Source organism: Brachypodium distachyon, chromosome 3, assembly GCF_000005505.3.
Source record: "Brachypodium distachyon strain Bd21 chromosome 3, Brachypodium_distachyon_v3.0, whole genome shotgun sequence".
Taxonomy (NCBI): Eukaryota; Viridiplantae; Streptophyta; class Magnoliopsida; order Poales; family Poaceae; genus Brachypodium; species Brachypodium distachyon.
In genome coordinates, this window is record NC_016133.3 from 4,986,546 (window position 1) to 5,194,061 (window position 207,516).

The window sequence follows — 207,516 nt, forward strand, 5'->3', positions numbered from 1 at the left end:
TTTTTTTTTTTACTACCCTTTCGGAAAGGCAAAGAAGAGATCAAGAGACGGGGGTAACTGGGAGGGGGAATCCCGGGCGCTACGAGGTGAAGCATGGATGGATTGGGTAAAATGGGGGGAACGGCTGGTCACCGACAGGTGAACATGAGGCTCCATTATTACCAGGCCGGTACTCCTGCTGCTTCTGGTGCTGGTACTGGTATGTATGTGGTGTGTTGGTACTACTGCAGTGATAAAGGAGGCAAAGAGATAAGATCTCACCTTGACGACGGCGTCCGTGGAGTCATCCAGCACCTGGACAACCAGCCGATCCGACGGCCACGACAGCCCACAGACGGCCCCGATCGACAGCTGGTACACCTACACGTACGCAACAACAACAAAAAAAAAACAATTAACCCCTGCAGCTCCAATGGGGAACCAAGAAGAACCCCTGCAAGAACAAACGAAAGGGGGAAAAATAACCGAAGACTTGAGCTTGGCAATGGAGTTTGGTCAAAATGTGGGTATACCTCGCGCTCGTTGAACATGGGGATCTGGACGAGGACGACGGGGAAGGCGGCGGAGCCGAGCTCGGGGTCGTCGTCCTCGGAGATTGGGTCGCACTTGTAGCGGCGGTCGGGGCGGCGGCCCAGGAGCTTGACCCCCACGATGACCACGGCCATGTACAGCCGCTCCAGGAACAGCAGCACCGACATCCCCAGGCAAACCGCCACCGCCAGCCGCAGTAGCGGCACGATCACCGGCGCCCGCACCTGCGACCACGCCTCCGGCAGCCCCACCGCCGCCTCCATTGCCACCTACCTAGCTAAGCTTCAGAGAGATCCCCGCCACCGGCCTGCAGCCAGGCAATTAATGGCGCGCGCGACCTCGCTAGCCTCGCTAGCACTGGCCAGTGGCTGCTGGGGTGTGAGCAGTGCGAGCTGGGAGCTTTGCTTTGGGGGATGGGGAAGTGAGAGTGTGTGTGCGGGGTTTTATAAAAGGGAAGGGCGAGCTTAAGCTAAGCTAAGCTAAGCCAGCCGGCACGGTGGCACATGTAGGGTTTTGTGTGGACTGTATGGGAGGAGGAGTGTAAAATGAGTAGGAGTTGCATAGTTCGCATAGTGGTGGTAATAAAGGATGGGGGGGGATTTGACAGTGCAAAGCGTCGCGGGAGGAAGGCCATGATTGTCGGCTGGATCGGAGGTGTCGGTGGTGCCTCCGGGGTGGTGACTAGCGAGAGAGGTTGGAAAACTGGCTGAGGTCACACATCACAGGGGTCAGTTAAGTGGTTACGCTTACTCTGGTCCGTATGTACTGGTGATAGCGAGTGGTTTCGCCTGTAGATGATGGATGCAGTGCGGGGGATTTTTTTTTTGCTGGGGATGTGTGTGCTTTGGCCAAAAGGGAGGAAAAAAGGAAAGAGCAAAGAGGGGAAATTGAGGAATCCAGTTCCTGGATTGGTAGGGACATGTCTCGTGTAATTAGCGTCGTGCCTGCCGATTTCAGGGCTCCTTTCATTGGAGGACTTTAAAGGGTTTTTGGGACTCACAGGTCCTATTAATTTTATAGGATTATAATCCTATCTCTGATTTCACCACTGAAAAAGACACATAAATGATTTCAAGTGGTTGAAGTGGATGAAAATAATAACTGTATATTAAATTAAATGTACTACAAAAACTGTCCTGGTGAGACATGCACAAATAGGCTGCACCATTTTTTTTCCTTTTTTGCTAAAATAACCACTTGTAAGCGTAATTGACAAAAATAACCATCTAACACAGAATTTTTCAATTATGCTCACATAAAGGGTTATATTAGTTTTTAAAAAGTGTGCGGATGAATTAGCCTGCGGTATGGAGTTTCTTCCTGACATGTTTGCAGAGTGGAGTTTTTTCTTGCCAATTTGTAGTTTTGCCATGGTGCACTTCTCTTGGGCTAACTTGCACATAGTAAATCTTGGACCTAGTTGCTAGCAAATACAATGTGCATTGGGGCTATCGTCCCTCGCTGCAGATCAAACAATTCACACAAACCAGTAAATTGCATCAAGGCACACCTTTAAAAATGAAGTAAGAAATAGCTAAAATTCATAGACAAAGTTTGGATAGAGGAGATTGTTACAACTAACTGCAGCACCGACGACAACCGAAACAATTATGTATAAAATTTAACTTTCTTTGAGAAACTAAGTCGCCATGTATTTATACTAAAGAGTGGGGTCTTAGGGTTTGAAGATTGACAAAATCACTACAAGTTTCTTGCTATTGATAAAAATGTTGCATACCACTACAATCACCCCCCTTAACGAGACACATAAATTGACAAATTCGGTGTTTAAACCACCTCCCAGACCATCCAAGTTATACTTGGTTCTCCTATTGTAAACAATACTATATGGAGTGACGCACATAAAAGGAAAATTTGCATCGTGTTAGTAAAAAAATTATATGGTCTGTCCAATTTATTAGAAATCTTGTCAGGAAATTTAGGGTTTTGTTTTGTTGGAAGAACCCTACAATGTAATGAAGTAGCTCTAGATCCATGGAATTTGATGGAATGGGATGGTTCTATTTCACATCTTGGTGTTTAGTTCGAAGAACAAAACGGTTCAGAATTTTGTTTGGTCAAGGGAAATGAAGAGTCATGTGAGATCATGTGACGAGAGGAGAGAGCGAGGAACAGGAACCAGATGATTCATATAGTTGGAGGTATGAGTCGGTTCTGCACAGCGAAAGATTCCATCTTGTGGAACAGTGACTTCCATTCCATTTTGCTATATTTTCATGAACCTTGCACTATAATCTCGGGAGCTCTTTTACGGTGATTGGCGAGTACTTTTCAGTACTTCTCAGTACTCCCGCTGGAATTAATTTGAGCCGTTGATTCTCTGGTTACTGGTTACCTACGCGATCGATTCCAGAATCTCAACCTGTCTCCTTCCCCGACCCAACCCGCTCGACCCCCTCCCTCTCTGCGTCGCCCGCACGCGGCCTGCCACCTCACGCCGCCGCCGCCTCCTCCCGTCTGCCCGGCGTGCCGCCCCCCCCCCCCTGCTCTCCTCGCGCCGCCGCCGCCTACGGCTCCCCTCGCGCCGCCTCCGCCCTTGCAGGCGCCTCCGCGTGGTCCCCTCGCGCCGCCATCCACACGCTCCGCCCGCGCCGCCGCCCGCGTCGTTGCATGCCTTCCCCCCGGCCAGATCTGTGCCACCGCCTGCCTCCCCTGGCCAGATCCGGTCCGCCGCCGACCACCCCGTCCGAACCTCGTCGAGCCTCGCCTCGCGCCGCACTGGCCGCCGCCGGCGCCCGAGGTAATTTTTTTCCTTTTTCTTTTTTTCGTGCAAAATTTAAATTCCAAAAAAGTAAAGTCCATATACAAGACATGTTTGATATCTTTTTTTTGTTGTTGTTGCGGGTGGACATGCTTGATATCTTCAATCATTTATACGGAGTATATGGCTTTATATATGAAAGTCTGCAAGACTTGAGAGTTGAAAGAAAACTAGCTGATTTGTAGTTAATTTGTATAAACATGGTAATGATATTAGTGTATAAACGTGGCATATGGATCAATACATGTCTATGCTGTAGACCATCTTGCATATGGAAATAGATTGTTTTGTAGTTAATTTGTATATTGATGTTCGTCAAGTGATACATGTGTGCCAATATTTTCAGCTCTGACTAGGAAAGAAAATATTTCAAGTGGTACTTCGTGAGGCCTGTGATGGTGAAAAGATCCTACATAGAAAACTAGCTTCATTCGTATTTTCAATTTGTGTGGAGCTCATTTCGATGGAGATGATGATGTAACAGTTACTACTACTAATAGTTGTATGCAGTTCTGTAGCCCCTTAAGATGTTTCTGCATTGTCTTTAGCACATGGCGTGTGGTAAGAATTTTGTAAATTTGCTGCACCCATCGCACTGCTGATATGCAGAATAAATTTTGTTGTTTGTTCCTTTCGTTTATCCATGTAAACCAGTGTATTCTTCTGAGTTCTCTTGTATGCATTTCATGTCTGCGTTACCTGGCTATAGATATCATCAGCGGAGCAATGCCCCTTCAGGTGCTTCATTAAACAGATGTCTGCCGTAGTTTGTGTCAGTGGTAGATAAAGCTTCCTGTAATATGGATGGCAACTTTTGTTGTGAACGTTACCATTTTTGTACTGATGTATATAACAGCAGAGGAATCATGTACTACTCAAATTGCTAAAGAAGCTTTATTATCTGTTTCTCTAGAGTTCACTCTGAAAATAGCCCATAAAAGCAAGCACATGAAGTGAAGAAATTACTTCCGATCTTACTGTGATAACGCTACATATTTTGGGAAAACAAAAGCTAAAGTAAATGTCACTAAGGATAGAGGCCCGAGGTATTGCAATAGTCCAAAACACAGATCGTGCTACATAGCCCTGTCAATGCGGCGCGCATTCTGCGTCCATGTCCTCGTCACCACTGCTAAAAGTCAATGCTTTGTTATGAGAGTTCGATGCAGGTTGCTCCATCCGTGGCGATGATCCATGTCCGTGCGTGTGCCCTTCGTCCCATCTATCGATTGGCGAGCACGGCCGCCCGTTGCTGCGACAGCGCGGATCTGGTCAATCGGCCCGGTCGGCGGCGACGGCGCGCAGGGAGAGGGAGGAGAAGAGGAGCTGTTGGCTTGCGGGCGGACGCCAGCTTGCCGACGCGGACGAACTAGGGCGCGCGGCTGGCAATTTGGGGGCGCCGCCGGAAGGACAAGCGGCTGGCGCGGCAGACGAAGGAGCTGGGGCGCGGCGAAATAGGTCCCAAGAAGATAGCCAGAGATATTTTTTATGTGGCAAACATAAAACACGTCACGGTGAATGTGGCTGGTACGTCACCTACCACAAAAGGATAATCCATCCATAAAAAGACACACAAATACAGAGCACCCACGTCATTATTTTTTCGAAAAAGGCGTAAAACTTCGGTCTCTGCATCAATCGATGCACGCACGGCACCATGAGTATGAGTATGGCTAGTTTAGTCGCCTATAACTGAAAGTATAATCCGTCTATAACAAGATATACAGGACGCCCAAACCTGGAGTTTGATCCTCGGTGGGCCGAGGGAATCTACACCCTAACTATCCAACAGATGGTGGGTTATCCACGACGGATATATAGACGTTGGATGAAGTATGCATAGAATGAATACTTATTATAGAGGTTCAAGGGATCGATTGGGCCAGTTTTCAGTGCCGTGGGAGAAACTAAATGGGGTGTTGCTCACTGATGATCCAGATTAAATTGTGTGGAACCAGAAGATAGACGGAAAGTATCTGGCAAATTAAGACGGCTAACGAGGTTCAGTTCGTCAGTAGGATATCACAGCCGAAGCTTCAGAAGGCCGAGAACATAAGAACAGAAGGGGGGAAAGTCAAATTTTGTTACTTGGTTGTTGTTTCAAGACCGACAGTGGATTGTAAAACGTTATCGGGCACGAGGCTGGCCACGCGACAAAATTTGCAGATTATGTGATCAAGTGCTGGAGAGTGCTCTGCAATGCCTTACTGTGGCCCTTTTGGAAAGGAGGTGTGGCGCTTGTTCATCACTGAATACTTGAGAATGACCACACTTGCCCCGTCGGCATCTTTGTTGGGATCCTGGTGGAGAAAGTTAAGCGAGAGAACGAGAAGACCAAATCTTTCGAGCAAGATTTCGGTGGGTACTTACATATGATGGCACCTGTAGAAAGAGAGAAAAGAGGCTAAGATGGCTAGAATTGCTCCCGTAGTCAGAGGTGAGTTTGTACAGTCGAGCTACGTGTTTCTGTAGCGTTAGGCCTTTTTTCTTTTCTTTTTCTTTGCCTCTAGGCTGGGCTTCAGCCTTAAACCCGTCTAATTTCCATTTCTTTACAGCTAACTTTCATTTCTTAATAGTATGACGGCAGAGCTGTTATCTTTTAGGTAAAAAAAAAACGTTCCACGAGAGAAACACATGTACTCTGAAAATTGTTCCATTCCAGTTGGCCCCCCAGCCAAATACTATCTCAGAGACCAATTCTGTTTTTTTTTTCCTCGGCACAAATAATAGTTTTTTTGAGGATGCAACGGTTGGTCCCTGTGATTCGATTAGAAGAATAGAATTTGCCCAGTTTATGAGGAAAACCGGTCCCAAAAACCGATACAATGCACGGCTTATTCAAGGAAAACCGTGCGAAAAACCCTGACAAAGAGCGTACACAGGAACTGAATAAACAAGCCGCTACGGCAAAGACGAAGACCTCCTCCGCTCCAACGACGCCGAACAGGGAACGACTCCTTGCGCCAGAAGAAGGTAGGCAGAGCGGGGCTTCTTCGACGACCGGAGCCAGAAGAGGTTGCCCCGACGGGAACGGCTCGCGCATCGGCAAACCCGTGTAGCCCGAAGTCGCCCTCCCTGGCCAAGACCACAGCAAGTAAACTCCGCCGCCAAACGAGGTCTCCAAGGGCAACGCTTCCAAGGAGGACACGGCGTCCGAGGACGTCGCCGTTACCCGACCCGAAAACCGGATCAGAGCTTTCGCTCGGAAACACCTCATTTGCGAAGGGTGGGATGTGGCGGAGCTGCACAACGACGCCTTCAAGAAGGAAGCGACGTCCGACGACGCAGTCGTTGCTGGCATAGACCACGTCGATGCTGGGTTTTCACCCGCAGCCACCAAACCCACCGCGGACAGGAACGAAACAGCCTAACCTGATCAGAGGCCACCGCACCACAGCGAGCGCTGGCGAAGCTCGCCGAACGCCACGCGCCCAACCACCAAAGGGCACCGGCTAGGGCGCCGCAACCGCCCCACGCACCGGATCAGGCCACGCCATCCTGGCCACACCATCAACGGACCAAGGCAGCATGGCCATGGCCCGTCAGGCCCAGATCGAGCCCGCAACATCGCAGACGGCGGCCTCCATGGATCCCGGCCACCTCCGCGCTCTCCACAGCAAATCGGCTGTGGGGCCAACCGGATCCGGCTCCACCAGCCCCGGGTCTGGAGCCTCCACCTCCAGATCAATCGGCACCGAAGCGCCGCGCCAGCCGGCAGCGCTCGCCACTGCCGCCCCGGAGCCGCGGCCCCGCAGATCTAGTCGGCAGCCCTAGCCGGGCCCAGACTAGGCCCGCATCGCCGCCGGCCCGCCACCTGAACGCCGCACCGCGCCGGACACCACCTCGCGCCGCCGCACGCCGCCCTACGCGCTCGCTACAGCGCGCGGCGCCCCGCCACCGCGCGCCGCAGCCGCGGCCCCTCACGCACGCCCCCGCCGCCGTTCCTCCCGGCCCCACACGCGGGAGCCCCGAGCAGAAGAAAACGAAGAAACGCCCCGCCGCCACCTTCCTTGGACGAGCACGGCCTCGCCGGCACGCCCTCCGACGGCGGCAGTGCAGGGAACGGAGGGGGAAGGGGGCCCTAGGCCGCCGGCGGCTAGGGTTCCGGGGGATGAAACCAGCAACAATCTAAAAAATTATTTGGGACAAGCTTAGATGGCTAGATTACGTTGCAGTGTTTGTCGGTGTGTGTTAGCACAAATAATAGTACTCCATTAGTAATTATTTATTTTTCCTTGTTCTGAACGCAGATCTCGACTTGTGAGGTTGTAGCACACTAGCACCCGGTCCTCCCTATGCAAAACTCAACTCGTACCGCCGCCCCGAACGACTGCGCGTTTCCCAAAAGGAAAACGCCTGATTGCTTGCTCATTCTCAGTGAAACACTTGCACGCAGCTAGCGCACAACGATTTACGAAGCGCCACGGTTGGTTCGGAGCAAAGAGACCGCTAAAAATAGGGAGTACATGTACACAAAGTGAAGTATCCAGAAATCAAGCGTGCAAGTTGGGATCGGGCGACTAAACGACGAGTAAACGCCCGGGGGACGGTTACGACGACCTAACAGGGGTTTTGGGAAACCCGATCGACCACCGGTTGCTTTATGTCGCCGTCGTGCCCCGAGACACTGCATTAAGGGCCGGAGGAGCTGTCTTCCCGCGCCACAACACGCCCTTTTTATCGCCTCCTAAACGCATTGTTTAAATTGGATAAACACGTTGTTAATTGGACGAAAGGGCCGGGGGTGCTGCTTAATTTGCTGAAAGCACGGCGCTGCCGCTACTCGAGCGGGGATTGATTAACTGGCCACCCCACCACCACGGCGCCCATCGACTTGTTTATGTTCCTGGAAGCGCCGAATTAAGTGTTGTGTCAACAAAAAAAGAAGTGTTCTGACGACGACGATAAGCACGGCACGGCCCACACATGTGCTCGGCGCATGCAGCACAAGTTGCGGCGAGAGGAGGATATGCGAATAGTTGCAGAAGCTGAGATGCGTGTTGAACATAAACAACGATGGAAACCAGGGCAGGATCGTCGGTGAAGACTCAGCTGGGGTCAAAGGGACCATGCTTCTTCTTTTTTTTTTTACCATTTTCTGTAGGGACGAATGCACCGATTAGGGCTTCCAAATTTGCCATGTCATGCTAATTTAATATCGGCGTCAAATGCCAGTTTTCTCCACAATGTGTGCAGCGCCAAATTAGCTAAGAAGAGGCCCACCTGAAAATAAAATAATCCAAAAGAACACAGCTTTCCCCTTCTCTTTCCCCGTGAGAGCTCTCACGAACTCTCTCCGTCCCCAAGTTCCCAGCTCAACTTTTCACAAATTCCACTCCCAAATCACAGCCAAGACCGAGCCGAGTGAGAAATTAAGCTGGACCGCTGGAACGGCCGCTTGCCGTGGTTCTCTTCCCGCGGCCGGAGGGACGACAGGCACCTTGTGCCGAACGGGACCGAAGATCTGCTCTCCAGCGGCATGGTCAGGGAGGGCAGGAAGGCTGTGGCCAGAGACCTGCGCTGTTGTCGGCGTCGTTCCCAGGCGGCGGCCCAGGCAGGTGTCGTCCCCGTGCACCCCGGCGCCGCCCCGATCTAGATGCGTGTAGGTGCGCTGTGCACAGTCCATCAATGGTGCTTTTCCGGTGCCTTCCGGGATCCATCCGCGCGAGAGACAGGAGCTAGCTGAATTTTTTATTGCCTCAACGAATTTGGCACCGGAGCAGCTACTTGCTTCGGTTCCACAAATTTCGATTTTGGCATCTCTGAACTCACAATGTTGTTCAGGGATGCCAAATGCCAGAATTTGGCACCGCTATTTAGCCAACACTGTGGAGGCTCTTAGTGTGTCTTCTTATAGCAGAAATGTACAGTTATGTTAAGTCTTACGTCGATACGGCCCACAACAAGCTGGGCTAGTTTAGGTTAACATGAGCGCCTCAACCAACAGAAAGGAGTCCAGCCCCTCCAAGCGAGAACAGAAGGACGCCAGCTTTGTTTTGCAACTGATGTCCGATTTCGTATCCACCATAAAAACGTTCCCTACTCTGAATGCACAACAAGTGTGCCCTTGATCCGGTATGCCAGCTCCATCTAAGCTAAACGCTGCGGTGGGCTCGATTGACAGGATTCCGGAGTTCACGGGCATCCAACATTGCAACCGGGAGGCTTATTCTGTTGCCGATGAGCTTGCCAATTTAGCCATATTCTCTAGCCTTCTATCTGGTCTGGTCTGAGAACAACACTCCCCCCATCCAACACGCACGCACGCACGCCACAGTGTACCTCTTCTTTTACATTGTACTGCTGTTTTTTTTAAAAAAAAACTTTCGTATATTCTAAAAAAAAATCAGGTGTCAACGTTTTTTGTATTTTATGGGCGGTAGGGAAAAAGTCACATTTGTTTTGCCATATCGAGCTTACCCCGAGCACAAGGCTGACACCGCAGATTCAAAACGGTCAACCATTACTTGCAGTGATTTGTGTGGATGGAAATCGTCACCAGGAATATGTAGAATTGACTGTCTTGGAAGACTAGGCTGCTAAGTGTGCACTTCTGTGTAATTCGACCAGAATAACCCTTTTCTAAGTTTAGCAAAACTTTGACTAAATCCCTTTGCTTAGCCTCTGTCGTTGAACGTGACTAGGTTAATGCTATATAGATTGGCGTTGAAAACAACTTTGCAATTTCATGAGCGATCCATGTTTTTGAAGATCAACACCATAGTCCATGACATTGAGCAGTTGGAGCTCACCGAAAAAAGGAAAAGAAAAAACTAAAATAGACTTTTTTGGAGGTGAAATTAACATTTTGGGGGCAATGCCATGCTTTGGCATTGAGCTCCAACACCCCAACACCATGGACCATCGTGTTGATTGCTCACAAAAAGTGCTAAAAATTTCAACGCCAGACTTACGGCATTAATCTAGTCGTGTTCAATGCCATAAAAGTTGGCAATAAGCAAAGAGCTCAGTTTGGTTGAAAATTTACACTACAATCATATTTGTTTGGAAAAGTCATTTTTGTCGAATTACATTAGCTGACATGGCACTGTTTTTTTCCTCTTAGGCGCTAGAACATGACTATTAAGGGAGGCGACTTCTGATTAGAGAGTTTATTGTCGACTCAAGACGATGAATAGTGTCCACGTCTTGCTCTACTTTTCTGGATTCCATTAGCTAACTGTGTGTATACCGTTAAGCCATTGCTCGGGAAACCCATTCCGCTACCAGCACGTGAACCTGTTAAGAACTGAAGTATGTTTCCATCAACGCTAGACTGTTCCGGAGACAAGTATAGGATCAAGAAGGGGCAGAGGAAGGAGACGATGAAGAAGGACTAGAGCAGATGCGCTGCCGAGGTATATAGACCATACGCCCATTCGGGATACGGCCATACCACGCCATTCACTGAGTAACATACATCCGAGACGTTCCCTTTAATCCAACGCCACGCGATTTTTGTATGCAAGGCTAGTTAAACATTTCAGTATTTTCCCAGGGTTTTTGCAGTGGTAATGTCAACAGGACGACGCTACCAAAAATTGAAGTCATTTCATCGAGCACCTCGACAGCACGCAACGTTTAAACAAAAATTCCTCTCCACGACGACGCCGCACCGAGGGACACACGACCCACATTTCGCCGGATTATTCACCACTACTAGATACTAAGATACTGGTAGTAGAAAAGACACGCATAGGAGCATCAGCGGGCAGAAGGAGCGGCTCAGAGCACCTTGAGCATCTCCTCGGCGCTGCTGGTGGTGAAGGCGCCGCCCTCCTCGAGGTTGAGCACCTTGACGACGCCGTCGTCGGCGAGCAGCGCGTAGCGGCGGGACCGCACGCCGAGGCCCATGGGCTTGTCGGAGAGGTCCATCTCGACGCCGAGCGCGCGGGTGAGCTCCAGGTTGCCGTCCGACAGCATCATCACACCGGCGTCGTCGCCGAGGCCCAGGCTCTCCTTCCACGCCTTCATCACGAAGGCGTCGTTCACGGACACGCACGCCACGGTGTCGACCCCCTTGGCGCGGAGATCCCCCGCGGCCGCCACGAACCCCGGCAGGTGCTTCTGGGAGCACGTGGGCGTGAAGGCGCCCGGGACGGCGAAGAGCACGGCCTTCTTCCCCGCCGTCAGCTCGCCCACCGTCACCGTCTTCAGCTCCCCGTCGGCCGGGTCGAAATAGGAGAGCGTGGCGTCGGGGAGCTTGTCGCCGACCGCGATGGTGGCCACGACGGGGGATGCCGTAGCCGCGGCGGCAGCCACCCTCCTAGCTCCTGGACCGAAGGCGGCGCGGAGGTGGGCGGGAGCGGCGAGGCGGCGGGAGGCGAAGGAGAGCGACGGGGAGGAGAGGACGAACCGCTTGCCCGCGGCGGCGGCCGAGGAGAGGGCGGAGAGGGATGCGGCGGTGGCCATGGTGGCGGAAGAGGGGAGGGAGGCGATGTGTTCGAGGAAATGCTATCTGTAATTTGTTGTTTGTTCGGCCTTGGGAAGAGCGTGGAGGGGTTTTGGAAGGGCCGGTGTGCGACGTGATAGGGAACAGCTCGATTTGGTTGGTTCGTTGTAGGTACGCGGGGCCGGAACGGGTGGACGTCGTGCCGTTGCGCTGGATTAGGCAGGCGGCCCAACAGTTTCCGTGTTGTTGGGCCCTGTTGGTGTTATGGGCTCGCATTCTATTTATTTTCAGCCCAAGCTTAGTAGCTCACCAACATGGAAGATCGACGAAAACAAGGAAGTGAGAGAAACGATTGGATTAAGTCGTAGACTCGAACAAAATGTACATGACCAGTTGAGGTGATTCAACCGAAAAAGGGCATTAAATATGGGAGATATGGTGCTGTACATCACACATTTTGCTGTTTGTCGTAGATAATATTGAAGAGGTCTCTCTGATCTGACTGATGATGACTGGGCTACACAAAAGCATCAAAGCGAAACGATCTCATTGCTACCTCGAGACACACCACCATTCGTGGACACTGCCGTAGTGCTTATGTAGCTTGCCATTGTCGTCCAAAAGTTTGCCACCGGCGTTGACGCCATGAGATGCTGGAACGGGTTCGGTAAATGAGCAATATCCATCTCACCCTCGAGCATCTTCACCACCGCGCCCATGGGCGGCCTCGCCTGCGGCACCGGCTGCACGCACCAGAACGCCACTTTACACATCCTCTCCGCCAGCTCCCAGTAGAGCGGCTGATCATCTGCCGGAGCCACAGCAGGACCAGGGTCTTCGTTGTCGTTACCGTGGCCCAGCGCCGGCGGCACCACGAGCTCCATCAGCTCACCCTTCTCGTACTTGGTCCATGCCAACATGGGGAACCACTGCTGGCTCTCCGGTGCCGCCTCATCGAAGTTCCTCCTCCGGCCGACGATCTCCAGCAGGAGCATGCCGAAGCTATACACATCGCACTTCTCCGTGATACCCGATTGCATCCACATCTCCGGCGCGGTGTACCCGGGGGTGCCACGGACACAAGACAAAGACACGTGCGTGTCTGCCCGGTTCACCAGCCGCGCAAGCCCGAAGTCGGCAACTTTGGGCGTGAGGCTGCCATCAAGAAGCACGTTGCCGGCCTTGATGTCGTAGTGAATGATCTTCTGCTGGCACTCCTCATGGAGGTACCGGAGACCCCTGGCCACGCCGAGAGCGATGTCGCGCAACGCGGGGATGCCGATGACCTGCGCCGGGTCAAAGAGGCAGGAGTCTAGCGCGCCTTTGTCCATGAACTCGTACACGAGCGCGCGAGCGGCGTCGTCGAAGCAGAAGCCGAAGAGCCTGACGAGGTTGATGTGGTGCGTCCGCCCGATGGTGCCCATCTCCGCCATGAACTGCTCCTCGGAGGTCTTCCCGCCGTCGAGACCACCCCAGCGGAGCACCTTGACGGCCACGGGGAGCCCGTTGGGGAGAGCGCCCCTGTAGACGGTCCCGAACCCGCCGGCGCCGAGCCGCGCCGAGTAGCCGCGCGTGAACCCGGCGAGCTGCCGTGCCGTGAACCGGATGGGCTTCTCGTTGGCCATCTCGGCCAGGAACGCCTCGACGGTGGCGCGCCGCATCGCCTCGTCCGGCACCACGGCGTAGTGCTGCGTCGCCGCCAGCCTCGTCGCCACGCCCTGGAAGCAGTCCTCGGCGCGCCTGTACGTGAAGAAGAGCCACGCCGCGAACAGCACCACGAAAACGACCGTGACGATCGCTGCGAGAATTAATTAACCAGACCAGATCAAATCAAAATCTGAGCACATACACTGACAAAATCGCATCTCCGCGCGGCTGCAAATGGAGGAAATCGAAGTCATGGGGTTACGCACCGATGTGGGCGTTCATGCTGTTGCCGGCCGGCTTGCTGGTGCTGAAAGCCTCGGTGGCGGACTGGAGATGAGCTTGTTGGCAGCCGGAAGTGAGAGAGAGTCGAGGCCGGTCGTATTGTCGTATACTCCGTACCATGTGCCTGAAATACCTCCCTGTCACAAGCAACGCGGTTTTACACGGAGCATATATCGCGTTCGCGTATTATCCAATGGTTGACATGACTCCAAAATTGGTGATTGTGTAATTTTCAGAAACCGCCTTTAGCTGAAAAAAAATTCATCCAACGTCCAGATTATAATGTCTCGGATTTAAAAGTTAAAAACGCTATGCTTGGTCACCTAGTCTAGCTAATCTCCACCGTCAAGTATTATGGGTTCAAATTATAACATCTCCGTTCTAAACATAGAATATTTTTTTTGGAAAAACAAGATGTTTAGACGAAGTACATATACATTTTAAACCTAAGTACATGCTTGCTACACTAGGAAGATGACCTGATACAAAGTTTAAGAGAGGCATAATTACATGTTGTTTCGACGAAACAATGAGGAATTAAGAAATCATTAATCCAGACTAAACACATTATGTGGTCTTTTTACGCAAAATGATGTGCTTGGACAATTGGCTACGGTGAACGGAGCCTAACTCAGGTGGCGTGGTTCCTTGTGGTGGACCGGCCCACCTAGGTTCAAGTTCTAAATTTTGACACGGGCGTCACATTTGCCTGGATTATTCTAGGATTGAACCGGCGCTATTCTTTTAGTGGCAGGTGACGTACCCGTCAACAGCGAGACGCCAGCAGTGACTTCGTCAATCTCTCAAGATCTACCGGCTTAGTTTTTCGGAGGTGCTCATAGGGGTAGGGTGTGCATTCATAGTGGTGAGTGTACGCGCGCATTATGACCGTCTGCGTCTGTAGTGTTTCTCAAAAAAAGACAATCGGTCACGTCGCACATGACCACCATGATGCGAGCAAGTGGTTGATCCAATAAAAAGCACTTGGTTGCTCGACAAGGGACAAATTAACCATACACACACAAAGAAGTTCTAATTATTAAAACAAGAGGGAAAGGCCATCATGTTCATACGTATAGGCTAAATTATTTTGATCATTGGTCGTGATGGGTTAATCTCCAAAGAAAACACACAAAATCTATAATCCTTCTAGTCGAAGAAATGTGCAGGTCAAACGGCTAGTTTTAATTAAACAATTTTTTATTTGTTTGAGAAATAATCAAAACCGTACTATTAACACCGTTCCATAATACAAGGTTCTTAGGTTTTTCAAAGACAAGTGTTTAACGAAGAACTTTCCTATTGTTGAATGTTGGATTTCTACCCCTTCTTTTTTTTAATAAAAAACTGCATATTTCTTTGTTGATATGTAGTTTATATGATATGAAATCGATACAATAATTGTGCTTTCATATCGTTTCTATGATACATTATATGAATTTTTGAAACTAAATATTTATGTTAACTAAACCTATCGATGACCTGTATTGTGAGACGGAAAAAGAAATATCTTTACGGTTTTGCAATATTCAGATTGCATGGTTTTTAGTTAACTCAGCCATCAGATCTGGTTTTTTGCTTTAAGATTGTAACGGATGATGTAGAAAGGGGAGTAGGGATGACATCCAAATCGTGAACAAACGATTCTGATACGTCGACTTAGATTTGAGCTTTTTTTTTTTTCAAAAATACAATCCAGCGGATGCATCATCAATATAAGAATGAGAAAGGCAGAGGCCAGTTACAAAACCGTGGACAGCAGATTTGAGCTTTTTAGTCCCACGCATGTCTTCAGCCGAGTCAGGAGTGCGGCTTGCCAAATCTAAAACAGTTGAGAGAACAAGAGTGCAAACTAGGCGTGGCCACGCGGCAGCAGATTTCGTGAACCTCGCATTGCATTCGAGTCTTGGCACTGCCACCGGCGACCGGACACGGTCAGTTTGCCCGGGTAGAAGGAGAGTTTGGCGTGAGACAAACCCACCAGTTTCCACGAAGCACACAGATGGGGACACGAGACTCATCATCGCACTCCCGTCGCTCGCACCAAGTTGGTTGACCCGTTACGCGCAATCGAGTTTGCGAATTTTCTCTGTGGTTGAGGAAGCGGAAGCTCTTGCTTATACCCGGAAAGGAGTTAATTTACCCAAAATTTTCACTTGAATCCGATTGCTGTGCTTTCAAAAGTTTGAGGTCCCAGGAGGCAGGACAGAGCAAGCTGGAGGAAGATCATTGCCACCGATCAACACCACTGCCGGTAGAAATGGGCAAATTCTGTACAGACACACCATGGGGAAGTCTGAATGACAGAATGAACAGATAAGTTTCTTTGAAAATCATCTGTTAATAATTGAGAGAAATCAAGGACTCCAACAAGAGCGAAAAGTTTGACTCCTTGGCACCGTTGACCTGTCTTCAGGCTCCAGCTGCCTTCTTCCTTCGCCCTGGAGCAGCAGCAGCCACCCACGGCCATGGAAAAAGCAAGAGCAACGACTTTTGACTGACTCCGCCCATCCATCGCACCGCCGCACGCGGCCCAGCATACCCGGCCGAACACGCCACTCCGGCACGCCCCAATCCATTAATCCATCCCCATTCCACCGCACAGCCGAAACAATGGCGCGCGCCCTCGGCAGCCGCACGGCGGCGCTCACGCTGACGCTCCTCCTGTCCCTCCTCCTCCTTACCATGGCGGCGGCGCAGCAGGAGTACGAGGCCAACAAGCAGAACGCCTGCTACTCCACCAACAGCAGCTCCGTGCTCGGCTACGTCTGCAACGCCACCGCCGCCGCCGCGTCCGCCCCCTGCGCCACCTACCTCGTCTTCCGCTCCTCCCCGCCCTATTACCAAACCCCGGTCTCCATCTCCTTCCTCCTCAACTCCGACCCCGCCGCCGTCGCCGACGCCAACGCCGTGCCGACCGTCTCCGCCATCGCCGCCTCCCACCTCGTCCTCGCCCCCATCCCCTGCGCCTGCTCCCCGCGGGGCTTCTACCAGCACAACGCCACCTACGAGATCCAGTTCGACGAGGAAACCTACCTCATCATCGCCAACAACACCTACCAGGGCCTCACGGCCTGCCAGGCGCTCATCGCGCAGAACCCCGACCACGACAGCCGCCGGCTCGTCAAGGGGAACAACCTCACCGTGCCGCTACGCTGCGCGTGCCCCTCGCCGGCCCAGCGCGCCGGGGGCGTCCGGCACTTGCTCACCTACCTCGTCACCTGGGGCGACACCGTCTCCGCCATCGCCGCCCGGTTCCGCGTCGAGCTACAAGCGGTGCTCGACGCCAACAGCCTCACCGGGACCGAAACCATATTCCCCTTCACCACGCTGCTCATCCCGCTCAAGAACGCGCCCACGGCTGACATGCTCGTGTCCCCGGCCTCGCCGCCCGCGCCGTCTCCGCCGCAGACCTCGCAGCCGCCGGCGGATGGAGGGTCCGGGAGCGGGAGGTGGGTCGCCGTCGGGGTCGGTGTTGGCGTCGGCGTCCTCGCGCTCGCGGGCCTTGCTGTCCTGGCGTTGATTTGGGTTCGGCGGCGGCGTGCGCGGCCCGGCGTTGGGGAAGAAAGCGGTCGCCCGGGGAGAAGTAAGGTGGCTCTCGACGTGCCCTCGTCGGCGGATTACGACGCCCTGGCCTCCGGCAAGCATACGACCGGCACGACGACGACCACGACCTCCACCTCGTCGTCGTCCGCGGCGGCCATGAGGACGCTGCTGTCCAGCGACGCGCGCGCGGCGGCGGAGTCGCTGACGGTGTACAAGTACTCGGAGCTGGAGAAGGCGACGGAGGGGTTCTCGGAGCAGCGGCGGGTGGCCCCGAACGCGTCCGTGTACCGGGCCGTGTTCAACGGCGACGCGGCGGCCGTGAAGCGCGTGGCGGGCGACGTGAGCGGCGAGGTGGGCATCCTGAAGCGCGTGAACCACTCCAGCCTCGTCCGCCTCTCCGGCCTCTGCGTCCACCAGGGCAACACCTACCTCGTCTTCGAGTTCGCCGAGAACGGCGCCCTCAGCGAGTGGCTCTACGGCGCCCGCTCCGCCGCAAACTCCACACTCGTGTGGAAGCAGCGGATCCAGGCGGCATTCGACGTGGCCGACGGGCTCAACTACCTCCACCACTACACCAACCCGCCCTGCGTGCACAAGAACCTCAAGAGCAGCAACGTTCTCCTGGACGCCGACCTCCGCGCCAAGGTCTCGAGCTTCGGCCTGGCGCGCGCCGTCCCAGAGGGCGTTGGCAGCGGCGCGCAGCTCACGCGCCACGTGGTGGGCACGCAGGGGTACCTGGCGCCCGAGTACCTGGAGCACGGCCTCATCACGCCCAAGCTCGACGTCTTCGCCTTCGGGGTCATCCTCCTCGAGCTGCTCTCCGGGAAGGAGGCGACGTTCGACGGCGAAGGCGAGAAAAGAGGGGAGACGACGACGACGACGCTGCTGTGGGAGTCCGCGGAGGGGATGGCACTGGCCGACGACGGCGGGGACGCGCGGGGCAAGGTGCGCGAGTTCATGGACCCGCGGCTGAAAGGCGACTACCCGCTGGACCTCGCCGTGGCCGTGGCGTCGCTGGCGGCGCGGTGCGTGGCGAGGGAGCCCCGCGCGCGGCCGGCCATGAAGGAGGTGTTCGTCACGCTCTCGGCGGTGTACAACTCCACCCTGGATTGGGACCCGTCGGATTACGGCAACTCTGGCTCTTCCATTGTGGGGAGATAAGATAGTGTATCAATTTAGCATTCATTTCCGGAGATGAACGGATGATTTTGAGTCGAATTTTGTGTTAATTTCCGCTTGTTGTGTATAAGTACGATACAGTATAGTACTAGTATTGGCGTGCAGCTAGAGTGAAAACAAATGCAAATCTGAAATTGGTGATTTATCCTGAGGTCAAATTTCTGAAACATTCCTGTCCATCTTTGGGAGAGCTTTTGAAAATATGGTTTATTAGCGGGATGCAGAGAACATCTCTGCAAGTGCAAATCCGTGCTTGTGCTTCCCATCTCAAATCATTTATTAAGGACTCCATGCCATGGTGCCGTACATCCAGAGACTATTTGACACTCATCTGCACTACTGACTGAAAATTGGAACGAACAGTTCATCCTCACTGTTCTGTTCTGTGATGGTATCCGCGTCGAGCTCCATGCTTAAAGGGCACGAGTCAAGATCAAGGCAACCGGATGTTGCACATGATGTTAGGCCAGATGATGAGATGAGGCCTACCGAGCTGAGCTGCTCCGTCAGTATCCAGTAACACGGTCTCTGAGACTCAGAGCTGAGCAGATCTCTCTGCTTCTACGCGGCGACTGACCAGTAGAATGACAGAGCTTCCTCTCTCTCTGCTTCTCGCTTGTTCTTGTTCGTTCGTTGCGCCTTCCTTCCAGGGCATTTGATGTTGGAGCACGAAACCTGACTGACATAATGACATTGAAATGTCTTTTGTGTTGGTTTTAGGGGTATAATTACTGGGTGTCCAATCTATTGGCGGTGTACCGACAGCAAAACTGTCCAATTTGCATTTCTGGAAACAAAGATTTAGTTCGTCTTCCAACCTCTGCATCAACAATATTTAATTATTACGGAGTGCTAAGTTACAGGAAAAAATATCGCGTCCGAAAAGGGGCGCAGGTAAGCAAATTAAGTCTCAGAAATTTGCCATGGGCAGTATCGAAGAGCTCCATCACCATCATCTTGAAACGTCTGCCGCCATGTGCCATCGTCACTCTGAAGCAGTGAAGCCTCCCTTCCGCAACAAGCCACATTAGTAATCCACCACACCTGAACTACTGAAGACGACGAACGAACCGTAGGTCTCCAGCCTGCCCTTTGAGCAAGAATTTGTTGTCGAACATGCACGGGGAGATTGATGAGTTGAAAAAAAAGACCGTACATCACAGAGATGGAACAGCTCGCTATCCAGATTCAGTTCTGTCGAAAGAGAATACGTACACGAAAAGGGTGGAACAGATTCATTTGCTTCCTCGTCTTCATATACACCGAGTCGAATGCTAGGTTCTGGCGACGACGCGTGCACGGAGCGGATGCTTCATCACGGTAGTGAAATCCAGCACCTCCGCCATATCCACCATCTCCTTCCCAACCCGCCTAAACTCGAGCTCCCTCACCATCCTCGCCACGAAATACTCCGCATGGTGCATCCCGAGCGAGTAACCCGGGCACACCCTGCGCCCGGCGCCGAACGGCATCATCTTGATCTCCCTGCTCCCCGTGACGTCCACGCCGTGGCCCTCGCCGCCCTCCATGAACCGCTCCGGCCGGAACTCCCTCGCCGCCGTCCACACCGCGTCGTCGCGCCCGATCTCGGCCACGAGGAAGTTCACCTCGGAGCCCCTGGGCACCGCGTAGCCGCCGATCTCGGCGCCGTCGCTCTGCACGCCGTGCGGGAGCACGAAGTGGCCCGGCGGATGCAGCCGCAGCCCCTCCATCACCACCGCCTTCAGGTACGGCGGCATCGCCTGGACGTCGTTGAGGTCGGGATTGCTGGATTTCGTTACTTCGTCGTGGAGCTTGGATTGGACGTCCGGGTGGTTCACGAGCTCCGCCACGATCCATTCGAGTAAGGTCACCGTGGTGTCCGTGCCGCCGTTGAGGAACTCGGAGCAGAGGCTGACCATCTCGGCGTCCGTCAGCGCTCGCCCGCCCTCGTCCGCCACGCGCACGGCAAGGAGCGAGTCGGCGTAGCACGGCGGGTCGTCTTCCCGGAGCTTCGTGGCGTGGATGAGCGGCACGAAGAGCTCGTCCTGCCTGCGGCGGACGGCGAGGTACGTGGCCCAGCGCCGGCGGAAGAGCCGCTTGGTCACGGCCGGGAAGAAGGCGAAGACCGGGAAAGTGGTGACGGAGCGGAGCGCCTCCTGCTGCAGCGACTCCACCTCGTCCAGCTCCGGCTGCCCCAGCCGCGCGCCGAAGCACATGTAGACGAGAAGCTCGAACATGGCGCGCCGCAGCAGCGGCCTGACCATGACGGCCGTCCCTTCATCCCCTTGCTCTCGGAGGAGGCTGCGGACGAGGCCGTCGCAGGCGAGCTTCCTGGCGGGCCCGAAGAGGGCGACGCGGGCCGGGCTGAGGGCCTCGGCGGCAAGGTTGCGGCGGACGAGGCGCCAGTAAGGCCCATAGGAGGAGGAGCTGATGTCGCGGCCTCCAGCCGTGAGCATGCGGCCGGGGTCCAGCGGCGGGGGCCGGTCGGCGAAGGTGGCGCCGCCCTGGACGAGGGCCTTGTGGGCCGCCTTGCGGTCGGCGACGAAGACGAGCGTGCGGAAGAGCCGGATGGAGATGACTGGGCCGTGGCGCGCGTGCAGGTCCACCAGGAGAGGGCCCAGGTCGAAGATCGACCGGCCCAGCGCGAGGAACTTGGCCAGGAACAGCAGCGCCGGCGGGCCCGGCGGGAGCCGTCCGTTGCTCCGGCGGCGGCCACCGATCAGGAAGAAGAGAAGAGAGGCCGCGAGGGTCAAGGCCAGGGTGACGCACAGGAGGAGCTGGGGTGAGCCGGCGGCCTCCATTGTTGTTGGCACGAAACGTTTGGAGAAAGCACGGCACGGCACGGCGCCTAGATATTGAACTGGGCGGAGGAGTTTGCGAGGCCCAGCTAGAAGGTTTCCGCCAAGAGCTCGATCGTGTGGGGAGGAATCGTACCGGAGCGAGTGGAGGAGGGGAGCAGACAAGCAGCGGTACAGGAGTGCTACACGGCTACAGTCCTTCGTGTGGTGTGGTGTGGACGACGGCAGCGGGGAAACACTTGAGATCGAGATGATGTCGCCATTCGCATGCATGATTTCAGAGCAATGGCGACAGGTCATAATTGGGTTCTTTCTTCCACGGCTGAGAATTAAGGCCGATTTAATCAAGTTATCTGAACATTTTCAGAGTCTTTGTCCCATTTTTCACCCCGTCTGATAGCCCCTCCTCCGTCCAAAAAATATAGTTATGCATTTTTACTTGGTAGGGTTCGACTTTGACTTACTGATCGAGAATTATTCTCTTCGGTACTTCCTCCGTCTCATATTAGACGATTCAAATTTGTCTAAGTATGAACGTATCTATATACTACGATGCATCTAGATACATGTAATAGAAAATTAATTAATACGAGACGGAGTAAGTACAGTTTATGTGATTCGTCAGTTGGGAAATGATTCCATCAACCAACCGATCTATCGATTGGATGGCCAGGTGCGCTCGCCCCCACGCCTTCCTAAATTCTTGTTCTGAATCATGCATTAGCTCTTGTAATGTTATGTCTTTTTCACCGCGAGGAATTTAATTTCGTAGGCTGTCATTATTGCTGCTCAATCTGCTCCATATATAGCTGGTTATACGAGATGGACAGGTTGAAGATAAAACTTGATTATTTCTGTATCACCAACTCAACCACTTATTTGTCCTCGTTTTTAACTTATCCGGATTACATCTCTAAAACTGAAACAATGTGCCATATTTATTTGGATTATATGGCTTCTAATTTCGCAATTTGTTTGTCCTTTCCGATAGCCCAATAATAAGGGCAATTTTCCGGATTGAGACCGGCAAAAAAGGTTGTAAATTAATTTGGGTTTAACACAATTCCAGTGTAATATTTCTAGATGGAACATTAATTTGGGTGTAACACAGTTTACTCTAACCTGTGATGTTTTACTCTCCATCCAGCAGCCAGAACCTGTGTGGACGAAAATCTCTGGTTAGCCTCCATAGCCTCCAAGAGAAAAGGAAGAAGAAAAAAGAAAAAGCAAGAGAGTAGGAATTGAAGAAAGAAGATTGCATCAAGTAAAAGGAGTCCTTCCCTAACGAACTGAAGTTCAGATCCACCTCCTTGTCTCCTTCAAGCTGTGTTTCCATCATGTTTTGCTGAGATTGTTCCATTCCTAGATCTTCAGCACCAAATCTTGTTGTATGAGAACCTCTAGTGTTATCTAGAGAAGAACTTGTGTATCCCACATCTGAAACAGTGGAAGAAGATTTGGATGGCTTTGGCATGTGATTTTTCGCCTTGCTTTGAGGGGGTTTTCACGTAAAAATCTGGTGTCTATGTGTTGATGCTTGTTACTGCATTTCAGAGCCTTTCGTAGGACCTAAGACATGTTTGAGCTATTTCGTGAGGTCTTTCGTAAGGGCTAAGACAGTGTCTGAGGTGGAGCGTGAGCAGTTTCTTCGTATATGCTGCTGCATATATTTCCTTACCGTGTGACGAGTGCTCGATCCGTGGCTTAGTTTGAGTGGTGCTAAAATTTATACTTTGATTTCGCTGCTAATTATTTTCAGTTTGCCCTGGTACTCCGCTAATTCCGAACACAAGGTCTATGAGATTTGAGGTAGAGCCGATCGATCTGGGGACGTTGTCAACTGCGGCGGTGACTGATTAGTTTTAACAGAGCTAGATAGCTTCCTCTCTCCTTGCATTGACCGGCTAACGTCTATGCTTCCTTCAGGTGAATTATACAAGTCTCCAGAGATGCATTTTTTTTAAACAGTGGATACGTGTTAATTTGAAGAATTTGGTTTACAATCGTGCATAATCTGGCTCAACGTGCAGGAGGGCACATAATCATGCATAACACCACCACCACCACTCGACACACTACGGCACCAGCATGCAATACAATTGGCCGTTTCATTACAAGTACGACTGACTTTTCTGAAACTTATACTTGGGTCAACAACAACCAATCTCTTAACGTGGGCAATGCAGCCAGTAATAGCAGAGCGCTCGGTTTCCTTGTTGTTTATCGCCTGGATGACCGAGGAATAGTCGCATTCCAAAGGGGAGACAAGTGCCTGAGCGGCTGGATACCACGAAGACAGGCTGAAGCTTCAGCCATATCTGCATCGATGCAATTTTCAATAGTGCTCCAGGCAGAGCCGAGAACAACACCTCTATGATCAAGAAGGATAGCGCCCCAAGCCGCGGAATTATCCTGCTGAAGAAAGTTTAACATAAGTTGCATCAGGTGGTCCCAAGTCTCCAGATGCATTTGACAAGCTAGGGATGGAGGGATGGTTGTCAGGATCATGATCAACAGTTCTGATAGGCGGCGGGCTTTAGGCAACCTGTAGACGCTACCGTACAGTGATTACATTGCTTAAGATGCGAAACACTGGTCGGCTAGCTAGTCAAAGCCTTTTACTTGCTTGGATGAAAAGCACGAATTCACGTTCTTCAGTTGCTCTGTTAAGCAGTTAAGCCAAATTTTGCACGTTTGCTTGCGACGCTGACTGAAGTCCTGTTGCGAAAGCCAAGATTTGCATTTTTTTTTTCTCGAAAAGGAGGTCGAAATCTCTGACCTCTGCATCAAAATGATGACAAATTGATTTATTTTACAAGAGTCTGGCAAAACGAAAACACCGATTGAACAATTCAAAGTCACCAAACTATACCTACGAGCCTGAAATATGAACGCAGCCATTATCGGGGCCATTATCGAGGTGGTATGTCCTAACTGCACACCAGCGTCCACTGTCAAAATCCGAAGATTTACATTGTTTGACATGTACGCTTCTCAGCTTTACCGGTGACTGGTTGACGACTACTATTTCCTCCATGTTGCTTAATCCATTCGGTTAGTCAGCTCTGGGGTCCATGACGTTTTACACCGTGAAGACGTTGTACCGGCATCTTAGCAGAAAAATGAATTGGACAGACATGTTAAACTCAAGAACATAACCACTCAAGAATCAGGATTTCGATTTCTTGCAGTCCTGTACATGGGAAGATATTTACATCCTCTTTCCCAGAGTTCATTCTCTTTCTCACCTAAATCCCTAAAACCAATTGAATATTTAATCTCCAGCCTCGCAAAAACTGCTTCTATAAAGGAAAAAAAAAGAACACTATCTATCTTTCAGAAACGCTTCATTCTGCATCCTCTTGAATAATGCTCAGAGCCCGCTTCAGCCGCGACCGCGCCGCGGCGAGCTTCTCATGCCCCTTCGCCGGAATCAGCGACCCGGCCGCGAACTCCCCTAGCGTCAGCTCGTTAAGCTTCTCGTTGAACAGACCGTCCTCGCCGCCAGTCACAAGCTCCTCGTGCACCGGCACCACGCGCACTTTGAGGAGCTTCTTCTTGCCGCCGTGGCGCCGCTGGGGCCTCTTGGCCGCGAGCGCCGCACTCGCGCGCACGGCCAGCGCGGCCATGTCCGCGCTCGAGAGCGGCCGCCCGAGCGCTGCTGCCGGTAGCACGAAGTAGATCTGCCCCGGCTGGAGCAGCTCGCCGGAGGCCAGAGCCGGAGGGCTCTGGTCGAAGTAGAGCGCGTTAGAACTGCAGAGGAAGAAGGAGGAAGCGGTGTCGCCACTGCCGAGAACGTCGGAGACGGAGACGCGGTGGCCGGCCGGGAGCTCCTTTAGCGAGCCGTCGGCGGCGATGATCCTGACCGGCGCCGGAGACGCGGCCTGCTGCTGCGAGAGGCTGCCTCGGTGGTTGAAACAGGAAGAAAGCTTCGCTCCCATTGAGAATCTTTGCGTTTGTCCGTGTGGTGTGGTGGAATTGAGATCTTTGTTTGAGCTCGTTGGAACTTGAAGTTGGATGTGGAGATCGGAAGGATAGCAGGCTTATATAAAGGTAGGAGCTGGTGAGGATCAGACCGGGAATGTTAGAGCAGAAAAGCCGATAGAGACTGGAAAGTAGTTGCTCCAGCAATTGACCAGAATAATATTGTTTGCACGGAAGCTGCTTTGCTCCTTGGCTAGTGACAGTGAATCGGGTCGACCTTGTGTAGGCTCGTCGCGGGCCAACTCGTCAGCCGCCCCGGCAGGGCGCCCTTTTTGGCGTGCTAGCGTCAGCGCCTACGCAAGCGGCAACACCTGGCCTTGCGCCCCAAACAACCGTTGCGGCGCGGACTTTTCTGCACAAACACTTTCACGCATGCTTTGATTTTGATAGGCCGTGACGGGAGAATGTTCCGAACTACAGTCGCGAACAGCGTGAAAAAGCGGCAGAGATGCGGTTCCTTGGAGCACGCGCGCAAAGTGCTCTGAGCAAATAACATTGCATAGTGTTCTGAACAAATAACATCGTCACTCTGCTCGCTCCGTTCTTAAATACTTGCCATGATTTTAGTGCAAAATACCTAAATACTTGTCATGATTTCAGTGCAACTTTTGCACTAAAACTATGACAAGTATTTAGGAACGGAGGAAGTATAAATTAAGTGTGTGGCTCTTTATAAGTTGTCTGATTTTTAAGCTAAAATTTTAAATCTAACTCGACGAATCGTTGCATTAATATCTAGATCTCATTTTATCATTTATTTCTCATCATCCGTTTTGAATCTTAAAGCACTCCAACGGCTAATGAATCAACTTATCTCTAACTAAAAATCAGACAACTTAGACATAACAAACCAATAATTAATTATCAGTTTTCCTATTTCTAAGGCCACTAAGAAATACACCCTCCGATCCATAATAAGTGCCTGGGTTTATTACAAAATTAGTATTCCTCCGTCCAACAAAGAATGTCTCAACTTTGACTAAATTTGAATGCATCTATACACTAAGTAATGTCTAGATACATCCAAATTTTAACAAACTTGAGACATCTTTTGTTGGACGGAGAGAGTATAACTTTCTATGGAATCCCATACACTTATTATGAATCGAAGGGAGTACTAACTATGTTGTTGTTCTCGACAACAATTAGAGTAAGGGGTGCCAATGCTCGATGGCACAAGTGCGGATATAAAAGTAGGGCGTGTACTCCGGCCTTATAGCGAAGGTTGCCGTATACTTGGACAAGTTGACACGTCGATATTTTTTTTGAGTAGGTTCGGTCGACCCTGCGGGTGCGACTTAATCCTATGTTATGAAAGGATTCAAGGGGGTTGTTAGCCAAGGGATTGGGCCGAGCAGATCTTCCCAAGACACCTTTTGGCGAGAGATTCGTCGAGGCCGCCTCGTACTTGGACCGAACGCGTCTTTCCAAGTATCGAGGTTAGGATACCCTTGGAACTCTAACCCAACCCCTTCTCCTTCGAGCCCGTGCCAACCAAGGTTAGCTCGGAGCCTCGAAACTAGAGTCCCATAGAAGGCTTCCTCTCGAGGCCGATCGACTTTCAGTCGAGAGCGGCGCGCGAGAGCAAACCTTAGAGGGACCACTCTAGCCCTCTCCCCTTGAATTTATTCAAGTGAGAATGAATGGTACATGCCCCCATGGGGGGGTTATAGCCTAGGGGTCTATGACAAAAGACCATGGCTACCCTTGAGGAAGATAGAAAAGTGGGGGCAAAATGGTAAAAGTAACTCCTTTGGTCCATATCTTTTGTGTGCACCATGAGGGGGAAGTGAGGGATGGTCCATGGTCCACCATGCACCACAAGCATCATCCCACACCTTTCTTGTCCCCTACTCTAGCTCATTTGACCCTTTGACCATGGCATGAGAGGCTGACTTATTGACTTGTCTTTCTTTGCCACGTAGGATTGACCGCGCCACATGGACATCTTGACTCGTGCTTGGGAAACGTTGATTTGGTCGTCGCCACGTAGGATTTACGGCCCGGCCCATATAAGGATTTTATTTTATTACAACAAACTATTTTTAAATCGATGCTAACAATCTCATCTAATTCAATCATTAAGATTCGTGCAAGATTCGTACAAGTACAGATTATTAGAAAATCTTAATCGGATGGCTGTGATCGTCGACTGAAAAATAACTATTCGTAAGTCGACTGAGAAATAGACACTCACCAGAAAATTGGTCTTTTTAGAAAGGAATTGGGGTTAGATATACATGTGATTCCATGAAATTCCTGGGTTAATTACTATACGCAATTCCATGCCACCAAACACTTCTTGGAATCCAAAATGAATATTCTAGGATTCCAGAGACAAACGATCAAGATGATTTGGCTCCAATTATCGATGGATATATGTGATATTAAAATATTTATTGGAGTCAAAATAAGAAATGTGCTATCATGGAAGGGGCCTGTTGAAATCAAATGCCACGGCTGACCAAAAGCATCCAATGTCCAAGGAAGGGTGCGGGGCTGCCCTTGACGATATAATACCCAGTAACACTGAATCGTTATGTTCATCGATGGGTGTAGAGTCAGGAGTTAATATGTTTTGGAAAAAAAAGCTATCCGTGAGTTTTTGTCTAATACAATAACAGTTCGTTTGGTAACCATCATTTTATTTTATTTGGTAGAAAAATGAAATGAAATTTAATTTTTGATAGGAGTTCATTTGGTTGAATTTGAATTCCGGATTCAAAAATCATGTTTGTCTACCACATGGATTTGTGGAATGTGAAACAAGTCTAGAGAAATGATGACTTTTAGAGAGGAACTGAGATTAGTTATAATGTGATTCCATAAAATTTGAGATCAAATTCATGTGGCTAATTTCGTGCCAACCAAACAAGTTGAATTGTGAAATTCAAAATGAACTCCAGAATTTTAAGCCCAAATTATGGGTGTCAAACGAGCTGTAAGGTGCAAATGTGATGGTAACGTTTGGAACTAGCTAGCTGATGATTGGTCAGTTTTAATTATTTCAGTTTGTCAGTTCTGGGGTGTACATGACCTTTTTGACCGTGACGAAGGTGTTCTACTTGCATCTTACTGAGCATATTTTTTTTTTTGGAGAGACAAGATAGGAACGGTGTTTTGAATTCCTGCAGTACCGCATCTACTAAATTATGTACATTGGGAGATATTTATATCCTCTTTCCCAGAGCTCATTGTCTCACCTAAATCCACTGAAACCAATTCAATTTAGGCTCCAGCGACCAGCCTCACAAAAAACTGGTGCTAAATGGGAAAAAGAACAAAAGAACACTATCTATCTTTCAGAAATGCTTTCACTCGGCATCTTCTTGAATGATGCTCAGAGCCCGCTTCAGCCGCAACCGCGCCGCCGCCGCCGCGGCGAGCTTCTCATCGCCCTTTGCCGGAATAAGCGACACGGCCGCGAACTCCCCGAGCGTCCGCTCGTTAAGCTTCTCGTTGAACAGACCGTCCTCGCCGGCCACCAGCTCCTCGTGCACCGGCACCACGCGCATTTTCAGCTTCTTTTTGCCGCCGCCGCTGCCGTGGCGCCGCTGGGGCCTCTTGGCCGCGAGCGCCGCACTCGCGCGCACGGCCATCGCAGCCATGTCCGCGCTCGAGAGCGGCCGCCCGAGCGCTGCCGCGGGCAGCAGGAAGTAGATCTGCCCCGGCTGGAGCAGCTCGCCGGGCGCCAGCGCCGGAGGGCTCTGGTCGAAGTAGAGCGCGTCGGAGCTGCACACGAAGAAGGCGCTAGCTTCGTTGCCGGCGAGAACGTCGGAGACGGTGACGCGGTGGCTGGCCGGGAGCTCCTTCAGCGAGCCGTCGGCGGCGATGATCCTAACCGGCGCCGGAGACGCCGCCAGCTTCTGCGAGAGGCTGCCTCGGTGGTTGAACCAGGAGGAAAGCTTCGCTCCCATGGAATCTCTGCGCTTGTGTGTGTCGTGGAACTGGAAGTGTTGGGGAATTTTTTGAGCTCGTTAGAACTTGGTTGTGGAGATTGGAAGGAGAACAGGCGCATATATAAAGCCGTTGCCACGATTGATAGAGACAGGAAGAAGTAGTTATTCCAGCAATTGACCGGAGAATAATATTAATTGTCCACACGGAAGCTGCTTTGCTGCTTGGCTAGGGGCAGTGACTCGGGTCAACCTTCCGTAGACTCGTCGCGGGCCAACTCGTCAGCCCCCCCGGACAGGGCACCATGCTTGGCGTCAGCGCGTACGCAAGCGGCAAGGGCAGCGGCAAGCACCTGGCCTTGCGCCCCAAACAACCGTCGCGGACTTTTCTGCACAAACGCGTGGAGGCGTCACGGCTTTCGCGCATGCTCTTTTGGATAAAGGCCGCGACGGAAGCATGTTCCGAGCTACGGAGTACGAAAAGATGCGATTCCTTGGAGCACGCGGGTGTACGAGCACGTGCATATTTTACCACCCTTTTCACGAAGTGTTGTGAGCAAATATAAAGAATCATTTTTCTATGAAATAATGTAAGAAACCATCTCACTATGGGTACTGTTTTGCCATCTGCAACACAAACCATGTCTTTTTCTTTCCTTATTTTTCTTTTGCTAGTTTTCTTTGAAACTGTCTTTCTGTTAATCTTCCCAGGTCAAATCCGTTTTGACGAATGCATTAGGTTCAATGTATTTATGTTATCCTTATTCCTGAAGGAATCAGACCCGATCCGGCCACCATATTAACTTAATTTACTATCACTACCTAGATTTTGGTATAGCCTTACCTCTTTCGTCAAGGAATGCGTCAATGTCACCAAGACTATTTTCGTGAATCGGTCTCATCACCCTCCAAGTCATCGGGGTCATTCATGTCATATTAATTCCAATGGTTGGATCACAAGCGGTTGGCTCATGGTTGTGTCACACTCCTTGACCATACTACCAGGAAATGAAGCATTAATTCCGAACTACTAGGCTCACAGCGCATGCAATAACGGCTCAAGTCAACATTCAGCTACAACGACTGCAAGAAACACCAACAACTTTCGTGGCAAATACCTCAAGAGCCTTATCTTTTGAGGCCACCACAATCTCCTTGTATGCCTCCAGATGTCCCAAGCCAAAACATCGTATACCTTCCTTCTAATCGCATTTCATCACTTGCGTCCATCCAGTTCAAATCAATCTTCACTCTTTTCGCAACCTCAGCATAACTAGGAGCGGTGAAAAATATCATGATTTCCCCCTAATAAATAATCTCAGTATTGCCACTTAGGAATTTTCCTTGTCCACCTGATATGAACATTTATGATTCTAGGCATCTATTTTCTTTTAGGCAATGCATCAATGGAAATTATATTACTACCAATCTACAACACAAGACATATATGCCACTAATGAACAAGCTATCTTAACCCCTACAAAATCCTAATTAACCCTAATCGACAAATCCAAACCCGAACAACACTAGCCCTAGCCCTAACATTAAAACACTAACCCTAACCCTAATCACTGAAAACCAATGCAGTACAACAAACAATAGAAGAAATATAATGAAACAGAGTGTATATATATTAGAAAAATGCCACCAAGTTTCAAAATTTCAATCAACCAAAAATTGTTGGGTACAGGGGAGATTACCTGTATGGAGTCTAATTCCACATAGAAATCCAAGTGGTTCGCAATAGTAGGAGAGATGCGGGGTGGGGGGGGGGGGGTGGGGGTGGGGGGGCTTCGACACAGATGGTGTTGGGAGGAAGAAGGTAGTTGCGAGGTTGCTCGAAGAGGCAGGTGCATGCTTTGCCTACCCATGGCCCGGCGGACGGCTAACCTTCTGCTACCTCAACGGTAGAGAATGTGGCTTGTAGGTCACACGTACCAATGCAGTGTGCGCGCTGTTAAACACGGGCGCTTAAACGCCGTGATCTATGACTTTGGACTTATCAAGCCACGTCGGTATAGGTTAATGAATTTCCTCCTGGGTCACTGGGTACCTCAGCACCCTTGACCATGGCCTTTGGCCGTTGCACTTTAACGTCGAGCTGTGTGGTGTTGAGACTAGTGGTTAAATCGCAATAAAACTTTTAAGAAGAATTATTAATTTCGTGCTAAAGTTTTTGAAAAATGTTGGAATTTATTGTTTGCCACTCATGCATGGAGCTAGCTCTAGTATAGCTGTCCGATAGCTGTATAGGTAAATAGCAATTTTAATTCGTTTTAACTCGCGAAATATGGAAAGAAACGTCAGATTTCTCTATACTTCGAACCCCTCCCCAGCACAATTTTTTTTTGTTTGGTTTTTGCATCTTTGCCCTCTCCCTCCCCAACGATTACAGCGAAAATCTCATCAGGCGTCACGTACCTCTCCACCCAGAAACAGGCTACAGGTATTTTTGAGCGTGTTAATTGTATCATATACATATCGATCTTCGCGTTTGATATAGATCTGCTCAAGTATCTTTGTTCTTGCTGCTGGATACATTCATATAGGGCGAGGGAGGAAACCAATCATCGTGATGGCTGGGGCTGAAATGGGCACGAGCTCGGTCGGCCAGAAGACTGCGGGGGAGAGCAAGCAGTCCGGACCACCGGCGTGGCTTGCTTCGCTGCTCGCCGCCAAGTTCTTCGGGCCCTGCGCCGCGCTCCTCGACGCGGCGAATAATGGACGCAATCAGTTCTGCGTGGACTGCAGCAGCGCCGCCGGCAACGAAGGCGGCGCCATTTTCTGCTGCTTGTGCCTCCCCGATCACACCGACCACCACGTCTTGCAGGTACACACCGCGCGCAAAGCCCCTTACAGTAATTTGCTATGGATGGTTATGTTACAGTATAGTTCGTATAGGAACGTTTATACAATAGAGGTGCCCGTCCGTATAATCGTTAATCGTAGATACGTAATGTGCTGTGGATGTATGGTTAATTTGTGTGTATAAGCAGATACGTCGGTCGTCGTACCACGAGGTGGTCCGGACGGCGGAGCTGGTGCCTGTGCTGGACGTGTCCAAGGTCCAAACGTACGTTATTAATGCACATAAGGTGGTTTTTCTGAACCAGCGTCCCTTGGCGCGGGAGCACGGCGCCAGGTGCATCGGCGCCGCCGGCGCGTGCAGGGAGTGCGGCCGGGCGCTCATGGACGCCGCCTTTAGGTTCTGTTCCGTCAGCTGCAAGGTACGACATCCATCGTTACTTAATTTACGTACTACATACCTTTTGCCGCTTGTGTGAATCTAAACTGTGCGTAGGGACAGATTCGTCCACTGATTTAATGCTATGAGCACGAGTGTGTTTAATTTCATGAGCTGGATCCTTGTAAAAGTATACCCTCCCTCCCATATTAAGTGGCGAAATATTACAAGTATTTAGACGTATTTTAATATATAGATACATTCATTTTTAGACAAATTTGAATCACTTAATATGAATAGATAAAATTGAAATTTTTTATATCTTCGAGACCATTGAAAAACGGCATTGCACGAGAAAGAAATCGTCCACAGATAATCAAACTATCATATGCCTTGGAAGTGATACGAGGTGCTCGGAAATGGTTGGAAACTTCGACTAGACATATTCACCGGGCACTCCAATAGATGAAGTTTTTATCATAGGCAGAAGGAAGAAGAAAGGATATAGTACCGGTACGTACAGGAAAAAGAGGCTTGCTTTTCTTTTGATTCATCGGTTCTATCTAAAAAAATATCTCATTTTCATGGTCTCGAATGGGTGTGAAACCTTACCCAACGCACGAATTACTCTAAAACGGGCACCTGAGCACAAGACTTTTTAGAAAAGGCCTGCCCGGGATGTACCGAAAGATAGAGATGATGCATCGAAACAGTCAGACTACCGAGGAACCGCTACTTAATATGAGACGGGGCCGGGGGAGTAATATATAATTAATAACATTCATTTTTTAAAAGGTAAAAATAAATCACATGCTGTAATCCTTGTAAAATATTAAGTTCATGAGCTGGATATTCCTTGTACAAAGAATAATTACATCCTAGTGATGATATTAGAAAATAATTAATTAGTGCCGTAAAAAAAGGAAATGATGATTACTGTTGTTTGTATTATTTTTGCACAACTACTGAGCTAATCACATGCTGGCCGGCTACGTACCTATTAATATGCAGCGGAGATGCAATTTTTTATTTCAAAGACCGAATTGTATTCACATAGACATGGCGACCAAGAAAACGTGACCGCCCCAACCAATATGAGCCACAACGCGGGTGGGGGTGGTGGATAAGTTAGACAACAATTCCACATAGAACGAGCCACGGTCCTACTATGCAATACACCAGTTTAGCCTACAACGTGTAGGCCTAAGTTCTGGCACCCATTGACCGCCCATTGGCGCTTATCAGACCAAGCAGTTCGTCTTCCGCTGGGGACTCTAGCAGCGAGTGTAAATTGGAGCGAACCATCCGGAGACTCCAGCAGAGAGCGCTACCTCTAATCATCTTCGGTCTGAGACCCAAAACTCAGATAAAGGCCAAAGTTTCTCTGGTGGCCGGCACAGGGAGGCGCAGTCGCCGGAGTTGGAAGGGATGATGGGGGAAATCACAACTGTTGTGGGGGAGGCGCCCACTCTGACGCTTCCTGCGGTGCCTGTGCTGGCACGGTTGCCGGTGGCGCCTGGGCGGTCCGTGGTCAATGTTTCTTTTGAAGAAAGTTGCAGGTTGTCGTCCGAGGAAGGGGAGCTGAGCAGGGTCTCCTGCGGTGAAAATGGCTCTGAGCTGGGGCCGGGGAAAGATGCCAATACCAAGGTGACAGCGTCTGATGGGGGAAAGCTGTTGGCCGGACAGAGCGAGGCGCAGAGGGAGACACAGCTGCCAATCGAACCGTTTAATTCTCACGGAACTTCGTCCTTGGAATTTAATATTGGGCCGATCGAGGCCGCGGATGGGCTGCTAGACAACAACTCCGAGTGGGCTGCCAAGTTGAAGTGTGATGCGATGGGCTCAGCGGTGATATTCCAAGATGGGCCACCGGATGAAATTGTTTTTAGAGAGGACGGATTGATGGGGTTCGTTGACTCAGGCCTGGAAGATGTACCGGCCACTCCGCTTTCTTCCTTCTTGGCGAGCTTTGCAGCACCCGTGCCGGCATCGGTGCTGCCGACGCCGGACGAGAAAATCTCCACCAAGCCAAGGCGCAGCAGCGCCCGATTGGCGGCGAAGGCCACCAGCGGGCTAACGGCGATGGAGAAGGTGCAGCATGTGCTGCTGTCCAAGAGTGGCGTGTCTTGCTCCTCAGATCCGGAGGACAAATTGAAGGAGTACAGGGATATCTACACCAAGCCTCTCCCACCGGATTTCGTCAACTCCATCACTGCCATGATGGAGGACTCGCTACCGGCGAAGGTGGGGTCGGCCCCGGCGGGAAAGCTGCAGGCGGCAGCTACCCCAGCTTGACTCATCGTCTAGCTCGGTTTTTGCAGCCCCTTTGTTTCCAATGTGTCATCAAGTGTTCAAGCTGTGGGTCTTCAGCGGGGAGGCTCGAATTGTTCTGCTATCTTCGGTTCTGTCTTGTTGTTTCAGTTGTGTTGGGGGCTGCTCCTTCTTCGGGTGTGTTTTTGTTAGGGGTGACTGTCAGAATCGGAAGTCATGTTTCAGAGCTCGTAGGTGATAATGAAGGGGCCGTGGCGTTGTGCCTGGTTGAAGTGGTCCGAGTGTATTAGGTTTTTATGGATTTAGCTCTATTGAACTGGAATGTTCGTGGATTGAATTCCTCTGTCCGTAGAAGAGCTGTTCTGAACTTTCTGGAGACGATGAATTGCAATATAATCTGTTTGCAAGAAACAAAGATTAGTGTGGTAAATCGAGTGATTATTACAGAAGCATTGGGGGCCAAATTTGGTAACAATTTCATTTTCAAGCCGGCCAGCGGCACAAGGGGAGGAATTATAATCGCTTGCTCGGAGGATTTTATGATTCACCATGAGCCTCTGGCTAGTGGGCCGAACTCACTTTCTGGGCACATTACTGACAAAACAAATAACAGGAGCTGGTCAATCACTTTGGTTTATGGACTGCAGGAGGATTCAGAGAAAGTTTTGTTCTTGGATGAGATCAGGAGCGCCAAGCAGTTTCTCAAGCCGGAGTGGCTTATTGTGGGAGATTTCAACATGATCTGCCGTGCCAATGAGAAGAGCAACAGCAACCTCAATTTGCGAATGATGGGCCGCTTCAGGAGGATGATTGAGGATATGGAGTTAAGGGAATTTCTGCTGCTCGGGAGAAAATTTACTTGGTGCAATGAGAGAGATCCGGCTACACATACAAAGATTGATAGGGCCTTGATGTCAAAGGACTGGGAGTTGTTGTACCCTCAGTACCAGCTTTCGCCGGCATCTACGGCAATTTCAGACCACTGCCCCATTATCCTGAAGAAAATGGAGATTCGTCATTTCAAGGGTTTCGTTTTGAAAGTTATTGGGTTTCGATGAATGGGTTTGCTGAGACCGTGGTGAACGCTTGGACAAAGCGACTGACAGAAACAAACTCAATACGAGCGCTTCATATCAAGATTTCCAGGGTGACTAAGGCTTTGAAGAATTGGAACAGGGAGATGATGGTTCAGCGCAGATTTCGGACAGTGATGGCTAATGAGGTCATTTTTCAGCTTGACATTGCTCAGGAAAATCGTGACTTAACTGAACAGGAGAAATGGTTGCGGGCCTGGCTTAAATCCAAGCTACTGGGCTTTGCGGCAATTTACAGAATGATGTGGCGACAGCGTTCTCGTATGACGTGGATTAAGCAAGGAGATGCGAACACTAAGTTATTTCATTTAAAAGCTAATGGCCGAAGGAGGAAGAACCATATTCCTTGCCTGCAGGGGATCTCAGATCATGATGGGAAGGCGCAGCTCCTTCTAGATCATTTCAAATGTCTGATGGGGACTAATAATTGCAGAGAAAGTGGGCTGAACTGGGAATTCTTGCAGCTGCCGGCCAGAGACCTAGAGCATTTGAGCGGCCAATTCCTTGAGGAGGAGCTGCGTGCAGCTGTGTTTGGGCTGCACTCTGAAAAGGCCCCTGGGCCAGATGGGCTTATTGGGCTATTCTACAAGAGCTGCTGGGATTTAATTAAAGATGACCTGCTCCGAGCGGCGAATCAGCTTCAGAGTTTGCGTGGGCGACAATGGAATTTGATGAACTCTGGCAATATTGTGTTGCTGCCAAAAAAAGATGGGGCACTGCAGATCTCTGATTACAGACCTGTGAGTCTTATGCACAGCGTTGCCAAAATCGTTTGCAAGATGCTGGCATCCAGGTTGGCTCCTGAGTTACCGATGCTCATCTCTGCGAATCAAAGCGCCTTCATCAAAGGACGGAGTATACAAGACAACTTTTTATATGTGCAAAACGTGATTCGGGAAGCTAACCGAAGAAAGAAGAGTCTCATCTTCCTTAAATTAGACATTGCAAAGGCTTTTGATTCCGTCAGGTGGGACTTCCTATTCGAAGTGTTACAGGGCTTTGGTTTCGATTCCAGATGGCGAGATTTGATCTCAATTTTGCTGGACACTGCCTCCTCTCGCGTGTTGCTCAATGGCATTCCAGGTTCGCCTTTCAGGCACAGGCGTGGGCTGCGGCAGGGGGACCCCCTCTCCCCTATGCTTTTCATCCTTGCTATGGAGCCGCTACAACGCATTCTGGATCGGGCGACGGCTGAAGGAATCCTCTCTCCTCTGCCTCTGTCCACGGCGAGAATCCGGACTAGTTTCTATGCAGATGATGCTGCAATCTTTGTGAACCTTGTTAAGGAAGAAATTGAGGCGGTTATGGAGATTCTGGCAGCTTTTGGTGCAATCTCAGGGCTGCAAATAAACATACTCAAGTGCCAGGCATTTCCTATTAAGTGTGAGGGGCTGGACATTGGTGGAATTATGTCAAGCTTCGGAGGGGTTTTGGGTGTGTTTCCGTGCAAATATCTTGGGTTGCCGCTAGGATTTAGGAAGCCTTGAAGGATAGAGATTCAGCCTCTTCTGGACAAGATGGCTACGAAGCTGCAGAACTGGAAAGGAAAGCTAATTAATAGAGTTGGTCGGCTTGTATTGATAAACTCTGTGCTCACTGCAACAACAACTTATTTCTTGACTGTTTTTCCTGCGGATAGCTGGGCAATAAAGAAAATGGATAAAATGAGGCGGAATTTTTTATGGGCTGGCGATGAGTAGGCGCATGGCGGGAAGTGCTTGGTAAATTGGATAAAAGTTTGCAGGCCAAAGAAGTTTGGAGGATTGGGGATTAAGAACATTCAAAATTATAGTAGAGCTCTTAGATTACGATGGCCCTGGTTCCGGTGGGATTCTCGAGAAAGGCCGTGGCTGGGCTCTAAGGTCCCTTGCAATGAGAGCGATCTGTCTTTGTTCGCGGCATGCACGAGGATTACAATTGGAGATGGGAATAAAACTTCTTTTTGGGCTGATCGTTGGCTGCAAGGCGAGGCGCCAAAGGACATTGCGCCGGACATTTTCAAAATTTCTAGGAAGAAGCAGATCACAGTCTCTGAAGCTGTTCACGAGGGGCGATGGATGCAGGGGGTACAAAATATTTCCACGACGCAGGCAATTGATCAGCTCGCGGCTTTATGGGGTCGCCTGCAGGGGGTTCAGCTGACAGATGTGCCTGATTCAATTGGGTGGAATTTCTCGGTTGATGGTTCATACTCTGCTAGATCTGCTTATTCGGTGCATTTTGTTCAGTCTATCTCTCAGCCTTTGCTTAGTTCGGTGTGGTCTATCAAAGGGGAAGGAAAGGTCCGGTTCTTCTTATGGTTGCTGCTGCAGAATCGGCTCTGGACGGCTGACCGTTTGGCGGCTAGAGGATGGCCTCACAATGCGCTTTGTCTTCTATGTGATCAAGTGCAGGAAGGGGCAGCTCATCTCATGATTCACTGCGTGTTTGCGAAGGAAGTCTGGCATGTTAGCAGTGTCAAATGGCCAAGGGTTGGAGCGGTTGCGGCGGCCAGTCCTTCGCTGCGGACGTGGTGGAGGCAAATCATTTCAGGACCAAAATCTGCTTCTAAAAACAAGGAGATTGCAATGGCGGCTCTTATTGCCTGGCATCTGTGGAAAGAGAGGAATAGTAGAGTTTTTCAACAGAAAGAAATGAATGCGGCTGCTCTCTATCGAATGATTGAGGATGAATATGGTCTCCTGGTGGAGGCAAGGTAGAGATAGTTAAATTGTGAAGTGTTGCCCCTTTTGATCTTTGTACTAGGTGATTTCTATTTCAGGTGATGGTGTGCTCTTAGTTTGTAGTAGGTGAACTTTTGTTCTCTTCTTTTAATTGAAAAGTCAGTACAACTGCCAGCCCCGTAAAAAAAAAAAAGACCCAAAACTCCAGCTGGGAGCACCACCTTTAATCTTCTTCCATCGCGAGAGGCGGGACATGAACCATCCAGTCCAGCGGACGAGCCAAGCGCATCGTCTTCCATTGGGCAGGACGCGATCGCCTGATCCCAGTCTTCGATCAATCGTCGTTTTCTCGTCTTGCCAGAAGAAGCAATGTAGCAATTCGACCAGGACACTAGGTGGGTGCTACAGTCCGCCTAATCGTCCACCTAATCGCCAAGCAAAACAACAATTTTGTCCATTCTTCAATAGATTAATGAGTTGTATCCCTTTAATCTTGTTTCATTCATCTTTTGTATCCGGAGTTTCAAAATCTGAGTTAGCCTGATGAGTTTATTAGTTCTGTTTTTCTAGGAAGGTAGGGCCTATTTTACAGGTTGGCACGGGGCCCCGGATTTTGCCGGACGGCCCTGCCTAGTAGTCGTAAAAGGAGAAGATGCTCAATTGCTTTTTTCACGCTGAATAAAAATAGCACAAATTTACTACCCTGCAAAGACAAAGGAGGCCAAGATCTTTGTGTGTACATGTTGGGGGGTGGGGGGGGGGGGGGGTATGGTGCAACTCACTCTGGAATGGATCAATATACCGCTTGTAATCGATGATGACTGCATTAGCCTCACTAACGGGCTTCGATCACCGGCGGGGAACACATTGCGCTTCGACCATCTACTTTTGCACCTGAAAGCTGGAGTAGATTGGTAAATGCCAATTGTTTTTGGCTTTCATTAGTGAATGCGGAGTGCAATTAATAGAGTAGCTCATGAACTTGCTCAGTTAGCAAAGAGGTGTTGCGGCTTGAGTCACCACCTGGTATTGCCGAGCTCATAAAACCATCCCATTAGTGAGAATCTCTGGGGCATCATTAAATTTGCGAGAGCATCTTAGGACCCATGTACTTATGACACAATACACAATAACTCCTGCCAAATACATTCTTGTCGTTGGGGAGTTTGAAATGGCATTTTCTCAATAAGGAAATGTTTATGCCATCAATATCATGTATACGCAAGACGTCTTGATCTTTGGAGCGACCTAGGAAATCCCAGTGAGTGGGACTATACTTCTTGTGATGATTATTAATTAGTCCACCCAAAGAACCTGGAGCGAAAATAATCCATACTATTAAGAACCCCCGAGGGATTTCAAAGAAGGATATTATGTACACATCGCCATGCTCACTACTCAGCATAGAGTTTAGTAGGACCAAACTTCAACCAATTGATAGGTGATTTCCCTTTACAGTTGCTTAGCCACTTTTTGATGCACTCATCGACTCCATACAAGCCCACATTTTGATTTTTCTGGTAATGTGTCGGAATACGTAGATAACAAATAGGGACTTCCATGCAGCACAGCCTAACAAGGGGGAGTACTGGTGAGCAACTTTCGGCCCCTTGCCAAAGAAGAAAAGTTGTTCAAAAGAGAGAAGAATCATCTTTAGACTTTTTGCCTTTTGTATATCATGATCCAAAAATTTTTTATTTATTTTTAACACCCAATCCACCGGGGTAGTTACTCCTGGAAGCTCTTTAGGCTCTAGACTGGCCCCACAAAGCAAAAAATGTCTTTCCAGCACACCTTGGGAGACTTTCAATATTTCTCTTGAAGAAACACGCTTAACCGAGGGTTCTACCTAGATGAGTTTTTGGAAGAAGATGCATATTGCTAGTAAGGGTTGTCTATCAATCCTATTAAGCTCGGGCCAAGATGTCACAAAGCATGTCTGCCTCAATACAAAAAAGTATTGGATGTCATCATTAACTTTGATGTCAACACTCACTACAGTGATGAAGTTCTCGACCCAAATGCACCACTAACTTGTCTGAGAAGCCCTTCGTATGAAGCAACTACCGGTTCACTTTATCATAAGCATTTTCAGAATCAATTTTTAAGGTGACACCATTATGTTTTCTGCGACAATGGAATTCAATGTATGATCTGATGAAGAATGAGCACACCTTCCAAAATATTCCTTTCTTGCATAAAGGTCTTTTGGGGTAGGTCTAACCACTTAGTCCACCACCCGATTTAGTACCTTGGTGAAACATTTGAAGCAAATATTGAGACATAGCAAGTTGTTTTTTGAGGCAAACATACTTGTATTCATACCATAGTAAGGAATGTTACGGAGGAAACTAAGAGATGCAAGAACTTCGTCGGTGGAGAAGGAGAAGACCCGCAACATTTCCGGCAAGACCGAAAGAGACACCATCGCAAAGAAGCTTTGAGAGGTGCCTCCATTGTAGCCCTCCCCAACATGCAAGATCTTGATGAAGATTAGGCTCGATGATGGCTGGGCCGGGAAACACCTCGTGCCTCGGCGGTCTCTCTCTAGCCAACCTTGCTGGCGTAGGACGAGGACACCGCCTCCAGGAGCGCCACCGTGATGCAAGAATCCAAAGAACAAAGCATACCGCCCCCACGCGCTTCGCAGCTGCACCAAAGAAGGCACCATCACGATGGAGAAGAGACGGGAGGGACATTATTCCAACGGCAACCACCATGTCCGCCATGTCGGCCGCCAACAGACACCTAAACCTAGAAAATAGGACTTAACACTCCAGCACGCCATAGATCGAGGGCTCCCCGCACGCCCGACAGGCTAAACGTCCGCCGAAAGCAAGGGAGACCATGTCTCGCTGGTGGAGATGCGAAAATTGCCCCGGTGTTGCTTCTGCGCAATTAGGTTGATGTTGTTGTGATTCACATCTTTGATCTTCCATAGGAGGATAATGTCCCGAAAGTTTATACGATATAGCGTAAACTCCTCTCTGCGCGGAAATCATGGAATAGGGTCGTCAAGTCAAAGCGAATGGCCTCCTAGAAAAATTGGTAAAAGTCGGCCTCGAAGGTATCTGATCCCGAGGCTATGTTTGCTCCATTTGGAATGCTGCATGTTTTAACTTTTTTCTTACAACTCCTTTGGAATCCATCGTTTCATTTCTTTGGCAAAAACGAAATGAAATCCAATTTTTGATAGGATTTCATTTGGTTGAATTTGAATTCCGGGTTCAAAGATCATGTATATCTACCACATGGATTTGTAGAGTGAGAGACAATTTCAGAGAAATGATGGCTTTTTAGCTAGAGAGGACTTGGGTTAGTTATAATATGATTTCATGGAATTTGAGATTGAATCCTTGCGGCTAATCCCGTGTCAACCAAACAAGTTGGTTTGTGAAATTCAAAATGAATTTCAGATTTCTAGGTCCAAATTGGATGCCAAACGGGCTGTTAGCGAAATGCGCAGTAAGGAATTCATTCCCAGCCTCCGAGGCTTGGGGAATATCATCTGCACGAGACTCACCGTGTAGAAAGAAACGTCTCTCTTGAAAACATATATCTTCAACTATTATGAGATATATGTTTTCAAGAGAAAAGTTTCTTTCTATACGGTGCCATTGGTATCTGGTGATAATACGAACATATGACATACTCCATTACAGTACGGCAGTACCAAGCAGGACACTCTGGACATTTGAACCGTTGATACCACTTCACTAATGTCTTCTTTGCAAAGAATTCATCTAAAGAAGTTTGTTAAATTGGCTCTTAAACTTAATCTCCGAATCTGACAAACCTCAGACTTCCTTTTTTTCTGGACTCAAAACCTCAGATTTCCTTAACTCTAGCGAGGTCATCGATGGTGTCCACAAGACAATTCTTCTCTCTTTTAAATGACCCCGCTTACCGAGCAGCCCATCCCGGAAGGAATTTGCACATAGATCAGGCAACTTAATTGAACTTACATTGTTGGCCGGGCATTTGGCCTTTAGTGCACTGTTGTCATACCAATTAACAATATAAAATCACCTTCGAGTCTGGCAACCCAATTCTTTTTTATTTTCTTAGAGTTCGATTTGGATCTTACACGTACGCTTGTACTCCCTTGGTTACTTGAAACATGGCATATTAGTTCTCGTTAAAATAAAGTTTTGACTACAAATTACAAGTACAAATATTAGTTTCTTGAAAGAGTATTATGAAGTACTTTTGATAACAAATCCAACGATACAAATTTCATGTCATATAAACCACACATTAACATAGAAATTTGTGGTCAAAGTTGTGTCTTAACAAAATCTAGTATGTCCTCTTTTAAGGACAGAGGAATTAGCATTGGTTCGGGACAGAAACAAACTTCATCAATTAATTTTGAGATATGCTTTCTACGTCTTTGTTCAACACAAACTCCATCAATAAACCTGAAATTACATATTAAGACAGCTCCCAATATTTGGCTAAATCCTACCCGTCAGTTACAGATTCAACTATCAAAACAATTCAGGTGAAGTAAAATTCGAAGTATGCTCATATTTGGTACTTTTCCCAAGAGTGTAAAATGTGGCTGTATCGGTTAAGGAAGGTGGTGTGAAGAATCTTACTTGCATGAAAAGTTTTAGATTTTGGGGCGTGCCTCCTCTAAGCCGTCCTGTTTTGCATCAACGATCACGGTCCACTCATTTAAGAGAAAAAGGCAAGTACCCACCATAGCCGTTCACGTGCAGATTCGAGGGTTGATATTTCTTTTGAAAATAGGGGGTGGGGGAATATTCACAGAGTTAAGCTTTTGAATTCAATGTTATATTGCGTAATTACTAGTAAGTTAATCGAAGAATGTGATTAACGTATAATTTTGATTTACAAATTGAAGCCAAGTACACTTTACCAAGTGTAGTATTGTCGGTATGTGTCATTGCATTTTTGGATTGTATTTGGCTTTTGTTTGAAACATCCACATGTGGACACACCAATGCAGAATACCAGAACCAACCAGTAGCTCAACCGGAGCAAAAATCTGTGTACCTGATCGATCAATTCTGCTTATTTGTTGCTACCTTGACACTAGTCTATATACTTTGCTGATACCTATAATTTATTTTTGGTTGGCAAATGACAGCTTAAGGGAATGGCATGAGATCCCAGCCTGACGATCGCGCGTGATCCAAAACGAAAGAGGGAACCAGAAGGGGATGTTAGTATTAATCTTGGGAATTAGAGATCAGGAAGGACTGCCCAGTAGTCCGTAGGTTGTAAGCTCTTGGAGTCCTAATCGGATCTTGGAGTCCTAATCGGATAAGAGTTGCAGGTTAGTTTCAAGTAGGAGTCCTTAGCGTGTTAGGATTTGTTAGTTCCATGTTTAAGTTAGTCACGTACAACACAAGGGAGTCTTGTGTCCTGTCCGTGTAGGCCTTGGCATGAAACTCTAGTCCGTGTGGGTTTGTAGCCAGGAGAGGATGTGTATATATACACATCGATGGCTGCAGGTTGTAGGATCAAGCTTGTACTGTCGGATTTAAAAGAAGAAATATAGTGATTAATAGAGGGCACGATACGCTCCCTGGTCAAATAATTGTGTGATTGTTTTTCCGTGTGCGTCTTCATGTGATTGATCTTTCGGCAGACCCAACAGGGAAAGGAGAAGGCGATCTTTCTGGCTCTAGCAACTCCAAGATGACCGAACAGACTAGCTTTCGCCGGCGGCCTAGGAAGGGAGTTCACCGGAAGCCTGAACAGGCCCCCTTCTCCTAGATGGCAGAACGGTGCCAACAACGACATGTCATTTTTACATCATATTCAAGAGAATAAGGTTGTGCCCTGGAGAGGCGAATAGTGCTACCTCTGTTGGTTTCCATGGATCAAGGTTGATACTTTGATGGGCTCAGTATTTTGCCTTAAATACTTTGGCTTGCTTCATGCGTACGCATGGAGATGATGCTTGTAGACTGCAGGCTGCTTGCAAATGTTTCCAGGGATATGGTGAGCGCCTTGATAATTTGTTTTGGACGTCGTATTTTTTCAATAAAGTTTGGACGCAGTAATACTAGTGTTTTCCTATTCGTAATGTTGTGTTAAAAGCTGGAAAGTTTTCCTGCTTATAAGGTATGGATGTTTTTGGCTGGTTGCATTCGATTTCAACAAAAGTGACGTCGACATGATAATTTACATGGGTTAATTAAGAGTTTTGCACTCCCATGGATCTATAATACTCTCTCGGTCTCATATTAATTGACGAAATATTACATGTGTCTAAACGTTTTTTGGATATAGATACATCCATATTTTGACAAATTTGAGTCACTTAATATGGGACGGAGGGAGTAAGTGTTTCAGATTTTGTACTAACTTAAGTGTGAGACGCTTATTATGCATCGGAGAGAATTAATCTTTTTTTTAGATTAAGAGTTTTGTACGTAGTGCACATGTTTGAAGTTGGATGGGTCGAGCTATAGGCCGACAACTAGTCCTATCTTGATTCTAGACTAGAAATGAAAAACAAAGAGAGAGTTTTTACGGTACCCTGGTACTTTTTTGAAGGAATTGGGAGTAGCTAACAAATCTGGCCGTTCACATTGAGAGGGGTAACTTAGTTCTTTTCACTTGACAGCTTTGGTAGTAGATTAAATCGACCGCATCACACGGCTTGCAATGGAATTGATCAGCCACCGCCGCCGTCGACGACTGGTCCGGCGTTCATGCATCGTCTTGTTCGCCGACCGGCCAGCCGACCTCCACACCTAGCTAGGTCCGTGGTTCCTCCTCCGCATGGCCGCGAGCGACCGCAGCCGGCAATAGACACGTACCATCGTCCAGCTCTCTGATCAATGTCCGTGTTGGTCACCTGCTTGCCCCTGCTCCTGATCGATCATTCGTGTTGGTCACCGGGCAGGGATGCAGTCCACCATGATTTGTGGATTAGTTAATTAGGGTTTAACACAGCGGACCCTTAACACAAAACCGATGATTGAGAAAGATCTCCATTTTTTTTTCTTAATTAAGTGAATTATAAAGTGGTTTTTACTTAATTACTAGACTAAAATGTTAGTCTGATTACAATTCTACCCCTAACATCAAGGTGCTCCTTAGTTTTTTTAAAAGGTACTCCCGAAGACTTGTGATGGAGTATCATGCGACGTTAACCATTAGATTGGAAAGGATGGACAGCTCATATTCATTCCGGGGTACCGTAAAAGAGCTCAACAAAGAATTAACTAAAAGTTGTTGGCTGATTTTTGAATCCACTCTCGACGATCCTTAAATTGTACTAGCATATACTGGATGATTTATTTGCGAAATATGGAAATGTGTTGATTGATGAATGAATACGATTGGCAAATAAATGCATACCATTTTTCGGAAGAAAATAGTGCAAAACATACGATTGCAAAACAAATGAAGATAAATGAATAGTCGTTTGGGTGGTGTACAAGAAAATGCCTCAATCCTATACGATTTCTATGAGTTGAAGTTTGTTGCAGACCCAAAGGAAAACGTAGTGCTTTTCATCAGAGTAAATTGCACATAGACATTTGCCCAGCGGATCAAGTAACAAAAAACCACAAACCCACGTAATTTTAATTGATATCACAAGTTCAAGACTAATGATTAACAAACACCCAAAACTCGCATCTTTAGCCAAATTAACGATCCTGACCCACTTGTCATAGGCTCGATTCTCAGTTCCGATCGCTAGAGCCGCACATCATGAGGGATGAGCCTCTCTCTCTCTCTCTCTCTCTGGTGGCCAAATGGATCTTGGTCGAGGTAGATCCTGCCCGGGAGAGGCCTCGTGGTGGAGGCGCACAAGCGCCTTAGTGGAATTGACGGCGACGTGCATGCCGCTCCCTTCGGCGGTGTCACCTCCGCTGCGTGAGGTCGGCCGGGGTCCTAGGGCGGTTCCTCCTCAGGAAAGGAATGCCGTTTGACTTGGTTGGGCGAGGGCGAGGAGGTCAAAATCGAAGTTGCGACAGCAATGCTAGAGTCAGGAAGACGGTCCTGGCACGGGGAGCTCAGGTGGCCGGGACGTCACGGTGAGTGCTCCAGCGGCCTCGTCTCGGCGTCGGGCTGCGCCCTGAGGCGAAGCGGGGTCGAGGGAGGTGCCAGGGGAGGTTCAGGGTCCGCAAAGGCAGCCTGGGACGGTGCTCCGACGCGGGGATGTTCCGGGGTCTAGCAGAGTCGGTCAACGACGTTGACCGACTCGACGGTGTGCGAGGCACTTCCCGAACAAGGCGCGCAGGAGCGGGCGCGGTTGTGCATCCGCCGGATCCAAGGAAGAATGCACGACACAGCGGCATCGCTCGTGTGAATTTTCGGCAGGGAAGGGGATAGTGTAAGCCGGCTCAGCTCCTATCCGTTTCCGTTGCACTTGATCCAGAAATCAGGCTCGTGCCAGTGACAGTGACAGGTGGGCCAGGATGGCTAATTTGGCCAACTCTAAGATTTTCAGATGTTTTGTTACTCATTAGCGTTGGACTTGTGGTTATTAGTTAAAAATCCCCTGGGTTCGTGGCTTTTATTACAAGAGCTTGGAACATGGGTTTTCGTGTAATTTACTCTTGTAGATCACACTTATGTAGGAACGGCACAAGCAGCACGAACAATGCACCGGTGATTTCTCGCTCATTGACTAGTTTTCTCCATCCTGTGATCCGGGACGAACGCAGAAATTGGAAATAGGGGGTGAGAACTAGAAAGGTAAGAAATAATTCCCCGTGTCTTATTGTGTGTACAAGTACAACACAAACGCAGTTAATTGGACAGTCAAATATTTTCAGGTTTTAGCCTCTTAGATCCATATTTAATTAGTTTCTACTATCTCCATCTCATATTAAGTGATTTTCTATTACATGTATCTAGACGTTTTTAAGATATAGATACAATCATATTTAGACAAATTTAAATCACTTAATATGGGACGGAGGGAATATTACGTATTTGTATAGTTTTGTTGTAGTTATTTAAATAAATCGAAGGAGTGGCCTTCTAGCGTACTGGCTGGGTGGATAGCGATCCAATTCAAACATAGAGCAATGACTGCCAGCCCAAGGATTCCAGACTGCTCCCCGGCCCGGCTGGGCCTCATGGCCCTTTGAATTTTGAGGGATGTTACTGGTCTTTAGGTAATTCGCTCAAAAAAAACGGAGAAGCGAAATTACTTAACATTAGATAATAAAAAGGGAAAGTATATATCTCACCCTCAAATGTAGCTTCAGGGATCAATTTCCCCGTCAATTCAGACTGGGTATAATTTTAACCCTCATCTCTTAAGTCTTAACAAGATTAATACACCCCTAAAGTCAAACCAGTTGGCCTCGTTTTGCTTCCATCCTGTTCGTTGGTCGAGTGCTGCCCTCGTTGAAAGAGGAGAATTGGAACTAGTGTAGTGAAAAATCATACTCCCTCTGATTCATAAGTGCGGGAATTTAGTACAGAGTTGTACTAATTTATACTATATTTCTGACACTTATGATAGATTGAATAGAGTACTAAACTAGAGATTGGAATCAAGGCAAGAAAGGGCATGTGCCTCAGGGTCAGGGACTAGCGATGGGTGCTGCAACCTGCAAGTGCGTGCATGAAGGTTCTCTGTGGCTTCCCATTTTAGACCGCCCTGGTAAGCTTTTGGCTCATTCTATATGAATGGTGTGTTACTTATGCCCCCCCACCCCCCATGTAGGCAGCATGTAATTAACTCAATAGTTTCGCTCAAAATAAAAACGCTAAATATTTATGCAAAAATAAATAAAACGACAATGATCATTTCCCTTTTTTACAGGAACCATTAATGATACCATTACTAGGATAAACCTCATGCATGTAATTTATTCTTAATTTTGTTTTTAATTTTAAAAAGGGGAATGTAATCATTATTTTCTACAAGCATATATACAGCTCCTCTAATTATTATTTTACAAGGATTACAACCTGCACGTTGTACACTCGTCCTTGTAGCAATTAAATAAGCAAACGTAGACCAAATCGTGTCCATACATTCAAGATTTACAAATGATCAGCAAAAGATATGAAATAAATTAATGGATGCATATATATACCTTGCAGACGATAGAGCAGAGGCGGAAAGCGGCATCCATGAGTGCCCAGCTGCACTCCCTGTATGCGCCAGCGACGTCGACACACTTGGCACCTTGATCCAGCGTGCATCCACAGAGTGCAGCCGGGCACTCATGGACACCGCGTTTCGCTTCTGCTTCATCGCCTGCAAGGTATATATGCATCCACTACTTTATTGCATACCTCTTGCCGAACACATCGAAAATCTTGAAGGCATGGACATGATCGATGTAGGTCCGCTGATTTAATTGCTACGAGCACGTGTGCACGGCGGCAGCTGTAATCCTTGTACATAATAATTAGATGAGCTGTATATATCCTTGTAAAAAATAATAATTACATTCCCTTTTTTAAAATTTAAAAAAGTCAAAATAAATTACATGCATGAGCTTTATCTTAGTAATGGTATTATTAATGGTTGCTGTACAAAAAGAAAATGATGATTACTCTCATTTTATTTATTTTTGCACAACTATTTAGCTTTTCATTTTGAGGGAAACAACCGAGCTAATTACATGTTGGCTACATGGCTACATATAATCTGCAAAGGAGATGCAATTTTTAAAATTTCAAACACTAATTGTTTCCGCATAGGCATAGTAACCAGCACATGGCCGCCCCAACCAATTTGGGCAACCAAAGTTTCTCATCCACACTTCAAAGACATATGGTGAACACTTTGCAGGGTGAGGGGGAGACAAGCAAGACAGCAATTCCATATAGAACGAGCCACGTGGCAGCAGATACTACTAAGCAAAAACTTACCGGTGGCGGTCTGAAAAGGGGATTAGAGGCGGCAGGTCACTCGACCATCACTGATCGTGCGCCAATGATGGTGTACCCCATCAATGACGAGCTAGCATCTGCAGAACCGCGAGTGATGTATTTTCAGGAAAAATAAAATAAAGCCCACGGGCGCCCACAGGCCCAGGCGGCAGCAGCACGGACGGGTGGAGACTGTGCTTGCTCCGAGAAGGCGATGTGTTAGCGCCTCGGGTGGGCAATGGTGGCGAAGCGGTGTCTGATGATAAGATCGAGAAAACGGTTGCTCTGTTCGGTCTGGTTCAACGTCCAGCACTAACAGGAGTCTAATTAGGTTTGGACATTAGGATCTGGGGTGTTTGGTTGCTTGTGTATATATACACTAGATGATACCCTGCTCGTTACCGCGGAAAATTTGCATAGAAAATATACTGGTGACATATGTATGAATGGGAGAAACATATATGGCAAACAACATCTGATTTTGCACATACTTGGATTTAGTCAAAACATGGTTATTTATTTTACAAGCAAGAAGTAAACGGAAATTATATATACATACTGTAGTAAACACATCTTGGTGAAGAGGAAACCAATGGTCGTCCTTAGAGAATATGAAACTTCTAAGTTCAGTCGATTAGAAGATGAAAGATATAAAACATTCATACTACTTTGAGGTACTGTTCTAATATGGGGAAACCATTGATGTCCCTATAAATAAAAAGAAATATAAAACTAAGTAAACAAAGTAATACTGCAATAATGTATACGTACCTGAAATGTATAAATGGCCCTCCACGATTAATCCTCCCGATCCTGCTTGTGTAGTGCCAACGTTTTTTTTCTTTTTTTGAAAAACACCATTTTACATGGAGAGACCAAATCTCAGTCATCTCCTGTACGAAAACTCGCCTCCCTGGTCTCTCTGAAAATTGGAACCATCAGCCCTATCAAACACATCTTGTTTAATTTCTCTTGTAATGCATAAATAGTTGGAATCTGCCGGAACAATTTCAGTCCACAATTGTGTTAAAAATTCCAGTCGACAAAAAAAGTTTCTTGCATATTTTTTTGACAAATTGACTGACCTTCCCTGTTCCAAATATATGTACAATGGAAATCTCCTCGTTGTCCTTAGCCTTCTTCTCAATTGTAGTTATTCCACAAGTCCACATCCACTAAAAAAGGAATTCCATTCCACCTGCTGCATGAAATCCTCCTTTTTAGATTGGGAAAAAGATTCGAGAATGCTCCAGCAACTTGGAACAGTGCAGCAAAAAGAAGACAAAGGATGATGCAATAACACAACTTATACCAGAAAGATGCAACAAGCAGGCGAAGATCATACCATTGACAGGAAAGCGCACCCAAAGGAACATGCACTGTACGGGTAAGATCTTCGAGCAGATTGCCATTGCGCGTGTGCCGATCTCAGAATTTGCAGGCGATGGCGTAGTATCTTTTGTGAGCCTCTGTCTGAGAAGGAGTAGCAGAGGTAGCTCAGATGTGGTGATCGAAGGCAAAATTGGCTAGGTTTTTCCTGACCTCGTTGGCACTGTAGCCTGTAGGGGGTTGCCGCCAGCACGCCGCAGTAGGCGGCCTGGGATGCGGAGGCACCTGGCCCCACATCTGCGGCGGGAGGCGCCTTGTGCGGCGGCCGGATTGGTTCCCCACTGCGGCGTGGCGCGGCTGTCGGCACCTGCTGCGGGCCATGTCGGCGTCGACGCGGGGCGGCGGGGGTGGCGACGGGTGAACTCTAGGGTCGGGGGTGTAGGGGACTAGGGGAGGGGAGCAGGAGGCTGCAGGCGAAGAAAAGAAACGTCGGTTGAGAAGAGGAAAACGGCAACGACGCTTGGGAGAAGAAACGGTACGCTGAAGGCCCACGGGAACGGCCCACGTGATGGAAACGGCCCACGTGATGGGAACGGCCCAAGTCACAAGAACGGGAAGAGCCGCCGCACGGGATCGAGAACGGACGTGATCGCATCATCGCACGGGATCGAGAGCGACCGCGAAACTGCGTTGGGAAAACGATGACGTGGCTGCAGGAAGAGCAAGGAAAATCAGGTAACGGGGTCTCTCTTTAGATACAGAAGATACGCAAACCGTAGCTTGTAATCAAGGTTCTATCGTGACATTTGCGAGATAAGAAATAAAAGAAAAGTAAGGCATGTCATGTGTGTTCATGTGATTGATCTCGGCAAAACTCAACACGAGAGAGAGTCAAAACCGAGAGTGAGAGAGATCGGTGAGAGAGAACTAAGGACGAGAGAGGGAGAGATGGAGAACATACTGTGAGAGGCTGAGGTCGTCCTGACCGGCCGGATCCTGCAGCAACGGGTCGAGCAAGGCCGGATCTGGCCCTGTCCAAGGCGTTAGGAGACCTCAAGCTAGGGCGGATCGGGCGGGGGGCGGATCCAGCGTTGCGCCTTCATGAGGTCCACATTCAAGCCGGGAGGAGGAGGCCTCACGCCGTCACAGCCTCACGTCATCACAACTTCAGGAGGATGAGGCCTCAGGCAGGGACGGACCTGGAGTTTCCCCCACCGTCGACCTCAAAAGCGGGGAAGCCGACGGTGACCGGATCCAAGCCAGCGCTGTGCTCGATGGCATAGGAGGGCCGATGGGAGGACTCGGTGGCAGAGAAGGGCAGCGGGGGGAGAGAGAGGGGGTGGGAGAGGCGGCGGCAGGGAGGAAAAGATTAGGAGGAGGGGGCTGGGCTAGGGTTAGCTTTATATAGGAAATGGGTGGGACGCATTTTGCATATAAGGCCATTAGTTTACCAGTGGCAGGCCAATTTGCAAAACTGCCACTAATGGCTATGAAAATCTGTTTATTTTCCTGTGTTTGTCATGTCTTTTTTACAACCTAAATTATAAGGAGCTGACGTTCTTTTTGTTGTCTTGCACACACTGTTTTCATTGGCCCGTGTAGTCCAGAGTGTCCCGTGTCGTCCAGCTGTGCGAATGTTCGGAGATTGATCTCCACGCGCGTAAAGTAGGAGTGGGTATTGCTCTAGCATGGAGTTCAGTGGGACAACATGCAAAGCATGCATGCACGTGCTAAGTATATTGAATCATTTTCTTATATTAATTGCTTATAGAAATTCAAAACTTTTTGTAGCTCAAACCGTCTGCCTGATTCATAATCTGTTTTCACCATTGGTTTCGTATTGACGAGTGCTTCAAATATAGATCTTACTTCGGTACGTTTCGGTAAACTTTTTCTTAGACTCTTTGTTACCAAGAGATAATGCACGAGTTACCAAGGTACTTGAAAAGAAGTTGCCATGTGGCAACTATTGCTGATAAACAATGATAACTCATATCTTACAGGATGGTAACTTCGCTTCACAAGTTACCACCATACCTTGCATTAGGTTGTCACATATTAACTTGTTATGAATAGGGTGTCAACTTTCAATATAGGATCTAATTTTTAAGATCTTATGTATACAAGGTTTAGAAGTTAAAACATCTTAAAGTTCTAAATTTTGGCAAAAGTATATGCATGCATGGGCATATTTCATTCTCTTACACACATGCATGCCTCAATTGCTCAGGTCACATGGCTTACCGATAGTGTTAACTATTCCATGAACTTTTTTCAAACTCCTTTATTACCATGAGTTAATACAAATTACCATCCTAATCTGTAAGAAGTTGCTATATGATGATTTTATTGTTATTAAAGTGACAATTTCTGAAGCAACCGCCCCCGTACACGGGTTCGATCTCTGTGCTTTTAGTGCTAGTCCCTGGATCGACTCACTAGCACACACAGTTTCAAGATGTAATATCATAGAACAAGGGTCTCAATATTACAACGCATCATCCAGAATTTAAAAGTACTTGCAAACTCGCATAACCTCATTGGTTAGTTGGAAATAAAACAATTGTTTAGCAGCAGAAAATGGAAGATACAAGGGCTACATCAACACCACGGTGAGAGCGTGTTGGAATATAGGCCCGTAACCCAAAGAAGCAGAATGTACTCTTACTCTTCATCGGAGCTCCCTGCATCATTACACGTTGCAGCCACTAGGGTCAATACATTGAATGTATTGCCAAGATCAGAGCCTACCAAGTATATGCATAATCTGGCAAGGTGGGGTTCAGGCAATTTGCATAAAAGCTTAGTTGTTTAATCATATCATTTTAATCAAATAATTTTATCACTATTGGACATGGGGTAGACACACCCATGCTCCTATTAAACTAAGGACATTGAGTAGACACATCAATGCTCCTAAACCCAAGTTCAAACCATTCATTTTATTAAGAAATTAGAATGAGTGAGACTTTCCTTACAGCTTCACTATCCAGTTGCTCATAATTGTCCATTACCGGGGACACGGCTAAGTATTTAGTTTTGACGCTCTCGAGAGTTTGTACACATTCCCACAAGAAACCGACGGGTTAATCCCTTGCTGTCCTCAGGGTAGAGTAGCAACGGCGTCGATTACGAAATTTTCAAAGGTAATTACCTAAACCACGAGAGAATCATGCTCCCCCTACACATTCTACCTCAATACAATTCCTCAGGTCTAGGTTCATACAACTTAATCTTGTCTCGCCAGAGTCCATATAGCATTGTGGTTGTACTAGAAGCTACTAAAAAGGAAACTAGTCCTGTCTCGGTTACCCCAGGTGGCATTCCACAGTTGCAACGTAGGCGCTCCCCGAATCCACGGGAGAGACGTCCATGGACGATCCCTTCCCGAATCCACGGAAAGTCGACTCAGAGGGACCCATAGAAATGGACCTGACGCCGCTAATCCTCAAAGCCTCCCACCCAGGATGGTTCATTGAATTAATTGTTTTGCCTTACTCTAATAAAACATTTCATTTCTCCATAGGCATAACAATATCATAATGTAGTAATTTCCCCCACGATACTACCATAGCCTAGCATTCAACTACAATCGATGGCAATTTGGTAGCAAGGTAATGGCAAGGGTAAACTACACTACCTGGGATTTATAGCTAGCATAGAGGTACAAATAATATTCCTAATGCAACTAATAAAACAACTAGTGCATAGTAAAAATATTTGGGAGATGATCAAAGTGAACTTGCCTTGTCCAAGGTTGCGGTAGTTCTCGCACTCTTCGCAACAACAAGGTTCACAATCCACACAATCTAAAATAAAAGAAAACACACACACAATAAACATGCTATTCAATACAAAAACATGCTATGATGCAATTGCCATGATGATGCACTCTTAGGTTGGTTCTAAATGCAACATGTTTAGTTTCTGTTTTGAAAAGCTTCACAGAAGATTTGGACAGAAAATACAATAATAAAGAGGCAATTACTTTGTATGAAACAAAGATGAGCTTTAAATAAAGGCTTATTTGATTTTTGTAAAGCTTGGAGCGAGATTAAACTTGCGTGGCAATATTATTTACAAAAATAATTTCCCTTCTGGTCCTAATGGACAAAGAACATACTCAAATTATTTTCCAGCAAGCTAACATGCTCAAAAATAGTTCGAAATAATTCATTTGGAAATTAAACGATAACTAAGCATTCTGTAATTTTCTTCTGGTAAAGTTGTTCAAAGTTAAAATTAAACTATGCCAAAAGATTCTATAGGTTGAGAGGATTCCAGAAAGGTATAGAACTTCAAATTTGGCCAAACGGTTTGAGAGATATGATGGTTTGAAGTTCCAGGGGCTTTTCTTCAAAGTTACTTTTTAATTCGGCCGAGAAATAAATTTTAATTTTATCCGGGACACGTGGCGCTATCCTATAGGCTGGTACCGGTTCGGTTAGGGTTTTAATTCCGGCCGTTGGATCAAGATCTACGGCAGAGATTAGGGTGGCTCACTGGCGGCGCTAGGCTTACCGGAGACGAGGAAGAACGGCGGCGGCAGCCTCGTGCGGCGACAGGCGCGGCGACTCGGGCGGCGGTTAGGCTTGGGGAACTAGGGGAACAGGTCAGCGAGGCGAGGCGGTTCCGGCGGCGGTCGCGGCTTCGCTCGGGGTGCTCGGACGCGACGCCTAGGACGAAGATGAGCGGCGGCCGGCGGCGACGGAGGTCGGGCGGCGGTGGCCTTGGGTCTGCTGCGGTCCAAAACCGAAAACAACCGTGTCACAAGGTGCGCGAGAGTGAGAGGAGAAGGGAGAGGGGATCGGCGGCTTGAATGGCTCACCGAAGCGACGGCGACGGCAGAGAGCAACTCCGGCGAGGAATCGTGGTGAAACGAGAGCGCAATCGAGCGGGGGAGTTGGGGGGAAAAGGAGGAGAAAAGAGGGGGCTTCGGGGTGACGTGCACAGATTTGAGGAACGGGGCTCGTGAGCAGAGAAAACGCGAGCTGGAGTCGTGGCGTGCTCGCAGGGTCGTGGCCGGGGAAGTCGGGGCTGGCGGTTGGAGAAGACGATGCGCGGAGCCCACCGATCAGCAGCACGGGCGGCTCGGGCGCGCGGGGCTGGGCCGGTTTGGTCCGGTTCGGTCGGCTGGGCCGGTTAACAGGTCGGTTCGGCCCATTTGGACGGGCCGGCCACGGTTTTTTTTCTTTTCTTTTTATTGTTTTTGAACACCAAAATTGATTCAAAGCTTCAAATCCCTCCAAATAAATTGCAAAAAAAAATTATAAAATCATATTTTCGTATGATCCAACTTTTGGGACAAGAATTCCCTCAAAATAAAATATTTAAAAATACTTTTGCCTATAAACTAGCCTTTAGGGCCTTTTAACTATCAAAATAATTAGTTTTTCAAAACAAATTCAAAAGCCAAATTATGGGGTAGCTTTATAAATGCATTAAATCCTTTTTTATGCCAAAATGCTCATGTGTCAAAATGCAATTAACCCAAAAGCAAGAAAATAGTCAGATTCAAATAAAAGCACTTTTGTTAAGGGTTTTCTGGGTTAAACTTTTGGGTTTTAAATGTAATTAAATGCAAAGGTGATATGATGCTTATGAAATGCAATGCATATGAAGGGTTTTTAAAATTGGGATGTTACAATTTCTTATATTATTGCATGGTAATTTTGTTACTAACAGGTTGGCAATTCATATATTAATAGATGGTAATGTTATTACTAATAGAGTGCAATTCATATATTATTGGATGATAATTGTATTACTAATAGAGTGCGATTCATATATTATTGGATGATAATTATGCGCAAGTTATCATCATACTTTGTAGGAAGTTACCATGTGGTAACTTATTGCTAACATGATGGCAACTTCATATATCTGTGGGTGGTAACTTGTAAGATGGTTTTTTTCTTTTCAAAACATACTAATATGGGATCTAGTTTCGAAGATCTCATCGAGACAAAGCTAATAGTGAAAACAGATTGTAAATTGAACAGACGGTTTAAGAGTTATAAGATTTTGAAATTTAATTTTGCAAAAGCCATTCTACATGGACACTCTACTCTACCTGCTCTGTTCTTGACTTTGGCTATACGCGGTCATGAGGTAACATGCTCCACGTGTTTTTGTTTTGGAGTGCATGCATGGCGTGAGACCGTACGCGCGCCCCTACACTAGCGCGACCAGTCGCGCCATAGCACAATCCTTTTTACAATAGAGTAAAATGCACTCATGATCACTAAACTTGGGTTTCGATTCTTAATTTAGTTACTGTATTTTATAAATCCAAAATTATGGTCCGTGAACTTGACAAAGTATCTCACATACGGTCACCGGTACCGTATTTTGTACATATGAGTCTGTAGCGTGTGCCACCACGAGGCTAAAGCGCATTTTTACCGTCCCTCGGCGGCTCGGCCTCCACCATTCGCCGGCTCGCCGCCCCACCACGCCGCTTGGCCGCGTTGCTGCCCCCAGGAGCCAAACCCCAATCCTGCAATGGCCATCACGAGTTGTCATCAAGGTAAGCAGTAAGCTATATATAGGCAGAACTAGCCAACTAGGGTCTTTTATTTCCATGGTTGTTGTTCGTTTAATCGTTTGCAATTTCTATATATTTAGAAACCATGTTATTCTCTCATCAAGTTGACGTGTATGATTTATAAAATTGGATGGTCAGGTCTCTACTTCACATAACCTTTTTGTATGATATACAGTATAGATTTTAGTAGGAGAGCATATAACTTCACAGTAAAATTTTAGTACTATTTGCATTCCAGACTGACATATTGTGCGATTTCACAGTAAACATTTTCATGAGGTGAAAGATTGTCTTTGGATGAAACGGAAGGTAATGTGCTAAAGCTATTTTTCTTATTATACCCACCTCGGTTTGAAATGAACATCTTTTGTTTTCTTGGAGGTTGTAGGTAGGTTGTTAGAACAATGTGTCAATGTTGTATTTTCCAACTTTGGACCAATGTGTTGTCATATTCATATAAGCCATTTTTTATATTGATAATGCATATAATTTAGTATGTATGGATGCTCCTTCTTGGCTTATGCATATCAGAATATATATATATATATTGCCTTGCATTCTTGCCCCCCTCAGTTTTTTCCTAGCCTGCATGACTTTCTAGCTGCTTGCAATATGCAGGTTTAGTTTCGTTACGAAACTTTCTCGTACATGGTAGCCAAGCGGCAGTTTTAGTTTCATTACGTAACTTTGTCTCTTTGTAAACAATACTAGATGGCCACCGCGCTTCGCTGCTCCGTTGTTTATAGGCAGGGATGTACACGAGGAAAAATACTCCAGTAGGTCATTTCAAACATTAACGATCTTCATTACAAAATTGAGCTACTTCAATAGGTTATTTCGATAAAAGCTAACCGGTCTTCAATCATACTCGATAATGCCAAGCCTACAAATCACAATACAAAATAGATTATCTTTTTCTAGTGCTTGGTCCTAATGTTTTGTAGGACAAACCTGTTGATGAGGATGCAACAGATACAAATTCTAAAATGGGAAGTGGATGCTCATTTTCAAATACTCCAGTTAGAATAAATGTGCATGGATCGATTAATTACCAAGTTTGTTAACTAATATGTATGAAGGTGCACCTGTGGTGTCCTTTCCATGAAACCCCTTGTCCACTGTATAAAAGACGATGCATGTAGAAACAAAGGAAAGCAAGGTACCAAATCAAAAGACAATTATGGCAAAAATCAAATGCCAATCTCATGGCTGAACCACTCTTTGCGGTGAGAGCTGCAAAAAGTCTAGCATTAACCATGTATAAGTATCAACCTATCCAAGCAATGTCAGACATATCTTTTGGTAGATAATACTTTAAAGGGACTGCTCTATTACTACTCATACCATAGACAAATTGAGCATACTGTGTATGTTGACAAATCTGCAGTAACATTTAGAAAGCAAGCAGGAAAGGAGAAAGACCAAAAAAGCACAAGTTATGTTGCGCCATGAATGCATAAGATGGTACGAATATTGTTATAGACTCTTCTGAAATCAGAAGCTAATAACAATAATAATATTCATGGTTAATAGGCCATTTTGCATAAAATGGAACTTCTGTATTTAGACAGAAGCCGTCAAACAGCAGATAACTCTAGATCACAATTATAAATAGGTAGTAGGGATTAGGAAAACACACAGTCTCGTATCCCTAAGGTTCTCCGCACAAATTAATTATATGGCTAGTGACAGGTACAAGGATTATTCTCCTTTCAGACGCCTATCAAAAAAATTCTAGACAAACAACTAATAGGCAAACATACATAAACCAGCAGTCAGTACAGGGCAGCAACAACCAGGAATCAGACCAAAAATCATCAGTAAACCAAAAGAAAGAACCACATAGCCTCTACACTACAATGTACTCGGTGTCAGTAACTTTCCAAAGTAACCTGCGCCAATATCCAAGTACAGATCTACATTGTTAACATGTAGCTGGGTTGCAAAGTTTCAGAGGTAAACAACTGGTAGTAAAGTATCAAATGCCACAATTTATTGACTACGCATTTACTAATCATTTCTAAAGTAACTTTAACAGACATATGAACATGAGAACTATTACAAAAATCCCACAAAACTATCTTCTTTTTCAATAACATCAAGGAACAACCAAGTAAAGAAACCAATAATGTGCAAAAGTCTAAGCACATTTGAAATCTTGGGCTGATTCAGAGAGAGAAAAGAGCAGGGAGATTTAAATAAGTCCATTTTACCCCCCTCAACTAATAGAAAAATCCAAAAAACACCCTCAACTATGAAACCGGGTATTTAACAACCCCCCCCCCCCGAACTTTTAAAACCGGACACAAGACCCCCCCCCCCCCCCCCCGCCTGTTTTTGGCTGGTCTGGGCGGTTTTGACCGTGTTGACCGCCAGGCTGGCGTGCCACACTGTCAACCAAGCGTTCCCGATTCTCTATCTTCTCTCTCGTTCTCTTCTCTTCTGCTCAATAAAAATAGCAGATTTTCTTGCAATGTGCAGTGTCTGTCTCACAACAATTGAAATTGAATCAAAGAAAGAACATTTCAAACAGTCATTGAAACTAAATTCAAATAGGTCCAAATAGTCACAGGCTCAGTCACAAAATGCAAACAGGTTCGACACACACAAGGGACGCAGGTTCAACAAGCCATACAGTTTGGCATTTAGGCAACATTCAAACTAAAACTTGACGAATACTAAAAGTGCTGGACACATCACTTCTTTGCAGGTGCCTTGAAGGGCTTGAGCTTCTTGGCACGAGGCTGCACATGTGCTGACCCTGTAGTGACAGTAATCTGGCAGCTTGAGTTGTTTGAGATTTGGACCGCGGTGTTAGCTAACTTGTTAATTCTTCTGGTATAAACAACTGCAGCTTTCCTCTTCCCATTAGTATTTGCACTTGCTGCCATGGTCTGCAGAGAAGAATGCTTTTGTAAGGTCTGAACTGTTTGCAGCTGGAAAAATATTGAAAAATATTGAAAATTGGTATGATTGTTTACCATGCTAGTTGGCTGTGTAGTAGCAGGCCGTGGAGCACTTGATGGCTGTGTAGCAGCAGGCCGTGGAGCAGAGCTTGGACCAGAGCTTGATGCACTTCTTCCTCTTCCTGTTCCTCTTCCTCTTCCTCTTTTAGATGGAGCTGGGTTTGGTCCAAGGGTTGGGGAAGTGCTTGATTCAGTAGGAGCACTACTTGATCCTGATCCTCCACTCCTCTTAATGCATGATGTTTTGTTGTGACCTTGCCCTTTACACAATGAACATTTAATGATTGTTCCAACCTTTGATGTTCGGGGGCCCCCTTGGTTTCTCATCTAGTTCTTTCCTTCTCTTAGTAGTTGGTCTACCAGGCATCCTCACATAGCCTGGTGGTAGTGGTCTTGGCATATTGGACTCTGGCCATGCATTCATCCCTTCTAGTGGCTCCAGACAGTGAGAATACATGTTGTTCTGAACTTTCACTTTGTAACAGTCCGCCACAAACTCTTCAATCCTTCTAGATGTATAACAGATGCAAGAGATCGCATGGCAGCATGGCAACCCTGACAATTGCCAATACCTACAAGAACATGTCTTTTGAATGAGGTTGACTGTAAATCTGTTGTCCCAGTGCTTCGCCTCAAATGCATCTTTCCCATTCCAAATAGCATGGCAGTTGCCTGATAACTTTGTGAAGAAGTTGATCTTCTTGTTGATGACATGACAAATGAGTCCTTTCATTGCAACTGCTTTGGTTTTCTGCTCATGAATCCTGATCATGATCTTGCATCTAATTGCCTCAAGCATGCTGATGATAGGAAGGTACCTTGCTGATATTATCCAGTTATTGAACGACTCACACATGTTATTGTCTACAGAGTCACAGTTGCTACCAAGTTTGAACCAAGCTCTACTCCAATGGCGAGGATCAGTTCTCATGATAGCCCTTGCTCCTTCAGGAGTTTTCTGGGACAACTTAGCTTTCCAGAAGTTGAAAAGTCTCATGCAAGGGGCCTTTGCAACTAGCCAGAATCTCTTCTACCGGTCCTTATCCCTGAATGTTTTTTTCCAGTTGGCATAGATGTGCCTAGCACAGTTCCTATGCTCAGCCCTTGGAGCCCAGTACTCAACTGCATTCAATATCCCCTTTTGTTGGTCAGATATGAAGACCCAATCTTCACCATCACCAACATCAATGTCTCTAAATAAAAGCTCACAGAACCACCTCCAAGAGTCAATGTTCTCTTTCTCCACCACTGCCCATGCAATAAGATACATCTGATTATTTGCATCCCTACCCAGTGCACACAACAACTCCCCATTTGTAGCTCCTTTAAAGAAACAACCATCCAATCCTATCACCTTCCTGCATCCTGCCATGAACCCTCTTTTAATAGCAGCAAAGCACATATAGAACCTCAAAAAAGTTGGCTTCTCGGCATCTGGGTCAAGCTTGACTACAACTGTACTGCCTGGGTTGCTTCTCAACAACTCTGCTTGATACTCAAACACTTTTGAGTATTCTCCCTTTGTTGCATCCATCGTCCTGTCCAACACTATTCTCTTAGCTCTTTTACACTTGGAAATGCTCACATCAACAAGCATCTCTTCTAAAACAGTTTCTTTCATCATAGCCATGTTCCATGTAGGGTTAGCCTTAATGATCTTCTCAAATCTGTTTGCAATTCTATTTGCAGTCACAAGTCTGTTGTCTCTTCTAGGTGGACATTTGTGTTCAGAATTAAAACTTGCTACTTGCCAACTCTCATGCCTTGAGTTAGTTGATAATATAATAACCCAAGGACAATTGGGCCATGTACATTTTGCTCGTACCCTATAGCCTTCATCCTTCACAAATTTGATACATTTCCTCTCTTGTATCCCATAATCCTTCACTGCTTGCTTAAACTCAAATTTATTGCCAAACCTCATGCCCACACAGAAAGTTGGGACTGCAGCACTACTATCAAACCGGTGATGCACTGAGTGTTTCCTAACAATCTCACATCCGTCATCCTCTTCATCAAAAGAATCTTCATTATCTGTGCTATCATAGTAAGATGTGTCATAGCCATCTACTTCAACTCCTTCTAGTTCTTCTGCCCCTCCACTAGATGGCCCTTCCCCTAACAGCATACTATCAGCAATTGCTATGACCCCAGCTTTCAGATTTTTTTTTCATAAGCTTTGAACTGCCTTCTGATCTCATCTCCCTTCTCATCTTCCTCGGAATTGTCCATATCCCCTGGTAAATAATCTGAGTCATCACTAGACTCCTCATCTACATCAACAATGTCCACATCTTGCCTCACATTTACAGATTGCTGTGTATTCACGTGCTGCACCTCAAGAACATCACTACTGCCAAATTGTGTCTCTTCATCTTCAAATGCTTCCACATACACTTCAGCAACACCATGCTTCACTGTGTTGCTCATTGTAACACAGGCAGAGTCTACATGCAGCACTGACAGCCCTTCCCACAATTCCTTCCCTGGAGATAGCCAATGCAGCAACATTTCTTCATTGTATTCGACTTAATGATCTCGTAGATGTGCTCTTAATTCGGGAAGGGACACCTTGTCCCTCTCTATGACCGTATACCCTTTCCTTCCTCCAAAATATTCCAGATTCCGCGGACCATTGTTCACAAAAGTACCACCGAAGTGAAATCGAACCTCAAGGAAGTCAATGTCTTCATCCATTGCTCTGCAAGAACAGAAGCAAATGCAGCAAACTAAGCATCGAGCAGAGTAGCAAACAGGGAGGAAAAAAGAAACAAAATCAGAGGAACTCAACCAAAAGCCGCCGCCGGCGTCGGGGAGGAAGAAGACGGGCAGGCGCAGGTTCCAACCGACGGCAAGCAGCCGCCCCTACGCCCAGTGGCCGCCTCCGCAAGGCCCGCGTCGTCCTGCTCCCGCAGCCGCCAGAGCTAGGGTTCCCGATTTGGCGGCCACTGACCGGATGCAGTGCCTGGGAGCGAGTCGATGCGGGGGGAGGGGGGGGGGGTGGGGCGCGGGTGGGACGTCGGAGCTCGCCGGCGGAGGAGATTGGATAGCGGCGGGCGGCAGCCGTGACGGCAGCGGCGGCAGCCGCCGGCGAAGACCTGGGGTTCCTCTGGTCGCTGGAGGTAACGAAGAACAGAAGAGAAGAGAACGAGAGAGAAGATAGAAAACCGGGCTGGGGCCAGGCGTTAGATGGGCTTGGTTGACAGCGTGGCGGTCAACACGGTCAAAACCGCCCGGACCAGCCGGAAACAGGCAGAGGGGGTCTTGTGCCCGGTTTTAAAAGTTCGGGGGAGGGGGGGTTAAATACCCGGTTTCATAGTTGAGAGTGTTTTTTGGACTTTTCGATTAGTTGAGGGGGTAAAATGAACTTATTTCTACATATCCACATTCAAAATTTACCCCAGCCAAAAAGTTCGCATGACACCTGAAATCGGCTAAGTGCGCTAACCAACAGAAAGTGGCAAAAGATATTAGAAGTCCTTTCCTGACTCTACACATAAACCATGTCAATGATTTTTAGTACCTTTTCTGACTCTAGGCACAAACTCAAATTGGAAAAATAAATGTGAACTATGTACTTTTCTTGATTGAATTTGGATCCCATTTGCATAAGTAGTTCATTATCCATGATAAGCACAAATCATATCTAGCTCCAGCCTTGACTCCAAGACATCGCAGACTTGTAATACCAATAATCATATAACTTGGAATGGTCATTTCACCTCTCCCAGCCTTGAGACAAACTTTTAAAGTAGAGAACAATGCCATGCTTGGATACAACATGCAGAAAACAGCAAAAGAAGAACACAATCTCATTATCTTGTTAATAGGCTTAGTGGTATCAAAAATTGCAAGCAAAATTTTTCCTAATTTTTTTTTGCACGCAACCTTTTTCCTTACGGAGCATGCATTCTCACCAACAATCTCGACAGAGCGCGAGCTGCCCATACAGGAGCACCAGCCACACAACACGTCAGAAAACAACAATCAACCTAGCGACGGACGGCAGCGGAAGCTAGTGCAGCGGCCAGGCCGCGGCGGCGTGGGAGGCAAGCAGCGGCCGGCGGCGGAAGACCGTGCATAGGCCAGGCGGCGGCAGCAAAGGAGGCGAGCGGCGGGATCCCAGGGAGCGGCAGCTGGCTGTGGAAGCTCGTGGAGAGGCCGCGGGCGGCGGCGAATGAGTTGGAGGTGACGGACCCCGAGGGTGGCGGCGGTGGAGGCTAGAACTGGTTGCCGAAAGGTAGAGAGAGACGATGGGCCTGGGGAGAGAGATGGGCTCGGGGGAAACCGGGGTCCTGTGGTGGCATTCCAGTGTAATTACGAAGAAAACGAACGGTGATGAAGCAACCACGTTACGTAAACAAACGACGGCCGAGCAACCACGTTGCAGCGTCGAGAGAGCAGAGGATTCTCGGCCCTGTAGAGAAGAGAAATATGCAGACTCTTTTGTGTTCAAGACGGTGTCACTGTTGCCAAACCTTCCTCTCTAGGTTCACTCGAACTGATGAATGTTAGAATTGAATGCATACCAACCAAAAATATTCAATTCCAAAATAAGGGCTTTCCAGATTATAAAGAAAAAATATTACAGACAGGAAAACACTAGTACCAAAGAGTCCAAAACAAATTATCAACGCGCTCGCCATAATTTCCCCGCAAAAGTTTGCAAGCAGCCTCCAAGAAACTTTCCTGCGTGTATTAATTCATCAATCTGTATGTTCATCTTTTAAAGAAGGCTCCTGATTTCCAGGCCAGATTCAAAATAACAACACTGCTTGGCATACGATCATTTCCATAATCTCTCCATTCCTTTAAAGAGATCATATAGTTTTTTGTTAAGACAAGACTTTGATCACAAATTACTATGTGAAGTTATGGTTTGTATGACATGAAACCATAAGTATTATAAAATACTTTTGATAAGGAATCCAGCGGTACAAATTTTATGTCATATAAACCACACCTCAACAACATAATAATTTGAGGTCAAAATCATGTCTTATTGAAAACTAATATGCCTTCTTTCAAAGAACGGAGGGAGTACGATGCATGTACAACGTGCACCGTGAACATGGTAGGTTTGGGCTTTGACCAGGACAAGTGTAGCAAAAAAGTGGGACAATTGTTGTAAGTAAAAAACATGATAGGTTTGCTGTTCAAAACATACTAGAAAGTTTTCTACAAGCATCAGCCATGCGTATGCATGAAACCAACCAAAGTTGCAAAAACAATATTAGCAAACCAAAGTATTTTATTGCAGAACAATTAATGAGCCAATCAAAGTATCAACCTTTGTCCATCGAAACAACCGAGGGAGCACTTTCGCTTCAGTAATACATAACGTTATTCTCTGGAATGATGTAAAAATAACATGTCGATGTTGGCACAGTTCTGCCATCTACGGCACAGACCACCTCCATATGGTTTTGTTTCTGTATCAGAAGAAGGGCGCCCGTTCTGGCTTCCGGTGAACTGCCTTCCTAGGCCTCCGGCGATAGCTAGTGTGTCCAGTCTTCTGCAACTTGCTAGGGCCAGGAAGATCGCCTTCTGCTTCTCCTACTGGTGCCCGCTTCTGTATCGGGTCAAGGGCGAACGTCAGGCTGGGGTCTGACACCATTCCTTGAAGCTGACATCGCCAAGGAAAATAAATAGGCGTCAGTGAAGTATATAGCAACAAATCAGGCAACTTTATATATAGCAAAACCGAGCCAAATGATAGCCAAAATGCAATGGCATGTACCGGCAATACTAGTTGAGAAAGTACTCTGCCGGCATTTGTGAAGCGAAATTAACAATTATGAAGACGAGAACAAGAAGACGTACACAACTTTCATCTAAATAGACAAAAATATCGAAAAAAATGTTATTTCCGCTGCCTTGTTTCGTAGTAACCCCAAAATAAAATAGTAGGACCAAACTGAGAATGAGCAGGATAGGAATTATTGGATGAATGATAAATTGATACGATTCCAGTGGGCTGACCAAATCACCCAAATTCTCCGCAACCTCACCAATTGTTCCATCCTCTATCAATACTGGTCGAGGTGACATTGAGGGGAGTCGTCAGCTACGGAGAAACGACTCTCCCAATTGTTTATAGGGCCATCCCCTAAAAAAAATACGGAGTACGTGGGATCTAAATTATAATGATGTGGAATAGAGATGACACACTTATATCACGCTAGAAGACGAGTTCCCTACCCGGCGTCGACCTTACGCAAACATATGCATACAGAACACGTGCAACACAATTGATCTGTAAACGGATCGATGCTTCTATACATACGCACATACACTCAAGCACATAAACAATATAGGACCATCTTCAATCGACAACACTATAGACATCTGCCCAATGTAAGCCATGAGAATGTGAGGTCATCTGTTTCTTCTAGGACAACAAGCAACCAAACGCCCTATCGATCAGGGAAATCACGATCAAGCCCAATGTATAGCGATTGCTTCTCGAGGACAACGGATGAATTGTTGTAGCTAATCTATAGAAGCTCGATCAAATATTCAAAAGGTACAAGTCTATTGAAATATAGATATCAAAATAAAAATAAATAAATGATTTCATAAGTACTTCACCAAGAACACGGATAGCTGAATTTCAGAAATATATAAACCTAAACTCCTAGATTAAAATGTGGAATAGACTAAAATAAAATGGATTGTTATTTATGCCATATGTTGAGTGTGATTTGCTACTCATTTTTAGTGGACCATGATTGATAAGATTAAAACTTGATCATTGGTTTTTTTTAATGGATAGCCGGGTTCAACTTAAAATTAGAATAAGCCTAATGCGTTTGATTGTTTCTTCACTTCGAGAGCACTCAAATTTTCACTTGTGCATCTGATATTAAAAAAAACACTAAGTATAGCATACACTACAAAAAAAAATACTTATGCACACTACAGCAAGCACACACTCACATAATGCCTACTAAAGATTAGAATCGCAGCATCAATATATCTAATACACTTCTACAAAAGAAAATGAAAAGGAGGCCGATCCCTCCGGCCTATGCATCATGCACACAGTCATATATGCTTCTACAAAATAAATGTATGTTCACGAATTAATAACCCAAAACATGGCACATTGAATAATTTGTGCAACTTAATTTAGTTTCTGGTAGATATTATATTGGCCATGATCTATTCTACAATGTAAAACCAATATTCCTCTTTATGTAACAACACAATTTAAAAACAAAGTAGGAAATAAAATATGAATACAAACTACAAGATATATATTAGCATAAGTAAGTCTAGCTGCACAAATTATGTGTGGGTCACCATGCTATAGTTACGCAATAAAAGAGCTAACGCAAAAGGTGAATATTTTCCCTATTTTGAAAAAAAAATACTAGGATCCGCACATGAACGGCTAAGGTGGGTACTTTCATTTTCCCCTTAGATGAGTGGATTTCTATGTTCATCCACAATTGGACGGCTTAGATGAGGCACATGGCTCCAAACTAAAATCTTATTTCCACGCAAAACGTAAGATTCTTCTCATTGCCTTCCTTGCTTAAGAGGATACAACCATCTTTCACACTAGTGCGCAAAGTACTAGATCTAATCATACTTAGAATTGTGGTCGTCCATTCAAAATTCAACCGTTTGTACGAATGTTAATTCAAAATTGCGAGCTGGAAAACAACAAGAGATGGCGAAAGGCGGCATCGATGAGTACCTTGCAGCCGAGGGAGCAGAATTGGAAGGTAGCATCGATGAGTGCCCGACCACACTCTAGACATGTGCCGGCAGGACCAACGCACTTGGTGCCATGGCCTAGCGCCATTGGTCGCGCATTCAGGAACACCACCTTGTCCCCGTTGATGACATACGTCTGCACCAGGGATATGTCCACCACGGTTTCCAGCTCCACCACCCGAACCACCTCATGGTACGATGACCGTCGTATCTTCATATATAAACCATGCACAGACAAACACGTTACATATATACGGGCACTACCTTTGCTAGCCAGCCAACCTCTTGATCAATCGATCGTGTGTGCATCACCCAATGCAAAGAATGAAGGTTTTAACCTCCTTTCCAAAACAAAATGAAAGAAAAGAAAAAGGTTTGCATCTGTATACCTGGAGGACATGGTGGTGGTCAGTGTGGCCAGAGAAGCAAATGGAACAGAAGATGGTGGTGGTGCCTTCCTCGTCGATGCAGTCAACGCAGTAGTGGTTGCACTCATTCTTGGGAACTCCGAGGTGCGTAGGGCATGGCGTGTAGAACGTCGCGCCTACCAGTGAACGCAACCATGCCGGACCGAATCGCTTCTGCCCCGCCTCCTCGACAGAGTTCTTGACCGTGGCCATTTCACAACCAAATCTATGGAACGCAAAGAACAATGTTGGATTAGCTTGGTCCTATTTATTGGCTTGGAGAGGAAGAAGATTGGAAACAAAATCAGGAATAGGTTTCGCATTTCTTTCCAATGTATAGCTAGTTATAGCTAGCTCCAGAGCCATGACAGGCTAACACTATTTTCCTCCACTTTTGACTTCCTATATATTGTCGAGCTTTAAATAATTTTGCCCGTTTGGACATGAGTGCTGAAAAATTCATATGAAAAAAGGAAAGCTTTTACGTCTGTATATAATTTGATTTATTTGTGGAACGCGTTTTCGTTGAATCAAAAAGATTTGTTTCCTGTACATTAGAAAATCTTTCTATTTTCCCCCTAATCAAAAAGATATGTTTCATGTGTATTGGAAATATTTTTATTCAATAACAAAAAAAACACAAATACATTATGTACAGTAGTAAAATGTTTCCGTATGAAATTTTCCCTACTCATTGCCAATTAAATTAATGGGCCTTGGCAAAAAACGTGTGATCCGTCATAAACATATATATTCCTTCTGAAGTTTTCATCCTCGTTTTTTTCTTGGTTTTTTGCAAATTTTTGTTAAGTTTTTGAAGCAAAATGCTTTTAACCACTATCTAGCAGAATTTTCTTGTTTTTATCAATTATTTCAGTAAACTTAGCATGTGAGGAAAGATCCCAGAGACTGGTGAGCAGTTCTCCTCTAGACCACTGTTTTTGTAAAGTACTCCCTTCGATCCTAAATTGTTGCCGTTGTGAACTTCGAAGGGGATAGCTTATATCCATTGTACTATCTTGTTTATCAATAATATGATTGAGCTGCCAAGCATAGTGCACCTGCCCTCGTTGGAACAAAACTACCGAGCATACGCATGTACATACACAATGAAACGTGTATCTAAACAAAGCTGCGATAAGTTACATGAATCGGTAGGACTAGATTTAATGGGTGCCCTACACGGATACCCAAGGGTATTGACATGGATACGATTATAGACTTGTGGAAACCATGTTTTTCTTTTTAGAGGAACCTGTAGAAACCATCTGTGAATGACCAGACCTGTAGACCTGGGGGTTTGCAACCTTGCACCCTGCGGCCCTGGTCGTGCTGGGCCGAGTGACGTTGAACTCTAACTGTTACCGGTAACGCGCTCGTACGGCCCACCAAACCGAACAATATGTTTCCTTCTCACGGCCCCGCCTATAGGTGGCTATCGGGCCGGGCTTTTTTGAAAAGCCTGGAAGCTCGGCGGGTTTGGCCCGTTTGCGCTCGACTCGGATATAATCGGGCCGGGCCAGCCCGAGGCCCCGCATGTGCCGAGCCTGAGCCTCAACACCAGGCCCGTCGGGCCGGCACGGCTCAGCCCGATCAACATTCTTCTTTTTTTAATCTAAATGCTGCACTCATCTCATGGGAGTAAAAATATGTGGGCCCTAGGTTTGAACTCGAGACATCCCCCTCATCCCCTCAAGGGGCTGACCACCGGACCACGTTCGCAATTGTGATAGAATACACGCCGGCCCACATTTTGATCCAATTTTTCGTTGGCATAGGAAAAAAAGGCTACTGGGCTGCCTGGGCTGGTCGGTGCCCAAGGGCTTTCCCAAGCCGTGCGGGGCCTTAACGGGCCCAGCCGGCCTGACCGGTCTCGGTGCCACGCCCGGGCCTGCAAGTTGCATTTACGGACCGGCCCGGCCCATCTATTGCCGGGCTTCATCGGGCCACGGCCCGGCCCAGCCCCCGCCTCCAGGACGGCACGACGTGTCCCCTAAAAAAAAAAACTCGTGACAAACACTTTTCCTCGCGTTCCCCAGTTCTCCTCGGCTCCTCCCCTTCCACACGCGCGCGCCGCCCGCCAGATCGGCGACGTTCTCCCCACCTCCCACCGCCGGCGCCGCAGCGAGCAGCCGAGCATAGTGCGCCCGCCCCCGTTGGACTCCAGACCACCGCCCCCTGCAAGGACGGGCACCGGAAACAAGGTAAGCAAAAGCACCCTTCTCCGCCTCCCCCATCTCGTTCCCGATCCACGCGGCTGATGATGCTTAGGGCGGCCGGGCTCATGGTGTATCGCTGCTGTTCGGTTTCCTCTCCTCTCCGACTTCAGTTGATTTTGGCGGATTTTATCTTCGTACTGTCGTGTAGTAGATGGATTGTGGGTAGAGAAGAGAGATCTCGTCCCTGCGCCGCCTAGCGCTGTCGACGCCGCTTGAGGTTGTCTCGACGGCAAGGTCATTTTGATTTCGCTGGCGCTTCTTTGTTGTGAATTCCTACAATTTTTGGTGCTGTGAAGCTATGAATTCGGATCATAGATTCAGCGAGATACGACAGATTAGGTTTTTGCCAATAACAAAGTTCTGCCCCTTTTAACGGGGATGATATTGTGTGAGTGTGTGGTTTCGTGTTAGTGTTGAAATGCTGATTAATACCAGTAGTTTACTAGTGTTCAACAATTTGTATCTTCTGCTGCTTTGATTGAGTGGTTCACTTGAGCTGTGTTTGTCAGGTGAGGTGTATCCTGAGAGAATGCAAGACCCTAGAGGTACGCCACGAGAGGACTTCTCCGGCTCAAGGACACATAAGAGGAAGGTCGTGTATCGGTCTTTGCCTTCAGATCAGATAAAAACCGAAACTGAATTGCTGCGGAGGGAAGTTCCACATTTGTCAGCCAAGATGCAGAAGCCACCCAAAAGAAGCTTCAAGAGCGAGCATCGCCCTCCTACGCTGCAATCTGACAGAGGAACTCCAGATTCGCTCCCAGATTCTGGCCCTGCGGATGAATATCGGGCGTTGCGGAGGAAGTACCTGCTGCTGGAGGAAGAGAACTACACGCTGGACACGCAATTAGGTGTTGCAGAAGAGGAAGCCAAAACTCTCGAGGATGAAAAGTTTGCACTGCTGGACCAGCTTGTTGTTTTGGAGGGCCTTGTAGACCCTTCGCAGCTGCAACCACAGCGAAGGCTGTAAAAGCATTTTATGTATGACCGCTCTCTGTTCATAGTATAATTCAGCAACTGGCTCTGGTAGTTGTTACCATCACTTTTCTAGGTGTAGCCAATTGTAGATTTCAGGTTTTATGGAAGCTATATTATGTAGATAAATGCTCCAGATGTGGCAACCATTTGGAGTGTTTGTGCAGGATGAAAGATTATGATGCTTCTGAATAAAATATGGCCCCAAAGTGCATGTCAAGTTTGCCTCAAAATGATTGCATGATGTACTCCCACCGATCCATAATAGTACAACTTTGTACTAAATCCAAGACACTTTTATGGATCTAAGGGAGTAAGAAATATGGAATTCGTGGATGATGCAATTTGGTCTAGATAATTTATCTCTGTACTTGTCACTGTATATTCATGTAATATCAGATGCCAAGACTTCACATATGAAAAATTTCTGTTCTTATGTGATACTACTGTACTCTTACAAAGGGTACTGCTGCACACATGTACTGAATTGCTACATTTCTCAGAATCACCAGATACTTCTCCACTTGTTAAAAAGATAAAGTGATCTAGGAGAGATGATCTCGAACTACACCCATTATGATTGATTTCAAACTATGCAGTGTTGTGGTGATTTGAATTTTCGTTGGAATCTGCTGATAACCAAAACCAAGCAAATTGAGGCTTTGTTGTTGAGAAACCCAAAATTGTCTGCAGTTTGGACTGTTTTTTTTTTTGAGGGGGCAGTTTGGACTGTTTTTTTTTTTAGAAACACGGCAGTTTGGACTGTTTCGTGTTGGCATTCTGGCAGCTGCATGAAGAATAATTACATCGGCCTGTGCTTTTTGGGCCCACTCAAATTTTTAAGCCCAAAACCAAGAGCCCAATCTTGTATATAACCCAACCCGGAGCAGCATCCGCTCCTCAACTCGACGGTCCAAATCCCTCGAATTCGAATCGTCCCCTCCTCCAACGGTCGGCTTCGGAGCGGCACCTACACCCAGACCCATGGCGGCGGCGGCGGCGGCGGGAGAGCTGGCGATGCTCGACGCGGAAACGCTGGCGCTGATGGCGGGCGGACCCGAGGCGGCGCAGGTGGCCGTGTGCGGCGAGTTGGAGACGTTCAAGGAGAACGTGCGGCCGCTGAAGCGCGGGCGCAACGTCGGCCTCCTCAACCGCGCCCTCAAGGCGCACGCCGACCCCGCCCAGCGATCCGCGCTCCTCGCAGAACGAAGGTACGGAAACCCTCGCCACTCCTGCGCAACAAGGAATCTCTGCGTTCTTGGGTTCGGTTTGGCTTCGTTTCCTGATCTGGGGATAGTATCTGTCGTTCTTGTTTGATCGGTGCTTGATGAATTGACTGATCCAGGAGGATGATTGAAGCAATAGAAGAGTACCAGGGCGAAGATCCGCTGCAGCCGTGGGTAAAGTAAGTTTTTCTCGATCCATGCTTCCCTTTGTGTACATGGGATGGTGCTGGTGGTGTATCTTGGAGGGCAAATATCGCTCCTTCCACAGATTCCTACAAACTCTGTGCTCAAAGCTCATCTCTTCCGCTTCGCCTGTGCGTAGCTGCATCAAATGGGTTCAGGAGTCGTTTCCGGCTGGCGGGGAATCTTCGGGGCTGGTGGTGATCTACGAACAGTGCGTGCGCGCCTTCTGGCATGACGAGAGGTACAAGGGCGACCTCCGGTACCTCAAAGTGTGGCTAGAATATGTGAGTTGCTGATTGAATCCAACTTGATCTATCTGGTCTTTTTGTAATGCCGAGGGCATGTATGTGTGACTTGCAGTTTGGTTTGCAGGCTGGGAATTGTGCTGATGCCGAGGTGATATTCAGGTTCCTCGAGGCCAACCAGATCGGTGACGGCCATGCTGTTTTCTACATTCATTATTCATCGCTAATGGAGTCGAAGAACAAGCTAAAGAAAGCTAACGAGATTTATAATCTTGGAATAGCTAGGTGAGATTCTTATGAGAAACCGGCACTTCTATTTTAAATTATCTGGTAGATTTTTCGTTTTACATTCAATCTATGTAATGAAACCGTTGATTTAAGATTTACCCATGCATCATTATCGGCCAACCACACTACATGGTAAACACCAAAAAACGAATATGTAAAAGAGTACAAATTTTCTGCACTGCTCAACTCTCATACAGAACGAGGGGAGAGCTAATAAGAAATGTGGAGGTTTAAGAGGGTTACTAAAGTTAAACTAAAACAATTTACAAGTTTCTTTACCAGCTCTCATAAATTACCTTGTTCTTGACTTATCTATCTTATTAGTCATGGAAGTAAATGAATTATTGTTACTTTACCTTTTTAAGAGTAACTTATGCACTAGGTTATATAATTTATCTTTGTTATCTTTGGGTTGTTTATTTCTTCCATCAGGAAAGCAAAGCCTGTTGAGAAGTTGGAAACTGCATACAGGGCCTTTCTTCGGAGATCAACCAAAAAGAAGGAACACTCTGAGGTGAACTATTTAATGACTGTAACCTGTCTTTTCTTGTCCAGTCTCCACTCTTCACTGAATTGATTCGATTCAACTTTGTAACAGGATGAGGCAGCAACTGATGATCAGCCAGTACGCAGATTCGGTAGTGACTTGAACCATGGTGAAAGCAGTAAGTTTATTGTGTCATACTGTAATCCAGCATCAATTCAAATGGTATGCTGATCTTGAATTTGCTGTGACAGGAGGCCATCATGCAGAGAATTCACACCTGTTGGCAAAACCTAGAGTAAAACTCCAAAGGTTAGTGCCATTACCGTGTATACAAGGCTGAATATAGAGGTTTTCTTTTTACTAGTATTGACACGTTTGCACATTTGCAGAATCGATGTTAACAAGCCAATTTCAGTTTACAAAGAGAATTCAGTACCAAGTCAGGGCCTAGCTAGGAGCAAAGATAGGACCTGGAACACCCTTGGAACACAAGCAGACAGGAACAAAGAAAATAGCATGATGCCTGCTAAGTGGACTTCACACAAGGTATTTTTCTCGAGCCACTAGGATTCTTCAAAATGACCCTTCTCGTCATACTTTTCCAGAGAACTACCATTCAAGTGGCCCTTGCAATGAACAGATTCCACAGAAGGTAGGAGGACGACCAGCAGCTCCGTCATCTCGTGTCAGCTCCATTGAGGTCTTCGTTGATGAAGAATGTGCCAAGTATGTTATATGCCATCCTTGAACTATGAATTGTTTTTTGTGAGTCCTTTAAATGAATCATTATAAAAACATAAAGTTTAATATGTTGAATTTCCTTCCAATCGTTATAGGGAACCAGCTCCTCCTCAAGTGCCAAAGAGTACAAAACCGTCTGTTCTGAAGCTTAGGGAAGCAATAACCAGAAACCTTAAGAAGTAAGAATAATATTAACCCTGTGTCTTCTGTTTCCATTGGTTATATTTTTGTCCTCAGTGATTAAACCTGAATGTTTGTTTGAACAGGGAAACTGAATTGCTTAAGGAGAATCCGCTGCGCAACTTCCCGCTGAGCAGCCTTAGATAATCCAGTTATTTGACTTTGCAATGATTCCATTTGTTAATGATTTGTTGTTTGAATGTTCTCCCTTTATGCCAGAATGAGCTTTAGCCTCTAAAGCTTGTAAATGCAGAAATCCTATTTTTGGCTTGTCTGAGTGTTGTATCTTGTACACTAAGTTGATTGATTAATCCTCATCGAGGTGAGGATTGAATAAGACCTTCCTTTTTTCCACAAAGATATAATAGTTGGGATGTCCATGAGTTGCATACAGATCTAACAGATTTCGCTAAGTAACTCGATCTTGTAAAGTTTTAATGGTGCTATACTTTATTTCGTCTGAATGTCTAGAAAGAACAACTTGGTGTCGGTACAGTCTGATTCTTTTCTAGCAAATAAAGAACCATAGGAGCATTAGATTCTCCAAATAATATGCAAATGCCATTACAAACAAAACGTGACTGGAAACTGCGAAGCAAGTGGGTACACGACACATCGGATCAAGTATTTTAGTCATGGCAAGCTGCCATTGGCGACAGCTCGTATAACTTTGTTCGCGCACATGCCAATATAAACATGATTTCTTCCATGGATCTCCATTGCTGGAAAACTTTCCCAGGTCCTGTCAAGGCCCCATAGCCTCCACAGGGTGCAGAAGAAGACGACGGAACGGAGGGAATCATTGCAATATCAGACTCGTTTCCTGCAGAAGAAGACAACGGAACGGAGGGGATATCATTGCAATATCAACCTCACAGGTGCAAGTGTTCAGAAGCTACAAACTCCAAGAGTGGTAACTGGTAAGTATTTGAACAAAATTCTGTGGTTGGACTCTTAACCTTACTATTATAATCACCATTTGCTGAATTAACAATGCACGAAACCGTGGAGTGCAAATAGATTTCGATCAATTCGGATAGCAGTATAATAGTATAAAGCAGTGTAAAACAAGACAAAGGAAGCCAAGTTAGGATTAAGGACAAAGATGGAGCCAAGAGGACCTTCCAGGTGATAATGCATAGTGAGTAGTTTGTGCAGGTGATAATGTATTAAAACAGTGGCAGGCTACACTGGCCTACGTCTTTCGTTTCCTTGCGTTACATCTTTGCCTTACTTTATGACCTGACTTGCTGAGCCCAGCCCAGCCAGTTCACCTAAAAGCTTGAACCAACGATGAACCGCAAGGAAAGCACTCCTACGACAGTATTGCCACGTCCTATATATGGAGGGTCGTACATGCTCATCTTTGCACACGCTCCATTAAAGGGTTTCAGTCTTTCAGGCCAGTTGTAAGTATACCAAGGTGTCGTTCTCTTTCTCTGATGATCCATCTCCATCAACAGGCGAGCAGCTGCAAGCAAGGCCGGCGAGGACGGCGGCTGCGGCATGTCCGGCTGGGCTCGCTGCTCCGGTTGCGCGTGCGGCTGTTCCGCCTTGTCGGCATGGTCGCCCGGTGCCTGGAAGAGCTCAACTGGTGCCCCGGGAGGCGGTCCATGCCGCTGACCACGAGATCGGCCGGCCGGTGTCGCCACCGGCCTGCAGCGTTGCCGGCGGCGCACAGGGAGAATTCGGCTTCCTTCCATGCAGACGCCATCGCTGATTGCTTGGAGTTCATCAAGAGATCCTACATGAAGCCTGTGCAGGATGACCATAGGGCCAGTACAGATTGCTAGTTAATTGCCCCTTCTTGTTGGGTTGTGTACTTGGTAACTTGGTGACTTTGTATATCTCATTTTTTGGTAGTTGATGCACTTTGTTTGTTGCAACCCCTTATGTCTATGCATGAACATGTGCTCTTTTCTAGCGAACATGCGAAAGCATATGAAAATTTGTAAGGCCCTATTTGGGATGCAAGGATTTTACAGGTAACAGTTCAATTCCCATAGGATTTGGGTACCAGCCCTTCATTCTTCAATACTCTGTTTCAAAGTATTCTTCCGTTTCATAATTCTTGTCGAAATATTACATGTATCTAGACACTTTTTAAGAATAGATACATCCAAATTTGAATAAATTTGAGACAAGAATTATGGAACGGAAGGAGTATAAGATATTCTAGATTTATACAAAGTCAAAAATTCTTTTAATTTGACTAAGTTATAGAAAAATGTATTAATATCTGGAACATCAAGTAAATATACTACAAAGACATGTAAAATTTAATAAAACTAATTTAGTGTTGTAGATTTTGATAGACTTTTCTATGAACTCAACCAAACTTTAAAAAATACAGCTAGAACACCTTATAATTTGGAACAGAAAGAGTACTCTGTGTTGACAATGGTCTATGGCACCGCAATGTCATTTTCTATATGAAAAACTCGAGTGTTGTTGATTCTTTGACGGGCGGTGGTTTTCAACAAGGAAGTCGGTGAACTTGATAGTAACCCCCAAGTATCCAAGATTTGTTTTCCAGAGCAGTTGGCCCCTCTTGCATATCAGACAAATTAGATTATCAGCTTGTGTCATACTGCTACGGGTCAAAAACCATATTATTACCATTTAAAAATTTTATCACAAACCTACACGTTTTAGCTGGGGTCGACTTGCCACCAGACATCAACTTTCACTGTCATTCAACGATTGCAGTTAGGAATTAAAATTTAAAACCCATAGCCATATAGATACAATAAGAGCGTTCCAAAGAGAGCAGAAAGATAGGGAACAAGAATTAACATGATAGATGAGAGACTCTTTATTGTAGTCTCGGTTCAAAAGGAAACACTATACAAGATTATTACCACAAGGGGGAAAAATGACACATCCCAAAATTTTGGTCACTGGTGAGCAGCCACTCCCTTGTAGCACCACATAGCTGTTGAAATACTTTGTTCCGATTTCATCAGACTTCAGTGCCAGCGATGTCAGCGAGAACCCAGGAATTGAAATTAATGTTAGGAAAGAAGGGCAAATGCCCCTCAAATGACCTCCCTCCAGGCATCTGGGTTGATGTTACATGATGCTGCAAAATTGACACAAACAGATTAATTGAGAACATTATGTTGAAATAAGGTGGCAAGAACAAGAAAGAGCTTTCACCTTCAACACCAGAACTCCGGAGGAACAGGTTTCAACCCATGACAGCCATGTCAAGCAGTAATTTTTTTCTTTTTTATCACATATTCCTATGTAACCACCACCAATCAAGCTACCTTACCACGATGGAGTGACAAAATTGTACAATTTTTGGACAAATGGTATATCCTATACTGATATTATAGGGCCTATTGATGACTGAAAGATATCATACAGTGCAACTTGAACCTCTCCAGAGCTATGCTCACAGCGAATCAGATTAGCTAATAAGGGGAAAAGGAGTGGCAAATTTCTCCTAAAGCATTCCCTCTCTAGGCCACTCAGTAAACGCATTACATGAAGGACCAACGATGTTCTAGCAGAGAGTTCCTCTTTCTTAGCAGAGCCCAAAGGCAGCGCCCAATGTACAACTGAATCTCTATGAGAAGCATCCTTAGGTGGTCCGTGACCTGCACAGTTCAGATACGTCCGTAGTATTTTCACAGAAACAAGCATAATTTGCTTCTCAATATTCATGTATTGTGACAAAGATGGATTGTCGTGAAGCAAAGCTTGCAGAAGTCTGAGGTAGCTCTGGTAAGACTCATTTTCAAAGTGGATGACTGCTGGCTCAGATATCTCCAGAAGGGAGCATGCCTTGTGGAATTTCATGTGCAAACCAGATTCAGAGCTCACTTCACTTGCATGAGACGTAATGACTGATAACATCTCCAACATTATACCCATATGCTCAGCACAAAAAGATCTTCGGTGTGTCTCATACAATTTAATAATTCCCTGGAGAGAAGGAAATGGTGAGTGTGATCAATATAACTGTTGGCATGTCGAACAAAAAGTTAAACTTATTGCATTTGCTTTATTCTAATTCCTGGTCTAGTTGGGCATGCAAAGCAAAACGCAGTATTGAACTAAATTTACAATGGGATCACCATCAAGTTTAACTGCAAGAAGTTGGGTACCTGAACAATTAAGAGTTGCAGAGCCATATGATTCTTCATCTTGACAATAGCATAAGATGATGTTTCCATATTAGCTTCTTCTTCGTCCTCATTGTATATATCATGATCTGAATATTGCCCTGCTTCAGAGTAAGATTCATTTTTTTCTGGAATTTGAATATCTAGCATCATCTTAATTATTTTGTCAAACACAACAAACGTATCTGCTGCTGATTCTTTAAAACACAACAAGATCTCTTTCCATTCTTCCTTGGAGAGTTTGCTTGCAAGTCCATCTGTTAGACGCTGAAAAACAGACATACCCGTGCTAGCATTTTGTTTATAAGGACTTTTGATAAAATTGGTAACAACAGAAGTAACTCTAGAGAGTTCTGGCCGCATCACATCAAAAAATGTAACATACAAATCCACTAAACACTTCACAGCCACTGTTTTAGTTTCAAAATTCCAAGACTCATCCTCGGTGCTATTACTCTGGCCATTGGGTGTACAGATTTCACTGCTAAATAGAGGATAAATAACAGATTCAAAGATATTGGTCCAGAAGGATTGCGAGAAGAGTTGCCCATGATCCTTCAAAATATCAAAGAGTACTTCTACTGCACCTTTTCTGATAGTTGGTCGTGTGTCAGTTGTCAATCTAGCTAGACCTGAAAAGGAGAAATTTTCAAACACGAACTATGTTACAAATGTGATGCATTTCAAAAATGATCCAGCAGTCTCTGTGAAAGAGAAGGTAACCTACCAGCAAGCAAAGGAACCCAGAAGTAAACATGATCATCCTTGTGCACTATGGCATTCCCGTCTGAAGAATCTATACTATTTGGTTGATGATCGGCATCCTTTTCATGACAAACAAATCCTTCCTCGGCAAGTTTCACAGCGCAGAACCGAAGAAATGCAATAGCATTGAGACTGGCATCGCTGCTAAATTTACTACTTGTGAATGTAATGAGACATTTAACACAATCGGTGAATGTTGTGGTTTCAGTCTCAGTTATGTATGGAAAATAGTCCCGAACAATCTTTTCCATAGTTTCAAATGCCAGCAGAACAATACTTTTTCGATCATCAGCGGCAGCTGCAGTAAACACCTATAAGATGAAATGTCATAAATATTGAGTGGTAATGTAGGAATGTTGTGCTAGTTTCTTTCTCAAAAACAAGATTCTACATGAAGTCATACTATAATAATCAGGGCAAGCTATGACTAACCATAGAACACCATACATACCGTGAAAACACTTTTCCATCCAGATTTTATATTGTTAACACGACTCAAAACCATTTGGGAGACGCATCGAACTACAAGTTCTCGTACTTCTGAAGCATTGCTCTTCTGCATAACGACTGCAAAAGGTCGCAGGAATTCATTCTGGAAATTATAATTTGCCAGTTCCTCTCTTTCAAGAAATTTCATAGCTAGCTGCCTCAAAGAGTCCATGACAAATATTGCAACAGAAAGATTTTCTGATAATCCAACAGACACAAAGAAGTCTGATAGAACTTTCCAAATACGAGACCACACCAAACGTATGCGGTTCATATTGTAATGCCTGCACAAACGAAGCTCTGAGTTAGACCACTTATAAAAATTATTGATCATAGCTGATTGCTATGACAATAGTTGCATCTCGAAAATATGTTCTTAGCCTAGATGTTGTAATAGTCTTACGCAATCTCCACTATCTTTGTTAGGCAGAAGATACGAGGATCTGTAGGTGACTGCAGCTCTGTGATTGAGACCTTGCAAAGAGCTTCCACAAAAGCAACAATCGCATTACTATTTAATCTTTGGCTATGAGCAAATATATGATTCAGCTCAAAAATGCCAATTTGGTCTAACAGATTTACGTTTGATATGAAATTATTAATCTGATCAGAAGTGACTAGCGGCGAGGCATTATTTTTTGCTGTTGTGCTGTCATAAGAACCGCCTCTAACAGCAGCCATTACAGCTGGATTCTGAAGAGCATTAGTTCGTTTTGAAGCTGTAGTGGTACTTGATTTCTGTGTTTTTTCTTCTGACTCAATCATAGGTGCTGTCAAAAATGAAGCATCAGTAGGTGCTCCTTCTCCAAGAAGATGTAAATGCTCAAACCGGGAAAGACATGTTAGCACATGCTCCCAAGCTTCCTGCAGATAATCGCCATCTTCAATTGCGATGGATATTATAGCCTGAAAAAAAAGATCAAGTAAAAAAACATCATGAGTTGCTGTAAAATGGCAAAATAGGTCCAGCTCATAAAAGATTCAAACATTACTTTATAAGCTGACGATGAATGATAGGCTAGCGTGTTATATTGTGCATGCATTCAACACTTTGGTAGTCCAAGCTCCTAAGTAGTAAGTACTCCCTCCTTTCCATAAGTCTTGACGCAATTTTGTCTAGATACGGATGTATCTAGACATGTTTTAGTATGTAGATTCGCTCATTTTAGAACGAAATTGCGTCAAGAATTATGAAACGGAAGGAGTACTCCTGAAGTCATCTAAGCATCCTTGCATAAAGAAATTAAGAGACTACATAGGCATAAGAAATTTGCTCTAAAAAATTTCAATACCATAGTTCAAGATGTGGAAAACAAAGAGCAAATTAGTGAAAATGAACCAAGGATTTGAGGAACAAAGCCAAAGCATATAGTTTTGAAGCTTTGTTTATAAATGCAGGGCTTGCACATAAGTTTATTTATTCATTATCACCCACAAAAAGTATTCTCTATCACCTACCAAAAGCAAGTCATGTTCTCTCATGATGTGCTAAAAAATGTAACCACCTCCTCAATCTTTGTGCAAACTCACATGGGTGCTAAATGGATCAACAGAAAGCGTGTCTGAGATGCTTGCATGATAAGTAAGATCCTTTCAATCTTGGTATGCCTTAATCAAAACTTGCAAAAGAAAAGAAATGACTCTTTGGCCTTCCAAGTTCCTACCTTCACAGCATCCACATTCTTTTGTTTCATGTCTGCAACACAATGAAGGTATGTGAACTTGGCTACAGATGTCACAAAGGCATCTCTTTGCGTCTGCATGCACATTACGGAGGTGACATGCACTGCGGATCTGAATCCCTGCAAACACTGTGATGTGGCAGCCTTATCATCACATTGGTCAAGTGTCATGCTGAATGCAGCCATCATAGGGGCCCAACAAACCTCCATCATGAATCTTAAAATGGTTGTGTCGGTAATAACATAAAATACAGTTCTGCATATACCACAAGGTTGAATGAATTATATAGCAGCAATACAAATTATTATCTATGAATAGTTGTGTTGGTCTTACTCTGATTTCCCACTCTTTGCTTTGAATTTTTCTTGTATATTCTTGATGAGCAAATCATTTGCTCCAAGTGCTTTGTCTTCAGCCTGTTTCCAGTTGACAAGGTTGATAATATTGTCTAGGCCCAAGAGCTTAATTACACTACTAGGTTGCTTGTTCTGTGGAACTGATGAATCAGCACTCATTTTGATCTCATTGTTGACAATTTGGTCATACAGTGTACTCAGATAAGCTTCAGGCAAGTCCTTCCCATCATCAATTCCTCGGTTGTTTCGAATGAAATCAGATTTAGACATCTGCACAAGGAAAATTCCATTAGTAAGCATATCTTCTATTATTGACTACATAGGCAAAATAATCATTTGGCTAACCTTATCCTTGACCATCATATTGTGAGCATCAGTATTGAGCATAATTACAGAATATGCAAGAACATACGCAGTATCTGCACTTGTAAAAGAATTTGGGTTGCATTTGCAGTATCGTTCAGCAAACTTTTCCATGACCCGATCAATTTTCTGTGCTTCCCCAGGCAACCTGAAACCACGCAAATAATGCCTAATGGCTTCACCGAAGTCCATACCTTCGAAATTCAGTGCATCAACATATGCATGCATAACTTTGATAGGAAATTCATCTCTTTCGCCCAAATAGTCCCCAATCATTGATGCATTTAAACCAGAAGTGTTTCTCAAGAAAGAAGCGACATCTTCTGGAGAATGACCTATCTTCTTGCTTTTAGTGAGAAAATCAATACCCTTTGAAGGTTTTCTGTTAAACAAGGAAATTCCTTTCTGCACAAGAAATTTATATAAGTAATTAAATTGTGAAACTCCTTCAGAACACTTTAACAATTGAGAGAATCTAAACCAAGCACAAAAGTATTTAGTATTTACACACCTGAAGTTCTATTTTATAAGCACGGCGCTGTTCAAGTGAGGAAGCACCAGATAGGTCTGGGATATAAGATTCAGATTGCAGTTCATAATCAATTCCACTCCCATCTTCTCCAATAAAGATGTTAGGATTGTCCAACGAATTTAAAGAAACTTCAGAAAGTTTGGGTGAAAAATCACCAATTTTTAACTGTTGGTCCATCCATGAACCAATCGATTTTAGTATGGTTGCAAGGCACTTGACTGATTCAATCCGAAATGTTTGGTCTTGGGCTGGGGTTAACGTTGTTGTAGATCCAGGAGTAACTCCTAGAGCAGTTTTTAGAAGTCCATTGACAATCCTGCAAATATCTGCTGAAATTAGATGTGCTTTAATATATGATGGAGTGAGAGAGACAGAGAGCACTATATTTTCATAGTATTGTGCTCAGCTCAATGCACCAATACTTACACTTGACTTGAGTGCCTCTAAAGAACTACAGGCTACCCTGACCCATTATTGCTTTTCAATTTTTTACAAGTTATAACATAACTGACAGCTGCTATTAATCGGGAACAGATCTACATACCTTTCAAAAATATTTGGTGCATCAACATCACAATCATAGTTCACAAAGATATCAATAAGAACCTGAGACTCTTTGCAGATCTTCTCCAACAAATTTAGAACCGTCATTTTCTGCAGAAAGCTAGGTTGATGGACATTCTCAAGAACCCTTAGGATAAGCATCGGAAAAAATATTCCAATTTCCTCTTTCAGCCCAGATCTAAACCTTGACAGCAAACCCACAAATATGGAGCACAAAAGCTGGAAAATACTCATGGCTGACAAGGCACTGTTCTTCAACAAGGACAGACAAAGATACTGCTTGATTGCTCCAAGGTACCTGCAGCAAAAGAAAAACCTTCAGTGTGAGGTTTACACTCTGTCAAGATCACACTAGAATGGAATGCTCCTTTATGAAGTAACCTAAAGAAACCTAGTATCTCTCCTACATGATCTTTACTATCGACCAGAATCTGACTGAATAGCATGTTTTCAACAGGGTTCCCAATTGTTCTGTTGGAATTGTTCCTTCAAGTTTCCATCAATACACGTTCATAAAAGGCTAAAGTTCCATGTCTGCATTTGCAAGAAGTTTGCTGAACAAACAGCATATTTCACCATTACCATTTCCACACCTTGTGGTAAATGATGTATATCTTCTGTTATACTGTTACAAATATTGGAGTTGGTCAACCTTCCCAAATATCTGTAAAGAATACCATTGTCATCCGTAGATGATTGATGGCAATACAGTACATGTAAAGAATACAGCCATACTAGTTTCTCACTAGTAATTAATACAAATCTATACAATTGTCATTGCTTTGTTTAGTTCTTTCATTTATATACTTTTTATTCACAAATAGGACGAAATTTTGTTTAACCCCTGAAGTTGTAACCTTTTACTCTTTCAGCTGGGATTCAAAGTCTTGCAAACTTGTATATCTTACCATATACTAATATCAACGTTACCTTCCCATTTCGCATTGTCAGCTGTGATAATATGTTCCAAAAGCTCATATAAACAGGTTGAAACATCTGAACAGACATTAGCAAACCTCATCTAGATCAAGAAAATATTTACCCTAAGTGTACATGTTTCTATTCATCTGTTTTACGCATTCCTTCCCATAGTCATTTAAGCCATTTAGATTGCTGTAATTCACTGCAACAACAATATTCATATAGCTAGAAAATGCAACAAATTAATTTTTAAAAAATGCATAAAACTGAGAAAAGAGTGACTAAGATCATACTTTTCATCCGTTCTCCAGAATGCCCCAGCATTGTCGACGACCATCTTGAGCAACTCGAGAGACAACACCTTCCCTCGCAACAGCACCTGGTCCTCAGGGTTATCTGGTGTTGAGAACTTCATTGACAGCTTGCACAGATTCTTGAACAACGCCAACCCATCCTCCCTGATCTTGCTCATCCCCTTGTCCTCATTCACATCCCCGTCAGCCATCCCCACTGGAGTCCCTGGCTCCGGCACGTCACTCCCCTCCATCGCGTCATTTATAAACCCCTGTGCCACATGCACGATGCTGGAGTCATTCAGGCTGCGATCAGACACATCCATCATATCCGTGATCGATACTGTCTGCACGCGCACATCCATGAGGTCCACCTCAACGCGCGCAAATACGATCACCAGCACCTGCGCAAGTGCCAGCTTCGCACAGAGCTGGTTGGCACTGCTGCTGCTGCTGAGGTATATATTATAACAGGTCTTGAGAACCTGGCCGAGGCCCTCGCCACGGATAGTGATTGAGGGGCATCTTGCGGCAGCGACGAGTACGCGGAGGGTAGAGAGCTCCATGGCATCGTCGTTAAGGGCGCCGCATGAGAGGACGGCGGTGAGGAGCTTGGAAGGAGGGGAGTCGTCGCTGGCTGCACCGAGGTCGCCGAGGAGGAGGCGGTGGTAGAGGAGCTTGGCGACGCAGTCGAGCGCCGGGTCGGCGACCTTGGGGGACGCGGACTCGAGGGCGAGGATCAGCGCGTGCAGTGAGGCGGCGGCGGCGGCGGCGGGCAGGCCGAGGAGCGGCGAAGGGTGCGGCGAGGTAGGGTCGTGCGGAGGGTAGGACGAGGAGGATAGGAGGTCGAGCGCCGTCTTCGCCGCGGCGACGAGGGCCGAGTGCTTCCGCCACGCCGCGTTTTTGATGATGCGGTCCAGCGCCGGGCCGAGCACGCGACCCGACGGGGTCGAGCCGCCGAGCGGCGCCGTGGGGGACGCCATCCAGGTTCCGGGATACCAGAGGGGCGGCCGCTACGCGCTGGTCTTCGCCGACGCCGTGGTCATTGGAGGCAGAGAGATCTGCGAGAGAGAGAGAGAAGAGGAGGAAGAGAGGAATGCGAGGGAGGTGACGGGTGTGTGCGTGGGGGGGAAGAGAGGAAGGAGGAGGGGTAGGACTGGGATTTTTAAATTCCAGGGGGTCAAATCCGTAATTCCCTACGCCACGGGCGTTATCGAAGTCAAGGCATCTACGGTTAGCACATTACTCCCTATAATTTTTGGTATTCTCTTCCCCCCAATTGCTGTCTTCCTACAAGCCGCCCGAAACCCCGGCTCGTCTTCCTCCTAGCGCGAGCGCCGCCACCGCCGGTTGGTCTCCCCTTCGATTCTCTCGCCACCGACCGTTTCTCCCCCCCATCACGCCACGAACGGATTCCGCCCTTTAGCTCCCTGTTTCATCTCCTTAATCTTCCCCAATTCGTAACTGAGGCAAAAATCAAGGTAGGGCGGCCGCCCTACATTACCCTACTGGGTCCTCCGCCCGTGCTAGTGATGGAGTGTGTGGTGCAGGGTATCATCGAGACCCAGGTATTGTGCTTCTTTGTGTCCTTGTAGCGAATCATGTGTGCAGTGCTATTCATGCTGTTAGGACATAGGATAGTTCAACTGAAATCTACTAGTTATTGAAAATATACTTGTTTCATGTGGAATCAACCTGGGCAAGGTTGCTGTAATACACGGCCGATTTGAACCATGACTGGGGAAAACATACGTCACAGCGGGTTGAAGTGATGACTTATGTAATGTTATCTCTGCATTCTGATTTTCCCTACAACAGCACACCTTCCTTGTAGCCTTGTTTCCGAGTACCAACGTTCTTAATCTGACATGAGCTTTGCACTCTCTCGTATAATTTGATAAGAGTTTTGGCATAGGCTCTTTGGCTTTTGGGTGGTCGTGACAACGGTATCCAAGATATGGTATCTACAATTTAGTGTTTAATGTTGAATTAAATTTCTATAAGTTGATTTAGGATATTGATTTTGTGGTTGGGAAAGCATAATTATTACCCTACACTAGTTTATCGGTTGTTCTCTCATGAAAAGGGGTCTCTTTGACTGTGCTTGTGTTAAGATTTGTGCTATCCCTGGTTCAGTCAACTATACACATCATGTTGAATGAACTTTAGAAAAAACATCAACTGCGCACCTCAGACTGGATTAACTCTAAAATCTGCACTTACGAAGATATAACTTGTTATTTCTTCTATAAGCATAAAGGGGCATCAGAATGATAATTCTTATCAAGTATTTAATCACTTATTGTTCATAGCCATAGGAACAATCATTAATGCTATACTTGGGATCTCCATTATCTCTCCAACTCTCCATGGCAAGTTGGTAATCTCTTACTGTGTTCGTTGGTAATCTCTTACTGTGTTACTCTCAGAATGAATCATTATCTCTCCAACACATTGAATCATTATCTCTCCAACTCTCCATGGCAAGTTGGTAATCTCTTACTGTGTTACTCTCTCAGAATGAATCAACACTATACTTGGGACAAAAAAATACCAAACAAAAATGATATTTAAATCATATACTGACCACTGTATGCTAAGCATTTCTCCACTATGAGGGCACTATTTCTGATATTATATTACAAAATATTTTCTATACAGTCAGGGGGATCACATATTTTATGTTGTTTGTTTAGTAAAGAGAAATTTGATCCACATATTTAGACTCTGTTCATTTAGTGTATTGTTTTCTGTCAGCATAACTATCTCCGTACACAAGGTCATAATTGCCTTCTCATGAAAAGGGTATCAATAACTGTTTGTGTTAAACCTTTTAAATGATTAGATTTATGTTATCCCTGATCCGACCAGCCATACACCTCATGTTGAACTAGAATTACCTGTAAAACTCAGCTGATTTTAACTCCCCGTACTATGTACTTAAGAAGATATTAAACTTGTTATTTCTTCCATAAGCATGAAATAAGTGGTATCTGAATTTTATGTTTATACAGAATAATAATTAAGTCTAGTTTTTTTTCCTACTATTGGTTTATGTCTACAACTTCATGACAAGTTTGTGGTCACTTGGTTACCTCTCAGCATGAATCTAGAAAAAAAAATTGGTAGATCATGCTGACCACCACATGTGATATGTCAACCATATTTCCCCACTTTGAGGGCACTACTTATGATATAATATAAAATATTTACAGTACAGTTGGAGGAATCACATGATTATATTTGTTTTGTTACAGTTAAGGGAGATTTGATTTATCATGAACGCTCCATTTATACTTAATTTAAGATTTTTTTTATTTGTGTGCCATTACAGTAGCGTTTGATTTGTCCTCCTATTTTGCAGCATGTTGAAGCTCTTGAGGTCCTTCTGCAGGGGCTGTCTGGTGTCCCAAAAGAGCGTGTTAGGGTTCACGAGCTCTGTCTTAAAAGTGGGCCCAATCTAGGTTAGCCATTATTTGTGTGCTATTGGTGTCTATGCAGTTGGTATATCCATTGACATCTTTCGATCATGCAGGAGTTGTCCCGTCAGAGGTTCGTTTGTTGTGTGACTTGGCTCAGCCAACACCATCCTGGTAACTGACTGTGTTAAGCTGCTGAAATATTTTTTGTTATCTTTGACAGTAATCTGCAACCGGTGATATTCATGTAGGACCATAAGACATGTTGGTGGTGCCATGAGAGGTGCTGGTGCAGAGCAGATCTCAGTTCTTGTCCGTACAATCGTAGAAAGCAAAGCCAGCAACAATGTATTGCGCTACTTCTATGGCATAGGTTACAAGTTAGATCATGAAGTTTTGAAGGTGGGTTTCGCATTTCGTTTCCAACGAGGTGCCCAGTTCACCGTGACTGTCACTTCCGCCAACAAGATGCCGAAACTCCACGCGACCGACGAAGCTGTGGCGGTCACTCCTGGAATACAGCTTGTGGAAATCACAGCTCCTGCTGCTGCTAACAATTACAACGACGTAGCTTCATCTGTCACTGCGTTCTGTGAATATCTAGCACCGTAAGTACCCTCGGCTTGAATTTTATTACTCCTATTAGATAATCTCATGAGACTTCTTTTAGACAATCTTCACTCACATGAGACTGCAAATTGTGCCGCAGGCTGCTGCACCTCTCTAAACCAGGCAATTCAACTGGAATCGTCCTGACTGCTGGTGCTGCTGCTGCCTCGCTCATGTCAAGTGGTGGTGCTAAAACATTGTAAATCTTTGTCGCCTGCATCTTTTTATGTGACGATTGCAGTTCAATGCTGGTCTGTACTTCTAATCAGTTGATCAGAATGCGCGAAAATAACATTGTGATGCTGTTTTCATTGTGATCTGACTTGGGAGTGGTGCGATTAAACTGTGCTGTTCGCACGTCTAAATTGTGTTTTTGTTTGTAGATGTTGTATAATTCTGTAGGTTGACAAATGAACACTCAAAAGCTCTGTTCGTATGATGTTGTATAATTCTGGCATTTTATTTGTTTGTAGATGTTGTATAATTCTGGCATTTTATTTTACCTTTCGTTACAGCAGATTCTGTAAAGCACTCCTTACTTGCGTGTGTGTATGCGCTGTGCTTAACAAGAGAACAAGCGCATTTCGTATGTTTATTATTTATATTCGATGAATCCGATCAAACTAATTGTATTAGCATTGAACAAGTCATTTGAATCTGACCAAACAATTTGAATTAGCATTGGTTGGGGTGCGCGCCAGGCCAGGGCAATAGTGCAACGCCCAGGCGACGCTTGAGGGCCCCAGCAGCAAGCTACTGTGGTGGACCCTCCCCCACAAAAAATAAATTTAATATCGTTGTGGGCACATGGCCCACATATCAGATATTAAACTGATAAGAACAGATACTACACTTGATCTTAGCCAAAAGGCCGAGAAAGGTATGAGATCCACAGTAGCGCTGCCTCTCCTTTTATACCCGCTCTCCCGACTCCTTGCGCTCAGAGTTAGCGAGGTGGTACTAAACCCGCAGCTTGCTCCGTGTCGATGTGCGTAGTTGGGCTCGTATGGAAATTCCCTAGAGGCCCAAAAAAGGGATATAAGGGCTAAAGCCCAGATATCTGGCTTCGGAGGAAACAAACCCGGAGCTTCTCTTTCCCTGAAAAAAAACGGAGATTCAGCCTCGCCTCCGATGGCCACACCGCCGGCGGCCACCGCCACCAATTCCGCGCCAACGCCACCGAAGCCTCCGTACAAGGCTCCACCGTTTTCTCAGCCCCCTTCCACCGCTGGCGCTGGCAAGACGGAGACCCCTGCCGCCTCCACCTCGACCGCCGCCGCCGCCGTAGTCGCAGCAGTCGCCGCCACGGGAGCTGCAGCCGAGGAGCCATCGTACATCATCACCGTCCCTAGCTACTCAGGTGACTTCCTGACCCCTTCATCCTCCCCGCGCACACACCAGCACTTCGCCTATTGGAAATGCCAAAACCTAGAACCCTGACCTAGGGTTCCACTCGCAGCGTGGTTCTCGTATGACAGCGTCAGCGACACGGAGCGCCGCCTCATGCCGGAGTTCTTCCAAGGGGAGGCTGCGGCGGCCTCTGGATCCCGCGGCCCCGAAGCATACAAGTACTACCGTGACACCCTTGTGAAGAGGTTTCGGGTCAGGCCAGAGCGGCGGCTCACTCTCACCGAGGCCAGGCGGGGCCTTATCGGCGACATTGGTTCTGTGCGCCGTGTGTTTGATTTCCTCGAGGAATGGGGGCTCATCAACTATGGTGTTTCGCTGCCAGGAGTGAAGCAGGGGAGAGATAAGAGGGAGGAGCCGGTGGCACCTCAGTCTTCATTGCCTGCTGGGGTATCAGCACCTAAGAAGCTTTGCATAGGGTGCCGCACCGTCTGCGGACAAGCCTATTTCACCTGTGAAAAGGTGAGTGATTTGCTCTTGTTTTGGTTTGTGAATAAGGTATATGTAAACACGTGTTACGTAAACACCATTTATATTCTGCTAGGAGTATCTTAGCTGGTCCATACGGTTATTTACATTTTGGTATGGTGATCTGTTTGTTTGGTGCCATTATAGAAAGCACTTGTCTTACTGGCAAATAAGTACTGTGTGAAGGTACATCAGGAAGCAATGCGAAACTAGCTAAATACTGTTTGTTGCTACGGATAAAACAGATTAGACTACCCAACATGTTGCTAGAGATAAATTAGACTACACAGAGCCACCAGTGATGTCAACTTGTCAAGCTTAGCATATGCAACACACTAATCCGTTTGCTACTATTTATTAGTTCTATTTGCTGGTGATTTTTCCCCAAGTTTGGTGGCATATATGATCACCATCTTAGCTGTGTGCACAAGGTTAAAAAGGTGTAGTTCTGCGCTCCCCTAGGTGCTGTGTGACGGCAGAATGTGGCGCCTTGGTCATAGGTGGAGATGTAAGTGGCTGGGAGGTCTGCCGGCAAGGAATCAACATCTCCAGCTACAAACCAACCTATCAGGCGAGGAATCGGCGATGGGTAGGGACTAGGGAGAAAAGCAGACGGTGTAGGGAAGAGAGAGAGGAAGACATGGCAGCTGCAGGAAGATGAGAAGATACACTGGCAGATCGTCATCATTGCCGGTGTGTGGTCACTGGGACCTGCGCCGGCTCTACTGGTTTCTGCTCCTCCCATACAGAGGTTGCTGGCGGTGGTTAGAGATGGGAAGAGGAGGCAACCTCATGAAACCCTAACGCAGCAACCTCCCTGGGTCAGATGGGCTTTAAACTGTTGTGCCTTGCTTTTTTTCCTTTCTTTCTTACCTTTTTCTCCTTCATATCACATCCCCAAGCTCGACCAGTTGTTATGGATGTACAGAACGCCAAGGCGCGCTTAAGCGAGCTACACGATGGCAAAATGCCTATTTAGCGCCTAGCGCTTTCTTGAAACTTGCAATTTAATGGCTCACATCTGACCGGAAAGAGGATGAGACAGACTGCTGCCACCGATTCACATCTTTATAGGAGTAAATCTATAGCTGATGAAGCGTTTGACGTTTGTTTTGCATTTATCAATTATCAGTCTAACTGTGTTGTTAAGTATTGGAGATATTCCCGGTTGATCGATGGTTTTGTTTTAAGCTAGTTTGATATGTTTGATAGGAAGGGCATTAGTATAGATGAGCAAACAAGCTTGTTGACAAAAGGTTTTATCTGCACCCACAGAAGTCTTTAGGTTTTCGTGGAAGTGATGGCTAACACTAAACGGTTGCAGTTAGTTTTGACATGCCCTTATTTTTTGCTGTGTTACGCTAGCTCTTGATTCTGGAATAACAATTAATATGGTATCGTTAGCTTTCTTATTTCAACTTGTAGCGTCATGGGCTCACTTCCGTTCTCAATCCGATGGCCTACAATGATAGTTTGCACTGAACGAGAGTTTTCACTGGATACGTCGCCTGATAAAAATTTGTAAATAATCTTTACATACACATAAAGATTCGAGTCGGTGGTCGTCAATTCATCTATCAAGACTACACCCTAACTTGTTAGATAATCACTTGATTGTCACCCATTCAATGTGATGTAAATATGTATCAAGATCTTTTATTGTAGTTGATTTGGTTTGATATATACTTTTGAGATAATTGTTTTCTCAAATAAGTACTTTGAGAGAATTCTTATTTAGCATAAATTGAAAAATATGAGCACATAAGTATTTAAAACAACTCATGCATGTAATATATACTTTTAATTTCGTAGCAACGCACTTGCATTTAGCTAGTATGGTAAGTATTGCAGTCATTTCAAGTCTCTGAAATTCACTGGAACACTTTATGTGGCCTATGTTTGCCTTTTGATTTGATTCTATTTGTGCATGATTACTATATATATATATGTATATCAGTTGAGCTACTGTCATAATATCATGCTTGTATGTTGTCTGAAACTTTTATTGGTTTCTGTTTTCTAGTCTATTTTAATTAGAAGAGTTGCTATTTTCTCCCCTTAACTTTTGCTTGTGATCAGGCAGATATAACTATCTGTTGTAGATGTTATGTGCGTGCCAACTACCGACCTGGTCTTACTCCAGCTGACTTCAAGAAAGTTGAAACTAGTGAAGATGCAAAATCTGATTGGACAGACAAGGAAACTCTTCATCTGCTTGAGGCCGTCATGCAATATGGAGAAGACTGGAAGAAGATTTCCGAGCATGTTGGCAGTCGATCCGAGAAAGACTGCATTGCTAGACTCTTAAGATTACCTTTTGGAGAACAGTTCATGGGACCTAAGGAGGACAAAATGCAGTTTGAGACCGATGATGATATTACTGATGAATCTAGAGCAGAGATCTCAAAACGAGTTCGTCTCACGCCACTGGCAGATGCTAGTAATCCAATTATGGCTCAGGTCTGTATCTTTGACTTCACCCTTGTGTGGTAACTGCTAACTCCTTTGATTGTTGCCAGCGATTCAGTATTCAAAACTACTCCCTCCAGTCCATAAAAAGTGTCGCCCATACGAAATTTATACTAACTTAGTACAAAATGGGCGACACTCTTTATGGATCGGAGGGAGTAATATAATTAGTAAGAGTAGGATACATATGCGTATATGGTAACATGTCTCACTTATTTTGTACTTGAAGTACCAGTTAAAAGCTGCTACGGTAACCTGCTACAATTTTAGTATTGGTCATCCTGATGGTAACATGTGGATGGTTCCCTCCAACTCAAATTTCTAATTTCAAATAGACCCTTTTGAATTTTTAAGGAAAAATATGTAGATGTTTTTTGAATTGACAGAAAAGGTGCCCCCTCTCAAATTTCCTTCTGGGTACGTCTTCCCTTATGGATTATGGTAACATGTTGCTACTTAACATAAACTTGCTTCCCTTACGGAGAATTGGTCATCTAGTTTGAATATGGTGAATTATTCTCCCTCTCAAAATTTCTTTTGTGTACGTCCTTCCCTTATGGTAACATGCTGCTAATTACCATAAACTTGCTGCCCTTATATGAAGAATTGGTCATCTAGTTTGAATCTCGAGAATTATTGATGGGGCAAACTGAGGAACCGACATTGTTTTGCTAGGTTGCGTTCTTGTCGGCCATTGTTGGTTCAGATGTTGCTACAGCAGCAGCTCAAGCAGCTATTTCTGCGCAGTCCCAGGTTGATGAGACAAATGATAGCCCAGCTGATTCCTCAATTGGCAGCCCCAAGGAAGAAGGTAATAACTGTGATCCCTTAACTCATATGAGTTTGTCATGCTCTTTGACAGCTTCTGTCATATTGATGTTGCATTGTGTCTAAATATACTGTTTTGCATGTCACGTTGCAAACAGCAGTAATTCACGAGTGTGCTGACAGCTGTGTTCAAATGCTGCGCTGGAAGCAATAAGCTCAATTATTGCATGCCTAGTAGAATTGGTGCATATGCAAATAATGCATGACTTGTATTTGAGTTCTTATGTGGGATGAGTTCTGCATGCTGAAATCTGAATGCATAATGTGATACTTAGCTTGTCACTCGTTCTTAAAAAAAATACTCCTACTTAATTGCAAGATATTCAAAAAGTTATGTTCGCTTAATTAGTGTCCTCTGCAGAATCTTGTTACACAAATGGGTTTTCAGCCAACGATTTGCTCAAAGAGGCATCTGCTAATGCACGAGTGCAACTTGAAAAGGAACGGAAGGATATAGAGCAATCTTTATCCGATATAGTGGATGTGCAGGTACCAACACTGGATTCTGAGATAATACTGCTTAAGAGTTGGTATTTATATTGACTTGTTGCTACCCATTGCTTCAAATTCTTTTCAGATGAAGGAAATCCAAGCTAAGATATGCCGTTTTGAACAGAAGGAGCTGCTGATGGAGAAAGAGAGGCAGCAGCTCCATTATTTACAGAAATTGCTTTTCGCCGATCAACTTGCGGTTGTGCAGCATCAGTGCAGACCCCATGCTGTGACTGCTGAGAACGAGGCTGATGAGAATCCTAAACCTGTTCTCACAAGCTAAAATCAGATCAACTTTCTCCGATACCATGGGAGTGCTGTGAGAATTGTAACTATGTTCCTCTTATGTCAACATGGGACATCAGTATTGCTGGATTCCTTAACTAAATTTCATCTCCTCTATTGATGTATCTGTAGTATATTATGTTTGTTCGTGCATGCATCAGCCAATGAACTGAGGATGTCTACAAAATTTCTTGATAGCACAACTAATGAAATTTTGAAAATGGTGTTCTTTCTCGTCCAAGTAATGAATAAAAATATGGGCTATGCTTTTGAAAGTGTCTAGACAAACTTGTTCATCTTCGGCAACTATGTAACATATAGTAGAAAGGTAGCATGGTGAAGACGGTGTGATGTTTAAAACGCCATCCATTACAATGGTTCAGAGGTTCACTGCAGTTGCTGGTATTATCAGTACAACCTCGGATCCATACTTCCAATGGTTCAGACGTTCGCTGCACTTGCTGGTACTACCAGTGCTCCATCCGATCCATATTAAGTGTCGGATCCATACTAAGTGTCGGAGATTTAGTACAAATTTGTACTAAAATTCCCGATACTTATTACGGATCAGAGGAGGTCCAGTATGTGGCGGCGTCATAGGGCGGCGAGCCGTACTGCTTGCTCCACGCCTCCACCTCCGTGCGCCTTCTGGGTTGGGCTGTCAGGAACGGACTGTGTTGTTTCTATCAAGTGAAATTAGGAGAGGGGTTTGAGAGAGGCTGGAGATGACACGATCGGAAGTTGATTTTATAGACCGCGAGGGAGATCAAGAGGTAGATGCCAACAACGGCATTCAGGGCGCATCAGTTATACATAGGAATTGAAGAGGGGAGGCGGGTGATCAGTGGCCTGAATTGGTTAGTGGAGCGACGTGGATTAATTTTTCGGTGTGGATTTGCAACAAAAGAAGTTTGATTTGATGGGATTCCAGGCGACGGCGTCTGTTTCATGGCTGCGCTTGTGGAAAGCTCGAACTCTGAACGGAGGAAGACGAGACGTTGGGCTGAGCAGAGCTCGGGTGCGATGCGATTCGGCCAGGGAGGGGTTTAGCTGGGCTGGGCTTGGGCGCTGGGATACCCATATCGCATGAACAGTACTACGTCGAGAGAAATCATGAGAACTGAACTGCAGAACGGGACAGCGGTACTGTGCGCTGGTTAAAAGTGATGACGTGGCAACCTGAGGATACAGGAATATGGGGTAGTTGGGATCCACTATTTAGGTATAAATAAAAGATGCTCGCTTCCTATTCTGAGTTAGCTATACGGGCCAATATGCATTTCCAAAAAAAAATAGTTGTGAGAATTCTAAATAGGATGTATGTTTGCAAGGGCGCTCCGGCAAGTTGACATCCTTCGGTAGGGACATTTATAAAAACTGAGCCCTATGGGTGAGATCTGTCATGTTTCATGTTTTACCCGTAAAAGTTACTCGTTGAAAAACCTCACCTTTTCTGGCATTGTCGTGTGTTCTAGTGTCACAACAATAATCTGGATCTTCCTCCAACAAATTATGCCCTTGACGAAACCGTAGTCAGTCACCACAAATCCACAATGGTCGATGGAATTCCCCAATCAACACAAGGAAGAAAGTGAATTCTTCTTGATGGACTTGTGGCGTCACCATGGATTGTACCTTTGGGTCTTGGAGTAGGAGCAAAACAAATCCAAACATATCAGAAGGGGTATTTATGGTCTTAACCTTCAATCAACTAAGTCGGTTGTGGGATCAAGTCGTGGGCAGCCGGCTACTCACCATGTTGGAAACTACTGACATGGATTTGGTTGGTGGCTCCAACTGCAGATTGATCAAATGGTTGTTTGGAGTGGCCCGTTTAGTGGTACCCAATGTAGCAATTGGCTTTCTTTTATGCAACTTACATAGATTTTCTCTATTTATTGTTTTATATAGCATTTTTTCGCTCCAGTATCCATTCAATACCTGCTCACCAACTATAAATGAGAGTTGTCTTGCTAACCAATTAGTATATCCTAATGTTAGAATCGGGAATTTTCACATCGTGTCGTAAAATAATCGAGACAAGTTGTTCTTGAATATTGTTTTATTTTTGTTTGGTACAATTAAACCTGAGTTCTCCATATAGATGGCCAACGGGCCGGATTTTTTTCGCGAAGCCTGAAAGCCTGACGGGCTTGTGCCGGGCCTGGCACAAACGTAATCGGTCCGGATTGGCCCAAGGCCCTGCCTGTGCCGCGCCTGGGCCTTAACCTCAGGCCCCCGGGCTAGCCCGGCATTGGCCCGATTAACTTAGGCCCGGAGAGGCACGCGAGGCCCAGCTAGGAACAGCGGCCCGATTAAGCACAGGGGGATGGAAGCCTACAGCAACGCTGAGGCCCAGTTCGGCGCGTCCGCCCGATGAGCAAATTCTCTGTTTTTTTTTTAATTCAACACACTCAACCTCAACGCTGGAATAAAAACAGGTGGGCACAGGACTTAAACCCAAGGCCTCCCAACCATCCCTTCCCCTTGCTGACCACTAGAACAACCGAATTGTCATGCGAAGTTAGGAAAAAAGTCTGTTTTGATCCATTTTCCACGCATATAAAAAGATCACCGGGATGTGCTTTTTCACGGGCTTCTTTTAAGGCCCGCCGGGCTTACCGTGCCGGGCCGGCCTGATCTGTGCCTGGTGCCGTGCCTGGGCCGAGAGGTTGCCGTCTGGGGCCGGCCCGGCCCGGCACCTTTAAAGGCGGGCTTCACGGGGCCGCGCCCAGGCCAGGCCTGTTTAACCTTAGCCGGGCCGGGCCGGCCCATCTATAGTTCTCCATCCGCCGTTTGTGCCAGCCAGCCAGCCAACGATCTGAGGTATCGAACCACCAAGCTAAGATCCATCGTCTCCGCATCTCAAGTTCTGTGACGCCCACGCCCTCTTCTTCCCCAGCCAACGCCACCGCCGGCTACACTCGCCTCCATCACCGGCCAGAGCTCGAGCTCCCATCCCCACCAAAGCGTCGGCCGCGTCGTCAACAATCCTCATCCCTTTCCTGCCTCACTTCGACCCCCTTGTATCCCCTCTTCCGGCGCGGAGATCCAGCACGGGCGCCGCGTGCGGAGCCTGATCCTCGACCTCCAGAGCGAGCACGGCACGGGGCACGAAGGAGGCGGAAAGCAGCTGGCGGAGTGAGAAGGTGAGATGGCGGGAGGGAACCCTCTCCCTGCGGCATTTGTCGCATGGCGATCGCTAGGGCGTCCATAGATTTGGGGAAGGTGGGACGCTCGCGTAGGGCAGCTGTAAGGATGGGGAACGGGTTTGAGCTCCGTGTTTCTTGTATGCTTGCCAAATTTCGGGATACGGAAGCAGATGGGGCACGGGTTGGAGTTGCTACTCTTATTTGTTACTGGCAGTTGTCTGCACCATTCAAGATGAGATGCGACGATGTTGATTACCTGTCTTTCTTTTGTTCCGTGGAAATAGCTTGATGCCTTGATGACACACTATTGTTGGGCATCACCACTTCATATTGGAAGGATTGGTGTAATCTCATGAAACTTTAGCCAGCTACAATTTGTTTCTGCTGTTCTCCCCTTCTTTCAGAAGCAATAAATTCAGTACTCCCTCTGATCCTAAATTGTTGTCGAAATATTACATGTATCTAGACGTTTTTTAAGAATAGATACATCCATATTTGAGCAAATTTGAGTCAAGAATTTAGGATCAGAGGGAGTATTTGATATCTAATGATTCCTGACATTAATTCGTTGCAAAATACTTTTGAGTACATTTTTCTATTGTTGTTTTGTTCTGAATGCATTGTTTTCTGACTGTTATTGTTGTATTCAGTTCATGGCAGCAATGAATAGTGATCTAGGTGGCTTAGCTGGTAGGCCTGCAAATCCACAACCAAATCATTTTGAGAGTGCCTTGTATGGTGCTGGACCTGGATTGATCCGTACCGGACTAGGAGCATATGGAGAGAAGTTTCTTGGTTCGAGTTCTGAGTTTATGCAGAGCAATGTAGGTTTGCAACTTAATACAAGTTTCTTTTTAAGGATAATATTGGGGAACTAGCAAAGCTAAAACATCATTAAATTGTGTCAGATTACTCAATATTTGTCCAACCCTCAATACTACTTTCAAGTCAACAGCCAGTATGTGAGGAACAAACTGAAGATCATCTTCTCCCCTTTCTTTCACAGGGTAAGAGCTGCTGGCATTTATTTTCTTTCCCTGCAAGATTTGCACGCTGTGAAGTCTCATAACATGCACATTGCTTTATTGTCTTCCTTAAGGGTCACTGGACAAGAATAACCGAACCAGTAGGAGGAAGGCTATCCTACAAGCCTCCAGTTCAGGATATCAATGCACCAGACCTGTACATCCCTCTGATGGCGTTTGGCACCTACATTGTCATTGCTGGATATGCCTTGGGAGTTCTTGGAAGGTAAATACATTGTGAACCATTTGATGTCCTTATATCTACAAGTAGAGAAGAATTGCTACCAGCACTGTGGCAATGACTGCACTTCACATGAAATAAATCCTCTAAAATGTGCATTGTAAAACCGTGATGCAGGTTTACCCCTGAGGCACTGAGCCTACAGTTCACAAGAGGTCTGCTTGGTTGGTTTCTGCAAGTCATCCTCATCAAAGGTCTGCTGTACTCCCTAGGAAATGGCGAAGCACCATTGCTGGACATTGTGGCGTACGCTGGATATGGATTTGCTGGCACGTCTCTTGCTATGCTAGCCCGCATCTTCTGGGGCTTCTCATACTATTTCATTATGCCGTGGTTCTGTATCTGCACTGGGGTGTTCCTTGTGAAGACCATGAAGAGGGTTCTTCTGGGTGGACCAAGGAGCTACGAGAGGCATCCGAGCCGAAACCACTACTTCCTGCTCTTTCTCGCGGCTGTGCAGTTCCCCATGCTGTTCTGGCTTGGTAACATCAGCGGTTGGTCTTCAGTCTCACGGGTCAGCTGATGTGCAGGATATATAGACTTGTGGTTAACTTTTGCTGATGAAACTTCATAGTAGCTTACCTAATGCCTAGGCCATTTTAGGGGAATCTGGTACATCTATCTCTGGATAAACGGATGAAAGCACATGTAACTACCAGTTTTTGTTTTCTGTTGGAGGTGAACTATGGTCACTTGGGATAAGAGATAGATGAATTGCTACCTGTGCGATGGTTGTTTCAACTTCTTTTCCTTTCATTTTTTTGATAGTCTGATATATTACTCGCTCAGATTCATAATAAGTGTCTTAGATTTAGTACAACTTTGTACCAAGTTAATCAGTGTCTCAGATTTAGTACAACTTTGTACTTAAGTTTGAGACACTTATTATGAATCGGAGGGGAGTATATGTTTTTGGCCCCTTGTCTGTTGCTGCTTGGATGACATGTAGAGCACCTGATAACTTTGGTAATGTCGACACTTTGCATCGTGAAGAGTGAGATGTCAACTGATAACTTTTTGTGATTCCAAAAGTTGCACCAAGCTTCAGTGAAGAAGCTCATAGGGAGGTAGAGCTGGCGATGAAGCAGAGGTTAGGGCAGCACGCAAAGCCTTTGGTCATTTACCTTCCATTTGCATGTTGCTGCTCGATCCGTGATTACCCATTACACAACAAACAGCTGTACAGATAACATAATTTTCATTTTCAGTTAAGAAATACAATTTTCATTTTGATTGTATTGTGGGACCCCTCCTCCAAAGAGAAGAGAACCCTTCAAAAATAAGCGTATGCTGCTTATTTGTGGCGTGCACACGGTATTCTTTAGTAAAAGGCGAAAGAATAGTTCGCTTTGTGCTCACCACGCAGCTGCGTGCCTCTCTCAGAGGAACCTGGGTGCTTTCTTATAAGGTCACTGGCGACTGCTCCTGCCGTGCGCAAGCGATGTGGGACTAAAACTCGACGGCAGGCGTGTCAAGAGCCTCAGGCGTCAGTGTTCGTGGGCCGAATTGGAAAACGCTATTGGGCCTGGGCCTTGGTATCTTGAAACACCATTCCGGGACCTACCCATGTACAGGTACAAAAGCCAAGATGCGAGCAACACATTCCTGTAATTTTCCTATGTACGCTGAAAGGGGACACTGGATCCTACACGGTGCATATACACCATCTAACCTTGAAACCATCATGACCAACTTGACAATAGCCTAGATAAATAAATAAAACAGGGAGGTAACCATGGCCAGATAAAATAGCACATGTTACACAGTTATCGCCAAATTAGCACAACGCACAGATTGAAATGTTCCACAATTGATATACTGTAACAATATTCCGAGGTTCAACAATCCATGCTAAAATGGCTTATTTGTGATCCCGGTCGCAAACTCTGATAGGGAAAAATAAGAATGCAGCATCATACTCCAGAAGAAATGAGCACCAACAACTAACTAGAACCATATGACCTCCGTCTCTTCAGGCTTTGTTTTCTCCTTCAGCAGCCTTCGCATTTTGCTAAACTCTCCAGCATCGCCACCTTTTGAGATTCTGAAGCGGAGCTTCTCCAGGCCAGTGGATAGAGCAGGTGCCAGATTCAGTTTGTAATTATGTTCCTTCCGTGTGGACAATAGACGAGGTACCTTTCCATTATTTTCTTCGCACACCTATATGGAAGGAAACATATTTCTTCATAAACTCTTTAGCTGCAGCGCTATGCATCACAATTGTACAAAAATATCAGCAGATATTACGGGGCTTACCTTCCATTGATCCAAAGTAAGAGATACCAAATTAGGAGCACGGTTAAGGAAATAAGCAAATGGCTGGTAGAAATCAGTGATCAACCATTCTCCAAGATACAAGCTGTTCAATTCGCCAAATGTTGGACCTTCAGTAGCTGGATTCTCCATCATATCCTGTACACACAACAATAAAAAGAAGGGAAATTAGAGTTAGGAATCCTAACTTAGGATAACTTCTAGAGTTCTATTCTACAGTAACACTGCAACATTGGTAAGAGCATTTTACCTGGAGAAGTAGATCAAACCTAAGTAACTCAAGATGCTGGGCGTTGCAAAGAGCATTAAGAAAATCATGTTCATCCGAAGCAAGATGATTTTCTCCATCACCAGAAATATTCACCCAAGCACTCATCAGGGAAGGCATGGAGTCCAGCTTAACTCTTCCTGCAACATTTAACCTCAGGGAAACTACATTGGGGGCAAAGATATGTATCTCCTCGTAAGCGCAGGCAGTTATGGACAATATCTTCAAAGTGTCAGATGATATCCTGGACTGAGCGAGCCCGCACCGGGCCAGATCGAGGTGTTCAAGTGCCGGGCACCCAGAGTTGAGTTTTTCCACCACAGATGAATCAGACAGATTGACATAGTCAAGGCGCAGCTTCTTCAGGCGAGGGAGGCAGACAGACTTGGGCGATATGACGAGCTCCCAAGGCGACGTCACCGACAGGTCGATAGTCTCTACAGTTGCACAGTTGAACACGCAATCAGGCAGCTCCCAACCAGACAGGCCTCTATAGCTGCTGCTGTGGAGGGTGATCATGAGCACGCGGACGCCGCGGCTCATGACATGGCGCAGCCACCTGCGCTGGTACACGAAGTTGTTCTCGTCGTCGTTCTCCTCGTCGTCGGAGCTGCGCAGGCAGAACGTGTGCAGCTTGGCGTCCTCGCGGAGGAGGAAGAGCAGGTTTCCGAACTCCCTGGAGACGGATTCGTCCAGGGTGACGCTGGGCATGGACGCCCACAGGTGCCGCCATCGGCGCGACAGGAGGCTGCACTGTCCCACGGCCAGCCGCGGTCCAACGAAGCCCAGGATGCGGTGCAGGAGGTCGTCGGGGAGCGCGGTTAGTCTGTCGCGCTCCGGGGCCTCCAGCGCCGGCAAGGCCATCCTCGTCGACGCGCTTCGCCCGGACGAGCGCCTCCGCGCGCGCCCGCGGATCACAGGAGGCATTACGTCAAGCACTTGGTGGGCGTCGCAGCGAACGAGATCATCTGGAACCTGAGTGGAGACCGAAGCACAGGATGCAACAATCGAATCAAGCGAGAACTAGTTTCCGCGGGAAGAAATCATAGACAGGAAGATTTGGGTGACCGGAGCCGCACACGCACCGTAAGACTCACCGCCGCCGTGCAGAGTCTCGTCGGCTTTTCGATCGCCCTGGTTTCGAAACTGAAATCCTACAAATTTGCGTGGATTGTTTTTTTTTAAGGATTTGCGTGGATTTTTTATGGAAACGAAGAAAAGGGAAACGGCGCCGGTGCCCTCGGCTACCACGTCGCTACGGTTTCAAAGGCAGCTTGGAATATTTTTGTTTGCATTTTTAAGTCGTAACCCTAGCACTGCCGGGCTCTCTCTCTTTATTTTATTTTTGTGTTCTGTTTCCATAGAACCGGAATCCAAATACGAATCCATAAACTAATCTGCTGCAAAAATCTTGAGTGCAAAGGAGTTTTATTTGATCGTAACTGAGAGAAAATTGAAAAAGAAGAAAAAGCAAGCCACAATTGCATTTTGCAGCCTTGTAGGTGTCGGCATGTACGGCTTTTAGAGCACTATTTGTTCAATTCATTTTGCTACGGAGTACAACAATTATTTGGGGATGCTTCACTGGTAAACTCCTAACTAACTGATTGATAATTATCACAAGAAAATACACCCTAGCGTTGGATCAAAGATGATCAGTCGTCTTTCTCAAAAAAAAAAGGATGATCAGTCGTCTAAATTCTCAGGTAACTGTAAACTCCTAACCAATTGATTGATGAGTATTACAAGAAAATACACCCGTTGTTGGATCAAAGATGATACCAACTTAGAAGAGGAACCTTCACATATATATCATCCCATTCGTTCATCTCAGCTAGCAATCAATGCAGTGCGTGCAATAGCTTATGACCCATCTGCACCTTCAAGTCTGTTCAGCAAAAATACTGCAGTTAATAATTTGATTACACGAACAAACAAAATGAAACTACGAACAAAGGATGAATTGCCTCAAAATTCATGGTAGAAAATTAGCTAGTAAGCAAATAAGTCACTATTCCGGTTTCCGTAAAACAAGTGATGTCTGAAAGAAACTAGTTTTCATTCCAGCAGCATATGCTGTTAAGGAAACTGTGGTAAATATGCAGGACAATAAACTAGTTAGATGACACCTGACAAATATACTGTACCTCTGAATTCCTTCTCCAACTTCCATTCTGACAAAATTGGCTATTGTAACTTTAGAACCAATATTCTTTGACAAATCATTAAGCACGGTCTGAAAAGAATGACATCAAGAAGCTATCAGAGATCACAACTCACTGCATTACATCATCAAAGGAAAATGTTTACCAGCTTACCTTAATGTTTGTGCTGTCATTGACAACATATTTTTGCTCCAAAAGCACAGCTTCTTCAAAGTACTTCCTCAATCGGCCTTCGACCATTTTCTCAATGGCCATTTGGGGTTTCCCAGAACTTTCAGCCTAACATGTTACAGAACAGCATTTTATTTCATTTCTCAAGTAACTTGGCATGCACAATACAAGTTCACCTTCGTACTAAGTATGAATGTAGTCCATGTCTCTAGAATATATAACTGCTAAGTATCTAATTCTTGGAAATAAGCAGTGCACATGCTATCATGAACTAGAAATGAACCAAACAGTTCCACAGATGTCTTCCATTCCATGATTTCTCGCATCTAGAAATCACCCTGCTGTGATCAGGATCCCTTCCATTCTATGATCTCTCTCATCTCCAAAAGCTGGCCTGCTCTTCGCTGACATAAAAAAGATACGATGCATTCGCATGTTTCCTAGTTATGTTGATCCTAATGACTTAAGTAATATGTGCATTTGCTTCTCATATGTTCTTAGCCATTCTCAACTGGATCCTTCACTACTTTTTTTCTGTAAAGATAGCAAGGGAGCACTTAAATAACATTAATCTAAAGGTGCATGAGGCAAATCGTTCTAGTGCGGGATGAAAGAAATGTGTATCAGAACGAGGTACCTGAGTTCGGAGTACGTCACGCTCATTTTCTAAAGCTGCGGCTGGAACCAGTTCTTTTGATAAAAATAATGGCTTTGCTGCAACAATATGCATTGCAATAGATGAGCCAACTCTCTTGAGGGCATCAATGGGAGCATTGCTATCTTCGACTTCCAATGTGAGAAGTCCAGCCATGCGTCCCAAACCTGAAGTACATAAATTGTATCATCTAAATGGACAAGCAACTGATTTATTTTGTCAAAAACATAATTTGAAAGACCTTCATATTATTAGAAGATAGAAGACAGGCTGTGACAGGAATCAAAGTAATAACAGAATCTGGCTGGCTCACCGAAGAGACCATGAGTAGGATTAATCAAATGTGCAAATTTATTGTACTACCAGGAGTACAAAAATGTAATTCTAATGTTTTCGTTTTACTTGATTGTGTATTGGTAGCCATTATTCAACAACGACTGTCAAAATTGCAGTTCATCACGAGTACCCCTGCTGCCAATTTTAAAAATACTTACAACCATCAGCAGATAACCTAAGATGACAGACTAATGATTACGATCAAGGGGAGGTACAATGGAAAATCTAGTATGATGTCCAGTAGTCAAATTTCAGATGAAAATGACAATATAAACAAGCTGGGGACCAACAGCTCCATAATCAGTAGAAACTTTTGTTGATTATTTTTAATCAAACTTAGCAGAAGAATGAAATATTAATTCTACGAAATATTATTGGTTAAACTCAAAGAGCTGAGATCTCATCTCATTATTCACGTACCTGGCTGAGGACAAGTATGCAGATAAGATGAAACAACACCATGCCCACTTGTGGACAATATAAGACCTCTTCTGAACTTTACATTCTCCCCAACCATGGCAGCAACTTCTGTAACAGCACTTTGGACAGTTGCCTCCCCATTGAATTTTGGGTGATCGAGATTGATGCTCATGTTCTGTGAGATTGGAAGAAATGTATTATTTGTTGCATACGTGTCACTGGTAGCTGTATTTCAAATCTGATTTCTCCAACCAACTAATGGTTTGAGATACTCAGGTATATAAGATGATAAGACTAGGTATGATTAATTGCCGAACAGATACAAGTGTTGTATGCACTACAACATCTGAAACAGATCCAAATTGTTACCCAAGTAATGTAGCAGAAATAAAAAGACGACCCAACCAAAAAAAAAACCGAGAAATTGTTCTTCCTCATTCGAAATAACTTGATACTTGTAACCAATACCAAAATAGCAGAAAAAGATGATGGACCCTCCAAAGCATAACTTACAAATTAATTTTCTGAGCATATATATACGAAGTAAAAACATCGCAAGACATAAATGTCTTAATTGCAAAGCTACATCAGCTTTCTTATGTAAACTTCTGCTGACATTGCAAACCTTTCATTTCTACAATAATCAATATCTGCAAATTCGACTGTTGCAACTTGAAAACCCTTTCAGTGATGGCAATAAAATCATTCTACAATTTTTGTCTTCTATTTAGCCAATATAACAATATGATCAAAAGTAACTTAACACTCTCTTACTTCATAAATCCCTTTGTAGTATTTATTTTTACTACTAAAAATTTGAAGGTTATTGAATGGTGCAGTTCTCCCATTCGTCATCAACAAAACCTCCTACCGTCCTTAAAAATCCATAAGAAAAAAGCAGATAATAAACTACCTTTCACACAAGTTAATTTCTAACGAAATTTATTCATGACCAAAGACTGAAGATCAACATTTGTTCCACATACTTTTCATCGCCCTCCAGCCCCACACCCCTTCAGTTTTCTAGTTGCCACCAGGAACAAGGCCTACCAGGACCCACCAGCTCTCCCTGATTGCTAGGCTCAATTTGGCTGCCAGTGGCATGATAGAATGATAGTGACACATGGCGGGCTGGTTGTCTGAGGGTGCTGCAGTACAGCAAACAGGTCAAGCATGGAGCGGAGCTGCATCACGTGCTGCGCAGAGCTCGGCTGAATGTGATGGAGCCATGGGCATGCGGTAGGCTCAGCATGGCAATGAAGCCACGAGACAAAAAGGACCAGGGCACTACAGGGCACCAAGGCCAAGTCAAGGGAACCACACAGGTTGAAGTTGCAATAGCGGCTCGACAAGCTGGGGTGATACAATTTCCTTTATGTTGAGCTAATTTACAGAATCTAATGACTGTAAGGCTTAAAAGAGGTCCTAATATGCCACTACAATGCTGAACGCAAATTTGATCACAAAGTCTCTTTACATGGAGCCCAAGTCAATATAGAACATCATAACTTGAATCCAATAATTCAGAAACTTGTACGATCAAATCCAAATGTATTAATGCCAATGGTAGATTTAATGGTACTTCTGCTAACGACACGATTAAACTATATTGAAGATTGATTATTGTAAATGTTGGGTGAGAAGATAGAAGGAAATTGACAATGGATGATCACTTACCTCCAAATATTCAGGGCCAAAAGGAAAAACCATTTCACCAGGAGTTTGGGTCGATAAAGCCATCTTTGCCAAAGATGAAGCCTGCATAGTAAATGGAAGGAAAAAAAAATGTTTGTAACCCTGTATCCATGTGAGAACAGAGATTATTTGTCCAATACAACACCAAAAGCATTAACATGCTGCAAAATAGCATTGCAAGGAGAAAGACTTCGAGAGTACAACTGCAACAGAGTTTGATGTTGCATCTCCTCAGATAAAGATAATCAAACATGAAAATCTACAGACTGGTTAACAAATGGGAAGAATTTGTGGAGGTTATCATTGCCATTTGATATAACAGAAGGTTAGAACTGACTTGATATATCTACATGCTCAAATACACAACAAATATAGCTCTTAGTATACCCAGCAAAAAGGAATCAGGGATGGCAGGAGAGAAAGTCAAAAAACCTCTTAAAGAAGAAATCAAGAAGCAAACAAAAACATATCAGGGGACTAATACTCAACATGTTGAACAACCATTAGCAGCTCATAATCTCGACTACAAAACTAAAGCTGAGACGAGGAGCATTTAGCATCCAACCCGTTTGTGAACAAAGGATGGAAACAACATGCTGGAAAGTTAGCTGATAACCTCACTTTTGCATTTTATCATCTTTTTACTAAAATAAACTGATACTCGCCAATTCATGAAGAATGATTGTCCATATTAAATAACAAGGAAACCAATTTTATAATTCCATGTACTCAAATTCAGGATATGAAAACCAAATAAACTTGCCTAATAATTCCTCTTAAGCCACTAATAAGGTTTTCTGTGAGAATGACACAACAAAAGTAACTCAGCTTTAATTATTCAGACAAAGTGAGAGTAAAACTAACCAGATGCTGGAAAACATCATTTCTTGCCACAAAATCAGTCTCACAGTTAAGCTCAACAATAGCAGCCCTTTTCTCGTCTTGTGCAATAGCTAGCAAACCTTCGGCAGCAGTCCGCGAAGATTTTTTGGCAGCAAGAACAACCCCTCTCTTCCTTAGGTCCTTCTGTGCAGCCTCTGAGAGAAGTCAACAGACTATGATGGGAGTAGAAGATATAAAGAAATATGGCAATTAAGTTGCTCTTGCAATGAGAAAGAAAAGCTAACCAATATCCCAATTGCAACTAGCTAGGGAAGCCTTGACATCTTTAAATGGAGCACTCGTTCTTATACGGAGTTGTTTAATAAGATTAATTTGCTCCGAAGCAGGCACTTCAGAGCTGAATCCCCTACGAAGCATGGCACCTTTTGGAGCATGACTGGTCAACATGTGAGTCTGAGATGTCACTGAAGAGTATCCCTGAGCAGCTTGTTGTTGAGAACGAAACAGAAGCCCTACAATGGGTCTTCTAGCACCTTGACCCCAAGCCATTCTGAGGTTGTGCTGCACCACCTATCAGATAGATGCAATACTTTTAGTAAAGCAATGAACATTTCCAGCAGCAATTTTTTTTTTCCAGTTAATAACACAAGTCCATTCTATCCACAAATCGTATACCCAGTTGAAACACGATGATTCCTGAACCTCTGTCTAGGTACACCTCAAGATGCTTTCCTCTTTGCTATTCTGTTGTGAGATCCCAGATTGGCTAGTGTAATCAATTCTCCTGCTGTATTCCATAGGTGGAGTTCTACTTCCAAATGCGACTTGATGCAAGTGCATGAAAGCAATCTTACTTACCGCAAAAAACTGCAGCGCTGTCCAGAACACTTTCGATTTTTTCCCACTCCAAATGAATATTTGGCTAATGATAGGCTAGGAATAACAAATTTGCCAATGCGGAAACGACGCGGCCGTGCGGTGGATCTGCAGTGCGGAGACGATGCGGCCGTGCGGTGTAGCTGTACTCTATGAGCATAGCACGGGAGAGGCGAGAAGATAGGAGGAGTGAGGAGATAGACGCACCTCGAACTCCTGGAGGTCCAATGTCGACGACGCCCCGCCGCCCACCACCTAGGGTTGAGCGATTCGAGGAGGAGGGTAGAGCAGCACCGTCCGGTGGTGGAGGGAGAGAAGGTTGCGGCGGACGGCGGCGCTGCCTTCTGCGGCGGCGGTCGATCCGCCGAGAAGGAGATATTGGGCTCGACCCTATTTGGATGATGAAAGGCTTTTCCGTTATTGGATCCTCAAGACCAATGGGTCCATAGGGCCGACGGGCCGGCCCCCTTGCACGTGCGCTGGCAGGAAAGCATTGATACTCATCTTCACGTTGATGTGTGCATCTCATCTTCTAGTCTTCGCTCAAAAAAAAAATCTAATCTTCTAGTCTCATCTTCGAGGCCCGAAAAGAAAAGAAATGAACTCCCAGGTCAAATATGTTGACATCAATTCATTTAATGCTTATTTCGGAAATTCAAAATGTCATATGCAAACAGGATTTCCGATTCATGATTCGTTTTCACCGTCAGATTCGTATTGAGAGGGCTTTAAAACTAGATCTCGCTTGAAATCCATTTTTCTTGGCATGCAGTGATGAAAGAGCGAGGGCATTTGGTTAGGGTGTTGAAGGCGAGAATGGTTGCTGCCTCTGCTCGATTGATGAAGATGACAGCGGATGGGAAGGAATGGCGTGTCGTCAGTTACAAAGGCGTTCCTGATGCTACTTCAACCGTCGTGGTCGCCTCCTATCGAGCCACATCCTCTGTTGCAGATCCGAATGGCACCCGACGGGTTCGGGTGTGGGTATGTCTCAACCATACCCGTACCCGACGGTCCGACCCTCAACCGCTACCCGTACCCGTACCCGTGGTCGGTTATGAAATTTTACCCGCCACCCGCCATGGGTACTATTTTTACCCGACCCGCTGTAACCTCAAACAACATTACACATGATTCGGTAAGAAGTGAAATCTTTACGAGGAAATGGAGAATTGGGCGGGGCTGCTGGGGAGATCTTCACCCGGATGGGAGCGTCTTCTTGACGATCTTGTCGCTGAGCAACTTAGATGCGGGTAGACGGGTATGGGTAGTCCAATACCATACCCGTACCCACCATACCCGTCGAGTAGAAAATTTTACCATTTACATACCCGCGGCTATGTTTTTTTTACCATACCTGTATCTTAAACGGGTATATACCCGTTGGGTAGGCGAGTATCGGGTACCCATTGCCATCCGGAGTTGCAGATAGCAAGGGACGGCGGCATGGACGGTTGATGGGCCACCAAGTCGTCGTCATCGACCGAACCCAGTTTGGCTACGAGCAATCAATGCCAGACCCTACCGAGTGTTTGCGGAAAGCGAGCGTCGCGTGATGATTCGACTGATCTAGAGGAGAGGCGCGGCGGAGGACAAGCAGGAGATAAAACAACTTATGGTACTCCCTCATCAGTTCCTAAATATAAGAAGTCCTACCTTTGTGCTAAGTCAAACTTGTTATGTTTGACCAAGTTTATAGAAAAATTTGCCAACATCTACTCACTCCGTTCCCAATTAATTGGCGCCGACCATTTTGCAAAAAAAATTTATTAATTTACGAAATCAACCTGCAGTACACATCTTCAATTAAACGTGGACTGCGCGTTGATTTTGAAAAACTACAGTTTTTTTTTGCAAAAGTTTTGGTAAAATGTGAACTGCAGGTTGATTTAGGGAAATAGCAAGGGTTTTTTTCGAATTTCCAGCACTAATTAATTAGGAACATAGTGAGTAGAACTTATTCACTGTAAACCTGAGATGGGCTAAATTAATTCACTTTGGAGGTCTAAAAGAATTTCAGATACTTTGATAAATCTTGACTTCTCTTATTTCTTTCAAGTGTCATTAGTGCTAAGCCAATACACTGCTTACAAAACTAAATCGAACTAGGAACAACACAAATACTACCTCCGTTCCATAATTCTTGTCTCAAATTTGTCCAAAATTAGATGTATCTATTCCTAAAAAGTGTCTAGGTACATGTAATATTTCGACAAGAATTATAAAAAGGAGGGAGTACAAATATATTCGTGCTTGCAGTACATATATACTGGAGTAGTATTGCGCAACGTACAAAGCGGCCGGAATTAATGTGCCGGATTAGCTACAGTACACAGTTAACAAACGACGATAACAGTTAACTAATGGTATCAATCAGCTTAGTATAATTTTCTTCTTGTGTGTGTGTGTGTGTGTTTTGAGTGAGATCATCTCTTTCATGCGTACGTACGTGGTTCAATTTAATTATACATCTTCGTGGAATTCAATGTCTGGCGCGCCAAATAAGCGGCGCCGGCGGCCAATAACCGCCGATGACCTGTTGTTCACTGTACTAGTACTGCAGGAACGGTCGTCGTCCTCGGTTGTATTCTGGAACGGATCGGTCACTGAGATGGGAGGAGTACTGCCGATGGTCCCTTGCAGGTGATTAGCAGCATTCTCAGCAGTGTAGTTCTGATCTTCCCGCTGCGAACTGCTGCTGCTGTTGCTGCTTGAGTCGAGCTCGAGTAACGCTAATTTCTTCATCATCTTGAAGCACTCCTCGGCCTGATCATCATAGCCCTGTCCATTTTCAATCCACGGCCAATTATATATATACTCCCTCCATCCAACAAAAGATGTCTCAAGTTTGTTAAACTTTGGATGTATATACACATGACCCTTTGTTGGACGGAGTGAGTATATAAAAAAAAGAAGAAGAAGGAGATCGAGTAATTAAGTTGTTGATTACTGCTATTAACGAAAATAAATAAATTTGTACCAATTGGGTGGAGAGTGGAGCAGGAATGGTGAGATTACTGGCAGCAGCAGCGGTAGTACACCTGAGCGCCGCGGCGGCGACCACGGAGGCGTCAAACCGGAGGAACGAAGGCTCTGCATGCATACACGCGTATGTTAAGATCGATCTCAGCTTAATTGCTTTGATTAGGAAAATCAGGTGGAATCAAGAGAGAATTAAGGTATAGGTACCGGAGAGGCATCGGAGGAGGAGGCGGGTGCAGAGAGAGCGATCAGCTGGAGATGCAGTGGGAAGGAGGAGTAGTTGGAGGTAGGAGTAAGGGGTGACGCAGGCGAGGCGCCATTGGAGCGCCTTGAGCAGCGTGAGCTCCATGTCACGGACCGTCGACGCCCGGAACGAATGCCGCAGCACCTCCTCCATCTGCATGCATGCATGCATGCACCGGCCCATGCATGTCCACGTTAGCTAATAAATGAATCCTTGCATGCACGCACGCACGCACGCAGTACGTATGCACGTAGAGATATCATCGTATCACAGGCTGCTTGTGATATGTGGATCGATTTATAAGACTACTAGAAATTGATGTTGTTTTTAGTAGTAGTACCTGTAGATGGTGGAGTGGCGGTATGTTGACCTCGTCCAGCTTGCACGCAACCGAGAGGCAAGCCACGCTCACCACCTCCACCATCCACAACTCCCAACTCTGCAACCACGATTGAAAAGAATTCCCTCAGAAAAATAAATAAATATTACGTATTATAATTGAGGGTAAACAAGATTTACTAGAATCGTACGAGGTGGCAGTTGATGGCCAAGAAGCGGTCGAGATAGTTGGCCGCGTTGAACGCCGTCGCCGCCGCCAATCCCAGCCGCCCATATGCCTGCATGCATTGCATTTGCATCCGTTGAATTGAAATCGTCAATCCATATCAACAAGAAGAAGAAGAACAAATTCATCCAACAAATCTACGTAGATAAGATGAAGCTAGCTAGACTGAAATTCCAAATGTATGGACGTACGTACGTAGAGGATGTAGTGTATGGCTTTGGACCTGGCGCTTGACACTGACGACGACAATCCTCCCTCGCCCCCGCCGCCGCAGTCATGGAGGAGACGGCGGAGGTAGCCGCCGCCTGCGGCCGGAGCAAAGCATCTCTCCTTCGCCTTGTACTCCCTCATCAATTCATCCACCGCATCGTCACAATCGACGATGGCCGCCGCCGGGGGTACTGGTGAGAAGTCGTCTTCGGCGGCGAATGGGGCTTCGTCGCAGTAGAGAAGGAGGTCGTTACTACAATTGCTGCTGCTGCGGATCTCCTCATCATGACCGTCTTCCATCTCTCCGGCCGGCCGGCTGCGTACGTACTGGCCGATGATATAGTACTGGCACTGTACATGGATCGAGAGAGGAGCCAGCGAATCGAGCGAGAGGAAGAAGACGATGGAGTATATAATGCAGGTATACGTATATATACGAGGGATACATGGTGCGCCTGCTTTAAAAACCGTCATGACGTACGACGTGGCCGGTCGCCCACCAGCTGGGTACGTACGTTCGTGCATGCATGCATGACTTCCTCACGTGCATGCGAATCAATTTCCAGGCCGGGTATATGTTCATGTATATACTGCGCAGATCCGATCGATATTTTATATTCCAAGGCCATGCATGCATGTATTAAATCAATCAACCATTACAAAAACCATCTTTAAAATAAAATTACACGCAAGTCTTCGTGGAAAAATCTCGTAATCTTCCTCCGCACTCGCCGGTGGCGTGCCACGAGCGAAACTCGATATGACCTCTGAAACACGTCGGAGACCATGAAAACGTTTGTTGACGTAACAACTGGGAAGTCGCCGGTCGCACCTAGAAGGCGTCGGTGACTGTGATTTGATAAACAAACAACCGTTTCATATCCGGCCAGACAAATCAGGGAAGACATATATAGGATGTGTTTGGTTTCAGCCGGGCATGACCAAAATTTTGGTAAGTAGATGTTGTTAGGATTACAACTGTAAACGACCAATGTTTTGGCAAAAATTTAAGACCAACATTTGGTTTCTACCAACTTATTTATCGGAAAACTTTGCATGATCTACTTCTCAATCCGTGGGGTAGCAAACTAAGTTCTAGATATTTAAATCAATAGAGAAGGGGATCAACACAGATTTGGAAAAGATTACGGCTTTTCCTTTAATTCACTGATTTTAGGAAATTCACGGACTCACTTGAGGAGGAGGGAAGCTGGAGATATATGTGTGCTCGGATTCTACGCATGAGGCCGATCTGTGTGCCTTTTCTTTTTTGGACGGTGCTATTGGGTGCCCGTCCACTATTAGTTTGCCCAGGGTGCACCCCCCAAAAAAGAAAGTATTTGTCTCCCTTTCCTAATAAGGTAACTTTTGGTCCCATTGCGTGACCTCGCGTGTCTGCCGCGCCCGATGCAACCAAAAAAGGCGGGAAAAAAACATATTCCGTATTCTTCCACAGGACCTGCGCCATGAACATGATCTATTCCAACAACAAACTGAAAAGCAAACTCTGAACCTGTCAAGTACAAAAACTAAACAAGCAATAGCTCTGATGCATACAAGCAGTAGTGTTTTCGTCCAGAAAAAATAGTTGCCAGCACACACATACTGAATCCCCAAAAAACTGTGCACTTCCACCTGCTAGATTTTGCTCACCAAGAATTGGCTTGTTGCATTTGACATAGGATGTTGTTGCCTGCTCAACCTGGCAACCTGGCATCATTGCCCGAACTTGCTCTCATGCAACTTGCGCCTTGGCTAGAACTTGCTCGCACGCAGGTGGCACCTTTGCTCGAACTTGCTCACATGGAGAAGGTGTCTTGGCTTTAACTTGCTCGCATGCAGCTGGCGCCTTTGCTAGAACTTGCCGAAGAGGAGCTGGTGCCTTGGCTTGAACTTGCTCGCATGTTTGGCAGAATAGGTGCTACTAAAGTTGCTATTTGCAAGGAAAATTCTGAATAACTCAGAGCAACTAATAAAAAACAAAAAATCTTACTTACAAAGCAAACTGCATGTCAGGTGAGTTAATTGGGAAAAATTGCCTCACTGGATTAAATCAAAAACAAAGGGCGACAAAGTAAAACCACACATAAAAGGTCTTACATGTTTAGGTGAGTAACCAATTGAAAAACAAATGGCGTAGTAATGTTCCATTGAAAACTTAAAAAATCTGAAGCAACTAAATTATTCTCACTGCCAACTACTCCCTCTGTCCCAAATTAACTGTCGTGGATTTGCATAGATTCATATGCAAATCCATGACAGTTAATTTGGGATGGAGGGAGTAAAATATCAACTACAGGACAAGTGTGAGCAAGTTATATTGAAAAACAAGGGCACACATGTATTAATAAAGATGAAAACAAAGAATCAACTCTTTCCCTTTGCCTCTTGGGGAGCCTACGCTGGATCTCAATATTCTCGGGAGCCTGCGCACAAAAACGCCGTGTGAACCAAACCACCCACCGAAAATTGGAGGAAAGTCGGAAAAAGTTGCTCAAAGAGACTAAAGCAACTTATAATTAACACAATCGAGCATTTTGAAGCAACTCTTGCCCAAAGTTTGCCTAATCAGTCATGCAAAATTCGAGGAAAGTCGAAAAAGTTGCTCGGAGAGACAAAAAGCAACTTATAATTAATTAACAACACGAGCATTTTGAAGCGGCTCCTAGTCAAAGTTTGCCTAATCAGTCATACAAATTGCGAGAAACAGTCGAAAAAGTTGCTCAGAGAGACTAAAAGCAAGTTATAATTAACAACATGAGAATTTTAAAGCAGCTCCTAGTCGAAGTTTGTCAAAAGGTTGCCTAAAGGGTGTTGCAAAATCAAATTAAAAAATCCTGATCAACTTCAACTTGTAATAGAAGAACCGCATGGGTGGTGGAGCAGGTGCTAATAAATAAGTTGCCTAATCGGTAATGATAATGTAACTCCTGCTTGGAAAAAACAATGAGCTAAAAGCAACTTATAATAAAAATAATGAAAAAACAGAGAAACACCTGCTGCTCAATGGCTTGCCTGATCGACAATGCAAAAATATTCAAAAACCCTAACATAGTAAAGCAACTCCTGATAATTTATAAATCCATCGATAAATGTTTGCAACATAAAAAGTGTAGGCAAAATTTAATGTTGGCAACTAATCCCCTGAAAATTGTTACTACCTCCGATCCTAAATTGTTGTCGAAATATTACATGTATCTAGACGGTTTTTAAGAATAGATACATCAATATTTGGGCAAACTTGAGACAAGAATTTAGGATCGGAGGGAGTACTATATTAGACCTAATGCACCCATAATTGCCTAGGGACTAATTACATTAACAAAATCTACTCCTCCGTCCAACAAAAGATGTCTCAAGTTTATCAAAATTTGGATGTATCTAGACATGATTTAGTGCATAGATGCATTCAAATTTAGTCAAAGTTGAGACATCCTTTGTTGGACGGAGGAATATGAAAACACAAGCATAATACACAACAGTAAGCAAACACAATGTCCCAAAATTACTGAACTATTAGCATGGAGTTGGGCTAGTTCTGGGTAAAATTAGCAGAATAATATCATGGTATTAGCCCCTCTCTGTTAGCAGAGCAAACCTACGGCCTAAAAAATCGGCAAAAAATTGCATGGAAAATAGTTTAGATTGGGGCGATTTTGGGAAGGATATGAGAGGATCTGACCTTAATAACTCGATGAAACAGTAGGCCTTCAATCACAGCGCTCGTCTCTCCAGCGAGAGATGCCGCGAGTCCAACACCCGGCTGTTTGCACTCCGCCGCTATCATGACATCGCCAAGCTGACGTCCACCTCCTCATGCTCTGCCGCTCCACAGCGCAGTCCCCTCAATCGGAGAACCTGATCAGACCAGCATATATCCTAAAAAGCAACCAGCACATATACAACTAATCACCATGCATGGGTCAGCCGCTCGGTTAATCTAGCTAAGGCCAATTCCACACAAAACTAGCAGAACTAGATACAAATGTCTATCTAGTTACATGGAATAATGAAAGGAAAATACTCTACATGTCCGACGTATAGAGATCACACATGCCATATTGGAAACTCTCGAGTTTAAATTGTTCAGAACTAAGTTACAAGCAAAATTAAAGCACTGAAAATAGTATGTCATGTTTATTGTTCATGACTTCTCGTACATGCATATTTAAAAATCAGTACAGGGCTAGTTTGTACCTCCAGTGTATAAGCTCATGTAGCATCACTTTTTCAAAGAACATCTTACTGTATATCTTCCTGCTTCGGCCTGAGTTGAGCTCAACTCTGAACAACCCAGCCTCTGTGCTCAGGAAGATGACAACAACACCTTCCGCAAAACCAACCACCGAAGCTTTGAGGAGGGCACGAGGGGTAGCATATTTCTGAAGTAGGAAACAACTAGTCTGGGCAACACATCTGGAAAAACAAATGCAGGCGCTGACCATCTAGGGGCCTGACATTAGCGCTATAACATGTACACACATATATAGGCTCTGTACCATCAACAGCCCCTTGAAGGCCCTAACCAATCTACAAGTATGAACTGAGTTAGCTCTATTGGACGCAGAAAACTTGCAGGTATTTTGTAAGGCAAAAATCTGAAGAAAAACGACATCCCAGGCTAGGGTCACATCCAAAAAATTGGCGCATGATTTGGCCCCCCAAACCCGGCCAAACCCCAGAGAAAACACAGAGAACATCTCATGTGTTCTACGCACTGAGATAGAACATGAATTTGCCCACCAGAATGCCCCTGTGCCATCCTCGCGCAGCAAAACGGGGATGCTCCCCGAGGGGATCGAAACCCTACGCCTAGAAACCCAAACCCAACAGCTGCAACGCGCAGCATGGATGCTGCGGGGGATTTGGACGGGGAGATTTCTCCCCCTCCCCCACAACATGCAGCTCCTCCTTCCCGGCCACCCAAAACCATACCGGACTCACCGGTGCTCCTTTCGTCGCCGCGGAGAAAATCGACGCCGACCACGCCGCAGCTCGGGGGTTCCCGCGACACGGACCTCTCGCGTGCAGCTCCTAGTCCGATGCAGCGGAGCGCCCCGCCGCCGAACGAAATCGCGGCCGAAAGCGCACGCGCGGAGAAGAAAGAGGGGAAAAATGGGTGGGAGGAAATGAGGAGGAACTGGGCCCCAGTCCAAAACGTGAATCTAAATTTCTAAACCGAAGCGGTGCTCGGTAAGGAAACGATCACGCGGTCGGCTTCGCCCACAACCCATCGGACGGCTCTGCGGCGTGTGCACCCGAGGATGGCAGAAAGTGCGTATGCACTTCGAAGCATTTAGGTTCTTTTTTTTTTAGTTACAGTCGTACTCCGTAAGTGTTTCTGTGTCCGTTTGAAGGAAGATCAACACTCGGCCGCTCGCTGAAACAGACTGGGCCCGTCAGGGATTAGAGGGCTAGCTAGCCTCGTTGCCAATTTGTTGGCGAACCTTCTCGCCGGTACCACGTGGGCGCGCCGGAGATGGACTGGGCGAGCCAAATTTTTGATCCGCATCCAAACAACAGCCAAATGCCATGCGCAAGCCAATTTTTTAGCATGGTTGTTTTGGTTGTAAACCAAACATAACCATAGCCTTACTAATTACGCGACGAAATTAAATCTGGCCGAGTCTCTCTGATTGGAGAAGGAACTAACAAAGCGAGACACGAGAAGAAAAATAATAAATTGCACAAAGACACATATCTAACGGCTCTTCTAACAAAAAACTACGAACCCAAATCAACGATCAACCATTAGAGAAACCTACGGGCCAGCGTGCTTGAGTGCTCGTGTTCGTGCTCACGGCCACCGTTCCGAGGCGGGTTTCTTCTCCAAGCCCGGCAGGTGCGCCGCCGCTCCTGATCCGCTCGACCGTTCCGGCGCCAGGGGGTGCGCCTCGACATCGCGAAACTTCTCTCACAACCACCTACGTGTCTCCTTCACCAGAGCGTCCCCGCCTCGGAGCTTCTTTGCCGGCCACCGTGGCCGCCGTCGCAGGCCTCCTCCGGCACTGCCACCTCGCAGACGCTGCCGCCATCCTTTCTCCCTTTCTGGCGCGCACGCGTGGGCAAGATCCGCACGTCGAGCCGCGCTCCGTGACCTCCGCGCCCCCATCTTCTTCCTCATGTTCGTCATCGAGCTTTTCCCTTTCTCCCACGGCTACTGCGACAGCTCCGGCGCTAGCGCCAACCGGCGCATGCGCGTTCCCATCTGACTCCGTCAAGGCACTTGTGCACCTCCACCGCGAGGCTCCCCTCAAGATCCGGTGCAACTTGAGCTCCTCCACCACGATCCATCAGGCCACCGGAGAAAGGGAGAGAGGAACGGGGAGGAGAAGTGAACTCGGCTCAAGATGCGGCCGTCGGGAGTGAGAGTTGAGCCACATAAATGGCTCGTGCCTATGACAGGTGGGCAACATCATTAACTTGACCAAAGTTGCTAGTTTTGGGTGTTTTGTTATGCATTAGTCTTTTACTCGTGGTTATCAATTAAAATTACGTCGTTCGTGGTTTTATGTTACATAAGCCGCTAGGTATGGGTTTCTCTGCAATTTACTCAAACAAAAATGGATCCATCGCTCCAAAAGAGCAGGGACCAAAGGGCCCACACTCCTCAACACCACCGGCAAGATCGTCGTCGACGAGTTGGACGAGGAGTTAGGAAAATCACCCGCACAGTGTTGTCATCGCAACCTTACGATGGAATACCCGAAATAAGATCAATGCTAATGATGGGGATTTCAACCTTGATGATGTGTGTTTCCGGTTCAATCGCTCGGCTACGTACTGAGTTTGAGCATTTCTTTCTTTCTTTCTTTTTGTGAGAACGAGCATTTCTTTCTAAAGGCTGCAAAGGAGATTCTCAGATTCAGTTAATTTTAATGCCAGATGGCCTTTCATTTTCAACGCCATTATTGAGAGCCTGGATTTAAGAGAAATAGTTCTCTCGGGCCGTCAATATACTTGGGCGAGTCGTTGGGACATCCCAACATATGAGAAGTTGGATCGTGTTCTGACTAGCGTTGATTGGGAGCAAAAGTTCCCCTTGGTGACGGTTCATGCTCTGACTCGTGCGAGTTCGGATCATACTCCCCTTTTTCTTGATTCCGGGGATCAGGCGCACCTGGGTAATAAAGCTCAATTTTCGTTTGAGTTATCCTGGTTGCGGCAAGAGGGCTTCTACGAGATAGTGGCAGCCAAATGGGCTGTATGTCGTGGAGGCTCCTCGCCCATTGAGAGATGGCAAAATAAACTTAGACATCTTCGTCACTTCCTTCGTGGTTGGGCAAAGAATCAAAGTGGACTTTATAAGAAAGAGCGTGATCGTTTGCTTCATATCATTGATACCCTCGACATAAAAGCTGAATCCTCTCCGCTCTCTGCTACTGAGCGAGATGTGTTGCGTGATGCCAATGATTTTGTGTCCAAGCTGTGTCGGGATGAGGAATCCAAATGGGCGCAACGGGCAAAAGTCAAGTATGTCCAGGAGGGTGGAAGCAATACAAAAAAAATTCACCTTGTTGCCAATGGTAAACATCGTAAGAAAAAAATATTCCAACTTGAGCAGGATGAAGGTATTATTGTGGGATAGGATAACTTGCGTGTTTTTATTACGGATTATTATAAGAAACTATTTGGAACACCGGTTTCGAATTCTTTCTCGCTTATGGAAGAGAATTTGCAGGGAATTACCCATGTTACGCCAGATGAAAATAACATTCTGGTAGCTGACTTTACTGAAAAGGAGGTTCATGATGCGATTTTTCAGATGGAGCATAATAAGGCTCCTAGGCCTGATGGGTTCCCCGCGGAGTTCTATCAGGTTTTTTGGAAGGTTATAAAAGTTGACTTGTTGGCCCTGTTCGTCCAACTTCAACATGGGGAGCTGCCGTTGTTTAAGTTGAACTTTGGGGTTATTACCCTTATTCCTAAAAAAGAAAATGCGGTCCGGATTCAGCAGTACAGACCCATTTCTTTGCTTAATGTTAGCTTCAAGATTTTCACGAAAGTCGGTACAAATTGCATTTCTAGGATGCCCAAGGTGTGATTCAACCGACTCAAACGGCATTTATGCCCGGTCGTCATATTCTTGAGGGGGTGGTTGTTTTGCATGAGACCATTCATGAGCTTCATCGTAAGAAAATGAATGGTGTTCTCTTCAAAATTGATTTTGAGAAAGCATATGACAAGGTCAAATGGCCTTTTCTCCAGCAAGCGTTGCGGATGAAAGGTTTTGACCCTAAGTGGTGCGAGTGGATTGCCCAATTTGTGCAAGGGGGGAGTGTGGGAGTAAAGGTTAATGACGACATTGGTCATTACTTCCAAACTCGGAAAGGTTTGAGACAAGGAGACCCTCTATCTCCGATTCTTTTTAATATTGTCACGGACATGCTTGGTATTCTAATTGATAGGGCTAAAGATGATGGTCAAGTGGTAGGCCTCATCCGTCATTTGGTGGAGGGAGGAGTGTCTATCCTCTAATATGCTGACGATACTATTATTTTTATAGATCATGATTTAGAAAAGGCTGTTAATATGAAGTTGATCTTGTGCTGTTTTGAACAGCTGTCGGGCCTTAAAATTAACTTTCACAAGAGTGAAATTTTCTGTTTCGGTCAGGCTCAAGTGTGTGAGGATGACTATAAACAGATTTTTGGCTGCGTATGTGGAACTCTCCCATTTCGTTATCTGGGGATTCCAATTCATTATAGGAAATTACTCAATAGGGAATGGAAAGCTGTTGAAGACCGTTTTGAGAAAAAGTTGGAGAGTTGGAAGGGCAAGTTACTCTCACACGGAGATCGACTTATCCTGATTAATTCGGTACTTACGAGCATGCCTATGTTTATGTTATCCTTTCTTGAAATACCCGCTGGGGTACGACAACGATTGGATTTCTACAGATCGCGCTTCTTTTGGCAATCTAATAACCAGAAGCGGAAATATCGGTTGACAAAATGGAATATTATCTGTCGCCCTAAAGATCAGGACAGACTAGGCATTGAGTTGTTGGACCTCAAAAATAAGTGTTTACTCAGCAAATGGTTGTTTAAACTACTTAATGGAGATGGTCTATGGCAGCAGCTCCTTCGTAATAAGTATCTTCATTCTAACACCATCTCCCAAGCCAAGTTACGACCGGCTGATTCTCCTTTTCGGAAGTGCCTAATGCGGGTTAAAGATGAGGTCTTTAACAAAGGCACATTTATTTTAGGGGATGGTCGTGGTACTCGATTTTGGGAAGATACTTGGTTGGGGGATAGTCCTCTTGCGCTTCAATATCCATCATTATTTAATATTGTGCAACGAAAAAATGTTCTTGCGGCCGATGTTTTATCGACGGTGCCCCTGAACGTTGAGTTCAGACGTTTACTAACTGGAAATAAGTGGACATCTTGGTTGCACTTAGTCCAGCGATTAATGATGGTTAATACTTCCACCACGCCAGACAGATTTTGGTGGAAGTTAACTCCCTCTAGGGTTTTCTCGGTTAAATCTATGTACAAAGATTTAACGGATAGCCTTATGGGTTTCTCGCGGTATTATCTTTGGAAATTAAAAATTCTCCTAAAAGTTAAGATTTTTATGTGGTTTCTTGACCAAAAAGTGCTGCTTACGAAGGATAATCTAGCCAAAGGAACTGGACAGGATGCATGAAATGTTGTTTTTGCAACGTCGGGGAGTCCATTCATCATTTATTCATCACTTGTCCCTATGTCCAACTCGTGTGACGAATTATTTACTTTGCCTTTAATTTGCCTCCTCCTACCAATATTTCTAATTTGTTTGGAAATTGGTTAAATGGGATCGACAAAAAGACTAAGGCTCACATTCGGGTGGGAGTGTCTGCTGTCTGTTGGGCTATTTCGAATTGTCGAAATGATATTATTTTTAACAGTTGTTCACTTTTTGCAGGTTATTTTTAGGGCTACCGCTCTAATCCGCCTTTGGTCCCTCCTCCTCCCTGTGGACAAGCGGGAACTTTCGGCTTCTGGGTGCACTCGGTTAGAGACGGTCGCTCGGGATATCTCCAACCTGGCTGGCTGACGGCCTGTTGCTAGATTGCAAGATGCATAAGAATTATCTTCAAGATCTTTGTTTTATTTGGCTTATTTTTATCTTCACTTTATGTGATTCGTGAATTTTGTACGGAAATATTTTAATTTTGCAATAAATTGGTTGCGTGCATCACCATGCATAGGCCGGGGAGCCCAACTTCTGGTCGCCACCTTACGAAAATACCTGTAAAGATTAATATTGATGGCACTGGCAGCTTTGTTGCGAGGACTTGTACGGGTGTGGCTGGGGCTTCATTGCCGAGATCAAATCGAGAGATGCAGTCGTCTCTGGAGCTGGCAAAACAACTCATGCCTTGGATGCGCTGCAAGCTGAAGGGATAGTTTTGTATTGGACGGTCCTGATTTCCTCTGATAACCGCCCAAACATCGATTTCGGAGAAAGCATGCGTGTAGTTAGCTTCTGTAACTTGAGAACCACACGGCGCACCCAATAGCCCCAAAATTAACTGATAAAATGTATGTCATGACACCCATGTAACTTAGAAAACAAAAAAAAAAGACCGAAGCAAAATAATCATATCTAGAGCAGAAAAAAAGGGTCAGAGGACATTAAAATAGTGCAATGTGAGACAAAAATTTGATAAAATATATGATGACACCCATTGAATTTGTAATTAAGAAAAATGCAAGTAGAATAACACGTCTGCAATGACTGCCTCTTCACCCAAAGCGGCATGGGCCGGCGCTCGTGTGAACTGCTCTTGGTGCTCAGCTGCATCAGGCTGATCCTGCATGTGCAAAGGCATCAACAGATGGTAGTACAACGGCATATACGAAAGATGCAAGCACCCATTTTACTTGCAGGTTTCATACTTCCTGTAATCCATTCGTGTGGCAACTGCATTTTTTGCGTGCAAATGGTGCTTAATCACTGGAAGGTGGCACAAGACCCATGCATACTGCAGGCCTATAAACCATGTAACCTTGGAACCGTCGTGATTGACTCGACAATACTCTAATACAGGAACATAACACATGACCATGCCTAAATAAAATAGTGCAATGTTTGATCACATCGATAATTCAACAAAGGTTCAACAGTCACCATGCTAGCATGGCGTAGGAGTGTACGAAGCACAGAACATATATAGTCTGATAGGAAAAACTAAAAATGCCATCATCATACTCCAGAAGAAATGAGTAGACTAAAACCATATGACCTCCATCTCTTTAGGCTTTGTTTTCTCCTTCAACAACCCACGCATTTTGCTGAATTCTGCAGCGTCGTGGCCTTTCGAGATTCTGAGGCGGAGCATCTCAAGGCCTGTGGATGCAGATGCCAGTTTCAGTTTGTAATTAGGTTCCTTCCGCAAGGACGCTTGACGAGGTACCAGCAAACCAGCATTTTCTTCACACGCCTGTCGAAGGAGAGATGTTCCGTGCAGTGGTCACTTTAGCAACGGCGATATGCATCACAACTATAAATCAGCAGGTGTTATATATGTCAGGGCTTACCTTCAATGTATCTAAAATCAGAGAGGCCAAATTAGGAGCTTGGTTAAGAAAATAAGCAACTGGCTGGTAGAAATCAGCGACCAGCCATTCTCCAAGATACAAGCTCTTCAATTTGCCAAATATTGGACCTTCAGTAGCAGGATTCTGCTTCATAACCTTTACGTGCCACAACAAAAACATGTGAAATTCGAATCATGCAAATAACTTTTGTTTGGGAGTAGCATTGTAACATTTGTGAGAGCATATTTACCTGGAGAAGCGAATCAAATCTAAATAGCTCAAGATGCTGCGCACTAGAAAGAGCACCAAGAAAACCATGTTCATCCGGAGCAAGGCGATTTACTCCATCACCAGAAATATTCACCCAAGCCCTCGACAGGAAAGGCATGGCATCCAGCTTAACTCTTCCTGCAACAGTTAACCTCAGGGAAACTACATTAGGGGCAGAAACATGCATCTCCACGTAAGTGCAGGCCGTCACGGACAATGTCTTGACAGTCTGAGAAGATATCCTGAAGCGATGGAGGCAGCACCGGTCCAGATCCAGTTCTTCAAGTTCTGGGAGCCCGGAGTTGAGACTCTCCGCCACAGATGAAAGGAGCAGGCGCACGTTGACAAGCCGCAGTTTCTTCAGCCGTGGCAGGCAGACAGACTCAGGCACGATTTGCTCCTGAATCCTCAACGACAGGACGATCTCCTCGAGTGTCAAGCTGTTGAACACGCAGTCAGGCAGATCGAAAGGGGAGGCGCCGCTGAGGGTGATGTGGAGCACGCGGATGCCGTTACCCACCACGACATGGCGCAGCCACCAGCACTGGTACGGGAATTGGCTCGCTCTGGAGCTGCGAAGGCTGAAGGTGTGCAGCTGGGCGTCGTAGCTGTCGCGCAGGAGGAGGAGCGTGCTGCCCCACCTCTCGGAGACGGACCGATCGTCCAGGTCGACGCGGGGCATGGACGCCCACAGGTACCGCCACCGGCGAGACAGGAGGCTTAAGTGGCCCACGGCCATCCGCGTGTCCAGGAAGCCCATGACGTGATGCAGCAGGTCGTCGGGGAGCGCGCTTAGCCTGTCGCGCCCTGGGGCCTCTGCCATGGCCGTCCTCTTCGCTGGGTCTCGCGCGAAGCAGCGCCTCGATCGATCGGCCCGTTCCCGCGGAACACAACACAGTGGGTATTACGTCGAGCAGATGGTGGGCGTCAAGCGAAGGAGATCAACCGGTACCTGCATAGGGTTGTTCTTGCAGATTAGCGCGCAATGCAGCAACCGAATCAAGAAAAAAAAACTAGCAAGCAATAGCACATGTATAGTATTTTTCTGATCCTAAATTCTTGACTCAAATTTACTCAAATATGGATGTTTTTATTCTCAAAAGACGTCTAGAAACATGTAATATTTCGACAACAATTTAGAATCGGGGAGTATAATATTATGTGAATTTGACAAGCATCACCAAGTTTAGTATACTTTTAGTTCATGTTTAAATCATATGGCTCGAAATGCCTACTGTTTCAGCATGTACGAAAATTACAAATAAACTACGAGATGAAATTATGAAGCTATGTACACTGGTTTCACATTTTTAGGATTTGTCTACAGTTTTACAAGTTAGGGTACAGAGTATGATTTTCTGTGCTTATTTAAAAACTGACACGTAGTGCCCAAAGCACGGGATTCGGAGATTAACAAAAAAAGAAAACGCTACCGTGGCTTAGGCTGAAATTGTTCGGCCCAGGTTGGTTTGGGCTGAGGGCAAAAACAGATGCGGGCCTAAGCGATGGGAAAAGCCCACCATTGCGACCAAATCGGTACGGGAATAAAAAGGGGAGGCGGCGCTGCCTCTGTGCTCGCCGGGGACGGCGTCTGCGCGACGGCGCACGGGGAGCAGAGTGGGCGGAGGAGAAAACTGCGGCTCACCGAGATGCTCCTGTGGAGGCGGCAGTCGATGAAGGAGAATAAGAGGCGTCGAAGAACGGCGGTGTCGACGCGGAACAGCGGCGGCGGCGAAGTTCACCGCGCGAAGCCGAGGAAGGCAACGGTCGATCCGGTGGGTGATGGCGTCGCGCGGGAGTGTCCCTTAGGTGTGCGTGTTCATGGGGATGTCTGATCGGTCGGTGGCGGAGGTTTTGGCAGAGTGGTTCGGCGGCAGCGCCACGGACAGCGGGAAGGAGCTTGTCGGAGGCGGGATTTCCCGGCGAGAGCGAAGTGAGGGGAATGGATAGGGACCGAGGCGCTAATTTATAGGCGACGAGGGACGCGCTTTCGAGTGCACAGCGGCGGAGACACGAGTTGCTACAGGAGGGGGAGCCTCGGCTTGGAGGCGACGCAAAGAAGGAATAATGGCGCTGTAGCCGGCAGTGGCCAGTACGGCGCAGAGGAGAGAGGGAGGAGGGGGAAGCGGTGCTTCGTTCCGGCGCAGCAGGGAGACGCTTCCGGACGCCGCCTGACAGGTGGGCCGGACCAGGGTACTGGGACTTTTTTGACAGCTTTTTTGCGCAGTGGGTAATGTTTTGGCTCCGCCCTGATCTCAGCCATGGGCGGAGGACGGAATAATTTTGAGGTAGTCGGTTTAAATCATTGAAAAATGTAAAAAAAAAAGTAGTCCGTACACATAATTCTAAACATAATCACTTGGTACAATAGAGGTGACATATTTAAATAGGAAGTAGAAACTAAAAAACATATCGATAACAAAACTACAAAATTCTACCATCCGTTTGAAAATCTTTTTAAATTTTACCAAAATTTAGACTTGTGAATATCCCTCGTTCGATGTAGATGCAACTATTTTACCCAAATGCAAAAATCTAGAAACAGCTTATAGTATCTTACAATTCCTATTTGTCTATTTTCCTTCCCATTCCTTATGTCCATCGCCCAAGTCAGAAGAACAGAACATAAACAAACCAAACCACCATTCCACGAATCAAAGAGGCAGTCAAGAAGAGGGAGAGACGAGATAGGGTGGACGGCACGAGGGCGACTGCAACGATCAATCCAGTCCCCGTCCCGAGCGTCCCACGCAGGGACCGCGCGCCGCAATCCCAGGCCCAAGAGGCACACCAGACTCGCCCCAACTTTCCTAAATCACGTTTTCTTTCCGTTTTTTCTCTTCATCAATTCGTAACATTGCACACATTTTCCATAGGGGATGCCATAGTAAAAACACACATTTTCAGAAAAAAAAAACCCCGTAAATCTTCAGTGCATACCTTGGTTCAATGGCTGTCGGAGGAGAAACTAGCACATACGGGAGACGGGGGAGTAGGGGAGGACTCGAACCAGCAGCACAGACGGGGGCTTCGTGGGGTAGCGGCGGGGGCTTGGGGCGGTGGCGGCTGGGGTCGAATCCGGTGAGGCGGTGGTTGGAGGATGAATCCGCGGCAGGGGCGCCACGAAAGAGCAGTTCGGTGGCGGCCGTTATCCTGGAGAGGCTACTGGTGCCATGGCTTCCGGCAGGCGACAACGCAGCAGGGGCTTTGTGGGCGGCGGCGGAGGAGGCGGCTGGGGGAGGAACCCTAGCCGAGAGGAGGAGAGGAGACAGGAGAATGGCTCGCGAAAAGATGCGGGAGAAAAAAAAGAAGGCCGAACTGGCACCTGCGGTGGCATTTTGGGCAAAGAAAGGTGGTAATTTTCAGAAAGCCATGAAGGCTTTGTGGGTGTTGGGCTGCTCGGCCTGGACGCCCGGGCCGAGCTTCTGGGCTCGGGCTTGGCTCGCCCGGTCTCAGACTGGAAATTGCAAAGGCCCGAGCCAAGCCTGTAAAACGGGCTCGATTTATTATCGGGCCGAGCCCAGCTCGGCTCGGGCTGCTCGCAAAGCTCGAAATTTCAGCCCAGCCCATCAATTTCAGCGCAGCCCATCAAAATCTCTCGTCACTATCCAGCCCAGTCTGGTCATCGATGTCTTGTGATTACCTGGCTTCTTCCCCGACGAGACCTAGTACGTTTACCTCCCTTCTCACTCCTAAAATTAGGTTTTCCCTTCCTGCCTTTTTGGTAGATGCGGCGCGGCCACCCAGCCCCGTGCCCGCCCCGCCGCTGCCGCCCATCCTCGCGCCCGCGCCGCTGCCAAGCCCTGCACTCGCATCCGCCTCTCGATCCCTGTCTCTGTGATTCGTGAGAAGGATGCGAAGCCACCGATGGGGAAGACGAAGATGACGTCGAGCGGAGTCAGGGCGGCACGGTTGCGAGGCCGACGGCGACGATCCCCGTTTGCTTCTTGGTGTCGTGTGCCAACGCTCTCTTTCTCTCTTTCTCCCCGTTTGCTGCTTCGATCTGCCGTCACCGCCTGCTTGGCCCACATGGCAGTGACCTGCTGCCCGAGCTTCATCAAGGCCCAAGCCGAGCCTCACATTTAGGCCTGAATTCCGTTTTCGGCTTGAGTTGTTGTGGACGGAGAATCTGGTTTAGAAGCTGAAAAGAACTGGCCCTTACACCGAGAAGGTAATGAAACGAAATGATTTCATCAAGAGGAATATTTGTTCTTCGAAAAACAAGGTATCAATTCGTTCATCCCGGCCGGTGACGGATGAAGTAGGGCGGTGGCAATGAGAGGAGGCCGGCGGCGTGGGTTGGCGGACATGCCAAAGAGGCCAAGGTAGGGAGAGGAGGATGGCGGCAGGGATAGGCAAAGGAGGATGGTGACAATGACTTGAAGAGGACACCGGCGACGTACGGGATGGCTAAGGATTGAGGATGTGCGCATGCGATCGGGAGTGTGCTTTCCTGATTCTTCGCTCGGGGATTAGCGAGAGATTATTGGCTGGAAAGGACACAGAAATGGTGCCCTAGTTAATTGGCATTGATGCGATGTGCTGCGAAACGTATTTACTTCCCAAATTTGCGTAGAAGATTGATTTTCTTCCTCATGTCAGCATGATCGGATTACAAATGGTGTGTTATGTTTGATTTGTGCATGAATATATTATTCGAGCAGAAAAATAAAAAAAAATGCCGTCAAATTTTTTCCTAACGTCACAAATCCTGTTGCTCGTGCTCACTAATTCTAGAATTAATCTCACCGGCAGATGACTATATCATTGGCATATCATTCTATCTCTCTACCAAACACATAATGGAACGATTTCATTACACTCTATTCCATCAACCAAATAAAATAAATAACCATTCCATCTTCTCAACTAAACAACAAACTAGAATCATTCTATTTCATTCCCATAAAAATAGTCTTTGTAGCAGTCAGCTCCCTCTCCCACGATTCTCTGGTTTTGTTGGAACCCTCGGCTATAATTGTACTATCTGAATGAGTCAATACGAGATGAGCACCCACGGTGCATTGCATCGATATCCTTCTCCCTCTTCATGGTATGAGACGTTGGGTTCTGAAAACCGTCCACGTTCCCACCTCCTGCCACTCTTGCCATGTCACAGACTCTTAACCTCACCGTCGGTCGTGGCCGCGGGCTCACCACCGCTTCGACATGGTGACCCCGTCTCTGCGGCCATCTTCCTCTCCACCTTGGCGCGCGCCAACACGGTGATCGCCGCGGCTGAAGCGGCCCCGCCCGCCTTTCTTCCTCACCGCCTTAACAGGTTCATACTTGGTCACCATGTCTCCCTCGCCCTCTGCCCCTCTAGCTCCAGCCGTCGAACTAGAACACTTGGGAGCGCCATGTTTGAGCTTCTCCTCCAGTAGTGCGGCCTCACCTAGCACCTCGTTGGCTAGACTCACCTTGACGACTTGGCACGGTTCCAAGACGATGCGCACTCATCTCGTGGATCTACTCTCGCGTGTCACCGGAGATCCTCGGCCTCGTCATCACGATGACACCTACAGTATCATCCATCTAGGTGGTGGTGGGCGGCCTATTCCTGGACAACATGGAGATGCGGACCATCTACAACAGGACCGCACCCCACACGCTGGTGCAGGGGAACACACCGGTCCACGAGCTGGAGTACGCCGATCAACTGCGTGAGCGTGACGTCTACATCCCCATCCTCACCGGTCGTAATAATATATCAAAGGTTCAATAATCACCATGCTAGTAGCATGGTGTAGGAGTGTACGAATGGTAGAACATATATAGTCTCTGATACGAAAAACTAAAAATGCCATCATCATACTCCAGAGTCCAGAAGAAACGAGCAGGCTAAAACCATATGACCTCCATCTCTTTAGGCTTTGTCTTCTCCTTCAACAGCCTTCGCATTTTGCTGAACTCTGCAGCGTCGCGACCTTTCGAGATTCTGAGGCGGAGCATCTCAAGGCCTGTGGATGCAGATGCCAGTCTCAATTTGTCATTCCGTTCCTTCGGCATGGCCACTAGACGAGGTACCTTCCCAGCAATTTCTTCACACACCTGTGGAAGGAGAGATATTCCGTGGGCTCTTTAGCAATGGCGACAAATTATACAAAAAAAAAATCAGAAGATGTTATATGTGTCAAGGCTTACCTTCCATGTATCCAAAGTAAGAGAGGCCAAATAAGGAGCATGGTTAAGAAAAGAAGCAAATGGCTGGTAGAAATCAGCGACCAACCATTCTCCAAGATACAAGCTCTTCAGTTTGCCAAAATTTGGACCTTCAGTAGCTGGATTCTCCATCATGTCCTTTACACGCAACAACAAAAACATGTGAAATTGGAATCATGCAAATAACTTTTGTTTGGGAGTAACATTGTAACATTTGTGAGAGCATTAAATTTACCTGGAGAAGCGAATCAAATCTAAATAGCTCAAGATGCTGCGCACTAGAAAGAGCACCAAGAAAACCATGTTCATCCGGAGCAAGGTGATTTGCTCGATCACCAGAAATATTCACCCAAGCCCTCGACAGGGAAGGCATGGCATCCAGCTGAACTCTTCCTGCAACAGTTAACCTCAGGGAAACTACATTAGGGGCAGAAACATGTATCTCCTTGTAAATGCAGGCGGTCACGGACAATGTCTTGACAGTGTCAGAAGATATCCAGAATCGATGGAGCGAGCACCGGTCCAAATCCAGTTCTTCAATTGCTGGGCACCCGGAGTTGAGACTCCAGACCACAGACGAATCGAGCAGACGCGCGTTGTCAAGGCGCAGTTTCTTGAGGCGTGGGAGGCAGACAGACCTGGGCGCGATGTCCTCCGGAACCATCGACGACAGGACCATCTCCTCGAGTGTCGCGCAGTTGAACACGCAGTCGGGCAGATGGAAACAGCAGGCGCTGCCGAGGGTGATGTGGAGCACGCGGATGCCCTTGCTCACGGCATGGCGCAGCCAACAGCGCTGGTACGCGAATTGGCTCGCTAAGGAGCTGCCAAGGCTGAAGGCGTGCAGCTTGGCGTACTCGCGCAGGAGGAGCAGCGCGCTCCCGAACCTCTCGGAGACGGAGCCGTCAAGGATGACGCGGGGCATGGACGCCCACAAGTGCCGCCACCGGCGAGACAGGAGGCTTAATTGGCCCACGGCCTGCCGTGTGTCCAGGAAGCCCAGGACGTGCTGCAGCAGGTCGTCGGGGAGCGCGCTTAACCTGTCGAGCTCTGAGGCCTCTGCTGGCATGGCCGTCCTCTTCGCGGGGTCTCGCGCGAAGCAGCGCCTCGGCCCGACCCCGCCGCGGAACACCGGAGGCATTGCGTCGAGCAGATGGTGGGCGTCTAAGCGAACGAGATCATCCGGAACCTGTATGTATAGGGTTGTTTTTGCAGATTAGTGCGCAAAGCAGCAATCGAATCAAGAAGAAAAAAAACTCGCAAGAAACCAGAAAGCAATCGCACACGCACCGTAATACTCGATCGCCTCCGTGCTGAGTCTCGTCGCCTCGCTGCTTGGTTTGAGGAAAACCTGAAGCCGGCGGAAGCCCAGAGCGGATGCCCGGTAATCTCGCTGCCACGATTTCCTGCGTAACAGAAACTGTAACGGGACTTGATATTTTATTTTATTTTATTTGCATTTTTTACTCTAACAACTGACGCAATCGTGTTCAGTTTGTTACCTATAAATAACCAATACAAATATTGAAAAAAGATGAGAGTAAATATGCGCGTGTCAATACTAATTACTTTCACCGACATTATATGCGAGAGTGCACGATCGGTAAGAATAATATCATTGTAATATTATTGTCTTACTAATTTCAGAAATATATGTAACTTGAAATAATAGTTAAGGTTGTGCATTGGAAAGTGAGTCTTGTATAAGTATTACGGAAAGGATGGGGTACTACGACTTCTTTCATTCATGGTAAACTAAGCTCACGAGCTCTAGACATTTCACGATTGACACATTGAATTTCCTAATATAGTTTCACTTGAGCAGTTTTCCCTCCAAATAAGAAAAATAAAAGATTGTTTAACTTGAACAACCTATAGCTAAAATAAGAGGACATTGCACCAGAGATTCATAAACTTGGTAGGTGAAAACAATGTAGTTCATAAACTTGTAAATTGTGCATTCGACAATATAATTTTGGCAAGTGGGATGCCACTGTAAAAACACACATTTGCTAAAGAAAAAACTGCCTTAGAGGATGCAATAGGGGATGGAGTAAAATCTGCAGTGCATACACATACGAGAGACGAAGGGAGTAGGGGAGGGCTCGAACCAGCAGCACGGACGGGGGCTTCGTGGGGTGCGACGGTGGGGTGCGACGGCGGGAGCTTAGGGCGGCGGCGGCTGGGGTTGAATTCGGCTAGGCGGTGGTTGGAGGACAAATCCGCGGCTGGGGCGCCGCAGAACAGCAGTTCGGCGGCGGCAGTTATCCCGGAGAGGCTACTGGTGTCATGACTTTCGGCAAGCGATGACGCAACAAGGGCTTTGTGTTGGGCGGCAACGGCTGGGGGAGGAACCCTAACTGAGAGGAGGAGAGGAGACAGGAGAATGGCTCGCGAAGGGATGCAGGAGAAAAAAAGGAAGGCTGAACCGATACGTAGCTCGCGGTGGCATTTTGGCTGTAAATAGAGTGCGCTTTTGGGGCAAAAAAGGTGGGATTTTTCATAAACTCGGGAAGCTACCATGGAGTGTTGGGTCTTTTCTCATATGAAGAATTTGGGGTGTTGGGCTGCTCCTAGAAACGGCTTCAAATCGAGTTATTTTCGGCTTGAACTGCTGTGGACCTAGAATCTGGTTTAGAAGTTGAAACGAACTGGCCCTATACTGATAAGGTAATGAAACGAAGTGATTTCACCAGGAGGAATATTCGGTTCTTCGAAAAACAAGGTATCGATTCGTTCATCTCGGCTATCTCGACTAGACCACGGTCAGTGATGGATGAAGTAGGGCGCCGGCAGTGAGAGGAGGCCGGCAGCGTGGGTAGGCGGACATGCAGAAGAGGCCGAGGCAGGAGAGGAGGACGGCGGCGGGGATAGGCAGAGGAGGCCGGCGATAGTGACTTGAAGAGGAGACTGGCGACGGGATGGGTAAGGATTACGCATGCGATCGAGAGTGTGCTTTCCTGATTCTTTGCTTGGGGGTTAACGAGAGGTTCTTGGCTGGAGAGGTCACGGAAATGGTCCACGAGTTAATTGGCATTGATGTGATGTGATGGAAAACGTATTTACTTTCCAAATTTGCGTACAAGATTTATTTTCTTCCTTATGTTAGCATGACCTGATTACAAATGGTGTGTTATGTTTGATTTATGCATGAATATATTACTCAAGCAGAAACATACAAACAAAATGCCATCGAATTTTTCCCTAATGTCACAAATCATGTTGCCTGCTTGCCCTACTCACTAATTTTAGAAGTAATCTCACCGGCAGATGAATATAGAGCGAATTCCATATTTGTCACTCAAATTTTTCCCATATTGTTGCCACATGCCACCTAAAATTTTCTTGTTTCAAATTTGTCACTGAAATTTTGCATGGGGTAAAAATATAACACTACCGTTAGTTGACCGCTAGTTGACCGTTAAGTAAGAGATGAAAAGACCATTTTGTCCCGATGTAGTATGTTGATTTAAGAAAACTTATATTTCTAGATTTTGCCCCTATGTAGTATTTCAATTTTTCATGAAAAAATCATATTATTACTCATTTCAATTTTTTTGCTAAAACTTACTCTGAAATACTTGTGTTACTGAGATCTTAAAAGTCTAGAAATATAAGTTTTTAAATTGAGTACTTTGTTGTAAAGGAAATCACCATAGTACTTGTCTTTTCATCTCTTACTTACGGTCAACTAGCGTTCAACTAACGGTAGTGACATATTTGTACCCAATGCAAAATTTCAGTGGCAAATTTGAACAAGGAAAATCTGAATGACATTTGAGTATATGGACAATATTTGAGAGGCAAGTATGGAATTCTCACATGAATATATCATTGGCATCTCATTCTATCTCTCCAACCAAACACATAATGAATCGATTCCATTTCACTCTATTCCATCGACCAAACAAAATACATAACCGCTCCATCTTCTGAACCAAACAACAAACTACAATCATTCCATTTCATTCCTATAAAAATAGTCCTTGGCTGTACTTGCACTATTTGTATGAGTCAACACGAGATGAGCACCCACGGTGCATTCCATCAATTCTTCTACCCCTTCATGTATCAGACGTTGGGTTCTGAAACCATCCACTCCCACCTCCTGCCCACTCTTGCCATGTCGCAGCCTCCCAACCTCATCATCGGGCGTGGCCGCAGGCTCGCTGCCGCTTCGACACGGTGACCTCGTCTCTACGGCCAGCCTCCTCTCCACCTTGGTGCGCGCCGACATGGTGATCGCCGCGGCTGAAGCAGCCCCGCCCGCCTTGCTTCCTCACCGCTTAAGGGGGTCGTAATTGGTGACCATGTCTCCCTCGTCCTCTAGCTCCGGCCGCCGAACTGCAACACTTGGCGCGCCATGTTTGAGTTTCTCCTCTTGTAATGCGGCCTCACTGAGCACCTCGCCGACGAGACTCGCCTCGACGACCTGGCATGGCTCCAAGACGACGTGCACTCATCTCGTGGATCTACTCCCACATGTCGCTGGAGATCCTCAGCCTCGTCATCACGACAACATCTATGGTGTCAACCATCTAGGCGGCCTCATGCGCAGCCTATTCCTGGACAACATGGAGATACGGGCAATCTACAACGGACCCGCACTTGGTGCAGGGGAACACGCCTGTCCACGCCTACTTCGGCAAGCTGAAAGAATATGCCGATCAACTGCGTGATCTGGTGACCCCACACTGATCGCCAACTCGTCTTGCAGATGTTCTGCGGCCTCGACAAGCATTTCCACGTCTACATCCCCATCCTTACCAGTCGTAACAATATATCAAAGGTTCAACAATCGCCATGCTAGTAGCATGGTGTAGGAATGTACGAATCGTAGAACATATATAGTCTCTGATACGAAAAACTAAAAATGCCATCATCATACTCCAGAAGAAATGACCAGACTAAAACCATATGACCTCCATCTCTTTAGGCTTTGTCTTCTCCTTCAACAACTTTCGCATTTTGCTGTATTCTGCAGCGTCGCGACCTTTCGAGATTCTGAGGCGGAGCATCTCAAGGCCTGTGGATTCAGGTGCCAGGTTCATTTTGTCATAAGGTTCCTTCAGCGTGGACACTTGACAAGATACCTTCCGGTTCCAAACATTTTCTTCAAACACCTATGGAAGGAGAGATATTCCGTGGGCTCTTTGGCAATGGCGATATGCATCATAATTGTACAAAAAAAATCAGCAGATGTTTATATATGTCGGGGCTTACCTTCGATGTATCCAAAGTAAGAGAGGCCAAATTAGGAGCGTGGTTAAGAAAATAAGCAAATGGACGGTAGAAATCAGCGACCACCAATTCTCCAAGATACAAGCTCTTCAATTTGCCAAATTTTGGATCTTCAGTAGCTGGATTCTGCATCATATCCTTGTACACGTAATAAGAACCAAAAGATGTGAAATTAGAATTATGCAAATAACTTTTGTTTCAGAGTATAACATTGTAAAAACATCGGTAAGAGCATTTTAATTACCTGGAGAAGAGAATCAAAGTTAAATAGCTCAAGATGCTGTGTACTGCAAAGAGCACCAAGAAAATCATGTTCATTCGGAGCAAGGTGATTTGCTCCATGACCAGAAATATTCACCCAAGCCGTCAGCAGAGAAGGCATGCCATCCAGCTTAACTCTTCCTGCAACAGTTAACCTCAGGGAAGCTACATTAGGGGCAGAAACATGTATCTCCTCGTAAGCGCAGGCGGTCACGGACAATGTCTTCACAGTGTGAGAAGATATCCTGAATTGATACAGCGAGCACCGGTGCAAATCCAGTTCTTCAAGCCCGGATTTGAGACTCTCCACCACAGATGAATCGGGCAGACGCACGTTGACAAGCCGGAGTTTCTTCAGTCGTGGCAGGCAGACAGACTTGGGCGCGATTTCCTCCGGGATCGTCAGAGACAGGACGATCTCCTCGAGTGTCGCGCAGTTGAAGACGCAGTCAGGCAGATCGAAACGGTAGGCGCCGTCGGCGGCGATGTGGAGCACGCGGATGCCCTTGCTCACGGCATGGCGCAGCCACCAGTGCTGGTACACGAACGCCTGGTTGTTCGTTCTGGAGCAGCGAAGGGTGAACGTGTGCAGCTTGGCGTCGTCGCGCAGGAGGAACAGCACAGACCCGAACCTCTCGGGGACGGATGCGTCCAGGTTGAGGCGGGGCATGGACGCCCAGAGGTGCCGCCACCGGCGCGACAGGAGGCTTAAGGGACCCACGGCCAGCCGCGTGTCCAGGAAGCCCAGGACGTGCTGCAGCAGGTCGTCGGGGAGCGCGCTTAGCCTGTCGCGCCCTGGGGCCTCTGCTGGCATGGCCGTCCTCTTCGCTGGGTCTCGCGCGAAGCAGCGCCTCGGCCCGACCCCGCCGCGGAACACCGGAGGCATTGCGTCGAGCAGATCGTGGGCGTCTCGGCGAGTTAGATCATCTGGAACCTGGATAGAGTTGCTCTACCTGCAGATTGATAGAGTTGCTCTACCTGCAGATTGGCAATGCTGAGTCAATGGAAACATCGCAAGAAGCCAGAAAGCAAATCGCGCGCACACCGCAGCCGGCGGCTAAAAGGGAACATAGAGCGGATATGCCCCGGTTACGGTTTCCTCCGTAACAGAAAAGATTACTCGTAATATTTTTGTTGGATTTATGATCCTAACGACTCACGAAAATTTGTTGCTGCAAAAAAAAAAAGACTCACGCGGTCGTATCAGTTCGTTCGTTATAAATAAGCGGACGTTTGAAATACTCGTTCTGCCCAACAAAAGTTGTCTCAACGTTATCAAAATTTGGATGTATCAACATGACTTAGTGCATAAATGCATTCAAATTTAGTTAAAGTTAAGACATCCTTTGTTGGACGGCGGGAGTATTAAATTTTTTTTGATGAGATGCTAGTACATATTCCTACATTAATTAGGGCTTCTTCTTTTCGGTTGCAGTTCTTCGGAGCTTAACTTTTGGAGAAACTACATGTTCGGTTGATGTTTTTCATGTATTGCAGTCCTTTTTTAGTGTCTCCCACATATTTTTCATTTGTTTGTGGTCATAGTTTTTATTGGTACGCTCGTTCGACTTGGATATCAAATTGGCATACCCAACGGCATTGAAACATTGGACGGTTATTAGCTTCCATTTCTTCGATGCACACGTCAAGGAAAACTCTTTCAGCTACAACATCCCATGTAGTTTTGCCATTTTTTTCCATTTTCCATCTATGATATTCATATGACATTAACATCAACAGTGGGTAATTTCTTGCTGCCTAATATACCCACAACAAAATCTACTCTTATAATTTGCAGAGCAAGCAAAATGACCAACAACAGTAGCCAAAATCTCTTTCTACTGCAAAACTATACACAAGCAATGGCTATTTACCCACAAATTATTCATACCAAATCCATCAATTTTATCCATACATCCACCATTCACACCATGCAAATCCATCAAATGGAGCTTGATTTGCTCACCTTTCTTGCGGGTCGACGAGGTCAGGTCCTGTGAGGTAGTAGTGGCCGGCGACGAACTCCCAGAACCGTCAAGGGCGACGAGATCCAGCATGGGGGGGGGGGGGGGGGGTGGAGAGGGGCGGCGGTTGCGGGTGAGATGGGGAAGTCGGTGGCGGTGCGCGATGGGGTAGGCGGCGAAGGGTGGCGTGGAGATGGTAAAGTCGGTAGGGGGAGAGGATGAGGGTGGCGGTCGGTGGTACAGATGGAGGAGGTGGGGTGGGGGAGTGGCGGCGATTGCAGGGGAGAAGAGCCCAACCCTAGCAGGAGTGGCGATGAGGAGGACGAGCACTAGGGGGTAGGTGGTCTGGTTCTTGGCAGTGGCATTTCCAGCGTAATAACGGTTCGCCGTGGGGGTATGTTGGATTTGCGTGACCAGAGAAGCCGGGGAACTGGCCCAGACCAATTTCTCCCTAGCTCACTTTGCACTACGATTTGGAGGGGCTGCCAGGAAGAGCCGAGGAGGAGTTTCCCCTTCTTTTGGGCTTCAGTTGCCTAGGCTGGCCTAGAAGCCCAAAAGAAGAGAGCGTAAGTCTCTTTCCGTTTATTAGGCTAGAGCAAGACAAAGCTCATCTTCTTCCTCAAGCTCAAGAAGTTGTTAGTCATCTAATGTTGATGCAACGGTAGCCGCAGGGATGTTCTCCGGAACCAAAAGGTGGAATTTGTGGCAGCGGTCAATTCCAAGTGAGCTCATCTTCTCCCTCAAGCTTGTTAGTCATCTAATGTTGATGCAGCGGGAGCCGCGGGACTGTTCTCGGGAACCAAAAGATGGAATTTGTGGCAGCAACCAATCCCAAGTGTTCCCGTAGTTGAAGCTATGGCTATTAGGTTGCAATCGTCTTTCGGTGTTTTATATGCACAAGTAAAAAATCCGGACTTTCCTAGTGAATTCTGGTAGCACGAAATTATTTATGTTATGAACCAAGGAGGAGGTGGTCCCTACTGCTTCGGACAATGGCACATGGATTTATGAAATTTGGGTGCAACCATTTGAAGACGGTAGCACGAAAGTTATTCAGCCGATTTGGATGGCGCGCCGGTCTTAGACGGGAAGGATATTGATGCTTTCTTTTCATCCTTTTTATATTATCAATTATAACTTTGAGACATTTACATTGAACATTTTTAATAATTGATGGTTGTGTGCATCAATCTATGCAAAGTCCACGCCATGTCCTACTTTTTGAAAAAAAAATGAACCAAGGAGGAAGATCAACAGGCCTTGGTGTTGCATTCTTTTTTATTCTTTCTATCTAGCCAGCGACCGTGTCAAAATCTCCATCTTTCTCGGTAACCGCCGATCAAACTTCTTGAGTTAGCTCAGTTAGTTAGGTTTTCTCCTCCTTTGGTGTGTCTAGAGAATCCTTCTTTTCTTCAGGTTTGGTTTAAAATTGTTGCCTGATCCGACGTGAGGAAATTGCTAAAACATTTGACCATTGACACATTGGAACCTCGGCCTCCTCGAGTGCTGTTACATGGTGCCGTCTCATAGACATCCACGTCAATATTTTGTTTGATGCGGCACATAGTTCATGAGAATACCGTTGTTATCTAATGTTTTTTAGACAAACCGACGCAAAGACATTAAAGTTCTATAAAAAAAATTATCGATAATACTTTAAATACAACATTAGAAAACTCTAATGCAGTGGGGAGATGATCAGTTAGCATCTACTCTATACCATGCACTAAGTGCCTGTTCGGTAGAACTCGAGATCCCTATTTTGCAGCTCCCTGCTCCGGATCCTCGGAGGAGTCACTCTCCTGAGAATCTCAGGCCCCTTTTTTTTTTGGCTTCCAAGCCAGTTTCTAAGTTCCAGACAGCTGAAGCCTCACAGAAGGAAAAATTTCCCACCAGCTGCCAGGAGAAGCCCAACCCAAATCATGTGTAAAAAGAGCTTCTAGGAGAAACTGGTCTGGACTAATTTTTCAGGCTTCTCCTCACAACATTTTCGGACTTGCCCTCACGGCGAACCGTTTTTACGACCAAAATGTCACCGCCAAGTTCCAGAACGCGAACCGTTTTCCCCGGACCCAAGCGACCCCCGAGCGAGCAGAAACAATATCGCGGGCTCGTCTCCCTGCTCCCCCGCCCCACCTCTTCTCCACCTTCGGCCGCCCTGCCTCCTCCCCAAGCCCGGCGGTCTTCCCCATATCCACCGGAACAGGCCGCCCCGCCTCCTCCCATCTCAGAGTCGCGCCGCTGCCCCTCCAATATGTCTGTCAAAAACATTCGGCTACCAAGCAGCTCCTGAGCTAAGGGGCTTTTTATAACAAATTGACTATATTACCCTTCGGTTTTCACACTTGCTGGAAACCTCTGTACTCACATACTTCTACATTATCTATACCTATCTAAAAAATACGGACCGTTCCATTCACCGTCGTCTGTCAAACTTCCCAAAAAAATTGTGGGGCCCCCAAGATTGCATGTATATTAGGCCTACTAAGCCGGTTGGCCCGTTACCTGCACCAAATTGGACTGGAACTACTAAGCCGGCTGGCCCCTGCACCGAATTGGATTGGAACTCCGCGAGGGAATCCATCGTTACGAGAGTCGGGCAAAAACTCCGAATCTGACGAGAAAATATTGCTCCGCCGAAACACTACAAGAGTCGGAAAATGAGACCCGATCGGGCAAGGAACCGAAGCCACAGCCGTACCCTCTGTCTCCCAGGTGCGGCCACGGCTGGTCCCGTCTTTCGTTTCCCAGCCATGGTCGTCTCCTTCTAGGGCTAAATTACACGAGGAGATGACGAATTGTTAGAAGAAGCTAATGAGACAGACTGCGAGAGAGAATGGTGGCGGCGCCTAGGACATAGTAGAGAGAACATCCAGCTGCCAAAACATAAATTTGTTGCCCCTTCTAACTCTTTGTTTTAACGGGTGAAGTGAGATAGTGGAGAGAACTAAAAAAATTAAGTGATTCCGTCTCAAAACTTCTTTGACCGGAGTATAATTTTCAAAAGAAAGTGTATTGTTCTATTTTGAGAGAATAGAGTATAGAGACACAATCTCGGAAGAAAACTTTTTTAAATGGATATTTGGTGATCGTTAAAGAAGAGCAAAGAGAGATTTTAATGCATATTTTTGAATGTATCATTTTATTTTTTTGTTCCGTTGCAACGCACGGACATTTCAGACGTATGAATTTTCACCGTCGTTTGTCTATTTCACATGATTGCAATTCCAAACCATCACACATCATGTAAAAATAATTGTTCTCCTTTGAATCAATTTTGATGGACAGACGCCACTAATCTGTTATAGGAGTACAGAAATTACGCCGGTAAAAGGAGGATTAAAGGATCGACAAGTATTGAGGTCAGCAACACTGAACACCATCACAACTGACATAACTAGCTCCCCTCGATAGAAACGTCAGGTTACTCTGCCATGACGCCTAGCTGTTATAATTAACTCAGCAACTCAAAGTCATTAAACTTGACAAAGCAACGCATAAAGCTTAAGCTTCAAAATTCTACCGTCTGAGAGCCTCTTGCTCCAGTTATTGGCAGGGAAAAGGATGGCAAAAAGAGGCTAACGTGCCTAATTTATGTTCAGTTATTATTAACATCAAAGACGATCCAATTTGTAAAACGAAGCATTGTTGTAGCTTCAAGCCGCGGCCTTTTTGCAGTAGTTCTCCAGCCACTCCATGGTGACACTCTTCGGCCTTTCAAGAGGCAGGCCAAGGGCACGGTCCCAGATAAGCTGTGTCAAAAATAATAGATCAAGATTAGCAGATGGAAGATACAAAACATGAAGCATCTGGAAGTGGAAGGGTGAAGGCAGACCTGAGATCCAATTCCTATGCTCCTTGAGACACCGAACAAGACAGTGTAGTACCTACACATTAAACAAGGCATCACTGTTAATCGCCCCGAACTAGGTTTACTATTGTATCGTGTGAGTTAAAGATCAAAACTGAACTCCGTAGTAGCTAGATAATTTAAGCAAGGCATTAGTTACCGTGCTTCAGATAATCCGAAGTGGTTGAGCAAGACTCCACTGTGAGCATCAACATTAGGCCATGGGTTTTTTACCTGAAAAAATGCATAAACGAAGGATGATGTCCATAAGCACCTAACCAGAAAGCTGAAGTTGGAGAGGAAATTACGATCAATCTTATAGCATGTTACCTTGCCTAACTCAGTGAGGATTGGGGGTACAACTTCATACAACTTGGATACCTGAAAGGGAATAATGATATCCCATTAAGACTGTCGAACCGATGTCAAACCATGCAATTAGACAAAGATTTTAAACTAACCAGTTGGAAAAGTGGGTCCTCGGGCAAATACTTCAAGGCAAACTCCCTTTGGCATGAGTATCGTGGATCTGTATTACGTAGAACTCCATGACCATATCCAGGAACAACCTATGAATGCGACCAGCCATCATAACTTGAGTTTTAGTAGGCATCAGAGAAGTTTATACAGTAGGCGCAGATCATCAGAGAAAAAGCATTTGGATAACCAACCCAGGAGAATGGATTCAATAGAAGGCATCCATCAACTGGGCGGCATTAACTTTTAGAACAGTTTAGTGGCCCAAACGTCCCATAAACACATGCTCATAAACAGTGAATAGATATAACTCTGGAGATAAGCTACCTTTCCGCTCTTCAGTGTCTTCCATACATACTCTTTGAGTTGATCAGTTGTAATGTTACTCCCGGTCTCTTCCATGACAGTTTTGATCCATAGCAACACCTCCTGTAGCATACGTGACTCTGGTCAGCTCATACACATCAAATCTAAGTGTAACAATTAAAAAAACACGGAACACGTGGTTTCTTCTTTTTACAAGCATTTGCAGAAGTAAGTGATATAGTCAACAATACAGATACAGTAAGTATTTGCAATTGATCAGGAACAATTTTTCCCAGGAGATTCATTTGGCAAGCACAGGCAAAGCAGGATGTGGCAGAGAACACCCACTGAATTAAACCGAGCATACCTGATTAGCAAGGCCGTGCAGTGGCCCAGCTAAACCGTTGAGTGCCGCTGCAAAAGAAAGGTAAGGATCTGACAGAGCACTTCCAACCTGTGATTCAATAAAAAGCAGTGCAGATAAAGAGAGTCAGTGCCCACACTGCCCATAGAGGACATAAATAGGAAACAAGTCACAACCAAAGCACGATAGCTAATACTCAGTAGGATTCTAAGCAGCAACACAAGGACATGAAAGGGCCGGTACAGAGCAAAAAATATTCTCTGTAAATTAACAGATCACAAAGTTGCTCCGCTCCAAGCTAGCTGCCCATTAAACTGTGCCCCTACAAATTAGGAGGCCACCTTACACTATTAGCCATTACAACCAACTATACTCCAAGCAGAAATGTTCCTTTGGTTTGATCTTAATGTTGTGAGATGGAAGAGTTATATTAGCAGAAAAGAGGAGGTGAACAGTAGAGTGGCTGCTACAGAGACACTGCTTATTTCCATAAAAAGAGCAAAAGAAGAACTATCTATCTAGCTATTCGACTCCCACAAGCACAAAATCTTGAGGATCTTCAGCTGAAGGAGGCACATTCAGAGCTGGTTGAGGGTCATCCACAACTTCCAGAGCACAATTCTTAAGCACTTGCTCTAACCTTTCTAGCTTTTTGGAGCATTGCTAAGGGGATTCAATTCAATTCTCCTCTTTAGAAGATCTCCTTACAACTAACAATAAGGGAATATATTGCGTTTGTCAGTGCTTCACCAAGGACAACAATATAAATGAATTTTTTCAAGATGTACAATAGCTCATGCTCATCCGGTAGAAATAAATAAACGGATAATCTTAACAGGATCACTCTACTATTAGAACGACCCATCACTTTCTCACTATCACTATGTGTTTTGAAGGAGCAAGGACCGCATCAGCAGATCCTTCGAGACCACAGTTTAACCAATAAAGAACTCCATCAAAACAAGTGCTCCTAGTTCTGTTGCTAGTTCCTAGTACAATAGTCCCTGATCACGAGCGCTTTTTTTAGGAAACCTGATTACTAGTTTGGTTTACCACATTGCGGCAAACAAAAGACTGCAGCATCAAACTGTAATGTAGAAAATCATGCATACATAACATAAGGATTCCACAAATAAGCTAAGTAGAAAATCATGCATAACATAAGGATGCCACAAATCAAGTATCGAACTGCAGCCAGCAGTGATCCGTTGGCAGGTCCAGAACAGTGGTGGCAACAATAACAAGATAAATTGATGCAAAAAGACACAAATATTACCAGATGCCCAGTATGAGCACTGACATTCCCACCTTCATGATCACTGCGAGAACAAAGTAGCATATGAGGGGAAATCAACCTTCATCCTTCATTGACAAATAAAGAAATAGATACAAGGATTGATGAAATTACGTGTGAATTGTTATGTATAGGCGCATCAACTCCAACATTTTGGGGTCATCAAAACCAAGCATGTGTGAAAAATTTGCTGCATAGTCCAGTGTATTATCAGCTGATATAATTTTCCCATCCTTGAAAATCCTTCAGAGAACCAGAGAAATAGGATTATTTCTATTGCACTAAACGAAACAACAGATTTTCTGGGTATTAATTACGGAGTAGAAAAAAATCTTCATTGAAGGATAGCATGTTCCAGTTAGTGTAGTACAAGATGTTGCTTGTCATAAAAGAAAAACTACCTCCGGTAAACATATGAAGCAACTTGTGGAAGCCGAGCAATCAAATTTAAGCAATCTTCATAAGTAGGCTCCCAGAACCTATGCAAACAACAATCATAAATGCCATGCAAAATCACCAGTGAACAAATAAAAAATGAGAATTATGAAGATCAAGTATACTTCGTTTTTGGCATTCCTTTGTCGTAGGCCTTTTGAAATTCACTGTCAACCTGAAATAGAGTTGAAATACAAAATTTTAAATTAATTCACTTTGAGGTCTAAAACAATTTCACATGCTCTCTAAGAAATTGACTTTTCTTTTTCTTTTTCTTTCAAGTATCATTAGTGCCGAACTCAATACATCCAGTGAAATGTGTTTCATTTCAGAAGGATGATATGATACAAAATATTAAAAAATACAATAAAAAGGGCTTACTTGGAGTGCCATCACTCCGGTGGTAAACTGTGTCATTGGATGAGCAGTTACAGGGAGAGCATCTATTGCCTTATAGACGTAATCTGCATTCAAATAGGATAAGATACTTGAGAGGAAAGCACATGTGGGAAATGGAGCATATAGCTAGAAGAAATCCAAATCTCTAGTGTCCGTGCCAAGTGCCGAAGATCCAAATAACTTTAATTTTTTAATGCCGGATGGAAAATCAGTGTACTTGACATAAGCAAGACATAATTCACCAGTGGAGAATATCAAAGGATCTCGAAATAAAAATATCTTTGGTTAACTTTCAACTACTAACCATCTGTTAAGTTAACAGCAGCTTATACTTAAATTTGCTTTGAAATAAAAATATCTTTGGTTAACGTCAGAGCAGTTAGCAACAGCCTAATCAGATTCACAAAACAACATAGGCCCTGTTTGGAAGATTATTTCCAAGTAAAATGCCACTAAACATTGAATCTAAACAGGGCCTGAAGGCCCCCCCCCCCCAACCCCTCCCCCTGTTCAAATTGTTATACAAGAAACTCATGTTTTTATGTGTACCTGCAGAATAGAACTTTAATACTTCAGAGCAATATGACCTCCGAAATCTCTACATCTATGACTACACTTAAACTTAAAACGATAAGAAATTATACACTGATATGTTGTGATCAACTGAGCAAACAATAATGCAAATAGCGAGCAGGGGTAGTCAGGGACCTGGAACATTTGAGCGGGCAAGCAATTCCTTTGATAGAGCATCAACTTGCTCCTTGGTTGGCACCTAAAAAAAACGATCAGCCCACACTAAATTGTTAAAGACTTGAAGTTGACAAAATAGGGGGAGAGGAACAACAGAAAAGTCAACAAGAAACATGTGTCCCCTACTGCATCAACAAACAAATTATACTTCCAACTTTCGGAAGGAACTTTTTCGTACACCACTAAACTATAGTCGGGTAAGTGTTCCCTGAGAAGGCAAACCTTTCCAGTCAATAGAAGCCAAAGGAGACCCTCAGGTAAAGGTTCTCCATCTTTAACTGCTGCCGGCAGTACTTTCTGGCACTCTGGAATAGAGAGACCTCTAAAACGAATACCCTGAATAAAACAAAAATAGATAGATTACAGCCAACACAAAGATCATGTTTAAATATGGCAAGTCAAGTTTTGTTACAGTTATATCGATACTCTGCAATGAGGCACCCATGCTAATATCAAATCCTAAAAGCATTCTGCTCATTAGTCAGGCAAGTTTCTGTATAATTAATTACGCAAATGCAGTGGGTACACATCTCTTTTAAATGTTAGTGAACTCTGGAGATGATTCATATTTTGACATAAAATGAACAATTAACAGACCAGTTATTACTGCACAGGGACAGATAATGCTCCACTAGTCCACTACTGGTATAGAATCTTAACTGGAAATTTCATGATAATACAAATCCATTTTGTAGTATACCGAACAGTTCAATATATACATGTTCCAAATATGCAATTTAGTCTTATTACAGTAATATAAGACTACAAAGGTGGAAAATAAAGAACACCTCCTCCGGGTCAAGTAAAGATGTTTCCCAGAGCATTCCAGTCATCCCTCTCATCCCACCAAGAACCTGAAGAAACATTGTTCTCAATTTGGGTACAGTTACTCAAAAAACGATGCAGAAAAAGTATAGTCTTCCAATAATTGTTAACAAATGCATACCATGTCCACAGTTATGTTTCCAAGCTGGACCTTTCCATGCTCTGACTTTAGTTTCTTTAAGCGATCCTGTAACAAAATGCAATTAAGATGAAGTAACTTATACATATGACTGAATATTCTTTCATAACGATAAATGGTTAGAGCAATGAGCCAGCTTCCAAATAGGCACTTCATCAACATATATTTTGGATAAGGCAAGTGTAACACTAAAATTTGTGAAAAAACAATAATACTAACAATGTACTATGCTATTCATCTACTTTATTTTACCTACATAACACAATCTACTGCAACTCAAGACATAATATATTTCAGGTTGAGACTACTGGGTGAATGAAAAGAAAAAATAAGGAATCAGATACCATGAATACTTTATAACTTTACAAGACGGATGTGATACAAACCTGTTGTTCGGGAATCATTTCCTGCAGCTGGGACCTAAGATCCTGCATTTTCAGAAGAAGAAAATCAGCATCATGAGCAGCGCATATCTAACTAAATTCCCATCGAGACAATCTAGCCACGAGTGAAAAGGTACTAGCAGTTTCCAACCTCACACGATTCTATGCAAACTCTAACACGATTTAAGAGAGCAGGAACGGAATCATCTTACGAGATCGGAAGCACTCTGCATCTGCAGCCATCTCACACCACCAAGCGTGGTGGCATCCTGCCCCTGGCAACACAAGCAACAAAAAATCTCAGCATCAGCAAGAGCATATGGACGCGCCAACCCAATGCGACACGGGGTCCCGTGGATTCACTGACCATACGGGATCGCAGCCTCGAGACCGCGGCGAGGCCCCGGAAGAACGCCATGGCCTGAACGCGCGGCTACCGTAGCTGAACGAAACACAAGGAAAAAAATTCGTCAGACCATGGGGCACCGACAAATCCACCAAAATACAGCAAAGTAAAATTAGAACAGAGACTAGTATGCACAGCAAACACATCGGAGCATCGGTTCCTAAATTCCTCAGGAAAATAACAGCGAAAACGGATCCAAAAATCCATCAGAAAAAACCCAAACAAAAACACGGAACACCTCTCGGAATTTCTAAAAGGGCTACAGAATTCGAAAAAAAAAACCCCGCAGCAATTACAAGTTGTCGCAGCGCGGCGAATGGATCAGAAGCAATGGATAGATCAAACCTACACGGACAAAGCGAACCGACAGGAAGAAATTGGAGTGGAGGATGGCTTACGCGTGGGAAGGGGGCAGGTGGTCGGGCGGATCGAAAGGGAGGGAGGTGGCGACTGCGGGAAGAGAGAGTCTCCGGAAGCGGAGGGAGGGTGGAGGACGACGGGAGCCAGCAATTTGGAGTTTGCCTTCCCCCTAATAAATCGCTCAGCTCTTTTTCCTGTTCTTTCATTCCAACCCCCCACGAAATGTCTAATTTTAACCCGTCCACGCTTATGCAGAAAGTATTTCTCCTGCCAGTTGGCGAGTTGGCTGGTATAGAAAACCAGGAGTATATTCTATTCTAAAAATGCACTTTTGCCACCTACTAACACGGTGAGGCCACCCTGCCACTGCCAGCCATTTGATCCCGAGAGTTTCCTTCCAAAAGTTGGTTAATTTACTGGTGTGAGGTGCAGATTGGAGATGACAATACCTCTGTGGAAATATTTAGTTTTGCATGGACTTTGCCAGAGAAACGGAGAGAAGATTTGACGAAATTAGTTAGCCGCGACAGCAACCGAATGAGAAGGGGAAAATTCTAGTCTAATGTCGAAAAATAAACAGGGGGGAAATTCTAGTCTTGTTCCGCAAGATGATGAGGAAACGGGACGTGGGCTAAGACCTCGTCTTGGGCCTGAATGGGGAGCAGCATGGGTAAAGGCTAAAAGCCCAACATTCTGGGTTGTCCACTATTCGATTAGACGGGAAAGCAGCCTGTCAAAATTCCCCTAAAATAAAAACAAAATTATCAAAAAAGAAGTGCCGCTCCCCCTAAAAAAGGAAGTGCGTTTTCGTTAATGATAAATATCTACCGAGATATCCTCCGTCCAAAAAAAATGACACAAGTTTGTCAAAATTTGAATGTATCTAGACATGAGTTAGTGTATAAATGCATTCAAATTTAGTCAAAGTTGAGACATCATTTGTTGGACGGAGGAAGTATGATTTTTGCCCGCTACCTTTATTTTTTAAGGACTAAATAGCCCAAGACCTCATGTCTCTAATGGGTTGTTTTGAAAAAGAAAAGAAAACGTGTTTAAGTGGTTGCTCACATGATCTGAACATTACGTTCTTGATCCAAGACCCATAACGATAGTTTGCAATGAATACGCTTATTCACTAGATAGGAGTGCGTAGTGAAATAGTAAAGGCACTGTTAAAAACATACTTATATAGTAAAGGTATGTTTGGTTGATGACTAACTTTGTCACAACTGTGGACAAAATAGCATCATAAGTGAGTTAAAATTTGACAAGAAAATTAAGTCTTTTCTTTGTCTTATCCTTATTGTGAAGAGATCATCTCTTAGCTAAGAAGACTAATAAAATTATTTTCACTTCTCACTCTACCACATAGCTATTATCCTACATTAAGAAAAGACTGACGTCACCCCATTGTACATGCCCTAATTGCGTCAGTGACCAAACACATGGCTAAATTTTTATGGCATAACTAAAGTTAGACGTGGTAAGCTTATGCTCAGTTTGGATTGCTGAATTGTGTTACGCTCAACTTATTTTATAATCTGCTGTGAAAAATACACACAAAAACAAAAAAAAATTAGTTAGCCAAACACAAAAATAATGAAAAAAGAAAATAGTAAAAAAAGATTACGAGAATCCACGGTAACGCCGAACGCAGCCTCATTCATGAACCAAACACAACATATAAATGCTAACCCTCTCCGTTTCACAAAGTCAAGCCATTTTTTATGAAACGAGAGGAGTGACAAAACTAAAGAAGGAAAGGAAAAATCCTATGGTCCGGTTCGACCGTGAACCACACCGGCCCGCCCCCAACGGCCCGACCTAAAGCCGACCTGGTCGCCTTTTAAGCTTCTCGTCGCCCTACCACTCGCCCTCTTTCGCCACCCTTCCGTGCCGTTCGGATACCACCACTGCAACCACCCCACCTCACCTCCCCGCCGCCGCGACGCCCAAACCCTAACCAGGCTCGCGAGGGAAGCCGCGCGCAAAGGCACGCAGCGATGGAAGGCGGCGGCCGCAAGCGGGGCGGCGCCAACGGCGCATCTACCGGCGGGAAGCGAGCGCGAGGTGAGTCGAGTGGAACCCACCCGTCTCTACACCTGCCCTAAATCGTCTTCACCGTGGGGCTTGCTTGGGCACCCTGGTTGATTTGCCTAATGAAGCTTTGGGTTTAGGGCTTCCGGGATGTTGCGGAGTTTCTCAACCGTGAGGTTAGGTTTCAGGGGCTTGTTGGGGAAGCTACGTGGTGAGGTGGCCTGATGGGATGTGTAATTCTTGGTGGGTTAAGATGAGGGGTTTAGAGGGGCTGACAGCTCGCAGAGTCGCAGTTGCTTAGAATTTCTCAATTCATTGGGTGCTACTAGCTTGTTGGGCATTCGTAATTTTACCCGAGCAAATTAATTTGTATACTAGTGCGTCATTAGAGTAGAGCTCGCTACTGTTCCTTTCTGGATTCTGCGCATTAATGCTTGCAGTGTCCTTTCCCTACTCAATTAGTATTTGTCAGAGTTGGGAAACTTCGATTAATGCAGTATGTTGTACAACTAGTCAACGGCATATAAGTGTTCTTTATGTACTCAGATTAGTAATCAACAACGTATTAACTTGGCGCACATAATTAATTTGATGTAACAGAATCGGAGTCAATTCAAACCGGTGTAGGAAGCAAATCGAAGCCATGCACCAAATTTTTCAGGTTATAGGCCAACTTAAAATGAACTGCAACTGGTAACCTTTATTCTGCATAGCTATTATTTTATTGAAACTTTACTTTTATTCATGGAAGAATGTCTTGTTGCTAACAAATGGGTTAAGCAAGATTATGTACAGGTTCTCCCTAATCCAAGCTTAACAACTTCTACTGGAGTAAAATTGGAATGTGCATGGTTGTGCAAAACCACTTTGAATCTGTGAAAGCTCAACTACAGTATAATGATATTTAACTGCTTTTCTGATGAACAACCAGTCAGTAATATTGCGATGCAGCCTCATCTGATAATATTGAGAACAGAAGATTGAATATATGACCTGGGAATTTGAAACTTGAAATTCTACCACCTATACCCTATACTGTTTAATTGTTTATTCTTATATTTGTTACATGCAGGCACAATTTAACTGTCCATCAGCAGTTGTTTGTTATCACAAGCTTGTGATTTTTACCTGTGAGGCAGCAATGAAATTAATGCTTATAATCTAGAACAATTATTACTGACAGACATTATTAAGTTCAAGATTTGAAATGTAGTTTAGTTCCATTGTATTGCAGAATGTGTTGTTATTATAGAACATTTCTTCAGTCCATTATGATAGTAGACCAGATTGCATCTTATGTTCACCAAATTCACCCTAGAATATTTTTTGTTCTTCAGATGCTATTGAAACTTGTAGTTACATTCTCTAGACTTTTAGCTTCCTTTTCACATGTCTGATCTTGTGAGTTCTGCGCATGTAATTACTTGTTGTGTTGGTCTTCAATTAGGACAACTTATATTGTTAATTCAGTTGCTTACCCACATGATATTCTCGCTGTGCAGTACCGCTGGTTGCCCCTTTGGTGAGGGTTGCCATTTCCTCCACAACTTCCCTGGAGGACACCAGGCTGTTGCAAAGATGAGCAACCTGGGTGGCACAACATTTGCACATCCTCCAGGAAGAATGCCAACGGGACCTGCTGGTCCTGATGCCCCCCCTACACCAACTATCAAGACTCGCTTGTGCAACAAGTACAATACTGCAGAGGGTTGCAAATGGGGTGACAAGTGTCACTTTGCACATGGTGAGAGGGAGCTCGGCAAGCATACGTTCATTGACAGTTCAATTCCACCCCACATGGGACCAAGGCCCACCAGTCACTTTGCACCTCCGGCAATGCCCAACCCTGGCATGGTCACTCCAGCAAGCTTTGGGGCTTCTGCCACAGCCAAGATCAGTGTTGATGGATCCCTTGCAGGTGCCATCATCGGCAGAGGTGGAATCAACACAAAGCAGATATCCCGAGTCACTGGGGCCAAACTGGCCATCCGGGATCATGAATCAGATGATAGCTTGAAAAATATTGAGCTTGAAGGTACATTTGACCAGATCAAGAATGCTAGTGCTATGGTCACAGATTTGATTGTCAGCATCAGTGGCAGCAATGCTCTTCCACCTGGCAAGAACCCAGCTGCAGTATCTCACCGTGGTGGAGGGCCAGGTGGCAACTTCAAGACCAAGCTGTGTGAGAACTTCACCAAAGGATCATGCACTTTTGGTGACAGATGCCACTTTGCGCATGGAGAAAATGAGCTGCGCAAGTCGGCTGCTGTGTGAGGTCCATCCATCCAGGTTTGTCGCAATGAGTCAATGTAACTCTGGACTTGGAGCTGACGATGAATTTTCTGACTGTCCTTGGACTTATGCCATGGATTTTATGGATTTCATATAGCATCTTATTTCTCAGCCTGTTCTGTTAACCTGTGTTTTTACTGTAGTCGATTCTTCTTCGGCTAATGTTGCTGAGTGCTGATTGTCTTGCGGCGGTATTTTGGATGTCTAGAACTTTGTCTCTTTGAAAGGCTTTCCGGCTTTAGGTCTCTCGCCTCCTACCTTGAAATTTTGCGATGATATTGGGTCGTTCTGTTTCGGTATGACACCATTTTTTCTTTGATATTGCGGAACTTAATCACCTCTGAACGTTGAGGTTGAAAATTAAACTTTCTGTGTGTTGCTCAACACTCCAAATGATTACAAGGTGTCGTTAATGGCAAGTACTGTAATTTGTAGAGTCGCAATGCTGCCCAGTATTAAGAATTTTCCTTGGATTCTTCTTCTGCAATCGTAATGTTTGTGCTCACACAATAATAATAAAAAGTAAGAATATGGAGTAAAAAAAATACAGGACATCATGTTCAATGAGTTCGATTTTATTTTTTTGCTGCGTGACTCATAATTAACGAGGAGAGATGATTAAGGCGGTTTGAAGAGAGCGACAGTGAGAGTGCATTGGACGGCCCAGCGGAGAAAAATAAAATGAGAATTGAGCTCATATTTTAATTACGGAGTACTACGAATTGCATGGATATGAAAGCATTCCACCTGGAATTTGATACTCATCAATCTTTTTAATAATCCAAAGGGTTCAAGAAGAAAAAAAAACCATAAGAATTGTAATCCTCCGAATGTCTTTTATGAAAATATGTACTCCCTCCGTTCCATAATTCTTGTCTCACATTTGTTCAGATATAGATGTATCTATTTTTTAAAAACTTCTAAATACATGTAATATTTCGACAAGAATTATGTGAATGGGCCGGCCGTGCCATTCACGCTCATGCGCTAGTTACTCCTCGGAAGTTGAAGAAGCGCGCGCGCACAAATGTAGCTAGCTGAACCAATCAGCTCGACCGATTGACTTCTTCTTCTTCTTCTTCTTCTTCTTTTGGGGCAGATAGCTGTACTAGGAGCTAGCTACTCCAGCGAGGCATGAGCTAGCCTCTAGATTATCCAACTTGGTTTATCCGCCATGCTTTGGGGACGATCCAGATGAGCTCATCGGGGCCTCGCGATGCTGCCACTTCCTTCGTCACGAGGTATGCATATTCGATCTTTATCGACCTGCTAACAAATCGATCGATCCAACGTGCATAAATTTGGTTCCTAATTATACAATTATAATCAATCGATCTTACTGGCGGCAGAGTCGTCAGTGCGAGGGATCAGGAGGGGAACGGCGGCGGCGCGAGGATGAGGATGAGGATCAAGTACTCGAGGGATTTCCTGCTGGCCGTGGGCGGCTCGGAGGCCTGCCGCCGCGGCAAGCCGCTGCCCGCCGACATGCGCGCCTCCGTGCTCATCATGGCGGGCATGCAGCTCTGGAGCATGGACCCGACGGCAGCGACGACGACGGACCAGCTGCAGGGGGAGAGGACTACAGAGGGCGGCGACGGCACGGCGGCGGGAAGCTCGGTCGGCGCGCCAGGTGAGCTAGTCTTCTGATCCGAAATGAAAAGTAAGGAAGCTCCAAACTGGCCCGGCTTCGTTGTCGCTCGTTTCGTCTTCAGGGTTCAGGCCCTTAATAAGATCATGTCAACTGATATTTTCACAAAATTGGATGGGTTTTTCTAGAAACGAAACTTTTTGGATGTTGGGACCCCCATCAGGTTGAATCTTCGGTTTAAATTTTTGGTGATGGGAACCCCTCTAATTTTCCTCGCAGATAAAGAGAGAAAAAACCCCTCTAGTTTGAAACTCGAAAATTCTTGTCCAAATTTTCAGAAAAAATATAGGAATGAGGCTATTTCTAGGAGTAATTTGGACAAGTTGAGGGCAGATGACAACGTGCCGGGCCGGGTTTTGGGCCTGACTTCATAAAGCTCGGTAGCATTAAAAAAAAATCTAGTTGATCATTTTTAGGGTATGAAATGATTCTTATGCCTATTTTTTATTTATTAAAAAACTATATTTACTTTATTCGGGCCTTTTTTGGACTTTTGGCTTAAAATGAAGCCTGGCCTAAGACGTCGGGCTTTGTGCCGGGCCATCCAGATCAGGCCACCCATGCCGAGGTCTAGTTATTTGGCTCTCCATTTCAGTTTACTGTCCGTTATTTCAAATTAGCATAACCAGGGCACGAATTCCACCTATTTTTTCACCTAAATTAAGGAGGAGGGATACATGCATGTTTTATCGACTCGACACGTTTTCCCTGGCGGTGCTGAGTTAGGAGGGATACATGTATCGCGCAATACCTTTTCAATAGATGGCACAATTAGGCCTTCCATAGTGTGGTCTTTTGACCAAAGCAAACTTCACTTTTGGCATGTATGACCCGGACCATATCACTGGAGAAGGGCGAAGCAAGCAGAGAAAAACATGAACCGGAGCATGTAGATGGATCGATGCAAAGTATGAGCTGCACAATAAAATATCATATTCGGTGAGGGGGGGATCGGTCCATGCCCAGACTGCAATAGTCCAACCCCATATGTCCAACGGATTTTACATAAACTGTGTTATTTTATTTGACGTGGGTTCCATTTTTTAAGTATGCATCGGTGCATACACACTGGACATAAATGCACAACAAGGATCGATGTAAAATGACAGTAAAAAGGTGAAGTATGGACCGATAACATTGTGAAGGCCTCAAGGAGGAAAGGCTGCACGTTGACCGAGGATGAAGGAGCATCCTTTTTTCTAAAAAAAACCAGCAGACGGTTTTCTCTTCTCGCAATTCTCGAGAGTAAATGAAGTTATCGTTTTTATCAAAAGTGAGGAACACACTCACTTCGTAGCAGAGGAATCAAGAGATTGGCCCCATACTGTGAAGTCAGGAATCTAGAATGAACGACCCAGTAAACTGAAATGGATGGAATTATAAATTATAGTACGTGCGTATCTCTGCAAATTTTATCAAAATTTAGAAATTTTGACTTGGGACAGGCAGAACACCTAGAACGGATAAATCGCAGACGAACACACGGTTGCACCCAGAAACGCACATTTTTCTTACTCCGTCTCTCTCCACTCCGTCCCCAATACTCTCTCTCTCTCTCTCGCTCGCCCCCCTGCACCCAAAATCACCGGCGCCGCTGTGACTCCCCTGCGCGCACTCTCGGCCCACGTTTATTCATATCTTGCCGCCGCCTCGCCGTTCCGCCACCCTCGTGCCCCTGCGGCTAACCCTAGCTGCGGCTCAGGTCGCCGGTGGATAATACGAGTTAAAGGGAGTGTTCTCTGTACTTAAGAATGCACCATGATTTACAGAGTACACCATCAGTCAATGAAATGCGCCGTGCTGCATCAGTCCAAGGCGTTCTTATTTTTTACTCTTCTGCACTTATATTAAGCAATCTATTAACTGGCTGCGCATGATTAATTTGCTGTAACAGAACCGGATGCACTTCAAATCGGTATGAGAAGCAAATCGAAGCCATGCACCGAATTTTTCAGGTTACAATCCAACTTATTATGAATATTTACTCTGCTTAGATATTCTCCCTCTGTATCGATTTATTAGACATTCTTCCAGATCCATTTGAACTGCCATGGCGTCTTATAGATTGAAGCAGAATGTAGTTTTTCATTGAAACGTTTTACATTTCTAGGGAAATATCCCTTTTCAGCTGCTATCTTTACTTGTAAATTGTAATCATAATTCTTGAAGTTCTTGATGTATGAATCTTGCTAGTGAATGTCAGTGCTTTTACAGAAGTACCCTGAAGTATTAATGATCACTGATGGCGTCGAGGATGTGATCGATGAGGCATGAGATCTTGCTGCTTGACTTGTAGTGCTATTAATAGCTCTTGAATTTTCTGAACTCGTCTGATTGAATTTCGAGTAGTTCGGCAATGTTTGGTGTGCTGAATTACAAACCTGGATACTTTGTTTTCCTGTTATCTGCGGACAGTGGAAATCGGGTGTCTACTTATGCTGTGAGGCAGTTCTGCAACTTAAAGATCATGTTTTGTTTGTTCAGTTACTTACCTACATGATATTCTCATCTTGCAGTACTGCTGGTTGTCGCTCTGGTGAGAACTGCCTCTTCATCCATAACATCACTGCCGATTACCAGACTGTTGCGGATGTAAGAGTTCTGGGTAGTCCCACTGCTCCTGAGCATCCTCCAGGAAGTATACCAACGGGACCTCCTGTTCCTGATGGCCTGCCTACACCAACCGTTAAAGCTCCCCCATGCAACTCTGCACACAATGAGAAGGAGCTCGACAAGCCAAGGTCCATGGACAAATCTACTCCACCACTCATCGATGAAAAGCCCACGGGTCACTATGCACCTCAACCAATGCGGAACCCTGCCATGGCGGGCTTCGACGCTTCTGCAACAGCCAAAATCAGTGTCGATGCAGCCGTCACAGATGCCATCATCGGGAGGGGCAGAGATAATGTGAAACTGATATCCCTGGGGCGAGGTGAGTCGAGTGGCCTGATGAGATATGTAGTACTCCCTCCGATCCATAATAAGTGTCGGAGACCTAGTACAAAGTTGTATTAACTTTCTACTAAATCTCCGACATGGATCGGAGCGAGTACTTAATATATATTTTCTGTTCCCCGTGTGCTAGTTTTTTTGGGGATTTGTAAGTAGAGCTTGCTACATTTTCCTTTCTAGCGTTTTCCGTTCCCTACACAACAATTTGCAAGATTGGAGCGAGGCTCTGAGTATTGGATAGTATAAGATGAAGTCAGTGGCCTATACATCGATTAGTACACCGTATTGTAAGATTACTCAATGGCGTATTAATATTCTTGTATGCACCGAGATTAGTAAATCAACAGCTGTCTTAACTTACCACACATAATTAATTTGATGTAACAGGATCACGGTCATTTCAAACCGGCGTAGGAAGCAAATCTAAGCCATGCATCACATTTTTCAGGTTAGTCCAACTTAAAATGAACTCCACCTGGTAGCATTTATTCTGCATATCAATTATTTAGTTAAAACTTTACTTTTATTTATGAGAGAATTTCTTGATATCGGTTATGCAAGATTGAGCTACAGGTTCTACTAATCCAAGTTTAAGAACTTCCTCTGCATTAAAATTTGAATGTGCATGGTTGTGCTGTGCAAAGTCACTTTCAATCTGTGAAAGTGAAGCAACAGTATAGGAATGCTTTTCAGACGAACAACAAGTCAGTAACATCATGATTTAGCCTCATCTGATCAAATTGAGGAGAGGAGATTGAATATATGACTCGGGAGCGTGAATTCTCCCACCTGTATATCATTCGTAGCTATTGTTCAAGAGTCGATTATTCAGATATTTGGTACATGTGCAGGAACAATCTTTCTATATGGTTGGAAATTATATGCTCCTAAGCAGTAGCTTGTTTACCAGGCTTGTAATTGCTAACGATGAGGCAGTAACAAAGTTTATGCTTATGATCCAGAACAATAGTTAGCAACAGACATTCTAAGCTCAAGTTTTGAAATGTAGATTAGTGCCACGTTATTTAGGAACATGTAGTCATGCTAGAACTTTGCTTCAGTTGTCTGTTCTGATAGTAGACCACAATGCGTCTTACGTTCATCAAAATTCGCCCTAGAATGTTTTTGGTTCTTCAGATGCTATTGTCACCTGTAATCATATTAACGAGGCTTTTGGCTACGAAATTAACATGTCTGAATCTTGTGACTAAATATCAGTTGCAGTCGTAGTAAATTTTTTAGCTAGTCAGTTCTGCAGTAAGGACTTTTTTTTTGCTCTAATTTTTTTTTAATATGCAGTACCATTGGTTGTCCCTTTGGTGAGGGTTGCCATTTTCTCCATCACTTCCCTGGCGGCTACCAGGCTATAGTAAACATGAGCATCCTGGGTGGCCCAACATTTGCTCATCCTCCAGGAATAATGCCAATGAGACCTGCTGTTCCCAATGGCCCTTCTACATCAACTGTCAAGACTCGCTTGTGCAGAAATTATAACACTGCGGAGGGATGCAAATGGGGTGATAAGTGCCACTTTGCACATGCTGAGAGGGAGCTCGGCAAGCATACTTTCATGGACAGTTCAGTTCCACCCCACATGGGACCAAGGCCCACCAGTCACTTTGCACCTCCGGCAATGCCCAACCCTGGCATGTTCACTCCAGCAAGCTTCGGAGCTTCTGCCACAGCCAAGATCAGTGTTGATGCATTCCTTGCAGGTGCCATCATAGGCAGAGGTGGAATGAACACAAAGCTGATATCCCAAATCACCGGTGCCAAGCTGGCCATCCGGGATCACGAGTCAGATGCCAGCGTGAAAAACATTGAGCTTCGGGGCACATTTGATCAGATCAAGAATGCTGGCACTAAGGTCAGGGAGTTGATTGTCAGCTTTGGCGTCAACAATGCCCCTCCACCGGGCAGGAACTCAGCTGGAGGAAGTCACCTAATTGGTGGAGTGCCACGAAGCAGCTTCAAGACCAAGCTGTGTGAGAACTTCGCCAGAGGATTATGCACTTATAATGACAAATGCCGCTTTGCCCATGGCGAAAATGAGCTGCGCAAGTCGGCTGCTGTGTGAGGTCCATCCATCCAGGTTTGTAGCAGTGAGATCCATGTGGTTTTTAGTGATTAATTAGTTCATGTAACTGTAAACTTGAGGGCTCATAATGAATTTCTGTCTGTGCCTGGGCTTAATGCCATCAATTTTATGGAATTCATATTGCATCTTATTCCCAGAAAAATTCTCAGCCTGTTCTGTTGGCCCTGTGATTTTACTGATATCTTGTTGATTCTGCTCTTCTTTGCCCAAAGTTTTGTGACGGCCAGTTTGTTCGAAATCCATAGGCAGAAACGTCCGGCCATATCCATTTTGTATATACTCCCTCCGACCGGTATTACTTGTTTCAAATTTGTCCAAATAAAGATATATCTATGTGTAAAAAGTGTCTAGATACATGTAATATTTCGACAAGTAATTCCGGCCGGAGGGAGTATTAAAAACTGGGGAAAAAACACATGCTTTGGTGCTGGCCAATGCGTCTGATGAAATTAAGTGGAAGATAGACATGAGTGGGAAGTACTTCCAATTCTGGACAAGAATTCAGCAACCCCATCTTGAGAAGACATGGTCTATTCAAGCGGAAGGGAAGATAAAATTCTTTTTGTGGCTCCTGGTTCACAACAGACTATGGACGGCTGATAGGCTTCGAGCGAGGGCTTGGCCACACAGCGACAAGTGTTTATTTTGTGATCAAACCATTGAATCGGCGAAGCACTTGAAATGTCCATATGCTAAGGAAGTTTGGTGGTTCTTCACTCGCGATTATGAAAGAGCGGCTCAGGCTGTCAATGCAACGACAGTTAAAAATTGCTGGTGGCTTAAGTTGTCCAGAGGCGCTAGAAATAATGCTAGCTTAAAGGAGATAACAGTGGCCACATATGTTGTCTGGAATATTTGGAAAGAAAGAAATAGAATAACTTTTGAGGGAAAGAGAAGAGTTCCAAGCTCTCTGAAAGAGCAAATCAAAGATCACATCGACGAGTTTGAAAGAGCGCATGGGAGATAGTTTTAGTTCTTGTACAGCCGAGCTATGTTGTGTTAGCATCGGTTATTTTCCTGTTTTCTCGAACCCTGTAACTGTTTTACGGTAATTTCCTCTTCTTAATGCAAAGGCAGAACACCTGCCCGTTCAGTTTTTTTTTTTTTTGTCTAGTTTGGAATTTCTTGTGATGGTGTAATTCTCCTCGTATCCTCACGTTGTTAGCACACATTTCTGAACCTTCTTCAACTTGAACTTTCCTCTGCCAACCTGAACGTCTGTGCCCATTTCATACATTAAACAAATGCATTCTCCTGGGGAGTTGGAAAATTGCGCGCCCGCTAGACGCCACATCCCAGGTGAAGGGGCATTGGCGCATCGCTTGTTCATACTCCCCTCTAATCAATGAACGGCAAGGTAAGGGTCCTATTGCTTGACTCTAGCTAGGACGCTTCCATACGTCTGCTCGACTTCTTGGCCTGGCAGGTGAGGTCATCGGCCGCGTGGCCCGTACTTCTTCTTCTTCCTCCTCTTATTTCTGTCGCAGGGAACCCCCGTCTGTAAATAAAAACTACCAGTAGAAGATTCCGGCTAGTCCGCATACACGCGCCGTAGCCAGGAGCGTGGCATGAGCCGGCAAGCCTAATTCTATCCACATTATTCAACTTGCTGTCGCCGCCGCCGCCGGCGAGATGAGCTCGGGGCCCCGCCGTGGTGTTGACTCCACCACCAAGCCGAGGTGCGTATATGCTGCATTGCTGCATGCGAATGTGGGCACCGCGATTGTGTTAACCGCCTCCGCCGGCCGGTGATTTATTGACAGGGAGGAGGGGAACGACGAAGACAGCGCGACGGGGAGGAAGAGGGTCACGTACACGAGGGAGTTCCTGCTCGCAGTCGGCGGCTCGGAGGCCTGCCGCCACGGCGACAAGCTTCCCGCGGGCTTCGACGCCTCCGTGTCCCTCCTGAGCCTGTGGTGCGGGCGGATGCTGTCCCTGAGTGATCAGCTTGGCCCCGGCGAGGATGGCAAGGGCGCGCGGAGCCCGGCGGCGTGGAAGTGGGTTCCTCGCTCGGATGCATCACGCGGCGGCCACGGCCATGGGGCGGCAGAGGATTCCTCCCAGCGCCCGCGAGGTGAGTCACTCGGCTCGCGAAAATGGCTTCCTTGTCGTTTGGTCTTCGGGCGGGTCCTCGCCTATCTAGAGGTCGTCCTCCAGAAACCGATCTCGCGCACATACCAACTCTTAGGTATCGACAGTTCGACACCCGCCGTCTCTTCTTCTTCTTCTCTTCCGAGTCCGAGACTCTCCACCTGCCACACCTAATCCCCCCGCCGCGTCGAGGAGATGCGCCGCTGTGGGCGTCGTCCGGAGAGCGGGCGGAGCTGCCGCCGGACTCCGGACCCTTAGTTTCTGCGAATTGATTTGGTTGTTGAGGTGTTTTTGGTTTGTTCTCACCAATTTGATGTTGCAGTCCCCCATTAGATGAACTGTGAATCGCCTATTTGAAAATTTGGTGGCCAGAACCCCTCTAATTTGGGATTTCAAAGTTTCGTGTTCGAATTTTAAGAAATGGAAATGGGGAAAAAATGTCGCGCGATCGATCGCCCACGCGACAACAGCCACCGCCCACCATACCACTAATCTGTGGGTATAGCATCTCGGTGGTATTGGGTTTGGCTTATTCTCTGTTAGCGTTTAGGGGGTTTCGAGGAAGCCACTGTGATCCGATTACGGAATCTTGGCTTCTTGGTGGGTAAATTTTAGGGTTTCATTGGCCAATGGGGATTACAAATTTAGAAGCTCGGAGTTGCTTTAGTTTTTCCAATCTTCGTGTGTAATTTAACACTTCATACAGTGTACTATATTGAACTTCATTATTCAACAAATGCATTGCTCTTTCTTAGTGAATGGTTACTAGTTTTCTTTTGTGTTCTCTGCTCTAGTAACTTGGTGTGCATGATTAATTTGGTATATAACAGAGCCGGAGTCATCCCAAACCGGTGCACGAAGCAAATGGCCATGCACCAGATTTTTCAGGTTACAGTCCAACTTAATATGATTTCTGCCCGGTGACATTTACTCTGCATAGCTATTGTTTCAACGTTATTATTATTTGTTGAAAAATGTATTTGTAGCTAACAAATTAGTCATGCAAGGTTGTGAAGCATGGTTATCCCTAAACCGAGCTTAAGTCAGTGGAGTAAAATGGTAACGCAGAAGGTTGTGCGAAATCACATTGAATCTGTCGTAGATGCCACAACAATTTGTGCATGGACATTCTATAAGTAACTCACAGATGAACGGTAATAAGTCAGTAACTTTTATCAATATGCAGTATCATCTGGTTAAATTGAGAAAATAATAAGATTGAAGACGTGACTTGAAGCTGCATTTGAATTCCCATTTTGTACTTCTGCCGCATCGACCATCCTAATGTATGACATTTGTCCTAACATCAGGTTGATGCCGTAACAATTTTACTGCTATATGGTTAGACCAATTGTTAGCAAGAAGATATTGTTAAGCTCAACATTTGAGAACAAGAAACTTATTAGTGAGTTACTCCAGAATATGGTATTCAGTCTACATTATGCCTTAAGTTCAGGAAAATTCACTCTAGATTATTTTGTTTGTCTGCTATACTACTTGATACTCATAATCATATAATTCATGATTCTTGGTGCTTTTAAGTTCGATGTCTGAATCTTACTAGTGAATATCAGTTTCTTTACAGAAAAATCATGAATTTCTTCATGAATGCTGTCAAGAATATGATGAATAAGGGATGAAATCTTTCTATTTGAATGTTAGCCGTAATCAATAGGTCTTGAGTTGGCTTAACTTGTATGATAGATCTTTGAATTGTGATTCTAGTGTCTAGCTAGTAGCTAAGGCAATGTTTGATACGATGTATTCTACTCCTAGCTGCATCACAAACTTTGTTACTTTATTCTACTCAGAGGGTACTGGGTGTCTCCTTGCATGTTTTTTTAATAGATAATGAATAGTTATGCTACCAATTCTTCACCTAAAACACATCTTCATTTGTTCAGTTACTTACCCACATGATATTCTCGTCGTGCAGCACTGCTGGGTGCTGCTTTGGTGAGAATTGCCGCTTCATCCATTACTTCCCTGGCAGCTACCAGGCTCCTGCAGATCCTCCAAGAAGTATATCATGGGGACCTGCTGTTCCTGATGACTCGCTTACACAAACTGCTGAGAGGAAGCTTGGCAAGTATATGTCCAAGGACAACTCAGTACCACTACTCAGGGAGCAAAGGCCCACCGATCACTGCACGCCTCAACAAGCACCCATCCATGGCACGGTCTCTGCGGCAAGCTTCGGCGCCTCTGCAACAGCCAAGATCAGTGTTGCCGCATCCCTCGCAGGTGCCATCATCGGGAGGGGTGGAGTCAACATAAAGCAGATATCCCGGGACAGTGGTGCCAAGGTGCGCATCCAACATCACGAATCAGACAGCAAATTGAAAAATGTCGAGCTTCAGGGCACATTCGATCAGATCAAGAAGGCAAGCACCATGGTCATGGAGCTGATCGGCATCGGCAGCGAGACAGCAAGCAACTTCAAGACCAAGCTCTGCGGGCACTTCGCCAGAGGATCATGCACTTATGGTGACAATTGCCGCTCTGCCCACAGCATGAGTGAGCTGCGCAAGCCAGCTATTGCTCCTCGAGATCGGCCTGGTGGTTGGTGAAGACCCATGGATGTAACTATGCCTGAGGCCTGAGGGCTGGTGATGAGTTTGCTTGGGATTTCAAGTCGCATCATATTTGTGGTGTTTCTCAGGCTTGTTCAATTTGGCCCCGTCAGTTAGGTTATTACTCTTTTCGCCTGTGAATCTGTGACGATGTGTTGCTGTAGTTTTGGCGTTCTGCTGCTTTGAGCGAAGTTTCACCCATGTAATTTTGTGTTTCTGACGATCTCATTCATGGTGGTTGCTTCAAAAAAATCCAAATGGATCTGGTTCTGTTTGCTCTATACAGCTCACAGAAGGAAAATATTTGGTAGCTCCATGGAGCCACTGCTCCACCCGCATGGAATTTGTAGCTTAGCTGATCAGACATCACAAGGCATCGATCAGAATACGTTGAGAAACAGTTTCTCCAATTTAATCAGACTTGGCCAACCCTTCCAACATTTACAATGGCGATCAAAGCCTCCCTCCGTACAGAAATCTAAACTAACAACAGCGTTATATATGTATTGAGCTCACCAAGCAATGAAACTCCCAGGACAGCCGCACCGTGAAAACAATATTTTCTCCGTAAAAGAGGAAAATCACCTCCGTGAAAACAATACGATACTCTTTCTCCGTAATCTCAAAATGTCCTGCTCATCACACGGTCGGTCTCGACTGCTGTTGACACGCATCCGCGGACTCTCCTCCTCCCGTAAAATTGAATGACTGCTGTCAAAAAAAAAAAGAATGACTTTGGGAAGATGGAGAGGCGGGGAGTTGAAGGTGACCCGCAGCAGGCAGCTCAACCGGTATCCATTTGTGGCTGCGGATGCTTACAGAAGGTGCCGCCGGCGAGAGGGATGCGAGAGGGATGGCGAGCTTCAACCCTCCCGATGCTCCGAGGTCGTATTTCTCTACGCAGGCGTGTACGTGTTTGCATGTTTTCGCCGGCCGCGTATTTGATGGTTAATTCCTGAAGTAAATTGCATAAAGACCAGCGGCTCTTGTAACAGAAAATAACGAATCCAGGTTTTCTTAACTGATACCGGTGACACGAGGACTAATGAATAACAAAAAACCCGTAAGTGGCTGGTTTGGATAAGTTAATAGGCCGTGGCCCACATGTCATACACACGAGCCGCCTAGAAGGGCCGGGATTGAGCTGCCAGCCACATAATCGGCTCGTGCGTATGACATGTGGGCCACGGCCATTAAGTTGGCCAAACCGGTCACTGACGTGGTTTTTTGTTACAAATTAGTATTCATGTTGTGGGTACCAGTTAAAAGTCTCTGGATTTGTGGTTTCTTGTTACAAGAGCCTCTGCATACATGTCTTTGTACAATTTACTCTTAATTCCTGACACTAACCAGTCTTGTTCATGTAGAGAGGAGGAGGAGGAGGAGAAGGAGGACGACATACTTGAGGGAGGCATTGCTGGCCGTTTGTCGCCACGGCTCATCGGAGTCCTGCCGCCGCGACGAGCTGCCCGCTGGCATCACCGCCTGCAAGGACGAGGTTCAGGCGGCAGCGGCGTTGTTGTGGGGATCGGAAGCGACTGTATTGGAGCCATCTCGCACCGGCGCAGGAAGCAAATCGAAGGCGTGCGTCAAAAACAGGTTACACCAACTTACCATGCCCATCTCTCCTACCTTTGTTCCATTTCCCGGTAACAACGACACAACAGCACCATCTCGTATGATACTTGTCGCTCCCATTAGATTATTTATTACATTACGGTTTAGAATAAGATGGATCTTTTCTTTTTTTCTGTATATCCTCCCTCCATTCCTTAAAGATTGGCATATTAGATTTTATTAAGACGAGACTTTGATCACAAATTAATTACTATGTTAAAATATGGTTTATACTACGTGAAACCATAAGTATCATGAAGCATTTTTTATATCGAATCTAACAATGCTAATTTCATGCCATATAAACATACATTGACATAGTAATTTGTGGTCAAAGTCTTGTCTTAATGGAAACTAATATGCCAATTTTTAACGAATGGAGGAAGTACTATTTATGATTTTCTGGAATTTTCTTAAAATATCAGTTGCATGTCCAATTATTTGGTTCAAATCCAACTATATTCACATCTCAAGTCATTTCATAAATAACCTAGACTGAAATGGCACAAAGATTTTCCACAAGGTTGCACACTTTCAATTTTCAGAGTACTCCGTACGTGATTTTAGGTGACTGGAATTTTCGAAAATATTCATTGCAATAAAAAATAATCAGAAAAACAGTTTTCTCTTTACTCATTTCGCGATATTGCACGTTGCAACGCTCTGCTGACAACGAGGACCGTACTGCTGTTCCTGGCTGCAGGACACCTAGGACTGCACCAGCTGCCACCGTCAAGACTCGCCTGTGCAAGAACTACGAGTCCCCGGAAGGATGCAAGTGATACTTCGCGCACGGCGAGGATGAGCTCGGGAAGCCGATGGGACCGCGGAGCAGCTTCAAGACCAGGATGTGCGAGGGCTTCGCCGCCGGCGGGTCGTGCGCCTTCGGCGACAAATGCCACTTCCCACACGGCCAAGACGAGCTGCGCAAGCCCGGGTCCGGCGCATTTTGAGAGCCTGCGAATTGTGATCCTTGCCATGTACCACGTCCCGTTGGAACTTGGAGAGGGGGGCTATGTAGCTTCTTTGCTCCAAGTTTCTGCCTGGATTCTCAAGTTCTTAAGATCTTGTAAGTATCACTTGGTCGTTTAGAATGCCTATCACAAAATTGTATGCGTTTCCAGTCGTTAAACTGATGATTTCCAGTTCAAGGGTGAGATGTCCTGTAAACGCAGTTGTGTTGGTATGATTTGCTACTAAGTTGTCCTTCTCTTTAGAGTACAGACGGCAATATTGGCAAGACAACTAAAATTTACTGTCACCGAAATACAATTTGTTATCTTCAGAGAATGACAAATTTCTCCGACTTGAAACAAACTATTTCGACCTTAACATGCTATAGTCAGCGAAGACATACAATTCTGATTCAGGCACTTTCTTTTGACGGGCTTCAGGCATATTATTTTAAGTCGCTTTATCTAGTTCTCCAAATTTCCTTTTCCCTGAAGGAATCTCTACTGCTCAAGCTAAGAGAACTAGCACAAGCTGCGCTAAAGCAACACCTACTGTTATACAAGAGATAAGTTAATCAGGCAGGACATATCTTAAAAAAGAACAGGTAATATTTCTACATACAAACACAAGGCAGGCAGCTAAACATGCCAGGCAATGTCTCACTTCTGATCTCTAAAAAGTCGTCTGCGCTTGGAGGAGGTCTTGTCCGCCTCAGGTGTCTCCGCAACAACCATCTGCTCTTGCAGAACCAAACCTCGGTTCCGGCAAAGTTTCCTGATTGGCGTTTGTTGGGCACATTGCTCCAGGTGTTCGTTCTCTTCATTGCAGGGACTGCCCTGGGTTCTGTGTGGCATTAGTTCTTCGCCATCCGCGACAACTTCTCTCATTAGCTAGAAACAGGTAAAAAAAGGAGGTAAGATCATATTATTCAAGACTCAAGGATGCTATGCTAGTGGATGGAAGATGCTAAACTAAATAAAGGTTTCCTAGTTTAGGTTCAAGTCATTCTGGAAAGCTCAACTGGAAAGATGTGTTTGATTATCAAGTTTTATTAACTGATTTTGTAAATTTCTCTACTTCTCTTGCATGAATTCACCACCATTATGAGGTTGATTATCCAGGTCAAATACTGAAACATTGTACGAGACGAGCAGAAACCATACCTTCCAATCTCTATAATCAAATCTGAAAACAAAATGGCTGTAGGAGACTTCTCCTGACGCTATGGCACTAGCAGCAGGTGCATTTCTTGGATCTGTTAGAGGCAATAGAATTATTATTAGACACACAATCATCTATATATTACAGTTAAAGCGCAAGAAACCACATGAGAAAGTCCTTACAGACTATATGGTGCCCATTGTCATCAATGTTTATTGCCACCCTGCCATCCTTGACTAGGAAAGACAGTGCAAACACATTCTCAACTGTTTGGGCAAATGAATGTCTGTTCAAAACAAGGTTCTCCAGCCTCACACTCTTCTTTTTCCTCAGGATATCAAATACAACAGACACATTCCGGTCAGTGTCTGTTTTTGCTCCCTCTGAGGAATCAGCAAGCTGCATATGGAAGTGATGATATAAATCCTTTATTGGAAGTGATGAAACAATCAGCAAGTTTAGTAATCATACATTCACGACAAAATCAACAATGATATGGTCCAGAATAAAGTCTAGAGGAAGTAAACTAGTGGTTGGGGGATTGGATGTACAGCCCCACCACCTAGGCTCAAGTCCTTGTGGATGCGAATTTAGGTCCTAATTGTAATGGGTTTGCCAGAAAGTTTTCTTTCAAAAGAAAAAGAATGAAGTCTAAAGCACATTTCTGCGAAAAAAATGGAAGTCTATCTAGCAGCTCAGAAACTTAATAGCAGAAAAAGGAAGATTGTAGGAGAATATGAATGGCACTGTCTCATACGTTCCTTTAAATAAAAAATTGCTCAATAATTTTAAGCATATAGTTAACTAAGGGTTACACAATAGTAACCAATAAGGTTGGTCATACTACGTTGCCTGTCAAGAACATGAAGTCATGAATGGTGGCAAAGTGCCACATCTGCTACCAGCAACCAACCTCAAAGTAGGTTGGAATGGAACAGAAGGCAAACAGACATTTAACAAAAACCAAGAGAGTAATGTACAGATGGATGTTATTCACCACTAGTCCTCTGTTATATCCTTTATGGTAGACAAAAGCATGTGGATACCTCTTCAGGACGAGTATTTTCAGTTGGCTTTGCAGTTCTTTTTCTATTAACAACCGAAACCTTGCGCTGCTTTACTTCTGTATCCATGGGTCCAAGCCTGAAAAAATTAAGAGCATGCATGGTTTGAATGATTGATCATTTACCAAGCAAATACTAATTAGGAAAAGTTGATAACTAATAAAATGGAGCTTACTTACATGGTGCGGCATCCAGGCACAGCCTGGAAGACATGCGAGGCAGAAAACCCAATGTCAGCCCAACGTAATGAGGCAGGCTCAGAATCAAGGCCCCCTTGTTGCCCAAATTTCTTCAGCAATGCTGTTACGAAATCACCAGGCGTGATGCCTTCACTTGATTGGGACCTCACAGATTTTACCAAAGTGGTCGTAATGTCCAGAAGAGCTTCTGCATCAGCTATTTGCTCCCTAGGCCTCTGCACTGCAGTGTAGAAGGACACCTCATTTTGTGTTTTCATATAGCATCAATATTTGAAGTTATAACTAGTAAAACATAGCATAAAAAGGCATCATTTGGCTGTAAGGGCCTATTCAGATAGGCAAGAGGGATTTGGATTCAGTCCTTTGGATTTAGTCTAATCCCAAAATTTCCAAAAGCCCCCTCATCTGAACACCCCTGAGCTCTAGTATTGGTATGCCAATGATGAAGAAAAATTCACCTAGAAATGTAATCGTGCAGACAAACAGACAAGCATTAAGCAACAAGATGAACGAACATGTGTTCCACGGGAGCATGCAAGAACAACCAGCAGAGTCAAACTCCACTGTCCATTTATGATGCGCATTGCTATATTCAACTCCATCCTACTGTGTGATGCAGAAATAAAACGATACTTCAGAAAACTCTAAAATAAAGTAAGGCGTATGTTCTGGATACACATTCTATGAGAAGCGCATGAACCTTAAGATAGTATCATTAGGTTGGTCTAATAATTAAAAAAAAACAGTAGTAAGGAAACATGGATAGGATCGTAGATACCATATCTACTATCTGAATCCTTTACCCATTTGGTGTCTAGAGAAGTTGCCAATTTGATACAGTAAGGTTTAAGTATCCGAATCTATTACAATTTACAAACTAGAAACTTTCTCAGTTTCACTTGTTGCAGACTACAACTTCTAACTGCAACAACCCAATTTAGACAGAGTGGCAAACCAAGTTAAAAAGAGTTAAATGCTTCTTTCTTTATTCCTAGCCCCCAAATCATCCATCTATTTGAGGAAACAATATCGCGGCTCGAAGATTCGTGATCATACCAAGCTCGTGCAGGCTCTCCACCTGCGTGATGATGGACGTGAACTTGTCCGAATCTTCCTTCGCCAAGTCATCCTTCTCTTCTGCATCCACCCACACAAAACAAAACAACTCAGAATCACACCGCACCCAACCCCGAAAGGGGACCCGAACAGGAGGAGTCGTACCGCTGATGAGGTTCTTCATGGCGAGGTACCGCGACCGGAGCATCCGCCGCTCCGCCAAACCCTGCTGCCGCGGGCCTCCGCCGTCGGCATCGCCGGGGCCCTCCGCCCCCGCCGCCGGCGCCGCCATGGGGAATCAAATCTAGCGGGTCCCAAACCCTAGCCCGTAAACCAGTCCCCAAGTTCCCAAACCTTACCTAGAGCGCGGCGCGGCCGAGAGAGCGACGGGGGAGCGGAAGCGCGCGTGGGGAATGGAAAATTTCCGCCAAATTTTGGGGGCGGGGGGAATAAGAAGAGGAGGCTGGGATGATTGGGATTTGAAATCTCGCTGTCGCGGGCGGCAGGCAGCCAAGGTTCTCCGTCTCCCCTTTCGTCCGACCCCGTGAACCCCAGAACTTCCCGTGGAAGGAACTGAGGGCGTTCGTCTGGGCCTACTCTGCAGTGAGGGGGTGAGGGTGGACGCGGGTGTGGCAGACCTTTTTTTTTTTGCTTTCCCTTGGGACCTGATTGTCAGTGACTCTGCGTTGGGTTTAGCCGGTCTCTGGGCGATTGTGGAACCGGTTCGGTGGACTCGCTATGTGGATCATTAGGTGGGACCTATCTGTCAGTGTTGTCAGGTTTGTGGACCGTATCTACTTGGGATCTAAGCATTTGGTTCCCGCTCCCGATTTGGAGTGAACTTTCGGTTTCGGGGCTCGGCGGCTAGCCGTAGGTTTTGGCCAGCAGCAAGATTTCATTCCTCTCGTAATTTAATTTAGAGGGTGTTTGGTTGATTACCAAAATTAACTCTACTGTTTTTTTATTCATGGCTAAATTTTTAGTAGATCTTGTTTGGATGGTTGCCAAAATATTGAGAAGCGAATGATCAATATCCAATTCTAGTTTTTTTTTCCTTGCTAGGCCAAATCTTGACAACCAAAACTTTAGCAAAAAACTTGTGAGATAGTTTTGGGCTAAAGAAATTCAAAGGAGCACCTGAGTAAAAAAAAAATATTTAAAAATGAGAATAATTCCACATGTAGTGTTCTAGTCTTGTGTGTGTATGTAAATTTTCATACAAAATCGATTGGTTTTGTGAATTGTGTAAAGAAAGACGAGTTTTGCACTAAGAAATTGCTTCTAAAAGCCCTGAAATCTGTTTTCCTTTTTAACATGGGAATTTACAAGCATGTGAAAATGCTCAAATATGTACTCACATTCTTTTCTTTATAATTTTTAACATTTGTAAATAGAATTTGGATTTTTAATATTCATCGGGGTGCATGAGCACACATGAGACAATAGGCTCCTCCCCGCAACGGAGCTTTGGGATGAAACAAAAATATATCAAGAATGGTAAGAAACACATGTAGATGTGCGTAATTAATTTTTCATTGAAAATAAGTTTTAGTCTTGTATTGAAAACAAGCTTAGTTCTTACTGTTTTTTAGAAGCTCTGAGTTTTGCTTTCTTTTTCCAGGATCCATAACTGCTTTTTTGTTGATGAAAATGTCTGTCTACGTCTCTCTCCCTCTCTCTCTCTTGTAGTGGAATAAAAAAATAGAGCATTTGAATTATATTTTTGTGAATGTACCGTCTCTTTTAAACTCCTAGGAACCAATATGCTGCCCCCAGTTCCGAATGGTGTTTTCGAACCCACATGTTGACCTCGGTCGAGGCCTACTCCAATTCATTCCTATTCTGTTATGTATAACGACAAACCGCAACATCAATGAAGAATTTCTGTACTCGCTCCGTCCAAAAATAAGTGATGTGAATTTGTAGGGAGTATATTCCATTCCGTTCAAAATTTTCCCTGCATTAGCCTTTAAACAAAATTCGACTTCATCCCACAAACTCCATCTGGTGTGTCGCCGGAATGCAACAATACTTCAACAGTTTCAGGCAGACGCCAAAAAGGAAAAAAGGTGCCCTGATTCAGCTCCAGTCGCACCCTATTATTGCCCGGCGACGCATCTCGGATGGCTATATTCTGGGAGGTGTTGGTAGTAAAATGGGCACGGCGACTAGCGGCAATAGAATAAACACGGTGAATTCCATGCACAAGTATTCTAGCCGTACGCACTTGCTTGTTTAAGCAGCTCTGGAATTCCACACGCTCACTCAGGACGCCGTAAATCAGAAGACCAGCTGCAGCGATGTGTAGTACAAGATCATCTTCATGTATGTAGCTGTACCTGCCAATGTAAATTCAGAAAAATAAGATTATGATTTCACAATGGATTCAGCATTTTATTGTTCAGAAAACAGCATGTCAGCAACCCCACATTCCTACTCTCCTAGGGCGTCCACACATTTGATATCAGTGAACACATAGATGGTGACTAATTTAGCAATTTTGCACATCCAGGTTAACGTGTAAGCTAAGTTGCCAAAAAAAAGAAGAGAAGAGGCTAACGTGTAAGATCAGCCGTAAGAGCAGAAAAGATCAGCAAGAGCTAAACTGAAAAAAGAAACATGAACTTAGTACTGGTGATTAAAAATGTGAAGCACCTAAAATTGCACAAAAACAACATCTCCTGAGCCTGCCATCGCACATCTAAACTACCAGATCATGGGGACGGTACATACACCATTATTTAGGTTACATGCGTGCAACCTTGTTTAGCATCTCCTAATCATTATGGTACTCCAGATAGCCGAAGTTTATCCTGCAGTTACAATAATTAGTTTATTATTAGCCCAAAATATATTGCTAAGTTGTTCCTAGCATTTGCCGGTTCCTTACTCGTTAGATGAATGAATGAAAGAGCTATTTGCCAAATTTTAGAGAAAAAAGAAAAGGAAATGAGCAACCTTAATCTGGTGATCTTTTTCCAGCAAATGTCATTCTGTATGCATTACATGTCCTGCCTGGAGACTGTCACCACTGAAGGTCCGCATTCCATCATCTGGGTCGCTTTGAGACCTGTCACCACCTCCAGCATGGTCGGCCTCCTCCACGGATCATCAGCGGTGCATTCCTGGGCAATGGCGAGCACACGTGCCATCTGCTGCCTACACACGCCTGAAACCGGCAGGCAGGGATCGAACAGCTCATTCTCACAGCGGCATGCGACCATCCACTGGACCCAGCCAACAAGGTTTCCACCACCTTCCTCAATCTCCTGCCCTGTTGGTGGCCGCCCGGTCAGCACCTCTAGCATGACAACCCCAAAGCTGTAGACATCACCCCTCACTGTGGATTTCATCACCAGCCCATACTCTGGGGGGACGTAGCCGAGTGTGCCGGCGACGTTGGTGCTGACATGGGTCTCACATGCGCTGATTATCCTCGCGAGACCAAAGTCGGAGACCCTCGGCTCCATGTTCCTGTCAAGCAGAATATTGCTCGATTTCATGTCCCGGTGGATGACATGGGGCACGAAGCCATGGTGCAGGAACGCCAGGCCCTGGGCAGAGCCAAGGCAGATCTTGAGACGGTCCGGCCATCCTAGTGCCTCAGCTGCGTCCGTTCGGTTATTCCTCAACCATGTCTCAAGGTTCCCATGCTCCATGTACTCATAGATCAGGAACCGCTCATCGCCAGAAGCGCAGTAACCAAGCAGCGGAACTAGGTTTGGGTGCTTCACCTTCCCAATGGTCTCCATCTCAGCATGGAATTCACGGTTAGCTTGGAACCGATGGCCATTGTGGAGCCTCTTGACCGCAACTTGCGGGCCTCCAGGCAGCGCTGCCCTGTAGACAGTGCCAAACCCACCATCACCTATGATGTGCAGCATGCTGAAATTCTCGGTGGCTTTTAGGATATCATCTGCGGCAACCTTCATCAATGAGTGCTCAAATATCGCAAGGTTGATACTTGGAGGCTCCTGTGACTTCTTCCCTAGGAGTTCATTCCTTAAGGTTAGCTCATCGGTCGTGTTGGTCTTGCTCGCATGTCCAAGAGCCAATGGGGACCTTCTCTTCAATAGTCTCTGTCTCAGATAAACCACCAAAAGAACCGACAGAATGACAGCGATCGCAATGCCACATATGGTTGCTGCTATTAGAACTTTATGAGATGGATGAACTGCCTTGTGATCGATGTTATTAGCAGCACAACTGCCTCCTGCGACACAGTCTGATAAGCTATATGTGCCAACAATTTGATTACCAGACAAGTTCACAAAGAAGAGGCTGAATATATCGCAGATACTGCAAGGGATGGTGCCACTGAAATCGTTGCTTGAGAGGTCAAGGTAGTTCAAACTAGTAACACTGGAAATAGCTGAAGGCAGGCTTCCGTTGAGGCTATTGTTGTGGATATCAAGATAAGTCAGCTTTGTGAAGTTGGAGATAGACCCATCTAGGCTTCCTGAGAAATGGTTATTGCTTGCATTGAATGAGATCAGTGTGCTCGACCATCCTTTGTCCCCACCAGGACAGGAGAATGGGATTTGTCCGAACAGGTTATTGTTACTGACATCCAGATGGCTTAGGTTCTGATTGCAGAGCAAAGACCGAGGTAGATTGCCAGTAAGTGCATTATGGGACAAGTTCAGCATTGTAACTTTGGGAAGAATGCGATCTATCTCAGCAGGAATGGAGCCATTCAGTTGGTTATTAGACAGAATAAGGCCCTGAAGCTGTACTGATGGCGCAGACCAAGGAAGCATGTGCCCAACTAATTCATTGAAAGAAAGATCCATGGTTACAAGTCTTGTCAGCTCGGCAAGCCCTTCAGGAATAGTTCCACTCAGTAAGTTACCCTGCAGGTATAGATCCATCACTATAGCACAACCCTTGATCGTTGGCGGGATCTGACCGGTCAAGCGGTTGTATGACAGGTCAAGAAGTCCATGGTACTGAAAGAACTCCACGTCAGACTGAGATGAGCGTGAGAATCCCACACATATCTCAGCAGGGATAACACCTGACAGTTGGTTATGGGACAAAACCAAGATATTGAGCAGTGTCAAGTGTGATATTGCCCTCGGGATGTGTCCAGTGAAATTGTTATAGCTCAGGTCCAGCGTGACAAGGTTTGTGCAGTTGAAGAGCTCTAGTGGGATGTTCCCAGATAATCTATTGCCACGTAGAGACAATGTTGCCAAATTCCTTAGAGCGCCAACCGACCGTGGGATCGGTCCTTCCAAGTAGTTATTGTCAATCTGTAGAATCTTCAAGCCAGACAGTTTGCCGATGCACTCAGGAATCAAGTTGGTGAGCTGATTACTGCTGAGATAGAGATGCACAATGGTTGATGACTCGCACAACTTCTTAGGCAGCAACCCCGTGAAATTGTTTACAGAAAGATCCAGTTTTACTAGCGGTAGCTCAGCCAAGTATTCTGGTATCTCACCATGGAGATTGTTAGCTTGTAAATTCAGTTTAGTGAGGTTCCTGCATCCTTTGAATGTCTCCTTGATACTCCCAGTCAGATTGTTATAATTCAAAATAATTGACTGCAGAGAGTTTGCTTGGCATATCCCGGCGGGGATAAGACCTGAGAGCAGGTTGTTTCCTGCAGAGAAACTAACCAAATGCTGCAAAGGCAGCAACGGCAGAGGCCCATGGAACATGTTGTTCGTCAACTTTATAGACTCAATATTCCCCCAGTTTAGAATCCAATCTGGAATGTGACCGGACAGTTTGTTCCTTTCCGTGTCAAACTGGATAAGAGCTTCTAAATCTGCAAGTTCTTCAGGGATAGAGCCAGTGAAATAATTGGCGGACAGTTTTATTTTAGTAAGCTTCTTGCACTTACCAAGTTCTTTTGGTATGGTCCCAATGAGCCCTGCACTGTATGCCATCAGTACTGTTAGATTACTCAGCTCCCCAACAGATGTTGGCAGTTCAGCATTGAAGGTATTCTCTGATATATCAAGAATCATCAAGCTTTTGAGCCCACCTATTGACCAAGGTATGGTACCCGTGAACTTGCACTTGAAGAGTTTAAGTCCTTTTAGGCGCGTCAGGTTACCAATCTCTTCTGGAATGCTTCCACTAAAATGATTGTCCATTAAAAATAACCATTCTAGATTTTCTAGCTGACCAATCTCCAAGGGTATTGGTCCCATCAAACCGTTTGACGATAAATCAAGTGTGGTCAGGTTCACCAATGCACCTATTCCCGGGAACAGTGATCCAGTAAGTCTGTTCTTACTTGCATCAAGCCTTGAGAGACGGGTCAGGTTACTGAAAGCTGCCGGTATCGACCCGTTGAATGAGTTACTGTTAAGGTACACAAACTCCAGGTTCTCAAGGCTGCCCAGCTCTGAAGGAAGGACACCAGAGATGGAATTCATGGACATGGATAGCATAGTGAGGTGCTGAAGCTGACCAATGGCAGGGCTGAGCTGTCCAGACAGTAAGTTGTTGTCAAGTACGAGTTTTTTGAGCATCTTCAAGTCAAATAGTGAGACTGGTAAGGGACCAACAAGCTGATTATAGCTCAAGTCTAGGTACTGGAGATGCCACAAATTCCCCAGGACTTCTGGAAGCTCACCGGAGAACCCGCATCCACTGACATTTAGCCGAACAAGTGACTGGAATGCCCCGATGCATGATGGAAAGGGGACATAGAGTGGTACAGAGGACAGGTCTATGGCCACAACAGTCTGCCCCACACAAGTTATACCTGACCAGCTGCATGGAGGAGTTTTTTTATCAAACCAGTTACCGAGGAAGCCTTCAGGAACCACCTTCCTCAGAGCAAATAGTTTCTTCGTATCAGATTCTGGCAAAGAAGATGTAGGGATGAAGCAGAGAAGCAGCACGAACAGGCAGAATCTATCCTGAAAAAATAGGGCAATGTTGAACAAATAAGTATCAATGCTTAGGTAACAGAGTTCTGAACAATGACAGCACATTGAACCAATGAAGAATTGAAGCATACGGGAAAAGCTTACAAATACCATATAAATTATGATATGTAACTTCTTTAAAATTTGAACAACTTAATTTCGAGCTTTCATCACAAGCTCAAAAGGTGATGATTTGCAAATGCAGGGTATCCACCAAGGGACAATAGATTAATCTGATGCTTATGCATCTCATATGAATAGTATTTTTGTAAGGTCCTGTCTAGGTGTATATAGATGCTAACAAATTGTAGAACCCCACTTCCAATGTAAACTTAAGAGTTTCCAGCTAGGGAAAATCGGCTACATGCCACTGGTCAGCCTCAAAGTCAAAAGCACCATTGCAAATTGTAAAACAATTGAACATGTGTCACTGCTCCTACACAAAGTTTTTAGATATGCCATCGCATCTGCAAACATTACCTGTAAATACTACCGTGAGGATGTGAAAGTGTCCGTTTTACCCTTTCACATGGGCAGAATGCCCTTCAATTTGTTGCTTGCTTGTCACTTGTCAGACATTTCATCGAGCAGGTTGCGGACGACAGCCCGGGTTGCCCTTTCGCCAGCCATCTCCGGCAACCGAAGCCGTTTCCCTCCCTGTCTCGACCGCAGTCGCCCGGAGATCCTCCAGCTCACCCGCCGCCGCGCCCCCGGCATGACGCTCCCGATCGTCACCCCGCGGCGCTCGTGGTGCTGACCTCGACGGCCCTGGTGATTGCGGAGGCGCCAGAGTCTGGTGGCCAGACAGGGGGAAGGAGCCGACGGGGCCGCGTACGAATACGAATACGAATGCGAATACGAGCGAGAGGCAAAAAGGGTCGGCGCTCGGCGGGCCGACGGCGGCGACGGCGGGCACGGAGCGGAGTGGGCGAAGGGGAGCTACGAGATTTCGGTGCGTGTTCGCGGTGGGGCGCGGCGACATGCCAACGCATCGGTGGAACCGTGGAGGATGCATGTAAAAATTCAAATTAAAGAAATAAGATGCATGCTAATTTCTTTCTTTTTTTACAGTAGATTACTTCGCGAAGAGATATTACTAGAAAATTACACGCGTATATTGCAAAAAAATATTGAGGGAAAGTATATTGCAATATATGGAGTGACTACTAAAGCCTTTCTCTTTTTGGAGTACAACACGCATTCGCATTCTCTAACAAAATTGAAAATCCCCCCCTACATGCTTGACCGGTACCCAAGTTTCTGAGATACTTTTAATTGTCCGTGTGCATGCATGTATGCTCTTCTTTCCACGAATGAACGCATGGGGTGTGAAAACTGCCTGATAATGTATACGGAGCAGTAATTTTTTAAACCCGACATGATCATTCTATGTGACACAACAATATCATCCATGTTTATAGGTAAAAGATACTCCCTCCGTTACTAAAACCACGACAAGTATTTAGAGCAAATTTGCACTAGAACCACGACAAGTTTTAGAAACGGAGGAAGTACGTGCGAAACACGTTTGGAATTCCTGGAAACAAGCTTGGTGGCATATCGTATCGATGCATTGTGCAAAATCAAATGACTGCTGGATCAACCAAAGGCAGTACGTGTGCATGCAAATTAAGAGGTCAAACAAAGGAACAACTTAAACCTATCCAATATATACCTTCCAAACCATGGCTCCCTGTGCTCGCCAGCCACCCCAGCAACGCAGACGATGCAGCTTGAGCCGTCGGATCGATGGAAGTAGCAGGACGCCCAAGCCTCTCTCCGAGATAAGGGGAAGAAATTAATCCGGCCTGAAAGTAACGGCAGTCAAAGAAAAGTCCATAAACAAGAAGGATACTAGCTGCTGCTGCTACTCGTCGAGTCTCATTGGCAGCAACGCTGGCCGCCGGCGATTGATTTGATTGAGACCGGCCGGCCGCCACGGCCGAATTAAGCCTCGATCGGCCATGCCGTGTGCCTATATTGATCCCGAGCACGAGAGGATCGATAGCTAGCTAGCAGATATTGTTGCTTATTACCTGGTCTTTTTCTCTAAAGAGATGCGTTCGTTCACGCGCCGATCGATCGTCCTGCCGGCGACGTGTTCCCCCGGCTGGCGCGTGCCCGTGCACTGCACGCACGGGCAAGAGCGGCGAGGGGGGAGGAGGAATGTGCGGGAGGGTTGGTAGTAGCAGCGCAGGTGTTATATAGTACACGGGTTTGCGGGGGAACGGAAAAGGAAAGGCGGGGTGATCTGGCATCTCGATCGGGCCGGCCGGGCTTCGGCTTGGAACCATTCTGCTTCTCGACTTCCAACGGTTGCCTTGCCTCACCCTTTTTCTTTTAGCTCCGGATGTGATGTACGCCTGTCCTGTTCAATCGCATTGCTGATTTCGTATACACAATATTCGGCTAAGACATTATATACTCCCTCGGTACCATATTAGGTGACTTTCTTTTATATGTATTTAGACGCTTTTCAGGCATAAATACATCCATATTTGAGAAAATTTGAGTCACTTAACATGGGACGGAGAGAGTATGTGAATATTCAGATGGTTTTTCTCACATTTGGGTTGGCTTTGTGACACTTGGAGTTATTCATCCCTTTTCCTTGGTGCACGACCGGTGGCAGGCGGATACGGTCCGACCTCATTGAGGTGGTAGTGGTGACGATGATGGTTGGTGGGTCGCGGTAGGTAAGACTCAGGATTCGGAGGGCGGTCTGCGTCTGCAACGAAGCCTAGGGTAAAGGTACCAGAGAGGCGAGCAACACAAGTAGAACGAGGCATGACATAATTAGCTATCTAGAACGGAGAAGACGAAACAACACGTCATTCGTTTGTGGCGAATTAAGATCCACCGAAATTATACGAATACACAAGTTTGATGCATGTCAATGGTATTCCTTCGCAAGGAGGGCAATTACGGATTATGCCACGTGTCAGTAGACATTTTTCCATAAATGATTGAATTATTTTTGATTTGTCGATGATGAATATTTTTGACTGTCCAGTAATTGACAATTATGACATTAACACTTACTCTGTTTTGGAACACGCATGCCATTGACTAGTTTTCCAACAAATTTTGCATTGATTTAGTGCCTTCCAATTTTTTTTGAACATATACTAGTACAGTGCCCGTGCGTTGCCACGGCCTCTTAAACATGTGCACACGAAAATTCATATTTATAAACATAACGGTATAATTGGACATTCAATCGAAATCGGCGCCGATGCTAGCAGCCGTGGCCACGGACATGGCACCCAGTCCACGCCACCCGCCCGCCGTGTCTGACGTCAGAAGAAGGTCACGGAGCACACAGTGGCGCAGTGCATGAGGAACCGCGCGGCGGTCGATAGCCGGTCAGCTCTAGACCCCTTTGCTCGTCTCTTGCACGGGAATCTAATCCGGCGCCGACGCGTATCAAGAGCAGTCACCGCAGTGAGGTGCTGCGCGGGCAGTTGAGTCAGCGGCGGCAGCCAGTGAAGGCTGCGCTGTGGGAATAGGAAAATGAATGTTCGATGAAGTGTAAGTAGACACGAAAAATCAGGACCAGCACGGAAATTGATGCACATCGGACAATGATGAAGGAAACCTTCCTGCTTTTATTATTAAGAATAGATATAGTAGCTAGTGTTTCTTGGGGTTGTAATTTATAAATGGTTAAAGACTACTCTCTGGTCAGAAGACTAGAACATATGAAACATGACTATCCACATTAAACTTCAACATACCAGCTTCTCAGTGTTTTTTAATCATCAGGTTGATGCACTATGTAGTGTCCAATATTGTAAGCTCACCGCTCGTGATATTTTTTGGGTCGAACCACTTTGGAAATAGTTGAACGCCTTGTTGAAAGTTCAGTACATATTGGTTGAAGTGAATGTTGGTTGCAACTTCGTTCAAAAAGTTGGAATCTTTGGTGCCTTCTTTTGCCGAAAGCCGGTTAATGTTGCTAGTAACTTTGTCAATAAATAGTTTGAATCCACTCTTCTTTTTTATATATTCGTCTTTCTCGGATCCTCAAGAACACCACAGCTCAGCGGTGACAACGTCATCATCAAAGACATGCGGGGTATGGACAGACATGGTATCGTTGAAGACATGATACCGAAACATCTACCTAATTGCTTATGAAATTTGTTGCTTATAGATGTTGTCACCATAGTACACATCCACATATACTTATAAATTTTGAAATTTGGAAATGTTATTTTATTTTGTTGAAAATTTCGTCACACAACACCTTGAGCTCTGTTTTGTGTTTTTGGCAAGGATGCAAGTGGGACCGGTTTATCCCGCTTAATTAACTTACTATAGTTAAATAAGTTGCTTAAAATTTAACTTAAAATTTTGAAGATTGACATAGGACCTAGACATACCTGGAGCCTGGGAAATGGGAAAGAAAAATCGTCACATGCTAATTTCCTCAACCCTTTCCCGCCCAATCCCACTCTCTCAAAGGCTCAAAGCTCCGCAGAACCCCCGGCCCCACCACCGTAACGGCCTATTAGCCTCTCCTCTTCTTCCTCCTCCTCCCTTCCCGTCACTTCTTTTTTTCCTCTTCCCTCCCAAGCATCCAGAACACTTCGAGAACCCTAAACCCTTCGCCACCGGAGCGAGCAAATCCCGCCGCTTCGCAGGACGATTGCGTGATTCGACCCGCTCCGATCGTCCGGCTTCTCCGATTCGGCGCCCGGATTGCTCGCCCCCGTCGCGGGCTGTCGGGGATCGGCGCGATTTGGGCCCGAAGCATCTAGAAGCTGGAATCGGCGCGGATTTGGGGGCGCGCGCGCGCGTGGAATCGGAATGTCCGCGGCGAGTCATCTTCTCGCCGTGGTAGTGCTCTACGCCGCGTTTTCCTCCGCCACATCGTTCACCGATCCCTCCGATGGTACGTTTTCTCGTCCAGCAGCTCACCCACGAGGCCACGATATGTGAGGTTGGAGCTCTTACCTCGTGAGTCGTGATTCGTGACGCCCCCACTCCGTTTGCGCGTGTGAGCGCACTTCTTCTCTGTGGCTTTGTGAGCGCGCGTGCGGTTATGGTTTGTTGATCTCCGTCCCATGCGCACACGTGTGGGCTCGTTTGCATCTCAGTGAGGGCGCTTGCGCGAGCTTGACTATTGGTGCGCGTTCATGCTATGCTGACTTGCGTGAGCTTGTGCTTGTGCCTGTCTTTTCTAGCACATACATTTAGGTCTGGTGGATAAGGTTGCGTGATGGTTTACATACACCAATTTGGGAGTTGGGAATAATAATAGTGTCTTTACTTTTGGTCCTTGCCATTGTGATAGTGTGCATGTTTGTGGGCTGGTAAAGTACTACCTCCATTCCTAAATATAAGATGCTCTAGCTTTGTCCTAACTCAAGCTTCAAAGTTTGACCAAGTTTATTATATAGAAAAATGTACACAAAGGGAGTACATGCATTTGTGTTCACTAAAAAAGGTACTTCCCTCTGTGCAATGGCTGCGTGTGATACCATTCTTTTGTCTTTGTATGTATCTTGCTGCTCTTAGATTGGCAAACAGTGGGTTCTAACAGGTTCACTGTTTGTTTTGTTACTGTTCTTTGGTTACTGCACAGCCATCGGGATTTGGGCATTATATCGTGCACTGGAGTCACCATGGCAGCTTTCAGGGTGGACATCCATGGGTGGTGATCCCTGTGGTGGATATGGGGAACGTGGATTGTGGCACGGGATCATTTGCAAGGACTCGTGTGTCGTGGCTATGTAATTACCATTTAATTCCTAACTTACTGATCAGTTTCGCCTGCAAATTTATAGAGATGTTTATTTGTGCTGTTTTCTGTTACTTCCATGCAGAAATATTAGTGGGCTCGGGGTTGGTGGGTGGCTTGGACCAGAACTGCTCAAACTTCACTCTTTGAAAGAGCTGTGAGTTTCTTGTGACGATGTTCGTGATATCTGTTAACTGGTTATGATTCTGCAACTTTTGACTTAAAATTTTGGTTTCCTTTTCTTTGATGTGCCATGATGATAGTGATGTGAGCTTCAACAACATCGCTGGTGAAATCCCACCCACTTTGCCCCCAAATGTGGAATACTTGTACATCCTTCTTGTCAATTTCTGTTTATCCCCTTTAAGCTGGGTTAAAATACTTTTAAATAGGAAACATGATGTGGCTATGGTGTGGCGTTCTCTTGCAGAAATTTGGCTGCGAACAAGTTTGTGGGAAGTGTACCACCGTCATTGCCATATTTGCACTCCCTGAAATATATGTGAGTTGGTTTTTTAGCAGTTGAAGCACTTCTGACTTAAATTTCATTTCAGAGTGAACTGATTGATCTTTGATGTCAATTGCAGGAATCTCAGCTATAATAATCTTTCTGGAATAATTGGTGATGTTTTTGTTAACATGGAAAGCTTAGTAACAATGTAAAGTTCCCACATCTCGATTACTTGAGCGCTTCTCAAACATACTCTTGTGAAATAAACGAGTTATTTCATTGCACTTTGATTCGCGACAATCATGCTGTTTGCCGCATGATATGCATAATTTTTGTAGCCCAGGACATCTGCATTCAGTATACCACTGTATGAGTGATTGTTGTATTTTGTGGTTGTCACGTCACACATCAAGCTTTTCTTAACTTTTTGCAGTTTCTTTTTTTGTGCAACGATCTGTTGAAAACCAATCTTTCAGCTCGTCTATATGTCAATAAAATCACACATTTGATGCTACGAAATATTTCTTTCTTGCTCTTATTTAGTTAGAGATATTTTAGTATTTGATATTTCTGTCACTTCACTCATGTTTGCTCCATTGCCATTTTCAGGGACTTATCATTCAACTCTTTTGGTGGTGACCTACCAAGATCATTTAGTTCGTTGAACGATCTTCACTATCTGTAATAATGATGTGCTTTCTGAGCTATTTCATGCATACAGCTGCAGGAATTGGTTAATTAGAATTTTCGTTCCCATTGTCTTTGCAGTTATTTACAGCATAATGAGTTTACAGGATCTGTGATTCTGTTAGCAGACCTTCCATTGGTAGCACTGTAAGAGATCTGACTGGACTGCATCTATATTTTATTTGGCATCCTTATCTATTAACGCTGATGATCATCAACTGCTTGCAGTAACATTGAGAATAATCACTTCAGCGGTTATGTGCCTGGAACTTTTGAGTTTATTCCTGAGTTGAGGTATGAATTCTGTTATACATCGCCCCTCCCTATCCTTCCTGAGGATCTTGTACATCAGTATGTCTTGACTTTAAATCTAGTAAAATAAGTGATTAATCGTCTGGTCAATATTCCAGGATTGATGGAAACCATTTTCAACCAGGTTTCAAACATTCATCATCCTCATTTACTAGGACCACCCATTCACCTCCACCTCCACATCGTCTTCAACCTCCACCTCCATCTCTACCTCCACCTTCACCAGCAGCTAAGCAGAATTTAAAGCACAGGCCAAAACCTCCGCAGTCTTCTGTTGGCTATGCTTCTCTGCAGATTCCTAGTCACCAGAGGAAGTCGCACTCTCGAGTGACAGCTGCTGCAATAGCTAGTGTTGCTTGCACAGTTTTTGTACTCTTCGTTGTTGGATTGGTTCTGAAAAGCTGGAAAGGTTGTACATCCGGTCCGAAGAGCACTGCTGACAATATCAAGTCTTTACCGGCCAATTTGGAAGGTAGCATTGGGCATTTTATTACATTTGGCATAACCAATTTATGCATGGGAAGTTTTCGGTCACACATATTTTTCTATTTGTTTTGGTTATTCTTATTATTCACCATAAATCTAGAACTCTAATCTGAGTCATCACAAACCCAAAAACCTTTGTATTTTCAACTGATTGATGAAATGGTACTACATCAAATTCATCTACATACATTTTGTTTTCATCCCTACATGCTGCATTAATATATTATTGTGAAATTTCACATGATTGAAATGCATATATGACATTTTGCAGTCCCTAAAGCAAATGATGTCATGTACTCTTGGAGTTCTCTTATGATTGGCCGTGGGACTTCCTCAAGCAATAATAATGGCATTAAACCTGGAAGAGTTCCTAAAAGGAAAAGTTGGGTCAAGACTTCCAAAAACCTTCTACCTGCAAAACAGTTTCTGGCAGTTGATATTTTGGCAGCTACCAGGAACTTCAATGAAGAATGCCTTATCGGTGAAGGTTTCACTGGTCGAGTTTACAGAGGTGATTTTCCTGATAGCCAGGTATGATACTGTTATCATCCCAAGCAGATCATTATTACCTTTCTACATTTTAAACGCCTCACTTATTCTGGAATACGTTCTGAAGTTTTCTACTTCCTCGATCCATAATAAACGTCTTGGATTTAGTACAAAGTTCAACTTTGTGAACTTTGTACTAAATCCAAGACACTTATTATGGATCGGAGGGAGTATAACTTTTTATAGCCCTAATAGCCGAATTGTGCTTAATCTGGTTTAACCGACTGTACTAAATTGACCACTTCCCTTTACTTGTCGGTAAGACAGCTTGTCTTGAGGGCTGTAGCTATGCTTATTCTTGTAATCTTGTTCTCTTGATAAGATTTATAGTTTGATGTGCAAGGACGGGGTATTCTTAGTCTCACATGTCATTTCTCAAAAAAGTTATTTTTCATTAGTGTACTAAGATTGTCATTTTTGTAGATAGCGAAGGTATAAAATTTGCAGTCATTTTTTATCTATATTTTGTATGTCATGCATTTCTCGCTATATGCACAGCTCCTGGCTATCAAGAAGATCAACATGATAGATTTGTCATTATCAGAACAAGATGAGCTCATGGACATTCTTTGGAATATGTCCAGATTAAAGCACCCCAATATATCTTCACTTGTGGGCTATTGTGTGGAGTTTGGGCATTGTGCTCTCCTGTATGAGTATGCAGAAAATGGCTCTCTTGAAGATCTTTTGTTTTCAGCAGCCACAAGCTCCAGGGCTTTGTCATGGAAAGCTCGGATGAAGATTGCTCTTGGAGTTGCCTATGCTCTGGAGTAAGCATAGTTTGTCTGGACTTGAATTCCCACCAAATTCTATATTCACTTTTATTTTTTACTCCAGAGTAATCAAGTACACCTATCTCATAATAGCTTTTTAAATTTTTGATATGTATGTTTGATCTCTGCAGATACATGCATTTGACGTGCTCTCCTCCAGTTGCTCATGGAAATATTAAAGCTACAAATATTTTGCTAGATGCTCAGCTCATGCCCTACCTCAGTCACTGCGGGTTAGCGAAGTTCAGCCATTTTGTCAGCGCCACAAGAATGGTCAGTGCTCACTTCTTTTTTTCCCGCAGCTCATGCCCTGCTCTATGGTTTCTGTTTTAAGAAAGCATAGTGATGCAGTTGATATATACTCTTATCAATTGCGGATCAAGTTGCATCTGAGATGTCCAATAGCCTGAGGTTTTATCTTCACACTTGAATGATCTGGAATTGGAAACCGAGGCAGGGATGGATGCACTGAAGGAAAAAGGACACCTACAAATTGGCAGTTTCATCTAAAAATATTCTGCAGTTTCGAACTGCATTATTGAAAAGTTCTAGCATGATTGATTAGAAGGGAAAGATTGGAACTGCTTCTACCCTTTCTCTCTTCTCATTAATTAGAAATTTCTCATTCAGTGTCAAGCTAGATCACCGTATACTTAACATATGAACAATAGGCAGCAGAACCTGATTTTGTCCAGTTGAATGATATATACACACTGCATAAAATAAAGTTCATTTAACCTTATTGGTTGGTCATTAACATTTGATTACTTGAAAAGCAGGATTCAGAAGCTCTCAGCGGTGCTAAAGGCTATGCTGCCCCCGAGCTTAATGGCCCAGGAACAGATAACATCAAAGCTGATATTTACAGTTTTGGTGTGATATTGCTTGTGCTTTTGACTGGGCAAAAGGCATTTGACAGGTACGTAGTCACACACACTTGTGCAGTAATAGCAGTCTTGTCTACTAAAGGAACCTTGTCTTTTTCAGTTCAAGAAAGCAGAATGAGCAGTTTCTAGTTGATTGGGCATCTCCTCATCTCCATGACCTTGATTCTCTTGAAAGAATAACTGATCCAAGAATACGTGTCTCTATGCCACCTAAAGCTATCTCTGCATTAGGCAACGTCATCTTGCTTTGCATTAAGGTAATTGTCCATTCTCTTCTCTGGTACAATTGTTTTATACTCCCTCTGATCCATAATAAGTGTCTGAGATTTAGTACAAACCAGTACAAACTTTGTACTAAATCCAAGATACTTATTATGGATTGGAGGGAGTAGTTCTGTAACCTTGCTGATAGCTATTAAGTTAAAAGCTGATACTCTTCGCAAAAAAAGAAGGTGGTTAAAAGCTGATATACTGCCATGCTGCTAAACCAAATGCTTAGAATACGCTAAACAGAAATGACAGGCATTCTAGCTGAAATGTCTAGATCATGGCAGTCCTAATGCTCACCGCATTCACCTGCTGGATTTTAGCACGATTTTCTGATACCAATACTTATGGTATTTCTAAAACGCAGCAATCACCAGATTTCCGTCCACCGATGACAGTCATAACAGACAAATTAGTAAAGCTTGTCCAGTCAACAGGCATTCAAAAGACCAACGCAGCACAGAAATTGGAAGTTGATGCTCAGGACCCCTCTTTCATAACAACTCGACCATATTTTGAGCCATCCTCTACTGGTATCTCACTTGACAGCGCTGCTTCTTAGTTCTTTCTTCTTATGCTCTTCACATCTTAGTCTTAATTTGATTGCCCTGATCAGTCAGTCAGGGTGCAACTGAGAGCTGCATCTCCCGGTGACGAAGACCTGCTCTTCTACTCAAATTGTATCAGGTCTTATGATACTTCGTGTTCTTGAGGTAACTCCGAGTATCTGAAGCATCGCAGCTCTTTGCAATTTTCCGTCAATGCCAATTGGCGATACCCTAAACTGCTATTTGGGACGCACTTACCACAGAAGACATTGGAACATACGATGCTTGACCACGTGGGAACCGGGGAAGCAAGTAACCGAAATACACTATGTTTTTGCTCACTCTGGTAGAATTTTTTTGGAAGCATGGGTAGCAGGGCTCTTAGCGTTTTGTCTCGTGAACTGCTAAATTTACCAGTCTAGCTGACATGGGGATGCTGCTTGGAGACTTTTCTTGTAAGTATTAGCTCCAGCAGTCCAGCTGGCTGGTCCACGTTCACCCGTTCCCCACTCCTGTGTAGTTCAGCTGTATTCTCGCTTTCTGTCTTGAAACTGTGGTGTGGACGAGAGATGCCCATTAGCCACTGGACACTGGCCTCCAGCGCGGCATAAGATCTGACCTGGCCCTCATGTTACCATGCTGCTTGGTTCACATGTCACGATTTTTTTTTCGGATGAGATGTGCCGAACTGATAAGATCTTTCTAGAGGGAGTAATTTTGCACCGGATAAAACCAACGGTCTTTGCTTTGCAATCGATTCCATGAACTCTGGCGAATTCCATTGTTCGTGACGGTAGCCATGCAGGCGCCCCCTTTGGCAACATATTTCGTTTGCAGCAGTTTGGGGAGCGTGACGTGTTAGTACTAGAGCTTTATGTTTGTGTCAATGGCAGCAAGCTGGTATTGTGGCTGCTATGACATCAAGTGGTGGTTGTCGACCTATATTTTCCGGATCTGATGATGGTGGCACAATGAAGTTTTGTCAAGAGCTCCGTACTTAGTCTCTAGGTGAAAACCCTAGATTTATCCATAGTCGGTTAAATCTGGCGACGTCGATTTGATTTTAAGATTGGGCTTTCGCGTGTACGCTATATGGTGGTCACTGTGGTTCCGCGGCTTGGCCTCCATGTGTATCATCTTGACGCGTAAGTGGCGCAGAGCAATCAAATTATTTCTAAGTTAGATCAGTCAATTGCTCAGCCTTCAGATTTGGTTTGTGTTTTAAGATTCGAAATTAATGATGAAGAAAGAGGAGTGGAGATAATGCTTAGATACTAATCTAACGGTCTTGACAAGTCGACTAAGACTTAAGCCTCTTACTTAAAAATCAGGTGCCCGGAGACATAGCCGCACCCAAGAAATAAACTCACAATTGGAAATACCTTTTTTCTTCTTCTTGAACTAACCTGTGCTTCATTAGATGACCAAGATGTTTACATCGTTCGTTAAGACAGGTATAAGAAACTAGGGAGGGTCACCTGTCCAGGAAAGTAGTTGCTTCCAGTCTCGCTTGGCGAGCTAACTCATGAGCGGCCTCATTCGCCTTCCTTGGACACTGCTCAAAAGTTATCTTCACAATTTCTGTGTTGCCAAAGGATAGCAGTCTTCATAGACTGCCGCAGCCGAGCTCCTTGAGTGGCCTCCATCAAGCATGACCTATAAAACTTCTATACAGCCCGACTAGACTAATAGTTTTGTACGAACCAAAGATAGAGCAAGCTGGATAGTTGATACCTTGACAGAGCGAGTGCTTCAGCAATGGCTACGTCATGAACATTCGAGAGGACCTCATTATCTTCATTACCAATTAATGGCATTCTAGTGGCTGAAACATACTAGCGGTAGCAGATGCCTCTCCCGGTGTCACGGGAGGCACGTCCATGTTGTACATGGATCTTATTCCCAAATCCCAATCCTACATACAACAATGCAACGATGCTCCCTGATCTTGGAAGCCGGAATCAGATGGAGATGCTGTTGGGGATGCCCCTACCGGTGACCCCTGGCCCTGAGAACGGCTTGAGCAGCTCGTAGGGCACGATCCCCGCGCCGCACCTGTTCTTGTTGTCCGTGTTGTTGTTCCGCTCGTCGATGGTGCCTTCCACCTCCTTTAGCCTGCCGCTGAACTTCTCGAACGCTGCCTTGACCATGGGCTCTGCCAGCCACGCTGGCTCTGCGTACTCCCCCATGTACTCCTCGTCGGGAGAGTGCGAGGAGAGGATGTCCAGCGTCGCCATCACCTTGATTGCCTGCATCTGCGATGGTAGGCTCTGCAGGAGCACCTCCTCCGGCCTGGCCATGAACTTCCTCATCTCGTCCTCCTTGTTCTCCTCCACCGGTATGTTCTTCCGCACCACCGTGGGCCGGTTTGGGAAGTACCCCCCGTAGTGGTACTGTCCGAAGTTGACGGCGGCGTGGTGCCCTGACGTGACCCACATGATGATGGTAAGGATCTGCACGAGGTTGTCCCGGGAGTCGCACACCGGCCACCACGGCTCGTCCTTCTTGTCGGCGTGTCCCTTGGTGCGCACCTCCTCCCACCAAGCCTGCACCTCCTTGTCTCCGGTGACATCCTCGTCAGATTTGTAGTAGAACTTGACGTAGTCAGACACCCACTGCTTGATGGAGTTCCAGATGAGGAGCCCGTCGTTGGCGTAGGGGTAGTCCTTGATGGTGAGCTCGAGCTCCCCGTCGTCCCCACGCACAGCAAGGCCCCGTGTGACGAGGTCCTCCGGTAGCGCCTCCGTGTCAAATCGCCATGTCGCAGCATACGCCACGGAACTGAGCTCGATGGAGTACTTCCCAGGCCAGAATGCCTCCTCGATGATGCCGTCAGCGTTGATGAGGCTCTCCCTGGCCAGCGCGTTGATCTCCATGGTGTATCGGAAGTGCGGGTGCAGGAGGCGGTACACCGGGTGCATCCGGCTGAGCTGCCTGTTGGCGGCGATGATGTATGGCTCCACGGAAGCGTGTGTGCGCAGCCAGTGGCTGACCAACTGGTGGTAGCCGGTGTCGTGGGTGAGCACATGTGCCTTGGCTATCTTCCAGAGCCACGACTCGGTGGCATCGGGGCCGTGCGTGAAGGCACGCTTCCACTGCGGTTTGGTCGGGGACTGGGGCCGGGTTAGCTCGATGGCCAGCGGCATGAGCGTGCCCTCGTCGGTGAGGAGGAAGATGGTGCGGGAGCCGTAGAGTGTCGTGTCAGGAAGCTCCCGGACCTTGTGCACGTATGGCAGGAACACGTCGTGATAGTCCAGGATGAAGAGGCGCTTCGCCTCCAGCGCCTCCTCCACCGTCATGGCGTTGGTGCCGTTCATCATCTTCTCCAGGAGCTCCTTGGACAGCGCCGACTCCGCCGGCCCGTACACCGCCGGGTCCAGCTTGCTCATGATGGGGAATTCCTGCACACACGTAATCGTATGAACTACGTAATTAAAATCACGAGGATATGCATGATTTACATTGTACTCAGTCCTAGCTAATTATTTACCGTGAGGAGGCGGATGCAGATAGGGTTGAGGCCTGCGAGCGTCTGCCTGGCGAACTCCTCGTCTCTGAACCACGAGAATCTGTCCCCTGCAAATTCAAGCCTTAGCCTCAGTACGCAATGGATGGAAAATTAATCTTTAGGCGGCCGGCGGTGTGCTTGAGTGCTTACTCTCGACCATCTGGGGGACCTCGAAGCGGAGGACGTGCTCGGTGGTGTCCTCGATCATGCGCACGACGCGCGGGATGACGCCGCCGATGGCGTCGATGGAGGTGCCGGCGACGTCGACAGGCAGCGCGATGCCGTCACTGTAGAGCGCGTCGATGGCTGGGAAGTGCGAGAAGCACCGCGAGTTGTTGATGAGCGGGCTGAGCGCCGGCAGGATGGCATGCAGCCCTGTCCGCAGCGTCGTCGCGCTGAACGTCCGCCCCTTGACGTCCGAGAACTGCTCATCCCTCGGCACGTACACCGGCGAGCTCCTCTTCTCCGTCTCCGGGCCTGCAAATTGCTTGCCCATTATTATTCCATCCGGATTAATTAATTCTGCTTTTGTTATTTGTTATATGTGCGTACTGCAGAGGGTCTTGGGGCGTCCGGTGCGGCAGCGGCGAGGGTAGGGGTGCTCCTTGCCGCCCAGCACGGGCCGCAGGTGCTCGATGTTCTTGTCCGGGTCACCCAGGTCGTTGTACGTGTCATAGTCATAGACGCGCTCGTGGAACTTGCGCTCGCCGGTCCCGTCGCCGCGCAGCGTCTCCAGCTCCTTCCTCCGTAACGCTTCGATCCCCGGCGGCGTCTGCGACGGCAGGTACGACTGATGCATGCATGCATATCTATGGTCAGTAAATTCCAGAGTGCGCTTTGCCGGAGCTAGCTAGGGTGTGCCATGGGCATGGTGGATGAATTACCTTGACGGTGAAGAACACGCGGGGTTCAGGGTTGTCGAACTTTGAATGGACCCAGGAGGCGACGTCGAAGGCGACGGCGGAGCTCTCGTCGCCGCCGGTGACGAGCTTGATGTCCTTGATGAACATCTCCTTGTGGTGCTCGTTCTCCACCACCACCGCTCCCACGGGCCCGAACGATGCCGGCACCGACATCTTCGCCTCGTAGACCCCGTCCGTGACGGTCATGTGCGCGAACCCCTTCACCCTCTCCCTCTCCATCCCCGTCTCTGCGCTCCACCCTCGTCAAAACTCAAGAACTACTGTTTGCATGCATGTATGAACAGTTAACTGCATGCCACTGTTAGAAAGAGAGAAATTTTACTCACTGGGGTCGAGCTCGGAGCTGACGAGTTCAAGGAGGAGCGTCTTGCCGAGGAGGTCCTGGAGATCGTCGATGCCGCGGGAGACGTACACGACGCCGATGGGCGCCTGCGCCGTCACGGTGGCGGTCACCGTCAGAGCCCTCTCCGTCGTCACCGTCGACACGCCGACGGCCTGCTCGGTTGATGCGCAGCGGATCGTCCTGCGCGCTGCCGCTCGCCGGCGAGCTCCTCGTCTGATCTTCTGGCAGCTGCTCGTCGCTGCCGCCGTGGCGAAGAGCGGCGTCGAGCCGACATTGCCGCTCTGCGCGGAGAGCGTCAGAGGCTGCTTCAGATGGATCATGGCTAGCTAGCTGCTTTAGATTAGATCGAGCTGCTACGTTTGTTAATTCCACAGTATATTCTTGCTTGCTGATTGATCAGCTAGCTAGGAGAGAGCATAGCAGCGGCAGAGATAGAGGTATGGAAATGGCCAGAGGGCGGTCTCCGTGTGTGTTGCTCTCCGAGCTGGCTCCCTGGTCCTCCCTCCTATACTTGGCGGTTCTCTTTGCCTCTCTGGTTGTGCCGTGTTGTCCTCCCTCCTATATGGTGCCCAGTAACTAAAAATCTCCTGTGCGGGTGCTTCAGGGTCAGGGCATCGTGTTTCACGTGTATATGTGTCTCACTGCCTGTGTTTCCTGCAGTATCCAACGAGGCCATGACGAAAAAAAGAAACACAGTAATGGAGTATAGATGTATCCCCTCGTCTGCTGAAATTAGATTCAAAATTACGACATGATGTTAAGATGATACAAAAAGAGAGATGACTTCATATTATAACCACAGAGTTTAAATTACCCCCCTCAACTCCAATGCCGGTTAGAACACAACCTCAAACTATTCATACTGTTTAAATTAACCACCTCACCCAGTTAAAAGATGATTTTCGCATACGTGGCAGATTTGAGGTTGTGTTTTAACCGTAGAGTTGAGGGAGATAATTTAAACTCTGTGATTAGTTCAGGTTGTAACATGGACTTACCTCTACAAAATAAGAAGCCTCGGGCCTCCGACCTCTACAACAACACGACATTGGAACATACACACAACCAATCTCACACAGAAGAAAACCATAACAAACTTTTGATATGCTGCAGCGAACACAAGTGCAGCTCAGTTGGTTAGGTTTGTGGAACCGGGCCACTCGTGTCTAAGTCCTAGTCTTGGCACGGATATTCGTATTTACCTAGCAATTAACTCTGAAACCTTATTTTTATGTAGAAGTCGCAAGAAAACCAAACACGTGGCATCACATCGAGGAGCAGGTCACGCCCATGCCCGAAGTGTATACGTTAAACTATCTTTTTTTTCCGGATACGAGTGAGAGAATGTGACACGAGCTTTGCCGAAACACAAGTCCTCACGTTTGATGGGTTTTTCTTCTACTTTTGCGCCACACATCTCACACAGCCGCATCTGGATGGGATGTCCCAATGCACACGTGAAAGAGACGGGCCGTCAGCCCACGACACACCCCGCCCGGGACCGGCCCGTTGGAGCGTAGCGTATCTCCTCTCCATCGGCGAGCTGCGGACGGGCCCAAGGAAACTCTGTGGACACGTTCTCTTGCACTTTACATCCCTGTGCTGCTGCACGAGATTTAACAAAATCTTTCTTCTTGTTTTGCACGGGAGAGCTCATACGCTAGAGTGCTAGGCGCCTAGACGTAGGTGCGGTCCCGTGTGGGGCAGTATTCTGTGGAGACCGTGCACGATAGAAACGAACCGCGAAATATCTACAGTAGCTTGGAACGCTACGGCCTACGGGTACTCCACACCCATGCTTCACGAAAAATCGAGCTAATTCTCACGAGACATGTCTAGCAAAACCGATTTTTTATTGGTCACATTTTTTTTTGTATCGGGAGGCAAGGCCAGGTCCTGTTACCGATGGTTACCGGGCTTGGAATTTTTCTCTTTGAAAGAACCCTTCTTCATAAATGACGATACGTGTATTCTAGAAGAAAAAAATAATTAAAGTTCAGATGACATATACAAAGATGACGAGTACTCATTTTGAGACAAATGTATGTTATACTATGTGAGCCCTCGGGAGTTGGCACGTGCTTCTAGCGACTCGAGTCTGAGCACTTGTGGCTAAGTAAATGATACTTAGGGCTGAGTAAGGATTACTCGGAGCCACGGGGTACTCCAGGAGACTTGACGGTAGTTTTTGAGCAGTCGCTCATCAAAAAATTCGCACACTTGAGGGGTGCTGTGGGCCGAGTTAGACTGGACTCGACTCGTATCGGGTTTAGAATCCTAAAAATAACAGGCCAACCCATGTTAGGGTTAGAGGAGTTGTGCGAGTTAAACTCTGCCGTCACCACCTCCATGCCCAAGTACATTTTGTGATTGGGTCTAGCAACTCGCCGCATGAGGTTCCTTTCTATACGTGTGGATTCCGTTAGAGGTGTTGCACTTGCTTGGATGAACCGTACGATGGATCTGCTAGGAGTCTACTCGGGATCAACACGCTACATCGACTCTACTTGCGCAAGGGTATGCGTGTCAAGTCATAATCCTTCTGGTTCATACATCATTGATTTCGGCGGAGCGTGGTAGAAATTCTTATTTGTGCTAGTGTAGCATACCCCGTCCCCAAACGCACGCTTCTGATAGACTGAGACGGTTAGATAGACTGCACTATCATCGAAGAAATAGAGATGTTGTTTGTTCCGTTGGCGAGCAACAATCTGTCACTCATTTTCCTTCTTTTCTGGTGGGTGCATGTTTGTGTCCTTATTATCAAGAATTCAGGTAATTTTAATGTTAATTTTTAATCTATTATATACTAAAAGCAATATGAGGGGTACCGAGACGAGCCTCCACGTTGATCCACATCATCAATATTATTTGGACCGTTAGATTCTAAGTTTTATGGTCAAGATCTAACAAGGGAAAATAGATTTGATAGACTCAGGATAGTTATTACGGACCAGAAGTCCGGCTATATCACGATGGTATCCGGAAATCAATCTTTTTTGTTAGCTCGGCTCCGCGTCATGCCTCGGTCGAACCAGAGATGGATGCCTCGGTCGGACCAGACAGAGCTCGATCTGATGATGACTCCCACCCTGTATTTGGCCCGTAAATTTCTAGATCAATCACATACCATAGATCTTATAAAAAGGGTTGTTATTCATGGAGCCCAAGACCATCCACCTTCTGGACGGCTAGCTCAGTACGCATATGTATGCATGCAGTACAGTACAATAGCATGAAAACAGATCGTCCTGTTACTGCCAGCTGATCAATCGATGCCCCCAATTTATTTTCTCTATTCAATATGATATTTTTTTTTTGTCAAGACGAGCTATTAATAGTGTTTGGAAAACTATAACTCTGCGTACCAATGTATTGTTAGTAAGATAAATGTGGGCTACACAGGATCTCTACGATTTCTCACAATCTATAATTTTGCAAAGATTAGTTTCGGACCGTATTTAAAAATCATTGCTCTATATATACCATTTTATTATTGCTAAGAAAAATGTGAATTGCGTTGCATGTGTGGTCTCAAATTTTACCCGTATAATATAAAACAAATAAATCAGATGGTTCAATTAAAAAAAGAATCTCCTAAAAATAGATTTAGAAAAAAAAGAGGGGAACCGCTGGGAGACGCCATGTTGATCCACATCACCTGAATTATATTGTCCATCGGATCTTATATTCAACGGTTAAGATTTAATGAGAAGGTTATAAAATAAAAACAATATGAGGGGTACCGAAGGAGGCCTCACGTTGATCCACATCACCTCAATTATTCTGATCGTTGGATCTGAGAGTTATTGACACACGACTGTTAGATCTACGTGACACGTAAATTTGCTAACCTGAAGCAACCAGACGACGGACGCATCATTTTTTAACCTAAACGAACTCTTACATGTCACGTTTATTTTTCATAAAGTCTGCGCCGCGTGCCTTCATTGGAGTCGCCACTCTCGCTGTTGGAGTGTCCGCCACGTGCCTTTACTGGTAACGAGGTAGGCCAAACTTTCGAAGGGAATCGTCGACGAGTCCACTTCCATGATGAAAAATGTCTACGTGAACAAGGTTGCTTTGCAGCAATTCATCGAGATCAAACAAATTAATACTCACATTTGGTACTACAGCATAGTCTTACGCACTTTTGGTGTGCTGTCATTATTAAATGATTTGTTTTTACATTTGGTGGTAATTAGCGATTTGACGAAGTGCCATATAAGAGTTTGGTGGCAATAAGTGGTCTAATTTTCGTCTCCGCGGGCGGCCCATGCACGTGCTTGCAGCATCACAGCACGGCGGCCTTGCAGCTTGCGTACGCGCTAAGAGCACCGTGCGGCCGCGCCGCCGCTGCTGTGATCAGCTGCCCCGGCGCCATCGGCCGCTTCCGTGATCCGTCGTCGTTGAGACGCCATCAGGTCCCTGCTGCCATCATCCACGGCTGCCACAGTACTCTATTAGCCGCCACCGGATGCCGCCTCGCTCGCAAGGAATGCTTGGCGCATCATCCATCCAAAATAATACTCCCTCCGTCCAACAAAGGATGTCTCAACTTTGACTAAATTTGAATGCATCTATATACTAAGTCATGTCTAGATACATCCAAATTTTCACAAACTTGAGACATCTTTTGTTGGACGGAGGGAGTAATTAAATATTAAAAATATATAAGTTTGTGATCGATGTCTAAAAGATAATTTTTAAATTATATAAAATAATATCGCACAAAGTAAATGTAGCAAACATAAGGTGCTTATTCAAGCTCAACGCTTTTGTATTAATGTGTTGCTTAAAATATAATGACAACCTTATCTACAATATAATGTGTTATTAAATTAATCTAATGATGCAGAATATTCCATCTTATTATTTTAGAAGATTTGTCTTCACAAAAAACAAATAAAAAAGCTATACATATTTTGGTTAAGTAAAATATATAAGAAATCATATATTTTATTATACAAGTCTAGCCGCTCAATCTGCGCGGGTCACCTCAATTATTCTCAGCCGTTAGATATGAGATCTACGAGTCGTACAAGCAATATGAGGGGTACCGTGGGAGCCTCCACATCACCCCAATTATTTCTAGCCATTAGGTATGACATCTACGAGTCCTCCAAATTGTTCGTTTGATGTTACGTTCGGCTGAACCTCTAGAAAGAATCACCGAGTCCAAACTAACAGCGGGAAGCAGTGGCGGGAGGCACCAAGCAGACAGACAATGGTGGGAATACTGTGGTGGTTGTGGCCTCGCTGCCTAGGGGATTTGGGGAATTAGATGCTCATGTGAGGGATTTCACAATTTAGGTACGGAACTATATAACTTAGATCGTCCACAGCGGCGCCGTACACAGGGGAGGCAGTGCAGGGGTGTTCGCGGAGGGGCGGAGGCGCTGTTGGGCGACCATGGCGTAAGGGTACGAGCGGAGGTGGTGCAGGGCGTACGCAGGAGGGGCAGAGGTGGTGCAGGGGGCGCGCAACATAGGAGCGAAGGAGGTGCAAGCCTAGCCGCGAGCGGAGGTGGTGCAGCGGGGCGCTGGCGCAGTTGGGGTCGAGGATTTGATGGAAAAGTGAGATTGGGGAAGAAGAAGAGATAAGGGGAAAGAGTAATTCATTCTTTCTTTTGTGGGTCTCATCTACGTGCAAGTTTGGCATCATCTGCACTGCAGGAAAAAAATTAATTTCGCATCAATGCCAAATTGGACCTATGCGACAAATTTGGCTTTTGGCAGGCTGTGGAAGCGCTTTAGGTGCACAAATCTTATGTTTTTGATTTTAAAATTAAAAATACGATGAATATATACGTATCGGACAAAATTCAATATTAATGAATTATACTCCCTCCATCCGGATTGATAAGACCTGCATTGAATTTTGTGCCTAACTTTGTCGAACAATTATACAAAAATGTAGGTATATAAACGTTATACTATTGATTGAGTTTTCCAATACGAATACAACGATATCTCTTTTGGGTCGCAATAACGTTGTATTACCAAGTATTGTTTGGCCAAAGTCCGTTATAATTAGAATTCCTTGCGGGCCTTGTAAACCCGACCAGAAGGAGCATACCAGTATGGCAGGGAATCAAAGGAGTTACAAAGTGAAAAAAAAAACATCAACACACGTAAAAAAAAATACGACAACGGTCAGCATGTCTAGCTCGCGCATTTCGCGCGGGCCACCATGCTAGTTTTGAAAAATTATGACACGTAAATTAAAGCAGATTAGATCATGCGAAGTTGCGAACTAGTAGTTGACACCTCTATTAGTGTTAATTTAATGTTCATTTTTTGCCAAAATTCGCTGGTGTAAAATACTTGACACCAGTGGCTCTATGCCAGCTCCGTCCCTGCTGTTAATCCCGTGGATCAGCAAAACTAACATATCCAGACTGTCTTAATGCAGTCGTTCAAATGTATGGCTGATGGCTGCTGTTAAAACTTATCATGTAGCTGTAGCAGCGCGCGAGGCGTCGCTTACCGTAGGACCGCTGCAAAAATCAGGAACTCTCGCAAGGGATCGGCTGGACACTGCAGCGCTAGCACTCTTTCGTCAAACAAGGACACGTACTGTGCACTGCGCACATGTCGATGATCAAAGTTGCTTGTTCTTTAGCGACCAATGATCTGTCGCGCATCTTTGTTGTTTTCCAGTGATCACTACATATGCGGCAGCCAGTGGACGTATGCCCAAATCAACCCAATGCATCTTCCAAAAGCCAACCAAAAGAAACAATAATAGAGTGATTTCGCTATCGATATGAGAGCATATATAATACATGCAAAACAATCATGTCATGTATCGGCAATATTAGAGTGTCCGTGCACCAACTTGAGAAGAAACATGTGGGCTAACACTTCATAAGCATTACAATTCTCTTCTACTCCCTAGTTGAAAGCTGAGACATTTATTTTGAATCGGAGGAAGTATAAATAACTATCTTTGACAAGAGGAATTAACCCTCTAAAACTTTCCTCCTCGCCAAAAACAAACTTTTCTCCTCGTGTACAAGTCGGCGAGATGAACATGACTTGAAGAAAACCGAACATGTCACACCACATCCAGGTAGTCACACACACGCCCGAAAGTGTACGTCAGGCTATATATATGGATGGATCAGTGTATGGAATGGCTACGGCCTACGAGGGGAGATGAAGGTGACACGAGCTTTGTCACTTCCGACTGCACGCTTGGTCCATATAACCAGATAGCCTCTCCCCGATGTGCACGTTACCGATGCTCAGAACAAGCTAGTTTGCAGAAACACGAGTCCTCCTCTTACGTCTGTTTTTCTTCCTCTTCCTTCTTCTTTAGTAAAACTAAACTATTTACTAAATAAGTATACTTCCTCCGTCCAACAAAAGATGTCTCGACTAAATTTGAATCCATCTACATCCAAATTTTGACAAACTTGAAACATCTTTTGTTGGACGGAGGGACTAGTAAAAAAATATAAACATGACAGATTTAATAAAACTAATTTAAAGTTTTAGATGTCACTTGTAGTTTTTTTTCCTATAAACATAATCAAAGCTCAGAAAGTTTGACATGAAATAAATTCTTTTAAAGACAATTAGTACACTGTGCACATCGTTATGTCTTTTTCAGCGTGACCGATCCAGAAGGATCTGAACAATTATGTGCAGAACACGGTGTTTTGAACAGCAGTGCGCATAAAATGCATGTATACTTTGCCCCTGGCGAGAAATCAAATTTCTAGTATTGGGGTGAACGGAAGTTAATTAGGTCTTGTTTGGCACTAGTATTTTTAATTTCTGGTGCTTCTAAAATTTTATCTCCTCCAAATTCAAAAACAGTAGAAATCCAATGATAAGGAAGGATTGCAGGAGATTATCCTTAAATTTTCCGCACAAATATTTAATATGAAATGGAGGAAGCACGTGGCTGCTGGCTACTGCTTATCCCTATCCTGTAGCAGCGCTGTAGTGCAAACCAAATTGCCATGGCTGCTGCTAATATTTGGCCACGCATGTTCTGCATAATCTCTATCCTGTAGCATCGATCGCTACATGCAGAACCTGCAGTGCTGGCACCTATCCCCGCGAAGCATAAATCAATCACGCTGCATGCACTAGATCGATCTCTCGTCAAACAACAACAGGATTAATTCGCCCGAGGGATAATGACTTCACAAAGGTTCCCATGCATTATTGATGACCAAAGCTTTTTTTTTAAGCTGTTAATTTGTTCGGCAGCGAGCAACAATCACAGTCGCGCATCATATCTTTGCTGTTCCCGATTGAGTGCACACTGCACACTGCACACTGATCACAAATTCACAATGTAGCAGGCGGCCGGGGGCGCTGTCTTGCAACTCTTTTTTCGTTCACAAATAAGTGTACATCAAGTTTTTAAAATTGTCCATAAAAGAGAGTACTTCTTCTTTTTCAAAGCACTTTAGAGTAAAAAAGTTGCTTCTCTCTTATCACACGGAAATCAAATCCAATATAGAGTAGTATTTCTCCACGCAGTTAGCTCATTGGAGGTACAAGAATTAAAAAGCAAAGAAAATGGTGGTTGGCATATTCGCAATGCATTTTCTACCTTACTTTATAATTTTCTTGAAATTTTCATATGTACACTTATTTATGGACGGAGGAAGGACGCATGTAGGAGTGTATGATGGAGATCGATGTATGTAATTTACAGCCTAAAGAAGGAGAAGCTAATTTCCCAAAAGAGAGAGCGTCGGACTCCTGGGCGGGCCTTCATTGCTAGCTAGGGCCCATGTCAATTAAGCATAAAACGGAATGACACCGAAAGATGGGCGCGCGCTACGTGTATGTACTAGCCACATGATCGTGCATTGCTACGAATAAAATCTCCGGTCCATTTAGGACTAAAACACGATGCAAGGAGAAATTAGTCGTTATAGAAAATTCGTTTATTATGTATCATTGACATTTCTTGATAATCAACGTTGATACTTATTGCAATAGATTAATTGTTTACACTTAAAAGTTGAGGATTTTTTTCACGGATTGTCTCTTTTATAGGATTACTTTCATCGTTGGAGACAGATGCATCGATCTGCTTCAGGTACATGCGTACGTGGACAGCTAGCTTAACGGAGAAATTAACCCCTTGTGGCTCTTGATTCAGCTTTACGTGGTCTGAGCTCATTCTTCTTTCTGAGACTTTAGCTCATTCTATTTCACAGAGAATTAAAAGTCTATATATTTTTAGATTGTACTAGTAATTCTTTTTCACAAAAATTACCCTTAGGAGCTAAATCAAAATTGTCTTTTTCAGAGGGGTAGCTAAATCAATTATTGGTACTATAGCATCTTTGTTGGGTCGACAGGCCCTGCCCCATGCTCATGAAAACCACATGACATGGCCAGTAGCGTCTAGCCCCCCTGCCTACGCCCTAGAGACTCCTGTAGCTCCATGTCTAGCCCAATCTAGGAAGACCGGGACAGGAGGGAGGAGGAAGGAATCTGTTGTACTGGCAGACAAAAAGACGGATTTCGCCCTCAGCCCTTTCTCCAGGCGTGCAGCCAGAGCCTTATCTGCAGTAGCTGAATCTGTGGCTGCCAATCAGCTGCTGCCCAAACGGCCAGCACGGGCTCTACTTTTTCGTGCTCCAAATCAAAATCACTCTCGGGGGTACGCATCAGGATATGTACTGCACATCGCTCGCCCCGTACACGTCAGGAGGACATGTAGTCATGTACTGTCGTGCGTGGTGATATGACTGTGCCAATCAGCGCTGTGTACTCTGTTTGTAACTAACCGTGAATGTCCAAGGACAGCTCTGTACTTCTTTTTTGACCGCTCTGTACTCCCTACTTTGTTTGCTTAGAACGTGATTTATTTCTTTACGAAATGCGGTCCAAACGCATTCACTCAAAAAGACACGTACGCACACATTATCTCTTTGAAGACCTTTGAGAGATCATGGTCCTCGTTTGATCATATTTCCTCCATTTCATAAAGGTTGGCGTATTTTGTTTCGTTAGGACAAACTTTGACCGATAAAAACTCCATTGATATGTGTTTTTCATACATGAAATTTATATCGATGGATTTGTCTTTAAAAGTTCTTTTTAATGATCATGGTTTCGTATCATATAACTTACATATTGATAGAGTAATTCTTAGTCAAAAGCTTGTCTTAACGAAACAAAATACGCCAACCTTTATGAAAAGGAGGGAGTATTATTTTGTGCTGAATTCAAGACACTTATTATGAATAGAAGAAAGTAGGATTTTTTAGGAGAAATGGAATATTTCAATCCTAAGAAATAATTCTTAAAGAAAAATAGCGAACCTAAACCTGAGTTGGCTAGTTTCACCACACGGAACCAAACCATCTGAACTAAGTTACACTGAGTTCGCCCCTAGAATGGGAGATCGTTCATCCTAATCTACTGGTTTTAACATATGATGAGTTGTTTTGTTAAGAAAAAATTCCAGAGACCCAGATGGTTCATAATTCATCTGTACGTCCACCCCTTCCATGAGTTCTCTACATGCCGATAAAAAAATTAAATAAATTTATGGTACCACAAAAATATATATCAATTTGGGAACATGTAATCAAGGCTATACTCGTCAGCGGTACAAGTAACAAATTTTCTATGGTTTTTGGTTTGGAATTAACTTTCGCGCGGTATCAATTTTCTGACGTTTTAACTTTCGCCAGGGTAGCCTGGACGCGCACTTCGACAGGTTGGAGCAAGCAAAGATGGATCCCGACGGCCTCTTCCAACATATCCAACTGGTGGCAAGAAGTGGACGCCTCTAGGAAGGAACGAGTTGATGTTGCCACCGGTGTAACCCTTCTGTTCTGGACAATTTGGAAACACATGAATCGAGTTGTTCTTGACGGCGCTAGGCCAAGCTCGTTAAACATCGTAACTGATTTTGGGCTTGAGTTTAGGGTGTGGAGATTGGCAGGTTTATTCCTGGCTGAAGGGAGGGAGTGGAGAGATAATGGGTGATATGTAACCTAACTATGTAACGCTGCCTCGCAGCTCCTTTTTTCTTTAAATTGATGATGCACCAGCTTGGTGCATTCTAGAAAAAAAAAAGAAACAGAGACGCGGCCGCTCGTGCATCACGGGGCAGGGGTCACGTCGCCGTCCCGTCCGTCCAGTCCAACCGGCCCAGGTGGCCGAGAGAAGCCAGACGAAGCCAGTAGAGCACTGCTCTTTTTGGTTCTTTGACAGCAACCAGGAGGTCCAGGACATTTTCATCGCACATGTCCCTCAAAGCTAGGATCCCTGATGACCTTTTGCCTCAGAGGCCACGTCTCCACCTCCCCGGAAGACCTGAAAACGTCTCTTCGAGCACCTTCAACGCTCTGCAGTAAGCCTCTTCCTCATCATCCTCCGAAACGTCGCACATGCGCCCCGTGTTAAAAATACATACCCCAAATTAATTTACTACTCCGTATTATAAAAGACTCAAATGATGGCAATGGTCGGTTGCATCTTGAGATCTATCCCTCATTTTTTTTACACAGATCTATCACTATACGTACAAAAAATTATGTCTATTTTGGACGTTTAACAGATGGTCATATTTTTTGAACGACTGACTACAAGCGCTCATACTATAGCATAATTTTAACATTTATGAATTTTGTTCACATTATTTTCTGAGAACTCGCAGAATGCATAGGATGCCTCCCGCAGCTAGTTGCAGGACCACCCAATTAGCTTGATCATCCTTGGCCCATGCACGTGCTACAGCAAATCAGCAATCGGCCGTTGAAAATGTAACAAATTTTGATCCGGTAATCATGTTGGAAATTTGGAATACAGTAGGAATAAAATGCTTATTTGTTTTCCAAAGCTGAGTGATTGACAATCCGCGTTACATATTCGTGGAACTTCTGGAGAGGCCATTTTTTCTTTTTTTCAAAATACCGTGCTACAACCGGCAAACCCAGATCAGCATCCTAACGACCGACCTCGCAGCAAAGGGAAAAAACATGGGGGAAACAGATCAAGCTACTTTGCAAAAAGAGAGAAAAAAAGGGCAACAACACACGTTCTTTTTTACATTCTTGTTTTGGTAAGCTCTGACGACGCGCCGATGCCATCGAATGTTTTTGAGAGTCCCACAAATTGATCGTCGAAGGATGAGCAATCTCGTTGGTGTACGCTTTCGTTGTTGAAGCTGCTCGTCGCTTGGTTAATTAGTCGTCTTGCAGACAGTACAGCTTGCGGATATTGCACGTGCCTAAAGATGGCAATCTCGCCCACGAGTCAACTCGCCCGTGGTTGTCACTTGTCAGACCCGAATGGGTAGGGTATGGGTCGCCGTTTACACCTGTGGGTTGTCCGATGGGTATAACTGATTAGTCAATGAGAAGGGTGGGAGTGGAGGGGAGGGGATATAGTTTCATGCCCTGGATACCTGATGGGTCGCCTGATTAATATTTTTAATATTTTTTTAATTGAAAAAGTATTATTATTTTATTATAGCGTATAACGTGTGGATCCTTTAGTAATACTCCGGTACAGTAAATTTTTTTTAGAACATACACTCCAGTACAGTAATGATCAATGAATAAATTCAACTGTAAAGAAAAGGTAAAGTCCAACACTCAAATGCAAAACCGGCCCAGTGGCCCATGAGGCCATGGCCGAACAGAAGGCATCGATTCTCCTCCCATGTTGCGTGTACAATGGGGCTGACGTCAACCTTCTCTTAGCGATGTTATATAAAATAAAATCTGATGTGGAAGAGAGATAAACGAATAAAAGTCACAAGTCTTCTCTTAAATAAGAGATTATCTCCTCACAAGAATGATAAGGCAAACATAAATCAATTTTTAAGCATTAATTTTAAGATATAAGACCAAGAGATAACCCATTATACAACATGTTTTGTTGTTTCTTTTAAATGACGTGGAACACATAAGATAAGACAGTTTTATCAACTATTGTACATGTCCTAGGTGGCAGGCAGGTGATGGGCTCGTTAATGGGTTCAGGTTTGTGTATGGAATAGGTCCACCCCTAGTGTTAAACCTGACCCAACTGCCACTTTTTTTTTGAGAGGTCCCAACTGCCACCTTTACCTGTGGCTGAACCGAAGCCATGGACCGAAAGTGTTTCCAGTTACTCAATGCACAAGAGTACTAGACAGAACTGAACTGAACTTTAAATCAATAGAAACCAAATGTCTGTGCTTCACAATAGATTGTTGAGCTACCTATCAAGTAAATAAGTAAATTATGCTTCTAACTTAAAAAAAGGTAAATTATGCTTCTAACTAGCTATCATAGGCACCAAATTGAAGCCTTGACAAGTTGAGTACTATTAAGAAGTGACGAGGTGGAACGGTGGCCCGGTGCAAAGTCCTTAACGCGTTCACCGTCCAGCCATGGGTAGGGTGCGTTCTTTCGAACTTTTATGACTCCAAGAATCTAACCTCACCCAGCTTCCTGCAGAAGCCGCATCGCAGATTTAGTTAGGTTTTCAAAATAGTTTAGGCCAAACTAATTTGGTAGCCTAATCAAATTTAGGTGACGGCTTCTCCAGAAAGCTGGATGCACTACTACAAAACGGTGCATCAGTGACGAGACATCAGTGACGGGTCTTTCGCGCCCGTCACTGATGACCATCATTTGTAACAGGCATTTCGTGTCCGTCACTGATGACCAACATCAGTGACGGTCGCATCCACGCCTGTCACTGACCAATCATCAGCAATGCAAAAAATAACAAAATTCAGAAAAGCACACATCAGTGGCGGACTCAATATCAAGGCCCGCCACGGATGAGCCCTGGAGACTTTGAAGATTGGAAAAATCATAACTAATTCATAAAAAAAATCAGAAAAATGTGATTCTTTTTCCTAAAGTCTTAGTTTTTCTTGCTTGACATGATGGAATAATAATATCGTATGTTAACATTTGAAAAATGGCTTGTGTGGTAAAATTTTGTAGTTTCCCACAGTTGAGTTTATGGTTTAAGCCAAATGATCAAAATTTTGTCCATTTCCATGTCCTAATTCATGATAATGTATTCTTTTTTGCACATAAGTGTATATTACCATGCCAAACAGTGTTGCCAAAGAAATGTACAAATGTTTGGTTGAAAAAAGTATTCTTGGATATATCTAAATGCAAAAGGTGAGGTGTTTTGTTAAACAACTACAATTAATATGGTTCAAATAACACCTATCCAATTTTCACATAAAGTAGACCATATTCATAAATTTATAGGCCAATTATAAGTTATAAAATACTTGTATTTTATACTAAGCAAGAAAATCCAAAAAAAAATTCATGTTCGAGACATCAGTGACGGGTCCTATAGCTACGCGCCCACCACTAATGCTTATATGGGCCAGCCCAACTTATTTGAGGCCCAGAACCAACCACATTGCGTATATAATACAACCTAACCCTAACCCCCACCCCTACCTCTCTTTCTCCCTGCCGCCGCCAGCTCCCTCCCTCACTTCTGGCCTATCCTCTATCTCCCAATTTCTCCTCCTTCCTCTCCCCAGTCCACACACATCCATCTCTCCCTCTCCTCTCTCCTCTCTTCTGTGCGTGCCTCCATCCTGAGCGCCGTGCTGGAGGAAGAGGGCGGTTCCCCTCTCTCCCAGCCCGGTTCTCCTCCGCCCTCCCCAAAGCGCCCGATTCCCCTCTCTCCCGGCCCGGTTCTCCACCTCCCCGTCGCGGATCCGGGCTGGAGGCCACCAGATCCGGCCTATCTTCTCCTCCCGCGCACGTCCCCCTCCCTCGAGCAACTGCAGCAGTAGCCGCGGAGGACCATGGAGCGGCGGTGCTTAGAGGCCGTCCACCGGCGCCGCCGGATCCAGCGCCCCCGACCCTGCCCGCATCTGGATCTGGCGCCCCCGACCCCGCGCGCCGCCGGTTAGTCTCTCCCTCTCTCGAATTTTTCTCTCCCTCTCTTGAATTTCTCTCTCCCTCTCTCGAATTTCTCTCACTCTCGGTTTTCTCCAGTGAGCGAGCGGCGGCATCTCCAGCTAGCAGCGGCATGGGTTAGGTTTGGGCTGCAGTGGGTTGCGTTCGGGACTAGCTAGGGTTCTTTTTTTCCTTGTGTTTCATCCAATTTTTGGATCTTGATGTGAAGCAATGCCATATTTCTTGATCTGATTTGTGTCCAAGCTAGGGTTGTTGATCTGATTTGTGTCTATGTTGTGTGTTCGATCATCTCTATTCATCGATTCATTGTTGG

The 207,516-nt window shown here is 45.6% G+C and overlaps 29 protein-coding genes, 3 long non-coding RNA genes and 2 other non-coding genes across 45 annotated transcripts in view; 12 read left to right on the forward strand and 22 right to left on the reverse strand.

Moving 5' to 3' along the window:
* The window catches only part of LOC100843059 (glucomannan 4-beta-mannosyltransferase 1), a 5,973-nt gene extending 5,179 nt beyond the window's left edge, over nt 1–794 (reverse strand). Inside the window, exons 1-2 of the mRNA XM_003571071.4 lie at nt 513–794; nt 262–360 (exon numbers count right to left, since the gene is read on the reverse strand). Of these exons, the coding sequence (XP_003571119.1) occupies nt 262–360; nt 513–794 (381 nt within the window). The remainder of the gene's footprint in view (nt 1–261; nt 361–512) is intronic.
* A 9,974-nt stretch (nt 795–10,768) lies between these two features.
* LOC100844889 (peroxiredoxin-2E-2, chloroplastic) lies at nt 10,769–11,841 on the reverse strand. The gene has a single exon (XM_003571077.4). The coding sequence runs from the start codon at nt 11,723–11,725 to the stop codon at nt 11,039–11,041; it is 687 nt and encodes a 228-aa protein (XP_003571125.1). The 5' UTR covers nt 11,726–11,841; the 3' UTR covers nt 10,769–11,038.
* Nucleotides 11,842–12,045: 204 nt separating this feature from the next.
* Nucleotides 12,046–13,772, reverse strand: LOC100845301 (G-type lectin S-receptor-like serine/threonine-protein kinase At1g34300). The gene is made up of 2 exons (XM_003571007.4): nt 13,619–13,772; nt 12,046–13,503 (listed from the first exon to the last, which is right to left on the reverse strand). The coding sequence occupies exons 1-2, from the start codon at nt 13,752–13,754 to the stop codon at nt 12,236–12,238; spliced, it is 1,404 nt and encodes a 467-aa protein (XP_003571055.3). The 5' UTR covers nt 13,755–13,772; the 3' UTR covers nt 12,046–12,235.
* A 1,551-nt stretch (nt 13,773–15,323) lies between these two features.
* Nucleotides 15,324–18,526, forward strand: LOC100845601 (protein LYK5). Its single transcript, XM_003571008.4, has one exon. The coding sequence runs from the start codon at nt 16,248–16,250 to the stop codon at nt 18,339–18,341; it is 2,094 nt and encodes a 697-aa protein (XP_003571056.2). The 5' UTR covers nt 15,324–16,247; the 3' UTR covers nt 18,342–18,526.
* A 617-nt stretch (nt 18,527–19,143) lies between these two features.
* LOC100846212 (cytochrome P450 89A2) lies at nt 19,144–21,333 on the reverse strand. Of its 2 annotated transcripts, none has more exons than XM_003571010.4 (2): nt 19,575–21,333; nt 19,144–19,444 (listed from the first exon to the last, which is right to left on the reverse strand). In XM_003571010.4, the coding sequence occupies exon 1, from the start codon at nt 21,140–21,142 to the stop codon at nt 19,634–19,636; it is 1,509 nt and encodes a 502-aa protein (XP_003571058.1). In that variant the 5' UTR covers nt 21,143–21,333; the 3' UTR covers nt 19,144–19,444; nt 19,575–19,633. The 2 variants fall into 2 exon arrangements, with proteins under 2 accessions (XP_003571058.1, XP_024317611.1); XM_024461843.1 differs by having other exon boundaries at nt 19,144–19,449.
* A 30-nt stretch (nt 21,334–21,363) lies between these two features.
* On the forward strand, nt 21,364–22,654 carry LOC104583451. Of its 2 annotated transcripts, none has more exons than XR_002965177.1 (2): nt 21,364–21,812; nt 22,287–22,654. It is a non-coding gene; the product is annotated as an uncharacterized LOC104583451 (long non-coding RNA). The 2 variants fall into 2 exon arrangements; XR_002965176.1 differs by having other exon boundaries at nt 22,290–22,654.
* Nucleotides 22,655–24,266: 1,612 nt separating this feature from the next.
* Nucleotides 24,267–25,252, reverse strand: LOC100826767. Its single transcript, XM_003571098.4, has one exon. It carries the CDS (start codon nt 25,078–25,080, stop codon nt 24,487–24,489), a length of 594 nt encoding a protein of 197 aa, XP_003571146.1. The 5' UTR covers nt 25,081–25,252; the 3' UTR covers nt 24,267–24,486.
* A 2,853-nt stretch (nt 25,253–28,105) lies between these two features.
* Nucleotides 28,106–29,151, reverse strand: LOC100828602. The gene has a single exon (XM_003571103.4). It carries the CDS (start codon nt 29,038–29,040, stop codon nt 28,438–28,440), a length of 603 nt encoding a protein of 200 aa, XP_003571151.1. The 5' UTR covers nt 29,041–29,151; the 3' UTR covers nt 28,106–28,437.
* An 18,498-nt stretch (nt 29,152–47,649) lies between these two features.
* LOC112271517 lies at nt 47,650–49,200 on the forward strand. Its single transcript, XM_024460748.1, has 3 exons — nt 47,650–47,841; nt 48,288–48,529; nt 48,985–49,200. The coding sequence occupies exons 1-3, from the start codon at nt 47,775–47,777 to the stop codon at nt 49,198–49,200; spliced, it is 525 nt and encodes a 174-aa protein (XP_024316516.1). The 5' UTR covers nt 47,650–47,774.
* Nucleotides 49,201–49,526: 326 nt separating this feature from the next.
* On the reverse strand, nt 49,527–50,866 carry LOC104583452. Of its 2 annotated transcripts, XR_731195.3 has the most exons (4): nt 50,607–50,866; nt 50,410–50,537; nt 50,150–50,265; nt 49,527–49,986 (listed from the first exon to the last, which is right to left on the reverse strand). It is a non-coding gene; the product is annotated as an uncharacterized LOC104583452 (long non-coding RNA). The 2 variants fall into 2 exon arrangements; XR_002964415.1 differs by having other exon boundaries at nt 50,410–50,866.
* An 8,592-nt stretch (nt 50,867–59,458) lies between these two features.
* Nucleotides 59,459–63,043, reverse strand: LOC100846822. The gene is made up of 3 exons (XM_024461749.1): nt 62,698–63,043; nt 59,922–62,607; nt 59,459–59,834 (listed from the first exon to the last, which is right to left on the reverse strand). The coding sequence occupies exon 2, from the start codon at nt 62,032–62,034 to the stop codon at nt 60,937–60,939; it is 1,098 nt and encodes a 365-aa protein (XP_024317517.1). The 5' UTR covers nt 62,035–62,607; nt 62,698–63,043; the 3' UTR covers nt 59,459–59,834; nt 59,922–60,936.
* Nucleotides 63,044–70,052: 7,009 nt separating this feature from the next.
* Nucleotides 70,053–71,465, forward strand: LOC100832868. The gene is made up of 2 exons (XM_010235661.3): nt 70,053–70,242; nt 70,767–71,465. The coding sequence occupies exon 2, from the start codon at nt 70,787–70,789 to the stop codon at nt 71,225–71,227; it is 441 nt and encodes a 146-aa protein (XP_010233963.1). The 5' UTR covers nt 70,053–70,242; nt 70,767–70,786; the 3' UTR covers nt 71,228–71,465.
* A 665-nt stretch (nt 71,466–72,130) lies between these two features.
* Nucleotides 72,131–74,975, forward strand: LOC100821013 (mitotic spindle checkpoint protein BUBR1). The gene is made up of 11 exons (XM_003571011.4): nt 72,131–72,443; nt 72,578–72,637; nt 72,781–72,925; nt 73,014–73,171; nt 73,607–73,688; nt 73,773–73,839; nt 73,913–73,970; nt 74,051–74,207; nt 74,302–74,387; nt 74,498–74,581; nt 74,669–74,975. The coding sequence occupies exons 1-11, from the start codon at nt 72,217–72,219 to the stop codon at nt 74,727–74,729; spliced, it is 1,185 nt and encodes a 394-aa protein (XP_003571059.1). The 5' UTR covers nt 72,131–72,216; the 3' UTR covers nt 74,730–74,975.
* Nucleotides 74,976–77,231: 2,256 nt separating this feature from the next.
* On the reverse strand, nt 77,232–85,806 carry LOC100835333 (brefeldin A-inhibited guanine nucleotide-exchange protein 1). Of its 2 annotated transcripts, XM_003571122.4 has the most exons (12): nt 84,682–85,806; nt 83,448–83,765; nt 82,883–83,219; nt 82,354–82,776; nt 81,986–82,278; nt 81,634–81,907; nt 80,373–80,875; nt 79,932–80,253; nt 79,443–79,791; nt 78,698–79,347; nt 77,742–78,515; nt 77,273–77,664 (listed from the first exon to the last, which is right to left on the reverse strand). In XM_003571122.4, exons 1-11 carry the CDS (start codon nt 85,662–85,664, stop codon nt 77,907–77,909), a joined length of 5,061 nt encoding a protein of 1,686 aa, XP_003571170.1. In that variant the 5' UTR covers nt 85,665–85,806; the 3' UTR covers nt 77,273–77,664; nt 77,742–77,906. The 2 variants fall into 2 exon arrangements, with proteins under 2 accessions (XP_024318088.1, XP_003571170.1); XM_024462320.1 differs by lacking the exon at nt 84,682–85,806 and having other exon boundaries at nt 77,232–77,664; nt 82,883–83,229; nt 83,448–83,621.
* Nucleotides 85,807–85,957: 151 nt separating this feature from the next.
* LOC112271987 (mediator of RNA polymerase II transcription subunit 18) lies at nt 85,958–89,204 on the forward strand. Of its 2 annotated transcripts, none has more exons than XM_024462324.1 (5): nt 85,958–86,249; nt 88,046–88,145; nt 88,217–88,274; nt 88,352–88,708; nt 88,810–89,190. In XM_024462324.1, the coding sequence occupies exons 1-5, from the start codon at nt 86,214–86,216 to the stop codon at nt 88,910–88,912; spliced, it is 654 nt and encodes a 217-aa protein (XP_024318092.1). In that variant the 5' UTR covers nt 85,958–86,213; the 3' UTR covers nt 88,913–89,190. The 2 variants fall into 2 exon arrangements, with proteins under 2 accessions (XP_024318092.1, XP_024318091.1); XM_024462323.1 differs by lacking the exon at nt 85,958–86,249 and adding an exon at nt 86,264–86,461 and having other exon boundaries at nt 88,810–89,204.
* Nucleotides 89,205–89,396: 192 nt separating this feature from the next.
* Nucleotides 89,397–89,593, reverse strand: LOC112272136. The gene has a single exon (XR_002965831.1). It is a non-coding gene; the product is annotated as a U2 spliceosomal RNA (small nuclear RNA).
* Nucleotides 89,594–89,662: 69 nt separating this feature from the next.
* On the forward strand, nt 89,663–94,922 carry LOC100821616 (SWI/SNF complex subunit SWI3B). 2 transcript variants are annotated; one of them, XM_024462321.1, is made up of 6 exons: nt 89,663–90,069; nt 90,169–90,578; nt 92,664–93,044; nt 93,729–93,864; nt 94,231–94,370; nt 94,459–94,922. In XM_024462321.1, exons 1-6 carry the CDS (start codon nt 89,841–89,843, stop codon nt 94,654–94,656), a joined length of 1,494 nt encoding a protein of 497 aa, XP_024318089.1. In that variant the 5' UTR covers nt 89,663–89,840; the 3' UTR covers nt 94,657–94,922. The 2 variants fall into 2 exon arrangements, with proteins under 2 accessions (XP_024318089.1, XP_024318090.1); XM_024462322.1 differs by having other exon boundaries at nt 89,667–90,069; nt 94,243–94,370.
* Nucleotides 94,923–97,479: 2,557 nt separating this feature from the next.
* LOC100839003 (protein YIF1B) lies at nt 97,480–99,832 on the forward strand. The gene is made up of 5 exons (XM_003571131.4): nt 97,480–97,807; nt 98,461–98,634; nt 98,719–98,817; nt 98,910–99,061; nt 99,194–99,832. The coding sequence occupies exons 2-5, from the start codon at nt 98,464–98,466 to the stop codon at nt 99,597–99,599; spliced, it is 828 nt and encodes a 275-aa protein (XP_003571179.1). The 5' UTR covers nt 97,480–97,807; nt 98,461–98,463; the 3' UTR covers nt 99,600–99,832.
* Nucleotides 99,833–100,324: 492 nt separating this feature from the next.
* Nucleotides 100,325–100,444, reverse strand: LOC112272154. The gene has a single exon (XR_002965849.1). It is a non-coding gene; the product is annotated as a U5 spliceosomal RNA (small nuclear RNA).
* A 409-nt stretch (nt 100,445–100,853) lies between these two features.
* LOC100821933 (putative F-box/FBD/LRR-repeat protein At1g78760) lies at nt 100,854–102,940 on the reverse strand. 2 transcript variants are annotated; one of them, XM_014901154.2, is made up of 4 exons: nt 102,716–102,940; nt 101,601–102,593; nt 101,333–101,488; nt 100,854–101,236 (listed from the first exon to the last, which is right to left on the reverse strand). In XM_014901154.2, exons 2-4 carry the CDS (start codon nt 102,543–102,545, stop codon nt 101,024–101,026), a joined length of 1,314 nt encoding a protein of 437 aa, XP_014756640.1. In that variant the 5' UTR covers nt 102,546–102,593; nt 102,716–102,940; the 3' UTR covers nt 100,854–101,023. The 2 variants fall into 2 exon arrangements, with proteins under 2 accessions (XP_014756640.1, XP_003571062.2); XM_003571014.3 differs by having other exon boundaries at nt 102,704–102,940.
* A 255-nt stretch (nt 102,941–103,195) lies between these two features.
* LOC100842653 (elongation factor Ts, mitochondrial) lies at nt 103,196–109,187 on the reverse strand. Its single transcript, XM_003571139.4, has 9 exons — nt 108,987–109,187; nt 108,188–108,473; nt 107,925–108,097; nt 107,043–107,123; nt 105,366–105,540; nt 104,592–104,776; nt 103,937–104,062; nt 103,766–103,854; nt 103,196–103,506 (listed from the first exon to the last, which is right to left on the reverse strand). The coding sequence occupies exons 2-9, from the start codon at nt 108,450–108,452 to the stop codon at nt 103,482–103,484; spliced, it is 1,119 nt and encodes a 372-aa protein (XP_003571187.1). The 5' UTR covers nt 108,453–108,473; nt 108,987–109,187; the 3' UTR covers nt 103,196–103,481.
* Nucleotides 109,188–111,029: 1,842 nt separating this feature from the next.
* LOC104583963 (putative cyclin-D7-1) lies at nt 111,030–113,159 on the reverse strand. The gene is made up of 6 exons (XM_010238009.2): nt 112,766–113,159; nt 112,536–112,622; nt 112,346–112,444; nt 111,969–112,158; nt 111,760–111,872; nt 111,030–111,560 (listed from the first exon to the last, which is right to left on the reverse strand). Exons 1-6 carry the CDS (start codon nt 113,078–113,080, stop codon nt 111,243–111,245), a joined length of 1,122 nt encoding a protein of 373 aa, XP_010236311.1. The 5' UTR covers nt 113,081–113,159; the 3' UTR covers nt 111,030–111,242.
* Nucleotides 113,160–114,801: 1,642 nt separating this feature from the next.
* On the reverse strand, nt 114,802–117,930 carry LOC104583453. 3 transcript variants are annotated; one of them, XR_002964914.1, is made up of 3 exons: nt 117,725–117,930; nt 116,463–117,310; nt 114,802–115,206 (listed from the first exon to the last, which is right to left on the reverse strand). It is a non-coding gene; the product is annotated as an uncharacterized LOC104583453 (long non-coding RNA). The 3 variants fall into 3 exon arrangements; XR_001407056.2 differs by having other exon boundaries at nt 116,463–116,659; nt 116,978–117,925; XR_731196.3 differs by having other exon boundaries at nt 116,463–117,927.
* Nucleotides 117,931–123,952: 6,022 nt separating this feature from the next.
* LOC112271518 (F-box/LRR-repeat protein At4g14103-like) lies at nt 123,953–125,404 on the reverse strand. Its single transcript, XM_024460753.1, has 3 exons — nt 124,562–125,404; nt 124,312–124,467; nt 123,953–124,214 (listed from the first exon to the last, which is right to left on the reverse strand). Exons 1-3 carry the CDS (start codon nt 125,402–125,404, stop codon nt 124,002–124,004), a joined length of 1,212 nt encoding a protein of 403 aa, XP_024316521.1. The 3' UTR covers nt 123,953–124,001.
* A 4,852-nt stretch (nt 125,405–130,256) lies between these two features.
* On the reverse strand, nt 130,257–132,177 carry LOC104583964 (F-box/LRR-repeat protein At4g14103). The gene is made up of 4 exons (XM_010238011.3): nt 132,034–132,177; nt 130,979–131,932; nt 130,726–130,881; nt 130,257–130,632 (listed from the first exon to the last, which is right to left on the reverse strand). The coding sequence occupies exons 2-4, from the start codon at nt 131,882–131,884 to the stop codon at nt 130,423–130,425; spliced, it is 1,272 nt and encodes a 423-aa protein (XP_010236313.2). The 5' UTR covers nt 131,885–131,932; nt 132,034–132,177; the 3' UTR covers nt 130,257–130,422.
* A 3,306-nt stretch (nt 132,178–135,483) lies between these two features.
* On the reverse strand, nt 135,484–138,540 carry LOC100822864 (F-box/LRR-repeat protein At4g14103). Of its 2 annotated transcripts, none has more exons than XM_010235665.3 (4): nt 138,212–138,540; nt 136,229–137,223; nt 135,967–136,110; nt 135,484–135,866 (listed from the first exon to the last, which is right to left on the reverse strand). In XM_010235665.3, the coding sequence occupies exons 2-4, from the start codon at nt 137,129–137,131 to the stop codon at nt 135,651–135,653; spliced, it is 1,263 nt and encodes a 420-aa protein (XP_010233967.1). In that variant the 5' UTR covers nt 137,132–137,223; nt 138,212–138,540; the 3' UTR covers nt 135,484–135,650. The 2 variants fall into 2 exon arrangements, with proteins under 2 accessions (XP_010233967.1, XP_003571065.1); XM_003571017.4 differs by having other exon boundaries at nt 135,967–136,122; nt 138,212–138,538.
* Nucleotides 138,541–141,456: 2,916 nt separating this feature from the next.
* Nucleotides 141,457–148,376, reverse strand: LOC100821411 (citrate synthase 4, mitochondrial). Its single transcript, XM_003571152.4, has 20 exons — nt 148,236–148,376; nt 147,799–147,873; nt 147,644–147,706; nt 147,435–147,476; nt 147,031–147,096; nt 146,873–146,938; nt 146,307–146,420; nt 146,043–146,106; nt 145,317–145,399; nt 145,061–145,110; nt 144,902–144,979; nt 144,615–144,743; nt 144,483–144,525; nt 143,210–143,296; nt 142,864–142,965; nt 142,521–142,628; nt 142,390–142,440; nt 142,220–142,293; nt 142,045–142,096; nt 141,457–141,961 (listed from the first exon to the last, which is right to left on the reverse strand). The coding sequence occupies exons 2-20, from the start codon at nt 147,847–147,849 to the stop codon at nt 141,866–141,868; spliced, it is 1,419 nt and encodes a 472-aa protein (XP_003571200.1). The 5' UTR covers nt 147,850–147,873; nt 148,236–148,376; the 3' UTR covers nt 141,457–141,865.
* A 1,691-nt stretch (nt 148,377–150,067) lies between these two features.
* Nucleotides 150,068–152,755, forward strand: LOC100823269 (zinc finger CCCH domain-containing protein 14). Its single transcript, XM_003571156.3, has 3 exons — nt 150,068–150,267; nt 150,835–150,895; nt 151,737–152,755. Exons 1-3 carry the CDS (start codon nt 150,201–150,203, stop codon nt 152,509–152,511), a joined length of 903 nt encoding a protein of 300 aa, XP_003571204.1. The 5' UTR covers nt 150,068–150,200; the 3' UTR covers nt 152,512–152,755.
* An 855-nt stretch (nt 152,756–153,610) lies between these two features.
* Nucleotides 153,611–159,372, forward strand: LOC100825722 (zinc finger CCCH domain-containing protein 14). The gene is made up of 6 exons (XM_010235666.3): nt 153,611–153,770; nt 153,879–154,159; nt 156,072–156,132; nt 156,694–157,112; nt 157,520–157,580; nt 158,432–159,372. Exons 1-6 carry the CDS (start codon nt 153,724–153,726, stop codon nt 159,207–159,209), a joined length of 1,647 nt encoding a protein of 548 aa, XP_010233968.2. The 5' UTR covers nt 153,611–153,723; the 3' UTR covers nt 159,210–159,372.
* A 1,475-nt stretch (nt 159,373–160,847) lies between these two features.
* Nucleotides 160,848–164,179, forward strand: LOC100823174 (zinc finger CCCH domain-containing protein 14). The gene is made up of 4 exons (XM_014900425.2): nt 160,848–160,909; nt 160,994–161,304; nt 162,152–162,209; nt 163,258–164,179. Exons 1-4 carry the CDS (start codon nt 160,863–160,865, stop codon nt 163,889–163,891), a joined length of 1,050 nt encoding a protein of 349 aa, XP_014755911.1. The 5' UTR covers nt 160,848–160,862; the 3' UTR covers nt 163,892–164,179.
* Nucleotides 164,180–166,762: 2,583 nt separating this feature from the next.
* On the reverse strand, nt 166,763–170,468 carry LOC100827892 (non-structural maintenance of chromosomes element 4 homolog A). Its single transcript, XM_003571168.4, has 7 exons — nt 170,112–170,468; nt 169,947–170,027; nt 168,870–169,110; nt 168,673–168,769; nt 167,809–168,025; nt 167,629–167,720; nt 166,763–167,355 (listed from the first exon to the last, which is right to left on the reverse strand). Exons 1-7 carry the CDS (start codon nt 170,236–170,238, stop codon nt 167,125–167,127), a joined length of 1,086 nt encoding a protein of 361 aa, XP_003571216.1. The 5' UTR covers nt 170,239–170,468; the 3' UTR covers nt 166,763–167,124.
* Nucleotides 170,469–172,560: 2,092 nt separating this feature from the next.
* LOC100823478 (leucine-rich repeat receptor protein kinase MSP1) lies at nt 172,561–178,523 on the reverse strand. Its single transcript, XM_024460754.1, has 3 exons — nt 178,512–178,523; nt 172,905–176,827; nt 172,561–172,759 (listed from the first exon to the last, which is right to left on the reverse strand). The coding sequence occupies exons 1-2, from the start codon at nt 178,521–178,523 to the stop codon at nt 172,949–172,951; spliced, it is 3,891 nt and encodes a 1,296-aa protein (XP_024316522.1). The 3' UTR covers nt 172,561–172,759; nt 172,905–172,948.
* Nucleotides 178,524–181,363: 2,840 nt separating this feature from the next.
* On the forward strand, nt 181,364–189,005 carry LOC100823778 (protein STRUBBELIG-RECEPTOR FAMILY 8). 2 transcript variants are annotated; one of them, XM_024460910.1, is made up of 17 exons: nt 181,364–181,733; nt 182,427–182,574; nt 182,668–182,739; nt 182,846–182,911; nt 183,013–183,084; nt 183,170–183,241; nt 183,643–183,714; nt 183,802–183,867; nt 183,949–184,014; nt 184,131–184,504; nt 184,790–185,049; nt 185,566–185,837; nt 185,972–186,113; nt 186,620–186,759; nt 186,810–186,984; nt 187,362–187,527; nt 187,611–189,005. In XM_024460910.1, the coding sequence occupies exons 1-17, from the start codon at nt 181,649–181,651 to the stop codon at nt 187,646–187,648; spliced, it is 2,286 nt and encodes a 761-aa protein (XP_024316678.1). In that variant the 5' UTR covers nt 181,364–181,648; the 3' UTR covers nt 187,649–189,005. The 2 variants fall into 2 exon arrangements, with proteins under 2 accessions (XP_024316678.1, XP_010236315.1); XM_010238013.3 differs by having other exon boundaries at nt 181,365–181,733; nt 186,828–186,984.
* Nucleotides 189,006–189,314: 309 nt separating this feature from the next.
* Nucleotides 189,315–192,931, reverse strand: LOC100832776 (lipoxygenase 2.3, chloroplastic). The gene is made up of 6 exons (XM_003571179.4): nt 192,300–192,931; nt 191,935–192,200; nt 191,603–191,840; nt 191,201–191,527; nt 191,033–191,118; nt 189,315–190,943 (listed from the first exon to the last, which is right to left on the reverse strand). Exons 1-6 carry the CDS (start codon nt 192,634–192,636, stop codon nt 189,504–189,506), a joined length of 2,694 nt encoding a protein of 897 aa, XP_003571227.1. The 5' UTR covers nt 192,637–192,931; the 3' UTR covers nt 189,315–189,503.
* Between the last annotated feature and the right edge of the window lie 14,585 nt (nt 192,932–207,516).

Coding starts and splice junctions, on each gene's coding strand:
- LOC100844889 (XM_003571077.4), bottom strand. CDS start 11,725: ATGGCCACCGCCGCATCCCTCTCCGCCCTCTCCTCGGCCGCCGCCGCG.
- LOC100845301 (XM_003571007.4), bottom strand. CDS start 13,754: ATGGTACGGAGTATACGACAATACGACCGGCCTCGACTCTCTCTCACT. Junction 13,504..13,618: donor CAGCATGAACGCCCACATCG/GTGCGTAACCCC, acceptor TAATTCTCGCAG/CGATCGTCACGGTCGTTTTC.
- LOC100845601 (XM_003571008.4), top strand. CDS start 16,248: ATGGCGCGCGCCCTCGGCAGCCGCACGGCGGCGCTCACGCTGACGCTC.
- LOC100846212 (XM_003571010.4), bottom strand. CDS start 21,142: ATGGAGGCCGCCGGCTCACCCCAGCTCCTCCTGTGCGTCACCCTGGCC.
- LOC100826767 (XM_003571098.4), bottom strand. CDS start 25,080: ATGGGAGCGAAGCTTTCTTCCTGTTTCAACCACCGAGGCAGCCTCTCG.
- LOC100828602 (XM_003571103.4), bottom strand. CDS start 29,040: ATGGGAGCGAAGCTTTCCTCCTGGTTCAACCACCGAGGCAGCCTCTCG.
- LOC112271517 (XM_024460748.1), top strand. CDS start 47,775: ATGGGTGCTGCAACCTGCAAGTGCGTGCATGAAGGTTCTCTGTGGCTT. Junction 47,842..48,287: donor TCCCATTTTAGACCGCCCTG/GTAAGCTTTTGG, acceptor TATACCTTGCAG/ACGATAGAGCAGAGGCGGAA. Junction 48,530..48,984: donor AAGGCATGGACATGATCGAT/GTAGGTCCGCTG, acceptor AACACTTTGCAG/GGTGAGGGGGAGACAAGCAA.
- LOC100846822 (XM_024461749.1), bottom strand. CDS start 62,034: ATGCTGTTAGGGGAAGGGCCATCTAGTGGAGGGGCAGAAGAACTAGAA.
- LOC100832868 (XM_010235661.3), top strand. CDS start 70,787: ATGCAAGACCCTAGAGGTACGCCACGAGAGGACTTCTCCGGCTCAAGG.
- LOC100821013 (XM_003571011.4), top strand. CDS start 72,217: ATGGCGGCGGCGGCGGCGGCGGGAGAGCTGGCGATGCTCGACGCGGAA. Junction 72,638..72,780: donor CCGCTGCAGCCGTGGGTAAA/GTAAGTTTTTCT, acceptor GCCTGTGCGTAG/CTGCATCAAATGGGTTCAGG. Junction 73,689..73,772: donor AAAAGAAGGAACACTCTGAG/GTGAACTATTTA, acceptor ACTTTGTAACAG/GATGAGGCAGCAACTGATGA.
- LOC100835333 (XM_003571122.4), bottom strand. CDS start 85,664: ATGGCGTCCCCCACGGCGCCGCTCGGCGGCTCGACCCCGTCGGGTCGC. Junction 83,766..84,681: donor TTCTGGAGAACGGATGAAAA/GTATGATCTTAG, acceptor CTTTTGCTGCAG/GTACCTTGGAGCAATCAAGC. Junction 79,792..79,931: donor GATGGAAAAGTGTTTTCACG/GTATGTATGGTG, acceptor TTCATCTTATAG/GTGTTTACTGCAGCTGCCGC.
- LOC112271987 (XM_024462324.1), top strand. CDS start 86,214: ATGGAGTGTGTGGTGCAGGGTATCATCGAGACCCAG. Junction 86,250..88,045: donor AGGGTATCATCGAGACCCAG/GTATTGTGCTTC, acceptor CCTATTTTGCAG/CATGTTGAAGCTCTTGAGGT. Junction 88,709..88,809: donor TTCTGTGAATATCTAGCACC/GTAAGTACCCTC, acceptor ATTGTGCCGCAG/GCTGCTGCACCTCTCTAAAC.
- LOC100821616 (XM_024462321.1), top strand. CDS start 89,841: ATGGCCACACCGCCGGCGGCCACCGCCACCAATTCCGCGCCAACGCCA. Junction 93,045..93,728: donor GTAATCCAATTATGGCTCAG/GTCTGTATCTTT, acceptor TTGTTTTGCTAG/GTTGCGTTCTTGTCGGCCAT. Junction 94,371..94,458: donor CCGATATAGTGGATGTGCAG/GTACCAACACTG, acceptor AATTCTTTTCAG/ATGAAGGAAATCCAAGCTAA.
- LOC100839003 (XM_003571131.4), top strand. CDS start 98,464: ATGGCAGCAATGAATAGTGATCTAGGTGGCTTAGCTGGTAGGCCTGCA. Junction 98,635..98,718: donor CTGAGTTTATGCAGAGCAAT/GTAGGTTTGCAA, acceptor AAATTGTGTCAG/ATTACTCAATATTTGTCCAA. Junction 99,062..99,193: donor GCCTTGGGAGTTCTTGGAAG/GTAAATACATTG, acceptor ACCGTGATGCAG/GTTTACCCCTGAGGCACTGA.
- LOC100821933 (XM_014901154.2), bottom strand. CDS start 102,545: ATGCCTCCTGTGATCCGCGGGCGCGCGCGGAGGCGCTCGTCCGGGCGA. Junction 101,489..101,600: donor GGTTTGATCTACTTCTCCAG/GTAAAATGCTCT, acceptor TTGTGTGTACAG/GATATGATGGAGAATCCAGC. Junction 101,237..101,332: donor TTACTTTGGATCAATGGAAG/GTAAGCCCCGTA, acceptor CCTTCCATATAG/GTGTGCGAAGAAAATAATGG.
- LOC100842653 (XM_003571139.4), bottom strand. CDS start 108,452: ATGGCTTGGGGTCAAGGTGCTAGAAGACCCATTGTAGGGCTTCTGTTT. Junction 104,777..105,365: donor GCATACTTGTCCTCAGCCAG/GTACGTGAATAA, acceptor TATGTACTTCAG/GTTTGGGACGCATGGCTGGA. Junction 104,063..104,591: donor GTGACGTACTCCGAACTCAG/GTACCTCGTTCT, acceptor GTAACATGTTAG/GCTGAAAGTTCTGGGAAACC.
- LOC104583963 (XM_010238009.2), bottom strand. CDS start 113,080: ATGGAAGACGGTCATGATGAGGAGATCCGCAGCAGCAGCAATTGTAGT. Junction 112,445..112,535: donor TGGCCATCAACTGCCACCTC/GTACGATTCTAG, acceptor TCGTGGTTGCAG/AGTTGGGAGTTGTGGATGGT. Junction 111,873..111,968: donor CCTCCTCCGATGCCTCTCCG/GTACCTATACCT, acceptor GTATGCATGCAG/AGCCTTCGTTCCTCCGGTTT.
- LOC112271518 (XM_024460753.1), bottom strand. CDS start 125,404: ATGGCAGAGGCCCCAGGGCGCGACAGGCTAAGCGCGCTCCCCGACGAC. Junction 124,468..124,561: donor GATTTGATTCGCTTCTCCAG/GTAAATATGCTC, acceptor TGGCACGTAAAG/GTTATGAAGCAGAATCCTGC. Junction 124,215..124,311: donor TGATTTTAGATACATTGAAG/GTAAGCCCTGAC, acceptor CTCCTTCGACAG/GCGTGTGAAGAAAATGCTGG.
- LOC104583964 (XM_010238011.3), bottom strand. CDS start 131,884: ATGCCTCCGGTGTTCCGCGGCGGGGTCGGGCCGAGGCGCTGCTTCGCG. Junction 130,882..130,978: donor GATTTGATTCGCTTCTCCAG/GTAAATTTAATG, acceptor TTGCGTGTAAAG/GACATGATGGAGAATCCAGC. Junction 130,633..130,725: donor TTACTTTGGATACATGGAAG/GTAAGCCTTGAC, acceptor CTCCTTCCACAG/GTGTGTGAAGAAATTGCTGG.
- LOC100822864 (XM_003571017.4), bottom strand. CDS start 137,131: ATGCCTCCGGTGTTCCGCGGCGGGGTCGGGCCGAGGCGCTGCTTCGCG. Junction 136,123..136,228: donor ACTTTGATTCTCTTCTCCAG/GTAATTAAAATG, acceptor TACGTGTACAAG/GATATGATGCAGAATCCAGC. Junction 135,867..135,966: donor TTACTTTGGATACATCGAAG/GTAAGCCCCGAC, acceptor CTCCTTCCATAG/GTGTTTGAAGAAAATGTTTG.
- LOC100821411 (XM_003571152.4), bottom strand. CDS start 147,849: ATGGCGTTCTTCCGGGGCCTCGCCGCGGTCTCGAGGCTGCGATCCCGT. Junction 147,097..147,434: donor AAATGATTCCCGAACAACAG/GTTTGTATCACA, acceptor ATTTTGTTACAG/GATCGCTTAAAGAAACTAAA. Junction 142,441..142,520: donor AGGACCCACTTTTCCAACTG/GTTAGTTTAAAA, acceptor ATTCCCTTTCAG/GTATCCAAGTTGTATGAAGT.
- LOC100823269 (XM_003571156.3), top strand. CDS start 150,201: ATGGAAGGCGGCGGCCGCAAGCGGGGCGGCGCCAACGGCGCATCTACC. Junction 150,268..150,834: donor CGGCGGGAAGCGAGCGCGAG/GTGAGTCGAGTG, acceptor TTGATGTAACAG/AATCGGAGTCAATTCAAACC. Junction 150,896..151,736: donor CCATGCACCAAATTTTTCAG/GTTATAGGCCAA, acceptor CTCGCTGTGCAG/TACCGCTGGTTGCCCCTTTG.
- LOC100825722 (XM_010235666.3), top strand. CDS start 153,724: ATGAGCTCATCGGGGCCTCGCGATGCTGCCACTTCCTTCGTCACGAG. Junction 153,771..153,878: donor GCCACTTCCTTCGTCACGAG/GTATGCATATTC, acceptor TACTGGCGGCAG/AGTCGTCAGTGCGAGGGATC. Junction 154,160..156,071: donor AAGCTCGGTCGGCGCGCCAG/GTGAGCTAGTCT, acceptor TTGCTGTAACAG/AACCGGATGCACTTCAAATC.
- LOC100823174 (XM_014900425.2), top strand. CDS start 160,863: ATGAGCTCGGGGCCCCGCCGTGGTGTTGACTCCACCACCAAGCCGAG. Junction 160,910..160,993: donor GACTCCACCACCAAGCCGAG/GTGCGTATATGC, acceptor ATTTATTGACAG/GGAGGAGGGGAACGACGAAG. Junction 161,305..162,151: donor TTCCTCCCAGCGCCCGCGAG/GTGAGTCACTCG, acceptor GGTATATAACAG/AGCCGGAGTCATCCCAAACC.
- LOC100827892 (XM_003571168.4), bottom strand. CDS start 170,238: ATGGCGGCGCCGGCGGCGGGGGCGGAGGGCCCCGGCGATGCCGACGGC. Junction 169,111..169,946: donor GGAGAGCCTGCACGAGCTTG/GTATGATCACGA, acceptor TCTACACTGCAG/TGCAGAGGCCTAGGGAGCAA. Junction 167,721..167,808: donor CAATGGGCACCATATAGTCT/GTAAGGACTTTC, acceptor TGCCTCTAACAG/ATCCAAGAAATGCACCTGCT.
- LOC100823778 (XM_024460910.1), top strand. CDS start 181,649: ATGTCCGCGGCGAGTCATCTTCTCGCCGTGGTAGTGCTCTACGCCGCG. Junction 183,868..183,948: donor GACCTTCCATTGGTAGCACT/GTAAGAGATCTG, acceptor AACTGCTTGCAG/TAACATTGAGAATAATCACT. Junction 185,050..185,565: donor GTGATTTTCCTGATAGCCAG/GTATGATACTGT, acceptor CTATATGCACAG/CTCCTGGCTATCAAGAAGAT.
- LOC100832776 (XM_003571179.4), bottom strand. CDS start 192,636: ATGATCCATCTGAAGCAGCCTCTGACGCTCTCCGCGCAGAGCGGCAAT. Junction 192,201..192,299: donor CAGCTCCGAGCTCGACCCCA/GTGAGTAAAATT, acceptor GGTGGAGCGCAG/AGACGGGGATGGAGAGGGAG. Junction 190,944..191,032: donor TCTGCATCCGCCTCCTCACG/GTAAATAATTAG, acceptor ACGTGTGTGCAG/GAATTCCCCATCATGAGCAA.